Raw genomic sequence first — 288,358 nt, 5'->3', positions numbered from 1 at the left:
GAGGACAGAAGTTGTGAGTTGACAGTAACATCCCCTCATAGCTTCCTCACCCTGACTTTGGGACACGAAGGACCGAGTTCCTCCGTGTATTTATAGAGACGGCAGAGTAAAAGGAGAAGCAGGCAGTATCTAATTCAGGCTTCACTCGGGCTACAGGTGTTGCCTGTCGCCGCTTGGGGCAGATGTGCCTCCTTTCTGGACACAGACCTTGGCAGGGCCGTGGCAGAACAAAGGACAATGGCCCAGACCAGCGGTTCTCAACCTGTGGGTCGCGACCCCGGCGGGGGTCGAACGACCAAAACACAGGGGTCACTTAAAGCCATCGGATTTTTACATATTTATTATACAATACATTTTTAAATAAAATCCGATGGCTTTAGGCGACTCCTGTGTTTTGGTCGTTCGACCCCTGCCGGGGTCGCGACCCACAGGTTGAGAACCGCTGGCCCAGGCTATCAATCCTGTCTGCCTCCCACAGGATGGAAAATCACCACATGGCCGCGGGAGGGAAGTTCAGCTCCACGGAGGGGCTTTTTCTGCAGGTCTCCGGAACCGGAACGTCCCTTCCACCGAACCCACTTCCTGCTGGATGGATGCAGTGTAGCTACGTGATCTTCTCTGGAATCAGCGTTAAAATGTACACATTTCTGGCTGTGTTGACAAACACGGCCAACAGGAAGTGAGCTGTCTGGAGTGCCAGGACCCCGATGGGAAATCACTGCGCCGAGCCGTTTCAGAACCCCTGTGTCCTCTTGAATCAGACTTACCACCTGATGCGGGGGGTGATTACCCTGGCCAAGGGGGTGATCATTCCTGGTGGGAAACAGTCAGGAATGGTCCCTCAGGTCCAGTGACAGTGGAGGAATGCAATGGGTCGCAGCATTTCCTCCGGTGCCATCAAAGGAGCATGGGGAGCCCATGCAATGGAGGCTGCACAGCCCGGATTGCACAGACTGCGGCCTGAGAATGTGAATTTCACAAGCAACCAAGACGTTCAGATGCACATTGATTTGCAAAAATTATTAAAAGTACACACTTTTAGAAGCCTTAAGAATCTGGATTTAGATCTGGACTGGGTCAGCTGGCAGCCATGTCACATTGGACAAATACTTAAATGCCTTCGTCCTGCTCTGCAATATAGGACTAAAAATACCGGGGTTTGTGGAGATACACCCTGTGCCCGAACAACCACCCAGCGTATGGAAGCGGAAAGCGTTTGATGTGGGCACTGAGGCGCGAGGCGCGAGGCGGTGCGGAGCGGGCAGGAAGGGGACGTGGTGCCACAGCTTTGGAAAGGCTTGCCAGTGTCTTCACAAGCTAGACGTGCACCTCCCACCATCCAATCGTTATACTTACAGGGATTTCCCTGAGAGGAGCGAAAGTGTGTGTGTTGACACAAAGATCTGCGCAGGGATGTTCCTAGAAGCTTTATTTGTTCGTAGCCCAGACGTGAAAACAACCCAAGTTGCCATCAACAGGTGAAACCGTGGTGCTGCCCAACAATGGAACGTTTTTCAGCATCCCAAAGACGCTGAGACCACAAGATGTCTGAATCTCAAAATAATTTTGCAGAGCGAAAGAAGCCAGACAAAAAGGCAGGGGGAGCACAGACAGTGATTTCACTGACACCGTCTGCTGGGAAGTGCAGGCTAACCTCCAATGACAGCAAGCAGTGGTTGCCCGCGTGCAGGGGCGAAGGACAAAGGGGCCCCAGGAGACTTTTAGATATTCTCTATCTTGATTGCAGTCATGTTTTCACGGGGATATATGTCAAAACATTAATTTTTTACACTTTAGGTGCAGTTCATTGATGTTGTTGAGACCTCAAAATAACTGTTAAAATTCTTAAATGTTTAAAAATTTTTTTGAAATTCTGTCTGTGAGTCGCACCAGCCATGTTTCAAGTGCTCAGTAGCCACATGTGGCCAGTGGCTCCCATATTGGAGAAGACCGTTTCCATCGTGGCAGAAAGCGCTTTGACTATTGCTGGTCCACATGCAGGAGCCTGTTCTAGGCTGGCAGACAGTTCTAATTTTTAAAAAAAGTTTCTTCTGGCCATAGTGCTCACTGCCCATTTTGTCTGGAGAGCAAAATGGATGATGGCAGGAAGGGACATTTGTCAAGCATTTCCCAGCTGTTGGGACAGGCCATTGGCAAGGGGCCAGGTGGGCAGGTGAAGCAGAGGCCTAGGGAACGGAAGAGGCCTCCTGGCTCGGAGCTCTGCGCCTAGGAGACCGCCGGAGGGGAAGCTGGGTGAGTGGACCCGTCCTGCTCAGTGAATCAGGACAAGAGGAAGGGGAGAGAGAAGTAAGGGGGTGCAGAGGTCGGGCTGATACATGGTGGAATCGTAGTAAGTTCCAGCTCCACCTGCGATCTTTGGGTTCAGACTGGGTGAGGGAACTGCGGCCCGTGATGGGAAGGGATGGGCCCAGGTCCTATCAGGATTAAAGAGAACAGTCAGAGCCAGGGGGATCTGGCTCTCCTGGTGCCGGGCATCTAAGCTTTAAAAGCTAGAACCATAAGTAGAAATGATCACAGAGCGATAAATCATGTTCAGCTTGCTGCCTCCTTCCGTTGTGCCGACGGAGAGCACTGGTGTCATGCATACTAGTCACACTCTTCACACTCTGGGCTCCCCACTGTCATCTACTCAGTGTGGACACCGGGGCCTTGACCCCTTCATGGCCCAGGGAAGCCACAGCCCCTCCTCAGAATGTTAAGTGCATCAAATCACATGCAGAGTCACACAGAAAACTGGTGGTGGTCCAACACAGTTTTGTGCCCAGAGCCTACCTGTGAGGGACCACAGGTGTCACCACAGGGGAATGAGGCCACTCTCACTGAACCTTTTTTGACAGCTTAGCCATTTTCACCCCATATTCCAGGACACAATCAAGCAAGGAGTTTGGCGTCCCTAGAAATCGGGCCTTCTGTGGGTGAATAGAAGGAACTGAGATGACAAGAGGACCGTGGAGAAAAGAGGGGCCTGCTGTCCTCCCCAACTCTGGACTGTGACCAAGGTCGCCCCCCAATGCCAGGCTGGACCGGGTCTCTGAGCTGCCTGCACCACCGGCCTGAAGTGTGGGCAGGGGAGGGGTGTGGGTATTCCACCAGCTGCCCAGCAGTGAGTCAGTACGCAGGGCTCGCAGTGAGTCTGGAGGCCCGGGATGGAGATTGCCAGGGTTGGCCATCCAGAAATTGCTCCTCTGCTCCCTGCCTGGTGCCGAGCCACCCAGGTGCACTGGGCCTTGAGCCCCATCTGTGGGCAGCCCCACAAAGCCAGGAAACACTATTCCTTTGGGTCATCTTCCCCCTGGCTTCTAACCCCACCGGCTCCGGTCTGGGTTCCCAGGTGTCTAGATCACCCCGAACTTGAGTGGAGAGAGACATCGCCCTGGGAATATCAGCAGAGCAAGCGGTGTCGCGTGTCTAGTGGGAGCTCGGTTATTATAAGGCAGGGGTCCCCAAACTTCTTACACAGGAGGCCAGTTCACTGTCCCTCAGACCGTTGGAGGACTGGACTATAAAAAAAACTATGAACAAATCCCTATGCACACTGCACATATTTTAAAGTAAAAAAACAAAACGGGAACAAATACAATATTTAAAATAAAGAACAGTAAATTAAAATCAACAAACTGACCAGTATTTCAATGGGAACTATGGGCCTGCTTTTGGCTAATGAGGTGGTCAATGTGCTCCTCTTACTGACCATCAATGAAAGAGGTGCCCCTTCCGGAAGTGCAGCGGGGGCTGGATAAATGGCCTCAGGGGGCCGCATGCGGCCCACGGGCCGTAGTTTGGGGACCCTTGTTATAAGGCCTCGGTGAAGGTTAAGCAAATGAATCAAGGAAGGGGACCCCCCCCACCCCAAGTCTCCCTGTTATTCCTGGAATCAAGAAGGGACATATTCTCTTTGACTTAGGATGTGAACACACAACACAGTACAGAGGAGGTCTTGTGCAAGGGCACACCTGAACCCTGTGTGACTTTGTTAACCAGTCTCACCCCAATAAATTCAATATAAAGGGAAAAAAAGAAGTGATGTATTCTCTGGGTGGACATTCTGGGACCGCAGCCCTGATGAGAAGGAATAAGAAGGACTTTACACCCCGTGGGATTTTTTCCCCCTTTGAGACAAGAAAAGGACTGTTGAAGCCAGTAACTCCCTGACAACAATCAGGGGAGGCAGGAACCATACCCTGAAAGCAAAAGCAGATGTCCTCATTTATTTCTGAAATGACACATGTAAAACGTGAGGACAAGTTCAAAAACTATATTTAAAGAATATATATATTAATATATATTATATATAATATATGACAATATATTATTTATATATTATATATGAACATTATAGTATATATGAACATATTATTTAATATATATAAACTATGTTATTTAATATATATAAACTATATACATATTTAAAGAATGAACATTGAACAGTTACAATCCCTGGTCCCCGTGCCCTGATCTTAATTCTCTCCCAGGAGGTGCTAACCACTGTGAATGTGATTTGTGACCAAGCTCATCACATGGCCCCTCACTCTTGGCCTTCCCCTGTGGGTTCCGGGCTCTTCTTCATGGGAGACTGTCCTGTCTGCAGGCCCTGCGCCCATTATTTCTTCTACCTGGAAAGCAGCTGTCCCCCACCCTTTGTTTTTTATTTGTGGGGGGGGGGGCAGAGGAGTATTTTGTTTTATTAATGCGTAACATTCGTATAGCAATGTGCGTAAACTGTAAGGTATTCCGCTTCATGAATTTTTACATAACTTTCACATAGTCACCCACATCAGGATGTGACGGTCCCCAGCAGTCCGAGGCTCCCTCGCACCTTCCCTGGTCAGCACTCTCGCAGAGGTGGCCGCTGATCCGGCTGTGTCACCGGATCGCACTCTCTGTTCCTGAAAATGAACGAATGTCCTGCACCTGCAGCAGTTGGCAGTTTCTGTGTCCATTCTGTGTGGTTCGTATCCCTGACCGGACAGTAAGTGTCCACTCCTGTCCCCTGCTGTCCCTGGAACCTCGAGCTCGGATATTTATCCGCCAACAGATATTTATTCAACGAGTGGCTGTGAGTTTGTGTGAAAGGGAGAAAGGCCCCAGGTATCAATTGGCACGATCCTCAAATCAAAAACTAATTTCAGTTGTCTGAATGCTGGCCTGCGCCTCAGGCCCTGCGCTTCTGGTCACAAAGGCAATGTTCACAAAACTCCAACGTGAGGACTGAGAAATACTGGAGTTGAGCCAGTCCCCCTGGAAGTGGGCAAACAGTGGGCTCATTCCCACTCTCTCCAACCGTACTGCTTTCTCCACCAGGCCCCGGCTTTCTCTTTATCCTGGCAAATTGATGCTTTATGAATGAATTCCACTCTGGCTACATCAAAGGACTCTGAACAGTGGTACTCTTTATTGGAGTGATAGATGATGACTTTTTAAAACTTCCTTTATATTTTGTCATGTTTTAAAAAATGAGCACATAACTTTTTGAAAATGAACACATTTTAAAGTTGTGATAAAATATCATCTTAAGCATTTCTTTATTTTTGTATGATATTTTTCTGAAGTGAGAAGCGGGGAGGCTGAAAGACAGACTCCCGCATGCGCCCGACCAGGATCCACCTGGCAAGCTCACTAGGGGACGATGCTCTGCCCATCTGGGCCATTGCTCCATTTGCAACCGGAGCTATTCTAGCACCTGAGGTGGAGGCCATGGAGCCATCCTCAGCGCCTGGGCCAACTTTGCTCCAATGGTGCCTTGGCTGCGGGAGGGGAAGAGGTAGAGAGAAAGGAGAGGGGGAAGGGTGGAGAAGCAGATGGGCACTTCTCCTCTGTGCCCTGGCCTGGAATCGAACCTGGGACATCCACATGCCGGCCTCTACCGCTGAACCAACTGGCCAGGGCCCCATCTTAAGCATTTCTTAAATGTACATCTAGTTCAGTAGGGTTACGTCCATTCACATTATTGTGCATTCGGTCTCCAGAACCCTTTCATCCTGCAAAACTGAAACTCTATACCCATGAAACAACTTCCCTTCCCCTCTCCGCCTCCAGCCCCTGGTACCCACATTCTCCTTTCTGTCTCTGAACTGGACTGCTCTCGACACCTCGTGCAGTGGAACCAGGAACCCAGTATTTGTCTGAGTGATTGACTCATTTCACTTAGCATAATGTCTTCGAGGTTCAGTCATATTGTAGCATGTATCAGAATTTCCCTCCCTTTTCAGGCTAAATTACATGCTGCTGTAAGTAGAGACCACATTTTGTTCATCCGTTCACCCACCTATGAACACATGGGGGGTTGCTTCCACCTGCTGGTTATTGTGAATAATTCTGCGCCAACATGAGTGTTTGGCTTTTTCCTCAAGACCCTGCTTTCAATTAGTTTGTGTGTATATCCAGAAGTGAAATTGCTGGGTCATATTTCTGTTTTTTTCTTTAAATTTTTTGAGAAACCACCATGCTGGTTTCCATAGCAACTGCACTGTTTTAAATTCCTACCAGCAAGGCACAAATAGTCTAGTGTCTCCACATTCTCGGCAACAGTTGTTATTTTCTGTTTTGGTTTTTTTTTAATAGCAGCCCTCCTAATGGATATGAAGTGCTATTTCAGTGTAGTTTTGATTTGTATATCCCTAATGACTAATGATGTTGAGAGCATCTTTCTTTTGTGCATGCTGGCCATTTGTACATCTTTGGAGAAATGTCTACTCAGGTCCTGTACCCATTTTTTAAAATCAGCTTGCTTTATTTGTATTGTTGTTGCTGTTGATTTTTGGGCACATATTGCTTTTAAAATCAGAAAATAATTTTATTTCATTTGGAAAGGGGGACGGAGCATACAGAAAGCAAGTCGGAAGAGGAGTAGTAGTTAAAAGCTTGGGCTCTGAAAATAGCACATTCAATCACCGTAATTATCGAGCGCCGACTGTAGAAGTCAGGGCTGGCTAACCAACACAGCCCTTGTAGCTCGGTGACCCAGGACAGGAAGAGCGTCGCTTGCTTGCTTCAAGCCCACTGTGTTCTGGAGTGGAGGCGGGGAAGGGCGGGAGTTATGGAGAGACAGTAGGGCTCTGTGTCCTGTAGTAATTCTGCAGGACTGAGGCTGCATCCATCCTGGGACATCCTCACCGTGCGGCCTCCAAAGTCACATGGGCAGGGATGAAAGGGAGGATGACACCAGGGCAACTTTTTATGGACCAGTCCTCGCCTGTCTTCCCTCAGGCTAAACTTGTAACAGCCCACCCTCTACAAAGGAGGCGGGGAACGTCCTCTTCCTGTGCCCAGGACGAAGGGAAGCTGCATTGTGTCTGTCTCGGTGCACCCTCTGGTCCCCAAAGCGTCTCATTCCTCTTCCCACACGTGGGCGCAGTCACTCCTTCTCTGGGGGAATACCCCAAAGTTGCCAGGATTTCCAGGTTGTGCACTCGTCTGGCTTGGGAGTGGGTACCGCTTCTGCGTTCTGATGACCAGCGACCTAAGGGGGATGGGTTGTCTGCCCCCGCCCCAGCACCCAGTGTACAGTGGTGAAGTAGGAATCACGACACTGGTATTGAGAAGAGGGCAGGTGCAGTCGTCCCTGATCTGTGGAAGTGACGACTCCTTCCTGTGAAACAGGCTTTGTGAGGGTCCCCTGCCCTGGCAAGGGGGATGTTCTTGGTAAGGTTCTGCTCTGCCCTCTGAAAGACACCCCCTGCCCATTTTTCTCTATAGCTCTAGGCCTCCACCTTCTCCACCTCTTGTTTTTAATGTTTAATGTGTATTTACTGATTTTAGTGAGAGTGGAAGAGAGAGAGAGACAGGAGCATCGAGCTGTTCCTGTATGTGCCCTTACCAGGGATCAAACCAGTTGGATTAGTGCTCTAACCAGGGTAGCTCTCTTTGTTTCTGTGGTTCCTCTGATTTATTTGTTCATTAGTTGGTTGCTGTCTCAGCCCTGCCCAGGGCCTGGACTTGCAACCGTGGTGTACCGGGACGATGTAACCCACTCAGCTGCCTGGCCAGGGCCTGCTCCCCTTCTCCATCATTTTCCCTGGCTGCACCTGCACTGCTCCTTGGGGAGTAGGCCCTTCTCCTGGGTACTGTCTGGTTCTTGGAGCTTTCTTCCCCCTCATGGAACTCAAAGGGTTAAGTCTGTCACAGTCAAAGATGTTTCAGGGCAACTTTGTGATTTCTCTGCCAGTAACTTTTTCAGAAAGTTAGTAGGTTGAGTGTGATGGAGAGAACTCTGGTTGGGGTAGGTGTGAGAAGCAAGACCCTGGCTCTCAGGGGGTCCTCCAGACCGGAGAGTCCCTGGGCATTCACTGAGGAAAGGGACACAGGCAAGGTCTGGCGTGGGGAAGGGGGGGGTAGGGTGGTGGCAGGTAGAGTCAGGGGACGCTAGGGGGAGTGTGACCGCTGGGCAGCCGGAGGGCCCACATGATGATTGTGGTCACACATTTAATGAGAGACACTCCCCCCCATCATGGCTGTGTGTCTCTCTTCGGCCAGGCACAGCTGGTGGGCACTGGCACGGAGCGGGCAGAGAGCTGGATGGAACCAAGGCTGCAGTCTCTGCCACCTCTGTCTCCCCTGGTTCCCAGGTCTTTGGGGCTGGGCTGGAACGATGCTGCCTGCCTTGCTGTCTCCGCCTCCATAATCGTGTGAACCAGTCCCTCATATTAATCTCTCTGTACGTCTATGTGTATCCTGGTGTTCGGTCCCCGGACCAGTACAAGGCGTGTGGGGAGGGCAAGGGTGGGAGTGTGGCTGACTTAGGGAGGAGGGGGGGAATGTTCTGGAAGTGCAAGGAGGGAGCAGGAGGAAAGCTGGCTCTTGCTGGCCCAGAGGTGAGAGGACAGGCATCATTAGAGAGGCCCTGGGGGCAGCTGTGCCCTCAGGAGCCAGGCAGGTGCAGGCTGGAGCATGAAGATGAAGGGAACGCCCCCCATGCAGAAGCCTCGCCCGCTGGTGCAGCAGGACTCTTCCAGAAGGCTCCGGCCCCAGGGGGGAGGGGTTTGACTTCAGGCATTTAATGAATGCAGTTGTCCCTCCTCAGATGACCAGAAGCTCACCCTGTGACTGGGGCACGATCCTGACACCAAGGTTGGACTCTCCTCTGTTCCAGGCTACTGAGGGGACACTAGGGAACAACTGTCCACCTTTGGTCCCAGAAAACCCTGGGCCTCCAATTGTCTTTTATTTCTTATCACGAAGACCCCTTTATCAGTGGTTTTAACCCTTCTGGGCACACAGAGCTCTTCAAAGTGCCGAACAAAAATCTGTGGATATTTTCCTCAGAAAAGTACATATATCCACAAGGCGTCCCCAGCCATTTCCAGGGGCGAGGACTCTGACTCCCACCCACAGCCCTCCTTGCCTGCCGGCCTCCGCCTGTCACGGAGACAGAGCTGGCAGCTGGGCCTGGACCAGCAATGGTCAGTTGCCCTGACGTGACCTCCGTAATGGCACGGGTTCTGAGGACCCAGGTGGCCAAACCGTTTCCACACCTCACTGCCTTGTCAGCACTCTCCCTCGCCCGTTGCCTGGACACCAGGACAGCCTGGTCACAGGGACAAAGGAGACAGCGTTGGGATGGAAACGTGAGGAGCTGGCCTCCCCAGCAGGGTCCCTCTGGTGTTGAATTTCCACACTTAGCTCAGGCCCCACCCAGGGGTTTCGGGATGTACCTCCTGCTGTCACCCCCTCCCTGCCAGGAGACACTCAGTAGGTCACCTGGCTGCCCCGGAGCCCTCTGGACGTGTGTCATCCATCAGTGGCTCACCCTTGTCTGGGAAGCCTCCAGGGGCTCCCCTTCCGTGGACACAAACCCAACTCCAAGGAGCCAGGCCTGGCTGGGCTGCAGCTAGGGCCTCTGCGTTCCCCCCCTCCCCAGGCCCTCAGGGACAGCCCCTCCAGGGACACCTCCTGCTCTTTTCCAATCTCCAAAGGGATAACCATCTCTGGGTGCAAATGGTTTCTCATGCCTGTGAACAGAGCAGAAAGGGCAGCCCGCCCCACACCCCTGGGCTCCAAGGTGCGTGGCCCTTACAAGGCAATTGGGCTCAGTCGAAAGGGAACCTGTGTATTTTAGAAGGCTCTGGGGCCTTCGGAAAGGTCTGCGATCCCCTAGGGAAATTTAGCAGAGCCTTGAATTAGCTCACTGGCCGAAGCACCTCTTTCCCTCGTCCCCCAGGGTACTGGGCATGGTCTGGCATTTCTTTTGATGCTGGTGAGAAGCAGCCCTGTTCCTGGCTCTCTCCTCTCCCTGGAAAGGACCTGACCCATTTGCTCCCTCCCTCTCCCTGCTTTTCACTTTAGAACTAGGGAAGCTGTCCAAACCACAGTCCAAGCAGCCCTGCGCTTGGGACTGCTGACCAGGACGAGGAGCATCCAGGGAGAGCCGTTCTCTTAACCGGTAGGGTGCTCAGGTGTACTCGGCTGGGTGTTCCAAGACAGCAGGGCCCTCTGTCTTTGGATGACAGTTTGGAAGGCCCAGTTTCAGGTACTTGCTGTAGATTTCTTTCTATTTATTTGTTTGTTTATTTGGGTATATTTTTATTTTTTTTTATTTTTAAATTTTTATTAATTTTATTGTGTTAACACTAAAACAATTCAAGTGTCCCAATGAATATAATACCCTAACCCCCAGCCCCCGTGTCCCTTTTTACACCCCCTTTGCCCCCTTCCCCCAACTCCCTCCCCCTTCCTTCTGGGATTTGCTGTCTCTGTGAATCTGTGAATATTTGCTGTCCTGTTACCTGAATCTCTGTGTTGTGTATATAATTTCACTAATCCCTTCGCCTTCTCTGATCCCATCCCCTTGTCCCCCTTCCCTCTGTAGGGTAGGACCGTTTCCTAAATGAGCAAGGCTCGTATTGTCTGCTCTACTTGGCTCTTTTCATATTAAGAGTCTTAAGTCACTAAAAAGAAAAAAAGAGAGGGTTTATTTTAAGGTCATCTGTGCTGAGTGGGACTGGCAAGGGGCAGTGTCAGGCTGTGGGGTTCTGCATGGGGGTGGGCAAGGAGCCTCTCCCCGGTGGCCCACTGCTTCTCTGGGAACACCCTCCACTGGGCATTCTGCTCCCCTCCACCCAGAATCCTCTGCTGCTCACAGGTCCGGCTTGCTCAGGGGGAGCCCATTACTCTCCCCAGACCTGGGCCCACCACTTCTTGCAGACTGCCTCACTCCCATCGTCTCGTAGCTCCAGTTCCCAAAAGACACATGTGCACTGGCTCTTGTGTTAGTTCGCTCTGGCTGCTGTCACAACATTCCGTGGACTGGGTGGCTTAGGATAACAGAAATGTGTTCTCTCACAGTTGTGAAGGCTAGAAGTCCAAAACCGACGTGTCCTCAGAGTTGGTTCCCTCTGAGGGAGCAGCTATCTCAGGCCTGCCCCTGCTCCTGGTGGTTTGCTGGCAATCCTTGGCATTCACATGCTTGTAAATGTATCACCCAAACCTCTGACCTCAGCTTCAAGTAGCATTCACCCTGTGTCACGCTCTGTGTCCAAACGTCCACTTTTTATAAAGATGCCAGTCATAGTGGGTTAGGACCCACTCTACTCCAGTAGGACCTCATCTTAACTAATGACCATTTGCAATGTCCTGTTTCCAAACAAGGCCCCATTCTGAGGCACTGGGGGTTAGGGCTTCAACATAGGGATTTGGGGGGCATGATTTACCTGTAACAGTCCTGCTTAGCTTTTGGAGTCAGGCCACATCATAGGTGGGTGGCTATGTCATTTCCTAGGGCTGCTGGAACAAATTATTATAGATTTGGCTTAAAATGACAAGCATTTATTGTCTCACTCTGTTAAGAGTCTAGATGTCTAAAGTCAAGGTAGTGGTTGGGTCTGCCCCCTCTGGGCCCTGTAGGGGAGTCCTTTTTTGCCTTTTCTAGCTTCTGGTGCCTGTGGCACTCTTTGGCATTCCTTGGGTTATAGCTGCATGACTTCCAACTTTACCTCATTGTCACGTGTCCTCCTTTCATGTGTCTCTCCCTCTGTGTGTGTATCTCTGGGTCTAACTTTTCCTCGTTTTATAAGGACACCAGACATACTGGATTAAGGACCCATGCTAAAGATGTCATATAACCTTGATGACTTTTGCAATGACCCTACTTCCAAGTATGGTCACATTCATGAATATCAGGGGTTAGGGCTTCAACATATATTTTTGGGAAACACGATTCAACCCATAACAGTGACCGTCTTGTGGCTGGCTACTGCCTGGATTGAAGAGATCCCATCCCACTTCTGCTAGTACAGTTCCAAAGAGTCTCCCCTGCTATGCTTCAACTACCCAGATACAAGCCTGCAACCCTTTCCCCTCATCGAGTCACCTAGTTATGGCCTCAAAACAATAGGGAGGGGCCATTTCAGAAACCCCTGGTCACCACCAAGTCAGTTTCACCACCGGTTATGTGGAGGTCTCTTTTAAGGCATCTCTCTCCATTCTTTCATCCATGTATTAAATGGTGATTGTCACCAACCACAGCCAATCCTGAACCCGCATGGCAAAGGGACAGAAGTGGAATAATTGCAGGGAGCAAGCCATCTCCTTCCCTCGGCTCCTGGACTCACAAATTCCAGTGATGGCAGGGTAAGCAACATCATTGCGACTTGTCCCCAATCTGTCCTGAGTCCAGCAGACGTCACCACCTTGGCCTCATTGTGTTGAATCTCCATCCACTATTCGATTGACCACCTGTGAGTGGTGGGAGAGCATGGGGGTCCCCAGGTGGCCTCACTTCTTCACACTGCAGTGGGTTCTGGTTGCCAAATCTGACTCTGGAGCTCCTGCCCGCTGGGAGGGGTGTGCCACATTTCAGCTAGCACCCACATTGAGGGCAGAGTGATCTGGTTTTTCCGCTTTGTTCTAGCATGTCAGGATTAACCAAGGGACTCAAATTCCCTGCCACCTTTGTTTGAGACATGCCCCTTTTATCGGGCTGGGGATGTTTATGATGCTGCAGCTCTTTGCAGAACCTTTGGGCGCTGCCCATCAATTCCCTCTCTGAGGTCCCTTGACTTTTAGATGAATGATTCTGGATCTCCATGCATCTGGCTCACCACACCCTTTGGAGTGGCCAGCTCTCAATAGCCATGGTGGGGCCCCAAAGACCCGTCTCAAAAGGCCTTTGTTGCTTAGCAATGGGGGCTGGCCTTCTCATTCTCCTTTGGGTGGGGGAGGGGGGTAGCTGAGTACTGTTCCACCCAGATCTGATTTTGACCTTGTTGCATGATTGTGGGCTGGGCAGCTTTGTCGCAGAAGTTGTGGGTGGAGCAGACCCTGAGAATGCACACTGAAGACTATCATTATATTATATGAAGTTTAACGACATTTAAAATTAATCTCAGTCACTTCAGCAAGCTGCCAGTAGGTTGGCATTTCCATGCGCAGTACAAACCGTCCCCACCGAGGGCGCCTGGAGGGACACACACCGCTTCCTCAGCCATGTCCAAACAACTCCTGAGTCTGGGTCTGTTTTAAGGGTTCCCCATCATATCCCTGGGGAAACTGAGGCAGAGACCATTTAAGTGATTTGTTCAGAGTAACAGAGCAAAAATAAGAACCTTCATTTCCTAACTTCTAATCCTGTTCTTGGCCTTTAGTTTGATGTGAACTGAGCTCTTTACATGTTTCTTTCTGGGGTGGGGAGGGGAGACCAGGAAGCAGAAGCAAACCCTTTACTGAGGAAGGACGATTTTTGGCAATCCCCTCTTCCCAGTTTCGGCAGGGAGGTGTGTCCGTGAGGGGTGTTGCTCAAGGAATGGAAGATGACATCAGTAAGTGTGGGAGAAGGTCACCCCACTTGTGCCTCCAGTCTCCCTGGTGTCCTCTCTTGGCATCCTCATTATCTCTGTTAGAAACCCACCCTGGCCTGACCAGGCGGTGGCGCAGTGGATAGAGCGTCAGACTGGAATGCGGAGGACCCAGGTTCGAGACCCTGAGCTCGCCAGCTTGAGCGCGGGCTCATCTGGCTTGAGCAAAGCTCACCAGCTTGAACCCAAGGTCTCTGGCTAGAGCAAGCAGTTTCTCCGTCTGCTGAAGGCCCGCGGTCAAGGCACATATGAGAAAGCAATCAATGAACAACTAAGGTGTCCCAACAAAAAACTAATGATTGATGCTTCTCATCTCTCTCCATTCCTGTCTGTCTGTCCCTGTCTATCCCTCTCTCTGACTCTCTCTCTGTCTCTGTAAAACAAAAAACAACAACAAAAACAAAAAAAGAAACCCACCCTGCACAACACTATGGGTGGAGGGGGGGATAATTAACTCCCAAGGCAGCTCCGTTGTCCCCAGCAGTCTGCATCCTCCCTGCCCTTCTCCTCTGGAGAGTCAACTCATCCCCTCTCCTTGGGGCCCTTGATGCCCACCTTCATGGCCGAGAGGATGTGCTCTGTGCTCCTTGTCTGTTCTGTCCTAAAGACTTGGAGGTCGTTTCGGTCCCTGCTCCTCTGAAGGAGGATGAGGCTGGAGGGAGGCAGCCCAGCAGCCCCCCTCCCCCGCGTCGTTGTTTACGCGTCCGCATCATCTGCGTTCAGCCGTCACTCTCCTGTAGATGAAAATAGGAGCCCTAACGTTGACAGCTGGCTGTGCCTTTGATCCTGGAAGCCATGTTTGGAAGAGGGGGACGACAGCAGATGAGCAGCAGCTGGGCGGCTGGCGCCCCAGTGCAGCTGTGGGAGGCTGGCGTGGGATTTGAGGTTGGGGGCGGGGGCGTTGGTGTCTGTTTCGGTGTTGCTGCCTCCCTGGGCTGGATGTCAATAGGCTACAAGCGCCACTCTCTGTTTCTTTCCAACTGGGAGTTCCGGAACGAGGGCAGAGGGAAGGAGAGAGCGCAAGGAGACGAGGAGAGGGAAAGAAAGGAGAGCAGCACAGAGCAGCCCAAAGGTCGGTCAGGGTGAAGTGGGGGCCCTGATGTGGGGCAGAGAAATAAATCCCCGGGAGAGAAAGGGGAACGTGAATGGCCACGAGGTGCGAGGTGCGTGGTACGTGGTGCGTGGGTGGGCTGATGGCACGAGTTGAGCTCTGTCCCAGTCCGTTCAGGCTATTAGGAGAAAATACCACAGGCTGGTTGGCTTATAGAGAAACAGAAATTTATTTCTCACCATCTGGAGGCTGGAAGTCCGGAATCAGGGTGCCAGCACGAACAGGTTCCGGCGGCAGTCCTCTTCTGGGATGCAGACAGCAGGCTTTTTGCTCTGTCCCCACGTGGTAGAAGGAAGGGGCCAGGGAGGGGAGCCCTCTGGATCTCTTTTCATGAGACACTAATCCCATGCATGGGGGCTCTACCCTCATTGACCTAAGCACCCTGAAAGACCCCACCTCCTAGAAATATCACATTGGGGATTAGGCTCTCAATGTCAGATTCTGTGACCCGGAAATCTCTACTGGGGCCCCTGGCCAAGAGGATGGCCCTCTCATTCAGCATATACACTGAGCTCCTCGCTTGGCGGGACAAGACAGGGTCCTGGGCACTTAGGAACGCAGCAGTAACAGGGGTAAGGGTCCTGCGCTTGTGGGAGAAACATTCTATGGGGGGAGGGGGGTTAGTAGGAAAAATTAGACTCAATTACAAAACTTAGCATTTATTACTAGGCCCCAGAACCCACCCCTGAGCTCCTGACTTTATTCAAAAACCTGCCAGATTATTAAACAATGTTCTGCCTTCACCACGTTTGGCTCAGGAATGAGATGGGACTGTTTTGGGAGCAGAAGAGCATCTTTGGATACATCCGAGAAAACTGGGAAGACACCTGGAGCTGATATCTGCACCCTCGTGTTTATAGGGGCCTTATTCGCAGGAGACAGGAGGAGGAGACAACCCAAGTGGCATCGATGCATCGATGGAATGTTATTCGGCCTTCGAAAGGCAGACACACGGGACAACGCAGATGAACCCCGAGGACATGATGCTAAGTGGTAACATGAGCATAAGCTTACAGCTAGCTTCCCCAGCTGAGGCTGGTGCGCTGGGTCCTCCTTCCCCGGGACAATGAATGCCAACCCACGCCTGCTTAATCAGCCCACTGGTTCCCAAAGCGTGGTCTGTGGATACGGCTGCAGCAGCATCAGCCGGTCCGAATTAAAGAACCGCATTCTCAGGCCCCTACCTGGAGCCTGCTGCATCAGATCCTCTGAGGGTGGGGCCCAGCAGTCTGCTTTGACAAGCCCTTTGGGTGGTTCTGATCCATACCAAAGCCTAGGCACCATGAGCTAGCTCTTCTGACAGCTCCTATTTCACTGACATGCGAATGACTAAAGCATAGCTTGTGGACAAGGGGATGTGTTGTTTTCCCCATGCATGGGACCAGTTACTATAGACACGAATGGTTTTGTCTCCTCTTTGATCTTGGCCAGTAAAGGTGATTTGTAGATTACTGGGGTTGCAAAAGGTAATGAAAGGAATGAGAAATACTCTGGCCCCAGAGGCCACACCTAGCATAGTTTATAGAAACTTCGAGGAGGCAGATTTTGGCTTAGCAAAAGGAAAAACTTCCTTCTGGTAGGCTGGCTCTGGCCAGGGGAGGGGCTTTCTTGGGGCGGAGTGACTGCACGCGCACTGGAGTTATTCCATCTGGATGCCATGCGGGAATCGAAGGAGGAACTGAATGGGCCAGGGATTGCCGTGTGCCTGCCTGAACCATGTCAATATCAGAATCACCTGGGGTTATTAAAAATTCCGGAGCCCTGCTCCCAAAGACTGATTTATCACAGCTGGGGTGGGACGTGGGCCTTGCATTGACTCACAGGTGATTTGGAAATGCTAGCTCTGAGGATGACTACAGCAGGTGTACATATTTGAAGTCCCTTTCCAATTCTTGCACCACGTGAAAGAGGGTGGAAAGGTCAGCTTCTAAAGGCTGGGAAGGGGAAAGATAAAAGAATGTTCTCCTTCAGGTAAGAAGTTTATATTAAAAAGTAATGTGGGTACCCATGAGAAACGAGTCTGAACTATAGCAGAAAGGATTTGGGTGAAAGGAAGAAAAATTTCTTAATCCTGAGGACGGTTAAACATTGGGATAGGCTAAAAGAGTTGATTGTGGAAGATTCTTCTCTGGAGGTTACTAAACCCGGGAGGACTTCTCCTGTCTGGGATGATGCCAGAGCTGGTTTTGAACCCACTTCCAGCCCTGATGCTGATGTTCTGATTTATACAACAGCACCGTAAACAAACACACACTCTGTTCCTCGTGCTTCTAGAAGAGCCATAATGAACATGCCCTGATTATTTGGTTGCTAATAAAACAATCAGCAAGTGCTGAACAGACAAAATCGTCACACACTAACAAGTCCTGGTCTGAATAGGAGCACACCCCAGTTTCTTGTGGACCGGGCATGTCTTCCCCTGTGGATGACTTCAAAGGCAGCAGCCTTTGTCTGAGTATCAATCGGTGGGCACCAAGCCTCCAACACAAAATAAGAAACTTCCACCAGACCATATCCCCCACGGTGCTGATGGGGAAGTGCAGTTGGGGTTAGGCATCAAGGCCAAGTGCCCAGAAGGAATTGTCAAGTGAGAAGGATGGCAGGAAGGAAGTCTCTGAACAAACACAGATAGGAATAGCAACTGGAGAGCACAGGCTCCACCCTGGGTGTAACATGAGGAGCTGACATCGAGTCAGGGCAGGGGAAGGGGGACCCAGAGGTGACCCTGGCTGGGGGCCAGGCCAGAGGAGGTACTCCCATCACTGCGTGTAAATGTCTTTAAGTGTTTCTGTTTCGGGAAAGGCAGTCTAGGGAGACCCTTGTATATATTTTTCCCCTCTCTCTGAGTTGGAGGCATAACCAAAACTGGTGTAGAGCTTGTGGAACCACTTCCAAGTGGCCCAGAAAATCAGAAGACCCGCTCTGCCCAGGAGCGCATGTATGGAGTTCAGCGTAGTGGTTTCAAATGCTGGCCCTGTAGCCAGATTATTTGCATTAAAACCTCCCTCTTGGCCCTGGCCGGTTGGCTCAGTGGTAGAGCGTCGGCCTGGCGTGCAGAGATCCCGGGTTCGATTCCTGGCTAGGGCACACAGGAGAGGGGCCCATCTGCTTCTCCACCCCTCCCTCTCTCCTTCCTCTCTGTCTCTCTCTTCCCCTCCCGCAGCCAAGGCTCCATTGGAGCAAAGATGGCCCGGGCGCTGGGGATGGCTCCTTGGCCTCTGCCCCGGGCGCTGGAGTGGCTCTGGTTGCAGCGGAGCGACGCCCCGGAGGGGCAGAGCATCGCCCCCTGGTGGGCAGAGCGTTGCCCCCTGGTGGGCGTGCCGGGTAGATCCCAGTCGGTGCATGCGGGAGTCTGTCTGACTGTCTCTCCCCGTTTCTAGCTTCAGAAAAATACAAAAAACAAAAACAAAACAAAAAAAAAAACCCCTCCCTCTTCCGTTTGACTGTGGGAAAGTTTCCTAACACTTCCCGACCTCAGATTCCTTATTCGGAACATGAAGGCCATAAATGGACCTCTCCAAAGCCATGCTGACACCTGGCACCACTCTGTGACTAAGTTCTCAGCATTCCTTAGCGAAACGGGAGAAATTAAGGGCAACGGCACAAGGGCACATGTTGGCATTTGGCCGCCGGTGAGTTTTCTTCCCTCGGAGACTGCACGTTGTCCCCTGCTTTTGGAGATAATACACAAAATAGAAGGTCCTTTCAGCTCCATGTTCTCTGCAGCTTTGAGTTAGTTCTCGATTTTATTTTTCTGGCCCGTGGAATCCAAGAGTCTGAGAACCGTTCTCCTAACAGGTGCGAGAGAAGTAGAGGGAGAAGAGGACTGGGCAGGTCTCTCCCCCGCTGGACTTGCCTGATGCTCCAAGAACAGGAACTCGGAGCAGGCAGGTGTCTCCTCTGCTTCTTATGCCAACACAGGTTTCTCCTGGTGCTTATCACTCTCTTCCTTCCCCTGCCTCCACCCTGTTTCCCCTCTTTGAATATGTTTTCCTTTTTTTTGGTTAATAAAACTATATGGGTTTCAGGTGTACAGTCCTATAATGTGTCATCATCTTTGAGTATGTTTCTAACCTTAGTCTCCCTCTTGCTTTTGTTTCAGCTCTTGAAGGGTAGCAGAATACCCCTCTCCTTGCCCCCGAAACATGCCACTTGGGCATAAGGATTATTCTGAGCTGAAAGCAACCAAGAAGAAGCAGATACAGGCCCTGGCCTGTTGGCTCAGTGGTAGAGCATTGGCCTGGCGTGCAGAAGTCCCAGGTTCGATTCCCGGCCAGGGCACACAGGAGAAGTGCCCATCTGCTTCTCCACCCCTCCCCCTCTCCTTCCTCTCTGTCTCTCTCTTCCCCTCCCGCAGCCGAGGCTCCATTGGAGCAAGGTTGGCCTGGGTGCTGAGGATGGCTCTATGGCCTCTGCCTCAGGCACTAGAAGGCTCTGGTTGCAACAGAGCGACGCCCCAGATGGGCAGAGCATTGCCCCCTGGTGGGCGTGCCGGGTGGATCCCGGTTGGGCACATGCGGGAGTCTGTCTGACTGCCTCCCTGTTTCCAACTTCAGAAAAATACAAAAAAAAGAAGCAGATACAAAAAGAGCTCCCTGCTCACCTCTGCGCCCCTAAAAGCAGGACACATGTTTGTGAAGACGTCCCCCCTTCCGTCTCTACCAGTAAGGACAGAAGCTCGTTGCTGGAAATAACACTAGAGCCTAGTGGAGACCCCCTCGCAAGAACCTACGTAACGGGCTTCACCAACTAGCTGTTAGCTTCCCCGAGTTCCCTCAGCCGCTTCCACCCTAGAAATTCAGAGACCTTGTCCTATGTCCTGTCACTGCCGCCAACATTTCTTTCTCTTTCAGGAAGATGCTATGGGAGCCCAAATTCACACTTCCCCTTGAACTACTCATCACTGGGTACTGCCACTCTGTGTGCAACACACATGTTTCTACTCTCCTGTTTGTGTTCCTCTAGTTTAGGCTGCTTGTCATTCTAACCTACAGGGGTCGGCCAGTGAACCCTGGAGGGCAGAGGGGAAAAGTGACATTTTCCTCTCCTACAGCTTTTTGGCTGTTTTCTCTCCTCTCTCTCCTTTCTGGCATTCTCCTTGCCCCATTCCTCCTCACACGCTTCATGTCTGTTCCTGTCTTCGTTCCTGATTTTTCCCTCCTAGTCACAGGTGCTGCGTCTGCACGTGGACCTGCTCAGTCAGGCGCCGGTGGTGGAGGACACACAGGTGCTGTGTGCTGCGGGGCAGGCTCTCTGCTGTGCCCCCTCCTAGTCACAGGTGCTGCGTCTGCACGTGGACCTGCTCAGTCAGGCGCCGGTGGTGGAGGACACACAGGTGCTGTGTGCTGCGGGGCAGGCTCTCTGCTGTGCCCCCTCCCGCTGGGGTCTGCGCTGGGAGCCGACCACATGAGGCACTCAGGATGATCTTCTCGTCCCCAGACAGTGGCATGTCATTAACTGAGAATTGGATCACTGCCCAGATCCCTTCCAACAACAGAGACACCTTTTGGGCCATGCATTTGAGAGGGGTCGGGCTCTGCACAGGCTCTGAGGGTCAGAGCCAAGGAAGATCCTAGTCTGTGATTTCAGCAGTCCCCTTGAAATCTGGGGCTGAGACACGTCTCCTCTCTAGAGAGCCAGCATGGCCAGTGAGTCTGGGTCTGCCTGGGACGTCCCTGCTTTCAGCGCTGAAAGTCCTGCGTTCTGGGAAGCCCCTGGGACGTTGGGACGGTCAGCCCCACTAGAGCCCATAGTGACCAATCCTCTACTGGACTATTTATTGGTTCATCATTGGGCACAGGTAGGCCTCGTTCAGAGAATGAGACCAATGAGAAGGGATCATTTAACCCAGAGAGGGGGAAGCTGTTTGGGTGACAACCTTCAGGTGTGTCCACAGGGTGGGCCAGGACATGTGTCCAGCTGCTGCCTGCCCATCTCCGCCCGAGCTCAGAGGAAATGGGTGTGAGCGGAGCCCGAGCTTGCTCACCACGCCAAGTTTCCTGACTGAGTATTCTTAGACACTAGAATGGGTTTCTAAGACAGATGGGGCATTGTGCTAGGAGGGCTTCAGCACGCTAGATCCCCAAGGGCTTCCAGGGCTGAGGTGTGGCCCAAGAGCGGAGGGGACAGACATTTCCATGGCTCCTTCCAACTCTAGGATTCTCCTTCCCTCCACCCATCTATGATGCTTCTGATGATCTTTCCGTGTCCTTGTGCCCGTAGTTAAACCTGAGGACAACCAAGAAAGAGTGCTTTGATGGTATGCTCCTAGGGGGTGGTCAGGCTGCCCCAGAGCATGATGGGAAGGGAAGATTAGCAGGTCTGTTTGTTTTCCCAAAGGGCGCTTAAATTTAGAAAAGGTTATGTGTTGGTCAAATAACTTCACGACAATATTAGAAATTTAAAACAAGGATAATAATTCCCTGTGATTCTATTATTCTACCAGGCTGAGTGACCCAGTGAGTGTCCTTTCCCTGGGGTTTCAATAATGTTCATCCTAGAGGCCTACCTTACCCACTTAGGATTTTCACACATCATGAAAGCAAAACAAAACAAATTAAAACAACAATAAAAAAACCTATGTAATTTCCAATTGTAAAAATCAGTTTATTTTCTTTCATGGAATTGTCTCCTGTTCTGGAAAGTCAGGCTGAGCCATCTGGTGAATCCTTATGGTTTGGGGCTGGTGGTGGGTTCTTGTTGCTTTAGGGATGTTTTCTGCTTCATGTAAACACTTCTGTTTGTTGGAACTGAGCACCGCCTCTGTGAAATCCCAGCGTCTCTGTCCAGAATGCTGTTCTGAGGTCGCTGTCACTTGTCACCAACTGCCACTCGCCAACCCGTCTTTGGCGGGTGTTTTTCTCATCAGCCCCCTGAGGGGCATGCCTTGGTATATGAGGGTGTTCTAGAGAAATGGAACCAACATCAGGTGTATATGTGGAGAGATTTATTTTAAGGACTTGGCTTGGCTCCAGAGCCAATGTTGTGGCTCACATTTGAAGGCGGTCAGGTTGAAGAGTTTTTGCTTTGGGAGGATGGTCCTTGTTCTACTCAGGCCTTCGACTGGTTGGAAGAGGCCTCCCATATCATAGACAGCCATCTCTGCACTTAAAACCCGCTGATTTAAATGTTGATCTCATCTACATTCTCATGAAACATCCGGAGTAATGTTTGACTAACTATCTGGGCACCATGGCCCAGGCACATGAGCACATACAGTTAACGCTCACATTGGGTTCTGTCTGCTCATGTGCACAAGGCTGTCCCCCCAGCTAACACGCTGCCTCCGTCCAGCCCACCACACTCAACCTACGGCCTCCTCGTGGGTTACTTTGTGTGTGTGTGTGTGTGTGTGTGTGTGTGTGTGTGTGTGTGGCGGGGGGGGGGAGTGGAGAAGGATCTGCATTCCACACACTCGAACGACTGTGAAAAATTCAAAGAGATGTAGTCCAAGTAGCAAGCTCAGGGCCAGGATAAATTCTCAACTCCAGGGGACATACCTTGATTAGCGCATGAGTGGCTGTTTTCAGGTAAGAATATATAAAACAGTCTTGATTTCACCTTTGGATGTAAGCTAGATGGAATAAAGTATGCTCAGAAGTGGTCTAAAGTAGGAGGCCTTTCATAGATGTCGATTTGCTACTTAAAGAAGTGGTTGTTCCTGCAACGTGGTCATGGAGCAGAATGTTACTGTACAGGTCAGTTCATGGGCAGGAGGGCGGGGAACCACTGGCCTTTTAATATGTGATTTCAGCCACAAAGTTGGGGTTTTCCCCATGTGGATTCTTCCTTTGAGAAAAGATGCTTTTTATCTTGTCTTGTTTTCCAGTGAGCATTCATTTCCAATTACAGGTGAATAGTGAGGCTAGTGGTCCCAGCAAAATGTGAGCATTCATTTCCAATTACAGGTGAATAGTGAGGCTAGTGGTCCCAGCAAAATGTGAGCATTCATTTCCAATTACAGGTGAATAGTGAGGCTAGTGGTCCCAGCAAAATGTTGCCGATGTTGGGGGGCTCATTCTGCATTTTGTATTCTATTTTACATAAAAGAGGCTCTTCCATTTTGTTTCTATATATCTTTTTAATGTGGCTTTCCAAATCACCACTTGATCAGGAAGACTCATGTAGTTGTAAGCGGTAGGTACACATGTAAAACTAATTTTCTGAAATGGATTTTATTTTAACCCCTTTGTTACCCATGTTGTTATTCCTTCATAAACCCCCACTCCAGGTTCAGATATGTGTTCCTGTAACTCACCTTCCATCCCTTCATACCTATACAGTAGATTTGATTTGCATAACTGGCATGCTATTCATCATCCCATTCTGATTTCTTTGTACTCACTTTCTCACTCAGCATGTGTTGTTTTTGAGAAGTAGCCATGTTGACATAAGTGAGTTTGATTGATTGCTTCGGAGTGCTGTCTAGTTTCTCCATCCTGTGCATGTCCCACTGTTACTTACCCATTCTTCCACTGACAGATACAACTGTGTTTACCATCAGTGCTCGTGCAGACACGCTGACATGAGTCTCTGGGCACAGGTCAGTTTCTCTGGGGTCAGTATCTCCCAGGAGCAGCATTTCCGGGTCACAGAGAATATACATATACATATACATATACATATACATATACATATACATATACATATACATATACATGTTTTCACTAAAGGCTGCCCGTCAGACCTCCAGAAATCGTGGCAGCAGGTGACTCCTACCCATCTGTAGTTGGCAGGAAGGAGCTCCATGTGCCTGCCTCCTTGTCGGTACTGATGTTATACAACGTTTTATTTATTTATTTAAAATTTTTTATTTGTTGATTGATTTTAGAGAGAGGGGAAGGGGGAGAGAGGAATATTGATATGTTGTTCCATTTATTTACGCATTCATTGTTTGATTCTCATATGTGCCCTGACCCGGGCGTGATTAAACCTGCATCCTGGGTGTATTGGAATGACGCCCTAACCAATTGAGCTCACACCTAGGACCATACAACTTTATTTCTTGCAATCTAATGGTTGTAAGGTAGTGTCTCATTTTTAACACAATCGGCATTGCTTTGATTATTTATGAGTTTGAGGGTCTCTTCATCTATCTGTTTGCCATCCTGGCTTTACTTCTGTGAATTTCTTTTTCATAGTTCTTCCATTTTTCTATTGTTTTTCTTGCTGATTTGCAAGAGTTCCTTAGAGATTTTAGATTTTAATTTTCTGTTCTTTTTTTTTTTTTTTTTTTGGCAATATGTCTTCTTCTACAACATCTCCTATCTGTTACCTTTGTCTAGGCAGTCTCGTTTTGAAGAGAAAGATTACCTTTTGACATCAGAAAATCCATCCATTCTTTTCCTTTGAAGTTTGTCCTTCCAGGCCCCACCCTACCCAGCTAGATTTGCTGTATAACTGACCACACCCGGCGCAGTGGTTTGAGCCAGCGGAGATGAAGTGCTGTGAGTGGGCGAGTGGCTCTTCTGCACTGGGCTTGCCTCCTGGGGCTGGCAGGGCGAGGGTGCCTCAGATCATGGGGGAAAAACTCCACCTCCTGATGGGAGGAGCTGCAAACTGTGTGTTGTCTGTTTTAATATGCTTCATTTTTAAAGAGCAATTTTAGGTTCATAGCAAAATGGAGCGTAAGGTATAGCGATTCCCACATATCGCCTGCCCCCATCACGCAGAGCCTGCAGGGCGCCCCACTGCCAACATCCTCCACCAGAACGGTACACCCTTTACAGCTGATGAGCTTCCACTGACACATCATACCACCCTGAGTACGTAGTTTACATTTGGGTTTATTTTCAGTCATGTACATCCAATGTGTTTGGACAAATATACCATGACATGTGTCCATCATTACAGTATCATACAGAGAATCATTTCCCTAAACATTCTCTGGGCTCCACTTATTGTTTGATTTTCCCAATTTACCTTGCTACTCCAAGCGTATAAAGATATTTATATGCCTATGTTTCCTATAAAGCACTGGCTTCATTGGTCCAGAGAAGAGATGATAGCTGTGAATGAAGTCATAAAACCATTTGGCATTTCTTCAATCAATTTAAGTAAGCCATTTAAATTTTAAAACACTTCATTTATAGTTATATAAATAATTATGTTTGTTATTACATAATATATCAATATAATTGTATATTATATATCATTATTAAAAATAGATTTTAAATTTTTTAGAGTGAGCCACATTTTCTCAGATCTATTACTACAAACTTATTTTCCCCTCTGATCTATAATGCCAGCTCCCTCATATACCAATTCCCTGTAAACCTGGTTCTGTTTCCAAACTGTCCATTCTATCTGTTTTCATCTCCTGTGTTTATGTAATCTGGGTTTCTATATAATTGAGCTAGTCCTTCTTCGCTTTGCTTTCTTAGGATTCTTTTGGCTATTTGCAAATTTCTACTCTTCTTTGTAAATTTTAGAATTACTTTTTCTAATTAAAAAAATCACCTTGGCCCTGGCCGATTGGCTCAGTGGTAGAGCGTCGACCTGGCGTGCAGAGGTCCGGGGTTCGATTCCCGGCCAGGGCACACAGGAGAAGCGCCCATCTGCTTCTTCACCCCTCCCCTTCTCCTTCCTCTCTGTCTCTCTCTTCCCCTCCCGCAGCTGAGGCTCCATTGGAGCAAAGATGGCCCGGGCGCTGGGGATGGCTCCTTGGCCTCTGCCCCAGGCGCTAGAGTGGCTCTGGTCGTGGCAGAGCGATGCCCCGGAGGGGCAGAGCATCACCCCCTGGTGGGCAGAGCGTCGCCCCCTGGTGGGCGTGCCGGGTGGATCCCGGTCGGGCGCATGCGGGAGTCTGTCTGACTGTCTCTCCCCGTTTCCAGCTTCAGAAAAAAAAAAAAAAAAAAAAATCACCTTGACTTCATGAAGTTCCAGGGCGCTGAGGTACAATGTGGTGACTGTAGTTATCAGTACTGTATTGTATACTCAAAAGTTGCTATGAGGGTAGAGCTTCAATGTTCTAACGATAACAACAATAAAATGGTAGTTATGTGTGATGAAGGGTGTATTAACCAACCTTACGGTGGTAATCATTTCACAATATACACATGTGTGAATGAAATCATCACACTGCACACCTCAAGTTTACAGGCTGTTCTGTGTCCATTATATCTCAATAAAGCTGTTAAAATCTTGAGGGTTTGATTAAAATTACATTGGTGTGGAGATTAGCATAGGAAAAATGGACATCTATTCTGGGCTAAGTTGGTTCATGTGTAAATATAGAACATATCTCTCTATTTATTTAGGTGGACTTTTATATACTTTATTAAAGTTGAAATTTTCCCCAAAACTTCATGTGATTTGGGGGGGGGGGGTTAGGTTAATTTATAGCTACTTTTACATTTTGGATACTTTTTCAGCAATATTGAACAAGGTTGGCTCCCCCACCCCCCAGATTTTACCAGACTTCGAATGTTACAGGTATGGCGTTGTTGAAATGTTGTGGGAAAGCTCTGAATTTGGGGAAAAAGCATGTTACCCAGGGTTATAACAATATGAATATTTGAGGCAACATCATTCATCAGGCCTTCAAAAATGCACCAAATGATTAGTTGCAAAACAAAATCAGCTTGTCGAAGTATTCACCCAAGAGATTTTAATAGACTTTTCTCCCCCCAGTAATGCAGGCGGTCAGTGCTCAGCGCAGTTCACAAAGGCATAAGGTCACGAACTACTCTCTCTGAAATCACCTTTATTTCAACAGCTCCCAAGTGCTGGTGAGAATTAATTGCTCAAGTGTAAAAACTGGGTCTCAGAGAAGTTTCAAAGCCAGCCAGATGAGAGAGCGTTTAATGGCACATGGTCTTTTACCCTAGCGACAGAAACAGGAGAGCAGAACAGGGCAAAGCTTACGTCCCTACTGTCAGCACAGTGTCTGTAAGTCTCCCTTTTCCGGGGAATAGAAAGGGAGAAAGCAAGGGGGACAAACTTACAGACATGAATTTTCACAATGCTGGGCGCTAGGCCATTGCTTGCTCAGAAAAAAAAAAAAAAAAAGATTATAACAGTTTGTCATGTTTGCATAGAAAAGAAGGAAAAAAGAACACAAATAATCCTTTGAGAAACATATTTAGAATGCCTGGGAATACCTTGTCTTATGGGTGCACAAATTTGTTTAGCAGAATGATAACCTGGTCTAAGGAGCAAAGGCCATAGGTACTTGTTTAAGACTTTCCCCCTTATTTTTGCTTTTTTTTTACAGAGACAGAGAGAGGGATAGATAGGGACAGACAGGAACGGAGAGAGATGAGAAGCATCAATCATCAGTTTTTCGTTGTGACACCTTAGTTGTTCATTGATTGCTTTCTCATATGTGCCTTGACCATGGGCCTTCAGCAGACCCAGTAACCCCTTGCTCAAGCCAGCAACCTTGGGTTCAAGCTGGTGAGCTTTGCTCAAACCAGATGAGCCCGCACTCAAGCTGGCGACCTCAGGGTCTCGAACCTGGGTCCTCCGCATCCCAGTCCGATGCTTTTTCCACTGTGCCATCGCCTGGTCAGGCTGCATTCATTTTCTTTAAAAAGTTCGGTCCAGTGTATGTACTTCTGTTAGCAAGGAAGCTGAGCTCAGTTCCAAGAGCCAACATTCTGCTTAGTTGAGCTGAGGGCAAGAGTCACTGCTCTGAGCCCCATTTTACCCATCTGGCTCAGGAGTGTAGGTGATCCCACATGTCCTTTCAAACTCCGAGATTCTGGGTATCTGCTTAGGCTCTTGGCCTTTGGAGATCATTGTTGATGTTTCTACAGATTAAAGTGGAAATCACGCGCTTCTTTAAAACCGGTGAGAAGTTCGGGGAACACAGTCTCCACCATGTGTCTGTCACCCCCGAGGAGCCCAGGCAGAAGCTGCCAAGATGGTGAGGTCCTCACGTAACAGTGAAGAGCAAAGTGCCTACTGCGTGTGTGTCTCCGAAGTCCACATTTCTTCTCCTAGCAACATCTTGAGTTGCCATGAAAATTGGAATAGGTGAGAATTTTGGTTCGTCAAAAAGGCTCACAGATAAAGTGAGTTACCTGCTTTTTGTTCTGACTGAAAGGGGGCTTTATGAGAAATTAAGGCGACATCTGAGGAATTAATCTGGATGTGTGAGCTCAGGCTGACAGCAAGCGGCTCCGATGCCCTTCTTAGCAAAGATGCTGAAGTAGTAGCAAGAGCTTTAGTTTGCTAAGCCAATAACAGCTGCCGGAAGGAAGGAAGGAAGGAAGGAAGGAAGGAAGGAAGGAAGGAAGGAAGGAAGGAAGAAGAGACGAGAAAGAAACTAGGAAACTATCTTCTTAAAAGGCTTGTTTAAGTCATCTATCAGCCAATAGCAATTGGTTACCTACTGGTCGAGACATCACATCTCATTCTGTCTCCCAGACGGCTATGACTTAATTCTCCCGTCTCATCGAGGCCAGCAGAACCAGGACCTTCTCATCCCTCTCAGATCACAGCTCCCCACTCAGAACCAGGGCAGCCCCTAACCCGTATTTCTTTGCCTCATGGGACCTTTGAGTTTCCAGTCCCTTTCAGTCCTCAGGCCCCCATGTGGGAGTGCCCTGTCTTGGCTTTTAGCTGCCTGGATCCTGACACTTCTGCTCCAGCCTGTTTTCATTCTTGGAATCCACCCCAGTTGCTGTCCTGTTGACCTTTCCAACTCCGTGCTGTCTTTAGCCCCTGGTTTTGCCAAACTCTGCAGCTCAAGACCCTTTCCCCATCCTTACAGAATGGTGTGACACTTGTGTGGTCCTAGGCTTCCACTTCTGTGTCCTAAGGGCCCCAGCAGGCTTGTCTGTCAACTGGAGTCACCCAATAGCCTGTCTTCTCCTGGAAATGGCCTTTTCCTTGGACCCACAAACATGCCCAGTCACAGCCGACATGGTTTAGGTCCCTTCCTCACCCTGCCAGGTCATACACCACTGGCCATGCCCACCGCAGTGTCCAGCTGTGGCTTGCCAAACCCTGAGCAGAGCGGACCAAGGCACTGTCTCCCTGCTCTAGGTGGCTTGCTTATTCAGAGCTCTGGCTGCAGGCTCGAATTGAGCGTTTCTTGAGTTAGAGCTGCAGAGATAAAGTCATTAGCGATAAAAGGCTCCAGATGGGAGAGGAATTGCCTTCCTCCGGAAGCAAACTGTTTTCTCTGGAAGATGAGACATTTCGACAAGAGAAACAGCCATTCTTTGATGCCTAGCCAGCATGTGCGCACAGTTCCCGAAATCCAACATCTGTGCAGACTTAGGGGTTCCAGAGTTTGGCTCCGGTCGATTACCAAGGCAGACACAGCAGTTCCAAGTTAATGTCGTCTTCCTTACCCCATTATCCTCTTTCTCCTCCTGCGGGTGACATCATTATACAGACAATCACCAGATCTAAAAACCTGCTCCTCACCCACCCTGGTAGAGTACTGCAGAGTGCATCTGTGAAAGTGTCACCTCTGTGACCACTCCGTTCTGTTACCTGGTCTGGGCTCTCCTTGTCGCTCACTCAGATGTATGCAGTCACCTCTTCCCCCTGAAATTTCCAACCCTACCTCAGCCATCCCCTCTGCCACTGGAACATAATGGCCTCCTTTTGCCTTAAGAAAGTAAGTTCATGTTTCTTAATACAGCCAAGTTCCCCACAACCTGGCCACCCCTCGTCATTCAGCACCACGTACCCTATGAAATACAGTGAAGAAAGGCCAGATGTTGCCCTTGAGCTGATCTGATGCAGTAACTCATATTAATTCTGCCTTGGCACAACAAATGACCCTGAATTTCCATCTCTGGCCTGAGCTCATGCCAGCTTTTGCCTGGACTGCCCCCTGACCCCCCTGACCCTCTCAAGCTGACCTCAACTATTCCTGCCCTCCCACAGGTGAAAACAATGCTCCTCTTCTTTGTGCTACGATGGCACGCAGTGCCTTTGATCTGGTGCACATGTGGTTGCTTATGTCTGTCTTTCCTATCAGTTTGTAAGCTTTTAGGTCTAGAGAAATTAATGCTCCTCTTCATGGCTGTCACAGTCATTGGCCATTGTAAGTACCCAAGGAACGTTTGTTTGTTGTTTTTTGTGCAAGGGAAGGGAGAGACTGGGAGAGAGAGGGACAGACAGGAAGGGAGAAGATGAGAAGCATCGATTTTTCGTTGAGGCACCTTAGTTATTATTGATTGCTTTCTCATATGTGCCTTGACTCGCGAACTATAGCCAAGCCAGCAACCCCTTGCTCAAACCAGTGACCATGGATGGGGTCATGTCTGTGATCCTACGCTCGAGCCAGTGACCCCACACTCAAGCCGGCAACCTTGGGGTTTCAAACCTGGTCCTCAGTATCCCAGGCTGATGCTCTATCCACTGCACCACCACCTGGTCAGGCAAGGAATGTTTATTGAAATGAAACTGTCCAAATATGTACCCAAGTTCCTGCTTCCAGAACATGATACATACACACAAGTATACCTGCATAGGCACACCCACGCACATTCCTGTCTAGGCACACATGTCTATCACGTATGCACACATTATGCATATATACACCCATGCACCCCTACACTTGCACATTTATTCAGTGGGTGCACATTCACACCCACATGCTCACATGCAAGCTCCAGTGCACACATATACTCATGTGCACATGCTTGTGCCACAGGCAAAACCACATACATGTTCTGCCTGCACACACTTGCAGATTCACACATGTGTGTACATGCATGCACACCCCCTTTACCATACCTGTAAAAGAGGAGTTTTGTCAAGAGCATTTGGATGTGGAATGGCAAGGAACCAGGGAGCGAGGTCCATATAGAAGCTGGGTCATCAGAGCTGTATTTGGGGGTACACTTATTCCCACGTCTGATGGTTCTTTCCGGAGGAGGGGACACTTTTTCTGTAACACCGGGCCATCCCTCCCTCTGCTCAGAGAAGACTGAGTGATGTGGCTGACAGGAGATGTGGAGAGAGCAAACTGATGGACCGGCTTGGCCCCCCCCATGAGTTTCTCTTTGGGGGCTACCAGAGGGCATGAGGGGAGGGCTGGGCTGTGAGGAGGCAGGGCTGGGGTGGGAGCTGCCCGCGGTCCAGGTTTCTGAGAAAGGTCAGCATCGCAAAGTTTCGTTGCTCCCTGACGCAAGTTATGTCTTCAGTATCAGCTTAAGAAAGGCAAGGGAGCCTCCTTCCCTGTTGCTCCGTCTCTCCATCAGCTCACATCAGGTAAGGAAGAAGAGTGTTCTCTTTGGCACCCCCCTCCCCCACAACGACCCTAACAGAAGTTGGGAGCCAAGGCAGAACCTGTGTCTTCACATTCCCACAAGGAAAGAGACTGAGGAAATTGCCTCTCGCTGTCAACTGGTGCGTCTGCCTCCAGCTTGGGCTGTGTAAGACACCCCTGCAGGTCTTGGTCATGTCTCCACAATGCCTACGGGATGCTTCTCAGCTTCCCTAGGGCTCCGCGGCTCCCTGAAGAAAGGGACTCATTCATATTTAGCTCCGTTTGCTTAGACCTGGTTTTCTGGCAAGGGCCCCCATGCCCTGTTGGCTCATCTCCCTGGGGAGCTGGTCTCAAGCCTGAGATGTTTGTTTTCCTCCCCTGAGGATGACATCACTGTGGTGTTGGCTGTGTCTTGACAGGCATCTGCCGTGGGAGCTGCGTTTTCCTCATTGTGATAAATTAACTTCTGAACATGCAGCAAAGCAGCCGTCCTCACAGCGTATGTAATTCTGGGTCAGACCGTCCACCATCCCTTGGTTGGTCCCACGATTCCACCGTCACATTCAGTGCTGACTTCCTGCTGCCTTCTTTGGGGTGAGACAGATGCAGAGAAGATTCTGGGATGAGGGTTAGGGTTAGAGTTCAGCGTTCACTCAGGGCCAGTGAGGAAAGGTTAAAGGAACAAAGATTATTGGATGAGAAGGCTGAGGAACAGGTTACTAACTGTGGAGTCCAGCCCCTTGGGAGTTACTTTACAGACTCGGAGACCAGCTAATAATGTCTGTCTTTACCAAGGAAAGGAGAGGTCCTAGCCTTAGGAGCAACAGAGGGACTGAGTCTAAGAATGGACGACAAAGGGTTCAGTAAAGTGTCTTCTCTTGATGGGCTGGACCTTTCAAACAGATTTTAGTTTGCCTGACATTAAATAAGTCTTAGAAAGAAGTAATAAGCCCATCACACTAAAAATATTTCACTAACGCCACTCTTACCCAAAGAGGGTATTGTCATTTATTTGGTTGATTGGCTTGGGTCTGGAGGACCCAGCAATTATTGCAGGCTGCCTCCCCCCACCCCCGGGTCCTCTCACATATAAGCTGTGCTGCAGAGCCCGTTGATAGGAGTATTACAATGGCTGATGTGTCCGGTCTGTGCGCGCCACCCATCGTCAAGGGGGGCTGCATTCACCAGCTTTGGAGGAGGACTGTAGAATAATATATTGATTTTTAAAATTATACCAAAGTCAAGCAAGTGTTTCTAGAGTTATATGCCATTTTTGAGGTGCTGAAGCTGGAATGAGGATCTCATCATATAAAGGACAGTGCAGTTGGTTGTGCAGTGTAATTCTACTAGAACTGGAAGTCCTTCTGAGGACATCCCCAACAGGTCACTGTGAGCCTTCTCCCTGACCCCCCACCAACTCTGAGAGATAAAGCCCTTGCTTCTCACACCAGCTCAGAACCAGAGTTTCCAAAAATGTGACATGGGTCACTGCTGGTGTTTGGGGCAATGTTTGGGGCAATTTCAGAGATATGAAGGTGATCTTTTTTTTATGTATGTATTTCTTTGTCATTTATTTATTTATTTTTAATTAAGTGAGAGCAGGGGAGGCAGAAAGACAGACTCCCACATATGCGCCCAACCAGGATCCAGCTGGCATGCCCACTAGGGGGCGATGCTCTGCCCATCTGGGGCATTGCTCCATTGCTTGGCAGCCAAGCTATTTTTAGTCCCTGAGGCAGAGGCCATAGAGCCATCCTTAGCGTCCAGGGCCAATTCTCTCGAATCAATCGAGCCATGGCTGTAAGAGGAGAAAAGAAAAAGAGAGAGAGAGAGAAGAGGGGGGTGAAGAAGGAGGGGTGGAGAAGAAGATGGTTGCATCACCTGTGTGCCTTGACCAGGAATCAAACCCAGGAAATCCACATGCCAGGCCACACTCTACCACTGAGCCAACTGGCCAGGGCCTTTATGCATTTTCTTATACATTAGATAAAAATACACAAAGGGCAGACTTTTTTTTTAAGTGAGAAGAGGCTGAGGATAACATAACAAAGGAGCACAATGCCGCATGCATTTGGTATTTGCAGATAAGAGGGAGAAGAGTCCTGAAAACATGTGGAGGAGGGACCAGGTCAGGGTGTAGGAGGACTGAGGTTAGACAGACACCGTGGTGTCTTTCAGCAGGACCTTGAAAGCAGTGATAAACGTAATTCAAGGTATGTTAGACATGGCCAGAGCACGAGCTTGGGGAAAAATGAGATAGAATTCTGAGATCAAATCGCTTACTCTGACCTTGACTGCAGTGCCGACCTTTCCCTTCTATGCTGGGACTCTGATGATCTGTGGTCGTGGTGGCATCGCCATTAATGAAATGATCACTGGTGGGTGTCACGTTTCTGGCAATAGCTAAATAGGGTTTTTTTTGGATCAAACTTGTTTCTGAGACTAGAAAAGCTGGGATAAATAGGAAAATATTTTTAAGGCATTGAAGCATTACCAAGGTCCTGAGGATTTGTAGTACCAATTTCCGGGTACTTCCTCTGACCATAATGAATTGAAGCTAACAATAAACTAAAAATTTAAGGAGAAAATCCTTATATGTTTAGAAATTAATCAATATTCTGATAATACCCATGGGTCAGAGAAGAAATCACAGTGAGAATTAGAAAGTATTTTGAGCCATGATTAAATTTCTATATTTCATAACTTGGAAGATGCAGCTAGAGCCAAGCTTAGGACATTTGTAACTTTAATATGCTTATATTAGAAAAAAACTTTAAAGCTAGAAAACCAGTGATCTAAGAATCCATCAAAAGAATTAAAAAAGCAATCAATCAAATAATCTAACAGTAGAAAGAAGGAACTAAAGGAAAAAGCAGAAACTAGTAAGATAGAAGATAAACCTATAATCAATAAAATCAACAGTGCCAATAGTTAGTACTGTACATTTTCCTCTAAGCACTATGTCAGTTTCACTTTATAAATTTTGATATGTTGTGTTTTAATTTTTATTCATTTCTAAGTACTTAAAAATGTTTCTTGAGATTTCCTTATATAATAGATATTAGATTACATTAAAATCATTAAAATTAAGAATCTATGTGTCAAAATATTCTGTTAAAAGAGTAAAAGAGCCCTTGGCTGGGTAGCTCAGTTGGTAACAGTGTTGTCCCAATATGCCAAGGTTGCAGGTTTGATCCCTGGTGAAGGCACATAAGAAAATCAACCAAAGAATACATAAATATAGTGGAACAACAAATTGATGTTTCTCTTTCTCTCTCCTTCCTCTCTCTCTAAAATCAATCAATATATTAAAAATAAATTTAAAAAGAGACTAAAAAGACATACCACAGAGGGGAAGAAATTGTTTATTACCCATGTAAGTGACAGAGGTCCTGGATCCAGAATATATAAAGATCTCCTACCAAAGAATAAGAAAAAGCCCAATAGGAAAATGGTCAAAAGACTCAAAAAATAAAATAAATAGACACCTCGCAAGAGAGGATATCCAGTGACCAATAAATGTATGAAAAACCGTTTAACCTCAGTGGTCCTCAAACATGTGCAAATTAAAACCACGAGATACCCCTATATACTCACAACAGCTAAATATCAGCACTAGGCATTGGAGAGAATGTGGGTCAACTGGAACTCTCATAAGCTGTTGGCTAGGAATGTAACTTATTGCCACTTTGGAAAGCCATTTTGCAGAATCTAAAACTGAATATATTCATACTCTATAACTCAGTGATTCTATTCTTAGGTATACGCCCCCTAAAACACAGACTGTGCCCACCAAAAGACATGTAGATGAATGTACATGGCAGATTTATTCATAACACTCTGTTGTGAGCTAAATCACGACCCCCAAAGACTTCCACAACCACGTCCCTGCAACCTATGAATAGCAAGCTTCCATGGCAAAGGGATTTTGCAGATGTGATCAAGTCATGGGTGGTGAGATTATTCTAAATTACTCAGGTAGGCCCAATATAGTCACTCAGGCTCTTGTAAGAAGGATGGACAGCAAAGGACAGAATCAGAGAAGATGTAAGGATGAAAGCAGAGGGCAGAGTGGAGAAGAAACGCTGTCACTGGCTGTGAAGAGGGAGAAGGAGACCAGGAGCCAAAATATATATGTGGTCTCTAGAAGCTATAAAATAAAGCAAGATAATTGATTTTCACCTAAAGCCTCCAAAAATGACACAACCCTGTGGACCTATTTTAGAATTCTGACCCCCAGCACTATAAGGTAATAATTGTGTTTGTTATTTTAAGCCATTGAATTACTGGTAATTTGTTGTTGGAGCAATAGAAAGCTAATACATGCTCCAAACTGGAGACAGCCCAAATAGCCACCGTGAGCAGAATGGATTTTAAAAAAAGATGGTATATTCCTATAATGGAAATGATCAGTTATAGCTTCATACAACACGACAACTTCTTACTAACACGAGCCTGAGCAACGAAGCCGGACACAGAAGAATACACATGGTATGATTACATTTATGTGACATTTAAAGCTACTGTCCCTACGGTCTACTTGGGTGTCCTGCAAATGGAGGTTCTTAAAGTGAATTAAATCACCCAAGGCCTGGTCAGCGCTAGCCATGGGAATCAGATCATTTGAACAAGTACTATTTGGAAGTTCTTGTTTACATGAGGTTCTTGGCTTCTTTGACAACATCTGTATTCAGAGGCAGTCCTCCATAAAACTGAACAATGGAATAATAGGAGGAAAGGCATTCCCTTTGATTACCTTTCAGAGGTGACTAACGGGCTAGGAGAGCTCCTTGTTCGGCTCTCTTTCTACATTGCCAAGCAGGAAGCAGCCCAAGGGTGGAGTCGGCACTTCCCCACCTAATAGGAGCTCTCTCAAGAAGGAATTTAAGGGAGTTCTGACTCTTTCACAAGATGTAAGTCCTCATAATCATTCCTGAGGGTGCCGTAACCACAGGCTTTGCAAGTTAAGGGTCTGGGAACAGATCCTTCTGGGAAGAAAGCTGGTCACTCCTCCTGACCTGAGGTGGGTGGGACCACCACGGCTTACCTGGCTAGGGGCATGCCACCAGAGTCAGCGCATCCGAGAGGGACAAGGTGATTAAGCCTGACCTGTGGTGGCGCAGTGGATAAAGCGTCGACCTGGAAATGCTGAGGTCGCCGGTTCGAAACCCTGGGCTTGCTTGGTCAAGGCACATATGGGAGTTGATGCTTCCAGCTCCTCCCCCCTTCTCTCTCTCTGTCTCTCCTCTCTCTCTCTGTCTCTGTCTCTCTCTCTAAAATGAATTTAAAAAAATTTAAAAAAAAAAGACTGCATGCTCTGTTGCAACTATTTTATGGAAAAGCAGGTTTGTAGAATGAAAGTTGCTGGGCCATCTGTACACCTTCTCTTTCTTTCGTGCACAAGAAGGGGCAGACCCATAGAACCCACACACTCAAGGATGTAGCAGCTTGACCCACTAAATACCACCCTCAGCAGCTAGGAGAGCACTTAAGTCAGCTTCTCAGGGACTGCCTCTTCTGCTGCCCTTCTCTCTCCCGGGCCTGCTTGATTCTGGATGGTTCAAGTTCCACCTTAGTAGAGTGGTCTAGATGTTTCTCCTGGAGAGTCATTCTTCTTCCCCACTTATGTAGTCCTCTTGTGGAGTGTCATGTTGTTTTACATTTTCACAGACATATATACTTCAGATCTATCTGGGTTTTTTATTTGTTTGTTTTAAGGTTTGTTGTTGGTGTTTCTACAATGCTGACCCTAGACCAAATTGTGTGTGAGCCAGAGCTTTCTGGGGAGGTCCCCCATTTCTGAAACAAATGGCCTCTTAAACCCAAATCTGAAACCCAGTCATACCAAAATGCCCATTTCAGTCAACAACTTTCAGCTCAACTCTATAGTTGGGCTGGTCATTTTGAAAGAGGTCAGGGTCTGCCAGCAGAGGAATCCCGCACCTCCATACTTCAGGGAGTGGCCAAGAAGTGAGAGAGAGTGTTTGTTGCTCAAAGAAGCTCTCCTGCTGTCCCCTAACAATCACATAAAATAAGCAAATGACAGTTTAGAATGTTCCCTGCAACCCTGTTTTAACATCTCAGAATGCAACAATGGGGATTTAAAACAATAATGACCGTTCATTCATCAGCTGGTTCAACTCCAGGTTCTAGACAGACCAGGCTTCCCTTAGCCTTCTATATAGCAACGAGTAATTTATATACGACATCATCTAAACAGCGAATCCGTTCTTGTGAGAAGAAGTATTTGAAAATGGAAATGATAGTTGTTGTTTTTTATTTAATCCTCCAAAGCGCCAACCACAGGGAGCTGAGCACTGCAGCATTCAAAGGCTGTTAATTGGATGGATTTCAGAATATGATTCACTAATGGGCTCTTAGTGATTGACTGTCTGTCTGTCTGTCTCAACCATGTGTTAACATGCATCAGCTGCAATTTCATATATAGTTATCTGAAAGGAGAAAAGAATGTTTTTGGGGAAAAGAAAGATATTCACCATTCTTTACTAAAATTTTTTGTCTTCTCAGGAAGCCCAAATGCGTAATAGAAACATGGACTGATCTAAAAATGCAACATTTTTAATACCAATGCCAAACCTGTGCCAAATCTGATATTTATAACCAGCCATTCAAAACCATGCTTAACTTTATTCTCAAATTGACCTCTACATTAGCAAATTTTTCCAAATTCTTATTTTTAGCAGTGGCATTGCCTTTTTTTCTTGCTGTTTTGGAAATGTTAATGGTAATTAATAGTAATAAATGTTTACACTTGAACCCCAAAGTCTTCACATCTAGTATTGATTTCACTTTCACATATACCCATGAAAGAGTGAGGGGGTGGAGATCTGAATGTTTATCACAAAGAACACCACATAGTACACTAGCTTATTTCCCAAGAGACCGAATTGTTAGGGTGGGGGTAGGTGAAATATACAGACATGGAGAGGCACAATACTTTTCTTTCCCCCCACTGGAGAAATTAATTTTATTTATTTTTTTTATTGCGGGGAAGGAAGCAGTGCATGTGCCCTGCTGGGAATCCACCTGGCAAGCCCACTAGGGGGCGATGCTCTCCCATCTGGGGTCCCTGCTCCATTGCAACTGGAGCTATTTTTTAGTGTCTGAGGTGGAGGCCATGGAGCCATCCTCAGTGCCCAGGGCCAACTCGCTCCAATCGAGCCAGGGCTACAGGAGGGGAGGAGAAGAGAAAGATAGAGAGAGGAGCGACGGGGGGGGGGGGGGGGTAGGGAGAAGCAGATGGGCGCTTCTCCTGTGTGCCCTGGCTGGGAATCGAACCCGGGACATCCACATGTCGGGTAGACACTCTACCACTGAGCCAACCAGCCAGGCCTGGAAAGATTTAAAAAAATTAGATTATTCCTTGTCAGTTAAATACCCTTATGCTTTTTGTGCCAAGTCTGATTTTAAAAGAAAATATTTAAGAGATGAAGCAATTTCAAGACAACGATTAGTGCTTTGTTCCGTACTGAACCTCCTAATTCCTGCCAATCTTATAAAATCTGGTGGCTTGAAGTTGCTGTGGATTCTCAACATCACCCTCCCCTTCGGTCCATGTGCTCCCCCAGTGTTTTGGACCTGCGTCAGTTACAATGGGGATGTATACAGATATATCCAGCAACATCAATCTTCAAGGGAAAAAATATAACCATACAGTATTTCGGAAGTTGCCTGGGAACAGACGACACATTGTCATAGGTTTGTAAAATTGTCCCTGTACTTTGGCAGGTCATAAGTAGATAGGGAGGTAATACTCTCCAGTTCATATATGAGGTCTGGCCCTCAGAAAGTTCTACCAGAGAACTATGGCTTAATGGACTATTTCCTGTTTTGTTATGGGGCAGCCTGACAGTATGTTGTACAGATTTACCACTTAAACCGGGAACATCCCTTAGGGCAGCTCTTTAGCTGTGGGCTCAGAAACCGTACAAATGTTTGTTTCTTTTCACATAATAATTCCATTCACTCCTGGAAGTTGATCTCAAGAAATATTTTGCTAATTTTGAAATATTTTCACTTAAAGATTTTTTTCTTTTGCAGTGGGATCTATAAGAAAGGGTAAGTGTGAAAAAGAGGTCATATAAATTATTCAATATTTGGAGAACAGCTATCTAAATTATCCAGCAGGATTTTATGCTACAATTGAATGTTATAATTATGGTAACACTACAGGAGAAGGTTGATAATATAATATTCATTGGAAACAGCAGAGTACAAGATTGTTATTGCCCTATGAGTAAGATTTTATATATATATATAATATATATATAATATATATATTATATATATATATTATATATATAAACTAATGTCTAAAAAAACAGAGTTTGGAAGAGAATGCAGAAAATCAGAACAGATATATTCAGATGCTAGATTTGAGGTAGGTTCTTTTTTTCTTTCAACATCCCCTTTCATGTTGTTATTGTTGTTGTTGTTTGTATTTTTCTGAAGTAGGAAACGGGGAGGCGTCAGACAGACTCCTGCATGCGCCCAACCGGGATCCACCTGGCACGCCCACCAGGGGGCGATGCTCTGCCCATCTGGGGCGTCGCTCTGCCGCAATCAGAGCCATTCTAGTGCCTGAGGCAGAGGCCATAGAGCCATCCTCAGCACCCAGGCCAACTTTGCTCCAATGGAGCCTCAGCTGCGGGAGGGGAAGAGAGAGACAGAGAGGAAGGAGAGGGGGAGGGGTGGAGAAGCAGATGGGCGCTTCTCCTGTGTGTCCTGGCCGGGAATCAAACCCAGGACTTCTACACGCCAGGCCGATGCTCTACCACTGAGCCAACCGGCCAGGGCCTCATGTTGTTTTAATAGAGGTTTTATAATAAGCAAAAATAAAAAGATAAAATGCAACATTGGAACTTCTCTGGAGAGAGTCAAAAATAAGAAGACAACAGATTGTCAGTTGCAAAATTATTTGGCTTGAGTCAGTTTTATGACATGATTGACTATAATGCTGTTTGTGTGCCATTTGTCATATACTGAGTTCTCCAAAGTGAGGGGGCAGAGGACATATGCAATTGCTCAGTGGGGGGGGGGGCATCAGTTATCAGCATTCCATGCCCTTTAACAAAGATGTGCCCACCATACCTTTTTCTTTCCAGACATATGCTGTGTACTAATGACTTCTGTGCTACCTTGGAGTGGGTTATAGTAAGTACTATTGACCCCTTTTTAATCTTTTAACTATAAAGGAATTCAGAACATGTAACGCTAAACTAAGCCACTTTGGCGTCTTGATTATTTTGAGTTAAAGGCACTTGGGAAAGAGCCGGTACAAGAAGGGAACTCTGACTCCCGCTTTCTTCCGAAACTGAGGATGAAACTTCCACAATGAAAGGTACCAACTCTGTCCCAGGAGGAAGGCAAACATTTTTATCACCAGAGGTGGGGAACTGGGCTGAGAATCTATACAAACAAACCTTGTTAAACTGACCCTCATCTTCCTAGTTACTGCTCCACAATTCACTATCCCAGGCCCAGCCCTCTTTGTCCTGTCATATCACTACAAATGTATCCCTCTTTACTGAAGATGCTATTTAAGCTGAAATTCTAGGCTACCGTTCCGAGTTATTTCTTCTTGAGGTATGTCCTGTGTGGTGTGAGCTGCACACATTCATCAAGAGGCCCAGCCGAGAAACCGAGACGCACAGAGATAAAGTTTTGCCTCCCCTAAAAGCCTAGAGGCACTATTTCTCGGGGAACTCCCCAATGACAAATACCATGAGAAGCCACAATAATCTCAGTCTGAATGATCTAATGAGCTTGATGTTAAAGGGGACAATGATGTTCAGTAGAGAAGAGGAAAGGAGAGAGTAGAAAGGAGGCAATTTGGGGGCCCTAACCCTTGAAGTTGGGACAAAGGGAGATGCAGAGAACTTCCCAGGAGGAGAAAGATCAGGCAAGACCAAAACACCAGGGGAGTTCAGGGCGTGTAGCAATCACTGTGGTTCTCCGGGGCGAGACAACTAGGTAACTGCTTTGAAAAGAAAGGACAATCATCATCTTGTTCCCTTTTGGTTCTCTGTGTTTTGCACAATCTGACATGTCATGAGTACCCAGTACTTGACATTGAATGAGTTAATGACCAAGAAGAACAGGATGCTCTGGCAAAGAGTGAAGCTGGAATCTCAGGGAGTTGCTGTAAGGACCTGAACCAAGGAGGGGGATAGGAGTGAGAGGGGAGAGAAATGTCAAGGGAAATAGAATTAGTGGAATGGGAGTAGGCGTTTGGTTGGACATGGGGGGAAATGGAAGGGAGGGGGCAGATGAGGCTGTGGCTAAAATTGCCTAAGGAGCAGGCATGATTATTTCCATCACTGAAGCGGAGGCAGCCTCTCAGTTCAGTCTCTCGACTCAAAATAAAATGAAAGATGTGTAAGCACACAGAAATCTATTATAAAGTATTATTATGGCCACAGGAGACCAAGAGAAAATGAGATGATGGGGGGGAAACATATCTCCAAAGTAAATAGCTAAAGTTGTTCAGGAACAGGAGGGAGGGATCATTTTATGGAAATGAAGGGGTCTCAGGAGTCCGCAAATACCCATAAATTATATGGAGACACAATTCGTGTTGTCACCTGGTAGAGCTGTGCCTTTGTCCTCCTCATCTGTCTTCATGGGCTACCTATCCTGGAGAGAAAACTAGCTCCGAAACAACTGATTAAATAAATTTAATTAACTTGGAAAACATCAATGGGGCCCTGTGGGATTTCTTTAGGTTTGGCTAGTTTTTAAGACACTGTCATGTGACTCTTCTGCTTTCTACCTGGACTGGGAGGCTCTGATTGTTGTATAAGTTTCCTCTCAAGGTGTGTTATCTGGTCCTAAATACATCCTTGTGTGCCTCGACATTTCTCAGCCTAGGGGTTGCTCTTTTTAAAAAACATTGAGTCAGCTGCATAAAGCTAAACCCAGGCGGGATGCGGAAGGTAATTCTGCTTCACAGAGTGAGGATCAGTCCATTTTCTGTCTCCACACATGCCAGTATTCTTTTCTGTATCTGTACATTTAAATTCAAGTGAAGGTTGGCTGTCAAAAAACAGGCAGAGACCTCAGCGGTAAGCTCGTGAGCTCAACCAGTAGTCCTCAAAATGTGGCCGTGGCCAGCAGCGCGAGCCTCCCTGGGGAATGTGATGGAGATGCACATTCTCAGGCCCCACGCCTGGCCCTGAGTCAGGGTCTCTGCGGCCCGGGCTCAGCTCCTGGGGGAAGACAGACACAGGCTGAGGTTTGAGAAGCACTGGGTTGCAGTCTAGGTAACTGTATTAGTCACGGCTTTCCAGAGCAGCAGAACCGATGGGCTATATATAGATCTACACCAGCGGAGATTTATTATAGGAACTGGCTGAGCGGTTATGGAGGCTGAGAACCTCACGACCAGCCTTCTGCAAGCTGGAGAGCCAAGAAAGCCTGCAGCGTAATCCAGCCCAAGTCCAAAGGCCCAAGAATCAGGGGGCTAGTGGCAGAAGTCCATATCTGAGTCCAAAATTTGAATGTCCAAGGTCAGAGAGAGAACAAATTCACCCTTCCTCCACATTTTTGTTCTATTTGGGCCCTCCATGGACTGGTGCAGGCCCACCCAGATTGGACAGGGTCATCTTCTTCACTCAGTTAACCAATTCCAACACTAACCCCTCCCAGAAACACCCTCGCAGACACGCCCACAAATAATGTTTTACCAGCTATTGGGCGTCCCAGGGGTCCCCAAACTTTTTACACAGGGGGCCAGTTCACTGTCCCTCAGACTGTTGGAGAGCCAGACTATAAAAAAAACTATGAACAAATGCCTATGCACACTGCACATATCTTATTTTAAAGTAAAAAAACAAAACAGGAAGAAATACAATATTTAAAATAAAGAACAAGTAAATTTAAATCAACAAACTGACCAGTATTTCAATGGGAACTATGCTCCTCTCACTGACCACCAATGAAAGAGGTGCCCCTTCCAGAAGTGTGGCGGGGTCTGATAAATGGCCTCAGGGGACCGCATGTGGCCTACGGGCTGTAGTTTGGGGACCCCTGCCTTCACCCATCAACGCTGATGTATAAAATGAACTGTTGCAATAACTAAAACTAGTTTTTAGATTGAGCATCATACAAATTGAGACCTTTATCTTCCTTCATTCATTCAATCGCTGTTTTATTTCAAGACTATCTAGTGGGGTGCCGGCCATATATCAGATGTTGCCATGTGTGCCGGCTGATGAGGCAGTCAAGGTTTCAGCTCTTAGGGTTGCGGATAAAGTACAGGCTGCCCACTTGCATTCGAATCTCAGATAAGCAGTGGAAGCAATTTTTTAGTATCACTATATCCCAACTATTTCAGGGGACATATTTACACTAAAAATTGTTCTTTGTTTATCTGAAATTTTAATGTAACTGGGTGCCCTGTATTTTTATTTGCTCAATCTGACAATCTTCTTCTTGTGGGCCTGACATTCTAGTGGAAAATACAAACAAAAAAATAAAAGTAAACTCACTGAAAGAAGCAATGCTTTTCGGTGGTGATAGGAAGAAAATTAAGTGGGGTAATATGTCAGAATGTAGCACTCACTGGATAGTCCGGGAGAGAAGCCCTCCCCCAGGGGCTGGAGGCAGCTACCTGTGGATCCGAGGCAATGGTTTCCCAGACAAAAGGAACCCTTCAGTGCCAAGTCCTGGTGGTGAGAAAGACTCTAATATGTCCCAGGACTCGCCCACGAGTCAGCCAGGATGAATGTCATGTGGGAGTGGGGGGAGGGGCAGAAGATGGGGTAGAGAGGCGGACAGGGGCTCCATCACGTAACCTTAGTAGCTGGGGTAGAAAGCAAACTTTATTCCCTCATGAGAGAATTTTTAGGCACAGAGGACCCATAAGCCTCGCTTTGCATTTTTAAATGGCATTCTAGCAAGGGGAACGGGTTGTGCAAGCAGCAAGGACATGAAGCAGGGCGGTGGTCAGGAAGGACTTGCCGAGGTCCAGGTGGGAGATGCTGTTCTCTGATGAGTGATGTTGGGTATCTTTTCATGTACCCATTGGCCGTTTGGATGCCATCTTTGAGGAAATGTCTATTCAAGTGCTTTGCCCATTTTTAAAAAATAAATTATTTTTCATGTCTAAGTCTTTTTTTTTTCAATGAAAGTTTACATTCAATATTATTTTGTATTAGTTCCAGGTGTACAGCATGCTGGGTAGATAATCACATACTTTACTAAGGGTTCCTCTGATAGTTCAAATACCCAGCTGGCATTATGCATAGTTATTATGATATTACTTACTATATTCCCTATGCTGTACTTTACATCCTTGTGACTATTTTATAGTTACCAATTTGTACCTTTTAATCCCTTCATTTTTTCACCCAGTATGGATGGACCTAGAGTGCATTATGCAAAATGAATTAAGTCAGAGAAAGACCAATACTATATGATTTCATTTTATTCCAAATATAAGTGAAATCTAAAGAAGAGAATAAATGAACAAATAAAATTGAAACAGACTCAGAAATACAGAAAACAGACTGATGCTTTGCCCAACAAAAAGAAAGAAATTTTTTTGTTTCTGAGTCATACCAGTTCCTTACATATTTTAGATATGAACCCATCATCAAACTTACGGTGCACAGAGTTCTGCAGGCGGCCTCCGGCCTGGGGCTGGCTTCCTGCGCTGCTCAGGAGCTTTTCAGTTCGATGGAGCCCCACTCGTTTATTTTTTGCTTTTATTGCCTATGCTTTTGGTGTCATATCCAAGAAATCATTGCCAAGACCATTTGGCTTCTTAACGGTTTTAAGAGTAAGTGTATTATTTTTCCCGTGGTGCAATATTCCTCCAGAAAGATGTAGTTACATTCTCCCTGCAAAATCAAATCATTTTATTTCTAATGGCAACCCTCTTACACTGGATTGATAACAGAATTGGCAGCGAGGTCAGGCACTTCACATCTAATAAAAGGAGACTCCAAAACTGTACCTTGACCCCATGAATTGTCTGTCTGAAACTCCTTCAATGAAGAGCCATTGTCACCGGCCTGAACTGCTTTTCTTCTTGAGACATCTGATGACATCGTAGCAAAACCACCCTCATTAACGGTGTGCAAAGTTCTGCCGCTGCCGACAGGGCCAACGCAAACAGCGATCACCTCATTTCTCATATCTGCAAAAAAAAAGTTGTAATGAAAAGGAACAAAATTAACTCAGGAGAACGGTTATTTGCGATAAACACAAAGCCACGGTTCACAGAGTGATATGTAAATGACAGCTCCACAGGGCAAATTCTTGCCTTTGGGAATAACTACCTAAAATAACTTTTAAAATAAATACTAACTTGAAAGAGATGCTGCTGCTTCTTCAGCAGGTCTCTGCCTTTTGGTTTTTGTGGCCAGGGACACAAGGACAGCTCCCATGGTGGCTGGTGAATGTGAGAACAAACATTTTGACCCAGACGCTGAAAGGGCCACTTCCAGTGCGTGCTGCCAAGGAAACCAACCCTTATTCTTTTGGTCCCTGTGCTACCTCCTTGTTCTCTCTGAAAGCTTGTAGGATTAAAAAAACACAAAACCCTGGCGTCTTAAATTTTACAATGCTATGGTTTGTTGTGGGGTTTCTTTTATTCTAGGAGCTCAGTGGACCCTTGAAAAGGTAGGAAGCCATGTCATTTATTTCAAGAGACAATATTCATTTCTGTAGTTGAGATTGCTAATTGCCTGCCTAATGCATCTTTCCTCCTTTCTTATTAACAGAATGTACCACACAAGACGGCCATATGCCTAACTGGAGTGTCCCAGCACCTTGGCCTATAGCCCCAGCCATGTGACACCGTTCTGTCCAATGAGATGTAGATTGGAATCACAGTTGGCATGGATGATTAAACCTCTTTCCTTCCAGATAGAAACTGAGTTGCAAGGCCAGAGATGGGAAGAAGGTGGGCAGCAGCTAACCAGCCTCAGGCCCTTTCATTGCACAGCTCCTGGGAGCACCCTTCACATTGTGATGTATGGAATGATGGCTCCCTGGTGTCTGCACTGCGGGGACTCCCCCCAGAAAGCACTGTGCCCGCTGTCTGTCTCACTGTCTCCGGGGCTGGGGGCGGGATGAGGGAGTAGCCTATCTATCCTACACAACTTTGGGAGCCTTACTCTGCTCAGTAAGGCTTTGTATCCTTGCCCTCTGCTGTGCTTCCTGTCCCCCAGATCAGAACATCTCTGGTTCACCCTCTTCAGATAGCAAATCTGTCATCTGCTGAATGGAGGGAGGAGCAGTAACCCCTGACTGTGTGGGGCAAGGAAAAATATCTGGGAGGGTCTAGCTCCTTCTTCTACGGACTTATGGGGGAATCCTCTTGTCTCGGCCTCATCCTGACCCCTGCATTCAGCCTGTAAGATCCCCAGTTTTTTAAGGATTCACCTTGTGTTTTGTCGGCTTCTGCAGGTATAGACACAGCGGAATGGAGAAAGCTAAAACAAAATTAGATCCCCTCTGTCCAAACACACCGCGTCTTCCAAAATTTTGTTGGCTACTTTTGCAATTCTTCTCCCATTTGCTTCCTTTATTTGATTTCTTTATGGCTTTCTTGGTGGGCTTGGAGAGGGGAGGAGATGAAGGCACACATTCAGTCTGCAGAGCGAACCAGAAGTTGCCCACTGCCGGTACGAAGATAAGCCTGGGTAAATCCTTATCAGAATCCACGCTGAGAAGGTGCTGGCTTTTAGTCGGCATCATAGCCATGTGGACTTAAAAAAAAAAAAAGCAATAGGAAGTTATGAAGACAAACACTAATCTATTTCACAGTTTACCTAGAGATGCCTAAGCCTAAATAAACTAATATTGAAAATAATTACTGAGTTTCTTCTTGAATGACCCATGAAGCAGCGGCATACAGTTACAATAATAACAACCGTTCACTGTACTCAACCCTCCCAGACTGCCAGCCCATGGTCTTTCCATCAGACCACGTTGCCTCTCACAGACACTGCTGCTGAGGATAAAGGTTGATGAGGATGAGAGCAGACGCTTCCATAAAGCTCAGGATGTGCCAAGCACTTTTCATGTTTTACTCCTCACACCCATCTTGTCCTACACTTCCTGTAATTACCTCCAATGGGATAGTGAGGCACATAGCAGTTAAGTAACTGGTTAGAAGAATTCACACAGGATGAATGGCCTTCAGATAGGGTAGGTCTCTGGATAACATTGTTTGGTTCAGCTTTGTTTCATTATAACGTTGACAAGATGCTGTAGGAAGCTGACTTCTGTTTATGTCCATTAGCCTATGGTGAAATTGGTTTCGCGTTATACGCCATTTCACTTCAAGTCGCTAAACCTATGGATGATGTCAAGTGAGGACTTACTGTGGACTAGAATGGTTCAAATCCAGGATGTGAACAAGGAAGTCCTACTCTAGAGTCCTTGCTTGTACAAGGGCACTATAGGTCAAAATGTTGGAATTTGTATCACTCTACAGCTTCCAAAGCAATTCCACATGATCTTGTTTGGCCCTTGCAGTCCCATTTTACAGACGAGAAAACTGATTCTGGGTGGGTAAGGTAATGGATTTTCCCTGGTTCGTTTTGAGGATTATGCGCATTCATCTACATGAAACTCCAAGAAGAGGCATTACGAAGGCAATATAAATATTCCAGTGCAAGTTGTAAATTGTTAGTCTAAACCGCAGAAAGTATTTTCCCATAGAAATAATATGAGTCATGGTGAGTAGGTACGTAGGCGAACCCACAAGTGCCAGAAATGTACTTACTGTTACCACAGTAACCGCAGCACTCCAGAGCCTGGGGCAGAGAGTAGCCCAGGCAGGAAGAGAAGGAGCTGGGGATGGTGGCAGGCCCCCTGCTGGAAGGAAGAGGCATGGGGGTGCAGAGGTATCTTTGGGGGGCTGATGCAGAGGCCAATTAAAAGCTGAGTGTTTGTAAACAGTGTAGCATACATTATAGTTCACACATACAGCGCCCCATGAACCCATGCATCGTAAGTACAAGGAAATAAAATTTGCCATTTAATCAAAGAGCTCTCCTGGAACAACACACCCTCCCCACCTAAGAGACTCGGGAATCTGAATTTCCATGCTTCAAGAACCAAGGCTGGAGAGAAGTCAAAGGACAGGTCCACGGCCAGCTGAGAGCCTTTTGTAGAAGAAACATTATATCTAAATAAGGTCGATTTCTGGAAAAAATTCTGCTTCTTTCCCTCTGATCCTGGGCCCCTAGTTTTATGATTAACCTTCAGGCCTTATGGAGTTAGAGGTGCTTGTCATTTCAGGATGACATGAGAAGAATATCATATTCTCAGCTAATGCAATTAGTCATCTTTAATGAAACTTTCTGAGATTTATAGGTTCCTAAATTAGGCATCTTTTGGGGATAAAGCTCTTGCCAGCTTGGCCCAGGATAAGAGCTGGGCATTATTATGCTTTAATTAATTATAATATTTATAATAATAATAATCATTCATTCATTTATTCATTTACTCATCTATCTCTTTTGCTCATTCTAAAACTTATGTGAGCTGGCCAAATGTGATGATGATAATGGTCATGGTGATGATGGTGATGATGGTGATGATGGTGATGATGGTGGTTATGATGGTGATGGTGATGACTGGAGTCCATGAACTCCTTGGAGCGTCTGCACTTGTGGCAGAGTGAACATTTCTATGCAGAGGGTTGGTTTTGCTGTTGCCAGCACTGGGAGATTGCTTTATTTTTTTTAACTTTGTACTTTTTTCCTGAGAGAAATTAAACAGGTCTTACAACCCAACCTAACTCCTGGCCACAAAGTATCCCTCTTTATTATCAGAGGGGATCTGGTAAGAGAGCAGCCGTCTTCAATTCTAGAAGCTTTTGATGCCTTAACCGGAAGCTGGACCAGGGCCTGAGGATCAACAGAGCCTTCAGGACCCTGTGACTGCAGCGTTGGGAGGCTGTGGTTGCTTGCTTTCAAGGCCTTGGAGTAAGCAAAATACACTTGAGATTTTTTTTTTTTTTTAGCTCAAAACACACCATAAGAAACAGTTGCAATTGGAATCATCCTGCTCAGGAGTTGCTCAAACATGCTCTGTGATGAGTCATTACTGTGGTCTAGGAGGTCTACCCATCCTCACAAGAATACCAAAGGAGACAAATTCTCTTTATTATTTCATTGTGAAAATTGAGGCCATTATAAAAAAAAATTTTTCCCTTTAACTTTGTACCCTTCCCAACTATGCAGTGTTCTACACCTAAAATCCATCTGTTCTTCTTCTTCTTCTTCTTTTTTTTTTTTGGTTCAAGGTCAACTTTTCCACCTATGTTCTGACACTCTCTTCTCCTCCCAGCACCTGGCAATCACCAATCAGCTTTCTGGCATTACAGATTTGCCTTTTCTGAATATTCCATAGAAATGAAATCCTATTATAAGTGACCTTGTGTGTCTGGCTTCTTTCACATGGCGTAATGTTTTTGAGATTTATTCACATGGTAGCATGTATTAGTACTTCATCCTTTTCTATGACTAATATTCCATTATATGTATACATCACAATTTTTTCTTCATGTATCCATTGATGGGCATGTGTGCTGTTTTCAACTTGGGCTATTTGGAAAGTGCTATTAATAGACATTCTCGTACAGTACTTATTTGTGTTTGTTTTAACTTCTTTGGGATATATACATAGGAGTAGAATTGCAGTGTCACACAATAATTTTGTTAAACTTATTGGGGAGCCACCAAAATGTTTCCACAGTGGCTGAACTATTTTACTTCCCACCAGCAGTGTACAAGGATTTTGTTTTCTCCACATCCTCCTCAATAGTTGTTGGTCAATAGTGATGTGCCTACTTTTATTTCTGATTTTAGTTATTTGAATCTGTTTTTTTGTTTGTTTTGTTTTGTTTTTTTGTTTTTGTTTTTTGTTTTTGGTCAGTCTAGCCAAAGGTTTGTTAGTTTTGTTGACCTTTTTCCAATAATAACTTTTGGTTTCATTGATTCAGTCTATGGGTTTCCTATTTGTCTATTTTAATTATTTCTGCTCTAATCTACTTATTGCCTTCCTTCTGCTGACTCTGGTTTTGGTTTTCTCCCTTTTTTTTTTTTTTGCTTCTTTATAGAGTTAGGTTATTGCTCTAAGATCTTTTTTTCATTTCTTAATGTAGGCATCTACAGCTGTAGGTTCCCCTCTGAGTGCTATTTTCTCTGCATCCCAGAGGTATTGGTATGTTTTTGTTTTCATTCATTTTAAAGTATTTTCCTATTTCCATTGTGATTTCTTTTTTAAACACTTGCTTGTTTGAGAATGTGCTGTTTCATCTCCATGAATCTGTGAATTTCCTAGTTTTCTTTCTGTTGATTCTAACAACATTCTATAGTGGTTTGAACAGCTACTTTGTCTGATTTCAATCTTTCTAAATGTACTGGGTGGGGAGAGGAGAGTAAAGAGGAACAAATATACGGTGATGGCCAATGGTCTGTCTTTGGGTGATGGGCACACAGCATAATCAACAGTTCAAATGCTATAGAAATGTTGACCCGAAACCTATGTACTCTTATTGATCAATGTCAGCCCATTAAATTTGATTTTCTAAATAAAATTTTTAAAAGTTCTGTTGAGGTTTTGTGTGTGTGTGTGTGACCTAATATATCTAACTTATGTTCTGTCTTAGAGAATGTTCTGTGTTCACTTGGGAGAAATGTCTATAGAGTGTTCTATAAACAAAACACCTGGGGCCAAATAAGTATGTAAATACCCTCCTGCTCTTCTCAGATTGGCTGGGGTCCTTCTTCGGCTCTACCTTAGCCTTCACCTCCTGCTGGTATGGAGGTGAAAAGGTCAACCAGTGGTACAAGCATAGGGTCCATTTGGGCCTTCTCTGATGAAGCATTGGCCCTAGGCAGGTGTATTGCATTCCAGATTCCCCAGTATACCAGGTCGCCCTTTCAAGTTTCAAGAATCTTCCTCAGCCTCCTCCTGCCCAGGCTGCTGGGCCTGTCTTCCCCTTGCCCGTCAGTCCTCCATCCCTTGCCCAGGCGTCTATGAGAAATGTATAGATCTTTCTATGCTTTTGCCATTTCTGTGATGTCACTCACCCTCCTGCCACATTTTGTTCCTTCTCTTCCTTTCTCTAATTGCCTCACTGTTCCTTTCTCCTTCGTGTCTTCCCTTAGCTGACAAATGATTCTAGTCTAACCCATCTGAAAGGAAAAGCAACTGGTCCATTTCTCTCTAAAGAGTTGTCTTCATGTTTTCTCTCCAACTTTCTTTTGACCCACAAACCCCTGCATTCTATTAAAACTCTGCTTCTTCATCGATCATGTGACGTCCCCGTCACATGACAGGGTTGCTTGAGCAGAGTGTTTTCAGTCCTCTTCTTGCGTCTCTCTGAGGTACCATTCATATTAACGTAGCCCTCCTTCCTGGAATGCTTGGCCCCTTGACTTCCGTGACATGCCCTGGTTTGTGATTCCTGACATTTATGATTGATCTTTCTCTTCTGTAGGCTTGATTTCATCCATTCATTCTTTAGTCTCATGTCCCCCAAGACTTAATCCTCCATCTGCAGTCCCTGTTACATTCTCTCTGGGTGATTTCATTCACACTCATTGTGCCAACATGATCTGTGCACTGACGACCCAAAAATCTAGTTCTCTGGGGCTTTTGGTTTTCCCCTCAAGAAGAGGACTCAGATACCCTATCGCCTACGAGGTGAACATATAAATGAACGCCTCACATGTTCCAAAACAGACCTAAACCATCTCTTCCTCTTACATTCTTGATCACAGATGGTAGCATCACCTATCACTGGGTTAGAAACCCAAGTGTCATCCCAAACCCCTTTCTTCATCATCAACACGAAGACAAACACTCAGTATTTCCCAGGTTGGCCCCTGTTCCCATCCTCATTACCAATGCCCCAGTCCAAGCACGTGTCATCTCCTCTTGGGCCATCGTGCCAACATCCTCACCAGTCTCTTTTGCTCTGTCCTATCATGCCATAATTCCTTCCCCAACTGCCAAAGCGATTAATTTTAAATGCAAATGTAATCACACCCCTCTGTTTTTGTTTTTTTTTTTGGTGGCTACTTATCTCCTATAGCTTCTTCAGTCATCAGGTCTTTACATGCCTCCTCTGCCTCGGGCAACTTTGGACTTCAGCCCTCCACCGCATTTACCATGCCTTTTCTCACCTCTGTGCCTTCCCACCCTCTCCCATTCCATCATGCCTACGCACACCATCCTTCAAGTCTTCCCTGGCCCCACATTCAAGGTCCCTACTCTGAGCTCCTTCTGCAAGCTGGGCCCTTTCCTGTGATGACACCCTTGCACCTCTGTGGGGTGATCTGTCTCCATGCCCTTCTCTTTCACTGGGCCGGAAGCTCCTTCTATCCCCATCACCTGGCTCCATTCCTTCCACATCGTTGATCTCAAAGTTCATGGAATGAATAAATTATGTACAGGTCTCCCCCCTTGTTGGGAGAGAGGCTTGGCAAAAGAGGAATTAGGGGCAATAGACACAATCATGAGAAACATCCCAAATAGGAAACATGGCATTGCTGGTTGATCTGATTTTCTCGTAAGTCATGGTATTTAAAGTCTTTTTAAGAGTCACAGTTGGACTTTATGGAATTCTAAATTGGGAGGGATTAGCAGAGGTCATCATCTGTCTTAACCTCGTTTCTAAAGTGCAATAATTAAAAAGAGAAAAACCAAATGGTCATTTAAAAATGATTTTATTTATTCATTTTAGAGAGAAGAGAAGAAAAAGAAAGAAAGGGGGAGGAGCAAGAAGCATCAACGCCTATATGTGCCTTGACCAGACAAGTGTAGGATTTTAAACTAGCAACCTCAGCGTTCCAGGTCGACGCTTTTTCTACTGCGTCACTATAGGTCAGACCAAATGGTAATTTTTTAAAAATTGTCTTTATAGTTAGTTTTCTATATCTAAACCATCCTCGTACAATGGGCTTTCCAATATCTGAACCTACTGAACTAAAACTGTAAACTCCAATACTGAAATAAGCACAAAGGACCGGGATGGAGAAGGTTTGACTTAAAGCCTTACGGTTGCCTAGTAACGTACAGGCAGCACCTGCCCCAGGCTTCTCACTCTCTCTAACCCTCATTCCCCTGCCTCCTCTCTCCTCCCTCCCTCCCTCCCTCCCTCCCTCCCTCCCTTTCTTTGTCCGTCTCTCTCTCTCTTTCTCTGTTCTTAGAGGGCACTATCCTTCTACACACAAGTGAAAGACACTGAATCCTTAACCCTCGGCTTCCCACCAGAGATGCTGGGACAGCAGCAAGCATCAGCATTGCCCCTGACTGCTGGGGACCACTTCCAGAGCTCCTGATTCAGTAGGTCTGGGGGCCCGAGGCTTGGCTTTTCTCAGATATGCCCCAGGTGACATTGGTGCTGCTGGTCTGGGGACCACGCTTTGAAGACCACTGTCACATGCTGTCTCTGACAATGGCCTTGATGACTCACGTGACTTCATCTTTGGGAAACCACCCAGTGGAACTTCAGATGATGCTTTCGTCTCCCAAGTACTGATGGGAAGCAGCGTGGCTTCCTGTGTCACAGGAGTGCAGGTGCCCACGCCTGGACACAGCTCAGGGCTCTGCTTTTCCTTCTGCTCCCTGGAGAGAAGGGGCCACCCCAGGCGGAGCTAGCAACGTAAAGCTTACGGACTGTGAGAGGGTTTAGGTGGCACGCCACCCAGCATTTCCTGCCTCGAACTCCCCGTCAGTCATCTGTTCCCAAGCTTCTCTGCAGGCTCCCGGCTATGGAGACCCCCTGTCTTCACCGACGGTCTGAGCCTGCAGCAGGGGCAGACCACGGCCGCTGTCTTCACTGCCATGCTGAGCAGGTCAGCTCCGTCTCAGCTCCCACAAGCCCAGCCCCCAGCTGGCCCTGGCTCCCAGAAGAGCACATTACCAAACAGACCACCTGCAGAGAAGGGGTTTTATCACAAGGGTCCTGGCAGGAACAGATGGAACACTCCAGTGGGGTAATTTGAGGAGAATCTAATTGACAGTTCATTGCCAAAGGCACAGGCGGGATTTCAGGAAGACAAACTCAGGCTAGGAAGGGCAGCTGACTTACTACCAAGTGGCAGGCGGAGGTCTAAGGTGACCTTCAATGAGTCACAACCTTGAAGACTCTCTGGCTCTTCAGTGTGCGTGGACCTTGTGGTCTGCTTCTGGCCAGCGGAATGCAGCAGAGGTGATGGGTGGCACCTGTGACAGTGACCTGAGTGACACTGTTGTCACAGACCACTGATGGGATTCTCCTGCTGGCCTTGGGGCAGTGAGTGGCCGTGTGTATAAGGGCCACAGCAGGGAAGTGGGGGGACCCCTAAGAGCTGAGAGCAGCCCTCAGCTGCCAGCCAGCAAGAAACCCCAGACCTCAGTACCACAACCACAAGCAACTGAGTCCTGTCATTACCACATGAGCTCAGATGCCCTGGAAAGGAACAAAAGGATCACAGTCTAGCCCACACCTACGCTGTAGCCTTCACAGCTCTGAGCAGAGGACACTTCTGTGCCACGTCCAGACTGCTGAATCACAGGCACTCTGTTCAGACTGGATGGGTCTCCTGCAAAACTCCTATGTTCAACCCTAATCCCCAGAGTCAGGGCATTAGGAGCTGGGTCCTGAGAGGAGAATCTTCATGAATGGGATGAGTGCCCTTAGAAAGGGGGCTCTCCTCCCCTCTTCCTGCCATGAGAGGACAACGAGGGGGCAGCTGTCTGGACCTAGACAACACCGCTCACCAGAACCCGGCCCTGCTGGCACCGGTTGTCAGACGCCCAGCCTCCAGCCCTGTGAGAACTAGATTCTGTTGTCTGTAAGTCTCCCGGTCCATGGTACTGTGTCTTAGCAGCCTGAACGGAGGGTAATGTGTGATAATAAACCCGTGTTGTTCATGTCACTAAGACTGCGGTCATTTGTAACACACTAACAGATAGCTACTGCACACCCCTTGGACCCCTGAGGCGAGGGGACAGAGCAGCTATCTGAACCCAAATAGAGGGCTGCCTGGCCAGAGCTGGGGCCTTTGGTGGGCCCTGCCCACCTGGGACCGCCGGAGACGGGTCGGAGGGAGGAGGGGGCATGCTGACCCTACGCTCTGTCCTCTGGTCCCGGACGGTGCTTGCATCGGCGAGCACAGAGTAAGGCAGTGGGGAAGGGATCCACTGACATGATGTCTTCAGTCAGCTCCTTGGGGCACAGAGTGGGGTGGAGCAGGGTGAACAGCAGATTTCAGGGGGCAAATGGAATATATGTCCAGGGCCGGGGGATTCTCAGGGCAGCGACAGGGAAAAGAAGAGTTTTCCTTCGCAGTGTTACCTATAGAAACGGGCAGCAAAGGGCCAAACACGCGAGAGCTCGGGTCTGCCTTTCCGAGACAGAATTAGTAAATAAAAGCGTTCTAAGAACTAAAAGGGCTTAAGCTCTGACTTATCAGTAAGATAATGCACATAACTGAGAGTGGGTGGAGAGCCCCTGTTTATCTATTTGCACTCTTTGGAGTACCTGCTACGCCATCCTGCAAAGGGGAAGTAATACACGAGGTGAGTACGCAGAACACGGTTTCTTCTTGTATTATTATTCATTAATCTTGGTACTCTTTTCCATGGGAACAGCTGTCAACCGGTGTCTGCCCAGCCTGTCTCCCAGGGCGGTGCTCGCTGTTCCTCTGAACAATGGTGACTGCCGCGCAGGTGCTTGCGTTACTACCTACCCACCTCTCTGTTCCGCACCGATAACGTCATGCAGGCTGAGAATAAGGTAGGGTTTCTTCTCAGGCCGGTACAACGGCCTCACAGAAGCGATTCCTATAACAAAGCTCTTGGTTTCTGAAGGAAACGCAGGAGGCTGAGCTGACCGTCCTTGGAATGAGGATGTGGGAGACCCCGGGCCTCTCAGTCATTGAGTGTCCCCTTCTTTCCGCTGGGCGGTGGGTGTGGTGCCCTTGCTGGAGGCTCGCACCCAGGATGAGCTCTCTGAAGTCGAGCCCTTCTCGCCTAAGAGATGCTCTGAATCGCTCCGCCCTCCGTGGCCTGCGGAAATGCCCAGGTGTCCCCTCTGGGTCACTGTCCCCAGGCCTCCGGCTTCTCACGCCATCTGGCCAGTCCGTAAGCTGACAATCAAAAGGCATTCGGGCCTTCGCACGAAACTGCTCCAGTGTGCTAATAGAGATATTTTTTTTTTCTAATTGGCTAGGGACTGGGATAGAGAAAGGGGATTATTATTTCCTCAAAAACGTGTTTCTTTCATCCGGTGCTTTAAAAATGAGGTTTTTATTCGCATTTTTCAGAGCCAAAGGAAAAAAAGGGAAGAGAAGCGTTCATTAAGAACCTGGCCTCCTGCGCCCCCCCCTCCCCCCCCCCAGCCTGCTTTGAAGGCAGCTGCATCAGAGTCAGTTCTGCCACAATGTGCCCCGGGTTGTGTTTACTAGGGATTTTAAATTGGCTGAATAATGATCGGTCCCACAATTCTTATATGCAGTTCCCCCCTCAAAAGCAAAGGTGCTGCAGCTTCGAGTTTGTGACCCTGGTTTCTGCTTCATTACAGGGATTGCAGAAAAATGGAAACCAGTAGCTAAGGTCATCTGATTAAGGTGGACCCTCATAATGCCTGGTGGAGCAGCTGTCAGCCCCTCTGAATGGATACTAACAGCCAATGTCCCCCCAGAAACGTTCTTCTCTTCCTCCTTGCTAATCCTGCTCTCCCAGATCTGAGATGTTAAAAAATGTCTCTCTCTGGCTTTGGTGGGACTGACTTCTTCAACTGAGGAGTTCTTTTTTATTTAAACAGTCACTGGGTAAAGGATCTGACCTTTTCCATTGTAGAAGAGACTATGTTTCAGGGCCTGTATTAGCTCAACCCCAGCAAGTAACCTTTGATTAGGAAGACTACATGTGGAAATGAACCAGGACACCTGCTGAGCAAGGATATACCTGTGGCATCTGCAGAGCAAGGCTGGTTACTTGGGCTGGAAATAAACCTCTTGGCCAACAGCCTGCCCACACCCCTGAAGACCCTCTGCTGACCCTGGAAAAGAACATGGCTAGATTCTAGACAAGTCTCTCTCTCTCTCTCTCTCTCTCTCTTTCAAATTTCCAGAGCAGCTCTATGATTGATCAAAGTCAATCGACTTCAGATGTTCACATCTCTCTGGAAACTGATCTCATCAGTGCCTTTTGCTTGAGAAACATTTTAATGAGTGAAAGCAGTGAAAGCTGGCCTTAGTGTAGGACTGCCGTGCCCACAGGCGAGTCTTCATTTGATCTCAGGGCTGTCTGTCACGCATCATAAAGATTTGCAAATTTCTCATTAATCTGTGTCAATTTCATCACTCCTTCACTGGTGTTCAAAACAGTGCTTCTTGAAATGATGTTTCAGCTCTTTTGTGCTTTGCAGAAGCAATTTTCCTGCGATTGGTTTGGGGAAATAGGCATGTCACAACAGTGTTGTGGGTCATTCCCTGCTTCTCCAGCAACTCTGACCTGGGGGCTTGGGAACTGCTGCTCTGCCCTCTGAGACTAGTCATTTGGTTGATATGTCAGGGAAAGACTGCTAACTATACTGGCGCAAAAAAAAAAAAAAAAAAAAAAAAAATTGCTTACCAAGTGTGTTTGGAGGCTTTGGGTGAAGCTTTTTCAATTCCACATTCATACCTTTCTTTTAACCATTTGTCCCCTGGTATGTCTGAGATGGGAGCATCTGGAAGCTAGAAGGGATGCCAGCAGACAGAAAAATAAGCAGCACTGTGTCACAGTGGCTTCTGAATGACACAAAACCAGACTTGCTGTTCGCCTCGCATCCGTCGGGGTGCAGAAGTGTGCAGGGCGGTCTATACAAGAACGAGAATATCGTTGGTGGGGAGATTAGGAAACATTTGCTACCAGTTATATGCTCTCAGTCCCCAAGCCAAGCCCTCAGTGTGGCTCAGCACTAGGGACATCTCTCTCACCAAGTTGGCTTTCATCTTAGGCTGAGATTTAATGTAACATTTGGTATTTTGAACACTGCCTTTGTAAAGCCAGCGAGGAAAAGCAGCCTTGTTCTGTTTGTTTTTGTGTGTGTGCTTCCCTCTTGTTTGGGGTGTCAGGAACCCTCCGGCCTGTGACAAGCCGCGGATCGCCAGGGAAATGCAGCCAAAAGGAAGTGCCCGGCCAAGCCATGAACTTGAGTTCAAATGCTCATTTCTGACACAGACAATGCCATCCCTTGTGTGGAAAATAAAAGGGGGGGGGAACAAAAACAAACAGGGACAGAGCTCTGTATGGGCATGGTAATGACAATGTGCCCTAAGAGTCACTTTCTTATTCGAGCAGGGTTTGTGTGACTGCGCCATGAAAGACTACTGTGTATTTCCTGAAAACAGGGTCATCGTCATTGTGTGGTGTCCTAGAAAAATACAAGATCATCCCCAAACCAAAGCCTTTCTTTAACACTCATTAAAGGGTGTGAACTTAATCCTTAGATGAGAAAACCCTCTTTAGAAAATTTTCATTGTTTATTCTTTTTTTGTTGTTTTGTTTTTTTTTAAAGTTTTTTTTTATTTTTTAAGATTTTATTTATTCATTATAGAGAGGGGAGAGAGAGAGAGAGAGAAAAGGGGGGGGAGGAGCAGAAAGCATCAACTCCCATATGTGCCTTGACCAGGCAAGCCCAGGGTTTTGAACCGGCAACCTCAGCGTTTCCAGGTTGACGCTTTATCCACTGCGCCACCACAGGTCCCATTATTTATTCTAATAGGCTGGGACTCTTTGACCTCCTACCCCACCCCACACACTTGACCTTAATTACCCCTTCTTCTCCCCTTCTTACTGACACTCCTGTTTTCCTTGGTTATTTGTGGCTCCCTGAGTGGACTCCCCTTCTCCCCTGACACTTGGAATGGCATCTATGAAATGTTTGTCTTCAATCCCTCTTCTCTTCTCAACACCATTTTTTCCTATAGAGCTAATTCCCTTCCAATCTAAATAATGACAAGACTCTCTTGTTCCAAACCTCACCTTGCATCCTGAGCATGGTCTCCTGTTTCTTTTTTCTATCTTTTCTTTTTCTTTTTAATTTTTCTGAAGTGAGAAGTGGGGAGGCAGAGAGATAGATTCCTGAATGCAACCAACTGGGATCCACTCAGCATGCCCACTAGAGGCTGATGCTCTGCTCATCTGGGGCGTTGCTCCGCTGCAATGGAAGCCATTCTAGTGCCTGAGGCAGAAGCCATGGAGCCATCCTCAGTGTCTGGGCCAACTTTGCTCTAATGGAGCCTTGGCTGTGGGAGTAGAAGAGAGAGACAGAGAGAAAGGAGAGGGGGAAGGGTGGAGAAGCAGATGGGTGCTTCTCCTGTGTGCCCTGCGGGGAATTGAACCTGGGACCTCCACACCCCAGGCTGATGCTCTACCACTGAGCCAACCGGCCAGGCCCTGGCCTCCTGTTTCTGATCACCTGCCTAGCTTGCTTCTGCTGGAGAAGCTACTTGGTTTACAATCCTGACTTACTCCCCATCTGCCCTCCTGCCAACAAAAAGTATGGTCATTCTGATTTTTAAAATTTAATTTTTGTCCTTATTACTATCATATGTAATGAGTCCAACGAGCAGTTCCTTCCTCCCCATTACCTTCTCCCAAACGGCATTTCCTTTTGCATTTTTCTTTTGTGTCTCCTCATTATCACAAAGATAACCTGGCTGCGTGTCACCATTGTGGGAGTCACCTCTCTCGCCAACACCTTACTGTCCACGGACCTCTCTGTCCATGCATCCTCCCCAAACAGTTACATCACAGTGTTTAGCTAGGTCATTTTGCAATTCTTTTGATTATGTAACTCCATACTCAGAGACTGATTAAGGTCGGTTGAGGCCCCGGGCGCAAAAGAAAATATTGGGCCCCTTAAAAAAGAGAGAAAGACACAAAAAATAAAAATACATGTTAATCATATATTTAAATAAATAAAAATATTATGTACTATTAATGTTGAAATTGCACATATAAAACCAAACTTGGTGTCATTAGAAAAAAGTATGAAGTTGGCGTTTTGTGGGGCCCTTCAGACGTCAGGGCATGTGCCCACTGTGCCCGCAGTTAAATCCGCCTCTGGCCACACTGCTGAATGAGGTAGTAATTTTTAAAACTACGTTCCTTTCTTCTAAATTTTGTTTTCCCTCATGTTAATAATTGCCCCCCTTTTTTATTCACATGGTTGTATCTTTAATGCTTCTTAATTAAGCCCCGACCTCTTCACTGGAAGAGCAAATGTCTTCTCATTGTATTGGACACCCCCAACAGGGTATCGGTTTTATCTCATGGAAGCAGCCCCCCTCCAGGCCTGACACACATCTGGAGTCTTCCTTTCCCATCAACCTGGGGCTTCTCCTCCCCTCTTTGAATTGGGGTCCTATTTCTTGGCACCTCTTTTATTTCTCTGGATCATATTCTCCAGTAAATTCTTGAGAAAGAGAAGACGAGAGAGAAAGTATGCGGGACTGTGCACACCATAGGAGGGATCTTAATCTTCCCTAACTCTCATTTGTTCTGTGCACTCACTCTCTCACTGCTTGTTCGTTCCTTCGTTGTTGAGGGGATCACTTTTTTCCTAGACAACGTGTGTCCATTCTTACTCTCGGGTTCCCTTCACATCGTAATAGTCCTCCTCCTCACACAGGCTCCTTTCAAACAGGTTACTACACAGCTGGCAAGGTTGCGGCACACTGGCATCACTTTGATTGAACTTGGGTAGTTCAATCCAAGGTCTCCAAAGCAGTTCATTTAGCTCTTAGTATGAGCTATTTCTGAAAATGCCTGCTTTCAATAATTGCTTATTTTTGGAGACTTTGTCCTCAAATTCTGGGTGGGGCCACCTAATCAGAACTGCCTGTGTCCTGATGATGTTTGTCATTTATCTCCCTCGCAGATTTGCTGGGAGAACCAGGGGAGGTGATGTACGGACATGAAGATGTGTCGTCAGCAGGAATGTGCTATCAAGATACAGGTGTTATTTTTGCAATACATGCTATTCTCTGTTTGTAGTCCATCTTGAAAAAAGTTTGATAGATTAGAAAAAAACATTTATTCTGAAAAAATGTCTATAATTCAACAGACCTTTAGATGTAAATGTAATGTGAGCTGTCTTATTATGTATATAAAAGAACAACAGCTCAAGTTGTGTTATGTTGTCCTTTCATATTTTTTTTACAGCAGGCTTAAGATTTTTTGTTTGAAAGTACTTATTTTTCTCCCCTAATATTATTAATAAACCCAACTCAGTTGTACTCAACCCTGTATAAAAATTACGTTTATTTTGCAACTGTAACTAACTTAAAATAGAACTGATGTAGACTGCAGCTACCAGAACATACTATAAATTAATATTTAGTCTAAAAATTCTGTGTGGTTCCCGGAGTCTTTTAATTTTGGGTTATGAGTCTCCAATCTTTAAAAATATTTTAAATACATTAACTAAAGCTTGTTTTCTCTTCTTGCTGTGTTTTGGTATCACCATTAATTACAAATCTTACCAATCCACTTTGACTGTAATAGTACTCATGTGCTTATATTTGGGAAAATATAAATATAAGCTTTCCCACACTACTAGCCTTCAACGCCTTTTGTCTGATTTAAGTCTAACATACATTCATTTCACAGTTAGGTTTTGACACTTTTAAACACCAGATGCAAAGGAGGTCATAATTCTAGGAAATGTATGTTAACATGAAAGTGTCAGCCTTCAGAATATGGAAATGGTGAAATTAGGAAATGTTCATTCATTCTTCTCAATATTATGGAGGGGGAAAAAAACCTCTTCTTTTGTCAGATGTTGAGTTTTTCTATTTTTACTGTTAAAAACTGTACATATAATACTCCAATCTAATGGTATAGTCAGCTTCTTCCTCCCTTCTCTCCTCCTTCCTTCCTGCCTTCATTGCTTCCATTGTCCTTCTTTGTATCCCCAGATTATGTGACTCTAAAGGACAGAGCTGAAATCTACTTTGAGAAGCTGCTTCCCAAAGCTACTAGACCCAGGAGGGGAGGGTCTGGGGATGATGTGGTCATCACTGTATTCTTTGTTCTTCGCCAAGTGCCTGGCACATAGTAGGTGCTCAATCAAACTTTTTTGAATGAGTTAATCTGAATAATTGGATTATCAAAACTTGGACCATGATATTGTATTGACCAAAGTAAATCAATACAACTCATTTTTAGGTCCAGATCTGCAGGTTCACATGGAGCTCAAACAAGGGAGACAGGCCCTGGTCCATGTGCTTTTGCACAGAACATTTATTTTATGGGAAAAAATGTAGAAATTATGGCTCATGGACAAAGTTGCAAGAAGTACACCATTCTAGTCCCTCTTCCAGATTTTGCTGCCTATTTTGGCTTTGTCTGAATCACCCCAGCTTTGCCCTGTCCTGGGCATGCCTACCTTACCCAGCACTCTGCCTGGGTCCTATCTCACAGCCCAGAGTTTTATGTAATGAATGTGGTCAGTAAATCCAAAGTTCCCTTATTTCATCAATCTAACAAAGACAAAACCTCTTATCAACTCCCTACTGTTACTGCTCCAGCCCAAGTTAACCTCTATTCTGACTTCTATCAGATTAGTTTTGTCTATTCTTTTTTAGAAATTGTGTTAAAAGTACACATAACATAAAATTTACCATCTTGGCCCTGGCCGGTTGGCTCGGCGGTAGAGCGTCGGCCTGGTGTGCGGGGGACCCGGGTTCGATTCCTGGCCAGGGCACATAGGAGAGGCACCCATTTGCTTCTCCACCCCCCCCCTTCCTCTCTGTCTCTCTCTTCCCCTCCCGCAGCCAAGGCTCCATTGGAGCAAAGATGGCCCGGACGCTGGGGATGGCTCCTTGGCCTCTGCCCCAGGCGCTAGAGTGGCTCTGGTCGCAACAGAGCGACGCCCCGGAGGGGCAGAGCATCGCCCCCTGGTGGGCAGAGCGTCGCCCCTGGTGGGCATGCCGGGTGGATCCCGATCGGGCGCATGCGGGAGTCTGTCTGACTGTCTCTCCCCGTTTCCAGCTTCAGAAAAATACAAAAAAAAAAAAAAAATACAAAAAAATACAAAAAAAAATTTTGCTAAACCTTAAACTTTACACCTTAAAAAAAAAATTTACCATCTTAACCTTTTTTAAGTGTTAAGTATAGATATTCACATTGTTGTGTAACCAATCTTCAGAACTCTTTTCATCTTTTGCAACTCAAACCTCTCTACCTCTCTACCCATTAAACAAGTTCCCATTTTCCCTGGCCCCAAGCCCTTGGAAACCACAATTCTACTTTCTGTCTTTATAAATTTGACCGTTCTCAGTACCTCATATAAGTGAAATCATACAGTATCTGTCTTTGGTGACTAGCTTGTATGGCAGTTTTGCCTACCTTAGATTTCATTCATGTACAGAGTCATATAATCTATGTTCTTTTTTGTCGTCTTCTGCTTAACATAATGTCTTTAAGATTCATTCCCATTACTGCATGTTTCAGTAGTGTGTGCTTTTTCATTGCTATGTAGTATTCCATTGTGTAATTATATACCACTATTTATCCCCTCGCCCACTGATGGATATTTGGGTTGTTTTCCACTTTTGGCTATGAATAAAGATGCTATGCATATTTTTATTTTTGTACTTATCTTTTGGTGGACGTATTCATTCATTCCCCTTGGTGACTATGGCTGGGAGTGGAATGTGGCCTATGTTGGCCACAATAGATATTGTCAAAACAGTTTTCCAGAGTGGAATGTGGGAGAGTTCTCATTGCTCTACAATCTTGTCACCACTTGGTACTGTCACTCTTAATTTAAGCCTTTCTAAGGTGTGTAGTGGTATCTTATGTAGTTTTAATTTGCATTTTCCTGATGAGTAAGGATGATGAGCACCTTTTCACACGCTGGCTGGCTCTTTGATATCTTCTTTTGGAATGTGCTTATGTAACTGTTTCATGGTTTTTGCCTGTTATTTTTGAAAGGATTGTATTTTTCTTATTGATTTGTAGGAGTTCTTTATACATTCCAAACATAGATCCTTTGTTCCTCTCTCTGTGGACTCTCGCTTGCATTTTCATTCTCTTAAGATTCTTCGGATGAGAAGTTATGGTGAAAGAAGTCTAATATACTATTTTCTTTTTACATTAGAGCTTTTGTGTCTTAAGACCTTTCCCTATCCCCAGACCACTTCTGGAAGTTCTGTAATTTTATCTTTCACATTTCAATCTAAGGTCCATCTCAAAGAGACCCTTTGGATATGGTGTCCCATAGCATTTTAATTGTAGCTTAGGAGCGGTGAGCTCTTTTGCTAGCCTTCAAAGACCTTGCCTCTCCTATATGCTACTTTTCCTGAATGTGGCCAACTTCAAGTCAAGTGAGGCTAATGGAGGAGATGTCCTCTCTCTTAGGTGCTCAGTTTTGCAGCTTTGAATCTATGTCCAATTCTGTTCTAGGGCAATTTCAATGTACAAAGTTGCACAGGTAAGGAAGACTTTATTTAAGGCTATCGCAATAAGGGAGACACCCCAGGATTCAACGTGAGCTCAATTCCACTGAACCAGGGGCAGCAGGGATTTTAAAGGCTGGAGTGAGCAAGTGGAAAAGTACTGGAGGGTGTTAGGCCATCTGCGCTAGTTAATTGACTGCATCCAAAGGGGAAACTCCTATTTTTATGATGAGAGGTAGTTCTGCAACTTGGATCAAGACACCCACTGAAATTAGGCTCCTAATCTCCCATGGCAACCGGGAGATAGCAGTCCTATCTCCTTTGATGATGACATTTCAAAGAGGTGGCTCCCAGGTCCTTGAGAAAGACATTTTGGGGTTATAAAACTGGCAGGAGGCTTTAAAAAAAGATTTACATGCATCTCAGAGCATGTAGAGAACAGACAGTATATGTTTTCTGGAGAAAATGCTCTAAGGAAAGAGAGTCAGGGCCGGCAGTGAGGAGTAAGCCTGTCTAAGGTTTCGTCCAGCTGAAGGAACCCGTATGCTTGTTTTGGTCACCTTCCTCTTGAGGCATGTAATTAATGAGCTGGTGCTGGAGTTACCACCTGCTTTTTGGCTGACTACCTTCTCTGCCTACAAGTTGCTTGAGCTTTGTAAGTGTGCCACGTTGGCCAGGATGCCAGGGCACTGGGCTGCTTCGGGGGCTGCTGGGACACAGGCCAGGGCTCTTGGGACCTCAGGAGGGGAAGTGTAGCTGCCAGTTCTGCCAGATGCTGGGTGTGAGTTTGCCACCCACTTCCCTCTGTGCAGGAGAGAGAGCCTCCCTCCATCCTCTTGGGTTCAGAGCTGGATGCCATTGGCGGGATATATCTTCCTGGAATAAGGACTGGGGGCCTCCGTGGGTGGCACTGTGGAGGTCTGTGTCCTTCTCCAAAGCCCTAACACAAAACTCACCTGGACTTGTCACAGAGTCACACCCGTGGGCATTTCAGGAGCACATCCAGAGCCTGGGACTTGGTCATCTTTTCCTGTTTCAGCTCCACTTGGTATCCTGCAGGCACCTGTCTTCCAACACCCACTTCCCTCGGACACTGCCTTCCCTCAGACACCCGCTCCCCTCCCCTGCCTGCTCCCCTCCCTCGTCTGCACCCTTCCCCCACCCCTCCTCTCCAGCACCTGCCCCCTTCTAACACTCCTCCCCTCTAATGCTGCTCCCTCTGGTGCCTCCTTATTTCAGGGCCTCAGTAAGTCTCACCTGCTAAATGGAGGTGGTTAGTGTCAGGAACTCACCAGATGGCTGTCTGGAAGGAGACTGGGTGCGGGGAAGGGGGCAGCGAGGCCGAGGGGCTCACGGAGGAGAAGCAAGAGGGACCAGTCTGCTGCTGCGGGACCCTGGCTGGCGCCACGCTGTCAGCTAGGACAGAACATGCCGGGACGGAAGGAGATGAAGATAACACACTGTAGTCCTGCCCCCATGTCTCCAGAGGAGCCAGTTCTGGAAGGTTCGCCACCCTTTGCATTATTTATTTATTTTTAATCCAAAATATGGAAAAAAAATGTCTATCAGGAAACAAACACTTGGTGTTTCTGGGAGCGATTAGAACAACACTGTCTCATTTGTGCTCAGATGTGTGGGGGTAAGGCCGCGAGGGATGTCGAGCCCACCCCTTGCTGCTCTCTATCAGTGGAAAGCTCTCTCCCTGGGCCTCATTTTCAAATCACATTCAGTAGAGTGGTCCTGTCACCAGGGTATAGTAATCATGTGTTGTTGTTTTTTTTTATTTTTATTGGTAGTTTTAATTTTTTTTTTTAAGAGTAAGAGACAGAAAAAGGGACATGTAGGGACGGACAGGAAAGGAGAGAGATGAGAAGCATCAATTCTTTGTTGCAGCACCTTAGTTGTTCATTGATTGCTTTCTCTATGTGCCTTGATGGGGGTCTACAGCATACTGAGTGACCCCTTGCTCAAGCCAGCGACCTTGGGCTCAAGCCAGTGACCATGGGGTCATGTCTATGATCCCATGTTCAAGCCAGCAACCCCACGCTCAAGCTGGTGACCTCGGAGTTTTGAACCTGGGTCCTCTGCATCCCAGTCTGATGCTTTATCCACTGTGCCACTGCCTGGTCAGGCAGGAATGATGAGCAGTTTTTAAGAAGAAACAATGGCAGCCAGTGAAAACCAGTGATACCCTCTCTCACTGACGGGGAGCTGCACTTAGGGGTAGACTACCCTATCTGGAGCCCTAATCTTGGTGTCAAACAGCTTGGGTTTCTACCTTTGCTTTGCCACTTTCAAGCTGTGTGACCTTAGAAAAGATGCTGAACTTTTCTGAGCTCTTCTTTACAATGGGAACCATCCTATTTAACTCTTAAAGGGGTCAAAAGGATTCAGTTAGAAAATATGCATGACAAGCATGGCCGTGTTCTGAGCTAGGGCTGCCAGATAAAATACAGGACATCCGGGTAAATCCAAATCTAAGATAAACAACAAATGATTTTTTTCCCCATATAAGTATGTTCAAATATTGTGGTTACTGGCTGTCCTAGATTTTCATTTGCTAAATCTGGCCACCTTACCCTGGCACATTATAGGCCCCTGGTAAATATCTTCTCATTTTTATTTTCTCATAAGCTCATCTAAAAAGGACTTCAGGCACTGCCTGATTTAAACATTGCTGAATTGGCCTGGCCTGGGGTGGTGAAGTGGACAGAGTATTGACCTGGAATGCTGAGGTCGCTGGTTCGAAACTCTGGGCTTGCTCAGTCAAGGCTCACATATGACAAACAACAAGCAAGCAATGAACAACTAAACTGAACCAACTATGAGTTGATTCTTCTTGCTCTCCCTGCCTCTCCTCTCTCTGTAAAATCAGTAAATTTTTTAAAAATCTTTAAAAAAGTAAATAACTGCCCTGGCAGGTTGGCTCAGTGGTAGAGCGTCGGCCTGGCATGCAGGAGTCCCGGGTTCGATTCCCAGCCAGGGCACACAGGAGAAGTGCCCATCTGCTTCTCCACCCCTCCCCCTCTCCTTCCTCTCTGTCTCTCTCTTCCCCTCCCGCAGCAAGGCTCCATTGGAGCAAGGTTGGCCTGGGCACTGAGGATGGCTCTGTGGCCTCTGCCTCAGGCATTAGAAGGCTCTAGTTGCAACAGAGGGACACCCCAGATGGGCAGAGCATCGCCCCCTGGTGGGCGTGCCTGGTGGATCCCGGTCGGGCGCATGCGGGAGTCTGTCTGACTGCCTCCCCGTTTCGAACTTCAGAAAAATACAGAAATAAAATAAAATAAAAAAATAAATAACTGTTGCTAAATTGTGGTTGACGGATGGGGAAGGAAAGATGACTGTAGCAAAATTAGCTATAAGCATGTTCTTATTTCCACAAATAGAATAGTATAAAAAAATAACATCAGAACACTAAGGGATGATCAGTGTCACCTCATTAAATTTAATTTCTAAAATAAACAAACAAAACAAACAGAAAAACCCACTCAGGGCCATGATAGTGTTTTTCCTAATCATTAATTCATACCTCATGAAGAACTTAAATAAATTATGGTTCTCTCCAAATGATTCATTTTTTATCTAGAAACTTAAACTTATGTTCATGGTAAGTTTTTAAAAATAACATGAAAAAAGCCTGACCTGTGGTGGTGCAGTGGATAAAGCGTCAACCTGGAAGTGCTGAGGTTACTGGTTCAAAACCCTGGGCTTGCCTGGTCAAGGCACATATGGGAGTTGAAGCTTCCTGCTCCTCCCCCTTCTCTCTCTCTCTCTCTCTCTTTCTCTCTCTCTCTTCCTTCTCTATAATGAATAAATAAAATAAAATCTTTAAAAAAAACATGAAAAAGTGCTTATAGCATATTTTTGAGTGAGAAAAGCAGGATAAAAAATTGCAACTCGGCCCTGGCCGGTTGGCTCAGTGGTGGAGCGTTGGCCTGGCGTGCAGAGGTCCTGGGTTCAATTCCCGGCCAGGGCACACAGGAGAAGCGCCCATCTGCTTCTCCACCCCTCCCCCTCTCCTTCCTCTCTGTCTCTCTCTTCCCCTCCCGCAGCTGAGGCTCCATTGGAGCAAAGATGGCCCCGGCGCTGGGGATGGCTCCTTGGCCTCTGCCCCAGGCGCTAGAGTGGCTCTGGTCGCAACAGAGCGACGCCCCGGAGAGGCAGAGCATCACCCCCTGGTGGGCAGAGCGTCGCCCCCTGGTGGGCGTGCCGGGTGGATCCCGGTCGGGCGCATGCGGGAATCTGTCGGACTGTCTCTCCCCGTTTCCAGCTTCAGAAAAATACAAAAAAAAAAAAAAAAAAAAAAAAAATTGCAACTCCATTCTGATCTCTACTCCACTAAAATGCATAGAAAAAAATCTGGGAGGAAAGATGTGAAAATAACCCTGGGTTATTAGATCTGGTTGGTTCATCCTTGCATCGTTAGAGTTTTCAATATCATCTAAACTTTCTATAATGAAATTATTACTCTTAACATTAAGGTGATGTTTAATGTTCTCTCTCAAATTACATTAGATTTACAATTTATCAACTGTTTTAAATTATAAATAGAATTTTGAATTAAACAACTGGTGGGAAACAACATAACTTTATTGACAAAACATACAATATGTTCAGATTGTAAAAATAAAACCATACAATTGATCTTTTTTTTTAAAAAAAACACCTCTTTGTTAATAAAGCATAACACAAACAGGAAAATGTATAAAATACAAAGGTGCATTACTTTTCAAACAGAGACACAGATAACCACCTGGGTCAAGACACAATATGGTCGTTGTCCTGGAAGGCCCCACACACCGCCTTCCCCAGACACGACCCACTCTCTCCCACCTGGTTGGTTTGTGCAATTTACTTCTTTTTCTTTTCATTTCAGTTTTACTACCTAAATTGTATCCTGAAAAAAATATAGATCCATTTGGCTTGTTCCTGAACTTGATATAAGTGGCGTCACATAGTAAGGATTCAGTTGTGTCTGGCTTCTTTTATTGTGTGTGCTTTTAAGATTCGTTTGTTATTGCCTAGTATTGCTCTTGTTTATTCATGGTTTTTGCAGAGTTGATATTAGACCTAGGACTATGCTGCCACGTATTTATCCACCCTACTGTTGACAGACACTTGGGTTGATTCCAGGTTTTTGCATGCGAACTGTGGCTCTTGTCAACATGCCTTACCATGTTTCCTGGTGCACGTGTGCTCACGGGGGCTGGCGTGCTAGTTTCTGTGGCCTTACGTTGTGCTAATGAGATCTCTATCCATCTGTGACCATAAAAAGGAAAACTAATAAGGACCCTGGAGTTTGGGCACCTGATGCTGTGGATCTTACTACCATGGATTGGTTCCCACTCACGACAAATTCACATTTCAAAGGACTGAAAACCCAACAGTTTTCTTAAATGTCAGGATAAACCTGCTGTTATTTTAAGTGCATTAAGAATGATTTTAAATGGCAAGAATCAGTCTTAAAAGCTTTTTCATTTCAAATGAATAGCATCTAAATGTGAAGCTCCCTGCTTTGTGACTAACAAAAATATTTGCCAATATTCCAAATTGGACAATTTTGCTTTCAGCCAGAATCAGAACAATTTTTTGAGCTGGAGGACATTTTAGAGACATACCTAGTTCAAGCCCTTCACTTCAAAAACCAGTAACTGAAGCCTCCTTGACATCAAATATCATCTTCCCAAGGTCAGACTTAACTAGTATAACACCAGGACTAGAATGAAGACTTCTGCCTTCCAACTTTGTATATTATTAAACTCCCCCCAAATATTACCCAGAGCCGCCTTCTAAACTACGAAATGTGCAGAAGACCAAGAAGGTTACTCTGCCATGGTCATCATTGTTGCCCCTGACATTAATCTGCCCGCCTGAGCCTCTCAGCCTGATTTTCTTGGTATCTTCTTTTTATCACACAGGTATAAGATTATACAAATTCTATGGTACTGGTGTAGTGGTAATTTTTTTTTTTTGGTAATATATATATATTTTTTCTGAAGCTGGAAACGGGGAGAGACAGTCAGACAGACTCCCGCATGCGCCCGACTGGGATCCACCTGGCACGACGCTCTGCCCACCAGGGGGCGTCGCTCTGCCGAGACCAGAGCCACTCTAGCGCCTGGGGCAGAGGCCAAGGAGCCATCCCCAGCGCCCCGGCCATCTTTGCTCCAATGGAGCCTTGGCTGCAGGAGGGGAAGAGAGAGACAGAGAGGAAGGAGGGGTGGGGGTGGAGAAGCAAATGGGCGCTTCTCCTATGTGCCCTGGCCGGGAATCGAACCCGGGTCCCCCGCACGCCAGGCCGACGCTCTACCGCTGAGCCAACCGGCCAGGGCCTTTTTTGGTAATATTTTGACCCACATGGCAACAGATGATGTAAATTGTTCAGTTGCTGAGAGTCACAGTCTGCACTTATCAGACACACGGACGGAAGAGCACCAGAGGCAGCAGCCCTTTGCGAGCTCCAGGCCTGTGACTCCAAACTGTCTGTTTGAGCTCTGGTGATGGTTTGGAATGTATTTTTCTTGGTTTGGTTACATGAGAGAGAGAGAGAGAGAGAGAGAGAGAGAGAGAGAGATAGGGCAATGGAAGGAGTTTTTCCAAAAAGTTAACTTTGTTCATTTAAAGGGACTACCTTTGATCCTAAGGCTTGCATTTCCTACTTTTTTTGTGTGTGTTAAAATGAACTTTCTTTAATAGTATTTTTAATGGTATCAAAATGCTTTTGAGAGTAATGCTTACAACTGTTTTGTTCATTACCATAGGCTCAGTTCCTAGCACAGTGACTGACAGAACAGAGAATAAATATTTGCATGAATGAGTAAAAAGTTAACAACACTAGTTTGGTCACCAATTTGGGGGGGGGGGCTCTAAGGGGAGAATTTTACTAATCTCTCAAATATAGAAGTGTGCTAAATTTCAGATTGTCACTCCTGAGGAGCACTATAAAACACCTAGTGTACTGGACTGTCCCCCCAAAATCCACATCTGCCTGGAACCTCAGAATGTGCCTTCTTTGGAAGTGGGGTCTTTGCAGATGCATTCAAGTTAAGATGCTATCATACTGGATTAGAGGACGCTGTTTCAATGGCTGGTATCCTTATAAGAAGAGAGATATTTGGACACAGAGACACAGGGAGAAAGCCTTGTGAGGGTGGATACCAGGAGGCAGGGATTAGAGTGATGCTGCTCCAAGCCAAGGAATGCGGGCATCTGCCAGAATGTGGATAAGGTGAGAAAGGGCCTACCTCTACCTCCACCACCACCCCTATGAGCCCCTTCGAGGAAGCATGGTCCTGTCAACATCCTAATTTTTGGACTTCTGGGCTCCAGACCTGTGAAAGAATACATTTCTATTGTTTTAAGCTACCCAGTTCACAATGCTTTGTTACAGCAGCCCTAAGAAATGAATACAGTATTATCTAGAAGTATAGACCAGTGGATGTCATGTGAAATAGAAGCAAAAGGGCGAGATTTCTAGGAATTGATTGTGTCTCCTATAATCTCTCTATTTGGTGCAAAATAGAAAATACTCATGCTGCTTCATGACTATAAGTATAGCGAATCATTATTTAGAGGATACATTTCTATTTTTAGCCATGGAAGATTTAGGGGAAATGCTTTGGTAGGACGGAGGAAGGATTTTTGTTAGCTATGAATCTTGATGAAAAGAGATATTAGGTATTTGTTAGAACCCAAAATGGGTTTCTAAAAATCTGAGTATAAATCAATTTTTAAAAATTAATATATGTTAAATGTGATAATATTATAGGAGCCCAATATTTAAAGCAATTGTGTGATAAAGCCACATATGAGAAAAAGAATAAAGAATAGTATGGGAAGAAATATCCATACTTTAATACATAATTTATATATCTAGATTCTCCTATTCCCCATTTGCCTAAAACAAGAACTGTTTATACAAAAGAAGAACTGTTTATACAAAAGAAGAGAGGAAGTCAATGTTAATTTAAGATTAAAAGAAAATGACAATGCCTATATCTGAGCTTTCCTTTTTTTTTTTTTTTTTTTTTGTATTTTTCTGAAGCTGGAAACGGGGAGAGACAGTCAGACAGACTCCCGCATGCGCCCGACCGACCGGGATCCACCCGGCACGCCCACCAGGGGCGAAGCTCTGCCCACCAGGGGGCGATGCTCTGCCCCTCCGGGGGGTCGCTCTGCCGTGACCAGAGCCACTCTAGCGCCTGGGGCAGAGGCCAAGGAAAGGAGCCATCCCCAGCGCCCGGGCCATCTTTGCTCCAATGGAGCCTTGGCTGCGGGAGGGGGAGAGAGAGACAGAGAGGAAGGAGGGGGGGTGGAGAAGCAAATGGGCGCTTCTCCTATGTGCCCTGGCCGGGAATTGAACCCGGGTCCCCCGCACGCCAGGCCGACGCTCTACCGCTGAGCCAACCGGCCAGAGCTCTATCTGAGCTTTCTAAGGGCAGGTCTTTTTGTCCATTCTATTTACTGAGGGTAAATAGTACCTACACATAAAAGTTCAATACATACTTGTTGAATGAATGTCCTAGGTAATTCACATTGTAACCAGAAGTGCTGGGATTACATGGTCTTAATGTGTTGGTCTAATATTTCATTGTTCTGATGTGTTTACACATGTTTATTTCTACAAGGCAGGATGTGAGAAATAAAAACAACAACAACAAAGGATTATGGGATTAAAACGGGCACACTAAAATCTTAAAAGCTGTCAAACTGTACTATAAAATTGACTACCTGAGGTTGCAGTGTCATTCTAAGCTTTCCAAGAGTTCTTGGGAGGGGAAGTGAGGCTTTAGAGAGCTCAGGAGGGCTCATCCTGCCAGCGAGCAGAAAACATGAATTCAGTTTGACCACCTGGGGCTCATTTAGTGCACTAGAGCAGTAATTTGCTAAATGGATCCCTCCTCATAAAAAAGAATGAGTAAATAGTGAGCAATTTAGTCATGGTAAACCACTAGTAGCTCAAGGGATATAAAAATGTGAAACTATAATTAGATTCCTTGTTCATAGTGTACTAACTAAATGTATTACATTGTTTATTTCTGGACACAGCTGAGGCCTTAACAATTCAGACTGAAAGCATCCCAGCTATCAATTCATGCCTCCATTAAAATTCCAACTGCTTACATTAGAAAAAGAATTCCAAAGACGATTTCTTTTATCTTGGATCTAAGGATGCAAACATGATTAACCTAGATGCAAAACACAGCATGTCAGTAATAAATCATGCAGCATAAAATAATCTGTGGCAGTAAACTGAAAATCATGTTCTCTTTTTCTATGCTGAACTGTGAAAATATTTTAACAAGTCGGCATCAGGGTTTGCAACTTTTACATCTGTTATTTCTTTTCAGGATTATCTTTCAGCATTTTAAGATGTGATTCTTTGAACTGTTTGGCTAGTCAGAAATATGGTGTTAGATTGTCCATTTGAAACACTTTCAAAGAGGGAGGGTCATTCAAGAGTCACATGGCTTTAGGATACTAGCCTATTCCCTACTCTAGTTCTAAGGAGGAGAAGCTATTTCGTGGGTGTCTGGAAAACATTTGTCCTGTACTGAACCTTCCCCCCTTTTGAAATGTTTATTTATGTTGTTTTTTTTTATTTTAGAGTGAGAGACAACATTAATCTGTTCTGGTATGTTCTGGGAATCAAACCGGCAACCTCTGTGCTTTGGGACGATGCTCAGACCAACCAAGCTATCTGTGGGGCTAAATCCTTTTCTTACTTAGAAGATTGTATGATGTGTGTGGGCTCAGACGGTCTGAATGACATTTCACAATACTAGTAAGCTCTAAGCACAAGTCTCCTGGCCCTTCTCAAGGTCTGTTATTTCAACTATGAGATTCCAGTTGATCGGCTGTCAAAGGCCCTGCCTGTTCTTTATGAACTCTTATTTTCTTTCTCTCTCTCCTCTCACCTCAAGTTGAGTAACTTTATGGAAGGTTTGGAGGTGGAACAAGGAATGAATCACACTGTGGGGTTTGGCTTTTCTTTCCCCCCAACTCTGATCTTCATCATTCTGAGTACAAGGGAATATGGTGTCTTTCAGATTATGAACACTATGCATGCAATCATTTCTTAATGCAGAGATTATACTGTACATTCTTTCCCCCCACCCCACATTCCCAGCACAGTCCTTTTTGAGGCTAGAAGGCATTTCCTTTCTCTTCATGTGGAGATAGTTTAACATTACTTATCATTGCTCCCTCCTCCCAAATTAATCATCCCTCATACCAGGTCTGGTAGGTGAGCATCCCCACTCCCCTCCAATACTTTGGATACTAAATTCTCTGAGCAATGCTTTTTCTTTAAGTTCCCCACCGCCCTTCGGAGGAGGTGTTTTGGTTATAAATGCCTTCAAAGAGTAAGCAAAATTCCTAGCAGATAAAAAGGCAAGGTGACTGTGTCAAACTAAATGATAAGAACCAGAGCTAGACTGAGCACAGTATATAATTTCTTATTGTGGTTAGACAAATATACTTTACAAAGTGGCCCCCTGATATTTCCAGTACCCACCTGGCACCATCCATAGTTATTACAATATTATGGACTAGATTCCCTATGCTGGACTTTATGTCCTTGTGACTACTTTGTGACTGCAGATCTGTCCTTCTCAACCCCTTCACATCTCACCCATTCCCCAGCCCACCCTTCCCTCTGGTAAACACCGCTCTGCTCTCTCTGCTTATGAGTCTATTTCAATTTCATTTGTTCACTTAGTTTTTCCTTTAGATTTCACATATAAGTGAAATTATATGGCACTTGTCTTTCTCTGATTGATTTATTTCACTTAGCATAACACCCTTTAGGTCCATCCATGCTGTTGCAAATGGTAAGATTCCATTCTTTTTTATGGCTGAGTAATATTCTATTGTATATATGTATCACAACTTTTTTTTTCTTTTTAAAAATTTTAATTTAGAAAATTAACATGGTGACAATGATCAATAAGAGTACATAGGTTTCAGTAAACATTTCTATAACATTTGAACTACAACTTTTTTTTAATCCATTCATAGATTGATGGACACTTGGTTTGCTTCCATATCGTGGGTATAATAAGTAACTCTACAATGAACATAGCAGTGCATATATTACTATTATTATTTTTTTAATTTAGTGAGGGGAGGCAGAGACAGACTCCCATATGTGCCTTTACTGGGATCCACCTGGCAAACCCACTAGGGGCTGATGCTCTGCCCAGCTGGGGCATTGCTCTATCGCTCAGCAACTGAACTGTTCTTAGTGCCTGAGGTGAGGCCATGGAGCCATCCTCAGTGCCCAGGGACAACTCACTCCAATTGAGCCATGGCTGCAGGAGGGGAAGAGAGAGAGAGAGAGAGAGAGAGAGGAAGAGAGAGAGGGAGACAGAGAGAGAGAGAGAGAGAGAGAGAGAGAGAAACGAGATGCGGAAGGGTGGAGAAGCAGATAGGTGCTTCTCTTGTGTGTCCTGACTGGGAATCAAACCCAGGACATCCACACTCCAGGCTGATGCTCTACCAATGAGCCAACTGGCCAAGGATGCATATATTCTTTCGAATTAATGTTTTGGGTCTTTGGCTATATACTCAGAAGTGGAATCTCTGGGTTATAAAGTAGTTTCACTTTTAATTTTTTGAAGAATCTCTGTACTGTTTATAATTTCTTAGAGAGGATGTTAATGGGCATTGAGTCAATGGTGAGGTATGATTAAAAAAACAACTTGAGTTTGTTATATTAACTAAAGAAATATAACTTTAGAAAGCAGACAAATGGGAGTTAATATACATTTCTTTTTTCTTTCTTTTTTTTTTTAAAGTGAGAGGCAGGGAGGCAGAGAGACAAACTCCTGCATGCACCCCTACTGGGAATCCACCTGGCAAGCCTCCTAACAGGTGATGCTCTGCTCTGTTGTTTGGCAACTGAGCTACTTTAGCACCTGAGACAAGGCCATGGAGCCATCCTCAGTGCCTGGGGCCAACTTGCTCAAACCATTGGAGTCATCGCTATGAGAGAGGAAGAGAGAGAGAGAGAGAGAGAGAGAGAGAAAGGGGGAGGGGTGGAGAAGCAGATAGTTGCTTTTCCTGTGTGCCCTGACTGGGAATCAAACCCAGGACTTCCACATGCCAGGCCTATGTTCTACTGCTGAGCCAACCAACTAGGGCCTACATCTCTTGATAGAACAAAAATTAGAGGTTTGCAGGAAGCCAACTAAGGCACTAATGAATATAGTCATAGTACTGATATTTAACATCCTTTTTTTTTTTTTTTTTTTTTTTTTTTCTGAAGCTGGAAATGGGGAGAGACAGTCAGACAGACTCCCGCATGCGCCCGACTGGGATCCACCCAGCACGCCCACCAGGGGCGACGCTCTGCCCCTCCGGGGGGGTCGCTTTGCCGCGAACAGAGCCACTCTAGCGCCTGGGGCAGAGGCCAAGGAGCCATCCCCAGTGCCCGGGCCATCTTTGCTCCAATGGAGCCTTGGCTGCGGGAGGGGAAGAGAGAGACAGAGAGGAAGCAGGGGGGTGGGGGGGTAGAGAAGCAAATGGGCGCTTCTCCTATGTGCCCTGGCTGGGAATCGAACCCGGGTCCCCCGCACGACAGGCCGACGCTCTACCGCTGAGCCAACCGGCCAGGGCTAACATCCTCTTTTTAAAAAGTTTTTCCCAATGAATAAACTTATTGTTCCACCTAGTTGTTTCATTAAGTTGTGCACTCATTGAATGCTTCCTGTATGTGTCCTCTCCAGGGTTCCACCCATGACCTTGGCCACCAAAATGATGCTCTATCCACTGAGCAACCCAGTCATAATGGCTCTTTTTAAAAATCTTATTAAAGGAAGGCTAAATTCAAATACCCTTCTTTTTATTTTTAGAACTAATAGTTTGTATTAGTGGATGTCAAGGCAACGTAGATTAGTGCAGTTAAAATTTAACTTCAATATCATCACCTCTTTCTCTGCCTGTTTGCTTTCTCTCAGAGGCTGATTTTTCAGCAAGTACTCCATTTTAGTCATTCCAGAAAATTTCATCCAAAGGTAGGTCTCTATTGACTAGGTCGGTCTCCTTGTTTTACTTTTGTCTCTTCCTATGGAAACTTATTTTTTTCCCTTTTCCCTATATCCATCTCATTTGTTAAATATCTTCCTTTCTAATTTATAAGCTCTATTAGGAAAGGACAGTGTATGGTTTATTCAGTTGCTGTTACTTAGTGACTTGTAGGTATATAACATGTTTATAATTATTTGTTAAGTGAATTGACTGTCTTATCTCTCTGGGAAGAATTTGCATTTTCCCTAATTTTAAAAATGGAACTCTGTGCTGTTAATCAAAGTGAAATGCAACAAAATTAGTTTCATGAGACCAGGAAGTAATGAAAAGAAAACACAGAAAATCCTTTTCAGGAATTTCAAGAATCAAGAGAAATACTTTAGATAAATTTTTTGTTCTGGTAGCTAACTTCATTCCTCTTCAATGATCATGTAGATAAGCTAAATACGCCTTTCCTTGATATGACCAATTCCATCATTTCAGTTACAACTTTCAGTTTTGCTTTTCTCTCTCTCTCCTTTCTCCCTCCTCAAAGTTTAGTAATTTTATTGAAGTTTTAAGGTCCTGGATAGTACACTGCTGAAAAAGTCTCACATGCCAAAGTAAGATTTATTAAGGCAACCTGGGGGAATGGTAATTCAGTTTAAAAAGTTTACCAAATTCTTTTAAATGGGAAGCTGCCCTAGTCTAATCTACAGTGTTGTTCTAATTGACAAGAAAGGGCAACTATTCAGACCACAACTAAACACTGCAGTAGTAATTTTTTTCCAAATATTGAAAGGAAAAAACAAACAAGGAAGAGATGAAAGAATGAATACACAGGACCAGTCCATCGTATATCTCAATTATATCTCCATTCCAATGTTACTTCTTTCTGCTTTCCGTGACATTAAGTTACTCCAAACTTTTGAAGATCAGTGGGGAAAAAATGAGACCCTTTGCTAGGCCCTTTTCCTCTCGGTATTGGCATGGAAGAGGATCAGCTCCTGGTGGCAAGATTTCCACTAAGCACATTTAACAATTGTCAAAGTTAGACTATCCAGACACTATCCAGACCATCCTGGAAAAGCAGGGGGAAAGTGAGGTGGCTTAGTTTGTGTATTTGTATGTCATACCATGGATGAAGGCGAGGACCTAGCACTGGGGACCTTTGTACCGTTTAGAGTCCCTCAAAACCCTTGCTTTCAATTAGTAGGGAAAACGAAAGTCTTCTGGGAAATCAGAATGAAAGGGTTGGGTACAAGTTAATGAACGAGAACACTCCGGGGGCACAGAGTTCAACAGCAGAGGGCACAATTCCCACTGTTAATTGTCAGCAGCGGGCTGCTGGGAGGGGCATAATGTAGGGATCTCTGGGGCTTGAAGTTCGCCTCTTTCCCCCGCGACGCGCCCGCCCCAACGCTGGCACTACAACCCCCACAGTGCACCGCGCTCCTCTCTTCTCGGCCACGCCTTCTCTGAAACCAACGCAGGAAACTCCCGGGAAACTGCCCCCGCCCCGCCCTCGTACGCACGCGTCACGTTTGTTTACTCTGAAGCCCCGCCTCCTCTCCGTCCCCCAGCTCTCCCCACTCCTCCTAGGAATGCCGTCATGCCCTTGATGCATATTCATGAGGCTCACGTTGAGCGCCCACTGCGTCCGCCTCCTGTCTTCCCGCTCCCACCGCGCGATTAATATTCAATGAGCCCAGCTTCGCCGCTGGTTCGCCCGCGGGAGGTCGGGGAGCGGGCGGGGCCTGCGCGGGGGAGTCCGCGACCCGGGCGGGGAGGGCGTGTGTGTGTGGGGGGGCAGCGGCGGCGAGGCGGGCGCGCGGGATGGAACGCCGAGACACCGACGGAATGCTCCGAATTGCCACATAATCCCCTGGAACGGCCGCGCCGAACGCCATTGGCTTCTGCCCGCGCCCCGCGCCGCCGTCTCCCACCTCCGCCTCAGCGCCTCCCTCTCCGCCCGCCGCCTCCGGCGCTGGGGGGGAAGCGCGGAGCCCCACTGCAATGGAGCCCGCCGCCGCGGCCACGGCGCAGCGGCTCCCGGAGCCCAGCGGGGAGGACCGGTCGCCGGCCCCGGCGGCGGCCGGAGGCGGCCGGAGCTCGGAGCCCGCGCTCATCCCCGCGGCTCCGGCCGGTGCGGCGCGGGGCGAGGCCGCCGGCGAGGCGCAGCCGGGGCCGCTGCCCGGCAGAGCGGGAGGCGCGGGGCGCAGGCGGCGGCGCGGCGCGCCCCAGCCCACCGCCGGCGGGGCCGCCCCGGTGCCCGGAGCCGGCGGCGGCGCCAACTCGCTCCTGCTGCGGCGAGGCCGGCTGAAGAGGAATCTGTCCGTGGCCGCCGCCGCCTCGTCGTCCTCGTCCTCCTCGTCGTCGTCGTCCTCCTCGTCGTCGTCGTCGTCCTCGGCCGCCTCGCAGCCCCTCGGCGCCGCCGGCCTGTCCGCCTCCTGCTCGGCCTCGGCGTCGCTGTGCACCCGGAGCCTGGACAGGAAGACGCTGCTGCTCAAGCACCGGCAGCTGCTGCAGCTGCAGCCGTCGGACCGGGACTGGGTCCGGCACCAGCTCCGGCGGGGCTGCGTGCACGTCTTCGACCGCCACCTGGCCTCGACCTACCTGCGCCCGGTGCTCTGCACGCTGGACACCACGGCCGGCGAGGTGGCCGCGCGCCTGCTGCAGCCGGGCCCCCGGGGCGGCGGCGTGCTGAGGGTGCCGGGCCGGGCGGCCCCCGACCCCGGGCCCCGGGGCGCGCCCGCCGAGACGCCGGCCCCGGGCCCCACCCCCGGGCAGAGCGCGCGGGCTGCCGTCGGGGACCCGGCGCGCGCGCCGCCCGCGGACCTGCGGCTGCCGGGCGGCCCGGGCGGCTGGGAGCGCGGCTGCTCCCGCCTCGGCCCCGCGCTCCCGGACGGCAGCCCCGGCGGGCCCGGCGCCCCGCGGCCCCTGGACGGGACGGCCGCCGGCCAGGCCTCCGACGCCGAGAGCTTCAGCCCGAGCCCCAGCGCCGAGAGCGTGTCCGAGCGGCTGGACCCCGACAGCAGCGGCGGCGGCGGCGGCTCCTCGTCGTCGTCGGAGGAGCTGGAGGCCGAGCCGGCCCCGCCGTCAGCGGGAGCCCCGGCCCAGCCCTGCCTGCCGGGCCGCCCCGCGCAGACCCGGCCCCGAGCGGGGGCCCGGGCGCCTTCCCCGGCCGCCTCCCCGCCTCCGCTGCAGCCGGAAGCCCCGGGCGCTGTCGACGGTCCCGACGCGGCCGCCCGCGATCCGCCGGGACAGGGAACGGCGGCGGCCCCCGTGGCCCCGGGCGGGACCGGGGCGGCCGCGGAGAGGGCGCCCCCGCCGCCCACCCTGTACGTGCAGCTGCACGGGGAGACCACCCGGCGCCTGGAGGCGGACGAGAAGCCGCTGCAGATCCAGAACGACTACCTCTTCCAGCTGGGCTTCGGGGAGCTGTGGCGCGTGCGGGAGGAGGGCCTGGACTCGGAGGTCGGCTGCCTCATCCGCTTCTACGCAGGTAGGAACCGTCTGCGCGGACGGTCAGCGGCCGCCCCGCCAGGGCTCCGGGAGGCAGGGACCGTCCGGCGGCCGACCCCGGAGCACACGCGGGTCCCGGAGGCTTTACTTCTTCACGGTTCTCACGGGTGACCTGTGCGACACGCAGCCGAGCAGTTGTTCACCCCGAGGGTTTGGCGGGTCTCGAGGGCGCAGAGCTTGGGGAGCCCAGTGGAGGACGTGGCGGAACCCCCAGGAAATACGGGAAGCGGAGACTCCTTCAGGCCTCTTACAGGGGGGCATGTGGTTTTGGGGGGCAGTTGGGGATTTCAGGTAAACTATGTATCACGTGTACTGAGTATCGATAGTGGAAAATGGCCAACAGAAATGCTCTAGAACTCTCCCTGCGTTTGGCGGTCCGCAGTTTGCTGCTCTGGGCGCCTTAGACCGCCTCCTTCCTCCCCTCCCCCAGCTCCTGACCTGTCACCTGGCCCTTGTTCAGTTCTCGGTCGTGCTTATTTGCCCACTTAGTCCTCGTTAGAAACCTAACAGATGGGATCCTTGAGTGACACTTTTTCCCAGTGCTTTTTTGCTTTGTTTCAGATTCCTCTGCAAGTTTGATTTTTGCATGAGAAATGATTTTGCCTATTTACTTCTTCCATTTCTTAACAGCCTTTTAGCCAGAACTGACCATTGCAATGTGACTTGCAGTAAGACTTTAAGTAGTTACTATATCTAGAGGTGTTCTCTAAAATCCTCCTTGTTCTTTTGTTCAGTTCTAAGTTTAAAATTAAATTTTTTTTCCTGTTCTTTATTCTAGCTTTATTGACATGTGATTGGCATATCAGATTCTTGCCTAGGGTGACTTATGTTTTTCTTTTCGTTAAAGACTTGGCCAGTAGTAAATTAGGGAGCTGTAGATCCCGGTTCTTATATTTGAGCTTTGTAAGGTGTTTGCGTCTTTTTCTTCCTCCCTGGTTTGAAGAATTATGTTTTCAGTGATAAGGAATTTTATGAAGTTAGCATGTAACAAAATTAAATAAGGAGAGTTAAATCTTCCCCAACTTCAGAACTATTCTAGGTGGTGGGAAAATAATCAGATTTGTAACAGATTTGTAGCCTTTCATACTAGTTAATGTTTTGGGCTCAACCTGTGGCAGTACAATCAGTCTGAATGGAGAAATCTTTTCTCCCACATTGAAATACTCAAGACCAGTAGCATTCCTGTTGAGATGTTCCTCTGAGTTTAATCGAAGTTTTTCTGTGATTCAAGTGGATTTGTGATGGATTTTAGCCTTACTAAAAAAACCCAAAAAACCCATTATCACAATGCAATAGTATTTGCAGCTTCTGAAGATAATATCCCAGCTGGGTGACATGCTCTTAAAAGTTTGTGGCCTAGAAAAAGAGGTGATTTTATTTTTTTATGTAGGGGCAACAATATTTTTTCTCCTGCAGCTCATCTAATTTGTAAAATTACAAAAGTATTAAATAGTAATCACACTGGGCATGAGGATATTTTGTTAACAACACAAAAATGACAAATAGCCATATAACCAAACTAATTACATTGAGGAAGGAAATGTGAGTGTATCTGTATATATATACATATGCAAGGAATATATTAAATAAGCAGTATTGAACATAATTTGAACAGGAAGAGCTCTGCTTCTCCTGTTTTCCTCCTGGTTGGATATGTTGAGCATGACAGATATTCATGGGAAGGTTTTGGGTGTTATGGCCGTGAAATTTAAATCTTTGATATTTCCTTGATTGTTTCTTCAAATGTGTCTAAAATATTTTAAGTGAATGATACACAGTTTTTTCTTTTTTTAAACATGTCAATATAAAAGTGACAAATTATCTTCCTGGTTAATTTCTGTGGTCCTTTTGTTCATGAAAAGCAGTAATTATCACATCATTATGAACTTATTTATTGCTGCAAAAACACCATAAATACATATGTGTGTATGTGCTCATCAAAATAACTAATGGAAAGCCACAGACAGTATCACCTATTCTAGAATATGAAACCATCATTCTCTTTGAAGATGATGCCTGATTGTTATAAAGATGTTTAATTGATTATTTTTTAAATACAAAGATGCACTTATTTTAAGCCTATGGTTAATATACCAAATACTTTGTATCTTTGTGTTGATATTCACTTGCTATAGGACAAAGTAGCAAAAATGAGTCCACTAGAATTTTTGCAAGGAAGTTTAGTTATTGACAAAAGGGCCTTGTTGTAAGGTGGTCTCACTTATTATGTATGGCAGTGGTCCCCAACCTTTTTTGGGCCACGGACCGGTTTAATGTCAGAAAATATTTTCACGGACCGGCCTTTAGGGTGGGATGAATAAATGCACAAAATAAAATTATGCGACCGGCATAAAAATATAACTTTTAAATATAATTGTTGAACTTACGAGACAAGTGTCAAGAGTGAGTCTTAGACGGATGGAACAGAGGGAATCTGGTCATTTTTTAAAAATAAAACATCGTTCAGACTTAAATATAAATAAAATGGAAATAATGTAAGTTATTTATTCTTTCTCTGCGGACCGGTACCAAATGGCCCACGGACCAGTACCGGTCTGCGGCCTAGGGGTTGGGGACCACTAATGTATGGAAACATTGTTAGGACTCTCTTCCCACGTAGCCCAAGTTTGCACCAACCTAAGAGGAGATTCCTAGAAATAACTCCTCTGTTGCAGTGGAATGGAGGACACTCAACTGGAAAGTGTTACATTTTGGTAGGAATTCTTTTCCTTTGGAAGAAAGAGATTGTTTTAGATACCCCCCCCCCCCCCCTTAAGAGGGTGTTGTGTACCCATTGGCTTTTATAATTACATGTAATTTACTCTTGAATGTATTGCTGGGTATCTTTTGCTTATACTTGTGCTTGGAATTAAGTATAGATTAGGAGGTCATCTTTGAAGTATTTTGAATATCTTCCTATATTTCACTTCAGCTCGTTATCTCCTGTCTATCCAATTTATTTAGTCACCTGTGTTTTTTGAGAAGTTCTCGTTTACTAGAGAACTTTATTTCTCTTGAGGGTCTCCTTTCAGTTAAGTTTTAGTATTTATTACCTGACTCAAGTTATTACTTTTTTAGGGTTTTTATATTTATTGATTTTTTTTTTAATTGGGAAAGAGAGAGAGAAAGAAGGAAGCATTCATTTGTTGTTCCACTTAGTTTTACATTCATTGATTGCTTCCCAGATGTGCCCTGACCAGGGTCGAACCCTCAACCTTGTCATTTCTGGTCAACATTTTAACCAACTTAGCTAACTGGCCAAGGCTCAAGTTCTTTTTAAAAGGCTTTGACAGCCATTTGTGGTTGCTTTGAATATTTAAGTATTTATTTAGGTAAAGTAAAATAAAAATCTTTAAGGCAATAGGTGGTGTTGGACAAAGAGTTCTGATTACAAGGTTGTTAGTAAAAATTTAGTCTGAAAATTGTAATTGCACCTTCAAACAACCACCTTCTTTGTGGTTGATTTAAAATTTGGAAGAGTTTAAATGGTTTTATCTGAAGATACTTGTCTTAAGTATGGTGAGTACATTAACATTTAATTTCCTTTAAAAATCAGCTATCTTAAATTTTACCTTAGGCTGAGTAATTTTAGGTTAAAAGAATCAAGAAATTAGGTCACAAGGCATAAGCTGTGGACTTCAAAACATTAATACTTTTTTTTTTCTTTTTCAGAGACAGAGAGAGAGAGAGAGAGAGGTCAGAGAGAGGGATAGATAGGGACAGACAGACAGGAACGGAGAGAGATAAAAAGCATCAATTATCAGTTTTTCGTTGTGACACTTTAGTTGTTCATTGATTGCTTTCTCCTATGTGCCTTAACCGTGGGTCTTCAGCAGACCGACTGAACCCTTGCTCAAGCCAGCAACCTTGGGTCCAAGCTGGTGAGCTTTGCTCAAACCAGATGAACCTGCACTCAAGCTGGCGACCTTGGGGTCTCGAACCTGGGTCTTCCGCATCCCAGTCTGATGCTCTATCCACTGTGCCACCACCTGGTCAGGCAAAACATTAATACTTTTGTGTTTTGGACTCCCTGGGGTGTCTGAGACAGTAGTGAAGTGCAGTATTAAACTGTATTTTGTGTACTTTTGACTTGCTCCCACCTTTTAGATTGTAGTAATGTAGCTATTTCAGTTCAGATTTTAATAGTGGGAAGAGATGTTGACAGACTAGAGAACATGTCCACTGTGCCTAGTGAATGCTGGACAAGATATTTTAATGTGTGACTCCTTGGGATTGCTGAGAATGATCTCCTCACCCCTCTCATATTTCTTTTTCTCTTCTGGGAATGATCAAACTTTACATGAAGGGGTGGTTCAGCATTAAGCTGTAATATTGATGAGCTGGCTCTTATTACTATAATTACAGCAGTATTGAGTAACGTGGTATGAACACGTGACACCAGTGTGTGCCTAAACAGCCCTTTTCATTTTAAGAACAAAAGGTTTTACCTTTTTAAAAAAATATTTAAGTTTTATATTTGTTGTTTTTTTAAATGTAAAGTCCATGATGTCTTTTCCTTTATAACTGGTTTGATAACATTGGTTTGATAATATCTATTATTAATATGTTGGTTTTTATTTTCTTCAGAAATCTTAAAGGACTTTCACATAAATTATCTCATTTGTCCTTTCAGAAACATTATTAGGGAGGAGTCTATGTAAATCCTCTCTTCAGATGGAGAAACTGATACACAGAGAGGCCCCACCCTTGTTCTGTGGTTTTTCAGTCCTTGGCAGAGCTGAGAAGAGAGGGCTTGGACATTGTTTTGCAATTCATATCACTTTCCATGAATCGATGCTGAATTTCATTTACACTTGAGTTTCCACTTGGTTAAAAGCATTTAGAAAATATGCTATTTTTGTTGGTAATGAGGTGACATTATCCTCTAGTTCAAAGGGATGTTTATTCATTGTGAAATGTGGAAGGTTCTATTTTTATCATGCCGCCTTTAAAAGCATAAAGAACCAAGACTGGCAAGTAAGTAGACAGAAAGAGTACTAAAGTGTTCTAAATATCCTGGTTACAAATAGGCATACTGCATTTAAGGTGATGTGAAATAAAGTTTACCTGGTGATTCTCTGTCTTCTTATTCAAGCATGCCTCACTTGTTAGACTGTAAATCTTCATTGGGTATAAAGGATTAGGTAACACTTCACCTGAAAAGTGGATGCTTGAGGCTGGAGTTCCTTTAAAACAGTTGTAGTTATAAACTATTGGGGGGAAAAACCTATCATGAGAGGTTTGCTTACACCTAGTTTAAAATAGAATTACTTGTACTTTAGTGATCACAATTGCTTTATTGGTGTTACTCTGCTGTTGTTCAGTTTTTATAATTTATATGTTATATGGAGGTAGTCAGTTATTCTCCCTGAATTTTATTGTTATTCCTAAAATGGAGTATCTTTTATGTTCATTGAAATACTTGTAGGGAAAGAAGATGTGTGTATATGAGTTTGTAAAGTTTCTGCATTGAAAGTTGTATCCTTTTGTTGCTGTAAGATTGCTAATTCAACCTCCTTAAATAACTAACTGGCTGTCCAAAGCTTATTATCTTTAAAGTATAAGGTGTTTTTGTTTTTCTCTCATTCTCTTAGAACGCTGAATTTGGTTTCTTGGTAACATAGCGTTCGTTGACATTGTATATGATCCAAGCCTAGCATAATAACTTGACATTTTAGTTTAAACATTTGTTGAATTGAATTTCTGGAATTTTGCTAAGCAGCTGGTGGTACGTGCCCTGATTCTTCAGCCTTCCACGCTGTTTGGGTCCCCAGGGATGTGTTAAACACACACATGCACAGAGGTATTTCTCCCATGACAGGGGATTGTAGATGTGCCACATACTATTAATATAATCTATTTGACTTGAGTGAAACTCTATGTGGATTTTGAGAGAGCAGTTCTCAAAGTTTTCTTAGAGTTAACAGGTGTTCCTCCCCACCCCCTTTTCAAAGGCATCTCTTACTTCAACTTTGAGATGAATTTAATGAGGCATCTGTCAAATGAGGCATCTTAGATTTAATGATTTTGTTATGTGCCGGGGTTGAACACAGTTCAGTCTATCTGGACGAGAGAAGGGTTTAATTGTAATGTGAAAGTCGAGAGATCCTGAAGCCACTCAATAGAAATGCTTTTCCTTTACAGATGCCTGACATTTGAAAAAGAGAAAGATGTTATCAAAATGTCCAAAACAGCCTAGGAAAAGTGAAGCCTTTACAAAAAAAAAAAAAAAAGAAAAAAAGAAAAAGTCCCACCTTTTATAAAGAACATTAGGATGTTTGATTAATGATGAAATAGCCACTCTTTTAAGTGATATAATAACTGTACTTTAGAATTAAGCCTAGTGACAGTTACTGGATCACAGAGTGTTATTACACTCTGGTTTAGAGATGGGAAGGTTTTGTTATATATTATCTACATAGTATTATATATATGCCTGGTATATCTGTTAGTATGATAAATAAAACAAAGCATGGTCATCCCATAATGCCACATTCATGCTAAAATAATTGTCCCCCTGTTGTATTTTACATTTGAGATTGTTTTAATACATCGTAAAATGCATTTAATGATGAAATATGTTGAGGTACAGGTGCAGGGGCCTTTGAGTTTGAAGCCTAGATGTTCTATTGGAAATAGAGTGATATATTCTATTTGTAGGTTGTACATATTTTATGAGTTTGTAAATGTCAATACTTCACCAAAAAACAAACAAAAAATACAGAATTTTTGTCATATGCTTTTCCAAGTGAAGTTTATAAAAGTTAGTCTCGCCCTGGCCGGTTGGCTCAGCGGTAGAGCGTCGGCCTAGCGTGCGGAGGACCCGGGTTCGATTCCCGGCCAGGGCACACAGGAGAAGCACCCATTTGCTTCTCCACCCCTCCACCGCGCTTTCCTCTCTGTCTCTCTCTTCCCCTCCCGCAGCCAAGGCTCCATTGGAGCAAAGATGGCCCGGGCACTGGGCCTGGCTCTGTGGCCTCTGCCTCAGGCGCTAGAGTGGCTCTGGTCGCAACATGGCGACGCCCAGGATGGGCAGAACATCGCCCCCTGGTGGGCAGAGCATCGCCCCTGGTGGGCGTGCCGGGTGGATCCCGGTTGGGCGCATGCGGGAGTCTGTCTGACTGTCTCTCCCTGTTTCCAGCTTCAGAAAAATGAAAAAAAAAAAAAAGTAAGTTAGTCTCATTTCCAGTTGTGTGAAGTCATTCGGTTGAAGATTGAGTATTTGTAATATGGTATTTATTGGAAAATTGCATACGAGAGGACTCCCACATTCAAACCTGTGTTGTTAAAGGGTCAACTGTAATTTGGTTTTGGACCATTTCAATAATGAATGAAAAATCTATTATTTTTTATTTTTTCTGCATTCTTTTCAATGGGAAGAGTTTTGCATTTATTGCTGCCTCTTTCTATTGACTCACACAACTGGAGAACAGTTGAGAAGGAATCTTGTCCTACACCTGCCTCCGTTAATGTGTTAGAATGTTTGGGCTTCTTTTCAAATATGCATGTTTTTAAATATAGTAAAAGAAAATATGATCTGCTACTTGTTTTCATTGCCTATATAATAATCATCTGGATTTTACAGTCAGTGTATTTCTGACACGTGGTCCGAAGAACAAAAATTTATGCACGGAACCAGTTTGTTTTTTTTTAACTTTTGTTGTCAACCATGTTTACTGGTTGTGGAAGTCTTCACTATGCAATCTGCTACTGCTTTGAATATCCTCTCTCTAAAAACAGAGAGGGTGGGGAAGAAAGAAGTACCTTGCTCCTGTTAGCAAAACACAGTGTGTGAATATTTTTTAGGGGAGACAGATATTTCCTTTAAGTTTCATTTTAATTGAATCATTTACCATAATAAGCAAATGTTTTAGCTTCCCTTATCTGCTGAGTTAATTCTCAAAGGTGACAGCTCATTGTTTAAGTATAGCTGGTATACAATATTATATTAGTTTCAAGTATAACGTGTAGTGATTCAACAATTCTGTACTTTGCAGTATGTGTGTGATCACCACACTAAGTCTAGTAATCATCTGTCACAATGCAGACTTATCACAGCATCATCAGCTATATTCCCTTCGCCGTTTTCACCCACCCTCACCCCACTCCCCTCTGGCAACCATCAGTTTGATCTCTGTTTCTTTGAATCTGTTTTTGTTTTTATTTTTTTTTAATTCCACATATAGGTTAAACCACATAGTATTTGTATTTCTCTGTCTGACTTATTTCACTGAACATAATGCCCTCTGGGTTAGCAACTTTCAACCGATGTACCATAAGAATTTTCAAAACATGCAATACCTGACTGTTAGGGTCACTGATCTCTTTTCCCTTAGATTGTCAAATAGAAAAATAACATAGCCAATAACACAGCAAGAGCTGTCCAGTGTGAATGAATTAAAATTGTACCTATTTTTTTTGTCAGATTGGCAAAACATGTATTTTTGGTATGCTGCAGAATTATAGCAACAAGTTTATTTGTGCCATGAGATGAAAAAGATTGACAATCGCTGCTCTAGGTTTATTCAGGTTGTTGCAGGTGTTAAGATTTCATTGTGTTTAAATGCTGAGTAATATTCCATTGTATGTGTGTGTGTGTGTGTGTGCGCGCGCGCGCATGTCTGTAACACATCTTCTTTAATCGTCTATGATGGAATCCTAGGCTGCTTCCATATCTTGCCTAGTATATAATGCTGCAATGAACATAGGGTTGCATATATCTTTTTGTGTTAGTGTTTTTGTTTTCATGAGCTAAATACTCAAAGTGGTTTTTAGCCATGGCTGGGTTGTATGGTAGATCAATTTTTTTGTTTTTTGAGAAACGTCCATACTGTTTTCCACAGTGGCTGCACCAGTCTGCACGCCCACCAACAGTGCAGGAGGGTTCCTTTTCTCCACATCCTCGCCAACATGTTACTTGCTGACTTTTTGAGAAGAGCCACTCTGATTGGTGTAGGAGTGCTGTCTCACTGTGGTTTTGATTTGCATTGCCCTTATGATTAATGATGTTGAGCATCTTTTCATATGCGATGACTCTGTTCATTTTTAATATGAGGAAGGGAACTTTTTCAAGTGCATAAGTACAAAGGGTAAAAATACATTGCATCTGGCATATAGAATCTGTATTCCAGATGCTGATGCCGAGGAGAAATTTCTCTTGATGGTCTCTTAGAAAGGGGGTGTAGCTGGGGGCAGCTGACATTCCATTTTACGTTGTAGGGATCTCTCCTTGTGGGGAGAGTAAACACTACCATTGGAGCAGACTTGTTCTCTTCCGTACACAGACCTCATTTATTGAGATGCCCGAGATGCCCACTTTATTGTATCCTCTCTGGTATATCTACACACAAGTCCTTAAACTGCTTAAGGCTCATTTCTTAGAGAGAGAGAGAGGGATAAGGGGTGATAAAAGATATGTCTCAAAGAACTTGGTGAGGCTCAGATTAGGTAGTATGTGTGAAAGTGCTTTGTAAACTGTCAGATGTTGAGCAAATGTACTGTGGTTTTATTATTTTTAGCAATAGTAAATTGCCACAAACGTTCATTAGAGTTAATTAGGGTTCACTAGGGAAGCTGGGATAGGCTGTTGCTCACTGACAGTGGCTGACTCCCTACTTTCACTCATTGGTTCATTCCTTCCTTTATATCCAGTAATTACTGTATCTACTATGCCTGAGGAGATTTTGGTTTACAGGTGGTTCATTTGTATTTTCTAGGATCCTTGAAATGCTTAGAGATTGGAGGGCATGTTTGTGGAAACAGCCAGCATTTGCATTACAGTGGGGAGGAGAAAGGTGTTCTGACAGCGGCCCTGAGTTTCAGGTTTGGTAGCAGCAGTAACAACACCCCCCTCCCTCTCCCGCTCCCCAGCCCAGGCCTTCGACACGTGGGGGGTGAGTTCCCTGGGCCCTTGCGCCAAGCCTTGAAGAACCGGGAGGAGCAACCAGAAAGAGGAGGCTGTTGCCATAAGTCTGGCAACTGAGTTGTTTGAGGGCCCCCCATCAATGACTAGTTCAAAGTCTAGTCAGACTGAGGGTGGGATTGGTGAGCGCAGGATACTGTTTTAAGACGCACCTCGGCCCTACCAGGCGGTGGCGCAGTGCATAGAGCATCAGACTGGGATGCGGAGGACCCAGGCTCCAGACCCCGAGGTCGCCAGCTTGAGCACGGACTCATCTGGTTTGAGCAAAGCACACCAGCTTGGACCCAAGGTCGCTGGCTTGAACAAGGGGTTACTCGGTCTGCTGAAGGCCCGCGGTCAAGGCACGTATGAGAAAGCAATCAATGAACAACTAAGGTGTCGCAACAAAAAACCGATGATTGATGCTTCTCATCTCTTTGTTCCTATCTGTCTGTCCCTTTCTATCCCTCTCTCTGACTTTCTCTCTGTCTCTGTAAAAAAAACACAAAAAAACTCACCTGGCCCCTTGCCACCTCAAGGAGGCCTTTGGGCTCCATTTGGTGTCGTAGTTCGTGAGGCCCTGAGTTCTGGGTGAGCCGGTATTTTGTATTTTTGACAAGAAAGGGCAAATGTGCCCATGCTCCAGGTTGCCCGGGACCCTGGCGAGGGGGCCCACAGCCTACTTGAAAGAGTTTCTTCTGTCACTTTTTCAGGCCTGCGAGGGCTTTGCTCTCCTTGGATTGCTGGCATTTATGGGAAAAGCTGTGTTTACCTTCTGGACACAGGTACTTCCTTTTGGCTTAGGGTCCTACTGCAACCACGTTAATGTCAAGGTTGGAAGTGGGCGAACTGGTAATAATGTGGGGGTCGTCCTATAAACTTTGCCCGTCTACTGTCTGGGCTCTTTGTTGGTGAAGGAAAAAAATTGAAGCTTCTTGTGTAGACCAGGAGGAAACACAACTCCTGAGTGTTCCTATAAGCAGAACTAACTTATCTATGGCTATAAACCCTGCACCATACCTATGGCAAGGCGAGTCTTTACTTAGTGGCCCGTTTTAATTTTTTTTTTTATTATTATTTGTCTATTTTAAGTGGGAGGCAGATGTCTGAATTACTGTCTCATAGAGCAGCGTGAATGGTAACGCTGGTAAGAAGATTTTCATTTTGCTTTCTATGTTAGTTGTTAAGTAATGAGGAACAGCATGGTAAAAAAGAAAGTGATTCAGATCCTGTCTGACTAAACTAAGTCCTGCTTCTGATTCCAATGAAAATACTTCTAATTAAACTGATCGACATCCGGGTTAATTACCTGTGGCTGTGAATTTTCCGCTGTTGATAGCACCTGTTACCCTGTATGGTGAATTTCTAGGAGATCTCAGTTAACTCTCTAGAACAGTGGTCCCCAATCCCCGGGCCGCGGACTGGTACCGGTCCGTAGAGAAAGAATAAATAACTTACATTATTTCCGTTTTATTTATATTTAAGTCTGAACCATGTTTTATTTTTAAAAAATGATCAGATTCCCTCTGTTACATCCGTCTAAGACTCACTCTTGACGCTTGTCTTGGTCACGTGATACATTTATCCATCCCACCCTCAAGGTTGTCCGTGAAAATATTTTCTGACATTAAACCGGTCCGTGGCTCAAAAAAGGTTGGGGACCACTGCTCTAGAGCATTGATGATTCTGGAGAGGCTGATTTGCATGGGAGTGTTAGCAGAAATGGTAGCATCAATTATAATGATAAGGACAATCATTATTGGCCCTTGTGCAAATCCATTACTCTATAACCAAGGCCTAAGAGGCACTTGTTTTTTTTTTTAACCTAAATCTGATAATGTCTTATTGATAAATAAATACATGCTAACAAAAGTTTTGTAAACATAAATCCTAGGGCTGCTTAGAATTGTTATTATTCTAAAGTACCACACTAAAGTCCACTTCTGAGAGTAGGGATCATCTTGTGATCTATTGGGGATGATTGTTTTACATCCTGAGTTGGCTTTCAGCTGCTAATAGAGTGTATTGCTTCCTTCTGTACTGGTGTGTAAGATTCCCCCCAACCCAATGACAGAACTCAATGGTTAATGGACCATTTAGTTCTAAAGAACTGATAGAGTAACCCACGTGGCATTGACCTCCAGATAATTCAGATGAATAAAGGAGAGTGCTGGTGTTCATTTGCCTTTAAGGTACCGTCATAAGCACAACTATACTTACCCCTTGCACGGTATCTTTGAAAAACACTTGTAATCTTGGCGTAGACTAAACCAGAGTTGTCTGTAGGAACCTACCTGCTAAATGTCATAACTGAAGTGGTTCTTGCTAGGTTGTACCTTCTCTGGGCTTCCTGGGTGGAACAATGGGTGGGAATGTTGTGGATGTCCCAGGGAGGGCATCGAGTCTGAGCTCAGGAAGGGACCAGGGGGCATCTAGTCCAGTTTCTTACCTGGCACAGATACCCATGCTTATATATTGTGATGGATGGTCGGCCGTCTGTCCTCTGCTTGCTGGCTGCTTGCAGGGCACTGCACTGCGGGACAGCGTGGAATGGATCTGCGGGCCGGCATCCCCAGCATCTCTTGGCAGTGTGTGAGAAGTGCAGCATGGAAGGCCCCACTTGGACTTAGTTAAATCGTTGGCATTTCCGCAAGATCCCCAGGGGACGCATCGACACGCACCTACACCGTGCAGTGTGGGAAGGGCTAGTATTGGACAGTCAGGAGTCAGGTGGTTGGAATGAGGGGAGGGAAACTTAAAATAGAAGCTTGTGTGGTTCAGTGAGACGCTGAGGGCCTGAGCTACACAGCGGAGGGTGGGAAGGGGACAGATGAGACGTTATCCTAGGACTCAGTAGCTAACGGGCTGTTTGGCGGTAGAAATTCAAAGGTGGCTGTCTGCTGTTTGAGCTATGGGAGAATCATAGGTTCAGGAAACGAGGTTGTACAGGGACTGGTTAATTCAGTAAAGCTTGAGGACCAGGCCCTGTCCTTAGGAGTTGATGATATGAGAATGAATGAAAGCAGGAATGAATGAAAAGCCTGTCTCCCGCTCCTGACATTTACAATTACTTGGCAGTTGAGGATGATTTCACTGACAAGGAGTTTGAAATGGTAATGCATCCAAGGCTGAAGATAGCCGTCCATTTAACGGTTCAGTGGACCTGGTTCACCACCTGGCTGCAGGGCTCAGTGGCCCTTCCTGCTTTCTGCTGCTTACCCTACATGCGGTTACGCTCAGGGAGGTGCTGTAAACATTATTTATTTACTTGGTTTTCTTATAAGAGCCTTTTTTTTTCCACGCTGGGAGTAAATACTAGCACTCGCTGTGGCCATGGGCAGAGAAGTAAAGAGGTTTAAAAAGAATGTTTATATTAAATGTGCAAAGCTCTCAGGATAAAATGCCTTTTGAATGTCAAGGCTTTCCTATCTGGTTGTGTGTGTGTGTGTTGAAATTTACATAAACAATTGTAATAAAACTTGAAGTGCCTTAAGGAAGGCATTTAACCAAGTACCAGGGGAACCCAGAAGCCCAACAAACAACACTCCTGGCAAGTGGCGTGCTTTGGAAAGGCTTCCTGGGAGGCTTCCCTTTGTGAATGGGGTCTAGTGCTGCGTGTACTGGGCATGTCAGGAACTCAGGCACAAATGAAAGGGCACAGCCTGTGTCAGGAATGGCAAGGAGCTCTAGTGGTGAAGTTTCAGGTTTTGAGACTAGAAGTGGTAGGAGACAAGACTAAGTACAAGGTTGGGCCCAGCTGATGGAAGACCTCGCATGGTAAGGACTTGATTGGATAAGCAGTCATGGGGGAATTGTAAGGGGAGGCATGATGAGATTTGTATTATAGGCATTAACCAGTAGCCAGCTGGAGGATGGATTGGAGAGGGAGCCACTAGAGCCGCGATGGCGAATCTTTTTATAAAAACGCCCACTTTTGCAGTGCTGGTCAACCTGGTCCCTCTCGCCCACTAGTGGGCGTTCCAGCTTTCATGGTGAGTGGTAGCAGAGCAACCAAACGGTGCCACGATTGGCCCACCATGAAAGCTGGAATGCCCACTAGTGGACGAGAGGGACCAGGTTGACCAGCACTGCAAAAGTGGGCGTTTTTATAAAAAGATTGCCATCGCAGCACTAGAGGTTTGGAGATTACCCTAGGGCAGGGGTCTCAAACTCAACTCAGCATGTGGGCCGCAGAGCAAGATCACAGCCGTTCAGCGGGCCCGCACTAGGTCTACAAAAGGCAACTGTTACGCAACACTTTTCTCACTGCAGTTGAAAACAAAAAAAATTCAGTACAACAAGCACAATCGTACATGCAGTTTACTCAGTGTCACAAAACGACCAGAAACTGTAGTTCGCATCACAACTGCTGTTAACTAAGCTAATATCTAGCTAGGATGCTAGAGAAATGAAAAATACAAGTAGGCCCTTAGGCTTACTTAATTTTATCCAAAATATTTTGAACTTCGTGGATTAGTCTGCGGGCTGCACAAAATTGTTCGGCGGGCCGCATGCGGCCCGTGGGCCGCAAGTTTGAGACCCCTGCCCTAGGGGGTCCTTTAGTAAGTATTTAAAGCACCCTGTTAGGGGCTGGGGTTCCAAAGAAAGAGTGGCCTGGCCTCAAGGAGTTCAACCTCGTAGCAGAAATAGAAGCAATACAGAGTTCTCTGCTTTTGAGATTTGTACCGTGTGGTTGTTGTACCAAATAGGGAATCAATCAACTCTGCTCCAGTTGGGGGAGATGGGAGATGGTTCTGAATATTACAGAGCATAGCCCAGGAGCAGGAGTGGATGGAATAGGGCATTGCTGCCAGGGGGGACCAAGGGGCTCCCTAGGGGCTAGAGGAGGAAGATCTAGGCCAGGTCAGAGCAGATGAAGAGCTGAGGCCAGAGGTTTAGAACAGAGAATTCCTGGGTCTTGCTGAATGATGCCATGTTGGGGGAGAAGGAGTAGTGCAGAACTTATTATTCGTGCCTGAGCTAATTGGAGTATGTCTTCCATGTTGGGAAGCGTGTTGCTGCTATTCCAGGTCAGATGTAGTGAAGATGGGACTGTCAGGGTGTTGTATGTCACAATGACTTGGAGGTTTCTGGTTTGCTTGATTGTTAATCCCATTGACCAGTAGCCAGAATACAGGGGTAGGGATTGGACCCAGGGTGACGGGAGAGATGGTGAAGATATTTGGGAGGTGTTAAATTCAAGGTGCCTGAAGGACATCCAGGTATGTCTGAAGAGCTCAGGGGTCATTCTGTGTTTACATAGAAGTTGACGTCTGTTGAATGAAATTGATACATAGAGTGGGTAGAGTGAAGAGAGGGCTCTGTAGAATGCCTGTGTTTAAAAAATGGTAGTAGGCCCTGACCGAATAGCTCAGTTGGTTAGAGCATCATCCTGAAGCACAGAGTTTGATGGTTCAATCCCTGGTTAGGGCACATACAGGAACAGATTGATGTCTCTCTCTCTCTCCCTTTCTTGCTAAAATCAATAAATAAACATTTTAAAAGTGGTAATAGATTATGATGAGTAAAAGAAGTCAGATACTCTATGACTACATTCACATGGAGGTCAATTAGTAGACAAAACTAATATCTGGTGATCCTAATAATTATTATTTCAGGGGTATATTGATGAGAGGGGGCTTGAGCCATCCGCTATTGATAATGTCCTTTGTCATTTTCTGAGTTTCAGTTTCCTGGATATATACATATATGAAAACTTACTGGATGTGCCCTTGTGGTTTGTATGTTTTACTAGATGTAAGTTATACCTCAGTAGAAAGAAGGGAAGTGGTCCTGAAGAACCTTGAACATTGTTTGTATCCTGAAGGGAAAGAGAAGCTAAGGATGACAATGAATGGAGAGGGAAAAATAAACACAGGAAAGTCCCGGAAGAAAGAGGAGGTGGAATCATGAACACCCACAAGGGAGTGTTCTGTTAATGGGAAGCAGGGCACCTATTTCTTTGAGGCTATTAGGAAGGATGGATAGAGTCGTTTAACCAACAGTACATGAGATGAGTCTCAGTTTTCTTAGTGAATTAGAAGGTAAGGAGAAGCCAAGTTTCAATATTTATTGTAATATGCATTTTCTTGAGTGAGCCAGCTAACGAATCATAGTTTATATCCTGTTTGGGGAATTTATTTATTTTTTAATTTTAATTTTTTAATTTATTCATTTTAGAGAGGAGAGGGAGAGACAGAGAGAGAGAGGAGAGACAGAGAGAGAGAAGGGGGGAGGAGCTGGAAGCATCAACTCCCATATGTGCCTTGACCAGACAAGCCCAGGGTTTCAAACCGGCGACCTCAGCATTTCCAGGTCGACGCTTTATCCACTGCGCCACCACAGGTCAGGCCATGTTTGGGGAATTTATGACTGTGACTTCAGCCTTTGATGAATTTTCTGTAGGGTGGGCCTTTCTTGGACTATTCTAAAGCACTTGCTGTGCTGGAAGGGGAGAGGAGTAAACTAGAGGTAGAGACTGCCTAACTCTGTTTCCTGGGTTTGGCGGTGCTTGCATTGGCCAGGCGTGTTTTCACAGTTTTTAATACCCTTCTCTGATCTCTAAATGCCTGGTGTTCTGGAGTGGTGGGGATAGTAGGTACAGAGACAGGGCAGTCAAGAGAAAAAACCTTTGGAGAAATTGCAACTAGTAAACGACAAAGCTACGATGGTACCTTCCATTATATCCCATTTCCCGTCTGTTCATAGAATCGTCTACGGAGTAATCAAAATTTAGATAGTTTTGATTTTTTTTCTTCTCCTGACCTATTGATTATACTTGGCAGAGGTAAGAGCTGGTTTCCATTACTAGATTGTCAAAATGACTTTTTATAAAGTGAGTCTGAAGACATAATAAATTGTGAGTTTAGATAGATATAAAGCAGATTGTATAGAAGGAGACAGTTTATTGTTAAATAGTAAATATTCTTAAGAAACCATGTTATACCTATCATTCTTCCTATTGTTAATTGTAGTAAACATTGAATTTCTGTTTTGTGCTCAATCCTGGGCTAGTTGCTAAGATTTCAAATTGTGGTTATGGAAACAAATGAAAACCTAGCAGTTAGATTGTTCTTAAGAATATAGTTACCCAAATATTTACTAAGGTAGCTAGATTGTCTTGTTATTTTATATTCCAGTTGCAAAGTTGTTTTCTGTAAGTTTTTAATAAAGTTGTTTTGGGGACCAAGGTAGATGCTCTTGAGAAAGAACCATAATTGTTAACTGTTCATATCAAACATGGTGAATTGCTAAACAGCAGTATTATTTGTCAGTGGGCCATTGCTTTTGATTTGGAGAGCCTGGTAGGATGGCAGTAGAGTTGTTACGTTTTCTCTTGTGGGTTTTTTTTTTTTTTTTAGAGAGAGAGAGACAGATAGGAAGGAAGAGAGATGAGAAGCATCAGTTCTTCATTGTGGCTCCTTAGTTGTTCATTGACTGCTTTCTTATATGTGCCTTGACTAAGGGGCTACAGCAGAGCGAGTGACCCCTTGCTCAAGCCAGCGACCTTAGGGCTCAAGCCAGTGGCCATAGGGTCTTGTCTATGATACCATGCTCAAGCCAGCTACCCCGTGTGCAAGCTGGTAAGCCTGTGTGCTCAAGCTGGTAAGCCTGTGCGCTCAAGCTGGATGAACCCCTGCTTAAGTCAGCGACCTTGGGGTTTCGAACCTGGATCATCTGTGTCCCAGTCCAACACACTATCCACTGCACCACCGCCTGGTCAGGCAATATTTTTGTTGTTGCTTTACTTGTTCAGGAACTTCATGTTTATTGGGCTGGCGGTTGTTGGTACAAAATTTTGTTGATGTTCAAAAGTCACTGATCCTTGTAACAGAAACTGTTTTTATATGGGGTACTGTCTTTTTTTCCCCCCTCTCATCCACTTAGTTAATTCAAATAGTTGTAGAATGCTTGCTCCCCAGAGTATAAGGGGCTTTGAAGATTGAGGAGAAAGATGAGTCAGACAGAACTTTGTCTTTGTAGAAGCTGAAGCTGAACTGCATGAGGACACGGATGCTCCTGGGGCAGAGTAGGACAGTACAGGGACCGTCCTTCGTCCTTCATTTCTGTCTAAGTTCTTGAACCTTGTGCCTACTACAGGCCAGTCTTTACCAAGGCAGGCACAGTCCCTCATGACTTCCCAGCAGAGAAGACTTGTCAAGCATATACATAATCACTTCATTGTCATTGAGATGTGTGCCACTATGAAAATACATATATTTTTTTTATAGCAGTGAATACTTGTCATTCAAGCTGAGACCCAAAGAATAAAGAGTGGGTTTGGGTCTTGGCATACAGGGTGCGTGGAAGAGTGTTTCAGTAAGGGGAAGAGTCTGTGTGAAGGCCCTAGGCGAGGAGCCCCGCATGTGTACAGAGCTGGAGGAAGGACCGCTGTGAGCGCAGTGTCCAGGATGGAACTGAGAGCAGTGTGGGGCCAGGCTGGAGAGCAGTCACGGGTGTGTGTGGCCACGTTCTGCTATGCCCAGAGCATCATTTCTACCCGCGTCAAGTGCATACAAAATAGGTGGATATGCACTTTTGGTAATGTACGGCTGCAAGGGCCTTATAGGCCATAGTTAGAGTTTAGGAAATCATTTAAAGAATAATAGGAATAAAAAAACAAAAAACAAGAAGTAGAAGAAGGATGGGAAATCATTCCATTGAGTTATCAAACGTCATTGAGATTTGTCTCTTTCAAGGACTGTCATTTTTTTTCCCTTTTATCTTATCAGTAGGAGGGACACAGGGAGGCTAAAAGCAACTTGTCTTCTCTGTTTTTGCTAAGCCTTCTCTTCTGGACACTAAGGACAGCCACACTTCTGCCCTTCCTGTGGACCCTCCCTGCGGGCATCCCCCCCCCCCCCCCCGCAGTCCTCCGCCACAACACCTGGCTACACCCACTCTGCACTGGGACCCATGGTCTGATAACAAAGGCACAGCCTTCAAAATGGCCCCACATGAATTTTTACAGAAAGCTTGATTTCACCCTCTTTCCCCCCACCTCCCCGTCCACTCATTTTCTCTTTCTTAGAAAAGAAATATTAGTCCCTGTCATGAACGCATATATGATATAAACATTCCCTGTTGTACTCTCTGAGACCCCTATCCCACCCCTGGCAATCAAGATCAGGCCTGTTTGATTGAGGAAATTAAAAAATAGCAAATTGGCATGTCCTCTGGGCACTTGGGCCGGTGGCTTCCATCTTAAGGAAGTTGGAACGCAGCACCCGCTGGTGTTTCTGTCCTGTTGGAGAGCCATCCAGGGAGACTGCAGCTGTGTGGGGGCTCCCTCTGCGCGCTCTCATCCATAAACAAGCGAGGTCCCAGGGTCATCTGTGCACAAAGTCAGTTATTCCCCAGTTAAGGGCAGTTGAGTGCCTTTATAGTTACCACTAAAGCTGTTACTCTCTGTTCCTCTTCTTCTCTCGGTTTTTCTTAGTTTTTGAATCCTTCTCCTACTTTTGATGAGATCAAGTGACAGGAAACAGGAAGGAGATCAAAAGAGTTTTCCTTGTAGGTTTTCTTTTTATTTTTTTCTTTTAGTGGGAAATTTTTAAACAGTTTAAAAAGTAGACAGCATTGAGTGTCCCGAACTCCCGTGCAGCCGCGGCCCGGCGTCAGCCGCTACCTGTTGGCCGTCCGTCTTGTTTTGTCGTGAGCCACTTCGTCTACACAGATTATCTTGAAGCAAGTCCTCGCCAGCCTATCATTTCATCTGGACATTCCTCTACACCTAAGTATCTCTAGAACATAAGCACACTTTCTTTCGAAAACAACCATGACATCATTGTTTTGTTAAAAAAAAAAGAAAAATCAACACGAATTCCTGTTTTTCAACAAAGAATCTAGCCAGAGGTCAAGCTTCCAGCCGCCCCAGATTTTCATTTTGCACTGTGAGGCTGGTGTGGCCCCAGCCTTGTCCTTAATGTTCTCTGTCTGACATTTCTGTTAATTTTAGGTTGGCCTTCCTCTCGCCCTCTCTTCCTCCCCTTCCCACTTCCACGCTCACCCTTTTCCTCTCTTTCCCTGGCAGTGGATTTGTTGACTAAACCAGATTACAGTACTTGTCCTGTGGAGTTTCCCACAGCCTGGATTGTTGTGTGACTATATCCCTGTGGCGTGTCATTTTCTCAGGAGTTTTGCTTACCTGTCACTATCGTGCTCGAGAGGGTTAAGTTGGATCATCTTTTGGAGGACTTAGAACAGAGGTCTGTAGCCAAAGCCCACGTGCCACATGTGGCTCACACACGCTTTGTTCTGTGGACACAGTTTGAAATATTTTACAATGAATTGCTATCAGTTAAACATTGGGAAGTCTCCTATAAAGATCAAGGTTTCTGTTCTTTTTTCTCGTCTATTTTTTAAAACTTATTTATTTATTAAAAGTTTGTGTGTTTTTTTTAAATCAGAGGATCAGGGCCTACTGAGTTTCCATGGTGATGCCCCCTGGGTTTCGCTGACGAGTGGTGCCTGTCCTTTCCAAGTTACCCCAATGCTTTACTCACATGGGTTTTTTGCCGGGTCCCTAAGGGGGGATGGGTTTGTGAGCCCTGACTTAGAGCAACAGAAATGTCTTTTACCTGTGTGGTGGTACATTTTATGCATGATAGTTAACTTTTCATTTTTTTGCTATATGTTTTTCTCCAAACTGGGGTGGGGGCTCTTTTACTGTCTACAGTTGATGTTCCTTGTAAAGGTCAGAGTGCCCACTGATGTCCCTGTGCTCTGGGTCTCTGTCCTGAGATCCACTTAGCACGTTGGAGTGGAATCTGTCAAGGAGTAAAAAAGTTGAAGGTACCTCGAAATTTGACCTCTAGGTAGAAATAATTTGTACTTCTTAAGAAGGGCGGATTAAATGATTCTATCTCGCCAGCTTCCTTCTGAAATGTGTGTCTAAGAGTAGGAGCAACATCACTCTGAGCAGAGAAGTGGGGAGTCTGCAGGGGAGGGTCATCTGGCCTGGCTAGGGCAGTCCAGCTCCTTGGGAAAGGCTTCATTTGTATGCTGCTTAATTATACTGTAAAATAAAAGACTGAATATATTAAATCGCTGGGCCCTTTGTGTCGCTCCTGAATTCCTTTAATTTAGTGGCTGCATAGAAGCTGTATTCAGGGCATTCATAGCCTTGTACTATCTTTCCTGTCTAGATGCCAGGTCCTATTCATGGTGTTCTCACTGCAGGAAGTTCTCACATTCATTTGGGGGTTGATGGTGGGGAGGAGGGGAAGGCTAGGAGGGGGGGTGCAAAGGACTGTGTGGACATCAGCCCCCCCCCCCCCACACACACACACACTCCATTTCCTGCTCTGCTCCTTCAAAACAAAACAAAACCCCAAACAAAACGCAAACTCAAGATAACTGGAAAGAAAATTCTCAAGTGACTCGGTGGGTTGTTAACTCCTGAAAAATCACAGACAGAATTGCCTCTGCCTCTGGTATCTAATTTCAAATAGTACTAAAACACCCAGAAAAAGCATTTCAGGTCAGATGAGGGTAGGAGGCATTGGAAGAATAGATGGTAATGTGTGCCGAAGGACTTGACTTCTTTTGACAGAATGTGCTGTGAAGGACTCATTCTGGGGGCTGGGGGCAAAGGAGAGCTCCTCCAGTTGTATTTGTATTAGCTGTCAGGTTGGGAGTTGGCACAGAGAAGCAGGAGGGCAGTTCAAGTGAACATCTCAGACCTAAACGGGAGTATAAGGAGGCAAGGGATGCTTTTTATCCCCTCCTTCCACAAAATTTTTATTTTAGGTCTTAGGATTTCAAATATGTGACTTTTTTTTTTTAACCAGTAGATGCTGAATTGTTGCTTATGTTGTCAGCTTTTTTTCATAGGTATGCCCGTAAAGAAGGGGACCAGAATGATCTGAGGTTTTGTTTTGTTTGGTGGTTGAAAATAAAGGAATGACGAATATCGGTAGACTCTTGAGAGTAAATAAGTAGTGCACCAGTTTTGAATAGTGAGGATGTTGCCTTGGTTAAAGGGTAGTCCTGTAACCCAAGGGAAGCTCGATCTCGTTGAGTGAAATGGAGAAGTTGTCTGGGGGGGTGGGTGGTCAAGGTTACATTCAATTCTTGTTACACGTTTAGTGTCTTTTCCAGGACTTTTGGGTATGTGGTATTTTAATTTTCTGACCTCTTGTTGTCTCAGTTCTTTTTGAAGCTGACCATGCAATTAATTAAAAAAACCAAATGAAATCAAACAACCCCTCTTCTCTGTAAAATCTTCAGTAGAAAACAGGAATGAATAATTGGAAGAAAATTCAAGGAAAGTGAAGAATGTGGTTGTACTGAGAAATCAATATTCAAAGATTATAATTACAGAAAAAAAAAGCCTAGCTGTTTAAGGAATATGATAGGAAGAATTTCTGACAGGTGGAGTCCTTGACCGGATACACAGGAAACCAAGTTATAGAATGGGATGAAGGCATCTGAATACTCAATAGTTTTCACAGAGAGGAGTAATGCGAATTTTGCTTTTCAGTGAGGTGGGAATGATAATGTATTGCAACCTTTGGTTACATTTAAGCATATAATTAGGTCATACACTATGGAAAGCTGATAACAAAAATGTTTCTAGTTAAATTTGAAATAAACATTATCCCAGAGGTTGTCCAGCATATTAGTGAATAGGCCTTAAAATTACGCCAGAGAAGCAGGTCCTGTTTCTGTATGCCCAAGCATTGTTGTTTCCATGCCTTGGGAAAATAACTTGAGATAAAACCCTAATGTTTAAATTTGTCCCCCCCCCCTTTTTGCATTACCTTTCTCTTTATCATTAGTTATATTTGCTAGTAAATGTTTTGTGATAAATGAGAAACTAGATGTCAGCTAACAGGTACTGTAATCCTTTATAGCTATTCCTGGTGTGATGTTTTTCTTATAGGATACATGCTTCCATGAGTGACGGCGCTTAAGTTTCAGTTGGTATCCTCGTGAAGTATGGTTTTTCTGGTACCGGTCCAGTCGAGAGTGGGCACTGGACTACTAACAGTCTGGTGGCTTTCTTGTCTGATGATGATGGAAGGACCACGGGGCCAGAGGCTCTGCCTGCCTGACCCACACTGTGTCCCCAGGGCCTGGAGTAGGCCCTCGATCCAGAGAAGTGTTAATTTTGTTCTCCTACTCACATTCACTCACCCTTTGTTTTAAATTTAGTGAAATTGAACGAACGCTGAATGGTAATAATTTTAAAATCTTTTTTCATCTTTAAACTAAAGTGGCCTTGCTAAAAGGTTTTTCATGGGACAGTTGCTTTCAGAGATATCTATAATTCAATTCAAATGAATTAAGCACCCGTGAGCCAGGCACTTGGGAAATAGAAGTTACAAAGAAAATGGCTTCTCCTGTTTTGAGTGGAATACTTTTATATGAATGCTAGAATTTTTGAAAATATTTGTTTCACTGAAGGTTGTCATTTTCCTCACAGTGAATGAAGTCATTCAATTTCAAATGTAAAATTGGAATATTTTGTTACTCTGAGGAATCATTGTCTAGAAGAGTGGTCTTCAACCAGAGTCCAGTTGGGCCCCGAGGTGACATTTGGCAATGTCTGGGAGTGTATTGATTGTCACTACTTGGTGGATGGCGGTGGGCGTGGCAGCTACTGGCATCTATGAGTAGAGGCCAGAGCTGCTGCCAAACATCCTGTAATGCCCTGGACGGCCCGACAACCAGGAATTATCTGGCTTTAGTCTGTCAGTGGTGCTGAAGTTCAAAAGCATAGATCTAAAAAATGCCCAAGGTCTGAAAGTAAGGGTCTTGGATTTAATCCCACAGTGTATACCTTCCTGTTAAGAACTTTTAAAGGCAGAGGCTCTTATGGGAAGAACAGTAAGATTCCCAAGACTTAAACAATTTTGGGGGGAAGACAGTGCCCTGTGAGGTCCTCATATTAAACTGGTATAGCCCGCAGAGCCGAAGCCTGCTTTGTTTGCCGTCCGTGTGCGCCCTCTGCTACATCGCAGGTGTGGTCGGGCCCTGTGGAGAGGGGACAGACATGCAGAGAGCCAGGCTCGCTGCTCAGCCTCCTCCATCACGGTGCAGCGCATGGGTGCTGTGGTGGATGTCTGCACATCTGTACCCGGTGCTCTGGGACACGGATGGGGTGAATCACCCCGGCGGCATGATGTCAGATTAAGTGAAAGAGGTGAAATTAAACTTTGAGAGGATGTCTGGAAGATGGCGGGATTTTGCCAGATGGAGTGCAGAGACCAGCGTCGTCCAGGGTGGAGGGGAAGCTCGCATGATGGCCCTGGGAAAGAGTGTGTAGACTTTGGGACTTTGGGACAGGTGGTTAGTTCTGTGGGACCAGAATGAAGACGGCATCGAAGGGACTGGAGAGAGATGAGACTGGACTCGGTTCGGTAGAAGTAGAACGAGGAAAGACCCTGTCTGGCAAGCTGCGGAGAACGTGGACTGGATTCTGTCGGCGTGGGGGCATCTTGTTGGTGGGCGTTCACTACTGGAAGATTGCTTCGGGCAGTGTAAAAGGGACAGACGCAGGGCCATGAACCAGTTCGAAGGGTGGCTAAGTTCTCTGGCGAGAGGAGGCGGCAGGGATGGAAAAAGGGGACAGAGGTGATCACATTCGCAGCTGCTGAGTGAAAGACCCTAAGGTTGTGGTGAAGGTGCAATGAGAACTTAAGAGAGAAAAAAACTGAAACTGGATTCTAGTTCCGTGGAAATGAAGAATATGAAAGATTAGTTTGGGGAGGGGGCGACGAGGGGAGTCCCTGGGTTCCCTTACGGCTGAGGCCCAGAAAGGTCAGGACTCTGATGTAACACCTTCCAGGCGGGATTGTGTTCCTGGGCTGTGTGCTGCTTGCTGCCAGCTGCAGGGCCCAGTCTCGTGGGTGAGGGCGTCCAGTCCAGAGCTGACCTGTTTCACTAGCCTGCTGCCTCACACCTAAAGACGGAAGACGCAGAGATGCTTTCAATAAAGTTACAATCAAATGCACTAGAATCCTTGATGGTATCATGCTTAGATGGGTATGGTTATTTTTATAGAAACTGAGATCTTAGGAGCCACTGACTTCCATTTTGGATATATTGAGCTTGTTGACCACAATAGTATATTTGGAGATGATCTCTTACTGAAGAAGAGGAAATGCATCGTGAAGGACTGGACAACATATAAATATTTTATCATTTTAACTGGTCCGTGTAGATACTGTTTTGGATTAAGGAAGAACTGCTTAGCAGATTTAAACCACTTAGCGGGTGTATTCTCAGATGGAGTGAGATTTGTTTTGTGGTAGAAGGTCTCTTCATTGACCCCCCTGTCTACTCTCTGTAACACTGTTTGTCAAGAGTGTTCGAGATGGAGAAGGCTCCTGTCTGGAATGCCTACAGTCCTTCCCTACCAATTGAGTTAAATATTATATTGGCCCTGTCTTCAAAATATCTATGTCCAGGCTTTGGATTATCTCCATGGCCACCTCCTCAGTTCAGAGTCGCATCATCTCTCTCCTAGATTTATTATTATAAGAGTTTCTTATTATCCCCTCTCCCTGTTTCTACCCTCCCAACCAAAGTGACCCCGATGAAATTCAAGTTAGATCATGTTACTCTTCTCAAACCGCTTCAACGGTTTCCGTCTTGGAGTAAAAGCCAGAGTCCTTACTAATTCCTAGAACAGTGCGTGGCTTGTAGTGGGCACTCAACATTTGTTGAACAAATGAACGGCTCCCCCTTTAAAGAAACAGAAACTGAATGTTTTAGAGCACGCATTGTAAGTGGTTTATGCAAGAGCCATGAGTTCATACTTGGCTCCACCATCAGAAGGTTGATAAATGAATACACATTTATGTTTTAGGTTAAAATGCAATTGTTTAAGATATTTATGTTCATGTTTTTCTAAACGTTTTATTATTTTTAATAGGCTTTTTTTTTCAATTGTTAATCAACTGAGTCTATAGAAGTCATGTAAGAAGATTTTTATAATGTGGTATTTATGGAGCATTTGATTAGAAGAAAATAACAGAGGGCTTGTTCTAATAATAGTAATGATAATAATCATCATTTACTGAACCCATGCAGTGTCCTATAGGCTGCAGTCTCTGTGCGTGTGTTGTTGGCGTCTGGTCCTGTTCCCTGACAGATGTCGGAGTCTCTGTTCACTGCCACTGGCAGTGGATTGGTTCTATGTCAGGAAATGTGTGTGGCTGCGTTCAGGTGCCCTGCCAGGTTATTTACTGCAGCGCAAACAGTGAGACAGGACCTGCCATGCCCGTGCCCATGTTGTAGATCTCTGGTTGAACTTCACCTTACCCAGCATATGACAGGGTCGGACTGCTGTTTACGCACCTGCCAAACAGTTGATACCTGAAAGAGTGCTTTTCTCAAGATAACGACTTTAAAAGTTGGGCTCTTTTTTTTTTTCTTCCTCTGCCACCCTGCTTGGAGAAATGCACAGTTTTGTAAAAATAGGCCAAAGAAAAAGCCACCATGGTGATGTCTGACCCTGTGGGACTGAGGCTTTCGCTTTCCCTTGAAGTCAGCTCTTTTGGAGCCTAGAGTTCTCGCCTCCCCGTGCTGCCCAGGGTGGAGGGCTTGTGGGAAAAGCTTTTGGTTAGTCACACCTGCCCTTCAGCCTGGGTCCCGCCCTCCTGCCCTCACCATCTCTCCCAGGGCGCCCTTCTCAGGAACCGCCTCGCACGTGTGCCGGGTTGCTTGCCCAGCTGTCCCTGGTCTGCCGCGGCATCCCTTTCATCCCGGCCGCAGGCCTTCTCCACCCTGGCACACCGCGCGTGGTGTGGGGACGGCGCCAGGCTGTTGTCTACGGGCGTGGATGTTGGGGTTGCAGTAGGGTGTGTCGGTGGGCACAGGCTCTGACTGCACGTGTGACCGCTCCTAGAGGCGCGCAGGCTGCTGCCTCCATACTCGTCTTTCCTGAACTGTTTTTATGTCAGGGTCTTGGTGTCCTAGGACGGCCGTCAGAGAAGGCTCTCTGGGAAGAGGGATGAGTACACCGAGTTTCGCAGTGACACTGAGAGAGGGGTATGGAGCTTCAGGGGACTGATGGTGGAATGGACTGACAGGTGTCTGAGACACCTCCGTCTGCTTGGTTGGGACGCAGTGTCAAAAGTAAGGCCCTTCTGACTAATGTGGGACAGAATGTGGGACTGCTCCACTGCTGTGTCAAAGGCAAAGGGGGGTTGCTGTCTCCCTCTCCCCTCTCATTTGTTGCAAGGGTAACTTAATGATGTGTGCAATGTACTATACGAGCATTTTGAAATATCCGACGTAGTCAAATGAACTAATCATTATATTTGTTAGGCTGTAGAAGTTTAGACATTTTATCTTGTCCCCTGAATAGATGATCGTCATTATAACCCTTTGATTCTGTGTGGACATGGAAATGTTGAAAAGTGTTTTACTTCTGTAACTAGACAGACCGTCCCAAGTCCGAGGTAGGCATCCTCTATCAGCCCACTGGCTCGTTCTTTTCCTTTCTTTGGCTTCTTACGTTACAGTGCCAGTTGTCTTCATAAATAAGCTCCTTTCCTTCTAGTGACTCCCATGGGGAATGAAGAGAGAAACATTTGGATAGAAAATGGCTTTATGTTGTGCTAGTAAGATCATTTGCAACTACTTTTGTTTGATTGAACGGAGCATTACTACAGGAGGCTTTTTAGAAGTTTTTCTTTCTTCAGGTGCAATTCTCTATTATTTTTCCTTAGTGCTTTCTCCTCCCCTCCCCTGTTTATTTACATCTTTGTAGGACAAACAGAAATACGATTTGTGAAAAAATATATATATATTTAATGTGTGCTAACTAGAAACTCCGATTAGTGTTTCTCTTATTTGTTTTTATTTTTTAATAGAATGTGGGGGTGAGAGGGACCTGCCCACCCTGATGACTCGGGTCCAGGCTGGTGGAGCAGATGCTGTCTGGAACGTTGTGGGTGCCACGCCAAAGGGCAAGGGCGAATTTGGAAGGGCTTCAGCTCCTGTGGCTGAGTGACAGGGCCCTGCCCGGCCACCGGTGGGCCTCTCTGTCCCAGCTCCGCCAGCCGTGACCTGTGCCTCTGCTCTCAGGCAGGCCTCCCTCTTGATCAGAAGTTACCGTTGCAGGTCCAGGGGGCACATCCAGAAATGACAGGAGGACTGGAGGACCCAGGGCCGAGAAGCAACTGATCCTTTTTCTTAGGAGCTCTTTTCCTGAAACCCCCATTCAATGTCTCATTTTTTGCAGGGAAGAAGTGTCACATGTCTGTTGTAAACCACGTACCATGATTGGTTTCTTTAGAAAGCACAGTCTGCTTATTGGAGCTAGGAGGGTCACCGTGCCCTGGAAGCCCATGGCTGCAGGCAGGAGAGGTCGATCCGTAAACAACACTAAGACTGGGGACGTTGGGTGAGCCTCCGGCGGCACGTGTACAAGCGGTTGAGGCTTTTGTCTCTGGGGGTGCCAAGAGAGGTCCATTTCTTCCGGTGTAAGGTGGCACCGAGAAAGGAGACTCGAGTGGACAAGGGGGGACCCTCACTTTAAACCCTCTTTTGCCAACAGTGCAGCAGGTACAGAATGTGATTGTGTTCACGGAAGTCAGTGTTGGGCACGTGGCAGTGTCGTAGGTGCCAGGCACACCACTGGAGGAGAGCACTGGCCTGCAATGTGTCATCTGTCATCACTTTACGGAGCTCCTGCCCGCGCAAACAGACCTACCGGACGCAAATCAGAACTGAGCCATTGCATCTAGCATCTCTGGAACAGTTCAGTTTGTGCTTAGACAAGGGAAAACTGTAGTGTGAATTTAATTAGTTTTCGTTTCACTTCTTACTCTCTATGAAAGGTACCCTAGTAACGCTGTCGTGATGTGTCCTGCTGGGTTTCAAACCCGGTGGTGTGTCTTTGAGGTTTTGAAAAAGATGTGTTCCACTTTCTCCTTATCTCTCTCCTGTGGGCGAGGCTGGTGACATGTCTTCCCACTTGTTTGGGTGGAGTAGCCCCATTTTAACCTCCGGAACCCTGTCTCTTTCTGTGCTCACAGAGTGGAGCTTCAGTCTTCGGTCTAGCCCTGGGGAAGGGTGCTGACCCTTGAGGCTGGCAGTGTGCTGGTGGGGATGTGCTCTGTCCCTTGATAGCTTTCTGTGTTTGGTTTTTTTCTTCTAACTTTTTAGCAGGACTGCTGGGGTTAGCCCCACAGTCCCTCCGCTGGCAGGGGGTCCCCGGCTGCCTTCGCACTTGCTGGGCCCCAGGTTGGCCTGTTAGCTTGCATACCCTTCCCAGCGTGCTCTTCCACCTGCCGACACACCCGTGTGAGCAGATCAGCCTCTGAGCACTTTCCACAGAAGCCTTCCATCTTGCCTCTTGGGCTCTGGACCTGTAAGGTACTGGTTTTTCTGAGCAAGGCCTGTTTCATTTGTGTGTTTAGGGTTTGAAAGAAATGTGTTCCGTTAGTGTTCATCTGTAAAAGTTTCAGATTGTGGATGCTTCTAAACAAAACTTCCTGGACCCCTGAATGGTGGAGACGGCCCACATTCCTGCCCCACGAGCTGATGTTCACCTGTGTAAAAATACCTTTTCCTTCAAGTACTTGAAAAGTTATTCTGCAAATGCAGAGGACAAGTCTGTTGTTACTATCAGAAAATTAGACATGCCTTCCCCTTATTTAAAGAAAATTTATTATGCCTTGGATAGCAAAATTACTTGGTTGTAGTGGTAAACTTTTTGTTTGTTTGTTTGTTTACCCTTTAGGGTATGTTTACCAAAGTAAGTCATACCCTTGGCATGTAGGAATTAGTAATATAGCTTAAAAAAAGACAAGTGGGAGACCTTCTTCAGTGCAGTAAACTGACACTTCGAGGTGAGGAACATGGGAGCAGGGAGCTGGAGCCCTTGCTCAAGGTCACTTGCCTCCGGTGTGCCACCCAGCAGCGTGGCCGTGGTCTCTCCTCTTTTCCTGCAGCTTTTCTTGTTGTTGTTGTTCCTTTTCTCTTTTGATATAGTTTGTATCTTGTTAAAAAAAGTGAGAGGAAGGTCAGAACTCTTACTTTCCACATTTTTATTCTTTTAGGCTGGTGACCATTAGAATTTTTTATATATAAAAAAAGATAAAAGTAGAACTTTTATGCCACAGTGCATTTGGGGGCATTTACAGAAATCCATAGTCAAACCAAACAAAGGAAAAAAAGTCTAGTTTTGTTTTTCCCCCCTGAGGTAAGGTGCCTCTGACATCTTAACTTTCTAGATATTGTTAGTGAATTGGTCTAAGAAAGACATGAAACATTTTAAGTTTTTTATTTTCCTCAGTAAACCCATTGCAGAAAAGAAAATTTTGGTTAATGACCACCTTTGCATTCTGCATGTAAAAGCCCAGGAAGTATTTCCTTAAGAGGTATTTTTATTTTTGTTTTTTGTTTTTTAAATAAAATCTCACCGTCTCTAAAAATTCTTGCCTTTTAAGAATAATGAAACTACCCAGCAATCCCTGTACTGGGTATATACCCCCAAGACTCAAAAACACTGGTACGTAAAGACACATGCAACTCCATGTTCATTGCAGCATTGTTCACAGTGGCCAAGACATGGAAACAACCAAAAAGCCCTTCAATAGATGACTGGATAAAGAAGATGTTGTACATATATACTATGGAATGCTACTCAGCCATAAGAAATGATGACATCAGATCATTTACAACAACATAGATGGATTTTGATAACATTATACGGAGTAAAATAAGTAAATCAGAAAAAACTAAGAACTGTATGATTCCATACATAGGTGGGACATAAAAATGAGACTCAGGGACATGGACAAGAGTGTGGTGGTTACTGGGGGGGGGGGGGGGGAGAAGAGGAAGAGCGGGAAGGAGTGGGGGGAGAGGAGGGACACAAAGAAAACCAGATAGAAGGTGACGGATGACAATTTGACTTTGGGTGATGGGTATGCAACGTAATCAAATGTCAAAATAACCTGGAGATGTTTTCTCTGAACCTATGTACGCTGATTGATCTGTTTTCTCTGAACCTATGTACCCTGATTGATCTATGTCACCCCATTTAAATTAAAAAAAAAAAAAGAATAATGAAACCTTGCTAGTTTTATATGAAACCAAATGCAAATTAATTTCTTTTCAACGGTGCTTTCAGTGATGGGAGGCCTGTAAGGTGACATCCTTGTTCAGAGTGGAGGCTCTTGTTGATTCCAAATCTTTATAAACCCAGGGAGAAAAAGGGAAATTTTGTGTCTGATACCTGTGTAATGTTACCTGTACGGGGAATGTTCTTGTTTTTATCTTTGCCTTAATATTTGTTAAAAATCCCTTGAGCATGTGAAATACTTGTTTTAATTTTGACATCTTGCTTAAAATGTAACACATTGATTGCACTTGGCTGTGAGTTGTTGGCGAAGAACGAGATCTGATAAAATGACTGTGCACGTTGCTGGCAAACCCACAATGGGGTGTACTGGGTTTGGAGATGAGTTCTTCCACCCTGATGTGTGGACCCCATTGATGATTGCTGGTTCCTGGGCCTTTTATGGTTTTACCCCATTTATTTGTTTATAACCCCTGGCCTGCTCTCCTTTTGGGGTCTACAAGAAGGGGGATTGAACTCTGATTTTCTCATTGGGGTTTTTAAAAAATGAACCACTGCCAGTACATGTGTTCAAAGTGAGTAGCCTTCAAAGTAGTGAAGTAACTGGGAAATATATAAATTGTTACAAATTTCTCTGCCCCTTTTGATGTTTTTACCCTGCCCTGGTGAGGCTGTGAGCATTCTAGTCTCTCAAATATCTACCTGAAAATTATAAAATAAAAATGATTATTTCCATATTGGAAAGTCCTTTATATTTCTATTTAATTTCGTGTTGGCCCGTTGCTCCAGATCTCATGTGTATATATATTTGTGTACATTTTTTCAGGCCAGTCAGTGTAATTCTGAAACGTATTAGAAACTTAGTGAGAAGGCGGTGTGAACCTGGGATGGCCCCCCACTACTGAAATCAATCTCAGCCGCCTCAGAGTTAGTGACGCGCCAGAGTTTCAAAACAGGTGGCTTGCCGGACTCATTTAGGAGTAGGTTTCAAACGCCTGGGCTTTGAAATCGTTACTATACACTTTGCCCCCCCCCCCCCCTTCTCTTTTGTTCTCTTTCCTTCTTTCACTTTGGGAAATGGAAAACCAAAATATTGAGAAGAACAAATGCCAGTTTAGGTTAAACAGATACACTAAATCATCTAACTTGAACGTCTTCCACTGGTTGGGGACCTGCGCCTCTTTGCCCCTGGGTAGCGGTGCCTGGGGATAGATAGTACTGTAGTTGCCAATGGGCGTTTCCAGATGGCTGGATGCAGGTGGTCCCAGGTTTATATTGTTTCAGTAGTACGTATAGTGTTTCGTTTTTAAACATCACTTGTTCATCTATGTTTAATGTTTAATGAGATTATTTCTAGTGTCTCTTGAGATGAGGCAGAAGGTCTGGCAACACCTCTGCACGAAATGACTTTCTTTAGCTGACGCTCTTGTCTCCTGTTCTCCCATCCCATTGAGTCTGCTTCATCTGCTGATATGTGCTCCGACCCGTAGACATGGTCACCTTGCACCCCTGCTCCAGCTGGATTTTAAGTGCTGCGGGGGCTTCCCCATGCTTATGGTGTTAGGTTTTTACCTCCGTTGCTGCTGATTCTGTGCATCCTAGCGCTTGTGAATGGGTGGGAAAAAAACTGTATGATTTTGGTGGCCAGGTTTTGAATTCTACTTTTACCATTTATTTAGCTTTGGACAGTTTTCTGTCACCTCCCTGAACTCCATCACACATTCCTCATGTGTGTGGTAGGTGTAACCCCCACCTTGTGGATTCGTGGGGGCCCTCCCTGGACTGTCCTTCTCTGTTTTTCTTGCTCCACTTCCCCTCTCCCCCCAGCAATATGTTTTCTACTATTTTAATTTTTCACATTGTCCACTAGGTAACACAATTTAATTTTGTAGGGAAAAGAAGGGTGACTGTAAAATAAGATGTACACAGAAGTTTTGTTGTTGTTGATGTTTGTGATTGTTGATGGTCTGCTTAGCAACACTTGACGAAATTTTCACAGTGACACCCTTTGGATTGGGTATCCCTCTGGTGTTTTTAAGGAGGACAAGGCAGGTTCCCCAGAGATGAACAAATCTTAAGTTAAAACTTAAAAGCAAGACAGCATCTCTTTTCATATTCTAGAAAGCTCAGTTTTCTGAGCAAGGTGCTAAAAGATTATGGCTTACTGAGAGCATGAGGGTATATTTAAGAAAAATATCGGCATTCTGAAAATTTGAAATAGGGATAGTGCATGTGTTTCGGTATACTTTTTTTTTTTAGGATTCAGAAAATATTAACAGGAAAATATTCTGGAGTCTATTCTCATTTATAATCAGAAAATCTAAAAGCTAATAAAGATCTAATAGTTTTTACCTACTGATTACTTAAGCAGTATTATCCTTAATAATAGTTAATACTGATTTTTAATTAATAAGTTGTCCATGCTATGAGAGTATTCCTGACAGTTCAGCTAAATAGAAACCTGTTTTTGTTATAGAAAGTTAATTGTCTGTGTTTGTAGAGCTATGATTTTGTTGTTTTTTGAATTTAGTCCAACTCATTGATTGACAGAGGTGAGGATATAAAGAGAGGAAGGGCCTGACCAGGCGGTGGTGCAGTGGATAGAGCGTCAGACTGGGGATGCGGAGAACCCAGGTTCGAGACCCCGAGGTCACCAGCTTGAGTGTGGGCTCATCTGGTTTGAGCAAAAACTCACCAGCTTGGACCCAAGGTCGCTGGCTTGAGCAAGGGGTTACTCGGTCTGCTGAAGGCCTGTGGTCAAGGTACATATGAGAAAGCAATCAATGAGCAACTAAGGTGTCGCAATGCACAGCAAAAAACTAATGATTGATGATGCTTCTTATCTCTCCGTTCCTGTCTGTCCCTGTCTATCCCTCTCTCTGACTCTCTCTCTGTCTCTGGGGAAAAAAAAAAAAGAGAAGAAGGGACTCGATCGTGTAGGATCCTGCAATTGAATTTCGAGTGAGCCCAAACTGTGACTCAGCTCTTTTCTGTTCCATTCGTATGACTCAGCTCTTTTCTGTTCCGTTCGTATTCCTTCTATAACTCCTCACTCACTTAAAAAGTGTCCTTCTAGAAATCATTTTTGTTCTCTTGATATGACGGAACCTCCACATACATTTCTGCCTTGAAATTCAATTTTAAACATCAGAATAGTCCCTTAATTTTATGCCTGAGTTTTAGGAGGGATCCAAGGATGATATACATTGTTCAGAGGGAACGCGCTATATTGCATATCTGTAATTCGTTTTTAAATATTGACTCTAGTTCTGCCAGTCTGGTTGTGGGTAGAGGTGTCTGTGAGAAAGAGGTCTTGGTGTTCTTACCCTGGAAATATTAAATGTGCAGTGAGATCCATTTAAAACACAGTTGCTACTTTTTGCCACTCTCTAATACCACTCTACAGCCAAATCCACAAAACTTTACCAGCCTAAGTGTCTGCCTAGCCGACTAGTAGGTCCCTCCAGAAGTTCCCCCAGCGTGACTTGTCCTGCCACCAGCGGCTCTCCCCCCAGGGTTGGCATGAGCTCCCAGCTGCTTAGGCAGGCGCTGGCCGGGGCAGCCAGACTCCTCCTGATGTGGTCACAGGAACTTGTTTGCCACTCGCCTTCACCTCCACTGCTCTCTGAGCCCTCTTTCTCTCTGGAACTTTGTGTGCTTAAGTAACCATAGTGCATGGCCTCTTTGGAAGTCGGGGGGGGGGGGGAGCAGGGTGCCAGCCAAGAGAGGAGGCAGATCGCGAGTGATTTCCATGTAGGTTACAAGCAGGGCCCTCCCTGGACACAAACTCCCATCCGCAGCCACGGTCTCTTGTTCGGCTGGGTGGTACACGCATCTCCTCTGCAAGAAATCACGGATTGCCTCATTCCGCCTCTTGGAGTCTGTCCTGAACCAGTGGTCTCCGCCTCACCCATGTGCTGGGGCAGAAGGGGGATGGAGACTATGCATAGCTGCCACTTGCGTCCCTCCCCTCAGGGGCTGCCGTTCCTCAGTCCTCTCCTTGGAGTGTCTCTGCTTGCTTGAGGCAGCCTGTCCGTCTGTGGCGCTGTGACATGTGCCGTGCCATTCTCTCCTGTGCGTCCTGAAGTGCCTGCTCCCTGGGCTCCTGATAGCATGTCCCTGTTCTCTCTGCATGTGACTTTTTTCCAGGGACACTGGGATATGTTCTCCTGTTGGGCAGACTGAAGTTCTGTCACTTCAGTTGATAAACGTTTAAAGCTTCACATAGCCTCCATCTTAAAACAAAAAACAAAAACGGCTCCAGACAGAAACACTTTCACCTACACCTGCCGTTCTGTCTTCTGTCCCTCTGTCCTTTTCTTTGTCAGCCCTCCTTTGTTCTCAGCCCCATCCAGTCCGGGTTGTGCCTCTGCCTGATCATGGAAGTAATTTTCTTAGCGATTACTCATAAGACTGGAAGGCGTAAATGAGTGAATACTTGTAAAGCTCTTGGAACGTGTGTGGTAAGCACTTGGTAGGTGTCAGCTTTCATTGTTATTGTTTGCCAGTCCACTACTGTCTTTGTCCCTGTCACCTTTAATTATTGACAGTATTTGACATGGATCATCTTATCTTTTTTAGATGCTTCTCCCTTCGCCTGGCTGACCTGAAACCTTACAGGTGGCCTTTGTCCCTTTCCAGTGGTGTTGGCCATTGTCAGCTCCTCTTCATCGTGAGTTTCTGTTCCACTTGTCCCTTAAATGGAAATAGTTCTTGAGGTCTCTCAAATCTTCGAAGTATCCTTCCCTCCAATTGCTGTTTGTGGGGTTTTATTTTTTGTTTTGTTTTTGTTGTTCATGTTGTTGCATTCTGAGCCATTTAGGATTTTCGTTTTAAAATTCTTCTAAAATTCTGTCTTCTCCTTTACTTCCTTTCTCCCAAACATCCCCAAATCTAACCTTTCCCTAAACCCGGTGGCTTGCACTTCTGTCACTGTATGCATAGCCTTGTCGTGTTTGTTGCATCTGTCCTGTTTTAGGTCTCAGGGGTTTCCACCTTTTCCTCTCTATAGTGCCACCAGAGTGATGATAGTTCTTATAGCTCAGCTCTGATGTCCCTCCCCTTGCTTGAAGTGGTGGCCTCCAAAGAGGAGTGCTTGTATCATAGAGAGAATGCAAATAGATACGTTTGGGTGTGGGAAGAAAATATGAAAACTTGTAGGATGTGTCCACCTTTCCTTGGGTCCAGAAATCAGTGAATTGTGAGTCTTGAAATATTCCACCCAGAGAAGGAATGCAGGATGAGTTAAGAGCCCCTTCATGTCTTGTGACTTTCCGGCAGATTGTAATTTTCTGCAGGTAACATGGACCTGCTGAAAGTGGGTAAGTGACTTGTAAAGGCTCCTACAAAAACAGAGGGTTGCAGTGAATAGGACTGAGGTGGAGGAAGAGGAAAGGTTAGAACCATGTGTGGGAATCTGGGAATGTTGGGCTGGGGTGGGGGCCGCTTAGGTTCCTGTGGCTGCGTGTTGGGTTAGAATCTCCCCTCTTCCAGTTTCATGTTTGCTTGTGTGGCATGGGCATTTGTTAAAGAGCTGCTCCTCTTTGGGAACCTTCACTTACTCTTCCCTAGGGGAGGGAAGTGACTTATCATTCTGGAGTTTGGGAGGAGGCACTGGGCATGCCGAGGTCGGCTCCTTTCCTGCAGAGAGCCTGCCTTCTGCCCTGCCCAGCCGTGCTGTCGGTTTCACGGGGCAGGCCTCCGCAGGAAGGTCCAGAGTGGGCGGAGCTGGACCTGTAAGTGGGTAGATAAGTTGATCTAATTCTGGGCTGACCTATGAGGAGGACTATTTGGCTAACTGACCTAAGATGCCTTTTCAAGCATAGGCTTTCTTAGTAATAAAGCTGATATTTCCTCTCCATCTGCCTGGCTCCCCTGTGTGTCTCTCACTGGTTCCAACATGGGGGGTTAGGAATAGGGGTGGTAAGTACTGAGTCTTTCCCACCTCCACACAAAACCTTGACCTCAAAAATCAAGTTCCTAATCACTGACTTTGAGAGATGTTAATATGAGGATAAGAGACATAGAATGAAGTAATTGAAAAATAAACTGTCTACCAATGTATAGATTTGTAAGTATTCTTGGGAGGGGAAAGCAGGAACAGGCTGGGACCTGTTACTCTTATAATTAACTGCCTTCCGCAGATTAAACCTGAGCTCTCGCCTCCCGCTCCTGCCAAATCCTTGGATTTTGTTTGGGAAGCAGGAGTGGTGTGGGGTGGGCGTGAGTCAACATAGCAAATAAAAACGGCCTCACTTCAAACAGAACATGGGTGTTAGCCTCTCAAGTATAATATTATGATCAAGAATATAGGAATGAGGAAATATCGGATCATGAAAATTTTCCAACAAGAACGGGGAGAGTTAAATAATTTGAAAGGACAGCACTAAATCAAGTCTGTCTCAGCTTTTCAAACGTGCCACCATGTCGTTTGTTAATCCCTAAATTTCATGGTGGGATATGTGCTCACGCTGGATTATGGGTGCAAATCCACAGTTCTGACTCTGACTTGAGAAAGTCTTAGAATTTGGGAGCATAATCTGTGACTCTAAAAGACTAGAAACAATTATTTGCAGGGTTTTTTTTTATTGGATTTGATCCTTTCCTCCATACATGAAAAGATACAGTGCCATACAGGTATCGATCGATTTATGACCTATGCAACTTACGACCATTCGACTTTATGACCACAATCGCTAGCCACGACTGCTCCGAGTCTGGCAGTGCAAGCGTTGTGAACAAAGAAAATTATGATATATAAGGTCTACCGGAAAGTTCTGTCCGTTTCTATCACAACAAGTTGTTTTTTTTAAAAAATATTTTATTTATTGATTTTTTTTTTTTTTTTTAGAGAGAGGAGTGAGAGAGACAGAGAGAGAGAGAAGGGGGAGGAGCAGGAAGCATCAACTCCCATATGTGCCTTGACCAGGCAAGCCCAAGGTTTCGAACCGGCGACCTCAGTGTTCCAGGTCGACGCTTTATCCCACTGCGCCACCACAGGTCAGGCTATCACAACAAGTTTTGACACATAAGCACATGTTTATTTGGTGCATGTGTGCCTCTCTATTTTTATCATTCATACTGACGTAGCAAATTAACTAAAACAAAGTTGATTCACGTTAGTCTTATGTGTGAAGCGATAGTGTACCCATGGCTACTGATAAAGTTCATATACATCACTGTAATTTTTACGAATTTCAACAAGGAAGAAATGCTACAGAAGCATGTCTGTCGCATCCACCATATTCCTCGGACTTAGCACCCTCCGACTATCACTTGTTTTTGTCCCTACAAAATTTTTTGAAGGGCAAAAAATTCAAAAATGAAGAAGATATCAAACAAGCACTGGTTCAGTTTTTCCCATCAAAAGATAAAACATTTTTCAAAAATGGGATATACAAATTGCCCTTAGGCTGGCAATAATTCATTAATAATAATGGCAATTATATTATTTAATAAAATTTATTGATGGTAAGAAAAATTTGTATTTTGTTTTATTCCAAAAACGGACAGAACTTTCCGGTAGACCTTATATAACAATAGTGAAAGAAAATTATGATAAAATATGACTTAAACATTTTTATAACATCATTTCACAGTATTGTACATATAGCCTACTCAACTTATGGCCAAATCGTGTTACAACCCATCTGTTGGAACCAATGGCGGTCGTAAGTCGAGCACTAGCTGTATATGACAGGGCCCAATTCAGTTCTTAGAGTTTCCGGTGAAGTTGATTGAATGGTTTGGGGCATTAATGGTTTGGAGTGCAGGTGAGTCAGGCCTGAGGCACAGGTATGAAATCCTAAGTCATGACTCATGAGCAGGGGTCCCCAAACTTTTTACACAGGAGGCCATTTCACTGTCCCTCAGACCATTGGAGGGCTGGACTATAAAAAAAACTATGAACAAATCCCTATGCACACTGCACATATTTTATTTTAAAGTAAAAATAAAAAACAAAATGGGAACAAATACAATATTTAAAATAAAGAACAAGTAAATATAAATCAACAAACTGACCAGTATTTCAGTGGGAACTATGCTCCTCTCACCGACCACCAATGAAAGAGGAGCCCCTTCCAGAAGTGTGGCGGAGGCTGGACAAATGGCCTCAGGGGGCCACATGCGGACTGCGGGTCATAGTTTGGGGACCCCTGCTCATAAGAATTGCTGCCCGCCACAGAGTTTCAGAACATAGGAATTGACTCTCTTTGAAAATATATATATATGTGCAATTGCATTTCTAAGTAGGTGAGTAGGTGACAGCTGCTTGAATCTCGTGGTAGCATGTGTTTGTGGGTACGGAGGAGAAGGTAGAGTGTACTGCTCTCATGTGAGTGAAACTGAGCCTCCCCCAGTCGGGTTTAGTGGAGGACAGTAGCACAAACCAGTCCGTTCAGGGAGTGGCTCATTCAGACCTGGCCCTCTGGCTCCACATGATGGTTTAGAAGAACAGAAGCTAAGATGCAGTATTTGGTTGGCCCTAGTTAACCTCACAGAATGTAGAAAAGAGAGTTGATGGGAGGCTCATGTTGTTCTAGGGCCCTGGGGGAGTGATGAGCACCCAATCAGACCTCTATCCCTGGGAAAAGGGGTGTTGCTGAGAAGTCCTGTTTTGTATAAGTTGAATTTCTATTTTAGAAAGAAACTATTTCGAGATGTGTCAAATTAAACGTTGGAGAACCACATTCTAGTAGTAAAGCAACCACAGCTTGAGTGAAACATTAACGTGGCTGCGATGCAAGAAGAGCAAAAACGAAGAGATGACAAGGACACATTCTCTCCCATCCCTGCCGCCCCACATCTGAGAGCGGGCCCCCTGGGGACCAGAGAGAGGGGCGGCGGTGGGAAAGACCCAAGGTGGAGCCAGATGTGACCTGTGGGGCAGGAAGTTCCACCTGGGCTTCTCTCTTCCTTCAACAGTGATAAAATCGAGTGAGGACGGAGGAGGCTGTGTTATAGAACTTATTGGAGTTCGAGGTTAATGATTACACTGCTCTCCAAACAACAGGAACAGCACAACAGCTGAAGGCTCAGCAATACCCCTTACTGGCTGTAATACAGGCAGAAACAGTCAAATAAGCAGGAATTTCTCTGAAGATCCCAAATCGACGTCACTAAACCTTATCTGGCTCAGATTTCATTATATTTAAATATGATTCTGCTAAACTTGGTTATGTGGTTATATTAGAAATATGCAGTTGGGAAGGAGGCTGCTATAGGCATTTGCAGTGACAGTATCAAGCAAGTATGTGGGAGGAGATAAAATTATATGATTACCTAATTGAAAAAGGAGATAAAAAAAAACCGTAGAAATCAAATATAAGGATTTAAAGTCTCAGAAGCTGTGTTCTAATTAGGATAAAAGCAAACAATTTATATCTTAGTAAACTTTTAGGAATCAGAATTACAATTAAATTATTTTATAGACATCAAGACAACAATTTGGCTTTGGCCATTGGCTCAATGGACAGAGCATCAGCCCCATGTGTGGATGTCCAGGGTTTGATCCCCTGGTCTGGGCACACAGGAGAAGCAACCATCTGCTTCTCTCCCCCTTCTCTCTTTCCCTCCTCCAGCCAGTGGCTTGACTAGTCCGAGCATCTACCCTGGGCACTGAATAGCTCCACTATTTGAGTATCGGGCGCAGATGGGGGTTGCCCAGTGGATCCCGATCAGAGCACATGCAGGAGTCTGTCTCCATTCCTCTCACTTAAAGAAAAAAAAAATCAGCCAGGGGCAGTGTTGGATTTGGTTGAAAGTGCAGAATAGGATGACTGTCCTGGGTGGTATTGGAGATGTGGAGTGGAGGAGAGGTGGAGGTAATATGAATTTGTCTCAGTCTTCCATCCATGATACATGTCTTCATTTCTCAGCTTTCTGCCCTTTGCTGTTGTGGGCAGGACATGACAAATTCTGAATTCTCAACTGTGTTCAGTGAATGGTAAAGGCAGACAACAATGTTAGTGTTTCAATCTAAAACTTTCTTGAAAGATCATGTAATGTTTTGGACAATGCAGTGAGAAAAATGGAAGGATGATACAATAGCAACAATTATTTCATTATTATATTATCTTTCTCTAGGTCAGTGGTCAGCAAACTCATTAGTCAACAGAGCCAAATATCAACAGTACAACAATTGAAATTTCTTTTCAGAGCCAAATTTTTTAAACTTAAACTATATAGGTAGGTACATTGTTATTAATTTGGGTCCGACCGACCGACACCCCGCACGTGGTATTTTGTGGAAGAGCCACACTCAAGGGGCCAAAGAGCCACATGTGGCTTGCGAGCCATGGTTTGCCAACCACTGCTCTAGGTGATCCACCATCCTCTTATTTTCTTGTTTTATTTTTTAAAAACACAGTTGGGGTTAGTTGAATAATATATTATTATTATTAATAAAATAATCTTAGGGTGATTTGTGAGGGTGAAACACCTTGCAAATACAAAGTGTTTCAACATATAGGAAAAAATGAGATCAAGATCCCATAATGTGGCGTAGATTTACAAAATAGTCCATTAGACCCATCTTATAATTGCAAGATACAGTGAATTTTCTTCTGTTTTTAAAAATAATAAATATATTTTTTATTTCTTCTTTAGAAGATTTCTTAGCGTAAGTCATGAAATATAGTCCTTACCAATAGAACTTCTGGCAGAGGGGGCTCGCGCAGGCAGGGCTGGTGACGAAGGCCAGTGGGACAGCAGGCGTGTGCGGCGTCCTGTGGAAGCAGAGAGAAGGAAAGGATTGTTGCAGAAGCACGAGCAAGGTTTAATGGTCACTTGGGTTGTAGCGTACCTTTTTGGCTTTAGTTTCCATGGTACTGGAGCTTTGTACATAAGCAATTTTTTCTTTTTTTGCACTTCCTATCTGCTTTAATTTTTTTTTTCTTTTTTAGAAAATTAACTTTAACAGGGTGACATTGATCAATAAGAGTACATAGGTTTCAGATGGACATTTCTATAGCATTTGAACTGTTTATTATATTGTGTACCCCTATCTGCTTTAATCTAACCTGCCTGTATTGTCTCTGTGGAAAAGGAGTGAATTTCAGAGACCAGTGTCAGTAAGAACTTGGCTCTGTGTGAAGTTTCCTTGTTTTTTGTTTATTTGTGTGTCCTCTTTATTCACACTCTGTCAGCACAAGTTGCCATATTTGGGCGTAAGTACTATTAAAAATTTTTTGAGAGGAGGTGGCTATTCTATTTGCATGTTCTTAACCAAAATTTAGAGTATTTTAATTCGCAGGAAACTCCAAGTAATGAAAAGCCATACCCATACCTGATGCTGCCGTGGTTTGGGTAGAACATGCCCTAGCCTTCGTGTGAAATTGATTCGTTTCTGGGCTGATTCTGCCAACTGTCCAAAATCTGATGAGTATGGTTAGCTTCAAGGTCTCGTAAGGTGTGGTTCCAGCAGTTTTCTTCCTCCTACATACTCGCTGAAGCTGAATCAAACTGGTCTTGTTTCTGTGATACTTCTACATTGGTAGGCACGTGGCACAGCGTGGGGAAGGGCAAGCTATTTGGAGTCAGACCACCTTCACTTAGAGCCTATTCTGCTGCCAACTAGATTCTCGATGTTGGGAGCGTCAGTTGACGTCTCTGAGCCTCTCATTCATCTACAAATGGATTGCGTAGTTGTGGTGTTTATACCCTGATAAGTCTGAAAGCCTCTGATACAAAGGTCACTTGATAAATAATCTCTTCCCTGAGCTTGACTGTGCTAACGTCATAATGATTCCTATTCCTTTCTTTTAAGAGACATCACACACACACTCACTTAAAATCACAGTACATTTGTGAGTTGTCTTGAGAATTTGTGGTACCCATTGAGATGATTAAGTAACATGTCCCTGTGTTTCTGGTCTCCCATTTAGAAACCTGGCCTTCCTCTTTTGTTTCACCAATCTTCCTACATCATGGACTGATTCAGGCTATAAAAGCATTCAAGTTATTTTTCTATGTACAAGCAAAGCTAATGAACATGTCAGTTCAAATGAAGAGCAAAAGAAAAATTCAAACAAAACAAAAATACCTTCTTAAAAAATAAATACAACCCTATTTATTAACCTTTTTATTTTTAACAGAGGTAGCTTCTTGAAAAAATAACCCATAGCCCTATTGTCACTTATAATTTTTTTCCTTTCCTTCCCAAAACTGACTCAATTCAACTTTCTTCCTACTACTCTACTGAAACTGCTCTCCCTACACTGAGGTCATAAGACACCGAGTGGCATAATCCATGGGACACCATGAGGCATTCCTTTTCTTCACTGCTGTCTTGTTCTCATCCAATCTATCCCTCATCATTCTTATTACTTTTGTGCAGACAACTCCCACAGCTGCATTTAGCTCAGATTTATATCTTTGGAAGCCTCGACTCATGTTCATTGGTTTTCTTGCATTACCACAGAACATCCCAGCAGAACCATAGCTTAACATGATTATAGCTAAATCCACTTCAGCATGTACTTCTTATATTCTTGATCTCAGCTAATGGCACCAACACTCACCCACTTGCCCAGTTGAGGTATAATTTATTGAGGTATGATTTAAGTACAGTAAGCTGTACCCATATAAAGTATGAAACTCAATCCATCTTGACATATAAACAAACACCTATGAAACCACCAGCCTAGTCAAATACAAAACATTTCCATCACCCTGAAAAGTCTTCCCAGAGTGCTTTGCAGTCAATTCATCCTTCCTCTCCCCTTGGCCCTTGGGAACTAGTGGTCTACTTTCAGTCACTATAGATTGGTTTGCATTTCTGTATTTTATATAAATGGACTCATGAGCTGTATCAGTCAGGGCTCTCCAGGGAAAGACAACCAATGATATATATGCTATATATAGCTATAGCTCTATAAAGAGATTTATTTTAAGGAATTGGTTCACATGATGGTATGGGCTGTCACATCCAAAACGTTGAGGGCAGGCTGGTAGCCTGGGAACTCAGAGGAGTGGATGTTGCAGTCTTGAGTTAGAAGTCTGTAGGGCAGGCCAATGAGCTGGAAACTCAGGAGTTGATGTTATATATATGAGTCTAAAACCTGTAGGCAGGCTGGAAATTCAGGTAGGATTTCTATTTTACAGTCTTTAGGTAGAATTCCTTCTTTGGGAAATCTCAATTTTTGTTCTTATTGTCTTCAAATCCCCATAATTAGATACCCTGTGTTGTAAATCTCTCCTTTAGAGAGGACTTCCCCCCACCTCTCAGTAAGATCTCTTTCTTTTTGTTAAACCCTTTTGTCTGTGTTTAAGTCTTCATTGCCTTTGCCCTTCGCGTTAAATTATCCTTCTCATTGATGTTCCATGTATGGTATCTTTCTTCTCCAATCCACTCATTTAACGCCATAGCTGATTGTTCTAAATCTCAGTCTCTTCCTGTTAGTCCCTGCTGAAAAATCCTCAAGAACTATTCATTTCCCCCCAGTCGCCTAAATCTCTGGGATGTTGTCACCTGATGGAATTTCCATGTTTGAGAATGAGGCGAATCAGCCGGTTTTCTGTGTATAGGAGTTTGACTTGGGGGACTTAGGCAAGCTTTCGTTGTTACAGTTATCACATTCTATTGTTTTTATTTTTATTTTTCTTAGCCTAATCTTTTCAATACATTGCCTTTGATGCTCTCCCAAACATTTAACACAGACTATTGTGACAAAAGGTTGTATACCATTTTTTTTTTTTGGGGGGGGTATAATTAGCCAATAATTTTTGGATGCTATATTATTTTTTAAAAATCTTGTAGTTTTATATTTAGAGGCCCTAATTTAAAGAAAATAATCTGGAAGACTAAACATAGCCTTTAGTTTAATTGGGAAGTAACTTTGGATGAACTCGCAGTGAAGACGGGTTCAAGAGAATGATGAGGGTCTGATTTGTGCTTCTGAATTTTGACATGCTATATGAATACCGTGGGTATTCTATTAGGGACTTGCTGTTTTGGTTTCAGGTACAGATTAGTAAGTAGCAAGATTACATATTTTTAGAAATATAGAGGCATGTGTACAAATTCAGTTCTTTGGAAGGTTATTTTTAAATGGCGGTAGTGTTAGAGTTCTAAAAGGCATCTTATGAAACTATTTTCTGATGGCTATTCTAGATAGTACACTGGTTAACTATCCAGGAGATAGAATAATGTGGTCCATGGAATAACTATGTGTCAGACAATTCAGTTTGTCCTTTGGAGGGTTATTTTTAAATGGAGGTAGTTTTAGAGTTCTAAAAGGCATCTCATGAAACTATTTTCTGATGGCTATTCTAGATAGTACACTGGTTAACTATCCAGGAGATAGAATAAGGTGGTCCATGGAATAACTATGTGTCAGTGCACTGATTTAATGTTTATAGCTTGATAATATGATATAGATTTTGAGTCATTTCTTAGTGTGTTCAAACTATGCTTTGGAAATATTTTAAATTAAACCTTCTGACTCTTACAGTCCTGTGAAGTTAGTTGTGTGTTTGTACATTTTTAGTTTAGGGAATGAGAATTGCTGGGGTGATACTCAAAGGTGTGTTTAGAATTTATAATGATTCTCTTTACTTCCTAAGTAATCAGATCCTGTTGTGCTCCTATGAAAAAACCTCCCAGGAGTTTCCCATTGCACCTAGGATGAAATCCAAACACCCTTACAGGCCTACAAGCTCCTGCCTGCCTCTCACCCTTATCTCCTGTTCCTCTCATTAGCTTGACTCCAGTACTGTGCCCTCTGAGCATGCAAGTTCATTCCCTCCTCTGGCCTTTGTACTTGAAGTCACCTCTGCCTGTAATCCTCTTCCTCCAGACCTTCAGATGCCTTCTCTCTGGGTCTCAGATCAAATGTTACCTCCTCAGGAGGGTCTTTACCGGTGTAGCCTCCTCCCCAGTCACCATATTTGATTGCACTATTTTTATTGTCTTTATAATACTTGTCGCTATCCCTGTAATTGGTCAGTAACCCTCAAGGGAGCCTGGCCTTGCTGCTTGATTCACTTGCAGCTGTAACCCTGTGCGTGGAGACAGGTAGTGGGTGCTTTGTAAGTGTTCAGAGGAATAAAGGTAATCCTTTATCATCCTCATGGAAATAGAGCGATAAGTTAAAAACCATATGTGACTAAATAGGCACTAATTCGTGGGGTTGTCTGTTTACTCAGTAATTGATCTTTTCATTACATAGTACAGAATTCAATTATGGTGGAAACAGATACTGTCTCTCGTGGCCGGAGCTGGTATGCAGATACAAGATCCTATCTTTTATTCAATTTGCTGGGTCATAGTTTTTTTGGGGTTTTTTTTTTTCAGTTCTTTAAGAGAAATAGCTGAATAATTCCATTTTTTTTTTTTTTTTAAAGTTTATAGTCTAGAGGCTTTTTGGAAATTGTTGAAATGTCATTAGATTGTGTGTTCTTTTTCTTTTCTTTCTTTCTTTCTTTTTTTTTTTTTTAATTACAGTGGCTCAGGCAGGGTGGTAGACTGAGAACATTTTGGATTAGAGGTCAAGAGGCCTGGGTTCTGGTTTTCATTTCTGCCAGTAGCCAGCTCTCCACATGAAACTTTTGGTCCTCACTTCCCTAATTTATAAAATAATAGGGTTGAATGAAATGATCTTAAATGTCTGTCCTCTTTTAACAATGTATAATTATGTAATCCCAGACATGAACCAGTCATTTTTTTCACTGCTGGGAGTTTTTAGAGGTTTTATGGGTAGGTGATACGCATGATAGTTGTCTAGGTATCGTTAAGTTTTTGCAAGAATGCAAAGTCATATTTGTTTAATGGAACATTAATATATCTGAAAGTCACAAGTGGTCTGATTTATTTTACTTGGGTGTTGTTTGTGTGTTTGATTTTTTTTGCTATCAGCTGTGGTAAGATACTGTATTTGGAGGTATTGATTTTTAAATTGACAGTTTTATTTAAATGGATAAACAAGGTTTATCTTAGGATATTAAGCAAGGATCCTAGTCTTTTCCTTCTTTGGAAATCATTTAAGAATTTTATAATTGACTGGGATCAATGTGTTTCACTCTTGCACATCAGTTTTACCTAGGGTTCATGTAAGTCTTCATTGACATTAGAGACCTATCCATTTTGAGAAATATTGTAGAATACTGTATAATCTCATTCTGTCTTTTGTTGTTTACTGGTCCTCAGACGTGAGCATAGCCATCAAAATTGCTTCTAGGATGTGTTAAAACACAGACTGCTGCCCCACCCTGAGCTTCTCTTTAGTGGGGTCAGGGCAAGGGCCCAAGAACCTGCATTTCTCATAAGTTCCCAGGTGATGCTGATGCCGTTGGTCTAAGACCCACACTTTGAGAACTGCTGCTGTCATTTGTCAAGTTCTTGATTTGTACTTGCTGGCAACATCTTGATTCGGAGCATTCTAGGACCCCCATGTCGAATAGTGATGCATCTCAGCAGTATCGGGCCCCTACCCTTCTTTACCTTGTGGGCACTGGGTTCCCTGGTATTTATTACATGGTATCTTCAGTCTTTCCTAGCCTCCTGGTACGTGTGAAACATGGCAAGTGCTTAAATGCAGCTGGAGCCCTTGACCACAGCTTGCTGCCCATAACAGCCTTTAGGATTGTGCATTTAAATGGGAAAAACATGCATTTAGAGGTGACGGGCCATTTATTCTTGTCAGTGTGACAACATCGGCTTTAGAATCAGTAAGACTTTTAGCTCAGAGGTTAGCTCCACCATTTACAGGCTATTTTGTGTTTGGGGAAATTATGTAACTTTTCTGAATCTTAGTTTTCTTAGTTTTTTATTTTTACAGGGACAGAGAGAGAGAGAGTCAGAGAGAGGGATAGATAGGGACAGACAGACAGGAACAGAGAGAGATGAGAAGCGTCAATCACCAGTTCTTTATTGCAGCACCTTAGTTGTTCATTGATTGCTTTCTCATATGTGCCTTGACCGCGAGCCTTCAGCGGACCAAGTAACCCCTTGCTCGAGCCAGCGACCTTGGGTCCAAGCTGGTGAGCTTTTTGCTTAAGCCAGATGAGCCCGTGCTCAAGCTGGTGACCCTTGGGGTCTCGAACCTGGGTCCTCCGCATCCCAGTCCAACACTCTTTCCACTGCGCCACTGCCTGGTCAGGCTTAGTTTCCTTATTTATAAAATGGGGTGGATACTGTCTGCCTCGTAGGATATTTGTGAGGTCCTAATCAAATTAGGCCAGGAACATAAAGTACTTCGTAGGTCCTCAGTAATTAGTGGTTTTGTGAAAGGTCATATGTCCATCTACATGGGCACCACTTCCGTGAAGTTTGGATGGCGTTTGATGCTCTCAGAGCTCCATTCGGCTCTTGCCCTCATGCATGTTGCTCACCTAATTTGCTGGCAGGAGGCTCGCAGATTAGAGCGGTAGGCAGTTGGCTGTCTGCTGGGTATGCACAGATCCCACTTCTCTTGTGTGGAGATGCCCTGTCTTGTCCCTGGCTAGCTTGGGTCCGTGTCCCTGGGCACGGAGATCTGGCTTCCGGTGCTTGAGTTAGGCCCTTCCTGCCTGAGGACCTGCTGCAGCCTGTTTCTCTGACTCGGTGCTCACTGTGCTCGGGGCTGATGCCCCTTTTCCTGGCTCCACGTGGAAGTCAGTGTATTTAGAGGTGGGTCGCTCCATCCCCTACCTGGAACGGGATAATTGTTTTTTTTATTTTATTTTATTCTTTTACCACACTATTAACCATTCTAACCTTTAAATGCCTTTCAATTGTGTGTGATTTTAATTTTATTACATTTAAAGAAGAACCTTTTGGTGTGCCTCTTAAGCTCCAGTTTTTATACTGATTGTTCATTAGACACATAGCCCAATGTAAAGAACTTTGATTTACTTTGTATCCTCTTAAAAAGTACCTTTACCACCCGATTTTAGTTAGCTTAGAGAACACAGGGGAAATTTTCAGCTACGAATTCTGTTGATTGGGCTGGAGATCCCCTAAGAAACTGTTTTGACCACTAGCAAGTGTTTTGTGAGAAAGTACCAGTTGCTCCCATCACAGATTGTGCTTGGTGGCATTGTTGGGGAAGGGGGAAGAGGTGTTCAATGACTTTTTATTGTTGTTTTACATCCTTTTTTTGATATGACCATGAATTCCCTATTGTCCTAAGGCCTATTGTAATGATGTCTTTTCAGCCATATTTATGATTTCATGCTTTTCAGAAACAGAAGAGGTTTGTCCTCTGTTGCGTGTTTACACAAACACTTTGCTTCCTACTTCCTTTTCAATACACCGATACGCATCTGGCTCAGTTGTGTGTATGGGGGTGGGTGGAGGGGGTGTCTTGGCAAATACACATGAGTCTGACTGAGCCGTTGTCTCTGAAGCCTGATTTGTGCTTGTGTTTGCAAGCACATGGCAAGCCTCATGCACTGGACCCAGTGAGACTCACGGGGAAGGAACAGAAGCACCAGGCATAGACCACCATGTAGCCACGGAATTACGAAAACTGTGTATTAGACGTCGGGAATGAGCTGTAGTCGTTTTACTTGATTGGATTAGGATATCTGACCATTGGTAGAATAAGTGAGAATGGGCACACAATTTTATTGCCTAAATGATACGACTTAGTATAAGGAAGTGAATGATACATAATGGAGCTCTCTCTGCCATTTATATGTTCTTGCTTAACACTGTTTTGTTATGGTGCAGACAGATATATGAACTGAATTTCCATGGATTCAGCTAGATGCTCTCCATCTTTTGTATAAACTATAAATGTTGCATATGTCAAAGAATTTATAAATGAAAGAGCTTACAAAGATAATTTCCATAATAGATGGTATTGATCCTGTTCTACACTGACTTTAAAATTGGTCCTTGACTGACATGCAACTGAGGGTGCAAATAACAAGGATAATGACTTTTAGTGTTGTTAATGGTACAGCAGAGGGCAAGGAAGTGGGTTTTTGACAGACTAAACTCAGATGTTTTGGGAGCAAAGTGCTCTTTGTTTTTTGACTTCCAGTGGTCTAATTTTTGGCATTAGTGCTAGAGAAAAATTAATTTCTTTGCTTTTGTAACATTTTGAACACTTACATGGTTTGGGTTGATTTCAGTTCTCATAAGTAAGTAGCTTTGGTGGAAGTTTATGAGAATCTATTAAATAGTTTAGGGATCAATAAAACATTATTCTTTTTTTTTTTTTTTTTTACAGAGACAGAGAGAGAGTCAGAGAGAGGGATAGATAGGGACAGACAGGAACGGAGAGATGAGAAGCATCAGTCATCAGTTTTTCGTGGCGACACCTTAATTGTTCATTGATTGCTTTCTCATATGTGCCTTGACTGTGGGGCTTCAGCAGACTGAGTAACCCCTTGCTTGAGCCAGTGACCTTGAGTCCAAGCTGGTGAGCCTTGCTCAAGGCAGATGAGCCCGCACTCAAGCTGGTGACCTCAGGGTCTTGAACCTGGGTCCTTCCGCATCCCAGTCCGACGCTCTATTCACTGCGCCACCACCTGGTCAGGACCAAAACATTTTTCTTGTCGAAAGATGGAATAATATGGAAAGATATGATAATAGTGCTAAACCTTGACTAAGTTAGAATATTTAAGAGTTGTAAAAATAAAATAAAAGTAAGGTGCGTCACCTGTAGTTATTTTATTTTGACACTGTTCCCCGCAAGCCTTGGATAAGTGCTATATTGTAATGATTGTTGCAACAAGAAGCTATTGTGCTGTGCTCATGAAATGAGTATCTTTTCTGACCCATGAATACAACCATTATCAAGGGGACACTCGAAGCCTTGAAGAAAGCTTTTCTTTAGTTTTATCTTCTTGATGCATTTTTTTTTCTCTTTTAGAGCAGCTACCAATTTGTGTTTTAGAATATACAACTCAGTAACTTGGCTTAATTTAATTAAATCATCCTTCATATAGGGTGAAATGAGTGATTATATAGGCATGACAGTCCTTGTAATGGAAAGAAAAAGAGAATATTTATACTAGTCTCTTAGGAAAGTCCTACTTCTCAATATTTGTGTCTATCCTCTCTCTCATCCAGGGTCCTGAGAATAAGAAGGAAGATGGCAGTGGTGAGGTAAGGCTTCCAGTCTGTCTGCCAGCCAATCAGAGCTGAGCCTCAGCAGCTGACGCACTAGTACTCTGGGGCCAGGTTCATGGTCTTTAAGGTTTTTAATTTTTAAAATGTGAGATATAGGAAGAATCTTGAAGTTATCATCCTTTGCTTATACTTCCTTTCCAGACTTTATATAGAAGCAACAACCGTGGTCTGTCTTGAAAGCAGTGGTCTCAGTTTGGGACAATTTGCTTTTCGGAGGACATTTGACAGCATCTGGAGGCATTTTTGGTTGCCACACTAGGTATTGCTCCTGACATCTATTGTCAATTGACAGCAAAACATCCTACAATACACACAGAACAGCCTCCGTGGAAACAGTGACCTAGGCCAAATATAGCTCCATGGCTGAGAACTGCACCGCGAAAGCATTGTCTCACAGAGAGCACACTTTCTCGGGTAATATGCTCCCCGAAGGGTAGTTCCAGGAGAGAGCAGGCACAGAATTCGAGTGTTAGCTCCTGCCTCAGAAGGAGAGTGAGGGAAATTGTATACAATGGCACGCCATGACACACTATTTGTGGCCTCACCCACAAGCCCCGATCTCTAGAAAGAAGAATTAGTCTGTGAGCTCAAGAAATGAGGGAATCGCCACCAAGTGCCCGCAGTGTGGTTTACACAACGGTGTGGTTTACACATCAAAGTGTAGCCTGATTCTGTGTATGGCACATTACTGGGCTCACACTTGACTGTCATTCCAAATTAAGAAAAAGTCTTAATTTGACTTCTTCAGGATGAGCAAGAACAGAGTGCAGAACGCCTGTCACCAACACTGTAGTCAACAGGAGATTATAGGGCTCTTTTTTTTTAATTTAGTAATTGTGGTTTCTTTTTTGACGTTGCCTTAATCAAGAAATGGAAACATGGCCTATTTAGGGAAAAATGAGTCACGAAGTCAGAAACTTGATAGATATTTGTGGAAAGAGATTAATATGACCTAAGTGCCAGAGGAGGGGAGAATAATTTGAAAACTCATTATTTGTAACTTGAGTCAAATTAATCATAGTTCCAAAACCGTGTTGTGGCAAAACATGGGAAACCAGATAATTGGTATGTTTTTCTGTGGGACTCTCAATTTTAAAGGACTCTAATTGATGTATTGTTTGTGTTGTTCACTAAATACAGTGTTTGGGATGGAGGGAGGGAGCAGAGACACGTGTGATAGCAGCTCAGAGATGCGCGCTGCTTCTCTCCAAACAATTACAGTGCTGCGGCTGCCAATGGTGATGTCACAGCAGAGAAGGCACCATTTGAGCCCCTTTAGAACCCTCATGAGAAGGACAGAGAGAATTTGTGCAAGGTTTGAAGCGGTGTTAAGATTCCTCCTGCGTTTCTCTGTTAATCACCTTAAATCCGTGGTCCCCAACCCCCGGGCCTTGGACTGGTACCAGTCCGTGGGCCAGTTGGTACCGGTCCGCAGAGAAAGAATAAATAACTTACATTATTTTTGTTTTATTTATATTTAAGTCTGAACGATGTTTTATTTTTAAAAAATGACCAGATTCCCTCTGCTACATCCGTCTAAGACTCAGTCTTGACGCTTGTCTCGGTCACGTGATACATTTATCCGTCCCACCCTAAAGGTTGGTTCATGGAAATATTTTCTGACATTAAACCGGTTTGTGGCCCAAAAAAGGTTGGGGACCACTGCCTTAAATGATAATGTTCTTAACATTTAATTACTTGTATGGTTTAGAAGTTGTATTTAGCGCCACCCAGGAAAAGCAAGAGCACTGTTGGCAGCGAAGCAGGAGTTCTGTTTGTTTTAGCAGAAGCAAAAACCCAAAGTAGTGCTTTGGGATCGAGAGAAGGAGAGAAAATAATGTTGATTTTTAACTTTGGTCCTGTGACTACTAGAGGTGGTGTTGGGCAAGACGGACCTATCCAGATTATACATTTTAATACTGTTTATAGATAAGTAGCATCTCTTTGGAGAGAGGAAAGTGGCAATGGACTTAAAGAAGAAGAAAAAGACACCTTACAGGGAGAACGTGACTGACAACTAATTTCCCAAATGCCAAAGGCCTCTGCCGTCCGTCTGCTGTCTGCCGTGCTGTTTGCCGGGGTTCTGGCATGGCTTTTCCCTGGGTTATTACCAGTCACACCGGGCTCGGGGCTTCTGCTGGAGAAGAGTGTGCTGTCTAGCATGTATGTTTTAGGGATGAGGAAGCCAGGCTCGCACTGGGCGTGGGAACAGGCAGGGTAGAGGGAACTTCGTCCTTGAATTTTATCTCCATGTTTTCAGTCCATAGCTAAGTGCCTGATCTATACGTGCTTTAATTAGTAACTGCAATAATTTATAGGTAATAATGGTTTAAAACTTATTTTTTCCAGGGAGATTTTCACTTCCTAGATATATCTTTTCTCACCTTCTTTTGTCTGGCTTTCCACCCCCATCTTAGCTCTGGCTTGGTAGAGACAAAGAGAAACAGAGACAGAGAGAAAGGAAGAAAAGGAATTCCCACATAGCAGAAAGAAAACCAAAGCACAGCGGGCCTTATACATTACCGCAGGTAACCCTCACAAGTGCATTGTGATGTCGGTAGTAGTACTCACATTTTATGGGTGAGAACGGGAAGATTCACAGATGTTACTCTATCTATAGTAAGTAACAGAGCTGGGATTTCCTCGCAAGTCTGGAAGATTCCAACGCAGGCCCCCTTTTTAAAGTATTCTATACCTTGTGGCACTTAGGAATTCTACTAACGACAGGGCAGTTATTCATCTTTGTAACTTAGGTTTAATTATAGAGAAATGACACACACACACACACACACACACGCACGCACACGTTACTACAAACTTGTTCCTTTGGAGGAACAGATGGGAAAAATAAAAAGGAAGAGATAGGCATCCCCTGTGAGGTAGCGTGGGAAGAAGTTGGCATTTGTGGTTAGCCCAGTGAGTGCCTGGCGGTGCGGAGCCCTGCTAGCAGGGGGCCATGCATTTAAGGGTTAGGCCCTGAGTGGAGAAAGCAGGGCCAGTGCACACAGATGATGTGCCCACTGTGCACGGTCTCTTGGGGTGCTGTCCACGGCGCAGTCTGCGACGGGGCCTCCGCCCGGAGCTGTGCACTGTGTGGCGGGCGCAGGAGCTGCACGGTGAGCATCCAGGTGTGTGCCACGTGGGTAAGAACATGCACCTGCCACAGGTGCAGCTGTCTCCTTCTGGAAGAAGCAGAGAGAAATGCCTAGGACCTCAAACATCAGCCTTACCAACAAACAAAAAATAAACTCCATTTTAAACAAGCAAAGGACTTGGATAGACACTTCTTCAGAGAAGATAGACAAACAGCCCATACACATAAGAAATGTGTAGTGTCACCTGTCATCACAGAAATGAAAATCAAGACCCAGGAAGATGCTACCTCATGCTCATTACGATGGCTATTCTAAAAAGTGTCAATAAAGACATGGAAGAAATTGGTTTGTGCCTCAGAACCAGGCTACTCGATTTTTATCCGTGTCTCTCCCCACCCCCCAGTTGCAGTTTTCCCCCAAACCTATTTTAATATTATTGTGTTAATTGCTATATTTTCATCACTTGGAGTCACCTTTCCTTTTGGTCTACATAAAAGTTAATATAATTTCAGCAAGTACAACTGGCATGACAGCTGCACTGTGTGGTTGTGGTTTGAACCGGCACTCGGCAGGTGGGGTTAGACGTGGTCTCTGGACCGGTGGGGGCCTCCCAGTGTCCTGGACTCACTGGTGTCCCCCACTGAAGGGACGGAGACGTGGGGTGAGTTTGGTGGGTTTGTTCATTGGAAGTTGGTTAAGAGTGTTTTCTCTGGTCAGTTTTTATCCACTCGCCTGTCTCTGGGAGAATGTTTCCGGTTTTATCAACCCCGGGTGGTGTAGTGTGCATTCAGTATGCTCCTGTCATGACCATTTCTTCTGTTTGATGTTACTTGATATTTTTCAGTAATTTGTCAACGAAGGAGTCGTGCGAGCAGCACTTTCTGTTTGAGTCTGTGGTCTCCCAAGCTCAGCCGGGAGGCCTCTGTTGTTTTCCTTTAAACTCCTTCTTCTGAACTGGCTGTGGCTGAGAACTCCAGGCAGCATCCCTGGGAGATGGATTACCTTTCGCTGCCCGGGGCTGTGTCGCTGGCACACCTGTGTGTTCCTGTGTGAGCTGGCTGCTGGGCGTGCTGGAAGCTGCGGTGGTGAAGTCAGCAGGAACAGTGGGGAGGGGGTGTGTGGCTGTTGTCAGATGGCCAGGACAAGACGGGACCGCAGTGGATGTGGGATCCAGCCGTAATTACCATGGCCGGCCCAATGTGAAATCAGCCCTCCCCATCTCCCTTCATGTTGGAATTGTGCCTTCTGGCCAAAGGTAAAAGCTTTCTCCTTTTGTATGCTATTTATAACAGAGCATCATTTTATGGGATTCAAGTGAAATTTCAAAAATGGATGGGTAGTAATAGGTGGTTTTGTTTTTTGTTCTTATTTTTTAACCTAAGGGATGTTCTTGCTTAGTCTACTGTGGGATGTCCTCATAAATTGTAATTAAAACTTGTTAAATGTTATGTGTTTAAAAACATCACTCGAGTTTAAAATTTTCATGCAAGCTTTGATAAGGCGCAGCTTCTGTTTTTGATACTAAATGCATAAACTTAAAATATTTATGCAAAAAAAGTATTCTGGCTTCCAGAGAAAAGAGTTTACTAAAGATTCTCCCTTCCTCCCTCCCTCCCTCCCTCCCTGCTTCCCTCCCTCCCTCCCTTCATCCCTCCCTTCTTTCTCTTCTTCCTTCCCTTCCTCCCTCCTTCCTTTCCTTTCTCCCATTTGTGTGTTTGCTTAGCAAACTGCTCTGAATTTTTGAAATATGGTTAATCCCAATTATCTGTATATGGAATATTAGGCAAGTAGAAACTCCCAGAATATCTCGGCCAGCCCTTCCCACCCCCTGTTTCCTCTTGCAGTCATTAGATAGTGTATATGTTCACAGACTGCAAACTAATATTAAATCTAGCCTAAGCTTCAGAAAAATCACAATGCATTAAAGATTGATTTTCTCGGTCTGTCTGGAATTTTCCATACCATTCTGGCCTTCTGTTAGCATGGCTGATTGTGTGCAGACACCTCATGTTTTTTTCTATCTGTGTTTATCTGTCTCTTTCTGTGTGGTGCAGAGGGAGCCAGTTCCTTCAGGCCCCTCCATCTGGGTGTCAGCAGAGACGGAGAGGGTACAGGACCTGCAGTGGTTCTGTTCCCGAGGTTAGCCCGTGGTGGGGGGGCTGGCTTTACTCCCATCACCGGCGCGGCTGCTGTTGTGGCAGGGAAGCCCATAGAGCTGGACTAACCACGGCCACATCAAGGCTTGTGTCCGGGCTGTAACCCAGCCCGGGAGGGCTGCTGCAGTGTCGGGTCCCATGAGCACACGTGGGCGCGTGGGCGAGGAGGATGAACATTCCTGAGCAGTCTGAGCTACGCTGTGTAACTTCCCTCAAGCGTTGGTGAGTCCGTGCGAGACATGGTTGTTTGTCCCACAGGAACGCCGAGCTGTGAACAGTTCTGTGTTAGGAGGTGGCACGCTGTCCTGAGGGAATCGTTGCTTGTAAAGTCTGACATGGGCGTGTGTGTGTGCATGCATGTGCATGCCGGTATAGCTGTCTGTTGACCAAATAATAAATTAGTTGGTTTTTTGTGTGAAAGCAAACACAGTACCTTTTGAAAGGCAGAAACCGTGTGCCGAACCAAAAATACGAGGCTAGTGTGTCCGAAAAGGAAAATTTATTTTAAAAACGCCTGGGTGCAGCTGGGCTGAGACCAGCAAAGGGCATCATCCCCTAGGGAGGGGTGGGGCAGGGGTTATATGGATTTGTCTTGAGCAAAGGCAGCTGCAAGATCCCTTCTTATGTTTGTGGTTGGGAGTGGTGCCACGGTTCCTCAAAACTGTCTGCACCCTGATCCAATTGCCCCTTATCAGCACCCAGCTGCAAGGGAGGGCTGAGCCAGATTACCGAGTAGGCAAGTCCTTCTCCCTCCTTCAGGCCTGTATTGTGCTTAAGAAAGATGGTGGCTGAGTAGCCATTTTACCTATTTACCTTTGTGTTTGAAGACACGAACACACAAGTACCTCTCAGGTGTTGTAAAATACTGAGTTCTTACTGCAGTGTCCTAGGCTGTTTTTAAAGGATTTGTGCAGAGGGAAGAACACCTGAGCTCTCAGGCGGGACCAGCGTGGCTGAAACAGAAAGACCGGCAGCACGAGGGGCCTGCCCGCCACTCTTCACCAGCCCTGTCTGTGTCGGACCCTCCACGTGGCTGGTTGGTGTCTTGTCTCTGGGGACCAGGGAACTGCTGTCTGGCTTCTTTATGCTGAAAATCCCTTCTGCCCATTGGGAGCTGAGCATAGTGGCTTCTGTGGCTGCAGGATTCTGACTGACCAGGGTAGAGAGTTCCAGGCTGTACTTGAGGCCAGTCATGTGTGTGTGTGTATGTGTGTGTGTGCACGTGTGAGCGTGTGTGCGGTATGTGGGTACATGTGTGCGTGTGCGTGCACGTGTGAGTGTGTGCACATTGTGGGTACGTGTTTGCGGCTGTGCAGGTACGTGTGTCATACAAACCTTTGATACTCTTCTTAGCAACAACTTAAGTTCTCTGGCTGTTCTGCTTCTTTCCTGCTACAGCTGTAGTCCTCTGTATCAGTCTGATTTTTCAGCTCACTTTAAAATAAATTCTCTGTGAGGCTAGGGATTTCATGAGCTAGAGAATGATAAAAACAGTAGCTAAGGATAACAGGAAACCCAGATTGCATAATATGGAGTCACTGCCTTGGTGATTTTTCAAAGAGGGAAGCCTTTCTAAATAAGAAAGTTAGATACAGGCAGTTTGGTGTTGGGTATGAAGCATTGTTATCAATTGCAAATACAACCTTAAGCCGGGAGGCTAGCCAAAAAAGGCCTTTATGAAGCCCAAATGGGCACGACAAATTTAAGTGCAAGAGCGTGGGGAGTATCAGAGGAGCAGTCATAAAGTGGGAGCAAGCCAGTCTGGGACCGCAGTCGTCCTGGAGGACATTTTAATGAATATCACGTATTATACGCCTACATAGCCTTTAATGATGATGACTCAAGGCCATCAAGCAAAAGCAGTCACCGTTTATTTGATTTTTGACAAGGCAGGGCAAGTTATGTTATATTCAAAAGTATTGAGATGAAAGTTACGGTGAAAAAGTACATTCTTAGAATAAGTTCTGAAGCTCAGTAAACTAGAAATAGCATGTGATCCTTAGGCTTAAGAATGCCAAGATATCATTGTTAACAATGACAGGCTTTAAAGTGTTCCAGAAAACATCAAAGCATGAGAGGCTTTAAGTGGGCCAAGGGGAGGTGCCCACAGCAAGTCTCGGCAGTGACGAGTGGGCTGGGGAGTGTGTGGGGCCGAAGAAGTAGTCAGGTGGCTGTCGTAGGTGAGGCCAGGACCTGAGCCTGGGCAGTGACATGAGGAGCAGAGAAGACGGGATGGACGCAAGAGAGAGACCATGAAGGCTGCAAGGTAGGGCGACTAACTGGACCTGGTTGGCCAGAGGGAGGGAGGATTAGAAAGTCTACTCCAGGTTATGCAGTTTTTGAGTCTGGGAGAATTGTGGTTTACTGCCACGGAAACGGGGTGGGCAACTGCTTTTGCAGGGAGGGAGGCAGGCTTTGTGTCCGGGGTGCTGACCTGAGGGGCTGGCCAGAGACCTGGCGGCCTTTGGGCTGAGGGCCTGGTGTCCTGCGAGGCCCCTTTCAGCAGAGACAAGCAAAGACAGGCATGCTTTCCTGGTTGCCTGGGAAAGTGCTTAATAATTACTGGTTGGTTTATAGCTCTTTTGAGTTTTGTGGGATGATTGGATTTGCTTGAAAACAGACTTTGTTCAGATACATAGTTTTTACTTAAAAGCAGAAAGTCAGTAATTAGACCCGCTTATGCTCTGGGAGTGTGGGAGCAGAAACTGAGGGAAACATGCTAGTTCCACGTTGCCCTAAAGCCTCAGGTGTTTGTTTTTTCTTGAAATGTCATGTACAATCTCCATTCTACGCCATGATGTTTAGTTTCATACAACTTTTTAAAAAATAATTGCTGTCAACCCAAAATGAAGAGTTGCCCACCATGTTTGCCTTGTGGTTTTGCTTAGCTCTTCTTGGTTCCAGCCAGGTGCGCTTTGCTCCCGACTCAGACAGCAGGGGGAATCTGATTTCCTGCCAGCCACATGACAGCTCTTTCTGTACAACTTTGTAGGTTCTTGCTCTTATTTCCACAAAGTTTAGACAAATGATCTGAATTATCAGAGCATTATGAAATGTTCCTAGGAAAACGAGATAGTACACCTTATATTATTGGAACACTTTTATGACTGGATTTGGTGAGTAGGTAAGACTTCTGTTTTTATAGAAAATGGTGCTTTTTATTGAAATGGCTCATAAATAATGGCAGATGCTGTCATTTAAAGGCGATGAGTCCAAATGGTTAAATTGGTAGACGCGAGAGAAGTCAGACCTTAGGTGACTTGGATTAATATCTTTTTTTTTTTAAATTACTACCCTGCTAATTATTAGTAAGCACACTACTTTTTCCTGGAGTGAGGCATTTTCTTTCTGAATAAAGAAATAAAAATAACTATTTTTTCCCCTAGTCTGGATAGAATCCACTTGGGTTCCTATAGCCAAGGGGAAGATTTTGTTAGTACAAATTTTAGCATACGTTTTTCTAATTAGAGTGATTAAATCAGACCCGTCTTTCTGTGCGGCAATCTTATTTCCAGTGGCCGCTGCCGAAACAGGAAGCTGAACTCGCCGGGAGTGGATAGCACCGCTGAGCTTTATTTCTAGACTTGCAGTCTCCCGTCCCTCAGACGGCTGGAGCCAGAGTATTTTCTCAGGTGTGAAGGACTGAATGTCTCCTGATTGATTTTCAGAGCAAAACTGCAACTTGCTGTCGCATTTGTGCTCCGTGGACAGTGAGGTGAAACAGTCGATTTTATTGCTTGATGTTGTTTCCGTATGAGTGATGTTTTTATATATATTTTTTAGATGGCGTCACTTTTTCCCTCGGACACTGAATTCCAGTGTGTGGCCCTTCTACTCTCCTCTCCCTTCCTCCTTTCCTCCCACTCACGTTTCATCCGTGTCTTCTGATGGCTTCTCTAAATAGTGGCGTCCCCAGACCTGATGCAAAGTAGCACCCATTGACAAGCAAGTTTTACTTTCTTTTTTTTTTTTTTTTTTTTTTGTATTTTTCTGAAGCCGGAAATGGGGAGAGACAGTCAGACAGACTCCCGCATGTGCCCGACCAGGATCCACCCGGCACGCCCACCAGGGGCGACGCTCTGCCCACCAGGGGGCGATGCTCTGCCCCTCCAGGGCATCACTCTGCTGAGACCAGAGCCACTCTAGTGCCTGGGGCAGAGGCCAAGGAGCCATCCCCAGCACCCGGGCCATCTTTGCTCCAATGGAGCCTTGGCTGCGGGAGGGGAAGAGAGAGACAGAGAGGAAGGAGGGGGGGGGGTGGAGAAGCAAATGGGCGCCTCTCCTATGTGCCCTGGCCGGGAATCGAACCCTGGTCCCCCGCACGCCAGGCTGACACTCTACCGCTGAGCCAACCGGCCAGGGCCGACAAGCAAGTTTTAAAAAATGTCTTTCCTTTTCCTATCTAGTTCTGAGTTTGAATTTTTTAAAAAATAACTCAGCAAGGCCCTGGCCGGTTGGCTCAGTGGTAGAGCGTCAGCCTGGCATGCGGAAGTCCCGGGTTCGATTCCCGGCCAGGGTGCACAGGAAAAGCGCCCATCGGCTTCTCCACCCCCCCCTCCTTCCTCTCTGTCTCTCTCTTCCCCTCCTGCAGCCAAGGCTCCACTGGAGCGGGGATGGCCCGGGCGCTGGGGATGGCTCCTCAGCCTCTGCCCCAGGCGCTAGAGTGGCTCTGGTCGCAACAGAGTGACGCCCCGGAGGGGCAGAGCATTGCCCCCTGGTGGGCAGAGCATTGCCCCTGGTGGGCGTGCCGGGTGGATCCCGGTCGGGCACATGCGGGAGTCTGTCTGACTGTCTCTCCCTGTTTCGGCTTCAGAAAAATACAGAAAAAAAAACCCCAAAAACTCAGCAACCCTGATAAGGCTTTTTGTTTTAAATTTCTACATTTTTAAGTCTCCCTTTTAAAAGTGTGAGGTTTTTCCTACATTGAATGCTTTGCAAGTGTCACACAAAGAAGTTCCCCTGCCATTAAGAATACAGATTACCCACTGGAATAATGGCGGCAGGGGCATAGTTCCGTTAGAAAACCTGTCCCGTGAATGTTGATTGCAAGGGGGGGGGGGGCGTACCGTGATGACCTGAAGCCAGCTAGCTTTTTGCATAGAAAAATCAGTTCTGCAAGGAGCTGGTTCTTTGAAAAGATCAACAAAATATGGCAAGACTTACCAAGGAAAAAAGAGAAAGAACTTATATAAACAAAATCCAAAATGAAAGAGGAGAAATCACCACGGACACTGTAGATATACAAAGAATTATTGTAGAATACTATGAAAAACTTTATGCCACTAAATTCAACAACCTAGAAGAAATGGATAAATTTCTAGAACAATACAACCTTCCTAGACTGAGTCAAGAAGAAGCAGAAAGCCTAAACAGACCTATCAGTAGAGAAGAAATAGAAAAAACCATTAAAAACCTCCCCAAAAATAAAAGTCCAGGCCCTGACGGCTATACCAGCGAATTTTATCAAACATTCAAAGAAGACTTGGTTCCTATTCTACTGAAAGTCGTCCAAAAAATTGAAGAAGAAGCAATACTTCCAAACACATTTTATGAGGCCAACATAACCCTCATACCAAAACCAGGCAAGGATGGCACAAAAAAAGAAAACTACAGACCAATATCTCTAATGAATACAGATGCTAAAATACTAAACAAAATACTAGCAAATCGAATACAACAACTTATTAAAAAAATAATACATCATGATCAAGTGGGATTCATCCCAGAATCTCAAGGATGGTTCAACATACGTAAAACGGTTAACGTAATACACCATATCAACAAAACAAAGAACAAAAACCACATGATCTTATCAATAGACGCAGAAAAGGCTTTCGATAAAATACAACACAATTTTATGTTTAAGACTCTCAACAAAATGGGTATAGAAGGAAAAGATCTCAACATGATAAAGGCCATATATGATAAACCATCAGCTAACATCATATTAAATGGCACTAAACTGAAGGCTTTCCCCCTTAAATCAGGAACAAGACAGGGTTGCCCACTCTCTCCACTGTTATTTAATGTGGTACTAGAGGTTCTAGCCAGAGCAATCAGATAAGACAAAGAAATAAAAGGCATCCATATCGGAAAAGAAGAAGTAAAGGTATCACTTTTTGCAGATGATATGATCCTATACATCGAAAACCCCAAAGAATCCACAAAAAGACTACTAGAAACAATAAGCCAATACAGTAAGGTTGCAGGATACAAAATTAACATACAGAAGTCAATAGCCTTTCTATATGCCAACAATGAAACAATTGAGAACGAACTCAAAAGAATAATCCCCTTCACGATTGCAACAAAAAAAATAAAATACTTAGGAATAAACATAACAAAGAATGTAAAGGACTTATATAATGAAAACTATAAACCATTGTTAAGGGAAATCGAAAAAGATATAATGAGATGGAAGAATATACCTTGTTCTTGGCTAGGAAGAATAAATATAATCAAGATGGCTATATTACCCAAAGCAATATACAAATTTAATGCAATTCCCATCAAACTTCCAATGATGTTTTTTAAAGAAATAGAGCAAAAAATCATCAGATTTATATGGAACTATAAAAAACCCCAAATAGCCAAAGCAATCCTAAAGAAAAAGAATGAAGCTGGGGGCATTACAATACCTGACTTCAAACTATATTATAGGGCCACGACAATCAAAACAGCATGGTATTGGCAGAAAAATAGACACTCAGACCAATGGAACAGAATAGAAAGTCCAGAAATAAAACCACATATATATAGTCAAATAATTTTTGAGAAAGGGGCCAACAACACACAATGGAGAAAAGAAAGCCTCTTCAATAAATGGTGCTGGGAAAACTGGAAAGCCACATGCAAAAGAATGAAACTGGACTACAGTCTCTCCCCCTGTACAAAAATTAACTCAAAATGGATCAAAGATCTAAACATAAGACCTGAAACAATTAAGTACATAGAAGAAGACATAGGTACTCAACTCATGGACCTGGGTTTTAAAGAGCATTTTATGAATTTGACTCCACAGGCAAGAGAAGTGAAGACAAAAATTAATGAATGGGACTACATCAGACTAAGAAGTTTTTGCTCAGCAAGAGAAACTGATAACAAAATAAACAGAAAGCCAACTAAATGGGAAATGATATTTTCAAACAACAGCTTAGATAAGGGCCTAATATCCAAAATATACAAAGAACTCATAAAACTCAACAACAAACAAACAACCAATCCAATAAAAAAATGGGAAGAGGATATGAACAGACACTTCTCCCAGAAAGAAATACAAATGGCCAACAGATATATGAAAAGATGCTCATCTTCTTTAGCTATTAGAGAAATGCAAATCAAAACGGCAATGAGATACCACCTCACACCTGTTCGATTAGTTATTATTAGCAAGACAGGTAATAGCAAATGTTGGAGAGGCTGTGGAGAAAAAGGAACCCTCATACACTGTTGGTGGGAATGTAAAGTAGTACAACCATTATGGAAGAAAGTATGGTGGTTCCTCAAAAAACTGAAAATAGAACTACCTTATGACCCAGCAATCCCTTTACTGGGTATATACCCCAAAAACTCAGAAACATTGATACGTAAAGACACATGCAGCCCCATGTTCATTGCAGCATTGTTCACAGTGGCCAGGACATGGAAACAACCAAAAATCCCGTCAATAGATGACTGGATAAAGGAGATATGGCACATATACACTATGAAATACTACTCAGCCATAAGAAATGATGACATCGGAACATTTACAGCAAAATGGTGGGATCTTGATAACATGATACGAAGCGAAATAAGTAAATCAGAAAAAACCAGGAACTGCATTATTCCATACGTAGGTGGGACATAAAAGTGAAACTAAGAGACATTGATAAGAGTGTGGTGGTTACGGGGGGGAGGGGGGAATGGGAGAGGGAAAGGGGGAGGGGGAGGGGCACAAAGAAAACAAGATAGAAGGTGACAGAAGGACAATCTGACTTTGGGTGATGGGTATGCAACATAATTGAACGACAAGATAACCTGGACTTGTTATCTTTGAATATATGTATTCTGATTTATTGATGTCACCCCATTAAAAAAATAAAATTATTAAAAAAAAAGAAAAAGAAAAAGAAAAATCAGTTCTGAAAAATTATTTAATGAGGAATTAATTGGATCAGAATTTGTGGACTAAGAATGATGGCTTTCAGATACTTTGAAGGGACTTACAGTAATTATTACTTACAAAGAAGTAGGTGCAGTTTAAAATTTTTCCTCTGTGACATGGAAGTATTAGCACCTGCCATGGTACAGCGTTGAGGGTAAGTCACATTCATTCTCTAAGTACCGTGGATGCAGAGGTGCATGGGCATCCAGTCTTGGGGAGCATCCTTGAGCGTGGGTCTCAACTGATGGGAAGGGGGGTCATCCTGGTGAAGGACGTAAGGAAGAACGTTCCAAGCAGAGGGACGTCGCTGAGACTTGAGAGCACACTGACGTGCTGGGAGTCCTGCACGTGAGTCCAGTGTGCTTAGTGGGATGGACAGTTAAACCGGACCGTGCAGTATGGTGAGACTACGGAGGCCGGCAGGGACAGGGTCCTGAAGAACCCCCTTTGCCGTGTGGTTACCCGTGGGTGGAGGGCCTGGCTCTGGGTGGGGTCCTGGTTTTGTCTGTACCCGTTACTGGCTCTGGGCCTGGGATGACTCCTTCGGTTTCTATCGCCTCATCAGTAAGTTGGAGTTAATAATTAATTGTACCTGCCTCATAAGAATGTCATAATGATTGCATTAGATTAACGCCTGAGCATGAGTGCTCAATAAATGTTAGTTTCTGTTGTTGTTGTTGATGATGTAATTAATGGTCACTGTTCTGAAGGCCATGGGGCAATCATTACAGGGTGTTAGGAGTGTAATGGGTGACATTAGCATTTTAGAACATTTCCTGGCAAGCAGGGTGGAGGGATGGGACATGTTAGATTAAGTGAGGCGGACAGATGCACCGATGCAGTAGTCATCAGGTAAGATGGCTGAGGGCCCCACCAAAGCCATTGCAGGGAGAGTGGAGGGAGGAGAGGCTGGATTAGAGAGACTGAGAGATGCTCGCCAGGTGACCAGCTTGGCATGGAAAAGCCAAAGCATCCGGATAACTAGCAGGGTTTGGATTTGAGTAACAAACAGGGGAAGCCAGGGAGGAAATACATGAGGAGCAGCAGCGTTTTGGAGGTGAGAAGGTGGTTGAGTTTGATTTGGATTTCAAGTTTATGTGCTTGTGAGCCTTCCCAGTAGAGAGGTCCAGTGGTCTGTTGGGTACTGATGTGTAATGGTTCAGGAGAGATTGGGCTGATCCGGAGATGTGGGAGTTACAAGTGAATTCCCAGATATGATTGGCTTAGATAACAAAGGAGTCAGGGAAGCCAGACTTGGAAACCACTACATTAATAAAACACCGCCCCACCCTGATATTTAAAATAACTCAATAATGACGGTTTCCACAAGAGGGGACCCCATAAAGAAGATCGAAAAACAATCTGGAGAAGTAGAAGAAAACCAGAGGAGAGAAGTGTCACAGAAGTTGGGATGGGTTGGGCGGGGCTAGGGAGAGAGGAACAGCGGGGACCAGGACACGGAGGTAAAGGTGGGGGCAGGTGCTCTTCCTGGAAACTTGGCTCCAAGGGGAAGGGGAGTCTCTCATTTAGCAGCTGGGTTCCCTGCTCCGGCACCCCACCCACAGTTTATAAAGCAGGATGTAGTTTGTGATTATAGCTTGCTGGTCCTAATAGATTCTGTTCAAGTACATGGTTGAAAGCAAACTCCAAATTTGTAAGACTTAGAGGGAATATTCAGAGGCGCTAATAACAACGGTGACTGCAAAATGTCAGTCACTGCTTTGTACAGATACGGTGGCCTCCTCGCCACACAGCGTGCCCATGAGGAAGGTGCCGTTTCACCATTGTACAGGGGGGGCGCTCAGCCGGAGAGGGCAATGGAGGAAGTAGCTGGCAGTCCTGGGTCAGACCTGGACTGCCTGGCTCCAGAATCCTTGCCTTTGAACTGTTGCGCTATATTGTTTCCACCCTGAATTAATAGTTCAAAAAAGACTTTGAACCGAGTGGAGAAAAGGAAGGGATCGTTCAAACATCGCTTTAACCTTCATCCCTTTCCCTGGCAAGGTCCCTGGGCTCTTTGTATTTTGTTGTTTTGCCAGATAGTTTGTGAACTTGGCTGACCTTTATGGATGGAAGTATTTGAATGTTTGAAGTGGGGAAGAGTTGAAGGTTATCAGAACAAAACAAACAACAAAAAAAAGCACAGCTCTTTTTTTCCAGAGCACAGTCAGGTACCTTGGGATAGAGTATGCCAGGGACTACATCTGTAAGCAAAGAGAAGAGAAAGCATTTGAACATGATTATTCATTGTGAAAATTTGTTAAAAACATCAACAAAGCACAGTTTTGGTCAGCCATCTGCTGGAAGATAGAAATGAACTTGTTAAGAATTTGCAGAAAACGGTTGATTACTGTTTGTTTATGTGTTACATATTGTCATTGGGTTGTTATTCACTTGGGAAGAGAAATTCTGTTTTCAGTTTCCTTTGTGATCCAGGCCCAAACTGCCATTTCTTAGAATTCTTTGTATATAGGCTGGTGATCGGCACAATGTTGACCAAGTGCCATACAGCTCATCCTGAACGGTGGTTAACTTTGATCTTCACCCATTTGTTTCCATTAAATCCTACAATACACTAAAGGTGAAGAAAGCTAAGGAATGCGATTCTTACTTCCCAGCTGGCCTGGTTCAGAGGTTGTTTTTTGTAACTGGAACACGTTTATCATCATACAACATGTCTTCAAGATCCTCCAGCCAGTCGTTTATGACTGTTTCTCGAGGCCCCCTGGGGCCAAGCATTGAAGGACTTCTCTGCTCTAGGTGCTCAGGATACAGTGCAGGATAAAATAGAGATGTGTCCCCCCCCCCCCCCCGTAAAGTTTGTCTTCCTGTTGGGGGGGAGGGTGGTAAGCATGACACAGAAGTCCCCGATACACTGCTGAGTGGTAGATGCTGTGGAGAACAGAAGCAGTGAGGCAGGGGGGAGGGTGGCATCCCGCTGGGGGAAGGCAGGGTGTGGGATGAGGAAGGGTGGTCCTTGCAGGCTTCCCTGCAAGTTGACCAAAGACCTAGAGGAAACAAGGGAATGAGCCACACGGCTGATTAACTGGAATGCTTGTCGGCTCCTCTTATTTATTACCACGCTTCATCTTGTAGGTAAGTCTGACCCACTGAGTCCGCATTTGATTTCTCCGTTTACACCCTCTGAGGGCTTGCTGTGCACGTGTTATGGGATTTCAGAGTAGCCTCCCCACCTTTTGCCACCACAATCAGAGCAAATCACTTAAGCCTTCAGAGTTCGTGTTGCATTAAATGTGATTTATTCGGGCCAATGCAATAGCTTTTGTGCGTTGATTATTTTTAGCAGGTGCAGTTTTCACGTTTTAAAACTTACTCTAAAGTTATGAATATTAGGTAACTGCCCAGCGGTAGCCTCAACTTTTTTGTTGCTTTGCCTCTAGACTGATCACGTGTAGTGCACACAAACTCTCACGTCTTTCACTGACATCTTCAGCTCTGCACAATGAAAGTGATTCTCTCAGGGAGGTGGGGTGGAGGTATCTGAAGCATGAGGCATTCCTCCAGGGATGCATCTAAAAAGAGGGAGGGGTCTCTACTGTAAAAGCCCCTCTGGGTTTTGATATTTGCCTTCCTTCCAATCCTTTGTTTTATTGTTTAGAGAATTTGTCTTATTTCCTTAACAATCCTAATAATAAATTGAGATAAAGGGCCTTCTTTTCTTTTTTTGTGTGTGACAGAGACAGAGACAGAGACAGAGAGAGGGACAGATAGGGACAGACAGGCAGCAGGAAGGGAAAGAGATGAGAAGCATCAATTCTTCCTTGCAGCACCTTAGTTGTTCATTGATTGCTTTCTCATATGTGCCTTGACTGGGGGGCTACAGCAGACTGAGTGACCCCTTGCTCAAGCCAGCGACCTTAAGCTCAAGCCAGCAACATGGGGACATGGCTATGATCCCACGCTCAAGGCAGCAACCCCACGCTCAAGCCGGATAGCTCTTGCTCAAGCCAGCAACCTCGGGGTTTCAAACCTGGGTCCTCCGTGTTCCAGTGTGACGCTCTATCCACTGTGCCACGGCCTGGTCAGGCTAAAGGGTCTTATTTTCTAGAGTGCTTTCAAGATATTGGGTGCTGAGTTGGCTTTGCTGGCTGCATTCTTGCCCTGACTTAGCAGTGAGTCCTTGTAAACACCAATAACATCAGTCCTCGCAAGTAAGGATCTTCTGTCCCTGGTGGTAGGAGATGTACCAACAGAGGAGAAATTCCGCTAGAGTTTATTTTATGAAGTCTCTTTACTGTCTGTTTTCACTTAAACGAACGTTTCCCGTCTTCGTATTTGTGCACAGTAAGCTGCATGAAAGAGGGTTTGAGTCAACGCTAATTTCTAATGTAATTACCCAGAGCAATTAATCTTCACTGTAGCTTTGCCAATGTGACATGTTTTACACGGTAGGTTTGGTTTGGAGCCAAGGAGGTGCATCGAACAAAAACTGTTTTTATATAACATACAGTTTCACTACCAAAATTACTCATTTGGATGAGACAGATGTGTTAAAAAAGTGAGTATAAAGTGCTCGAATAATTTAGTATTTGGGATCAGCTACTGGGGCGAGTGTGCCAAGGTTTACCTTACAAATGAGACCCCAGGTCTGTGCAGTGAGCTGACTTGTGCCGTCACAAGAACTGCTGAAGGAGCCTACAGGATCATGCTGTAGTTCTTACTCTCATAAAACAATTAATAAAATGAAGTTGTACTTGCTTCAGTGATGATTATACTTACTAAGCCTAAACAGCTTCATAAATTTTAAAAATATTTATGTAAGTTTTATATCCTGATTTTAAATATTGACAGCACGTGTACCTTATAAAATAAAATAAAAATATTTAAAAATGATGTTGTTGATAATGTTACTTGTAGCAGACTGAGGGGTGCTTCCCTGGGCACTTACATTGCTGCCTAATACTACAAAGCTCACCTTATTGAATGCTTTCTGTGATGCTTGACATCGTTCTAAAACGCTTGACATGGGTCTTACTTTATTCACACGACAATCTGGTTTGATGTAATCTTCATTTTAGAGTTAAGGAAATTGAGTTACAGAGGTTAAGTCCATTCATTTATTCAGTAACTATGTTTTGAGTTTGTACTGTGTGCCAGCCATTGTTCTAGGTGCTATGAATACAGCTTTGACAAAAACATTAAAACAAAGTGGAATAACAACAGAAATTTTGTTGTTAGGAGTGACGGAAGCTGGCCAGAGCCATGTGGTTCCGAAGCCTAGAGCTGGGAGGTGGACAGTCTGACTTCGTCACCCCACCATGAGGCTGTGGGGACGTCCCATTCATTTTTATGTCTTTACTTCCCCTTCCTTCTCACCTAGTCGTAGTCACTTCCCTTCCTCCAGCATTTGGCCACACCTCACCTATTTCTTGGCTTTTCCCGCCTTCCATCTCTCTTTCCTGCTTGCCTTTCGTATCACGCCCACATTCTTCATGTACGCAGCGGCTCTCAGTCCTCGGCCCCCGGAATACCATTTTCTGTTTTGTTTGGTGTTATGTTTGTGCCCTATTTTTTTTTTTTTTTTTGTATTTTTCTGAAGTTGGAAACAGGGAGGCAGTCAGACAGACTCCCGCATGCGCCCCACCAGGATCCACCCGGCATGCCCACCAGGGGGCGATGCTCTGCCCATCTTGGGGCATCGCTCTGCCGCAACCAGAGCCATTCTAGCACCTGAGGCAGAGGCCACAGAGCCATCCTCAGCGCCCGGGCCAACTTTGCTCCAATGGAGCCTTGGCTGTGGGAGGGGAAGAGAGAGACAGAGAGGAAGGAGAGGGGGAGGGTGGAGAAGCAGATGGGTACTTCTCCTGTGTGCCCTGGCCGGGAATCAAACCCGGGACTCCTGCACGCCAAGCTGATGCTCTACCACTGAGCCAACTGGCCAGGGCTACCCTTTCTATTTTTATTTCTGCTCTCTCCCTCCTCCCCGTCTTCTTTTCCTTTTCACTTATTCCTCTGATTAACTTTTCCTTGCCAGAGTGGGTGCTGGCATCCACAGGCAAGGCGGGAGGGGGGGAATGGACACAATGTGTGTGTGTGTGTGTGTGTGTGTGTGTGTGTGTGTGTGTGTGTGTGTGTGTGAGAGAGAGAGAGAGAGAGAGAGAGAGAGAGAGAGATATGAATTACCCATTCCTCCAGTTGATGGGACGAAAGTCCCCGAGAAAAGAACAATGAATTCACCACTGATTGAGGAGGGGGACTGCGTGCTCCAGGGGAGACCAAGAGGGGCGAGTCTGCTGGGCTGAGGAGTCCCAGCAGCGGAAGAGCAGCTGACCCAACCCAGCAACAGATGAGAGCAGACTCTGTCCCCTTGGAGGGGCCCACTGGGGAAGGGGCAGCTTCAGTTACCTGGGGGCACACACTGAGTGGATCCTGAGCAAGAGGGCAGTAACCCCTTCCTTCCCAAGTAGGCCGGGACTCTGCTAATGACTGAAACTGTTCTGAGCATGGCGGTTACAGTGTTTGTTCGTCTAACACCCTACAGCTCACTCTAGTAGGGAGAGAGGGCAGCATGACAGGAACGACAAGATTAAAATAACTGTTTCTAATCTCCTAATTAGGGCTCAACATGTTAGACAAAATAAGCACTTGTATGCTGGTTAATTTGAAAATAATTCAATCTCTCTCTCTCTTTTTAAAATGTCCATGTGAATGTTTTCGTCTTTCTGCTCTGTGCTGTTGCCCGAGAACGTATAAATGAGTCTTCCCTCTGTAGGTACTTGGAACCTAGTTGGTCAGACAAGTGAGAAGTTCTGAAGGTGTCTAAGGAGTATAAACTAAGCAGGAACCTACTAATTATGCCTCTTGGGTCGGGGAGTCCAGTCTTGTAGAGTCTAAGTGAAAAATGGGATTGTGATAGGAGTTCAGAAAAGCCATTTCGGCCGAGAGGAGAGCAGGGCTGCAGGCAAGGCAAGTGCGGGAAGCCTGTAGGGACTGGGTCGACGGTGAGTGGCAGAAGATGAATTTGCGGAGTAAACTGAGAATGGGATGGTGGAGTCCTATAGTGTCTTTGAGTTTTAACTTGAGTAGATCTTGCCCGTAGCTTCCTGGAGGCTGCACCAGTTAATGTTTCTACCAGCATGTGTCAGAGTGTGTTGCTCCACATCCTTGCCAACACTTGATACTGGTCTTACGTTCAGCCATTCTGGTTGATGTGTAATGTGACCTCATTGTAATTTTAATTTGCGTTTCCCAATAGCTAAGGTTGAGCACTTTTTAGGTATTTATTGGCTCTGTAGATATATATGTGTGTGAGAGAGAGGTGGGGGGTTCTTTTTTTTTTTTAACTTGGTTGTCTTTAAAAATACTGTTATTAGTAATTTATAGTTCTTTTTATATATTCTGAATATGAACCCTTAACCAGTTAGATATGTTGCAGTTGTCTTTTCATTCCATGTCTTGTTTTTTTCCTCTCTCTTAATGGTGTCTTTTGATGGCAGACATTCTGAGTTTTAATGTATTTTCATATGTCCACCGTTTTTTAAGGATGACTCCTTTTTGTGTTCTATTTAAGAAATCTTTGCCTATGTTAAAGTCATGGAGACATTCTCCAGTGTTAGTGTCTGCTTGTGATATGAGGTAGCAGTCAAAATTTTTGTTTCCTCCATTCATATGGGCCACCAGAATTGTTTTCCTTTTTTTTTTAAGTTTCAAATCACAGAAAATAAAGTATTTCAAAATGTTTTATCTTTCAGTCATTTCTGCAAACAATTTCAAATGACTTTAAACTCTTAATGGAAATAATGGTTGTTCTGTTTCTGCTAGTTTATAATATCCTAAATTGCAAACAAATTGGTTTTTCTGCCTGTCCATCTTCTTCATGAATCAGTGGAGAAAGCAAACAAAGACTTAAGCTCATAAGTTCTACATAGTGTTTGTCCCCTTGGAAGTCACATCTTTTTGTTGAACACAAGAACTATCCTGTACCTTTGTGGTCATCATTGGATCTATTTTTGCATACATAGAAGAATGGAGAATAAGTAGATAAAATTTACTATCAGAAAAACCAGTCATTTTTACTGCTTGACTCCTTTCTATTTCTTTCTTCTGGACTGATTTCTTACGGTGATTCCAAAAAGGATTTGTTGATAGATTCAGAAAAAAAAGTTATTCCTTCTATGTTTATTTCTTTCTAGTATTTATTATTTATACTTTTTTCTTTTCCCCTGCTTTCCCCATTTTTAGGCATAAGGTGTGAAAATCAGCAGAGGGTCTGGTGAACAAGTATATTATGCTTTCAGAATAACCTGTTCTTTGGTGTTTTGGGCATGTCAATGGTATTGGTTATAAAATTTTGAGAAAACCCCTCTCTTCTGAAAGGTAGTATTTTCAAGGCAAACATTTTATAGGGCAATAAAAATAACAACTAAGACTTTTGCAGTGTATTGTGTGTACACTACTTCTGTCTGTAGTTGGACTGTGTAAATGTTGTTTGCAATGTTGAAATAATGCCTATGAGGATTAGTTTAAGAGCTGTTTTGAAATTCATAATTTTCTGTTTATCTAAATAGCTTTGCCATCAGATCTCAGTGTAAGATTATATTCTTTAACTCTAAAGCTTTTAAGTATAGTTTCATTTTCCCTGTAAATTTGTTTGGGATTATGCGAGCTGAAGTGTTGTTGTTTTAAGAAGATAAGATAAGGACCCTCAGGCGCTGTTGGAGGAAACTCCAAGAAATAAAAATCTTGATGTGAACATTTCAGTTCATCAGGAATTAGTTTAAAGCAGTATGTTATTTACCCAAAAGTTGTTAGCTTTTACTTCAAAATCCTTTTTATTAATAAAACTGTCCATATTCCCTTTCATAATGAAATCTTTAGTGTAAGATGAATATATTAATCAGGTTTTCTTCCTTCAAGTTAATCATCTCTAGGAATTATAGTATGCAGCCACAACATTATTTCTTTTGTTATCATATGAAAAGGAAACTGTCATAGCTGTATAACATATTACCTGGCAAAATATGAGATAGTGATGGTGAGAGTTCTTATTAATCATAATCAATCTTAGTTTGTCTAGAAAGTTGTATTTCCCATTGATTATACAGGGTGGGATAAAAGTAAATTTACTGTTGGGAGTACATGAAACAGTTTATTTTTGTATTTTTATTTATTAATTATTGCATCATTTTCCATATGAACAACTGTAGGCCTACTTTTGCCCTCCCCTGTAATGGCTCTAAAACTTTGAGGACGTAAAGTCAAGGGATGTGGTTAAAATTTTAAGTCAATTTTAATTGTGTCTATTGAGCATTTGTCGTAAGGCTTATGAATTCTGGGGTAGAAGCATGAACAAGAAGATGCTACCGTTGTACTCACATAGTTTATAAACTGAAATAGAACTAAGACATTTGTCTATGTGGGTTATTCTGAGGTGAGCATTTAGGAATACCTGATTAAGTGGTGTCTTCCAGAATTCTATTCTTGCTGTGTGGGAAGAAGGGAGTGGGTGAGTTCAATGTGTCCAAGAGTCCCGTTGTGTAACGTGACACACTAGGGCGGCTCCAGCGTGTGTTCACTCTCAGAGGTGAGCAATGTTGTGTCCTCTCATCAGGATCGGGGAAATTTTGGCTCCAGTATAACCCTCAAGCACAGATGCAGATAAGCAGAGGCTAATAAACAGGAGCTGGGTGAATGACAGACACTCATTCTTCTGAACCTGGGGGTGAAAAAAAAAAAGCTAGTCCTATAACTAAAAAGTTAATAATGCTACCCTAAAGGAGTTTGTCATTGTTAACAGTGAAACGCAGGGAAAGTCAAAGGGTTGACGGTCTTCATCATGCAATATGGATGGATGCTGTTGTATTTGTGGTGTCTTAGAAAGTGTTCTCTGTATTCATAACTAGTTTTTTTGTGCTCTTAAATACAAAAAGTTATATTTTGAATTTTGTGTGTGTGAAGGACAAGTTATATAATAGACTTGAATGGTTGTACTTCTACACTTCTTTCTGAATAATCTATCAGCTAAACTGTTTTTCCTCAGCTTTTATAACCTTTATATCTTAGGTAACTGAGGTAGTTTTAAAAATATCCAGCTTATTGTTGGAAAATACCACATATAAGTTGAATTTTTCTTATCTCCAGTTAATTCAGTTGATTTGCTTAGGCTTTATAGAATGGCTGCTGCCTGTTGACTGTTGGTCTAGTCCTCTGAGAATACTGAGGTGAATGGCACAGGTTTTGCTCTTGAACGAACAAAAGACAGGTTAATAATTATGTGTGTGCTAAATAAGTATGTTCTAGTCAGTGTGTTACAACTAATGTGCCAATTGTTTGTACCTGGGTTGGCATTTTAGCCCCTCAGCCAGTGGTTTATGTGACCGATGGGGGCTAGCTTTGCTTGGAGTTGTGAGTAGGTAGCAAAAATATATATGTAAAATCGTTGACAAAGGTGTAAGACTGGGATAGTCTGCAGGGTTAATTTTCTGGGTTTCAGTCCTCTTTGAGCTGTTAAGGGCTTCTCTTGAAGACAGTTAAGTAAACACCAAGGTTTGTTTAACTTAGAGTGAAGTGCTAACACTGGTTAGTCTATGAGTGTACTGATTATTGGACCTGAGCCAAGTCATCGCCCTACGACCGACAAAAATCACAGAGTGCCTGTGTATCTTCAGTATTTTGCATTTCCAGATGCAGTGCTTAGAGACATGGCACTTTTGTCTGCAAGAGTATTGGCCTTTAAAACTTAGAAGTCAAGATGTCATAGGTACCTAGCAGTTTTTTTGGAGTTCTGCCAAAAAGATTTACTTCATCTTATCACACTGATACATCATGGCTTTTATCGTAAACTGAATATACTCACTACATTGTATCAAAAATACGTGATGACAACACCAAACAGTAGTACTGTAAATATTTAATGATCAAATTTAAAACAATGAAATCCTAAGACTAAAGAAACTAGGCTTGTTTAGATCTAAGATCCATAGTATGGTTGGTATCATTCCCCAGTTCTTGTCCACTGGAACCTCAGAATGTGGTTTTCGGGTCTTTGCTGATGTAATTAGTTAGGATGAGGTCCTTGAGAGATACAAAGAGGTACACAAAGGGAAGAAGGCAACGTGAGGACAGAGACAATGATTCAGATTATTCTGCAGCAAGCCAGGGGCTATGAAGGGTTGCCGCAGTCACTGAACGCTAGGAGAGCAGCGTGGGACAGCTTGCTCCTCCTCGGAGCCCCCAGGAGCCGGCACTTACGGACACCTCGATTTCTGGCTTGTAGACTCCAGAACAGTGAGCAAGTACATCCTGTAGTTTTAAGTTACCCACTCTGTGGTGGCTTGTTATGGCAGTCGTAGGCTGCTAATACAGATAGTTCAGGATTCCAAGACTAATTTTTCAGGAAAAGATTTTTCGAATGCTACTCTGTGAGCCACTCTACCTGCCTTTCAAACTGCTGCTCAGAGTCCTCCGTCTCGAGACCTGGCGGCCAGTGTGATGTCCATGAGAAGCGTCCTAGCATCACATCGGCCTGCCCCTCCCTCGTGACAGAGCACAGTGCCTCACAGCCCCTTTCCCTTGGACGTCAGAAGAAGGATGGAATTTTTTCATGCATATCGATGTTCCCAGTTCTAGACGTTTGCTCACGGGATATGAGAGCAGTTTATTTCACTTCCAGACAGGGTGATATTTTGACTTGACTAGAACCATGTTAGGGCCATTTTAGCTCCTGCAACAACCAACCACACCAATCTTAGACTTGAACTTAATACAAGTTTCTTTTGTCCTCATGATCAAATTAGACAGCCCCATTCGAGGTGACTCAGGGACCTGGGCTCCCTTTGTCTCGTGCCTTGGCATCCCCTGAAGCGTCCTTTAGAGAGTTCTCCTGGGCCGTCTTCATCCGGTGGGCCAGTGGATGCGGAGCCCGAGGGAGAGCTTGTGTGCTGTCGGCACAGCTGGAAGGGACGTGGATGTTTCTGCCCACATTTCGTTGGCCAGAACTAGTTGCACGGCTCCTGCTGAAGTCTAAGAGTGGCTGAGAAATGTAGTTTTTGTGTGTGTTCAGGAAGACAGAGTGGAATTGTTGAACATGCCGTCAGCCTCTACCAAAATAACCTATGTGAAATATGCGGTTATATGCAAGATAGCATTCGGTGCATTCATTATTAAAAATTATTTTACTATATTTGTAGTCTTGAAGCTTTTATTTTGTTTTATTATTTTGGATGTAGGATTTAGGTTTTCTGGTGTGTGTCCTAAGTCAGTCATCTGAAATTCCCATGTTCTGAGTTATGCCGTTTTATAATCTGTTGCCCTGCTAAAATTAATTTTTAATTTATTTATTGATATGAAAGAGAGGGGAAGGAGAAGGAGAATGAGAAAGAAACATGGATTTCTACTTCGTTATGCATTCATTGATTGCTTCCTGTATGTGTCCTGACCAGGTATTGAACCTGTAACCTTAGCATATTGGGACGATGCTCCCACCAAAGGATTGACCCGGCCAGGGCCTGCCTTAGTGAAATGAGAACTTCTCTTTGATAGTTTAGGTTTGAAAACTATGACCAGGAATCAAGTTCCATTACAATACAACATACTGCTTTTCTTGAGCACTGTGAAAATGAGGAACTGGCTTTTAAATTTCGGATAGAAGCTTCCACAGTACCTGGAAATTCCTATTTCTGGAAAGTTTCTGTTCTTGGTACCTTATAGGCTGGACAGTGAGATAGCGGATATTTTTTTTCTCTTGTCAGCAAGTTTTGGAGACATATTTTGTGTGTCTAATTTCCAAAGACATAAAAGTGATAAGTGGGCATTGTTCCTGTTGTAAATACACGCCTCTCAGTTATCCTTCTTTCTGACGCTTCATGGGGGCATCTGTCACTCATTCTGCTGCCGTATACTTTGCATGTGTGTGGACAGGGGTGGACATAAGTAGGTTTATGGTTGTGAGTATGCAAAACAAAATATAAATTGTACTCCTAATACACTTAGGATGAAAATAGGGAAAGGTTATTTTTTTCAAAACTATAGATAGTATCATTAATTCTCCTGAATGACTTTCATTTGTCCATCGATAATATCCCCTTTTCTTTCCTTAAAACAAACAAGAAACATTCCTTGTGTTTCTATAAAAGAAGCTTGACATATTTGGCTGATGATTTTAGAGAAATGTTTTCCTTAGTAATATAAACTCATGGTGGTTAGAGGCTGGAAAGTTTGTCTTGAGCCATTTATTTTTTTCTCCAACCCTATCTTTTTTCCAAACGTAGCTCTGGATTGTATAGTTTTAGTGATTTGCTGTGTAGGTTGAGAAGTGGCTGTTTCCTCTGGCCCAGACATAGGAGTGCATTCATTCACGTAACAGATACTTGTTGAGTGCTTAGTCTGTTCCAGATACTGGGCTTGGCTTTGGACCCACACACAGAGCTGTACCTGATATATCTTCTTTTGGCCTACTCTGGAATCTCTAAGACAAGGGCTACAGTCCTTTGGAAGAAGTCTAAACCCCAGGAAAACTGGAGTTTGGGGTTCTAGAACCCTCTGGAGATTCAAAGACTTGTTATGAAAATAAATATTTGGTCACCAAGGCCTTCAATTGGTATCCTAGATCTGAAAGACTCAGTATGCTTTTATGTTGGCAGGCACTATAAGACTCATGATAGTCAGTTACAGCTATTTTCATTGTACTGGTTTGGAAAATTTTTATTTTTATTCACTGCTAAATAATAGTGTCCCACCACTCCTTACAGGTACAATCAGCTAGTGATGAATGTCAGGGTGACCTCTCCCTCTTCCTTTCCCCATTTGGTGAGAAGCTGCTCTTTTAGGGGGAGGTGGGGTCGAGTTGGATGCAGAAAGGAAAAACAGTATAAAATGCTGGATAAAATTAGAATGCTGTTTGTCTATGTACAAATACAAAAATTTGCACCAGAGAAATTGTAGGGGTTTTTTTTCCTTTTACTTTGTTATTCTATTTCCTTTTAGTCAGTCTTTAAAGAGTAGTAGCTTCATATGTTTTATGCAAACACAGCCATTGGTATCAACAATGTGAAACCTGTTGACATTATGGGTCGTGGATGTGGGTTTATTCTTGTTACTGATATAGCTTATTGAATTTTTTTTCTTTCATATGCTCTTAGGATGTTCAGAAAGATTACTCATTTTTTTCTGGGGAAAACATTCAGTCTTGAAAGCATGCTGATTAGCTGATTTAGAACTGCTGGCTAGGAAGATCTGGTAATATTAAAAGGGGATCAGGGGTTGTTAAGGAGTTTTGCACTTTGGTTTAGCAATTTATAGAATGAGAATTAGGCAACTATCGTCAATAATGAAGAAACGCATAAACACATGGTAGCTTGTGGAGTATTTTCCAAGTCTTTAAGCTTTAAAGACTGACAACTTGGAAAATGTGTGTGATATACTTGAGAGAGGGTAAAGCAGCATATAAAATGATGTGCACGTGCCTGACCAGGCGGTGGCGCAGTGGATAGAGCGTCGGGCTGAGATGCGGAGGACCCAGGTTTGACACCCTGAGGTCACCAGCTTGAGCGCAGGCTCATCTGGTTTGAGCAAAGCTCATCAGCTTGGACCTAAGGTTGCTGGTTCAAGCAAGGGGTCACTCGGTCTGCTGAAGGCCCGCGGTCAAGGCACATATGAGAAAGCAATCAATGAACAACTAAGGTGTCACAACAAAAAAGTGATGATTGATGCTCCTCATCTCTCTCTGTTCCTGTCTGTCTGTCCCTATCTATCCCTCTCTCTAACTCTCTCTCTATCCCTGTAAAAAAAAAAATGATGTGCACATAATGAGTACAAGAATGTAAATGATTTGTAAATTTAAAAAGATTGCATAGTCACCAAAATCTTCATAGTACTACAAAGAAAGTAGGATTATGGTTATTTTGTTGTTTTTTGCTTCCTTTCCCTTTAATCTTTGAATAATGGTACTGTATTTAAAGTAATAATTGAAAATAATTGAAGTGGGAACCTTGTGGATTTTGTATGTACTTCTGGGAAGGTTTGACGGGTCTCAAACTCGCGGCCCGCCCACCAATTTTGTGCGGCCCGCAGACTAATCAAACTTCGTGGATTAGTCTGTGGGCCAGTCTGTGGCCGCACAAAATTGGTGGGCGGGCCGCGAGTTTGAGACCCCTGGTTTAGAATGAAGACCCTGATGTATCCGACAGGTAAATCACAGGGAGGGGCGGGTGATGGGAGATTTGGTAATATTTTTTAGAGATTCCTAATAAATTGAGGAATAGTCCTCTATTTGGAATGGATGAGTTGTTTGCACAAAATAGTTCCAAAAGTCAGTTTTAGAACTTTTTAATCTAGACTCAACCTCTTTAATGTAGTCAACCTCATAGGGGAGAGGGTTGTCAATGGAATATTATCTAATGCAGTAGAGATGAGTGGGAAATACTATTTTCAGGAAATTGTTTTGCTCTTGAAATCTTTTATTCTTGGTTTGTAAAAGTCTAATTTAGCCTGGCCTGTGGTGGAATAGTGGATAGAGCATTGACCTGGAATGATGAGATTGCTGGTTTGAAACCCTAGGTTTGCCAGGTCAAGGCACATATGAGAAGCAATAAAAAAAAAACACTAAAAGATGAAGCAAGTATAAGTTGGTACTTCTCACTCACCGCCTCCCCCCATAAAGTCAATAAATAAAATCTTTCTTTTTTTTAAGTCAAATTATCAGTATGTATTTTAAAGAGGAAAGTGAACCCTAACCCTATTTTAAGGAGAGAACCGCCATGAATCAGATGTGTCCTATGTGATAGTGTAGACACTGTAACCTTCTCAAGTTATCTTGGTCGATGTGTTCTTCAGAGCTAAAGAAAAGAAAATGTAGTTGGTTTTTTTTTGTTGTTGTTGTTGGTTTATTTTGTTTACTATGTCTTAGGAGAGAGAATAGTGGTGTGGAGTATCCAAAAACCATTCATGCTTGACTTTAGAAATTTTATTTTGCTGTTTACTTGTGAATGCGTGTGTGCCTGGCTGGAACGGCACACATGCTATTCAGAGTGTCTCACAGTGAGAACTTGACTCAGCTGGAGGTTTTTAGCCATCTGGCTTCATCCTCCTGGTTTCCACACCCACAGCAGGGTGCAACGCCCCTGCTGCAAGTCACTGTTGTAATCTAAAGAAGGTAGTGCGCATGTTATATTGAGAGCAGTTAGAGTAAGTAGGGGTGCACCTTAGTTAGCCATTCTCAGATTGAAGATTTAGTCATTTCTGAACCCTGTAGCCTAGCGTCATCGTTTCAGCAAAATTTAGGTGTTACCCCTCAGTCCTGATGTTTTGCGCTATTTAATGCATATACCTCTTGACATTGTTCTTTGTGGAGAAGTACCACAACACAAAGCCAGCCAGGAGAGCAGGTGGTGAAAATTCGGAAGTCTACCGAAGTGAAGGGTGTTAGTCAGAAAGTAGAAGTTGTATCTGAAGAAGTCTGCCATCCATTATAATGGAAACTATAACAGAAAGTTAGTGAAACTATTTCAGTGATTTTTTTCTAGCCAAGGAAAATTTGCTCATCAAATGAGAAAGAAAACTCAAGAGAATGTTGAAAAGGCTCTTACCATAGGGTCTGAAGTTATGGCCAGGAGAAATGAGATGATCATTTTTTGGGATGAAACAGATGGCAAAGACATCAACTGACAACTGAAGGTCGATTGGATGAAATTTTTCAAATGTGTTTTCTTTGCCAAATACAAAGTTAAGAAGGGGCAGGCCACGCCTGCTAACTATATATTGCTCCTAGAACTGAGCTGAAGGAACTCATAAAGCAGGGAAGGGCTATGGTGTCTGTTAGAGTAAAATTATAATGAAATCCATATTCAAAACAATACTTTCTCTTAGTACACATCCCAAGAAGAGATGTGAGCATCAGATATTTAGACAACTGAGACTTTAGTTTGATGATGGAATGGGGGACACTTTAAAGATGCCTGAGAAATTAATCTAGTCCCTGGTGCCTTCTCCCCAACTTGCATCACTTGTTTCTTTGGTCAGGGTTAATCAACCAAGTGCTGATGGTCCACCAGGTCAAAAAGACATCACTAATCTGGTCCTGTAACTCAGTTGGTCTCAGACTGTGGCCCTCAGACCTACAGTGTGGGCAGAATCGCCACTCCCCCCCCCAGAATCGCTGGACCAGAGCTCTGGGCGGTGGAGCCCGCCGTCTGTTTCCAGCAAGCCGGCCAGGCGGGTTGGTGCTGGCTAACGTTCGAGGCCCTCTGCTGTAACCTGTCTTCATTCAGCATTTCCATTAAGCATTTTAATTTATTTATGGTTTGCTATATATTAACACACAGTGTCCAGTCTTGGTAACCATCTTCATGACGGTGATTTGTTATTAGGTTTATGGCTAATTTTACTGTAGTTAAGTTATCTTAGCAATAGTTGTATTGCTAAAACTGTCAGCAATAGTACATTACTTTGGTTGATTTTTTCTCCCTTTGAAATTACTTTGGCTCTATGTTTACAGAATCTGTAAGGACCTGAAAGGCTAATTCACTTTTGCCAGGTACTGTTTTAATGAATATTATAAGGGACATTATAAGCTCTAGTGGTATGTATTCAAGAATTTAGAGATCAGCCTGACCTGTGGTGGCGCAGTGGATAAAGCGTCGACCTGGAATGCTGAGGTCGCCAGTTCAAAACCCTGGGCTTGCCTGGTCATGGCACATATGGGAGTTGATGCTTCCTGCTCCTCCCCCCTTCTTTCTCTCTCTTCTCTCTCTCTCTCTCTCTCTCTCTCAAATGAATAAATAAAAATAATTTAAAAAAAGAACTTAGAGATCAGAGAAAGGTTCAGGGCATGACATTACTCAGGGATAAGAGTCTGTAGTAATTTGGTAGATTAGAATAAACCTCAACAAATGGAGTAGCTGTCAATACGAAGCAAGATTTACTGGGCAGTTGACTATATATTTTTGATCTGATACATAAATTAACCCTCCCCAAATCTATTTAGCAGCTGGCTATCATTTTCATTAGTTAAAAGCAACTAGTCTTTTTGTTTTTTTCCTTTTCATGGACTTGATTGGGGTGACACTGGTTAACAAAATGATACAGGTTTCAGGTGCACAGTTCTACAACACATCATCTATATTCTGTATTGTGTGGTCACCACCCCAAGTCAAGTCTCCCTCCATCACCATTTATCACTGCTACAACACCCTCCTCCCCTCCCCCTCCTAGCAGTCACCATCCTCTTCTACCTCCCCCCACCTCCTCCTCTCCCTCCCCCACCGTCCCCCTCCCCTCCTCCACTTACCCTCCTCCCCCTACCCCCACCCTCCCAGCAGTCACCATCCTCCTCTACCTCCCCCACCTCCTCCCCTCCCCCTCCCCCTCCCCCACCTCCCCCTCCCCTCCTCCCCCTACCCTCCTCCACTTCCCCCCACTCTCCCAGCAGTCACCATCCTCCTCTACCTCCCCCCACCTCCTCCCCTCCCCCTACCCTCCTCCCCTCCCCCTACCCTCCTCCCCCTACCCTCCTCCACTTCCCCCCACTCTCCCAGCAGTCACCATCCTCCTCTACCTCCCCCCACCTCCTCCCCTCCCCCTACCCTCCTCCCCTCCCCCTACCCTCCTCCCCCTACCCCCACCCTCCCAGCAGTCACCATCCTCCTCTACCTCCCCCACCTCCTCCCCTCCCCCTACCCACCTTCCCCTACCCTCCTCCACTTCCCCCCACCCTCCCAGCAGTCACTACACTGTTGTTGAGGCAAAATTTCCAGGTGCCAGTTCAGATCTGTAGATATTGTTATAGGTCATTTAAATCCTTCCGCCAGCTCTTAAAATGACCTTTGGCACATAATTTAATTCAGTCCTTCTGTTGCTGGATGTTGTCAAGAAGGATTTAAGGATTTATATGCAGTAAGGAACATGCTTTAGTGGTTTATCAGCCTAACCTCTAAAGGTGGAGGGAATGAGGTGAGAGTTACATATTTTCACTCATTCCTGACAATTTTCAGCTCCAGGGATATAATAAATTATTTCATTAATGCCTATGTAGTGATCAGACAGTTTTTGGTGCCATTACCATCATGAATATTTTTATTCTATGATGTTTTGGAAATTATGATTGCTCACTGTGCTGTTCTTACTGTTTTTGACTATTTCTGATCATTGTACACCTTCACTAGTTTGTGAAGCCCTACAAGTATTTTCTAGATTATTTTAGAAAATTTAGGTTCTTTTCTTTTTAAAGACTTTATTTATTCAAAAAAAATTTTTTTTCCCTCTTTTTTTTTTTTTTTTTTGTATTTTTCTGAAGCTGGAAACAGGGAGGCAGTCAGACAGACTCCCGCATGCGCCTGACCGGGATCCACCCGGCACGCCCACCAGGGGGCGATGCTCTGTCCCTCCGGGGCATCGCTCTGTTGTGACCTCGGCTGCAGGAGGGGAAGAGAGAGACAGAGAGAGGAAGGAGAGGGGGAGGGGTGGAGAAGCAGATGGGCGCTTCTCCTGTGTGCTCTGGCCGGGAATCGAACCTGGGACTTCTGCACGCCAAGAAAGAGGAAGAGAGAGAAGGGGGAGGAGCAGGAAACATCGCATATGTGCCTTGACGGGGCAAGGCCAGGGTTTCGAACGGGCGACCTCAGTGTTCCAGGTCGACACTCTATCCCACTGTGCCACCACAGGCCAGGCAGAAAATTTAGGTTAACGTGTCTTACTATGTTCAGGTAACTGGAACCAAGTGAAACCAGCGTAGTAAAGTTGTATTAGTTATTCTGCCAAAACTTTGTCACTTTACCTACCATGCATGTATTATCTTAGAGTTTTTTTAAGGAATGTCTAGCTGGGTAGTTCTGGCTGGAGAAGTCCTAGGGGCTGAGTTCGCTGGACATCACCAGGGCTGGACAATCGGCCTCATACATGGCTTGTCTATGTGGCTGCTGGGAACAGGACGTGCTTCCTTGCTGGCTGTTTGCGCAAAGATCCAGTTCCTTATCTTGTTGGCCTCTTCGTAGGGTTCCCAGAAGGTCCTGGTCACATGACAGCCAGCCCCCCAGAGCGAATGATCCTCAAGAGAGCAGGGAGGAAGCTACATGTCCCCTTCCACCTGGTTTCAGAGTCCCAAGCAGCCTTCAAGCCGGCCCCTTTCTGTTTGTTAGAGTAAGTCACTAACTGCCATCCCTGTACCAGAGGGGTGGAGTCAGACTCTACCTTTTGCAGGGAAGAATTTAAAGGAATTTGTGGACCTATTTTTAAACTACTGCAATGATAGGTACTAGGATATATTTAGCAAAGATGTATAATTGGCAGCCACCAAATTTATACTTCTGTGTTGTTGTTGTTTTTCACAACTGCTTCAAGTTTAATGAAAATCTATTCCCATGACAATAGATATTGACGACTCTAACAGGTGCACTGGGTTTTTGTTCTACTTAATTTTAAATTCCTGAAATGGGGGAAAGGGGAGGGAGTTTAGGAATTCATTTCTATTAAAATATAGAAGTTATTGCAAAACCCTAACTGTAAAAACGCACCAATATAATCGAACTTTGTATACAGTAGCTAAGAGAATCCAAATGCATCAGTGAGACAGCGAATTTGCCTGGCGGAACTCTGACAAATTCTCGGCCACTTGCCCTCTTGAAAATAAAAACAAAAACCAAATCATACAGCTAGAATTTTGATATCTGAAATATTTTGAAATAGGTTGTCCATAGGACAACTGGCTCAGCTCTCCCTTATATCATCTTCAGGTTTATCTTTTCTCAAAGATGTTGGTTTGTTAAGACGCCTCCTCGCCCCCTCAGGTGAAGGCGCGAGGCTCACAGTTCATCCATCTTCCCCAAACCCCACTGTTCCTCTGCACAGAACGCTGCTCTTCCAGACTGGCTAGAACTCATAGTCCTCGTCCGCCATGTCAGTGGCCTAGGCAAACTTCTCCCGCTGGGTTTTGTTGTAAATTTTCTCAATGGGGACCTCCCACTTCTTACACCAAGCCACTGAGATCCTCGGGTCCAGGTAATTCAGTTTGGAGGTGCCCAGAGCAATCTGTTTATTCTCCTCTCGGTCTGTGGCCTGAACCTCGAGCTTCATCAACTGCTCCTCCAGTCTCTGCACAGCCTTCTTCTTTGACTCGACCACCTTCTTGGTCTTTGCGTCCTTCATGACCTTAGCTTCAGCTTTAGCACTTTTCAGGTCTCTCCAGGCATCTGCAAGCTGATCCTTCTTGGCATCAATCTTTGATTGCAAGTTCATCATGGACTTCTCAAACGTTTTTGGTGGTGCCCTTTGATGGTTACAGAGAATCGCAACCGCTCGGTTGGCACGGTTATAAGATAGGATCTTCGCAGGGATGTTCTCATCTGGGGCTGTGAGCTCCTTCAGCTGCTGCTGTAGCGTGATGGAGGCATTGTACTTCCGGAACACCTTGACTGTCAAGCCCTCCATGAGGTCCTGAAGATGCTTATTTAAATAGCAGTATTGAGCCTATCAAAGAGATCATCCTCGGGCTGTTTGTTCTCTATAAATAGTTGTAAGTTCTTAAACAATCGTTTCTCAACAGGGACTTTGTTATAGTATCTGATGGAGTCCTTCCCCAGGAAGTCAAACTCGACCACGTATTCCTGGCCGTCCAACTCTGGGTGCAGGTTGATGAGCTCCACACGCAGCGAGCAGCAGGCCACGGTGTCCGCCGTTTCTCCTTCCTCCTTCTCATTGCCTGCTCTCAGAGCAAGCTTGTCGATGAAGTACAGGGCTACAGCTCTCTGCCAGACCTTCATTTCTTTGGACATCCCGTCCTCTCAATTCTGGTTCTGGATCTTGTCCACACACTTCTTTAGCCGCTGAGCAGTCTCATATTTCTGCCAGTCCTTCTCACCCTTGATTCGTGAACTGGGGTTCAACATGATGTATTTAATGGAACCCTGGATGTTCTCTGTCCAGGAGACCAGCCAGGTGACCTTGTTATCATGTCGGACTTCTTTCCATTTATGTCCTGGAGGAGGAGAAGGAACCTTGGCATCTTTGCTACAGTTGATGATGATGTCCTCGGGCATGATCCGCCTCTTCAGTATGCCCATCTTGGGGTGGTTGCCACAGCCACGGAAAAGCCCAGGTGGCTCGATCTTGAAGTTGGCAATCCTCTCTCTGTGGTTGTCCATAATACAGAAACCATATTCTTTCAGTAACTTTTCATTCTCTTCTTTGATTTTCAGTTTCTCTTCCTTGCTCATCTGTTTCCGAGCTTCCGACCGGGCTTTGAAATACTGGCTCATCTGGGTAAAATCACTTTTGCTTAAATTGGTGATAATAGTCTTCTCTTTGTTAGTCATTTCCTTTCTGCAGTCTTTAAAGAAGTTTTTCCTAAATATTTCCTTAGTAGTAGATTCATGGTCGAGCATTTTTGCAAAGAACGTGGCTACCTCTTCTGCTTTGGGGCTCAGCTTCATGACTTTACCATCATAGTAAAACTTGACACTCTCTGGAAGAGGCTCATATGGTGGAGCAAATACAGGGCATTTATGTTCTAGGAATTTCCACTTGATGCCCTCAGGATAACGCTCTTCTTCCCACCATTTCCACTTCTGCTCCTCTTCCTTCTTCGGCTTCTTTTTCTTGCCGTCTGGCTCAGGAACTTTTTTATCTTTATCTTTATTCTTGTGTTTTTTCAATTTACTGTCCTCTTCTTCCTCTAGTTTTTGTCTTCTTTTTCTTGATATCTTCTGTTTTAATTTTCTTAGGTTTATAATCAGCAGCATCCTCATCGCGAGGCCTCTTGAATGGCTTTATATCCTCTTTAGGAGGAGCGAGATAGCCATCATCTTCATCTTGAATTCCCGGTGGACTCGAGAAGCCGTTTTCCTTCTCCTTCGTTATCTTTGCGTCCCTGGAGGCTCGAACCTTTTCCTCCTTGCGTTTTTCCTTGTCTCTGTCTTTATGTTTATCTTTATGTTTTTCTGAACTTCCATCTTTGTGTTTGTTTTTTTCTTTCTCTTTGTGTTTCTTTTCAGAATCTTTATGTTCACTGTTGCTATGCTTGGACTTTTCTCGGTCCTTCTCCTTGTCCTCTTGAGCTCTTTGTGCCGGTGTTTCCGATCTTTGTGTTTATGAGAAGCATTCAATCGGAAATCTGCTTCGATCTGGGAGTCGTTGTGCAAGTGGTCCCTGTAGCATCCACCGGGTAAGAAAACAAACGTCAGAGACTTTCAGGAGTTAAGATGTTACTTTATTGGCCAGTTTAACCTGCGCAGGGGCGAACTCCCAAGATGTCCGGAGACACCGTGCTCACAAGGAGCTGCAAATGGGAGCCGCGCCTGGAGCTTACAGCCAGGCCCTTATATATCCTAAGTGATCAAGCATAGGACAGAAGCAGATGTGGCAGTTTAGCTATTGGCTAGGGAGGTCACACGCAGCATAGCAACAGGGGCCGGCATAGCAAGAGGGGCCGGTTTTAGCTTAGTGGCGAATTTCAAACCTAAATTTCTGATAAGGGTCTCTGACCTTCTTTGTTCCCAGCCTCACAGGAGCCATATCAGCACTTACTGTTCCTGCAATAGTTACACTCTTTGGCAGCCCCAGTACTCCCTGAATCTAACATTCCCCCATCTCTTTGGGCATAGATCAAACCCTTGATTCTTCATCATTGGGGAGAATGGTATAAGGCTGGGGCTCATGAGAATTTTCTACTTTAGCTGTAGCTATAAGCTAATTGGGTCTTAAACACTGGCTAGTGATTAGCCTACTACGCCTCTCACAATGGTCAGCAATGAGCTCAGGGGGAGAAGGGTATTTATAGGCGAAACCTACAAGGTTACAATGTTTTCAGCACATTTGTACAATATCTTTGCAAAAGTACACAAGCACACGCTATTTTAAGATAATAAACTACTTTCCTGCAATATCTGCAGGGCTGATACACAAGGAACGTGTCCTGCCTTATATTTTTCTTCTCTGCACTAACTTCTTACAACTTGCACAAACCTTCTGCCACTTACACAAACCTTCTGCAACTTACATAAACCTTCAACTTTTATGCACTTTCTTATCCAGAAATAACTGGCCTTCATAACAACTTGCTTTTCCCTTTTCTTTTCAAAAGTACCTCTACATTTTATACTTTCTATTATTAAAACTATACAATTCCTTTCTAGTCAAAACTCTTGATTTAAAAATCTTTAACCTTTAGTGACAATTAAGTTGACTTTCTTTTGATCCTAGTTTCCCTTTTCCTAAAGCCTGATTAAAAGAGTCCTTAAGTTAGTTCCTCTAGGCATTAGCCATGCGTGGACCAGTTAACTTCTGGTTTGTGGCTGAAGCAGGGCATGCTGTCCTTCTCAGGGTCAGCGGGGTCAGTCTTTGCTGTCCACAAAGGTGTCTCTGCTGGGACTGCAAGCTTCAGCCGGCTGCGGTGGACCCAGGCGGGTATGCCTTCTACCTTGGCAATAGTGGGGGTGCTCAGGATCATGGTGTGTGGACCCGTCTACGTGGGAGTCAGTCCTTGGGTGGTGTACTGCTAGAAGTGCCTCTTGGACAGTCTTTGAACAGTTTGCTGAGTAACCTGTAAAACCTTCTTATGTCCTACTTTCCACAGCACAGACATGTCCCTTGATGGGGCCGGGAAGCCTGGCAGGCTTTCAGTTCAATGACCTTTATTTCTACTCTGGAGCAGGGCCTGCAAGGACTTGAGGAAATTATGATTAGAAATCTCTAGTTCCCCTCTGGTCAATTGAGGTACAAGGGGCACAGGTTGCCTAAATAAGATTTCGTAAGGGATCTATTTATTGAGATAGGGGGTACATCTGGTTCTAAAAAGGGCGAAAGGGAGGAGCTCAACCTAGTTTTCGCTGGTCTCCCCTCTCAGCTTAATTATAGTTTCCTTCAGAATCCTGTTCATTCTTTCTACCTGTGCTGAACTTTGGGGCCTATAAATGCAATGCAATTTCTAAATGATACCTAACTTAGTGGCTAATTATGAGATATCCTGGATATGAATGCAGGTCCATTGTCTGATCCTAGGGCTAGGGGAATGCCATATCTAGGTATGATTTCCCTTAATAAGACTTTGCAGACTGTGGAAGCAGCCTCTCCTCACGTGGGGAATGCTTCTACCTATCCTGAGAAGGTGTCTAATAATACTAGTAGATACTTATAACCTGACTTCCCAGGGGTCATATCTGTGAAATATATTTTCTACAGTTCTCCCAGAGCTTTCTCCCGATACCTCACAAAGGGGGGTAGCTTCTTATTCTGCGTATTTACTCTGGCACAGATGCTGCACCTCGAGACAATGGAGTGGACAATATCTCTGATGTTGGGCCCTACATAATACTTCCTGATAAGTTGTTCTAGCTTGTTTTGTCCTAGATGGGTACTAGTATGAATACTCCTACTATTTCTCTTACTATTCCCTGGGGTAAATAGAGCCGGGAGTCTGGAAGCTCTATCTATCCCTGCTGATTTTTCTTCCCTTTCAACTACATCCCTTCCTGCTCTTCTTCTGGGGAATATCTAGGATCCAGGAGTAGCGTTGGCTTAGGCAGCGATGGCAGAAGGCTTTCTTGTGGCCTAGTGGCTGCCCCTCTCTGGTGTCCTTTGCAGTAGATGATGGCAACTTTGGTAGGTAGCCAAATGGCGTTTAGGAGGGCAAGAATTTCATTGCGATTTTTAATGTCTTTCCCCCCTGCTGTCAGTAAGCCTCTCTCCTTGTATATGGCTCCGTGGACATTGGCAGTGGCGAATGCATACCGGCTGTCAGTATAGATGTTGGCAACTTTTCCCTCTGCTATCTGTAAGGCTCAGGTTAGTCCTATTAGCTCTGCCCTTTGTGCAGATGTTCCTGCGGGCAGTGCTTTCTGCCACAGGACCTTATTTTCTATGGCCACTGCTGCCCCTGCATGTCGCTGTCCATCTTTAATAAAACTGCTCCCGTCTGTAAAGAGGGTCAGGTCTGCCTTCCCATATGCTTGATCCCTTAAGTCCGGGCGGGAGCCAGTTACTGTGTCAAGGATTTGTTTGCAACTGTGGACCAAAGTGGAGTCGCTGGGTTCAGGGCAGCAGCTTTGAGGAACTGAACAGATGGAGGGTTCAGCAGCTGAGCCTGATACTGCATTAGCCACACATTAGAAAGCCACCAGTCAGGAGGTGCTCGCAGCACTTGCTCTACGTAGTGTTCCTCAATGACTTTGATGTCCTGCCCTAAAGTCAATTTACTAGCCTCCTTGACTAGTATGGAGGTGGCAGTAAGTGCCCTCAGACATGTTGGCCATCCCGAGGCTACAGGATCAAGTCTCTTGGACAGATAGGCGACAGGCCTCTTCTACAGCCCAAGTTCCTGGCTCAGTACCCCTAAGGCTACGCCTCCCTTTTCTGCTATAAATAGCTGAAACGGTTTGGCCAGATCTGGCAGGGCCAAAGCTGGGGCAGCCGCTAGGGCCTCTTTCAGCGCTTGGAACGCTTGCTTCTTTTTATCTGTCCATGTGAACTGCTCTTCCTTACCCCTGGTCAGTTTGTGCAGGGGTTCAGCTAGTTCTGCAAAGCCTAATATCCACAATCGGCAGTATCCTACTGCACCCAGGAATTCTCGTACCTGTCTCTTGTTAGTAGGCTCGGGGATCTGCAAGACCATCTGAATTTGCTGGCTGGATAATGTCCTTTGCCCTCCCTGTAAGTTATAACCCAAATAACTTACAGTTTGCGTCACAATCTGGGCCTTCTTGGTGGAGACTCGATACCCCATTCGCCTGAGATCTTGTAGCAGGTCCGAGGTAGCTTCCTCACACTCTCCTCCATCCTTGGCAGCTATGAGGATGTCATCCACATACTGGAGCAGTACGATTGACGGATGGGAGGAGCGGAAAGCCTGCAGATCTTTGCTGAGGGCTTCATTAAAAATGGCGGGGGAATTCTTAAACCTTTATGGTAGTCTGGTCCAAGCGAACTGCCCCACCAGTCTATTATCTGGGTCATTCTATTCAAAGGCAAAGATCCCTTGGCTCTGAGGTGCCAGGGGAATACAAAAGAAGGCATCCTTCAAATCCAGGACAGAATAATAGGTATGGGTTGGGGGCAATGAGCTCAGTAAGGTATACGGGTTGGGCACCGTGGGATGAATAGTCTCTACCTGTGCATTCACCTCCCGCAAGTCCTGGATCAGACGATAGTCTTGGCTCCCTGGTTTCTGGACGGGAAGCAGAGGGGTGTTCCAGGCTGGTTGGCACCTTCGAAGGATGCCTGCCTCCAGCAGGCATTGCAAGTGCCGGGCGACTCCCTGTTTAGCTCGGGCTGGGACCGGGTACTGCCTGATCTTAACCGGTCTAGCAGTGCTAAGCAGTTGCACCAGGACAGGCGATTGGTGAGCAGCCAAACCTGGGGGGTTGGTTTCCACCCAAACCTCAGGTACCCGGGCACGCAGGGCATCTGGAACCCTTTCCTCGGCCTCCTTACCTTCTAGGACGGTGGCAAGTAAGTGTTCTTCAGACAGTGGGACAGTTACTTCTATGCTGACCTCTGCCTCTTTGTTCCCCATAGGGCTTTCCTCCCGTTGGAAGGTTATGGTGGCCTGAAGTTTCTGCAATAAGTCCCTTCCAAGCAGTGGGTAAGGGCAGTCTGGAATGACTAGGAAAGAATGGGTGATGGTGCCTCGACCTAAGTCAGTAATTCTTGTGGTGGCCCATGGGTAGGTTTCTGCTTTGTCCGTTGCCCCTCTTATCTTAGTAGTTGTCTTCTGCATCTGGCCCTGTGGTTTCTTTAGGACTGAGTAGGTGGCTCCCATGTCAACTAGGAAGTCTATTAGTTTTCCTTCGACTGTTAAGGTGACTATGGGCTCCTGCGAGCCGATGGGAATGGAGCCCTGGCCCCATCAGCCTAAGGTTTGGAGAAAGACTTCTGGGCCCTGTCTTGGCCCTTGGCTGTCGGCCTTTAACCTTGGACACTCTCTTTTCTAGTGCCTTTTCTCTTTACAATAGGCACATTGATCTTTTGCTATTCGCCGTCCCTGGCCCTTTGCTGTCCCCCTTTCCCTTTGGGAGGAGGTTTCTGGGCAGTGGCAGCAATCAGAATTTTGGCAACTTCCTTCGCCCTGCCAACCTCCGGATCATCCCTATTGACATACATCTTCTGGGCTATCTCTAATAGCTTGCTTCTATTCTCTCCCTCGAACCCCTCAATCTTCTGAAGCTTTTTCCTAATATCTGAAGTGGCCTGAGTCACAAAGGCTATATTTACTAATCTCCTGTTCTCTTCTGCTTCAGGATCTAGAGGGGTATATACTCTATAAGCCTCTATGAGTCTCTCTAGAAAGGCTGCTGGGGATTCCTCTCTTCCCTGGATGACTTCACTTACCTTGCTAAAGTTGGTTGACTTTCTAGCTGCTGCCTTGAGCCCCCTCAACAGAGCCCGGCGATACTGGAGGAGCGCGTCCCTTCCCCCAGTGGTATTAGGGTCCCAGGTAGGAGGTTGAGACGGGAGAACGTCTTCTATTTCCCTTTCTTCTCCTAATACTGCCTTAGCAGCTTCTCTCATTATTCTGTCCCTTTCTTCAGAAGTGAAGAGGGTTTGTAAAATCTGCTGACAATCATCCCATGTGGGCTGATGGGTCCTAAAAATGGTCTCAAGGAGAGATATTAGTCCCTGAGGTTTCTTGGAAAATGGGGGATTCTGATGTTTCCAATTGTATAAATCACTAGTGGAAAAAGGCACATAGATGAGGCGAGGAGGTGCCCGTGGGCCAGCATCTGGTGCCGGCGGCGCCTCCTGGAGGGGCAAAATGGCTGCCCTCCCGAAGGAGTCAAAATGGCTGTACATCCATATACAGGTATTGGTCTGGGTGGGGAGCCCTATAGACCATGGCTCTGACAGCAAACAAAATTGGAAGGTCAAAAGTGCCCTCTGTGGGCCGTCCCACATTAAATGCAGGCCATTCCAGCTGGCTCAAGGTCCGGAGGAAACCTGGACTCGGCTGCGGACCTCCGTACCCCTGAGCCCTCTTCTGGAAATTAGAAAAATTCTTCAACAGGTACTCGAGCAGGGATCCTGGCACAGACTCCTGTTGTCCCATCCTAGATGACTCAGGAATAATGAGAAAGGATAGGATACAGGCAACACACACTATTAACACAAGGAACACACTTGTCTCTCTCACACTCAACTCAGACATTGGAGCTCAGACAAAATGCAGCGCAGCGCAAAACGGATTCTAATGTGACCGGTCACTCCCAAAGTTAACTCCTAGAGTTAACAATTCCTTTCAGAAAACAGAGTCCCGTTCTGAAAGCCCTGGGTAGGTTACCGGCAGCGTCCCACCTACTACCTCAGGATTGTGTGCTCTGGAGCCCAAAACCAAACCAAATGAGGATCCTCCGTGAATACTTACTCAGCTCAAGCTGTCCTTCCGGTCTCTGACCCAAAACTCCGCCAAGGGAGAATCCCGGACAAGCCCCCAAAATATAGCATCCACCGGGTAAGAGAACAAATGTCAGAGACTTTCAGGAGTTAAGATGTTACTTTATTGGCCAGTTTAACCTGCGCAGGGGCGAACTCCCGAGATGTCCGGAGACACCGTGCCCACAAGGAGCTGCAAATGGGAGCCGCGCCTGGAGCTTACAGCCAGGCCCTTATATATCCTAAGTGAGCAAGCATAGGACAGAAGCAGATGTGGCAGTTTAGCTATTGGCTAGGGAGGTCACACGCAGCATAGCAACAGGGGCCGGCATAACAACAGGGGCCGGTTTTAGCTTAGTGGCGAATTTCAAACTTAAACTTCTGATAAGGGTCTCTGACCTTCTTTGTTCCCAGCCTCACAGGAGCCATATCAGCACTTACTTACTGTTCCTGCAATAGTTACACTCTTTGGCAGCCCCAGTACTCCCTGAATCTAACAGTCCCCACTCATCTCAGCCGGAGCGGCGGGTGGCAAGGGGCGCCAAGCAGACGCAGGCGGTCGCACCGGCCTGCGAGGCCGGACGGGGGCTCTCGAGGCTCCCAGAGGCGCTGGGCGGCGGCAGCGCGGGCAACGGCGGGTCTGACACTCCCGGAACCGCTGAGGCAGCGACAGCGGCGGCGACGCTTACAGACTGCCGCAGGCTTCGAGAGCAGACCCCAGCAGTTGTGTAACAGCCTAAGTTTGCATTTCGACCTGTTGTTGTTTTTAATGGTCTTCTAGTTAAACCAAATGTTTAGGCTACTTATATATATGTTCCTGAGAATTCTGAAAAGGATTTATGAGAAAATGGAGTTGGTGAAGGGCAGGATGCGAACCCCATGCATCTCTATAACCAGAGCACTAACAAAAATCCTAATGGGGACCTCAGGAGACAGCTTGGGACAGCCTGGGCGGGCAGCGTGGTATGGCTGGAAGTTGAGTTGCCTTGAGGAATATTAAAAATGTCCAATAAAAGAATAGAAATGCTAGCTTCAGGGCATTGAGATAGGGCCTGGACCGTGAGCTTTTTCCTTTGTTTTTGAAAGTTAGAATTCGACTGCCTTTATTCCGACTCCTCTTGCGCAAAGTGAATTCCTTGTGAACCAGAACGATGTTCATAGGATGCCGACATCTCTCCTCTGTGTGCTCATTTATGAGCTAATTGGTATTCATGAAACACATTGTAGCAGAACAGACTCGTTTCACTTCTGTAAATAAACACATCTAATCATGTTTATTAATTTATTTAGTCATATTTCCTGCCTATAGATAAGACGAGTAGACTTTCATTTTAAAAGTTCCTGGTCAAAATTGTAAGTTAGTGATATCCAAATTAGTGATTTTCTTACTATATTCTCCCCTCCACCGAAAGCTAAAGTTCTCTCATTTTGTGGAGTGGTAGTTCAGCATAGACTTTAAAGCCTCAGAAGAGAAGAAAGAGAGAAGAAAGAAGAAATGAGCAAAAACCCAGACTCTTTTATTTTAAAAGATGCAGGAATTTGAGCCTCACAATGAACTCTTTGTTCTTTGCTCCAGACCCATGTTTATATAGGGCTTATAAAAACAGACTGCTGGGCTCCACCCTAGGAGACTCGGAGGAGTTCCAGGGTGGGGGCCTGAGAATATGCATTTTTAACAAACTTCCAGGTGACTGTGGTGCTATGGTCCTAGGACCACACTTTTAGAACCACTGTGTCAGAAGCAATTGTTATACTAATCTGCCCTCCTCCCACTTGAGTTGACAAAGAAGACTATTTTATTTAGAATTCTCAGCCTGGATTTTCCCATCAGAATAGGTCAATCCAGCTATCTTAGTTATATCTATTAAGCATGAAGTTCTCATATTTGTGGCAGGTTAGAGAGATAGATGAACTATGCATGATTGTTCCGTTTACACTTCTTTTTCCAAAAGGTAGGACAGTGACACTCAGCCAGAAATGAATTGTTCAGAAGTCCAAACTGCTTAGACTAATACTTAGATTAGGGGTTCCCAAACTTTTTTCACAGGGGGCCAGTTCACTGTCCCTCAGACCATTGGAGGGCCACCACATACAGTGCTCCTCTCACTCACCACCAATGAAAGAGGTGCCCCTTCCGGAAGTGCGGCAGGGGGCCGGATAAATGGCCTCAGGGGGCTGCATGCGGCCCACCGGCCATAGTTTGGGGACGCCTGAAGATGGAAGTCAAGAAGGACCTGTGAATGGAGAGAAGAACTGACCACAAAGTTCAGTTTTTTACTTTGAAAAAGGGCAGAGAGCTAACGTTAGGCCCTTTGTTTTTGGATTGAACGTAAAGTTAGGCAGCAAATTAGAAGTTGCTTCTATACTCACTAAAGTCAATAATTGGAAAAGAAGAGAAGAACTTAAGTTAATACTATAGTTTGGAGCCATTTCGGACAAGGGCTGGTAGCTCTTCCAGTCCATTGGTCCTACCGGGCTTCTTGGAATGTCTGAATATAGTAATACATTGATATTCAGCACTTTGAAGGAAAAAACAGTTGGTGTAAAGACTGAGTTAAATTAAAAATAATGGCACCTGTTCTAGCCACGATAGAGTGACAGGGACCGATTATATACTCTCACCTGGAACTATTAAAAATCAGACACTGGGCATCGGGCAGCATAGGACACAAAATCCCACGGCAAGTGTACTCCTTGAGAGAGGGAACAGATTAGAACCCTAAACATGTTCCAACTAACTGGTAGGAGAGAGCCCCAGGCCCCAGCAGCAGAGAGGAGGGGCCTGGGCAGCCTGGCAGGCACTGCCGCTAAGCAGCCCGGGGTCACCAAGCAGAGTGCCGGGAAGAGGGGCGCTGGTCAGAGGCCAGTCCCAGAGGAGTGCGGGGAGTCATCCATGAACCTTCAGCTGGGTCATGGTCAGGGTGCGTGTGTAAGCGAACTTCCCCACGGCTGGGGGGAAGAAGACCGCAGAGAAGAAGCAGAGGGGACCACTGTGCAGCTCAGTCAGAACCAGGAATAGCTTGCTCCTACCAGCCACAGTAGGACATCTCATCATTTACAGGGTATCAGAATACTCAGCAGGGGATTGCTGGCTAATACTACTGTTAGCCTCCAGGCTTACGGCCGCTCTGGTCTTAATATGACTAAGCTTAGAAAGCAAACCTCCTAAGAACTGAGCTATTTCCAACTAACTTAACTGTGTCCCAGAACAAAAACTCCATAATATTTATAGAAATATAAAACTACCCAGCACTCCACAAGATTTTAAAAGTCTAAATGACTGGGATCCAACATGAATGACCAGGTGTGCAAAGAAGCAGGAAAAAATGACCTATAATGAAGAGAAAACTCAATGAAACAAAACTGTTGCACATGATACCAGTGATAGAATTAGTTGACAAAGACATGTGAACAACTATTTTGTGTTTTATTTTGTGGGCGCGTGTGTAAGTGTATGTGTGTCACACTTTTGAACTTCGGGAGATGACAAGAACACTTGGTGGAATTAACAGTAGATGACACACTGCAGAGTCAAAGATTAGTGAGCCTGAAACCATTATCTACCAGGATCTGTGGATTGCAGCTCAAGCAGTGCTGAGAAGGAAGTTTACGTAGCACTAAAATCCTATATGGGCAAAAGGAAACGCCTCAAATGGGTGACTTCAGTGTCATATGGAAGGTCCAGCTAGTGCAGTGAAGCAAGGGGAAGAAATAAAAGGCACTCACATTTGCGATGGAAGAAGTGAAAGAGTCATTCTGCACACAGGAGGGCTCATGCTACCTGCTTTCAAGACTGATGATAAAGACCCAGTAGCAGAAGGCAAATAGATGGGTGGAACAGAAATAATAGAGAAATTGACCCACCCAACTAGGTCAGAAGGGTTTTAATGCAGGTGCCAAAGCACGTTAGTGGGAATGATAATCTTTTCAACAAATGATCCTGGAATAATTTAGGTAGTCTTTTGTCAAAAAACAAACAAACAAATAAACAACCCTGCCCCACCCTACTTGAACTTATTCCTATTTCTTGATATGTATAAAAACTTAAAATTATAGGCCCTGGCTGGTTGGCTCAGTGGTAGAGCGTCGGCCTGGCGTGCAGAAGTCCCGGGTTCGATTCCCGGCCAGGGCACACAGGAGAAGTGCCCGTCTGCTTCTCCACCCCTCCCCCTTTCCTTCCTCTCTGTCTCTCTCTTCCCCTCCTGCAGCGAGGCTCCATTGGAGCAAAGATGGCCCGGGTGCTGGGGATGGCTCCTTGGCCTCTGCCCCAGGCGCTAGAGTGGCTCTGGTCGCAACAGAGCGACGCCCGGGAGGGGCAGAGCATCGCCCCCTGGTGGGCAGAGCGTCGCCCCTTGGTGGGCGTGCCGGGTGGATCCCGGTCGAGCGCATGCAGGAGTCTGTCTGACTGTCTCTTCCCGTTTCCAGCTTCAGAAAAATACAAAAAAAACAAAAACAAAACAAAAATTAAAATTATAGACCTAAATGTAAGAATTAAAACTATAAAATTTCTAGAAGAAAACACAGGAGAATGTCTTAGTGACCTTGAGTTTGTCAAAGAGTTCTTAACTAAAACACAAAAAGCATTAATTATATATGATAAATATTTGGACTTCATTCAAATTGAAATTTTGCTTTCCCAGAGTACTGTCAGGAAAATGACAAAGCACACCAGACTGGGGGAAAATATTTCAAGTCATGTATCTGACAAAGGACATATTCTGGACGAAAGATTTGAATTAGTCACTTCAGAAAAATCAGTAAGGAGGATACCACCACCTGTGCTCTAGAACAGCTAACAGGGTTGACAAGAGGTTAGAGCCACTGGGACTTCCTGCCCCGATGGTGGAGATGTAAATGGCACAACCCAGCCATTCCTGTCCTATGTGTTTACCCAAGAGAAGAAAAACATATGCTCACACAAGAGCTTTACATCAATGTTCTCAGTCAAAATAGGAAAAAAGAAAGAAACAAACAATCCAAAAGTCCATCAGCTGCTGAATGGTTAAACTGTTACGTTCATATAGTGGATACTATGCAATAATAAAAATACTGGGAGCTCCTGGCACACGCAACAATTTGGACAACAAGTGACAAAAGTGGATCAGTGGTTACCTGAGCATGGAAGGCTCTGGTCAGGGTGGAGGGGAGAGGGAGAGATCACAGTGGGCACAAGGGACTTGGCAATGATCAGAGCTTCTTTTCCATGAGTGGGTTTATGGGGGTTCAGTCTTGTCAAATTACTGGGTGCCAAGGGAGGAAGAAAGAGAAGGCGTATGTTTTAAATCACCTTTTGTTGTGGTCAGGTCCCTATCTCACCTTGAAATACTTGCCTTTGTGTTTCCTCCTGGGTTATATAAGAAAATGCCTTAAACTTGTAGAGAATTAGTGTAACACTTCCCTTCTTGATTGATTGATTCATTTATTTTTGAGAGAGAGACATCGATTTATTGTTCCACTTATTTGTGTACTCATTGCTTGATTGTTCTATGTGCCCTGACTGGAAATCGAACCCACAACCCTGGCACATGGGGACAACACTCTAACCGATTGAACTTCCCAACCAGGGTTAGCATAACAGTTCTGAAATAAAAGTTGTAACAATTGATCCAACTTTACACTGGCAGGCATTGATCACTTATATGTTGTTGATATTCATGAAAGCCTAGCCCAGGGGCCAGGAAACTATGGCTCGTGAGCCAGATGTGGCTCTTTTGATGGCTGCATCTGGCTCGCAGACAAATCTTTAATAAAAAAAATAATACATTAAAAATATAAAACATTCTCATGTATTACAATCCATTCATTTCCTACCGCTCATGTTCATGGTTGCGGGTGGCTGGAGCCAATCACAGCTGTCCGCCGGGACAACATCAAATTTTTATTGGATAATGCATAATATACACGGGTCGTTGTATGGCTCTCACGGAATTACATTTTAAAATATGTGGCGTTCATGGCTCTCTCAGCCAAAAAGGTTCCCGACCCCTGATCTAGCCCTAGGACAATTGGAACTCCTCTGAATTGAGAAGTTTGAGAATGGCTGGGGAGAGCTCAGATAGTTCATTATGTCACAATATAAGGAAGTCTGACACAAAGGGGGTGCACCTGGGTGACTGCCCAGGTGTGGACTGCTCATTCCTGTCCACATTCCCCAGAGCCCAGTCGGTACACACCGAGCCCTCTCAGTTTGGAGGGTGTGTCTGATCTGGAGCACCCAGGGAGGCAACAGACAGCAAGGATATTGAAATTCAGTCAGAACAGAACAGGAGTGATTTGGTTCCGGCTGGGATGTCCAGGGCTTTCCAAGGACAGACTGACCTTAACCATTGGGTTCTAGGACCATTCAGGCCCCTTGGGAATTTTTCCAACTGGGGAATAAAAGGCCTGTCTCTGTTGGCGTCTCCTACGTTTCTCTTATAAATCCCTCCTAACCTTAGTCCGCTCTATCTGGGGGTTTGCTCTGGGACTTTCTCTGGGATATTTGCAGAGTTGGAGAATGGAAGGGCTGTTGTCAACTGCTAAAAACTCCCAATGTAACAGGTCAGTGAACATGACAGTTTAACAGACAAGTATCCTTGAAGCTGCTCTCTGCTGTAGCTGAATAAAACGCCTGTGTTTTTGCATACATTAGTCTGTGTGGAAGTGTGTGTGTGTGCATATTTGGATCAGGTTCTCTGTTAAGAATGTTAGTCGTGGAAATTGGATTTTGGAAATCCACTTGCCCGCGCTGTGCCTTGTTTTTAGTCTTGCACTTACCTTTCATTTTTCTCTTTGAGTCTCCTCTCTAACCCGTCTTCCCCAGAGGAAGAGCGTCTGTCATATAGAAAGAAGTTCTTAGTCTAGGAGCCTGGGCATCTTCCTCTTCAGGGTGCAGATGGCACAAGCTAGTGACAATGGTCCAGTCCACTGCTGGCAGCCTTTGGCAACTCACGTCTATTTTGAAGTCTCCTGGGCTTCCCCCCACCTGTGGGTGCATTAGCATGAGGTGGACAAACAGCTTAGTGGAGTCCCTGGTCTGCTACTGTGGCTGGCTGTGTGGCTGTTGCTGGGTGCCAGGTTCAAGTACATGATCCACTGTCACAGTTCATGCTGACCCAGCCCTGGCAAAGTATGTGGTGTGCAGTATTCATTTTATAAGACATTCTGATAGACTGGGAGAAAGAGGAAGTGAAATTTAAATCTGCTGGTTCTGTTATTTGCTAACATTTCTGCCCAGAGGTATGTGTTGGGAGGTTCTCACTCTTGGGATCCAATTGAGAGTTATTTTTGGTGCTGCTGCTCTTCCTGTTTCCTTCTCTAGTAGCTATGAGACCTCTCCCCAAACTGCTTGCTACTTAGGGTAATTTTAATAGTCATAAGAATATAATTTCTCTTGAATCTGTTTCTTCTGCTAGCCCTTGGCAACTAGGCAAACCTCCAAATAAATATACCATTTCTGACTTGGGTTCTGTTCATAAACCTTGTTTATTCCTTCGTATCCTGTTCATGTCCCTTGTTTATTTTCGAGCGTGGTCTTCAGTACTCTTGGATATTATATGTTCACTGTCTAGAGTCGGGAAGGGCTTTTCTCCCAGTCGATATAATTCCTTCATGTGTTAATCACAGAAATTCTCCTGTTCAGTTGGTAGGACTTGTCTAATGTTGTTCCGCCAAGTTCATGTTCTCCGCTGGGAAACGGAGATTTCTTTGCACAAGTCACAGGCTCACAGCACTCCATGCTTCTTAGATCAGTGTGAACCTTTTCTTTTTTTTTTTTTTTTTTTACAGTCAGAGAGAGGGACAGATAGGAATGGAGAGAGATAAGAAGCATCAATCATCAGTTTTTTGTTGCAACACCTTAGTTGTTCATTGATTGCTTTCTCATAGAACCTTATGTTTGAGGACAGAGCTTATGACTACAGTGTTCTTATTAGAAAACCCATTTATTTTTTTAATTTCCCCCTGAAGAATAAATACAGGGTGGGGCAAAAGTAGGTTAAAAGTTGTTCATATGGAAAATAATACAATAATGCATTTCTTTATTTACATGTATGGCGAGGGGAGGTGGTAGTGCTTATTGCAGTTGCATTACTTTGGGTTTCAGATTCTCTCCATTGCAAATTAGATTGTTTTTCTATAGTTATGCTCTGTTGTCCAGGATATTTGTCTGGTATTCCAATGAGTAGGGAAAGACTTATTCCGTGAAGACTAACATGTTTGCCTGCGTTTGTTTCAGGAAAACCTCACAGCACCGGTAGCTCAGAGCGGATTCAGCTCTCAGGAATGTATAATGTCCGGAAGGGCAAAATGCAGTTGCCAGTGAACCGATGGACCAGACGCCAAGTCATCCTGTGTGGGACCTGCCTGATAGTCTCGTCTGTGAAAGACAGCCTGACTGGGAAGATGCATGTGCTCCCACTAATTGGTGGAAAAGTAAGTTCAAAACAAACGGAGATGCTAGTAGATTTCCCAGCGCCATAAAAGAGCTTCCTCTGAGCCACTTCTGTAATCATGGGCAGATGGTTTTCCGCTCATCTAAGGTCTCACTCAGTTCCTGTTGTTCTCTGCCAGTGGGCATTGGTGGTTGGTGGGATCCCAGCAAATAACGATGGCCCTGGCTTGCGGGAGGCTGTGATGTTACTACTTGCTTCAGTAGTGATGCATCTTACCTACAGGACCAAAACTAGAGCAGCTGGAATTTTGGTGTTATAGTTTAGCTGCAGATGATACATTATTACTTCTGTGTAGATGTCTTTTGATACCTGGAGCATATGCTTTATAACATAGTGATCCTTACATCCATGACTGTAGGGTCATCCAGGCATGCTTACTGAAGGTTAGACTCTCTAGCTTGAATCTCTGATCCCACTTTGCCATACCTGTTTGTGTTTAGTGACTGGTGGGGTTAGCATTTTTAATTTATTGCTCTAAAGAGTCATACTTTTTGAACCTGAAATGTTACTCATTTTGGAGAAAACCTGTGATACAGCTAATAGATCTTTCTGAATTATGGGCTGCTTTTCTTTGGGCATGTTATCTTACTTCTATCATTTGTAACATAAAAAGAACTAGATTGCTTGGGAAAGTGTTACATTTTTTTTCCTGGGTTTATTTATAAACTTTAAGCATTGGTAGGGGTAGCATGACCATAACTCTATGTATTTTCTGATTTTTAAATGATATGTTAATCTGTTAATACATGGGAAGGCAAATTTGGACAAAGAAGTGGATATTTGGAAATCAGGGACATATTAAAGAAATATTTCCTTTGTCCCCACTCCCACCCCCCAATGAGCTTGGGAAAGAAGGCACGATGTGGAGAAGCTAAAGACAGGAAGAATAGCAGGCAGACGGATGTGTATGGTAATAAAGGCTTTGTTGTTCCCCTTCTCTGCAGCCACTTCGTTCTTCATCCGTACCTGTAAACTACATTCTCCTTATGAGTAAATAGCCCACATCAGTTTGTATACCCCTCTGCTATTACACATTTTGGTCCTAAGAGTAGTTGATCATTTTTAAATATACTTGATCACTTTTCAAAATAAATTTTGGCCAGGCTGCAAGTTGTATTTAGATCCATTGCAGTCATCGATCTTGAAACCACTGCTTCTTAACTTTTGTCTGAAAAAGTTACTGAAGATTTTATTACTGAAGACTTTTGTCCTTTGGATGGATTACTGAAAATTTAGTCAGTGTTAGGACTCCCATAGTTTATCATTACAGGTTTGCATAGGCAAATTTAGTATAACTATTTATTAAATATCCTCTGTGGGGATGCCACTCTGCTTGGCGTCCCAGAAATACCGAGATGGGCACGTCGCCATTCTTGCCTTTTAATAGCTTATAATTTACTCTCCAGAGATGAAGGATGGGCATCACAATATCTGCTCTAAGAGAGGTGCAAATAGGAACACGGAAGGGCAGGGAAGGCATTCTGCGTTCTCTGGGGGGATCGGCATTTAGTGGTGAGGGAGGTAGCAATTATGGTAGAACGTGAAGGATGAAAACCCTATTGGCATGTGCAGGAGATGGTCATAAAGATCGTTGTGCTCAGAGAGGCAGAGGCAGGCCAGCAGTGGAGTGTTCAGATAAGGTCAGAAGATCCAGTTATAATTAGCATTTTCATTCAGAGCTGGAGACTTGTCCTGTTTCCCAGGCCTGGTATTGGATGGACTTCTACCATTGAGTGAATTGAAAGTTAATAGCTTTCTTTTCTCACAGACAAACCTTGTAAAACCTGTTTTGCATTATGCCTTTAAAAATAATTGAGTACGTTGGAAAATTAAGTCTTTTAAAACCCGTTGACCGAGTTAGGAACAGTAATTCACTCTTTGCAGTCTGAGTTTTCATTAAATGTCTTCCTTTTTTCATTTCTGCTGTACTCTTAAAGGAAAAAACTGAGAGTAAATAGAAGGGTTTTTAAGATTTATATAAGGAAGAGTTCGTAATGAGGTGTTAGGTTGGTCATAACTTAGACATAATTGCTGTGGTAATCAAATTTGGCACACCAGCTTGAGCGTGCTCATCTGTTTACATGTTCAAATGTAGAATTCCAAATATGACGTTGGCTAAAGTGCTCTTGAAATTTGTTGGGAAAATATTTGTGTAATAGAGAAGTTTTTATTCATTGTACAATTATGTTATATTTAATTTGTTCTATGGTATTTAACAAAGATTTTAGCTACCTTATTTTAATTAATTTTATTTAATATTTGCTAAATTATAAGGCATGATAAATTGAATAACTGTTGACCCACTACTCAGGAAAAATAGCAGGATCAATACCAGTGTTTCTACTTGTATTCTCTTTATATCTGTCCCATTGAGTCCCCCAACTGGTATCTACTATCCTAGAACATGTGTCCATTATTTTCTTGACTTTTTTTTTCTTTTATATATATATATATATATATATTTTTTTTTTTTTTTTTTCTGAAGTTGGAAACGGGGAGGCAGTCAGACAGAGTCCTGCATGCGCCCAACTGGGATCCACCCGGCACGCCCACCAGGGGGCGATGCTCTGCCCATCTGGGGCGTCGCTCTGTTGCATCCAGAGCCATTCTAGTGCCTGAGGCAGAGGCCATAAAGCCATCCTCAGCGCCCGGGCCAACTTTGCTCCAATGGAGCCTTGGCTGTGGGAGGGGAAGAGAGAGAGAGAGAGAGGAAGGAGAGGGGGAGGAGTGGAGAAGCAGATGGGTACTTCTCCTGTGTGCCCTGGCCGGGAATCGAACCCTGGACTCCTGCACACCAGGCCGACGCTCTACCACTGAGCCAACCGGCCAGGGCCCATTATTTTCTTAATGTTCTTAAAAAAGTTTTATCATGTAACCGTGTTGTGCTTGCTTTGATCTGAATAAAAATAATATCATATTGGGCCCTGGCCAGTTGGCTCAGTGGTAGAGCGTCGGCCTGGCGTGCGGGGGACCCGGGTTCGATTCCCGGCCAGGGCACATAGGAGAAGCGCCCATCTGCTTCTCCACCCCTCCTCCTTCCTCTCTGTCTCTCTCTTTCCCTCCCGCAGCCAAGGCTCCATTGGAGCAAAGATGGCCCAGGCGCTGGGTATGGCTCCTTGGCCTCTGCCCCAGGCGCTAGAGTGGTTCTGGTCGTGGCAGAGCGACCTCCCGGAGGGGCAGAGCATCGCCCCCTGGTGGGCAGAGTGTCACCCCTGGTGGGCGTGCGGGGTGGATCCCGGTCGGGCGCATGCAGGGGTCTGTCTGACTGTCTCTCCCCGTTTCCAGCTTCAGAAAAATACAAAAAAAATAAAAAATAAAAAAAATAATATCATATTGTGTGTAGTCTTCTGTGAGTGAATTTTTTTACTCAATATTATGTTCTGTGTTGCTTGCTGTATGTGGTTTTTATTTCTGTATAATATTCCAGTATGTAAATGTTCTAAATTCCCATAATTTCTTAAGTAATTTACCTGTTGATGGACATTTGGATTGCTTTTAGTATTTTGTTTTGTTTGTTATATTTTTAGGTGAGAGGAAGGCGAAGAGGGAGGTAGACTCCCACACACACCCCGACTGGTATCCACCCTACAATCCCATCTGAGAATGATGCTCGAGTATTGAGCTATTTTTAGCACCTGAAGCTGACGTGCTTGGACCAACCAAGCTATCCTCAGTGCTCGGGGCCACGCTGGAACCAATCCAGCTACTGGCTGCAGGAGGGGAAGAGGGAGAGAAGGGAGAGAAGGAGGGGGAGAGAAGCACATGGTTGCTTCCCCTGTGTACCCTGACTGGGAATCAAATCTGGGATGTCCATATGTTGGGTTGATACTCTATCCACTGAACCACCAGCCAGGGTGCTTTTAGTTTTTTGTTATTATAAATCATGCTGCTGAAATAGTCTTATTTAGCTATGCCTCCTGGTATGCAAGTAGTTTTTCTAGGAAAGTCATTCTCCAGTAGGTCACTGTGCCTGAAGGGGACATTTGGTGATATGTGCATGTTTTTAATTGTCAAATGATTAAGAAGTCAACCTATCAGTTGATGTAAGCTAATTTATGCTGTGGTACAAAACCCTCCAATCTCAGTGACTTATCATAATAGTTACTTCTCACTCACAGTGTATGTCCATTGTGGATCTGTGGCGATTTCTGTGTTCACGTGGTTGTGTGGGGACCCTGCCTGATGGAGGCTCTGCTCTCTTACAATAGTAACATTTTGAACATGCATGCTTCCTTTGTTGTTAGGCAAGGAAAGAGGGTTATTAACCAGCGCATGTATATTTGGCTGCAGAAGTGACATGTGCCACTTCTACCCATGGCCTGTTTGGCAGAACTAGTCACATAACTCCACCTTAATTGCAAGGGGTCTGTGAAATGGAGAAATAGATGAGTGCATGGTTGGTACCAATATTTTAGCTGCAAGGGGACACTATTGGCTCTTACAGGGCAGGGGGCTCAGGGAGTAAAAATGTCAGGCAAAGTATTAGACAGACCTTCATAATGTACAATGAAGAAGTGTTCAACCCACAATTCCTATGGTGACCTCCTTGAAAAACACTGCTCTTGGACACACACTTAGGAGTACAGTCACTGGGCTGTACGGCATATGCACATTCCCTTTTACAAAGTGATCCCACATTGTGTTCCATGGTTATTGTACTATTTATACTTGCATCAGTGTACAGGTGTTCTAGGGTCTCTACACCTTCACCAGACTTCACTGAGGGATAGTCGACTCACAATAAAGTGCACATTTTGATAACCATCATATAACTGTATAATGATTGCAATTTGATAGCCACAGACAACCATTAAACCGTCACCACAGGCATGGGGATGATTGTATCACCCACAGTTTTCCTGTGCTCCTTTGCACCCCTTCCCCCACCCTTTTCCTCTTACTTTTCCCCATCCCCAAGAAACTGGCCAGATTTCTGTCAATACAGATTAGTATAAATGGCATTAAATTTTTTTCTCTGTAGTGTATAGAAATACAGTTTAATTTTGAGTATTCATCTTATATCCAGCTGCCTTGCTAAAAATATAATGCTTATAGAGTCTATGAGTTTACTATGTAACTAATCATGTCATATTCAAACAATGGAATTTTATTTCTTCTTTAATATATATATATATATATTTTTTTTTTTTTTTTAATTTTTTTATTTTTTTTCTTTTTTCTGAAGCTGGAAACGGGGAGAGACAGTCAGACAGACTCCCTCATGTGCCCAACCGGGATCCACCCGGCACGCCCACCAGGGGCGATGCTCTGCCCACCAGGGGGCGATGCTCTGCCCCTCCGGGGGGTCGCTCTGCCGCGACCAGAGCCACTCTAGTGCCTGGGGCAGAGGCCAAGGAGCCATCCCCAGCGCCCGGGCCATCTTTGCTCCAATGGAGCCTTGGCAGCGGGAGGGGAAGAGAGAGACAGAGAGGAAGGAGGGGTGGGGGTGGAGAAGCAAATGGGCGCTTCTCCTATGTGCCCTGGCCGGGAATCGAACCCGGGTCCCCCGCACGCCAGGCCGACGCTCTACCACTGAGCCAACCGGCCAGGGCCTGTATTTTTCTGAAGTTGGAAACGGGGAGGCAGTTGGACAGACTCCCGCATGCGCCCAACCAGGATCCACCCAGCACGCCCACCAGGGGGCGATGCTCTGCACATCTGGGGCATTGCTCTGTTGCAACCAGAGCCATTATAGCTCCTGAGGCAGAGGCTATAGAGCCACCCCCAGTGCCTGGGCCAACTTTGCTCCAGTGGAGCCCTGGCTGCGGGAGGGGAAGAGAGAGACAGAGAGGCAGGAGAGGGGAGGGGGAGCAGTGGAGAAGCAGATGGGCGCTTCTCCTGTGTGCCCTGGCCGGGAATTGAACCTGGGACTCCTGCACGCCAGGCCGATGCTCTACCACTGAGCCACCTGGCCACGGCCTCTTTCTTTCTTTTTTAATGAGAGAGAGAGGGACAGACAGGCAGGAAGAGAGAGAGATGAGAAGCATCAACTCGTAGTTGTGGCTCTTTAGTTGTTCATTGATTGCTTCTCATATGTACCTTGACTGGGGGGCTCCAGCTGAGCCAGTGACCCTTTGCTGAAGCCAGCAACCTTGGGCTTCAAGCCAGAGACTTTGGGTTTCAAGCCAGCAAACAGCCTTTGGGCTCATGCCAGTTACCTTGAGCTTCAAGCCAGTGACCTTTGGGCTCAAGCCAGTGATCATGTGGTCATGTCTATGACCCCATGCTCAAGCCGGTGACCCCACACTCAAGCTGGTGAGCCCACACTCATGCCAGATGAGCCCTCACTTAAGCTGGCAACCTCGGGGTTTTGAACCTAGGTCCTCCATGTCCCCAGTCAGTGCTCTATGGACTGCACCACAGCCTGGTCAGGCTAATATATTTCTTTGTCATATTATAAGGACCAGGACTGTAGTGTGGTATCAAAAAGAAATAGTACATACTTGTCTAATCAATGATTTTAAAGAGATTGATATCTCATTAACATTGAAGTTTGCCTTAGGTATTTGATAAATACCCATTGTCAATTTGAGGGCATTGTGTTCTTAGTTTGAGAGTTTGGGGTTTTTTTTTATCATGCATGATGAATGGGTGGGGAATGTTATTGGAAGCATTTTCCTGCAGCTGTAGGCATGGTCATAGGGTTTCTTCTTTAATCTGTTCATGTGGCTAATAATTTTATAGTTTGCATAATAATGTTAAAGCCAACTTGTTCCTGGTATTTTCTATAGCATTGAATTCTTTATTTTTTATTATTGTGAGGCAGGGACGCAGAGAGACAAACTCTCACATGCGCCCTGACTGAGATCCACTCGGCAAGCCTTCTATGGGGTGATGCTCTGCCCATCTGGGGCTACTGCTCTGTTGCTTGTCAACCAAGCTATTTTAGCACTTGAGGCGAGGCCATGGTGCCATCTTCAGCACCCAGTGCCAACTTGCTCAAAAGAGCCATGGCTGTGAGAGGGGGGAAAGAGAGATAGAGAGAGAGAGAGAAAGAAAGGGAGAGGGGTGGAGAAGCGGATGGTCACTTCTCCTTTGTGCCCTGACCGGGAATTGAACCCAGGACTTCCACATGCTGGGCTGATACTCTACCACTGAACCAACTGGCCAGGGCCTATATTACTGAATTCTGATACACCATTTTGTTCAATATAACTGTTCATAACTGAGATTGCCTGTAATTTTTCTTTTACTATTCTGATTTGTTTTTGGTTATGGTGGCCTCATAGAATAGGTTGGGGCATTTTTCTTCATTTTTTTGTTTGGTAGATGAGTTTGCACAAATTTGGAAAAATCTAGTTCTTGTAACTTTGGTAGAACTCAACTATAATGCTCTGTGGGCCTGATATTTTGAGAGTTTTAAAAAATATTAATTATGTTTACACAGTGACTGGTGATTAATAGAATTAGGGGGTTGATCACATTGTAAGGTATAAAAATGTTGAATCACTATAGTTTATACCCGACACTAACATACCCTATATAAGATGGTATATCAACTATACATAAATAAAAAAATAAACTTAATTTTAAAAATATTCTTTCAATTTCTTGAATTATTTACCGCCCCTTCCCCCTTTTCCCCTTTGATTTAGTGGTGGTAAAACACATTTTTATAAAAATTTGCCAGAAATTTGTTTTAAAAGTTGCTTGGAAATTTGATTTGACTATATCACTGCATTATTAGGACCTGAAAGTTCTTGCAGAGTGTTTTATTTTAGGTTAACCTCAATTTAACATTAAATTTTTAAAAATCAGTTTAACATGCTTGAAGAGCTCTTAAAAAAAAGGTTGTGATTCAGAGTAATACAAAAGTTCTTTAAGTAAAAATCCACTTGAAGAAAAAAAATTCTTAAGTAAAAATCCTCCCAAGAGGAAGAAAGAACTGCAGCATCCTACTGTGAGGATGAAGAAAGATCAGCAAGGGAGTCTTTCAGTTTTAAAGAGGAAGACGTCTTTCACTATTTGGGGAAATTTAATGAAGGTAAAACTCCTTCTTTGGGGTTTTCTTGTGACTCAGACTGGTGCATCAGACTCACACGGAGTTAATGTGTGTTGAAGAAACAGGAGAAACATTTATAGGGAAAGATACAAATCTATGCAGGCTCGCTGAGCTAAGGCGTAGTTAAGGCAAGGTGTAGATGGTTCTGCTTTCTGACTTGTTTTTGCCTCTCTGTTTGCTTTTATAGGTAGAAGAAGTGAAAAAGCACCAGCACTGTTTAGCATTTAGCTCTTCTGGACCCCAAAGCCAGACTTACTACATCTGTTTTGATACGTTCACAGAGTATTTAAGGTGGCTGCGACAAGTCTCCAAGGTAAGCTCTTAGCCAAGAGTTCCTCTGTTCAGCTTCTTGTTGGCTAAAGAGTTGCTTTCAGCTTTACCCAGTTCCAAAATATAGTTACACACTCAAAAAAGCTTGTTCAGATACTGCCAGCAGTTAGCAGTTTTTGGTTTCTTTAAAAGCTCATCGTGGCTGAAAAGTAGCTTTTAAAAATTATGTATTATTTGCCAGGTTTTGTTTATACATAAAAAACAAAATTGGTGGGTAGACTGGCATTACTATGATAGATAAGGAATGTGAGCTTCAGACTATTTAAAAGACTGGCTCAGTGAGGACAACGGCAAAACCACAAAATACCCAGAGAATTGTCACAAATTTCCCCTCTGCCTCCGACTATGTCTTCTCCTGAGAGTCTGGTCTTATGCCAACCCCCCGTTTTCTTTTTCAACTTCTGCCTTTTGCACAGTTTAGTTTCTTTTTTCATCTTCATTATTTTGGCTATTTTATAAAGTCCCCTATAAAAAAGAAGATCACATGTCCCATGAAACAGTATACTTGTGTGTGTGTGTGTGTGTGTGTGTGTGTGTGTGTGTGATGTAAAACAGCATAGCATAATCAATAAATATTAGCGTTACAAGTACTGTGTGTGTGGGTGTTTTTATATCACATCTGTGGAATTGTGTGTAGAAGTTATGCTGCACTTTTGAGTGTGCTTGTGAAATGATGAAACCTCTCTGGGGCACAAAAGCATTACTGTGGAATTTGCTTTCATGTTTTCAAATTTCTAACCCATTTTCTTATCCAAGTTCAGTATGATTCAGACTGCAATATGATGTAATTATTTGTCAAGTGAATAACTCTGCAAAACAGATCACCAAAAAGGAGAGAATAATGTCTAGGAAGTCTTTTTGAAATACTGGTTGCATTTGAATGCTCAGGTGAAGACTGTTCTCTGACAGTGGACACCCTTAGGAACAGTGGTTTCTGCGCCTTTCAGAGTAGAAGCGTGGGCAAAGTTCAAGCTGAAGGACTTAGACAGTTCTCCCAGCCCAGCAGGCCAATGGGGATCCTAAATGTGCAGGGTAGCACCCCCACCCCAGGAAATGGGAAAATGCCTGTCGCCTTCAGACTTGCATGTAGAACTAATGTGATATTAGAGGCAATAGTACATCTGTCTAATTGTTTTAAAATTACTCTTGTACTTGCAAATGTGAGGAGATAAGTATTGAATTCTATTGTGCTTTTATATTTAAGTAAGTATTCAGGTTCAAAGCAGTAAGTCAACAGCTTATACTCTGCTTTATTTAGACAAAATGCAAACTATGGCCAATGTGCAGTACATTTCTTTGTATGTGGAGATGTTGATTTTGGAATGTGAACTTTTTATTTTGTAATAATTTTCTGTGTACAGCATTCTAAGCCTCCAAGATAGTGCAGAGAATTTCTAAATACCTTTTAGCCGGTTTCCCAAACATGCGATGCATCTGTTAAAACTAAGAAAACAACATTAGTACCTTACTCAAAATTCCAGAATTTACTTGGATTTCACTAGATTTCCCATTCTTCTTTCATTCTAGGGTCTAAACCAGAGGGCCATACATCATTTGGTTATCATGTGTCCTTTGTCTTCTCTGGTCTGTGACAGTTGTTCAGTTTTTATGATTTCATGACCTTGACAGTTTTTTTTCTTTTTTTTTTGACCTTGACAGTTTGAGGAGTATTGGCCAGGCATTTTGTGTGTGTGTGTGTGTGTGTGTGTGTGACAGAGACAGAGAGAGAAACAGATATGGACAGACAGGAAGAGAGAGAGAGAGATGAGAAGCATCAATTCTTTGTTGTGGCACCTTAGTTGTTCGTTGATTGATTTCCCATTTGTGCCTTGACCAGGGGGATACAACAGACTGAGTGACCCCTTGCTTGAGCCAGTGACCTTGAGCTCAAGCTGGTGAGCCTTGCTCAAACCAGATAAGCCTGTGCTCAAGCCGGCGACATCGAGGTTTTGAACCTGGGTCCTCTGCGTCCCAGTCTGATGCTCTATTCACTGCGCCCCCGCCTAATCAGGCTGGCCAGGCATTTTATACGACGTCCTCTATAGAGATGTTTTGATCTTTCAGAGTAAATGCAATGTAATTAGTCAGCTGCTTGGCATTCTTTTCAGAGCAAGTCAGAGGCATAAATTCTTAAACAAACGTGGATAAATAAGTAAATAAAAGTGTATGTCAATTATCACATTTGCCAACAGCAGATTGTTTTGCTTCAAACAGTACTAACAGAAAGATTAATAGGGATCAAGTTTGATAGTGTTGTATGTTAAATATCTGCCCGGATGGTTAGTCACTGTTCAGAAGTCAGCAAGCATTTATGCGGCACCTTCTATATGTCAGGTGTGTATTTTATGCCTGGGGATACAGCAAAGAACACATCCTGTTCACCTCTCTTGGTAGGGCTTCCATTGGGGAGACACATACATAGTCAACAAGTAAACCGATGAAAAAGAGAACATCAAATAATCCTAGCTCTGTACTACAAGGTGCTATGACAGAGAATGATGGAGGAGAAATAGCTCTTCTGAGGAGGGAACTTTAAACTGAAACTTCAATGAAAAGAATCTGATCATTTGAAGATCTGGTGGGAGGAGCTCTCTGGGCACTGGCAGAAGCCATGTGAGAGTTGTGAACTGGGAGGAAGGGAGGTAAAATCAGGCATGGCAGGGGTCTGGTGTTGTAGAACAGGGTCAAGAGTCTGGGTTTTATTATTGACACAACAGCAAGTCATTAAGAGAGCTTTCATTTGGAAAGTCACCTGTCATTGGCTTTGTGTGCAGAATGGATATGTGGCGGGCAAGGAGAGAGGCTCCTGTGCTGGGCAGGGCAGGGGGCAAGGGAACAAATGGAGAGAAGTGGATAGAGGTGTTTTGGAGATCGAGTGACAGGATTACTGATAAATTACACACAGAGCATGAGGAAAATGGAGAATGAAAAAGCAGCTTCTAGGATCTCACTTTGACTTACTGGGTAAATTGCAGCCTCAGCCAGAAATCATAGCATCATTAGACTCTCTATATTTTCACCTTTGAAACTATGGCAAAATACAGTTCTTAACTTCCGGGAGCTTTCTGGAAAGGCAGCAGAGTGGGAAGCTTGAGCAGCAGAACATGAAATTCCTCTTCAAGGGCGTGTCAAAATGTTGACTTCTACCTTGTGGCTGGTGATTGCAGATGTTGTACATTGGCTGTGTTAATACTCCTTCCCGCCTTGGTGTAATGGTACCTACACCTGTACTGAGGCTCTTGCTGCCATTATCCATACCTCTCAATAGGAAGGTGGAGGATGACGGAGGATTGGGAAGCAGGAGAACAGGATTATGGCAGGATTTCCCAGGGAGAGAGGGATGTTGGTGTGTGTGTCCCGTTCCACTGAGTACTGTAGTGCTGTTAGAAAGCGTTTGATATGCATGTGCTGAAATGCACTGTATACATGAAATGTATACAGAAGGTAGTTCCGAAACACAGACATGCACAAGATGACAGTTTGCACTTCACACTCAACACGTGCGGGGGAGTGCTTCCAGGAGGGGACTTTGTATTAACAACCAGCCTTAGCTGACTAATAATAACAATAGTTAACTAGTAGTTAACTGGTAACAACTAGAATGAATTAGAACCTTAACCTCTTTTCCCTTCTGAAAGGCTCTGAATGTTTGGGGAAGCGAATGGGATGGGGGTGGAGAGTTTGTGTTTAAGAGTGTGGCAGCCGTGGGCTCTACCATCCACCAGGCCTGTGACTATACCCACGGTTCCAAAGTTAAGCTTTTTCACGTAGTAGAGAGAATAATGATAGTACTTACTTCCTAGGGCTTGTGTCAAATACATGTGCACACTCTAGGGTGCCTGGCTAAAGTCCATGCATAAAGACATAAATAAATGAAATAATTTTATGACCACCACTGCCACCACCATCACTGATTGGTCAGTCTTTTCTCAAGTATTATGTGTATATGTTTATGTTAAGCAGATAAAGACACAAATATGCTTAGTTTATTCGAACAAGGGGTCTGCTTCTCTGAACAACGACAGCAGCCCTGGGGGGTAGAGGCATTATGGATGACGGATACTGGTGAGAGTGAAGATTTCCTGAGAAGTCAGGAATGGGGGGGACTAAGGGCAAAACGTTCTAGTAAAAGCAGATTTTAGATGCAGCATCTTTTGTTTCTCCTGTCTCATAAACCAGATTCACAATAGTTTTAGAAGTTGTTATGGTTAGTGAATTAAAGGGGAAATGAGTTGTATGGGGTCGATTAAAGAGCTTAGATATTATAGAAGAGATAAGTGAGAGAATGCCCTTTTGGTATATGAATCCTACATAAAATATGGCCACGCTCTTCTGTAAACTTTGTACGTGGTGGGCAGTCCCAGGAGAATGTCTTTTCCTTAAGTCCAGCATCCTGGGGGAGTCGGGTGGGGCTGCTGGGAAAAGGACGAGAACCTCGCTCCATCAGGGAACATGTGCTGATGGGAAACTCGAGGTGGCAGAGGCTGGCGAGCGGGGGCCACTTCTTCCAGCTCCCCTGCCCCTTCCCCTCGTCCTCTGCTCTTCCAGTATGTGGAGGTACCTAGTTTAATCACACTCAGGGTAACCATGGAAATAGTTTCTTTTTCTCCTTGAGAACCGAAACATGCACAGAAGGGATTGTCTGTACTTCCTGATATTTAGATGAGGATTCATTCATTTGGGTAAGGACCTGACAGGAAAACTAACAGCAGAGATACCTCATTTCTGATGTTTAATGTCATCCCTGCCCCAGTCAGGGTGGGAGGACTGAAAGACCCAAATTCTAATTTTTTTTAAATTAAAATGAATTAGGTAATTAATTTAAAACAAAACATTATTTTCAGTTTATGCTTCTGTATCTTAGCTACAAGAAAAGTGTTTGTTCATCTTTGTTTTCATTTGTTTCACTTGATTTGGGGAAGATTAATAAAAGGTTATTAATTAGATATTTCCTATCAAGATATGGGTCCTTATATGATATATTTACTAGTTCTTAAACTTCATCTTAGTGTTTAGTATTCTTGCCAAACTAACACTGGAGGCAGTCTCTTTAGAGTTTTTGTTTTTGGGTGGGTGTTAGTGTGGATTCTGTGGAAAGAGCTCCTTCGGGAAGATGACGGTGTTGATTGTCAAGTCCTCCCTAAAATATTTATGCCCAACATGCTTTAAAAATTCAGTAGACATCCTAGGATATGCAGTGTCAAAGGGCTCTGTTTGTTCAGTGTGAGCATCCAGCATGTTCTCAAAGTGGTTGGAGGGCAGTGATGTAGGAGGCCGAGGCTGGCAGCCACGCACATGTTCCATGGCCCGACACTGCAGACCCAGGCTTCACGGCACCTTGAGCTTGTCCACATGTCTCTCTCCTCGTCGCTCGGTGGCTGACATCCTGGCGGTGACTGTGGTGTCACCATGGTTCTGTCTCTTGCAGTCTTTCTTTCAGTATTAAATAGAAGACTTCAGTTTTAGGCCACTTAAAAAAAAAAAAAGAAAGCCATTGCAGTGAGCTTTTGGTTGTCATGATATATTGGGTTCTTCCTGAAAATGCATCATGTAGGCAAAACAGGGCCGCATTTCATGCCAAGTTCAAGGTCACGTGAAATGATGAGTAAACATCACCCTTGAAATAAGTGATGTGATGAGTCACAATTGAACTTTTGCTTTCATGTGCTTAGAGACACTCTTTTATTGTTCAGATTTTACTCAAAGGATTCTTCACTAACCACTTCAGTCAGCTCGATCTGCTGTCATAGGAACGAGGTTTCCAGCATGTAGGTTTGCAGCATGAGCTGGAGAGGCTGGGAGCCCTGAAAGAGTACTTAGTCATCTGTCACATGTATTTGGCCTCTTCATTGGAAGTGTGGTTTAGGGAGCCTGCTGCTTTTTTTGGTTGCCATGGTTTGTCACCTGCCTTTGAGGGAGTGTGCCGTAGTTGGTTATGGTGGGTCAGTACTGTTCTGCTGAGGGATCCAGGGCTTTCCAGGGCTTTCTGGGGAAGCCCACACTTTACACCCTCCCCATTCTTTAGGTGAAGAAGCAAGGGGCATCTGACCAGGATAATCTAACTTGTCTGCGGTGGAGTCTGAAGTGGAATAGGACTGAAAGACTGAGTGATATGGATTTCAGTTTATGAAATGTCACCCCAGCTTAAGAAGATGGCTGTTGTGCCAATTCTGCCTGGAGGCTTGGGGGAGGAAGGTTTGGGAAATGGAGTGTCTGAGACATTCAGCACAGGGAGCCAGCAGGGAAGTAGAGGCAAGCTGCATCTTGGAGGCTGGCCAGGAGCTTGGCAGAAAGACAGGAGGGGAAGGACGTGTCAAGGGGAAGTCAAGTGTGTGCACGGCATGACTGCATACGGTGTGAAAATGCAGTCATCTCCCAGAAGTCTGAGAAGTGTGAAAAACAAGAGGAAAAAAAGAAGCTAGATAAAGTAAGACAGCACCACCCAGACTGTTCCCTGGTGGTTCCTTGTCCCTTTCTTGAGAGAGTTGAATATTAGTTACCAAATACTGTAACTAACTTGCCAATGTAATAATGGACTTGTTACATGAGCATTCGTATTATGAAGCCTTTCCTTATTACAGACATGAAAACCAGGTTATAAAACTTCTGTTTTGAACTGAAGCTCAAGATGAAATATTTTGGAGTGCATGAAATCTTGCTTTTGTTATACGTAAAACCTTGATGAAGTTAGATAAGTGGAAATAGTCAAGTGATCTCTTTACAGTCGTAATTGTGTGTCATCTTATTTGCACATTGCTAGTCCTTCCTCTTTCAGAGAAAGCTAGGAACTCTATGATTTCACACAGAAGTGGGAGACAAAAATGAGACTATGTACACAGATAAAAGTGAAGTGGTGACCCGGGAGAGGGGAGTAAAGAGGGAAAACATATGGTGACGGAAAACAGTTTGACTTTGGGTGATGGGCACACGACACAATCAACAGTTGAAATGGTATAGAAGTGTTTACCTGAAACCTATGTGCTCTTGTTGATCACTGTTACCCCAGTAAATTTAATTTTCTAAATTAAAAGAAAAAAAATAAGGGATTATTTTCTTCAGTTCTGAGTTATTTCAGTTTAAAACTGTTTCATTTCATTTTCTTGTTTTATTTTTAATCCAATATTCTATAAATAAAAAAAGACAGTTTGCTTACCCTGTTATAACAAAGGAAGTGTGCTTCTGCGAACCAGTGCTGACTGGAAGGTTTGCCGTGTCTCTCCATCCTCCTCCTCCTGTCTCCTCACCCCCTTCCCTTCCCCAGCTCCGTGGGGATTACAGAGGTGCTGCTTCCCCACCCCCCACCCCCCACCCCCCAGCTGGGAGAGACAGGGAGAGCAAGGGAGGAATGAGAGAGCCCTTATTCCGCCCGCCCGTTCTTCGTGCCAGGCACTCTGCTGGGCTCCACTTCTAGGGTCCGGTCGTCAGCAAATGAAAGAAATGTGTTCTTCATGTGGATTTTACTTGTAGATTATTATCTCTAATAAAATGCATTTTAGGTTTCAAGTGAAGGACTTACAGGTATGTTTTAAAGTGACAACATGTTATTTTAACTTTAAGGTGGGGATTTTCAGAAGGTGGTTGTCAAAAAGGTAATAATAATATTACTAGAATAGTTTCTGGAATAATTACCATAACAACTATTTGGTAAGTTCTTTGAAAGTGTTCTTTAGTTTAAGTTTAAACCGTTGCCACCATCGTAGTTCAGAGACTTAGAATCTCAGATTTGGAAAGGACCTGTGGACTCCTAGACTCCCTTCCCTCCTGAAATGTCTCAGACGGTGTCAGACGAGACAGCTCTTTCCCGTGGGGAGCTCAAGTCCATGTCCCTAGGGTTTTGACTCCGGGAGCCTCGTGTTGCTTCTGCGCTGCTGTGACAGAAGAGAATTCTACTCCCTCTCCTGTTAGACACCCTTTAAACATTGCAGTTACTGTGATTTATTTCCCAGCTCTCCCCCACACTTTAGCACTCTATTTCCAGGTGAAGCGTCTGGTAATTCCAACAATTCCTTTGTCATTTAGTTGCCAGATCTCTTCTCTAGCCTCCCTTCTGGATGCTCTCAGGTTTCTTGATAAACTTGCAGATACCATCTGATGAGCACAGAGTCTGTGACCATTGTCCCTGCTTTAGCCGTGATGTCCACGGGGAATTAGTTACTCATCCATGAGGTCAACACCAAAGTAAAAAGGCTTTTTGTTTTGTTTCTTCCCTCCCACCAACTAGTTGATAGATATATTTATATTTTGTTAATAAAATTATTTTGCCTGCAGATTGATCCTGTAGGGGCATTATGATAATGCCAATAGTAATAACTAACATTTTAGCAACTTTTTATATGCTGAGCACTGTTCCCAATGCTGTACAATGAGTTCAGTGAGGAGGGTGCTCATAACAGCTCTAGTGGTCCGGGCTTTAAAACAAAAGGAATATCTATCTCACGAGGAGACGTTATGCTCTCCATTCTGCAGGTGAGGAAACCGAGGTAGAAAGGGTCCAGCCCTGCTTTAGACAGAAGTTTTATTGCCATGCTCTTTTTCTTTAAGTGTACTTCTAATGTTTGTGATGGCCTGAAGGGACAAAACAAACCAATATTCAAATGACAACTGAGATTTGCTGAGAATGCCAGGGAGATATGTCATATTCACAGTTGTCAGCAAAATCCAGGTGGCTCAGCAGGAGAATAAAAAGTGGTTTTATTTGAGCAATCTGTGGAATGGGGGATGGTGCAAACGGATACGTGGGCAAAGTCCCCGTACATCGACCACTGATCTTAAATGATGGCCAAGAGGTGTTTAAGATATCTGAGATGCCTTCTGAGACATACAGGACAGATTAAATTAGTTTCAATGTTGAGGGACCTACTGTGTCTAATTCTTCAAAAACTGGTCAAGGATTCTATCTCAGGAACTTAGCCTATGTGATTAACCATATCTCTCTATCTGTTAATGTTATATTTTGAAGTTAAATCATTCTAATTTGAGTATTAGGCAACCCTAAAAATATATATGTCCTTAAGAGTTTAGTTTCCATGATATATTTACTTTTCTCAGGAAATCTCTGCATTTATAACCCAGAGTATTAAATTTTCTACAACTACTCTGGAACTAAATTCTTTTACCCACTTGTCTTATTTATAGTTTTATAAAGTAGGGAATGATGGAATAATTGAAAAAAATATCAATGAAGTCTATATGTTAAACTTATCAATATTGTCATGTTAGACTTGGAACTTGAGCATTAAGGGTTTTACATTTTAGATACAAAACAAGTGGCCTATTTCCAATGATCAAATCATTTAAGTGTGTATTTATATTATTTCTTTTAATAAAAGTTAGAGTGTAAGTTTTATTTTTTAAAGATTTTTATTTATTCATTTTAGAGAGAAGAAAGAGAGAGAGAGAGAGAGAGAGAGAGAGAAGGTGGGAGGAGCAGGAAGCATCAACTCCCATGTGTGCCTTGACCAGGCAAGCCCAGGGTTTCGAACCAACGACCTGTGTTCCAGGTCAACGCTTTATCCACTGCGCCCCCACAGGTCAGGCTAGAGCATATGTTTTTTGTGGTTAGCCATCCTTGCCTTCCCCTGTGCCAAGGAGGTGCCGCCTTCAGGGAATGCTGCATGACAGATCTCAGGGACATTCTCAGGTAGCCACTTTCTAAAGAGTTTGCTTACACATATTTTGCTAATAAGGAAATGAGGAAGGAACTCTGAGTTTAGATGTGATCTCCACCCAAGGCGGGAGCTCTGTTTTTCTGTTGTCACTGAGAAACACAATGGGGCTTTTGTGTGTGGTGGGGAAATAACTGTCCGAGTGACCCAGCTGATGGTTCTGGAGTGCGGTCGGTGCTGGCCCGGAGCTGGCTCTCGGGAGCCAGGGGCCAGGCCTCCGTGGCCACTGGAGGCTGCACACAGGGCTCCCTGGCCAGATGCTACTGGCTCTGCCCATACCTCCTGGGGATGTGCTGGTCTCTGCACAAGTACCTGGGAATGCATGCTCCTCTCGTCAAGAGAGGGGACTCCCATGCTGGTGCCGTCCCCAGGCACAGCTGGGTGCTGTCTGTGTCCCCCAGAGCCCGGGCTTTGAAGACCAGGAGTGCATCTCTCCAGCACCAAGCGCAGTGCCAGCATTCTAAAGGCAAATGATCAATCTGTGTCGAGAGAGTCACCCATCTGTGTCCCTTCCCCTCTCCCCGGAGAGCTCAGGGTGCTCCCCGAATGCTGTGCCCTCTTGTTTTTGCCTACTGATGCCAGAGCTTCCTGCTGTTTGCCTGTGGTCCTTAGCTGTGTCCTTACCTCCAGTGCTTTAGAATGGTGTGTAAACTGGTGTGTTTCATTCCTTGGTGGGGTCCCCCCCCCCATCATTTAAGGCAAAGAAGTGGTACGGGTCTTGAGCTTCAGGTAGGGCTCAACCAAGTCCCAAATTGGCAGCTTGCTAGGATCCTATTAGATTATTAATGTATGTCATTTTATAGGAAGCTCTTCTACACCTGTTGTTAGATTTTATAAAATGGTAATTAGGAAAGGATGAAGAGATGAGATGTCATTGTGAAAAGAGCTGGGTCAAGTGAAGGCATTTCTTAGATTTGTAGATTTTTTTTTAAGAAGTGATGGCTTGTGGAGCGGTGAGAATTTAAATTTTACTAAAATTGGAAATTTTTGTTGGATATAAATTAGAGTAGAACTTTCTTTAGGCCCTGGCTGGGTGGGTAGCTCAGGTGGCGAGAGCTTGAGGAAGGTGAGCTGGAACATGCATTGTTAGAATGCGTAGCTAATAAAGGTGGATAAACTTTCTATTTCCTTGCGCCTTGCCTTGCCAAAGCCGTGGGGTCAAGAGTTTTTCACAGGAGTCTCGCAAGCTCCCCAGAGAGTGCCCTGTGCCCTGGAAGGCAGGCCAGAGCAGTCCATGACTCACGACGCCCGTTTACGACAGCCCTCGACTGCACACAGCAGAGTTATCTGTGCTTTTTCAACTGCTTAGTTTTTGCTTAATTTGAACATGTCATACACATAATAAGGATAAATACCACTTAAGGAGAGTGGGGACAAAAAAAAATCCTGTGCAGGTTATCCGCACCTGCCCTTGTGACTGAAAGCTGAGTGTCCCCCTGGTGAGCGTGCAGAATGATGGGTGTAGCGCGGAGTCCAGCCCTGCCACAAGGGGAGATGCTCGTCTGGAAGGCATGGTGGGGGCAGGTCAGGGATGGGACAGATGTTGGGTTAGGAATGCAGCTCAGCCAGAGGCAAAGAAGAGACTGTTTTTAGCATAAATGTTCTCAAAGTGGGCAAAGAAACCACTGAGGGAAGCACTGATCCGAGGAGCGTGTTACCAACATGGGAAGCCCGGTAGGTAACCTGGGAAGTTCATTGTTGGCGTTACTGTTTTTATTTTTACCCCACAGGGTTCCATGGGGTAAAAAAATATTTTGAGAGCTGAATGAACTTTTTTCAGACATGTTTACAAGTCACTTGGAAAGAAGACAAGCTGAACAGGTGGTTGGGATTCATGTTCACTTTCATGTATCTCCCAGCGTGTGTAGGTTCATAAGGGAAGAAAAGAAACAGCCCAATTAGTTTATTGACTCCAATCGGCCTTAAACATGGTTTGTTGTTAGTACAGACCAGCGCTGATCTCCCCAAGCCACAGTCACTGTGAACTTAACCCCCCATGTGTAGTTCACCGATGGTTCATGGGCTGCATAGGCGTGGCGTGTCCCTCCTCTGTCTGAGTGAGCGTGCCCTGTGTCACTGCTCAGTGGCAGGAGCAGCGGCCTGCACTGGGGTCCTTCTCTTCTAGCAGCTTTCTGTGGCGGGCGGCTGTAGTCGTTGGTCTTGGGACCCTTGGTCTGCAGAGCCTCACCTGCATTCTTAAATGAGAACACATTGCTACACCTGTGCCCTTTCTCCTGCACGTCGAGCTGCGTGGGCCTTAACTTTGTCTCCCACCACCTAGATGTTTGGGGGTGTGGTAGAAGTATAGCAGCTTTTGCCAAAAGGACTTTATATTCTAGTGTGAGGTCCAGAAGTTCCTTTCTGTAACAAAGATTTGAGATGATTTCTGCCTGTGCCTGTTTCTTTAATTTCCTTGCCAAATTTTCTGTAGCCTCCTTTTAAAATTTTCTTGTCACCTTTTAAAATTTAATTAGGTGCTCACCAGGTAGCACCGTCACTGCCCAGGTGGACACGCTGTGTGAGACAGGAACGGCCCAGCCAGGACGTCCAGGAACGGTCCCCCCCGCCCCTACCCCCCCACCGCCAGGAGACTTCACCCAGTCCCTGAAGTCTGTGTGTGGTCAGATAGTCTACTTCTGTCCGGGAGACGCCTGTCCATCATGGCCATCTTCATCACGAGCTGTGTTCATTCCTGCTTCTTACGCTTATCCTGAGCAGGACGTCTCGTTGTCTTTGCTCTGCTCTGAGGGGTTATGTTATTGTTTCATCGTAGAGGAGCCTCCCTCCGAGCAAGGTCTGAACTCTTTATGGGTCCTGACTTGATGGCCTCGTGTTCATAGTGCAGGCTCTTGTTCAGACTTGAGTTCTGCTTCTGTTTTTGTGGGACTTGGGCATCCTGTGTGACTCACTCAGGTCAACCTCCCCTTTTGAAATGAGAAGTCCTTACTACACAGAGTGGTTGTGAAGATTAATGTCCCTCTCACAAGTGAAACATCCCCTAGATGTTAGCTTTTATTGTTATCTTGAAAACTTCTACTTGAAAACAAAAGCTCGAGTGATAAAAGGCTACTTGCTGTGGGGTGTGGACAAGTAACTTTGTGATGTGTTTGTCACTTTCTTAGGTCTGCCTTACTGTGAGAAGGATCTTAGTTTTAGGAGGTGCTCTGCGGGCCACGCGCTGGTCGTTTCTCAGGTGACATCAAGCCAGTGCTCTTGGGGGCGGAGCCCACGTGCCCGGAAGGTCTGGGCAGGAGCCTTCAGCCTCCTTGTTGTGCCCCTCCCGTCAGCTGACAGCCTTCAGTCTCCGTCCGGGTTCTCCCGACTCCCACAGGTTGCCCTTGTTGTCCCCTGTTAATGGGGCGCCCCCCACTTCTGGATTCCAGCAGGAGCAGCCTGTGGTCCAGAATGAGGAGAGGAATCCAATCCAACCTGACATGTAACTGTTAACTTTCCTTGTCCAAAGAGAGCATTTAGTGTGATGCTCAGTTGGAGGAGAATTTGTCCTTCCCAAAGTCATCTCCGCGTGGAAGGGTTTCCTGGGTGGGTCGCGGGCGGGGAGGCGGGGGAGAGTCCCGGCGGGGGAGGGCAGTGTCGGAAGCGAGGCAGTGGCCCCTCCCAGCACACACATTCCGAAGGGCAGACCAGCCACCTAGCGAAATAGGCAGAAATCCTCAGGAGTCTCGGGGCTGGGACCCTTCTCCGCCCCGGTCCACACTCCTCATTTGCTGATATGGAAAGCCGGTCTTTGCAGGACCTCCCCAGCTCCGTGGGACCTGCTGCCTTCCCCCAGCCCTGCCTTCCTGACCCTGTCACAGGTCATCCCCTTACCCTAACCTCTCCGTGCTCTTTCTCAGTTTCCCCCTTTCTTACTGACAGTTTTCTTGTAATTACAGTATTTTTTTTTCTAATTAAACATACGCAGACAAGGATATTAGTGTCCATGTACCTGCCTCCCTGGCTGTCAGCATACTGACATAGTTCCTTCCTAGCTTCTTGTTTTCTTTTCTTTCTTTATTTTTTTCCCAAAGTTAGAAGCAGGGAGGCAGTCAGACAGACTCCCGCATGCGCACGACCAGGATCCACCCAGCATGCCCACCAGGGGGCGATGCTCTGCTCATCTGGGACGTTGCTCCTTTGCCTTTGTAACTGGAGCCATTTTAGCGCCTGAGGCGGAGGCTTGGAGCAGTCCTCAGCACCTGGGCCAACTTTGTTCCAATGGAGCCTTGGCTGAGGGAGGGAAACCAGAGACAGAGAGGAAGGAGAGGGGAAGGGGTGGAGAAGCAGATGGGTGCTTCTCCTGTGTGCCCTGACTGGGAATTGAACCCGGGACTTCTACACGCCAGGTGGACACTTTACCACTGAGCCAACTGGCCAGGGCTGCTTTGGGTTTTCTTATGGGGGAAATAAACATGACGGTAAACTCTCGGTCTTTTACCTTCTCATTCCTAATTTCATTTCCCTCCCTGCCTATCTAGATCGTTATTATTAATTTGGTCTATGACCAATGGATAGTTTATAGTTTTATTGTCCATATAACTATCCATACAGAATATGTGGAGTTGTGTGTGTGTGTGTGTGTTAGAAATGTTTTTCATACATAGTATTATACTATATATAATATTCTGCAGCTTGCCTTTTTATCAATTCAGGTTGGTGCATATGTATCTAGTTTATTCATTTCCATTGCAGCTTCCTCCCTGTCTCCTGGCTTCAGACTATCCATATCCCAGGGAAGGCCTTTGATCAGCCCAGCTTGGGTCACGTGCCAGTTCCCACTGGGTCCATCTGGGGGTTTGGCAGGTGGGGTGCTCTGACTGCTCACGTCACAAATGAGTGCCTACGCCTGTAGCCAGAGGGTCAGCATACTTCGTTTTCAGCCCTCGGCAGGATCGCATGCATTTGAAGGAACGTTACAGGAAGGTGGACGTGAGGAAAGGATTTGAGGCAGATTAAAAACACATCTTTCCACTTTGAGTTTCAAATCTGAGCTTAGATATCAAGCCCTCTGGGAGCCCTTTCTTGACTGCTTAGATCATGCCCCTTTGACACCATCATGCATGGTATCATAACTGCCCCCTTTCTCAGGAGGAGTGCTCCTTCAGAGCAGAACCTGGGTCTGTCTCGAACTGCTGCTCCTCAGGAAATAGAAGGTCTGGCACAACACGCTTAACATGCATTTTTGATTGAGTGATTTTACCAGGAGCAGCTTGCAACCTCACTTCCTATGGACAGGTTCCTGCCAGGGAACCCTGTGTACTTGTGGCACGTTCACATCTGCCTTTTGGGCCCATTGCATTCTGGCTGATGTCACATCTTCTGGATTATTTGGATGATTTCACTCTGGGATTTTCTTTTTCTTATTGCATAGTGAAAATTAAAAGAAAGATGAACTCGTTGCAATGCAAACTCCAACTTCCTTTGTAAAATCCTCCAAGGTAGGCCCTGCCAGGCCCTTTCACACCAACATCTCCTTAGCGGTCACATGTGCACAGTCATTTCTTTGTAACCTCAAACATGTCATCAGCAGACTGTGTTTTATGCAGATTTAATTCTGAGTACCTCGTCACCTTCGGGAGAATCTGGAGGGCAGTAGATGTGAGTTGTGAACCACTCTGTTGGAAGTGGCTGTCATAAGGGGAATAGCCATCTGCATTCACTGAGTGCTTGTTCTGTGCTGGGCATGTAGAAGCAGGTGTCACCTTGATGTCCATTGTGCTGACGAGAACGTCGTCCCCTCAGCCCGAGTGGAGAGTGGGCTGGGATCCACACACTGACTGCACCAGAGTCACGCTCCTGAGGACTGTGTTCTGCCACCTTCTGTGATTAGGAAAGAGAAAGCCGAGTTTGGTAATAGACAAGGACATCAAACTGATCGCAGATAAAGCTTTGGTGAAGATAAAAGCATGAGGGGGCATCAGCCAGATCTTAGAACAACGTTCCCACGGCCTCTGTCAGGAGAGAAGGTGCCAAGGTGTGTGTAAGTGGAGCGGGAGCCAGGCACCGTGGCCTGAGCTGCCCCGTGACCCGGAATACTGGAGAGAGCATTTGAGAGGACAGGTCACCGACTGTGTTCCCAACTCCGGCCTGCTGGTGGTCTTTAACCCGCGGACTCTCGCCCTGGCAGGGCTCATTTAAACAGCATGTGGATAAAACATTTAGACATAAAATGAATTTTACTTCAAATACCTACATGAAGCAGAGCTCAGCGGCTTTTGAAGCATCTTCCAGAAACTTCGTGGGAGAGACAACCAGAGGTTTACAACTGATCCGGTGATGGAATCTGATTATGTGCTACCGTTGTTATTAAAGATTGCGTACAAGACCACTGATGGTGCTTTTCTTTATTTGTGCTGTTTTTAAATCAAAATATACAAGGACTTTCAAAGGTTCAGTCTGGATCTTGGTTTCTGTCTCCCAGCCCTGTATTGACTCCAAAGTCTTGGATTATTTAGTGCTGAATTCTTTACCATGGATGTTTTCAGGAACATCACCCCTGCAGTTGGAGGTGGTTCCCAACAGCACTGAACTTGATAGGACAATCTGTGCTCTTTGTAACCTGCCCCTGTACTCGGTTACTAGAAGTACCTTCCAGGCAGGGACACTGTTTTCTGCTTTTACAGTATATACTTGAGTCAGCTCTATACTAAGTAATGACATTGTTGGTCTACGTTTGGACTAATACTGCTACTTACATTGTGCGTCTGTGTTCCCAAATGGGCTTATCTTCCTTCTACCCTTGGGAAGCAGTGATTGGATAAACGGCTGGAGTTAAAATGGAACTGTGTTCTCATTCCTTCCAGGTCGCATCCCAGCGTATTAGCTCAGTGGACCTCTCCTGTTGCAGCCTGGAGCACCTGCCTGCCAACCTCTTCTATAGCCAAGACCTCACACATCTCAACTTAAAACAGAACTTCCTAAGGCAGAACCCCAGTCTCCCATCTGCCAGGGGGCTCAGCGAACTGCAGAGGTGAGCGCGGCAGGCGTGGCGCGCTGGGGCAGGGAAGGGGGTGCCAGCCTCTGGCCGTGTCTCCAGTATTCTGACTTACAAAGCTTTGCTGCGTAAGTTTCTCTTTCAGAGGGCAGGATAATAGGACCTTTTTAGTGAAGGCATTCTCCATTCTCCTTCTGAAATATTTTTCAAGGTTTTGGCCTTTAAAATGAATGGCTTATGATAATCATTCATAGGATAGATTTGTCTGAGAAGAACGTTTCTCTTTAAAATCACTCCTTTTTCTTAACCAGTTTACCAGTGGGCCAGTGTAAAGTTAATGACCTTTGGCTGTGAGACGGCCAGACAACAGGGGTTTGGTCAGACTCAGTTATTTCTTTTGAAATTTACAAAAGGTCAGGGTTTTTCCATGAAAAGACATTTCCTTAAAAATTTAAAGACTAAGGTATAAATCTAGTTTACACTTTCTAGGTTATATAGGTGATTAGTGTGTAGATTTTAAGAGTCACATGTTAAAGAACAGGGTCTATCCTTTTGTCACTAGAGAAAAGGGACTTTATTTATATGTATCTAAAACACATTTAAGAATTTACCCTATTTATTTCCTTTTCCTTTTTTTGGAGCAATGATCAGTCTTGATTCTGTGTTAAATGAAGCCTTTGAAACATACATATTTGTTGTAAAATACTACAGAAGAATATAACTTAAATAATGAATTGTTCATTTGTTCTTAAATGACTGATAGTGATCAGAGGTTAAACTATGGTAATTAATCATTGTGATTATGTGTGTAAGGTTTTTAAACACCCAGGAGGAATAATTCAGTAAGTGTTTATTATAAAGTTATACAGATAGGTAGGAAAAGGGAAGAGTATCCTGATCATTGTGAATATTCTTGTGATACTATCCCAACACTTGACAAGCAATCATGTCTTCAACTTTAGTTCCAAAGTGGAATCAAAAACCGTATGAGCGAACTTGTAACATTGTTTTACATTAGGACCCACTGGTTTTCTTGCACTTTGAGTAGTGGGTCTTGGCCTGTGTACCATCTTACTACGTTAGGTATTGGTCATTTAGAAAAGACTGGTTCGTTGGGTACGACAGATATTCTAAATGTTAACACATTTCCTTATGCAGTTTTAAGAAATCACAGTTGTTAATATCACCTCTCCTCTCATCAGAAACATATTTATGTGTTGGAATGTTGTCAGGCTCCTGATGGAAACTCAGATTCCAAAAGTTTGATTTCCAGTTGAAAGCTAGAAGGCTGTCCTTTGGCAGCAAACCCTGTCAGTTGTTTTTCCTGAACTGACCTTCTCCCTTCATGGTGGAGAAGATGTCTTCCCAGCACCCAAGTCTAAACACAAGTCTGTCAGTTGTTCTCTCAAGTAAAGGTGGGATTCTGTAAACACAGCGCCCCACCCCATTTGGCTCCCAGCATCGATCCTCGGGCCAGTGTCCTCCCTGAGGTGACCCTCTACGTGAGTACCCAGAAGGGCTTCGGTGTACTTCCCATTTTATCACCCAGAAAATAACAACATGTACTCATAGGTCGAGATTGAATGCAGATAACTTTCTTGCATCATCACAGATGTTTTTAAGTAACACTGGCATTACAAATATTCCTAAATCCTTTTGCTCTGACGACCTGCTAGAGGAGAAGATGGGATGACTGGGACAGTGTGGCCCTTCATTAGATTAGGGACAGAGGCAGTCAGAAGGCCGGCTAAATTCTTGAAGTTGGGCTTCCCTATGCCCTGTGCATTGCTGATGTTTACTGACACTACGATCACAAACTTACTGCGATTTTTTTTTTTTTTTTTTTTTTTTTTTGCCAGAGGGTCACATGATGACTCAGTCTGTTTTTAAGGTTTGAAACTACTTTGAAATATTTTGGTGTGTTTCACAGCAGGGTAGGCTTCTGTGCTTCCATTACAGAACATCAAGAACTTTGTCTCCTACAATTGAATCCTGGTGTCTTAGAACAGAAAGGGGCCTTAGAATTCACCCACACCTGTGCTCTCATTTTAGACGTTAGGTGGGTGGAGATGTTAAATGCCGAATCCTGGCTCACCGTTACCTTCTGGGAGGCAGTTAGGGGATGGATTTAGGGAATGGTTTGAAGAGGATTTCAACTATATTTGTGATGTTTCTTTCTTAAAAAAAATTTAAAAAGGCCCTGGCCGGTTGGCTCAGTGGTAAAGTGTCGGCCTGGCGTGCAGGAGTCCTGGGTTCGATTTGCGGCCAAGGCACACAGGAGAAGTGCCCATCTGCTTCTCCACCCCTCCCCCTCTCCTTCCTCTCTGTCTCTCTCTTCCCCTCCCACAGCCAAGGCTCCATTGGAGCAAAGATGGCCCGGGCACTGAGGATGGCTCTGTGGCCTCTGCCTCATGCGCTAGAATGGCTCTGGTTGCGACAGAGCAACACCCCAGATGGGCAGAGCATCGTCCCCTGGTGGGCATGCTGGGTGGATCACGGTCGGGCGCATGCGGGAATCTGTCTGACTGCCTCCCTGTTTCCAACTTCAGAAAAATACAAAAAAAAAAAAAAAAAAGAATAGTAACATGAAAGAAATTAACAGCACATATGACACAAATATTAATATTTGGAAGAGGTGACTAACTGATACTTGGATGGTCATTCCTATTTTCTATTTGTATATTTCATACTAATCCATAAATTAAAATCTAAACAAAAAGAAAATAAAAGTGCTTGCATATTTATGCAGTGGGGGGAGGGGATAAGATGTGCCCAAAGGAGCCAGCACTTGTGGACTAAATAAGCAGATACCCAGATGGAGTCCCCTTAGGTAGGCGGGACCTCGGAGTGCCCTCTGACTCGCTCATTTTCCTATCTCTTGTCTTAAGGCCCTACCTCCTTCCTGACAGGTTTTCTTTCCTTTGTCTTAACCTTGCTGAATTTCTGCTGTCCTTATTTTTCAAGAGCTCATTCTTGTCTGTTTTAATTTATTTGCATTTTAGTAACATTCTGGGTCCCCCCCCCCCATGGGTGCCTTTTTTCTCTCTTGAGAACATTTCATTCATTCATTTATTTCCTTCTTGCACTGTCTTGATTTTTTTTTCCATGCTTGTAAAGGTGTGTGACTTTTATGTTAGACACTGAGTTAATACTTGGGGATCATTTGCTCTCTGTTCCTAGTTCCTGGTGAGTTACTGACGAGTGGACTGTGTGCTGGGACCGTGGGCAGGGCTTCTCCACCATACAGCTTCATCGCGAGGGATGTCAGGGGTGAGCTGTGTGGTTTCATTGGGACACTTCCAAACACAGCATCTGTGCATCTTTTCTGTAGGGCGTGTTGGCTTTGCTGGGGGGGCGTCCTCTGGCCTCCTACCTGGGCAGCCCATGCCGGGATTCAGGGGGCCAAACGGGGAAGAGATCTGCAACCTCAAGGCTCCTTGTTTGCAGAACAGGATTTTCTGTGATGCCTGGTGTCTTTGAGCCCAGAACTCTCTGGTTCGGTTTCTCCTGGGGAATCAACTGTCTGCTTCTGGAACTGGGGAGGGACACAGGGTCTAACACCCCCTCATATAGCCTGTTGAAAGCCTTCTTGTGGAAGTATAGCAAAGACGTAGGAAAGGCACAAATACGAGTGCACGATTTGGGTTGACAATGAGAATGAATGTATCAGTTTCACCAGTCCCTACATCAACAAATAGAGTGTTGCTGCAGCCAGGGTTTCCGTTTGGCTTCTGTTGCTTTAAGCACGCGAGGGCTCAGCCAGTAGGACCAGGTGCGTGGGGCTGGGCGGCTGGTGACGCAACTGCTGTACCTCCCGTCGCACAGAACTGTGCTGGCCACCTATTTCTCTTTCACCACATCCTACTGTGAGATTTCTGTTCTCCACCCCCATCATCCAATGAAGACTTTCTTGCTAAGTTTTCAGAGTAATAAGTGTGCAAGTGTACATAAGCATGCACATACACATTTCACACTAGGAATTGGAATTCTATATTCTAAGAACTCATACTTCAGAAAGCACTAATGTAGTTTTTATGTTCATACAGTTAGCACGTAGTTTTGAGACCATGCCATTTATCTAATAGCTTATTTTTATTTACATTTTCAAGGAATTAGTACTCATCTCTAGTGTATGTTTCACAAGGAATATGTTAGGTCCCAAAGGATAATTTACTTTTGTGTTTTTACTGACGTCTTAAGGAATGATCACTTAGATTACAGGGTTAGGGTAGATATTCAGGGAGCAAGTTTTTTAAATACAATGACTTTGTTACAGGTAGGAGTTCTGAGACTTGTTCTCTTAACCACATATCCCTTTTATTTTTCTTCCTGTTGCAAATTCGGACTTTAAACAAATGAGCTATTTTCACAGGGGCTTTGCATTGGTGTTTGCAGCAGCATTCTAAATCTGGAAGATGGCATGCTGATGTCTACACACAGGTCAGCAGTTTCGGAGGGAAAACATTGTTCTTGGAACAACCACTGTTTGTTTTTCCTTTAGTGGCATTGGAACGCTTCAAGTTAGTTTTCAAAAGAGAGAAGAGGCAAAAATTAGTAATTTTTGATAGTTTTCATAGGTTCTTCTCTGATCATGTCACTAATAATTCTAATGGATTATTTACCTCTCTCATATCAGTATTTGGCTTCTATTAACTGTGTCTCCACTGAGATGTCGCAAATGGTGTTAGTACTAAGGTTGCTGTTATTTGCAGTGCAGAATTATATTTAATAAAAATGCCTCTTGACGTCAATGAAGACAACAACTTTTTGCCACTTTAAATTTAAGAAATGTAACTGACCTTTCTATGCCTTAATTTTATTGTTTCTCATACTGCTTTGCTAGCAGTGTGACCTTGTTTGTACTAAATTATATTGGTGGTTAAACATTTTGCTATACTGACAAATTGAGCTCTGTTAAATTGAGCATTTGTCTCAGTGTCATTGGGCGGTTGGTGCTGCCTTGAGGTTCTAGAGAGTGTCAGGTTTCCCAGAGCAGAGTCCTTCCGGGCTCTCCAGCACCGTGGAGACGGAGCAGTGTGTGACCGCAATCACTGGCATGTCTGTGTTCCCGGTAGCTTGGTCCAGGGATCTGGAATGTTTGCCACCTGCATTGAACTTCAAATATCTTCATTTTAGGTCTTTTTTAATTTACTCATCGCTTCTACCTACCATGTTTAGAGATAAGCCTCTATTTTAACACAAGTATTTGACAAGTTGATGGCAATTAAAACACACACTCACACACTTACATTGCTTCATTCTGGGTTGAAAATGATAAAATAGTTGTTATCAGAAACTGGTTATGTTTCAGTTGTGTTTGGGTGGTTATTTATCACATTCTTCACGAACCCAGGAAGGGAGTCTGCCTGCAGCGCCTGCTGTTTGGGTGGATTGGGACAGACGAATGGAGCCCAGCCAGAGGGGCCCAGCAAGTTCTAGGAATGGAGTTGTTTATTTTTTTCAATAGGAGGATTACTAACTTAAATTTAAGTAGAAATTGATATTTCAAATTACTTGATAAATCATGTATGTCTGTAAAATTATTAGTGTGCTTTTACCATATGTCGTTCTAAAATAGACACAAAGAAAGTAAAAGGAAGAAGCACCACCAGCAGCTTTCTTTCTTTTTTCCTTTTTTTAAACATTCTTCTTTGGATACTGAATTCTGTTGTTATTTTATTATTATTGTCCCTTCAGAGCATCACAATAATTTATGCAATCGTTTAAAAAAGAGCTCATTTTTAGTAAGGCTATAATGCCTGGGAATGGCAGTGCTGCCTCAGCTTTGGAATATCTGAGGGTACATTTAATTTTGGCCTGAGTGACTCTCAGTGTTGACACCCCAAGGGAGGAGTTGACTCAGCCTGTTGCCTTTTTTACTGAACTGTCTTCTGTGTTTCTGTACTGTTTGTGCTGCCTGGCTTTGCATGCCGAGAGGGCAGAAATCAGTTCCTCCTCAGAGGGAGGGCCTGTTGCCCAGTGAGCGGTTGTGGGAACCGTTCTTTCCAGCGCTGTTAAGGGGACCCTGCTTCTTTGCAAAAGGCATTTGTAGCAACTTGTAAAAGGAAGCAAGCATGGCAATTTATTACTTCCTGTATTTCTGTTTGGTCAGAGGTAAGATGAGAAGACAGCCTGCATAGTAAGATGATTCAGAAAAACATTACAGAGGAAAAGAGTCGTTAAGAAAGGATTTCAGGTTGGAAAAGGAGATACTAGCTTTAAAGGAAGGAAGAAAGGAAGGAGGGAGGGAGGGGAGCGGAGGGGGGGAGGGGAGGGGAGCGGAGGGGGGAGGGGAGGGGAGCGGAGGGGAGGGACAGTCTGTCTGTGGGTCTGTCTGTGAACACACCTCTTGCTCATCCTGCAAAGAAAGCTCTACTTGCAATGTGTCAGCTGCTGGGGGGGGGGGGGGCTCCACCTGGGGAACCCCACCCACCTTCAGAGCAGACTCCACTTTTGTTTCTCTAAGCTTTTGGTTATTTCAAATACATGGGACCTTTCTCCCTTCTGAATTGTTAGCTTTCTTTGTACTTAATGATATACATATATTGCAAGCTCCTTAGTGAATATTTGTTGAATTCAATTGCTGGGTTTTCCACCGCTAATGATAATCAAGAGAATATGGTTCATTTGGAAGAGAGCATCCAGAAATGCTTTGGACAGTGAGACCATTTCATGTAGTTAGTGTTCGAGGTGACTGATTTACGGGGACAGCAGTGGTTTAGAACGAATGTTGATCAACTTCATTATGTATCATGGCACCAGAGATCCATTTCAGGGGACTAAGAGTAAGTCTGTGATGGTGCCTTTATGGGCTATGGTATAAACTGAGCAGGAAGTAACCCTGAAGGAAGAGGAAGATTACCTTTGAGTCAAGAGAGCGAGTTCGAGACCTGGAGGAAAGAAGTGGTTTGAGCCCTGATGAGATGTGAGATCTGTTTTAGCTGAAAACAGTAAGGGCGATGGGGAGGGGCGTAGGGTTCCTGGTGGAGGACAGTGGGAGGGATGGCATGGGGTCGGGTCGGTGTGCGAGGAGGCTGTGGGTGCTGGAGCATTGAGGTTAGGAAGAAGTGAGTGCCGAGACTCTCACAATTCTGCCTGGTACTAATTAAGTACCTCTCTTCTTAGAAAGCTAGATTTTCTGTGTGTTTAATCCCCGCAGAGTGGAAAACAAATGACCTCCTTTTCTGCTCTGTTCTTACGGGGACCTGGCATCCCAGAGCTACCAAATTCTTCATGTTAATTATGTCCCCTTACCCAGAGGTCGTGTTTCCAGGGTTTTCGAGTGATTTTTGTTTTGATCGATACTCCCTGAAAACTCGCCTTAAATGGAACATACTGATGCTGCCTCAGGACAAGATGCTGACAGGATTGCAGCCCTTCTGGCAGATGTCTGCTGCGCAGTCAGAACGGTGGCAGCGTCTTGGGAGATGTTCTGCCGTACACAAAAGGCAGTCCGAGCAAACAGGAGCTGCAGACGGGGACGGGCGTGTGTGAGCCCGGGGGTTAGAGAAGCACTGGGCGCTGCTGCCCGCGAACCGGAGAACCTCGGAAGGAGTCCCCACGGCCGGGCCGTGGGTGCCAGACAGCGTGAAAGGACTTGCATGGACTGGACAGAATGCCCTTCGTCCAGTTACCTCCTCCCTCCTCACACTGGAAGTTCCTTTCTTACACAGCTTCGCTTTCAGATGGAATTTTGATCCTCTTGGGAAGCTTTCCATTTCACACAATTTCCATTTTCCTTCCCTGAGCGTTTGATCAAAGAAGAAAGCCTTTTACTTGGTGCTTGGGGCAATGAGATTCCGTGGCCTTTGGTCCTCCCCTGAGCGGGCCCAAACCTCATTTTTAGCAATAATAGCCTATTTTCTTCTCCTCTCGTGCACTGTGCGTTTAGAAGGGGGAGATCGAAAAGGAGACAAAAGATTTATTTATCAGCTAAGCAGGACTAAATTACAGCTTGCCCTGACTTCTTGGATCCTTGAAGCTGCTCTTTAACACTTCCCCTCTTCAATAAGAAGTGAGGAAGGCTGGTCAGAAGCCTTGGCTTCATTCTGGAGAGGGTGCTGTCCTCTGGCCAGGGCCTTCCTCCATTTGTCTTCATCTTCTTGCTGTGCCCTCCAAGCTTTAATTTAACTTGTAGGTGTTGGCTCTTCTGCCTAGTAACCAACCTCTCACTCTGCAGTCGTAGGGGACAGTGATCCAGCATGCAGTGAGGGGCCAGCAGACGCTGCTTCTGCAGTTGTTGGCTGGGCGGTGTCCTCAGGACTTAGGAACACGGTTGACGCCATTGCTGATGACTTCTGACATAGCACCCTGGTCGCCAGTGGGAGGACACTGATGGGAAGCAGTAATGCTACTCTTTCTGCCTCCCTCCTCAGCCCCGGGTCACACGCAGCCCACTCAAGAGCTCCTTCTGACAACTCACACGTGTAACTTTTGGAAATTAAAGACCCACAAGAGGTTTTTTCTTTTTTTTCCTAAAAGTGCCTGTAATTTTCATGTCACTCACCAGGCTCTCCATAGTAACGGAGCTTGGAATGGGAGGATTCACGTGCCTGTTGTCATTTCCCGTGGGTGGGTTAGGATGATGACACCAGAGCTGGCAGGATGGTTGACTGCCTCTCTAAAGTACGGCACACCCACCCCTCCCTGGTGGTGTCTTCGGGACAGATAATTAACAAGAGAACCTTAGGGAACGTCTGACTTTCCAAATAGTTGCTTTTAAAGTTTTCTGTCAGATTGCACACTTTCACCCCACCTAGAGAGAGATGCGTGCATGTGTGCATATGTGTGTGTGTATAGAAAGTGTAGCAAGGGAAAAGGAGATGTTATTTATGTAATGCACAAGTCCATGCATCCTAGTCCCCTATTCAGAAATTTTCACAGGTAAATAGCAGTGTCCATCTGGAATTTGAGGTGCCCTGAAGTTAGTTTTTAAGCATCCTTTACAACCAACCACAGGAGATCTTTGCTTTAACAATATAGTTTGCTTACTGTTTCACAGGCACATGCTGGAGTTTTTGCTCTCCAGATCAGTGTATCTGACAGTATGATTTGTGGCATGCTTGCCTCCTCATTACCTGGGGTGTCCAGGAAACAGCTGCCTGGCTTTCCTCCTAGACCTGCTGAGTCAGAACCTCTGGTGATGGGGCCCAGGGATCTGCATTTTTAACAGGAGATGCTCAAGTTTGAGAAACAGCCACGCCACCCGGTTTTCTTTGAATGCTCTCTCTTCCATCCCTCCCCATCTGCCTATTGAACTCTGCTCATATCCTTTAGATCAGGGGTCCCCAAACTACGGCCCGCGGGCCGCATGCGGCCCCCTGAGGCCATTTATCCAGCCCCCGCCGCACTTCCGGAAGGGGCACCTCTTTCATTGGTGGTCAGTGAGAGGAGCACATTGACCGTCTCATTAGCCAAAAGCAGTCCCATAGTTCCCATTGAAATACTGGTCAGTTTGTTGATTTAAATTTACTTGTTCTTTATTTTAAATATTGTATTTGTTCCCGTTTTGTTTTTTTACTTTAAAATAAGATATGTGCAGTGTGCATAGGGATTTGTTCATATATTTTCTTTTATAGTCCGGCCCCCCAACGGTCTGAGGGACAGTGAACTGGCCCCCTGTGTAAAAAGTTTGGGGACCCCTGCTTTAGATAAAAGTGAGTGTTCTCTTCTGGAAGCACTCATGATCTACGTTTTCCCCAGTAAGTTTCATCTTCTGCTTTATATTATACCAGTTTTGCTCCTAAACTGTTTTAAGTTCTTGGAGGGTAGAAACCATGCCTAGTACGTATTCGCATGTTTTACACACCTCTGTGCACAATGAAAACTCAGAAAATGTTTGGGGAATGAATGTTTCCATCCCAGGATCAGATCTTTTATAAATAAGTCAAGTTTTGAGTGTTGGACTTTTTCCTGTGTAACTATCAGATACCCCCGGTCTGTTCGTGAGACAAGCTTAGGCTACTCATAGCACATTTCCGTGACATAATTATTCTCCTGGCTTTCACTTAAGCTCACTTTCTCCTTTGATAATCGAATATCCCGGTTTTCACTTTTATATATCCTTGTATAACTGGGCAGGGATTTTATCCAAGTATAGTGTGCAGGTCTTCTTTGCTTTGCTTTGAAAAGAGGAGTGGAAACAATCTGTCTTCTCCCTTTTACAGAAATCTTCTCTTTGCATTTTTATTATTTGTCCTACTAGTGTGGTGGTTACTATTAAACATTTCTTGAATAGTATTGCAATTAAATTGGCCAACTATGGAAGTCTCTGTTGGTGAGAAAATGAAAAAACAAATGTAGCCATGGATAAATAAAGAATCCATTTCAAAGAAAAAAAAAGAATATTTCATAAGAGAGATATGTTTAACTGTAACATGATAATATATTTATTTGTCTTTTTGATTACTATGTTGCCAATTTTTCAACGAGTCAAGGCCTGGCCAGATAGCTAGGTTGGTTAGAGCATCTTCCTGATATGCAGAGGTTGCTGGTTCAATCCCCAGTCAGGGCACATACAGGAACAGATTGATTTTCTCTCTCTCTCTCTTCCTCTCTCTAAAACAAACAAACAAACAAGCAAACAATAAATAAATAAATAAATAAATAAATAAATAAATAAATAAATAAAAAGGAATCAGAAAATTACAGATTTATGCTGCTTGTGACTCATCATTTTCACCAATTGGATAGTGCCGGGTTACTGTGCACCTAGTGGCCAGTTTCCACGTGGTTTCTGTCTTATGATTTGGGGTGGCTTTCTATACAATGTACTTGCCTGGTTCATGGGAATCTGCCCCTGCATGCACCCCTCCCCTCTCCTGCATTGACTGTTGTATCCATAGGACTAATTTAGCCTCAGGTCTGGCACAAGGTAGGGGACCAATAAGTGCCTCCTGTTTGAATTATTTTAAAAGACGGATTAAAATAAAACTTCCTCTCTTTAGGGAATGCTGTAATTTGCCTTGACAGCAATGTGTCCATTATAATTATTGCCAACACTGAGCGTTCCCTATTTCCTTGGTTATAATTCTGGGAAAATGATGTCTATCAGTGGTTGCTTTGGTATACTTTGCTTTTTAACATCTGCAGCGATTAAGACTGTTTTGCTCAAATCCTTTAGTGGCTGTAAATTTTCGTTTTTATCCAAGTAAAATATGCATGTGTTTATTTTTGTTTCCCTGGTCATAGGAGAAGGTTTATGCTTATTTTGCTTGTATGCAGAGTCATTTATGGTGCTTAGGCTTAAGATGGGATGGCTTCTGTTTATTCTGGCCTGAGCTGGTAACGTGCCACATTAGCATTTGTGTGGGCTGAACCTCCCCCGAAGACCCTGGCAGGTGCTCACTGGGAAAGGGGTGGTGGACTGCTCAGGCCTTGGAACAGAATGGCATGCACAAGTTCACGTGGATGCATTTCAGAAGCTGTCAAGGGACAGCAGGGAGGAAAAATAAAAGCGCTGCACCAAGAAACGGGGAAGTCAGTGGTGAGAGTTCAGTCCCAGGGCAGGGCCGCTCTGGGTGGGGAAAGCTGTGCAGAAGGGAGTTGAGTCATGCCTCCCAAAGCTAGGTGTTCCCAGCCCCGTGCGCAGGCCCCTCGTTCGCCTGCCTCTCCTGCCACCGCAGCCACTGCAGCCACCGACAAGCCAGGGAGGAGGACGAGGGCAGGACGCATTCTTTTTTTCCTTCTGCCTCCACGGGAGAGAGCCTCTTTGGTCTTGCGCAAATTGTTTGGCTTTCTTACAAAACCACTGTAAGCACACACAGGTTGCCCTGTGTCATACCTGGATCGGGGCAGGACTGTTAGAACATGGCTGTAGGACTAAGTTCACCAGCCAGCACAGCTCCACCCTGAGGGAATCAGGACTTAGGGAGAGCGCCGAGGGTAAGTCCAGCAAGGTACTGACGGAGAGCTCTCATTCACTGACTTTGCTCTCAGAGGAAGTACGCTCGGTGCACATTTCAGAGAGGACTTCGATGCCCATCCGCAGAGTTGTCTCTCTAAAGGTAAAGGAGTCGTTTTTACAGCATTTTACTGGCTCAGAACCACAAAGTAGACTTGCTCCTAAGTAAAGAACACCAACACGGGCACTTGATCTTATCAATTCTCTTGGGGGGAAAAAGAGGAAAGAGAAACAAAAAGTAAATGCAACTTGTTTTCACCCAAACTTTTTTCTTTGTCTCTTTACTTGAACAGCACCAGCTTTCTCTTTTGGCTCTCTCTTCCGCTGATGGTATGAACGAAATGTATTTAAATTGGATGGGTTCTGAAAAGAATGCGTTGTGTCATAAATGGTGTTGGCATAATTAGCTACCAGAAAAAACATAAAAAGATAACATTCTATGTAGAAAGATAAATAAATATCAGGTGAAATAAAGATTGAAGTGTAAAAAATAAAATGCACCAATATTAGAAGGGACTATAGGAAGATATCTGTGCCACTTTGGGGTGAAATAAGAGGGCCTTCTCCAGCAAGGTGAAAAACATAGACCCCATAAAGAAAAAGATGGCCAATATGAGCAAATGAAAATTAGTGTGTGCCCCAGATCACCATCAACAGTGGGAAAGACGGAGCGGTTAGCTGACGGGGCCGTGTGCCCCGTGGAGTGGTGGGCCCTTCGTGTGGCACAGGGCACCCAGGGACTTCCTACGGACTGGTAAACACAAGACGAGCCACCTGTGGGAAAACTGGCAAAGTGTGTGAATGTGCACTTCAGAGAAGACGAACTTCACAGAAAAAGAGGGGCTTCCCTGGGAGGGATAAATGGAAATGACTTTGATACTTCTCACCTCACCTGTTGCCCATCAGAGGGGCGGTCACAGGAAGGGCGCTGACGTTAAATGCCAGTGAAGGCAGCATGGGCAGAAACCCTCTCCTGCGGTTCAACCACTTTGGGGTAATTCTGAAGCACGTGAATTTAAGTGACGTGTACTCTTGGACCAGTCCGTTACACTCTTAGAAACAGAGGTTCACAACCCCTTATCCAAAGCTCTTGAGGCTGTTTGCGTTTCAGAATACAGAGATCAACAGGTTACCGAAGATGATAATGGTGCATATACTATGTGTTTCATGTGACACTCCCAGCAGGGTTGGGACAGCACTCCATGAGCAGACACAGGCATATTTCTAAAGAGGAGAACATCACTATTTGCTCAGTCCAGGTCATTGTTGTCTGCCACCACAGGAAGCATGAAAGATCTCTGACTTCTCAGAGCCTGTTGGATTTCAGAATTATGGCTAAGGCTTCAGGCGCCCATAAGTGTTGTAAAATACAATCACTGCTGCACAAATAGATGTGCTGAATTACTTCTCACAGCATAAAAACTGTTAGCACGCCTCACGTCAGTCAGTGGAAGGACGGAATAATTTGTGGTACATTTGTACTCTGTATTATGCAGCTGTCAAAAGAGTGAGTTAGATTTTCATGTCCTGACTCAGAAAGATGAATTGTTTGTATTAGATGAGAAGAGTTATAGAAGGAACGTGTGTGGTGTGATCCTACTCAAAAATAGGGAGGGAGCTTGTCTCCTGTTGATGCACATATGTGTTCTATAGGAAGGAAAGCTTTGGAAGGATGTATACCGCATACTTGTCGCTGGTTATCCAGGAGGATGGGATTTAGAAGGAGGCTGGAGAGACTGTTAACCTTTTTTTTGTATACTTCCCTAGTTTGCCTTGTTAGAATGAGTGTGTGATATTTTCATAATCAAATAAAAACTATCTTTCTCTTAAAAGTTAATGCAGGGAGTATTACAGAGCACTGACAGCTGGCCCACACTCCACTAAGGTGCGGCCACTCGGAACCATTATCAGGAGCCTCTTTGCATAATTAATGAGGTGCAGGGGACTAAGCCCAGAGCAAGGCTTACAATGCCAGCAGGCCCTTCACTTTTTAACAGTGAAGCCTAATAATTTCAGATCTGTATTAACATGTCCCTCCCACAGGGGAAAAACATGGACCGTTCCTATGAGACGGAAATCCCATCACCTAGGGAATCTTTTATTAATTGACCCACTTGTAGTGAATGATAACTCCAGGAATCTTGATTCTTTTTTTCTCTCTGACTCATTGAGTAAAGCAAGTATGGTTTCTTCTTCATGAGTGTAATGTGTAACACTCATTTTAAGCACAAATGGAATATGTTTTAAAATAGAATTATTTCCACCCCATACTGTTATTTTATGTTACTGTCCCATTTTACCAGTATATCCTAAGTTCCTGAAAGGAAAATTACTAAACACTCAGGTGGATCTAAAAGCCAGTCAGTATTATGTTTCCAAATAGTCATCATGCTATGTACTTGGTTCTGTGTCCTAGATATACACAGGTATGTGTAGCCATTCCCTTTAGCTCAGATGCAGAAAGACTTTTTTTTTTTTTTTTTTCATTTTTCTGAAGCTGGAAACGGGGAGAGACAGTCAGACAGACTCCCGCATGCGCCCGACCGGGATCCACCCGGCACGCCCACCAGGGGGCGACGCTCTGCCCACCAGGGGGCGATGCTCTGCCCATCCTGGGCGTCGCCATATTGCGACCAGAGCCACTCTAGCGCCTGAGGCAGAGGCCAAGGAGCCATCCCCAGCGCCCGGGCCATCTTTGCTCCAATGGAGCCTTGGCTGCGGGAGGGGAAGAGAGAGACAGAGAGGAAAGCGCAGCGGAGGGGTGGAGAAGCAAATGGGCGCTTCTCCAGTGTGCCCTGGCCGGGAATCGAACCCGGGTCCTCCGCACGCTAGGCCGACGCTCTACCACTGAGCCAACCGGCCAGGGCCCAGAAAGACTTCTATAACTAAATTTTGGAGCGTGGGCAGAGTGAGTGGATAAATGCAGAAAGAGGAGAAAAAACAAAGCATTTCCATGATCCTGATAAAAGGAGCCCAAGAGGGAGAGGTGCACGTTTGTTTATTTTCCCTGAGTTTGCTATCTTAGAAACTTGGCTTTTTCTTTGTTGCCTTGCAAAACATGGCTCTTCTTCATTTTCTGGGTAGGTTATTTTTTTGTTTTTTATTTTTTATTAAGTGAGAGAGAGGTAGGCAAAGAGACAGACTCCTGCATGTGCTCTGACCTGGATCCACCCTGCAAGCCCACTAAGGGGCAATGAGGTCCATCTGCTGCTGTTGCTCCGCAACTGAGCTATTTTAACACCTGAGGTGAGGTCATGGAGCTGTCCTCAGTGCCCAGGGCCAACTTGCTCAAGTGAGCCATGGCTGCGGGAGGGAGGGAGGGAGGAGGGAGGGAGAGAGAGAGGGAGAGAGAGAGAGAGAGAGAAGGGGAAGGGGAGGGGTGGAGAAGCAGATGGTCGCTTCTCCTGTGTGCCTCTACTGGGAATCGAATCCTGGGACTTCCACATGCTGGGGGCCAACACTCTACCACTGAGCCAACCTTGTTTTTTGTTTTGTTTTTTCTTTTTTTTTAAAGACAAAATGAACTAAGCCTATATCTCTTCCCAATAAAGATAGGGATGTTAGAAGTATCACTGTGATTCATTTTAACCTTCTGATTTCATGTAAGAAGTTAAGCACTCTTCCCTTTTGTAGCCTTAAATACTTTGCTCAAGGGAGTAGTTTGGAACATTATAGCTGGAAATTTAATGTCTGAAGGGGAAAAATCCATCTGAAGCTACCGGCAGACTATAAAGTAGATTTACTTGATGTCCCACTGCCTGGCTGTGAGGTGAGCGGGACCAGTGCAGGGAGAAGCCTGGGGACTGCTCTGCCCCCTGGGTGGTGGCTGTAGGTGGCTGTTTTCCCTGCTTTGCGGTCAGTGCGTTATGGCTGGGACCCCGGAGAAAGGAAAAGGTAAGAGCATTAATAGATCAAACCCCTGGATAGTGTAGCACATTTTGTGTCTGGATATAGTATCATTGTTGCTGAACTTTTGTTTTATACTATCAAGACAGTAACACACGTGAATGAAGGAAGTATCCTCAGTTTAGCAGAGCGGTGATTCCGTCCCTTTGTGCTGCTGTCTTCCCTGGTCCCCACTTTTGGCCTTCTGTCACCTCAAGGACTCCACCCTTATAAATAATTGTGCACTTTTTTTTAAAGGTTTTATTTATTGATTTTCAGAGAGATAGAGAGAAAGGGGGGAGGAGCAGGAAGCTTCAACTCATAATAGTTGTTGCTTCTCATTTGTGCCTTGACCAGGGTTAGCCTGGCATTTCGAACCAGTGACTTCAGCATTCCAGATCGATGCTTTATCCATTGCGCCACCAAAGGTCAGGCAAAAAAATAGGTATAATTTTTATTTATTCACACCAGATGGCTTGGGGCTTTGGGTGAAGTCAGACCTGAGTCCTGAAGGCACTACACACAATGTCCATTGCCATTTGCAAATGCAGTACTGTAGTACTGTACAGTGGAACTTCGTTTTAGGCATTAAATAAGATTCTCTTTGTTAGACTTCGGATAAGTGTTGACTTGATTCCTTCCCCCTACTCTGAGCTTTGTTATAAGTATTGCTACCCCAGCTTTTTTTTTTCATTTCCATTTGCATGAATGAGCTTTGTTATAAAACAAATGCATGTGAGTCGTATCTCTGTTCTTAAAGCCTATCGCTTGCTCTGGAAAGTGTAGTCAGTCTTTCCCGGCCGTCAGGTGGTTTGGGAGCACTGGGCTGTGCCTGACTGGGTTTGAGTGTGCGTGTGCAGTGTGCAGTGTGCAGTGTTAGAACTCTCCATTGTCCTTCATTGCCAGTGATGCTGCCACCTATGGGCGGGGCGGAGTGTCTTCAGACACTGCTCTGAGGCCATTCTTTGACCTGTGACATAGAATTATTAGTAATTGATACCTGCTTACTTTAAGGAAGCCTTTAATAAGATGTAATAAAAGAAGAGCAGGCTCGATGGGAAGCGGTTCTGACATTTAAGGGCAGTGGATTTGAGCTGTATGCAGCATCACACAATTTTTCTGGGCCAGGTCGTTTAATCTGCTAGCTTGGGATATGAAAGAAAATGATTTTATTTTATATATATATATATATAAACATATATACAAAATATATATTTTGTATTTTTCCGAAGCTGGAAACAGGGAGTTCAGTCAGACAGACTCCCGCATGCGCCCAACCGGGATCCACCCAGCATGCCCACCAGGGGGCGATGCTTTGCCCATCTGGGGCGTCACTCTATTGCAACCAGGGCCATTCTAGCACCTGAGGCAAAGGCCATGGAGCCAACCTCAGCGCCCGGGCCAACTTTGCTCCAGTGGAGCCTTGGCTGCAGGAGGGGAGGACAGAGACAGAGGAAGGAGAGGGGGAGGGGTGGAGAAGCAGATGGGCGCTTCTCCTGTGTGCCCTGGCCGGGAATCGAACCTGGGACTCCTGCACGCCAGGCCGACGCTCTACCACTGAGCAAACCGGCCAGGGCCAAGAAAATGATTTTAAAGGCCCCTTCTGTTCTCACTTTTGACAAATAAGGAAGATACATCCACTTTGGGTAACTCTCTTTAGCCTTGGTACTGTGATTGTGTACACACATGTAACAATTGTGTAAAAATCTTTTTTTTTTTAAACACAGGTTATCCTTGTCTAGTTTCTATAGCATCAGAAAGAATCATCCTTTGTTATTGCTAAACTGGCTACTATAGTTATTGCACTCATCATTAAAATAACTTTTATTAATCTTAAGTTTTGTGATGCTCTGGTGATGCTCTGATTCTGCTTTGCGTACCAACTTTGAACAGCTATGAGGATATATCTGTAGTCTGAATGAATATAATGTGACTTCATCTGAAGGATTTGATTTGAAGGTTTAAGAACTATAATATTAATTTAAAATACAATTATTTAAAGTAGATCACCAAATATGTATTTTTTAAAGCTGTCCAGGCTGACCTAAGACATCTTGGCTAGCTTATCTGGCTCAGCTGTTATGACGTGTGTTAGCATGACAAAGTGACATGAAGGTTTCTAGTCTCTTCCTCTGGGAGTGTGTTGTCACCTGGCTCTCCTCTGCATTCTTTCTGATGGAAGGGGAAAGGGAGGAGCAGTCATCCACTCCCTGTTTCCATCTCTTATCACTCTCTTTTTCTTAAATCTTATTTTTATTAATTTTAATGCAGTGACATTGATAAATCAGGGTACATATGTTCCAAGAAAACATCTCCAGATTATTTTGACATTTGATTATGCTGCATACCCCTCACCCAAAGTCAAATTGTCTTCCATCACCTTCTATCTGGTTTTTTTGTGCCCCTCCCCTCCCCCACTCCCCCTCTCTCCTTCCTCACCCCTCACCCCCTCCACCCCCGTTACCATCACATTCTTGTCCATGTCTCTGAGTCTCATTTTTATGTCCCATCTATGCATGGGTTCATATAGTTCTTAGTTTTTTCTGATTTACTTATTTCACTCCGTATAATGTTATCAAGGTCCATGCATGTTATTGTAAATGATCCGATGTCATCATTTCTTATGCCTGAGTAGTATTCCAGAGTATATATGTACCAAAGCTTTTTAATCCACTTGTCCTCTGACGGACACTTGGGCTGTTTCCAGATCTTTGCTATTGTGAACAATGCTGCCATAAACATGGGGGTGCATTTCTCCTTCTTATATCTCTCTTAATTGAAATCATTGCCCCCAGGTGTCCATCTCACACAGTTTAAGACCAGAGGGAAGCAGATTCTAGGTAGACTTCCCTCTTATCTTTCTTAGAAGGGGTTTTTGAATGGGCAGAACTGACTGCTTTCCCTGCCTACTAAAGAAAAGTGGGTCTCTAAGAAGGTTAAGGGGTAGAGTTTCCAAAACAGATGAGTTTTAATGAGTTCTGATCAAGAACTTCAGTTCTCAGAAACAATCAGTGCTTTGTTTGCTAAACAAGTCTGCTGAACACTGTGTTCCTTTCTGGGAAGAGCTTGGGGGATGGGCGGCACAGGCAGGACTATGAGGGAGGTGGAGAATGTGCGAGGAAGGAGTGAGAGAAATTTAAGACTCTTAGAACCAGCCGTTAAAGTATACAGGTCTAGGGCAAGAGCATAAATGGAGGCCTCGTAGTATATATCTAAATGTGTAAGTTAAAATCCAGCTCACAAATGGTTAAATAAGATACAACCCCTCCTCTTACCTTGACGAATATATACTGCTCACAGACATTAGGGATCTTTTATCGCTTCATATTCATTTGGAATATCCCCTAATTTTTGTGAGCAGTATACTTTTATAATGACTTGTCGTGGAGGAAGAAACTTTCCCTACCCTCAAGGTGCCTCCTGCTGGGCTTATCAAATAGAAAAGAGACAGATTAGCAAGAGAAAACAACCAGAGTTAATACACAGAAATGTATGGAGACCCTGCATGTATGAGAGAGTCAGACAGAAAGGAAAAATAGTCATAAATGACATTCTGAGACAAGAATGAGGTAAGGCATTCAAAGGGTCATTGCAGGATGATAAGAAGAGCAGATGCTTAGTAAACAGAAGGTTGTCCTGCTCAACAGACAAGTCAAAAGATGTTATCGCTGCTGTTCCCTTGTAGGCAAGGCCCCTCATTCAAATTCTTCTGGATAGCTAAGGGAGGGGCAGAATAATCTGCATGTCACAGCGGTGCATCTTGGGGGTGACTGTGACTTGTTTCAGACTTTCAGGCCTGTAAGCATCGATTCCAGTGTCAGCTCCGCAGAGCCCGATCTCTGCACTGGGCAGGGCAGCCTGGGGAGGGCTGGCCCAGCAGCCCAGTCCCTTCTCTTCCCATCTCCACTGCTGCTCTTCACCCTGCAGGGCTGTGGGTGGACAAGCAGCCCACACTTCCACGCTCTGTCCACTCCTGGGTTCTCTTATGGGAGGGTGGACAGAGGACCACACAAGCCCTTGAGAACAGATCGGTGTCCCTTGGGTAGTTAGTATGGAAAAAGGATTCTTTAATGGAAATGTAATGGGAGCCGTGTAAGTAATTTAAAATTTTCTGGTAGCTACAGTCAAAAAGGTAAGAAAAAAACAAGTGAAATTGATTTTAATATATCCATTTCATTCGATATATCAAAATGATCAATTATAAGAAATTATTAAGGAGTTGACATTTTTTTGCACAAAGTCTTAGAAATTCAGTGTGTATGTTATACATATTCAGAGAACACCTCACTTTGGACTAGTGCCATTTCAGGTACTCAGTAGCCACCTAATATCCATGGTATCCTGTGGGACAGGGCAGGGTTAGGGGGAGGGAGCCCAGACTCCTCGTTCCAAAGGGGTCACTGAGTCTCTGGGACTGTGGGCAGCTCTCTTCATTACAAGGCCCGGTGGTGCTTTTGTCCTTGACTGGATGCAAAGACTAATTGCATTTCTTTACACAGGTGGGGCAAAAGTAGGTTTACAGAGTTTATTCTTGTATTATTATTGATTATTATATTATTTTTCATAAGAACGATTGTAAACCTGCCTTTGCCCCACCCTGTATTTAGAGCTGATGGCCATTTTAAAATACAAAAGATATATACATATATGAAACTAATGGAGGGTACTTGTTTGCTTCTCTCTCTCTCTCTCTCTCTCTCTCTCTCTCTCTCTCTCTTTCTCTTCCGTTTAAGCTTGTCCACTGCCTTGTCTTCACTCACCTCACTGCTGCTTTTCTTCTTTCTCAGGAGCTATGTGGTCTGAGGACATCTGTTTGCACAGATTAATGCACCTTTTCCCCTGTGTTGTTGACAGATACTTTTCCAAAAGTCAGTGCTTCCGTTTCCCAGACCTATAAAGAATTTTTATAAGAGTTTATTTGAGCCAAATTCATGACAATTCCAGGCAGCAAAGATCTCCGATGCTTTGGAGAAGGACATTGTACATTTCGAATTAAGGAGGGAACGTAAGGTGGCATGGAGGTGGGAGAAAGCAAGGCAGGGACTGGGTCCTGGGACAGCTAACACGTCAGGTGCTCTCCTCAGGGTGCCTAGGCTTCCAAGAAGTCACAGAAATGGCCATTTCAAAGGTGTGTTAACCTAGATGGTCCAAACAATGGACAGGGCTTGCTTGAGGCAACGATAAACCTTTTACTGAAGAAGTGACATTCCTGGGGCCTGACGGCCACGCCCAGTAAGGAATTTATGATCATATCATAAACCCGTGAGCTTACTTTCCGCAGAACCCCCTGGTCATCCACATACTGTGCTTTGTGGGATGTCTAGGGTCTTTCTTCCTTGAGGAACTTTTTGTAAGTTGAGTGTGATTGCACGCATGTTTTCAAACTGTGGCCAGTTCTCCCAAATGAGGAAACAACTAGCATAGAGGGCTGTTTTCATTTGACTAGAACAGCAGTTTTCATCTATTTCAGGATAAGGTTGCCAGATTTAGAGGGGGAAAAACAGGACTCAGTTAAACTTGAATTTCAGAAAAACAGCAAATAATTTTTTCCCAATTATTTACTTATTTGTTTGTTTTAGAGGGGGGGGGGGGTAGAGAGAAACATTGATTTGTTGTTCTGTGTATTATGCGTTTAGGTGTTCACTGGTATGTGCCCTGACCACGGATCAAACCAGCAACCTTGGCATATTGGGACAATGCTCTAGCCAACTGAGCTACCGGCCAGGACCAAATAACTGTTTTTAATATGTATGTCCCATACAATATTTGGAACATACTCATAATAAATATATATGGTCTACCGGAAACTTCTGTCCATTTCTATCACAACAAGTTTCGACATATAAGCACATGTTTATTTGGTGCATGTGTGCCTCTCTATTTTTATCACTTAATGTATACATACTGATGTAGCAAATTAACTAAAACAAAGTTGATTCACATTAGTCTTATGTGTGAAGCAATAGTATACCCATGGCTACTGATAAAGTTCATTTACGCCACTGTATTTTTACGAATTTCAACAAGGAAGAAATGCTACAGAAGCATGTAGAAATTTATTGAAAGAGTTTGGTGAAGGTACAGTTTCTGATAGGACATGCAGAAGATGGTTCAAAAAATTCGAAATAGGTGATTTTGACCTTTCTGATAAGCCATGTTCTGGGTGACCATCTTTGATCGATGACAATGTTGTTAAGACCATGTTGGAGCAAGATCCTTTTCTGACAACATCGGAGATCGTAGAAAGGCTTAATTCAGCTCAGCAAACCATTTTAGACCATATTCGGAAGATAGGATTGGTGTGGAAATATATTATTTAATAAAGTTTATTGCCGGTAAGAAAAATTTATATTTTGTTTTATTCCAAAAACGCACAGAACTTTCCGGTAGACCTTATACATATAATCAGTGTATATTTATATATATCAGTGTAAATTATATGTTATGTATAATATTAATACTATATATTATACAATAACATATAATAATGCAATCAATATATAGTATTAAAATATAAAATATGCTAAATATACTTATCATTTATATGTAAATAATATATTAATACATATTTATTCATTTAGAAAAAAAGTAAGCCCATTCTTATTAACATAAATATTTTTTATGAAAAAATATTTTCTAAAACAAAAATATTGGGAGAAGAGCATCATTTTATATATATTTTTAATGTCTGGCTTGTGAGAGGATAAATTTCTATATCCGTCTCTGAATCAGGAGTACTGTTACAAAGGCAAGTTTCATCTAGAAATCTGTGCTGGACACTTAGATGAAATGAGAATGACAAAGGACAAATTACATCTTAGACATCTTGGTGCTGTCTTGAAAATAGCTTTGGGCTTAGGCATCTCCTGTAAAGGTCGCAGGGACCTCTCCTGGGATCTTCCAGCAATACTTTCATAACCCTCCAGCCGGAATGGTAGACCTTATAATTCTAGCTTGTGTTGTGTAGACCACAGACATTCAGAATAGAGGATAGAGCATTATAAGCATTCTTGTTTTAAGAAGGCCTAATGAATCACATTGTAAAATATAAAACAGAATGTGACTATTCAGGTTTAGCAGTAATTCTTACTTTTTCTTCTCATTTAAAATACTATTAGGTCTACAATCCACTGTCCAAGAAAATGGCTATTATAAAAAAAAAAGCAAAGTAGCACTTTCAGTTTGTAAAATAGGCACATTTCTGTTTAGAATAAACTTTATGTAGCTATTTGCAACAAAACTTAATGCTTTCTATTATAGAATTCAATAAATAGGCCCCATGACAGTTTCTTTAAAATGATGACTGGATCGAATTAGATTTATTTTTGAGATAACATGTCTGTTGTCAGCACAGTACATACTACCTAGTATTTAGGCCTGGGCAGTTTTAAAAATAATTAGCATAATGCAATGACTCATCTGATACTCATCACAGATCAAAAAAATGTATGGGAGTTGGCAACGGGCCAAATACAGGAGTGCACAGAGAAGTAAAACTTAATGTTTTCTAGAACAACAGAGAACATGAAAGAGCTATTAACAGGCGTAGAACAGGAAGGAGAAAGTGCTGGTGGGGGGGGAGGGAGATGGTCAGTTCAGTCTGAGAGAGAAGAGATGGCAGGTGATGAGTTAGAGTTGTTCACGGAGCAGTAAGACGCTTTCCAAGGAAAACAGCATAGGGAGAGAAAAGAAACTGACGCAGACCGGACCTGCGAGGAATACTGACCTGTGGGGTGTTGAGGAGGCCATGCAGAAGGGAAGGCGGAGGAGGAGAGGTTTCGAGAGAGCTAGGCTGGGAGAGGCAGGAGAATGTGTCGTTAACATGAGGTGAGGAGAGGTTTCCAGGCCTGTGCGGTGATCAGAGCCAATGCTCTGAGGCTGAGGACTGACAATTGGTGCTTCAATCTGGGGCGAGGGCCTTGCTTGCCTTCAGAGGAGTGGGGTTTTTGTTCAGGTTTGGATAGGAGGGAAGCGAGGCAGAAAAGTGTCCGACTTGTCTGGGTGACCAGACACCCAGGAGGTCTGCCTGTGCCCCGCCCTCCCGGTTAGTGCTTACATGGGCGTGGATTAAGCCGGCTGAGGTGAACTCAGGGACTCATTCTAGCCGAAGTGATAAGCAGAGTGCTATTTGGTTTTTCTTAGTAAAATGTTGATGTTGTAGGCAGAGCACTGGCCTTCGAGCCGAAGCGGTGCGGCCCAGCCCGGCTGCTTGCCTGACCTCTGATGGCTCCACCGCCCCCGCGGCTGAGTCCCAGTCGGGCTGGAGCATCGCTAAGGCGGCGCTAAAATTATGTGACGTCGGCACCCATGACATTTGTCTTCTCTTTTCTTTTGCATTCTTGTCATAGGTTCACCAAGTTGAAGAGTCTTAACCTTTCCAATAATCATTTGGGGGACTTCCCGTTAGCGGTCTGTGATATTCCTACCCTGACAGAGCTGAATGTGTCCTGCAATGCCCTCCGAGAGGTTCCAGCCGCCGTGGGAGTCATGCACAAGTGAGTACTGGGGTCCCCGCTGCGAGGGTCCCTCGGAAACCGTGGGCGGCTGCCTCCAGGCCACGGCACCTGAGAGCACTCACCTTACGTTGGTCCTATAAGTCTCGGTCTCAGATCAACACTCTTGTGTAAAGTTCATTTATTAGCTTTTATACTTATTTCTTTTTGTGTGTGTGTGTGACAGAGACAGAGAGAGGGACAGATAGGGACAAACAGACAGGAAGGGAGAGAGATGAGGAGCATTCATTCTTTTTTTTTTTTTTCTTTCTTCTGTATTTTTCTGAAGCCAGAAACGGGGGAGAGACAGTCAGACAGACTCCCGCATGTGCCCGACTGGGATCCACCCAGCACGCCCACCAGGGGCGACACTCTGCCCACCAGGGGCGATGCTCTGCCCCTCCGGGGCGTCGCTCTTTTGCGACCAGAGCCACTCTAGCGCCTGGGGCAGAGGCCATGGAGCCATCCCCAGCACCCGGGCCATCTTTGCTCCAATGGAGCCTCGGCTGCGGGAGGGGAAGAGAGAGACAGAGAGGAAGGAGAGGGGGAGGGGTGGAGAAGCAGATGGGCGCTTCTCCTGTGTGCCCTGGCCGGGAATTGAACCCGGGACTTCTGCACGCCAGGCCGACGCTCTACCACTGAGCCAACCAGCCAGGGCGAGGAGCATTAATTCTTCATTGCAGCATCTTAGTTGTTCATTGATTGCTTTCTCATATGTGCCTTGACTGGGGGCTACAGCAGAGCGAGTGACCCCTTGCTCAAGCCCACGACCTTGGGCTCAAGCTGGTGAGCTTTACTCAAACCAGATGAGCCCACGCTCAAGCTGGCGACCTCGGGGTTTCGACCCTGGGTCCTCCACGTCCCAGTCCTACACTATCCACTGTGCCACCACTTGGTCAGGCAGCTCTTATACTTCTTTGTATTGTGTGAGAAAAATAAGAATATCCCTGTTTAGAACTGAGGGTCCCTATAGATGAATGTGTCTGAACATGGGAGGAGGGTTACTTGCTCATTGTCTGAATGAGGCTGAAATGTAAGACTTAGTTAATTTTTAAAAGTAACAATGAGAGGTTGGCATTTGGGCTGACCTCATCTGCAGCATTCACATTGCTGTTAGCTCATGTTGTTCCCATTTGTGCCTCTCCAACCTGTGAAAATTAGTCATAATTTTCATTTTCAATAAACAATTAAGATGTTTATCTTGGATCTTTTCTCTCTGGCGTATTGTTGCCTCAGGCCTTGCCTTTGCACATTTTGCAAAAGAAAGTACATTTTCTTTTTTCTAGTAATAGGATCTGCGCCTATGGAACAGGCGTGTTGATAATAAAGATGTAAATTTTACACATTTCTCCTCACAATTTTCATACTTTCTTTAATAGCTTGCAGACATTTCTGTTGGACGGGAACTTTCTGCAGACCCTGCCCGCCGAGTTGGAGAACCTGCATCAGCTCAGTTATCTGGGTCTGTCCTTCAATGAGTTTACGGACATTCCAGAGGTGCTGGAGAGGCTGCCGGCCGTGGACAAACTGTGCATGTCGGGGAACTGCGTGGGGGCCCTCCGGCTACAGGCTCTACGGAAGATGTCTCACATTAAGCACGTGGACCTAAGGTGACCATTTGTAACAAAAAATATCCCACTAGAGTGGTTGTGTGTGTGTATGTGGAGGGTATGTTATAGCCCTTTGGATGACATTTTCCTGCCAGGGCAAGAGGTTGGATAGTTGCAGTTAGGGCCCATTTTTCTGTTTCTGCGCAGAGGGAACAATAATGAATAACAATGGGGTTTATGGGGGAGAAACCATATCAGAAAGAGCAAAGTGTATTGTTTTTCTCTCTTGGTCTTTCTTTTCTGTGGCTTGAGGTACCTCACATTGTTGAGCATATCTCCTTTCTTAAATTTATTTTTAGCCCTTGCCAGTTGGCTCTCAGTGGTAGAGCATCTGCCCAGCATGTGAATGTCTCAGGTTCGATTCCCAGTCAGGGCACACAGGAGAAGCGACCGTCTGCTTCTCCACCCTTCCGCCTTGCTTCTCTCTCTCTCTCTCTCTCTCTGTTCCTCTCCTGCAGCCATGGCTCAACTGGAGCGACTTGGCCCCTGGCCCTGAGGATGGCTCCATGGCCTCTGCCTCAGGTGCTAAGGAGAGCTCTGTTGCCGAGCAAGGGAGCTACACCCTAGATGGGCAGAGCTTTGCCCCCTACTGAGCATACCGGGTGGATGCTGGTCAGGGTGCATGCAGGAGTCTGTTTCTCTGTCTCCCTTCCTCTCACTGAATTAAAAAAAAATTTTTTTCCTTTCTTGGCTTCCCTAACTTAATATCATATATTCATTAAATTACACTTTTTTAATATTTATGTAGCCTATTTTAATTCTCTATCTCTCTGTCCAGGTGGTTCTGCATAGTTTACTGGTCTTTACAAAAATATAGCTCTCATCATCTCTTATTTGGCACAAGTTTAGCTGGAACCTCCACTCTCCCCCGTGCAGAGTGGGGGGCCTGCAGTGTGGGTCCTGAGCACACTAAGCTCGCCTGGAAACCGCGAGTGCGATCCCCGCTACCTCCGAGATGCTCGGTAATCATCCCTTAGTAAGGTGCAGGTTTAGTTTCTCCTGCAGTGTGGGTCCTGAGCACACTAAGCTCACCTGGAAACCGCGAGTGCGATCCCCGCTACATCCGAGATGCTCGGTAATCATCCCTTAGTAAGGTGCAGGTTTAGTTTCTCCTGCAGAAAGAACCAGTACACAGGAGGAAGCTATTCTAAATTTCTCTATTTTAAGGAAAAACCAGAGCCTAACATGGGATTGAATTACTGCAGAAACAACATATGGAGCTTAGGCTCTAATACTAATTTGCCCGATTCAATACTTTTCAACCTAACTTTCCCACTAGATAGGGATTGATGGCCACATATTAGCACATTCAGTCTTGGGTGAGATATTTAACGTCTCAGGCAACTGAGATCTCATCTCTAAATTGCAGTTAATAGGAGTTCTGGAAGGCATTGAGTTACAAGCCTCATTCTCCCAGCAGGTGTGATTGTGTTGTCATTGTCTCCTGGTTGAGGAAGCTTTTCTAGTCGTGGACCCTGCTCAGCTGTTATTCTTGCTGTCTTCACACCTCTTCGTTTGTCAAAGGTGGTTCTTCCCTTGCTTTCCGGCCCACTTTTCTCTCTGTTGATAACCCAGACCCCCACTCAGACCGGTCGAGTTCCATCAGTATGAAGTAGCATCATCTCTGTTCTCCCTTCCTGTGGTCAGGCCTCGGAAACCCATTCATTCCTGTCCCACTGAGAGCTGCTTGGCCTAACCTGTCCTCAGCCGAGAGGAATCAGGCCTGTCACTCCTGGGAAAGTGATAGCAGTTTTTCAAACCTAGACTTCTTAAGTCAGGGAACACAAGTGGTCGTAATTTATCTGACTTTGAGAACCTTTTGGAATGTGACAAAGGAGAGAACTGAACACTTTGTCTTGCTAACTTTCTTTCTAAATTGTTAACCTTCTTTGCCTCTGTGTCACTTGGATTTAAAACGTCCTTCGTGTTCAAGAATTTAAGGCCTTTTTTTCTTTGGCCACCCAGCGGTGTGATGGTGGCCCTGCTGACCTCAGGTAGCAAGCGTGCGAGGGGTTCCAAGTCACCTGGCTCGTACATATAAGAAAACATTTTTTCTTGATCTGAATCAGCTTACAAAGAAGATCAGTCAAGTAAGTACAGAAGTAACTGTTCTTATTAAGAGCTTTATAAATTCTTTAGACGTCTAGTTCTAATTAGGTCTTTTCAGATTAGATCAGTTACAGGATATTTAAATGCCAGAACAGACTTATCTCCTTGTGCAGGGAGCCAGACTTGTTTTGGCGTTGGTGAGCTCACAGGGTGAGCCACTGGCGGTGTGACTTCTGTGCTGGTTGTGTGCCATGTGACTGCACATCGGTCCGTGACATCAGAAGTTTAGGAAACAGTCCTTCGCTGGAGATAACCCGGGAAGCACTGCTCTTACCGACCCTTGGTCCCCCAGTGTTAGTGCTTGGGAGACACAGCCCTGATAAGGGTTAACTGACTGGCCTGCCCTTGGGGCCACATGGTCACTCCTCGCGTGCCCTGCCCTGCCCTGTCCCTGCACAAGGCTCCCCGTGCCCACCTCTCCAGCCCAGAGGCCGTCCGCTGCTTCCTTGGGACACTTTTCTTTCCATTTACATCCTGTCGATTCTGCACACTCTTGGGCGTCAGACGTGACGTTTCCTCTTTCCTCACTGCTTTTGTCCATTCTGCGTAGGGTCCACGTCACTTACGGAAACTGTCACTCACTGGGGGTCTTTCCACTTTATGTACGAAAGCATATGTGAGTTTTCCTCTCCGAATTTCAAAATCTGTTGACAAATTCTTCCTTTTATTCATTTCTTATCAACACAGAGCCATAGGCTGCCATCGTCATTGTCCCCATAGCCTTCCCGTCGGCGAAGTGATGCTCATTGAATAGTCATGAAATAGATGAAAGGGCTGTGTATGTTGAAGGGATTGTTGGAAGGACATTTTAACCATATGTTGGCCTCTTTAAAAGTTCATCCACATTTTGATATTTGAGTCCTAGGTTGGTTAGGCTTGGCAACTGACACCAAGTGGTAGGAACATTAACTTCTTTTTTATTACAGTTTTTCTTTTGTCTCCTCATGCGAGCAACCTTTTCGTTATCTTAGTGTTAACACACTGAGACTGTGGGAATAGCTGTTTCATGTGAAGACGATGGTCACGCCATGTTACAAAGGGGATGTCACGTGTAGAGTAGGGACAACATTGGACATGGTTTCAATTCTTTTGGTCTTTTATGTCCAAAATGAGATGTGTTGTTTTTCTTTTTATTCTACGTGCATATCCTGGAATCTAGCAAGCATTTGGAAATAGTCAAATAGCTGGGTGGAGGCCAGTGTTTTCATCTTACAACCTGGAATAAAAAAGAAAAGAAGCCAAAAAATCCTCCTGGGGACATTTGAAGAGGCCATATGCCACACTTGCAGGTCGCTGTCACTCATCCTTGTGTGTCGAGGACTTTGGGATGTGGCTATTAATAATTCACTTACCATCCTTTCATTTCAGTTTTGAAAGGCCAGAAATTCATAACAGAAAATATTTGGCTTTTCTTTCCCCTAAGCTCCAGCTTTCATTTTAATGTTCTGCGAACCTAAGCGCACAGTCTCAGCATGTTGTCGGCTTCGTCCTGAGAAGCAGAGGGTTCTCGTTGTTTGTCAAGAAGTGGCGCACAGCCTGGCAAACTCGGAATTGAGATTTTCATCTCTTTTCTCCCCTCTGCAGCTAGAAGTGTCTTTGTCACCGTTTCTAGTCCCCACTGTCTTCCCAGCAGCTTAGCCGCTGCAGCGCCAGCCCCTGAGCTGTCCAGGTCTCCTGGCTGAGGTCCTGCCTGTGTTCTCTGTGCCCGCTGTACCCTCGGCATGTTGCTCCCCGTCCTTGTCCTTTGTTTTTATAATTGCTTGGTGCATGCCTGATGCCAGATCTTAGTATTTTCTACATTCTGCTGTCAAGCAATATTTTAAATATAGAGATCGTTTTGGTAATCAGTTCTTGGTTCTGACCTGTTGAAAACCCAGATATTTGCAGTCCTATATCTGGTGCATATATGGCTCCCATTTCTTATTTTTCTTTCCAAGTTCCCCCTTTAACTCTGTCCTGTCGGGCCACCTGTCAGCCTGCCCCTCGTCCTCGCCCCTCCCTCCAATATCAGTGCAGTTGAAATGGGCTTATTGGGCAGTTCCAGGTTTTGTTTCTTGTGTTCTTTCAACGAAATTCTTTGGAAATAAATGAATGCATGGATTTTTTTTCCTTTTCCTTTTGAAATGAATTAAGGTACAATCAATACACATATGTTTCTCCTTCAGTCTTAGGGGTCTAAATTATGTTTTAGGATGTATTTGCCAAGGTTAAGGCCTCATGGAGTTGTAGCTAAAAATAGCCAGAGACACCAGCCAGGTGCGGAAGGCCCGATGCTGAGATTAGAGAAGCCCCGGGGACTGCCGAGCGGCGCCGTGCGAGGGGGTGGCTCTGTGCTGAGGGCATCGCAGTTAATCACAGTCTCTGTTTGTGTCCTTTTCCTCTCAAGACTGAACGTAATTAGGAAGCTAATAGCAGATGAAGTAGACTTTCTCCAGCACGTCACCCAGCTTGATCTGCGCGACAATAAGCTCGGGGACCTCGATGCCATGGTTTTCAACAACATTGAGGTGTTGCACTGTGAAAGGAACCAGCTGGTGACCCTGAATGTCTGTGGCTATTTCCTGAAAGCACTCTACGCTGCGTCGAACGGTGCGTGTCACTGACCCCACCGAAGGTTCCTGCTGGTTTTAGAATTTACTCAGCGCCATCACCTCGGCCTTGATACTTCTTTTTTTTTTTTTAATAAGTGTCCAATTTTATAAAGACAAAAATCCTAAAAGGAGGATTCTGGTTTGGTATTTAAAGGAAGCAAAGGAAGATTTCATAGTTCCTAACTTGTTTCACTCGTATTGTGATATTCAGGCGAGCTGATCCTGCTTTTGATTGGGAGCCTCTGTTAGAAGGGGAGTGGGGGGGAGGGGGAACAGTTTCTCGGGCCACCTTGTCAATAACGGCACATCCGGAACCTTGCTTTGATCTCAGAGATTGAAAAGGAAAGAATCTATTTTAGGTTCCATTCAGGGTCTCAGATTTTGTGCTCCACTAACAAAGGGACTCACCTTAAGCAAACCCTAAAGTATGTATCCATAGGGACACCACAGAGCAGGAGTCTTTCTCATTTAATAAGCTCTCCTTCGAATGTGAAAACAGCAGTTCGGATAAAGGTCATATGGGCATAGGTTTGCTAATGTGAAGACTTGAGTTCCTACCAGCATGAATGAAAACAAGTATTGACTGCTACAGGGTGCACAGATGGTGGACACGTGCTTGCTTTATGCACAGTATCGTGTATGAATTGTAAAGGATAAGGAATTTCTTTAAACATGAGTTTACTGACGTCTTACTGGAGAAAGAAACCAAACCATCAACAGCTCTAGGCCACTGAAGGCTCACAGTGGGTGTGGATAAAGAAAGCATCTAAATGTAGTTTGCTTGGCAGAGGGAGAAGACGGGACTCTGAACTTGTCCAGTGCTTTTGGGAGTGGTAAGAAGCAGTTATGGGGTGGCTGGCCTGGGGTTCTGGCGAGCTTTGGAGGCGCGTGTGCCAGAAGTGATGCTCTGAGTCCGTTAACCCGAAAGTTGTGGGCAGAGTGTGTTTATGGGAGAATAAATAGGGGAGCCACCCTCCCCTCTGCCAGTCCTGGTCATTGCAATGGTGTCACGTGAGCTGGCAGGAATGTGCGGTCAGGACTGCAGCTGTTGATTGGAGACTCAGAGGTGGTACCCAGACCCATGGGAGGGAGGGTAACTGGACGAGAGACGAGGACAAGGTAGACTGACAGCCCCTCCCAGGTAGCTGGGGCCAGAGTCGCCACCAGGGAGGAGCTGACCCTGTGATTAGAAATGACTGTCCCAGAAACAAAGCCCTAGGTGGACAGTGGAGTCACATTTCACACAGTTTGGGGGAAGGGTTCTCGGATTGGAGTAAAGGAAGCCCTGTGTGACACTCAGGGGTGCTGTGTCAGTGGGACGACAAAGGCAAAAGCCAGGGTGCGTTTGGTTTGGTGGAAGGAACACTGAATGTTTAAAAACAGCAATATTCATACAGTTTATCTTCCAGGTAAAATGTAGCATGCCTCATAAGAGGAGAGCGCTGTAAGTGGATGGGAAGGAGGGAAGAAAGTAGAGCGGGCGATGTATTTTAAACTCGGAGTGAGATCTTGTGATTAAATTAGAAGTCCTCTGTCTCTTCCTGCGGTTCAGAGTAGAACAGACGGATGTATTGTACTCCTAACCTAAACAAACAGCAGAGAAGAAGCACAATAATGATATTTGACACACAAAGAGTCTCTGTGTTGCTTGACTGGTAATGCTTTTGTGTTTTTTTTCTGCCTCCTAGAACTTGTTCAACTTGATGTTTACCCAGTTCCGAATTATCTGTCCTACGTGGACATTTCAAGGTAAGGAGTCAAGTCCTGGGGTGCCCTAGAAGCTGCTTGAAAATGGCTTAGATCATTCTGTCTGGGCATGAGAATGTTTAAATGTATTATGCAGGTAAATAATACAAATTAAATTCAGTGGTTTTTACTTCCCCTCTGAAAATGCCCATACATATTCTGTCAGTTAAAACCCTATATTTGTGTACTGTAGTTCAAACCTGCATTGTGGGCTGTACTTGCATCAGGGTGTTGGGTGGGTGTGGACACCGATTTGAACACCAGGCGTGGGGTTTAGAAGACAAGTGTGTTGGGGTTCATGTGGCTGGGAGGTCCAGTGGTTCTTCATTTCTTTCCTGAAATGATGCTGATTTTATTTAAAAAATAATCGTGCTATTTTTTCTTTGATTTTCCCCCCCTTTCTCTCTGTTATTTTGTACATGTATCTCCTGGCTAAGAGCCCTTAGAAAGCAGCCCCTAAGCTGAACAAAGTAGGGTTTCCATACAGCCTGCTCACCAGGCTCTGCTCACTTGTAAATAGTGCAAATTCAGTACTGTTCAGATTCAGTACGGTATTATGTCATATTTACTCCAGTTCCCCAGAAATCCTAGATTAGACTTTTTCCTGATGACCTAAAAGCATGTGTTTACACAAATTACACTTTAATAATTTCAATACACTAAATTTGAAAATTCACTTTTAATGTAATTCCAAATGAAATATCCAAATTTTCTAAAGAGCCACAGTACTTGGGAGGGAGGTTATGGTCCTTTCAAAGGGCCACTGTTAACCCATCTCAGTGTGTAAGTCAGATATGTTAATAAATTTCTTGCTAAACTCATGTTAGTTTTGTTTAATGTACTTGAAGTCAGATATTACTTAAGTTTTTCTTTCTTTCCTTTTTTTCCCCCTATCAGCCTTGGTTTTACCTTCCCCTTACTGGAGTGGGGTTTGCATAGATGAGTGTGTGTAAATACCTTGAAAAGATTTATTGTAGAGCATGAGCCATGCAGTGTTGACTAGGTTCGTAGAGTTCCTCAAGGTCGAAGTTCCACGCAGTAAGAGCTTTACTGTTGTATCGAGGTTGCTTATACTGAGAGGGACTTTCATTCTCGCATCTTAGTAAGCTGTGTTAGGGGCTAATTGCTATAAAATGAAATCATTAAGTGTATTGATCTTTAGAGCTCCAAAGCCAAAAACATATGTGCCTATCTAGACACCAAATAGAAAATAATGCACTGTTTTATGTATTTTAATTAAAAAGTTGATATAATAGCAAAAATAAAGAACATGCTTTTTAAATCACATATGTGCCATCACCCTAATATCACAGCTATTTTCACTTTTGCTCTAATGTAATCCTTGTCCCGAGCATATTTTTACAGCGTTGTGCACCTGTTTTTAAAGAATTATGCTCGTAACATACATACCATTATAGATGCTTTGTGCCTGGTCATTTTACATATTTTTTTTAAAAGGCAAAAGGATTAGGAAGACATTCAAATAAGATTTGTGTAAGAAGGGGTCACTTTGTTTAATAATTAAAGGCACAATTAGTTTAGTTCACTTGTTTCTGGTGATTATAATGACCACCTAATGCCTAAGGAAATGTGTCCAGGTCGTTCCGAGTCCTCAGGGTCAGGGTCCCTTTCCTGCTCCCATGTTATCCATTTCTCTGTGGCTGGGCTTTCATGATGCCCACTGGAGCTGAGCATTATTTTAATGTTAAGAATTAAAATGTAAATTGGAAAACAAAACTATTTTATGCCATTTGAATATACAACTTAACTACAAATATATGCTTGTTTGTTTGTTTTCAATATTAAACCTCCTCTCCCTAAACGTCCATGGGTTTAGAGACTCGTAGAATAGCAATTGTGACAGCCAGACTTTGAAAAAAATAGACTTTAGCCCTGGCCAGGTAGATAGGTCGGTAGACCATTATCCTGAAGTACAGAGGTTGCTGGTTCAATCCCTGGTCAGAGCACAAGCAGGAACAGATGGATGTTCCTGTTTTTCTCTCTCTCTCTCTCTCTTTCTCTCTCACTTTCCCTCTCTCCCCCGCTTTCTCTCTCACTGAAATCAATACGTAAAAGACATTTTTAAATAATAAATAAATAAGCAGACTTTAGAGATGGTGTGACTGTCTGTTCCTACCTTCTCTTTACTTCTTATTCCTAACTACACTTAGTCTTGCTTCTAGATTAAGGTGAATACATATCTCCTTTTGATTGGTACTCACTGTACTTTGGTATTCCGTTTGAAGTTCTGATTATTCCATCTAATTATTTTTGAGTTTCAAACTGTATTTTAGGCCACATGACAAAGAAAAAGTTGTCTATATTGTTCTATTTAGGAACCGCTTGGAAAATGTGCCTGAGTGGGTCTGCGAGAGCCGAAGGCTGGAGGTTTTGGATATTGGCCATAATCAAATATGTGAACTTCCTGCACGGTGAGTGTCACAGGTCAAATTAGAGAATCTCAATTCTAAAAGTTGCTGATTCTATATTTAGGAACCCCTAAAAGGGATTTTTTTTAAATCCTAGTATTTAGTATCTTTATGTCACGTGGTGTCTTCAAGTCACAAACTTTCCTTGTGCAGTGAAGAGTGACGTGGAGCTTAGGCTCTCCGCCAGACTTCTCAGAGTCATGCGGTGGGTGGTTCCTGGTAGAAATGTTTAATAAGCCCAAAGAAATATGCAGACTCGGCACGCAGTATGATTGGCTCCCTCCGATATCCTAATGCTTTCAGTGCCCTCCCCTTTGCTCCATTAACTTGACACATCTAGCTTACCCACAAATAATTTCTCATTGTTCTTAACATAACTTTTTTTTTCGGGGGGGGGGGGAGAAAAGATTATTAGATCATTAAACCTAGAAAGAGCACACTAGATTCCTGTTTTTATTTCATAATTTTCACTTTAATGCCACGATTTCTAAAACAGTCATGTGATATCGCTTCTCGGCCTTTTGGCCAAGATCAAGTGTAAAACAGTCATGTGATGATATCTGTCGATTTAACTCATTGTGGCACAAAGCATTTGGGGGGCTCTTAGTGACTAGCCGTGCAGTTAATGACTAGACAAGTAGTCTGTCCTCATGCTGGTCTATGGAACTTTCTGTGGTGACTGAACTGTCTCGTGTCTGTGCTGCCAGTGTGATATCCATTAGCCATAGATGACTATTGACACTTGTTGACTACTGTGGCTAAGGAACTGAATCTTAAATTTTATTTAATTTAAATGTAAACAGCCATTTGTGACCAGTGGCGGCCACTACTCAGGTCTAGCTGTTTGCACTGTTCTCAGCCAATCCCCAGACAAGGAAGTCAGTTGTTTCTGTGTATAGTCAAAAATAGCAATGAAAATATCATAGCAATATGTCACTATTTTGGAGTTAACTTTTACTTGAGGCACATGATATTTAAAGGTATATAATCAATATTCCTCTATTCCCATGTGAAAACAAAGATCATGAAATATGCATGCGTGGTGAGCCTAATATATGTGTTAGAGCTCAGCTGTTGTATATGGTGGCCACCAGCCATTGGCTAAGGCTATGAGCAGTGGAAATGTGGTTGGTCCTGAGAAGTGCTGACGTACAAAATGCACACTGGATGTAAATTATCTCCATAATGTTGTATATTAATCACCTGTTAAAATACTATTTTGGTTATATTGGATTGAATAAATATACTATAAGAATGTATCTGTGCCCTGGCCAGTTGGCTCAGCATTAGAGCGTCGGCCCGGCATGTGGGCGTGTGGAAGACCCAGGTTCGATTCCCGGTCAGGGCACACAGGAGAAGCACCCATCTGCTTCTTTATCCTTCCCCCTCTCCTTCTTCTCTCTCTCTCTCTCTTCCCCTCCTGAAGCCAAGGCTCCACTGGAACAAAGTTGGCCCGGGCACTGAGGATGGCTCCATGGCCTCTGCCTCAGGCGCTAGAATGGCTCTGGTTGCAGCAGAGCAACGCCCCAGATGGGCAGAGCATCGCCCCCTGGTGGGCATGCCAGGTGGATCCTGGTCGGGCACATACGGGAGTCTGTCTGACTGCCTCCCTGCTTCTAGCTTCAAAAAAATACAAAAAATAAATAAAAGAATATATCTGTTTCTTTTCACTTTTAATTTTAAGTTACGTATGTGGCTTGCGTTATATTTCTATTAGAAAGTGCTGGGTGAGAATATCGTTCTCATAAAGAAAAAGACACCTAGGTTTATATGTTCAACACCCATAAAGCCTAGTTCATTTACTTTCTCAGCCACACACTATACTCGTAAATTCAGTCCATATGAAAGTGCTTTCTGCTTTGAGTTTTATGTTGACTGAGCATTTAGGTGACTCCGCAGCTCATCACCATCACCAGCAGAAGGTTTGGTGATGTGCTCTGTGGACGGCAGTGTGTGCGTGTGTGTGTGTTTATGTGGGCAGGCGGGGCGGGGTTAGAAAACAAACAGCAAAGGTGAAAAAAGGCTACTACTAAATAGGAAAAAATATTTGTTGAAAAAAGTCTTTTCCATTTTCTCTTTTCTGCTTGCCAATCCAACAGATACAACACACTGGAGCTAAGGTCTTTGTTTATCTGTTGGCTATAACAAAGATCATACGTGCATAAACCAACAATCAAATAAATATAAGATAATTGATACTTTATCCATTTTCTCTCTAAAGTTAATTTTTGATTTGTTATATGTTAGTACAGGCCTTTGGGGGGGGGGGGGGATCTAGAAAGATACTTATGCAAAGCAAATCCCAAATGCTCTACTGTGGGGAATTTAAACTGTTTTTTTGTTTGTTTGTTTTTTGTTTTTTGTGCGTCTGTGTGTTTAACCCATGAGACAAAAGCAGTATGTATTGTTTTCTCATTTATGGTGGTGTGTAGTGGTAGGCTTTGTATTAACCCTGTTGTTGATTTAACATTTCAGGCAAGACAGTGATTCATTAAAAGTTGATTTACTAGTCAAGCTTTGTTTATCTAGGTTGGTATGTGTGAAGGGTTTGATAAAACAAGGTAATACTTAGAAGTGGAAATGTATTAAAAAGAAAATAAGGTATTTTAGTGCTCAGTATCCAAAAGAATTGAACTAAATTCAATAATCAGCATTTAATACTCATCCTATAGTTATCCAATCTACTTTTTCATTTGGAAAAATCAGGATAAAGATTTTGTTACCTGTCTTTTAGTATCCATCTATTTAAGGATAGAAAGAAAGAGAGAGAGAGTCTGTGTAAATAATAAATAACCCAATTCTCAATTATGCCACAGGCCCAGCAAGGCAGTAAAATTGGTGAAGCAAATCCTGAATTATTGGGTTTAGTGACCATTACAGAGACCCTGTGTTACCTGTGACTGAATGACCGTCCCAGATAATCTGTCTTGTCACATTGATATCTAAACCTGCCAAGTCAGGCATGTGAGATATCATTAATGTTGACCCGTATTGAAATAGGTCTAGCATCTTTGTGAGCAAAAGGTCGATCTGGTTTAGATATTTGAGGTGAATAAAGTTACGGCTGTAATGCAAAGTGATTTTAACAACTTTGGATATCGGTGAGTGAGGCCGGCATGGTGGAACCCGGGCAGAGGGTGAGGAAGCCTCGTTCTTTGGCAGCATTGTGAACCAAGACTCACTCTGACATGGTCATGATGCACATTATAACCTCGCTTTTTTCATAGCCTCCAGATTTCTATATTTAAACCCAGGGCTTGTTTTATTCTCCATAACTGTTGACGTCCCAAGAGTGGTCATAGAGTGGACTTCCAAGGAATACTTCCATCGGAGTAGTCATCATTTGTTGCAGTTTTGATAACCCACAAAACAAGCACAGCCACACTTCCAAAGAGCGCTTTATGGCTAACAGAAAATAGGGATGAAATGCATTCTGTTCCCTTTAGCAGGAATTGTCTACTTTGGTTTAGGATTACACCAAAGAGAAAACAAAAATATACATTAGGGAAGTGAGGAAAGGCAGAAATAATTATGATTGTGAAATGCAACCGAGAAAAAAATGTAACATTTTCTCAGTTGATGTTTATAAAAGATTAATTGGATCTTTTATTGAATGTGGATCCTGTAGGTGGAGATTGCTTGACTGTATTTATGTAGAATCTGTTGTGGGTAAAACACCCCGTGTTCCGGGGAGATGCCAGACACAGCCCCACCTTGAGAAGCCTACGTCTTGCAAAGCTTGCTGTGTGAACCTAAGACGATTATACTGCTCTCTTCAGAACCTTCTTCTATGCAATGTGTTTTTCTCTTTTACTAAGTAGAGCTTCTTTGTTAAACATTTATTTTCATAGTATTTCCAACCCTCTGCCTTTTTTGAAAGTATGGAAAAACTGAAATATGAACAGCTCCAAGTTTGAGTGTCTATTAAAATGAATTTGCAGTTGCTCTGAATGAATCTTTGTTTTTTTTGGAGAGATCACTTTAAGTGTTCTCCTACTCCTGTTCATTTTTTTGTCTTGATCCCAAATTAGCTCTGAGTACGTTTCCTTCTGTCTCTGTCCTCTTCTGCACAGCCTACTTTGTAACAGCAGTCTCCGGAAGCTGCTGGCAGGACACAACCAGCTGGCGAGGCTGCCCGAGCGGCTGGACAGAACCTGCGTGGAGGTCCTGGACGTGCAGCACAACCAGCTGCTGGAGCTGCCGCCGCACCTGCTGATGAAGGCGGACAGGTAAAGCCACGCGGCGCTTCTGGCTCTCCTTCCACGTCACCACACGCCCCCTTATTCGCTTTCTTGTCTCAAGACCGGAGACTGTTGACGTGGACATCTTGAATATCTCTCTGAGATTTAGGAAGAAAATGGTGTGCCAGCCTCTTCTCTGGCCGTTCTGTGGGGGACGGAGACGTGACTCGCCCATGGGGTCCTCAATGACTTCCCCGCTTTCTGGAGAGAAGGGGTGGGGTGAGCTGTGCAGGGATGTGGGGGCCCGCTCCCTGTGCAGAGGACCCCGGCTCCCTGTGCGGAGGGCACCCGCTCCCTGTGTGGAGGACCCCGGCTCCCTGTGCGGAGGGCACCCGCTTTCTGTGCAGAGGACCCCGGCTCCCTGTGCGGAGGACCCCGGCTCCCTGTGCGGAGGACCCCGGCTCCCTGTGCGGAGGGCACCCGCTCCGTGTGCGGAGGACCCCGACTCCCTGTGCGGAGGACCCCGACTCCCTGTGCGGAGGACCCCGGCCCCCTGTGCGGAGGGCACCCGCTCCCTGTGCGGAGGACCCCGGCCCCCTGTGCGGAGGGCACCCGCTTTCTGTGCGGAGGACCCCGGCTCCCTGTGCGGAGGACCCCGGCTCCCGCTTCCTGTGCGGAGGACCCCGGCTCCCTGTGCGGAGGACCCCGGCTCCCTGTGCGGAGGACCCTGGCTCCCTGTGCGGAGGACCCCGGCTCCCGCTTCCTGTGCGGAGGACCCTGGCTCCCTGTGCGGAGGGCACCCACTCCCTGTGCGGTGGGCACACCCTCCCTGTGCGGCCGGGCACCTGCTCCCGCTTGCCTTAACTAGCAGGATGCTCTATTCTCACCTTCACACAGCTGCTCCTTTGGGCGACAGAGGTCGGCTTTCTTAGAGTTCGCTTAGTTCTCTTGTTTTTTTCTTTTTATTATCTTTACCATAGTTTCCCCCTTGCAATACATTTATGTTTTTGAACACACTTTTTCTAAACGTATTTCACTAAGTAAAGAAGTAGTTTTGATTTGAGGGGGAGGCTTATTTAAATATTAAGTGAAATCTGTTTTCTGTGAAGAGCTGCCACATGCAGAACTTCCTCGAAAGAGCTTTCGAGTAACTGGGCGTTCCCTCTCCTCGGAGCACGTGCTTGCCTCCCAGCCCGTGTGCGTTGTTCCTGATGCTTCCAGCCTGGCGACCTGAACCGTCCTGATCTCTGCTGATGTTTAGTGTCAGGGAGTGACTGTAACCTTAGAGACACTGTGAAGGATCTAACTTTTAGTGTACCTCATAATAAAGACAAGTTTAATTTTGTACTTCTCTAAGAGAAGGAAATAGTGATGGATCTTTTTGCCTTAAAAAAATAAATTGGAGAGGGATGTTTCAGCAGGTGGGACTGCAGGTGACGTAGCAGTGATTTGGGGGAACGTAGCAGTGATTTGGGGGGACGTAGCAGTCTCAGAACTCAGGCTCTCCTGGACTGATTTGCTACCCGATCATATATGTCCCAGATCCCTGTGCTTGCTCCGACCAACTACTCATCATACACTGTGTTTAATTTCTTATTTGCTTGGCTGTTCCCACTTGTGGACTCTGCACTCTGAGTCCAGTGACTATGTCTTAACTGTAGTTTTATCCTCAGCATCTTGCACCGTGTATGAGTAAAGCAAGGTGCTCAAGAAGATGTTTGTTTAATGAACAGTAGAAAATTTAAGGAATTTTCAGTACTAACCCCAATCCTGGGTTTGTGTTTTCTTCCACTCCTTTTCCTTTGCTTATTAAACAATCTTTTTGTCACAATGTACCTGAGTAAAAAACAAAACAAAACAGAGTGTATAACTGCTGAGCCTGCTGCTCGGTGAATTTTCACACACGTTCTGTATGCCTCTGTAACTACCGCTCTGATCGATCGATCAGGAGGGGACTATTTCTAGCATTCCTTCTCCTTTTCTGCTGTTTCCCTCACTTTTGAAAACACTCATTCTCTGCACTTAATGTCCAATGATTCCTACTGGCATAATTATAGAGCAGCAAGGGAACTGTGAGAAAAGGGGGTTTTAGATGGTGATTGACCGGTCCTGTGTATCACTCCCCTGACAAAATGAGCGATGTTTCCAGATGGTTGGAAGAACTGTTCTTGCCTTTGCGTTTATACAAAAGCGCACCATGCAAGTGTGGGTAGCTCTGGACGTGTGCTTTTTGTTGTTATGAATACTGTGGGGTTTGATTCCTTCCCCTGGGGAGAGTCTGCAGTTGTGTTGTGACCTTGTATTTCTTTCCTAAGGCTAGCTGAGGCAAACTTGGGGTGCGGCTTCTAATGAATCCACTTGTTTTCTTGGGGGTCTGCACTGAAGCTGTTGAAACAGGTAGGGACATGGATTTGGGTTTTAGGCGTCTCTGATATAAAACCGTTTCTGATTCTGGCCCAGTCGGATATGTTCGTGCCTCACAGAGTAGGTAAATAGCGCTGGAACACGCCAATGAACAGTAGCAGTGCTTTATTCATTTCCGAGGATCTGATCTGAAGGGGACCATTCTGCCTGTGTTGTGTTCTCTCGAGGCAGTCGGCCCGCAGTCTTGGTGCCGGGCGGCGGCTCTGGAGGTATGTCCCCTGAGGTTCGTGTTTAGATGTGTTAACGAGGAGTTGAGTGGGACATCTCTAACGTAGATTGTCCCACAGGTGATTCTGACTCCTGAGGTTGAGAATCATGGTGTGGACTGACTTCGTGACACCGAGCAGATCACTCTGCATCTCAATTTCCCGTGTTCCCTATTTCCTACCTTCCCAGATGGGACCTGTGAGTTGGGAAAGGGAGGGCTGCGTGAACTGGGATGTTCCTAGTCATGCGGCGTGGAAAATGCAGGGCCTGAACTGGCCGCTGCTGGAGGACAGTTGCTATCAAGGGGGGTGGGCAGGAGAGCTGAGCCACAGTGTGAGCTCCTGGCCGTTAGGCTGCAGCTTCCGTAGTCTGAGTAGTCAGGCCTGTCTGGAGCCAACTGCGTTTTGGAGAAGAGGGCTGTGTGGGGGCCTCTCTAGGTCTCAGGAGGGGGGCAGGCCGGCTCAGTGCCTTTCTGCCACAGGAAAGTTCTGGAGGAAGGGCTCGGGTAAGTTAGGAAGAGCAAGCACCATCCTTTTATCTTGTGAGAGAAAAACAAATGACAAAAAAGGCTGAGATAAGGAACTTTTTCAGGCAGGCATATTGTGGTGCCTTTGTTTTCCAACCCATGCAATAGCCACATCTCTGGTCACAACTGATCTGACTGGTGGTGACTCAGCGTCAGGAAAGCGAAGAGGTTTGCTTCTCGCACGCAGAGGGTTGTGAAGAGGGTGGGGTAAACTGGTGAGCTCTTCATTTTTGAACATCGTTCTTGTATTAATTGTACCTGATGGAAGCCAAGAAAAACAACATTTTACAGTGATCCTCACCAAACTATTGAATATTTCTGGCTTATTAAAGGGTTTAATACTTCTACGTATTCCTTTTCAAAACCTAAAAAATTTAGGTTTTATCAACCTACATCTAAAATATAATAATAATAATTTAGATTCCATAAAACATAGAGATACTGTATATTTGGTTTGATGAACTTGGGGGAAGGAATAAACTTGTACTGATAGGTGGGAGCCAGTGGGTCAACCCAGAAAACACGAAGTTTGAAATACTAAAAGGGGGTATTTTAGGAGAGAATCCTTGTGGCAAGCTTCCTGCAGGCGGTGTTCCTGGTGATTTGTTCACGTGGTTCCAGGTGGCCAGCGTCTTACTGACCTAGTACGTTGAGGCCACTGTGCCAAGTGGTGCAGGGGGTGGACAATGACCAATGGACATAGGCGTCACCCTGAAGGCACTGACAATCTCATGTAGGGTTTAGAATGACTGCACAGGAAGCCGTGCTGAAAGGTGGGTGTGAGAGGGTAGGAGAGAAGGAACAAACCTGGGTGGGTTTAACTTGGCCTTGGCGAGGAGGTCAGCACCAGGACGTGCAAAGTGACGAAACTTTGCTGCAATTCTCCTCCCCTTTGTCTTGCTCCGTAATACAGATCTTACAAATATATAGCTAATCCCTTTTGCAACCGCCCCCCTCCCTGTGGTAATGAAGTAGTGTGACCAGTTCTGTAAAGTTATATAACGGAAGAAAGGGCCTGAATACTAATCTTCGTAAGTTATAAACGGTTTAGTTTGTGTTCTGAGAACTTGTGTTTGGAAACCTCAAGAGAACCGTCGGGAAAACATGCATGGTTGGACACAGAGCAAAAGATGCTTTCGTGGGAGTTTTTCTTGACTCTGAATCTTGGCTGCTAAAACTAATATCGTGATTTTAGTTATCCAACCTTGTCTGTGAGATACTGCAGCTTTTGGAGGGTGTGTGTTAATGTGCTTTTTACCGGGCAGCAGGAAGGTGTTTGGGAACCAAATAGGGAAGGGGAGGTTGACTCTGAATTAGATGACAGTTCCTTGTACAGGTATCTTTATCTTCCTCTGTAAACTTCAGACCAGTTTACTAAAATCCCTCCGACTCCCGTGAGGAATTTCCGTTTACAAGCCTACTCTCCTGGTCGTCCTGAGGTTTTGTTGAGTTTGACTTGCTCTTCACTGGCAGCTTGGAAACCGGAGACATAGGTGAAACAGGACAGGCCGTATGTTGCTGAGAAATTGACTGTGATTTTTATCTCAGGGTCAAGTTGGGATTTGGTTCTGCGGGGTGAACCCGTGGGGATTCCAATCTGGATCTTATCGGCCGAGGTCGCTCCTCTTACCTCTTCTTGCTTAGAGTTGAAGATTTTCTTGATGGAAACCCCCAGAAGAATTTCAGATCATCAGATTTCATCAACAGATGGGCCGGGGCGGGCGTTGGTGTTCCCCACGGACCTCCAGAGTGGATGGACGAGGTATCACTGTCCTTCTGTTCTGCATGAAATCTTGGCACTGTCTGACTTCCTAATCCAGCGTGCATCTGCACTCTCGTTTGATGGTCAGAGAACCACTCCTGATGAGATCACTCAGATTAACAAAGCCACAGGGGACCCTTCAGAGGGCGTTAGAGGTTGCTGTTGTGGGTGGACACGAGAGTCTGTTTTTATCCCTGGTTAGAACACTACGAGGCATTTCCAGGAGTGGGAAAGGGGGTTAGGGGGTGTATGCACACATGGAAGTACATGGTAATTAATAGATATCCCCCGAGTGTTAGTCACATTACGGACCATAAGTGGTAGTGACTCAGACAGGACATGTGTAAACATCAAGGGGCCTAAAAGGGAACAGTAAATTTGGGAGAGCATAATCGATTGACCATGACAATTGGTGCCTTTTGGCAAAGACAGATATTGCTGGCATTTTCAAGAGCTGAGTTGCCTACACATTTTATTTTCTTTTTAATGGAGAGCTCTCTCATGAAGTTCTAATGTTTTGAGAGCCATAGTGGAATAAAACAATATTCCTCGAAGTGTCTGTAGAATCCTGTAGATTACTTAATAGATATGCAGATTCCTGGCCCTTAGCTGAACTCTACTGACCCAACTGGCCAGCCATCAGATTTTTTAATGCTGCAGATTTTGAGGCCTTCCTCTAACCTACTTAATAAGACTACCTCGGGATCGAAGTTGAGGATCATGAACCTGCTGATAAGAGGGCAAAAATGTCACTTCTGCGTATTTTGCCAAAATGCATCACCTTATTCTAGGGATGATAAGCCCAAATTGAAAGATATTCTACATAATAATTGCCTAATACTTTTCAGAAGTGTCAAGCTCATTTGAGACAGATAAGGCTGATTAAAGGAGAGTTTGAAGGCATAATAATGAAGTGCAGTATAGGGTCCTGGACTGGATCCTGGACCAGATAGAGGGCATCAGTGGGGCAGTTGATGAAATTAGGATAAAATCTGTAGATTAATTGACAGTGCTGCATCAATGTTAATTAATTATATTTTAATTACTATTTAATATTTAAAAATTAAATTTAAAATTATTTTTAAGTTCTTATTTAATAATTCTTATATCTATATAACTTCTTTTCCTTTTCACTGTGGGCTTATGATCTTGATCGCCTGAGCCAGGCAGATATTCAGACCTTCCAAAATAATAGTGTGTGAATTCTGTTGGACTGATGTGCATTTTTTCTTCACTTGCAATCCCCACTATTAGGTGGTGTTGCTAGACAGCAATTGTGGTTCTTTTTCAAACTTATTAGTGGGGTGGAACATTAATTTAATGGGTTTCTACCAGCACTTAAAAATTAAATAGAAAATCCTAGTGTCAGAGGGAGGATAAATATGGCTTCATGAAACTTTGGTTTCGGTTACACATGGATATTTTGCATGTGCACTGTACTGGTGGCCATGTAAAATGTATTTTGTCCCCTTGATTACTGCCATAAAAAAGTTGAAAGCCCTTGCTTAACAGTGATCAGCCTTGTGAAGATGGATGAAATTGTCAAGAGTGCTGTGTTGTGAAGACAAATGATAAGGAAATTTAGATTGCTTTGTTTGAGACTTCTGGAACATTTGGGGCCAAAAATCAGGGGTTTGTCTGAATGTGGAAGAGTTTCTCTGGGCTTAGTGTCCTTAACCTTTCGCATTTGCAGCAGACTCGGAGTCCCAGGACTGATCTCCAAGAAAGTCATTTAAGTGCGGAACGCCCGGTGTGCCCACAACTCGATAAATGTGTTGTGCTACCAAGTCCTGGGCTTTGTTTCGGGGGTGGTTTGGCTATAAGATTTAAGCGTGTCCTGGAAATTACTGGACAGCAAAACAAAACCAAAAAAATAAAATTTGGTGAGCCAAGAGGTAGGCAGAACGTGCCGAGGAAGGACAGAGCCATTGCCAGGAAGCGGGATGGGTTGGTCACAATCCCAGGGCGTTAGGGCAGGACCCTACCCCAGGGTCTGGTTTCTATAACGTCTGCCCTTCTGCTAAGGAACGTGTTGAGTCCTGTGCTGTATATTAGGTTATTTGAAGAATTGGGTTTGAAGTGTGGTTGCATGTGTGGTCTTCCTGCTCCCCGGCAGGTGCCCTGCTGGACCTTCAGCTGTTTTGGAGAGAAGGGCCTATGAAAGTATCCTCAGGACCATGTTTTATTATTATTACCACTGTCTTTTACCACTTGAATCTTGGAAAGGTCCGTTAGGGAATCGTGTACTCTTAAGACTAACGAGGTCTGTGTTTTATTCCTGGCTCTGCTACTAACTCCTATTTATAACTATTGCCAAGTAATTTGACGTTTCTCAGCTTCAGTTTCTGTCTTCTGTGAAGTATGGGGGGGGGGAGCCTCTCGGGTAGGGGGAGAATCAAATGAAATAGAAAATAGGAAAGAGCTGTGGTCTCTACAAAGCCCAGTGCACATGGAGAGAAAGCAGTGGTGTGTTACTGCTTTTCTCCTAATTAGAAAAGGGTTGCACAGAAAAGAGGGCCATACGGGTGAAGCCTCTCCTGGCACATAGAACAGTAGTTTATGCAGTTATTACGGAAATCTATAAGGATGAAGCCTGACGGGTAATCACATCCTATGGAGGTTGAGACCAAACTCAGTGCTTTAGGGATTTCACTGAAAGCAAGAGGGGTGGGGTGATATACCCTATTCATTGAGGAAAACTGTTAATTTTTGCAAAATTAAAGCAGTTGCTCATTCTGGTGGAAATACAACACCCACATTAAACCAATTTAATTTGTATCCTGAAACCATGAGGCTGCAGAGCAAGCATTTTTATTTATTTATTTATTTTTATTATTTATTCATTTTAGAAACGAGAGAGAGAGAGAGAGAGAGAGAGAAATGGTTGGGGGAGGAACAGGAAGCATCAACTCCCATATGTGCCTTGCTTGACTGGGCAAGCCCAGGGTTTTGAACTGGTGACTTCAGCACTCCAGGTCATTGTTTTATCCACTGCGCCACCACAGGTCAGGCCAGCAAGCAATTTCTCTTTAAGAGAATGGGTACTGAATTTAATTTTCCTGAGACCATTATAATAAAAAATCTTTTTATTCCACTTGTTTGCTCTCTGCCCATTGACTAATAAGATGACTCAGTCAGGCTTGATTCAGCACAAATGTAACCCTTGGGGACCAGCCATTGTATCTTCAACTTAGTTTTATTTCCTGGAGGGAGAGGATGTGAGATTCCCCCCACCCCTTAATTTCCCATAAAAAGTACATAGCTGCTGCAGTACAGACAGATTTCAACACCATGAATGAAAACATCTCTTTGGAAATCACTTTTTTTTTTAAATTATTTTTATTTATTTATTCATTTTAGAGGAGAGAGAGAGAGAGAGAGAGAGAGAGAGAAGGGGGGAGGAGCAGGAAGCTTCAACTCCCATATGTGCCTTGACCGGGCAAGCCCAGGCTTTTGAACCAACAACCTCAGCATTCCAGGTCAACGCTTTATCCACTGCGCCACCACAGGTCAGGCTGGAAATCACTGTTTTTGCCTTCATGCAGGTGGTGTGAGTGATTTTCTAGATAAGCATTGCTTGTCAATTTTTTCTCCTTTCAAAACAATGTCCCCTCTCTTTCTGGCCTACAAGTGTGCAAACATTTATGAATTCATTCCTCTCTTCCTTTTCCTGCCTCTATAACTAGTACGTATTTCCTAGAGAGTTGTGTTTGAATGAGGTTGTCAGATGTTTTCTCAGCCAGCCCTTGCCCAGGGTGTTTTAGGACGATCCATTTTAATTTTTTCTAATTCTGCACTGAAGAATTCTTAGCAGGGTATTTAGGTCAGATGGATAGACAGGGACCTAAAGGAACAGACGTATCAAAGCTCTTTGGAGAACGATGGCGCGAAACGGGTTTCCTTCCTGGTTCAAAGCCATTTCAGAAACGGCATGAATGACCTTTCCTTTTTCCTCTGCAGCACGCACGACTGTAATTTCCCATGACTATTTATGGTTTGTACAGCCCTTTTCTAGCTTCCTTTTCTTTTTTTAATAAATGTCAACAGAATACGTGTTTCTTTAATGGAAAATGTTCTATTTTGGGGAAGCTGCTTTTCTTTGGATAAGTAGTGGAGCCGTGTGTGTGTGTGTGTGTGTGTGTGTGTGTGTGTGTGTGTGTGTGTAAGCATGTGGGAGTTGCAAGATTGGGAAGTATTAGTGGATTGGGAGCAGGGAATGACAGCTCTGGGGATGACTCCTGAAAGCAAAGCCTTTTTTTTTTAGCCAAGATCGAAAAGAACTGGACCTGGTAGTCCATATTCTTTTTAAAGAAGATATTATTCTTTTTTATTTCCCCCCAAACATATGGCAGGATAGTCCTGAATTGAATGCTGACAGTTTTAGACCCAGGTGATTTTAAAACAAGAGACTGGAAGTTCATTAACCAGGGTCGTTCTAGGGGAGGAGGCAGGGCAGCTTTGACCCGGCGAGCCGCAGCCGGTGAGCCGTGCGGGCTGAACGCTGTGCATGTTTGGGCGGCTGTGGCTCCACAGTGGAGACGACACCGCAGAGAGCCATCGTGAGGCCGGGGCTTGTCTGAGCCGGGAGCCACACACAGTCCCTGCTGGGACCTTCCCTGCCGAATGACCGTGGACCTGGCCACAGCCAGGGCTCCCTTCCGGGTCTGCAGCTCTGCCTTTGTCTGTGTCTCACAATCCCTGGAGGATGACTGTTCTTGACGATTTTAGTTATTTGGGGTACAGAAACAGTCTTCATATTTTAGCCATTGCTCACCCTATCTTTGGATAACCAGTTGCAGATATATGTGCATATATATATTTATATATAGGTTTATATATATGTGTTATATATAGGTTTATTTGTTTTAGTGTAAAAATGTTTGAGGGCTAATGTATTTACAGAAAAGGGGCCAAATCATAGGTGTAGCACTTGGTGAATTTTCAAAAAGTGACACTTATGTAAGCAGCACCTGGATCAAGAACCGAAATGTTACTGCGTTAGAAAAACCAGAGACCCTCTTCTGGACCTCGCTTCCTTCCCCTTAGTGCTAACGTCGCAGCCCTGGGTGCCTGGTGCCACGCTCTGTGGTGACGGACTGCGTGGTGTATCCTCTGTTCTCCACTTCGTTCCTTCAACGTTCCGTTTGTGAGGCTCGCCCTTGTTGACCATGCGATCGGAGCGCTTCACCTTCCCGGCTTCACGGTGTTCCGTGATGGGAACAAATCACATCCTGCCGTTGTGAATCTAGGTCGGCAAAGTGTGGTTTTGGCTTCACACTGACAAGGACTCAGTTGCTATGTGATTTAGATGTGTTGTGACCTAATGTCCAATTGTTTTTATTACTATAGGTGCTCTTTCAAAAAAAAATCAATTGTTTTTCTCTTCCTAAAGACAAAATATTGACTTGAGCACACTCTCCCACTCCCCATCAGCTATTAAATTAGTCACTTCCTCTCACCTTTGTGCTTCCATAAAAATTAATTTCTCTCTCTTCGTATTTAACACACATAGATAATATTATGTTCAACATAGACAGCAGGGCCAGGTGTCCTGATGCCTGCAAAAGCCAGGTCCTGTCTTTAAACTGCTGTTTCTAAACCCAGCATCCCACGTGCTAGGTCACCACCCGAGAACGGCTTTCTGAGGACTCTGGACTGGAGTCTCACCCGCGGATCTCATTGCGTTTTGTCGTAGCCTGAGGTTCCTGAACGCCTCCGCGAACAGACTGGAGATGCTGCCGCCGGCCACGCTCTCGGAAGAGACCAGCAGTGTCCTGCAGGAGCTGTATCTGACCAACAACCACCTCAGCGACAAGTGCATGCCCTTGCTCACCGGACACCCCCACCTGAAGGTCCTGCACCTGGCCTATAACCGGCTCCAGAGCTTCCCGGCAAGGTAAGCGGAGGCCACGCAGCGACATTGCTTGGCGCGTTTCTGAAAACGGGGTCGCAGGTGGAAAGGGAGGTGACAGCTGACATATTCCCCTCCCAGACCGTGGAGAGCTTGCTCCGCCCTGGTTCTTCTTCACAGTGGCCTTTCCTATAAGCCCACGCAGCATTCCCCCACGGGAGACACGTGGGCCTTCCTAATAGGAGTGTATCCACAGGTGGGCTTTCCTAATAGGAGTGTATCCACATTCCTAATAGGAGTGTATCCACAGGTGGGCTTTCCTAATAGGAGTGTATCCACCGCCCACTCACTACAACGGTCTTACCGTTTTGAAACAAGGTATGCTGTTTAGCAGATGTGTATTTTCCTTTGCTTCCTCATAGCCAAATTAACTTTGAAAAAAAATTAACCTAATATCCTGTGTGGTAATTAAAACATAAATGAGGAAACTGAAGGTGCTTAATCAGCGGCCAGCTTTTTGGTGCTTGTGCTACTGGTGTAAGAAGCAGGGTTGGCCTCTGCAACCATAGAAACAATGTGACGCTACCAATGTTGTCGGGCTCTCAGAAGATCCCGTTTTTAATATTTTGATGTGGATTTCTAGTTTTTTACGAGCAGCAGCGTTGTGTCTGGCTTTTGGCGAACCACACGCTGAGCCTTCCACGAAGGATCTACTCCCCTTGCATGCCAGTGGCACGTGTCCATCTCACAAGTTGGGACTTGGAACACATACCCACACATCAAAGAAGCAGATGCTAACCCCTCTGGTATTCTGCTAACTGCATCTGAGTCCTGGGCCAAAGCAAAATCCTGGCACGGGCTCCCTCCGCTGCCGTCAGGACGAGCAGTGTGTTTAAACTTTTTCTGAAGGGGAAAGGCACAAATGGCACCGACTTAAAGCACTGCAATGCTTTTTTTTGTAGGACATGTTTATTTCTGTAGTTTTTTCCTTCGTTTGATGTTAATGGTTCCATTTTTTAAAGAACTTCTATGTACTTTATGATAGAATGAGAAGATATTTGGGAAGAAACCATGGTGATCACGTGAGATAATGTATCTGCAGGGACTCACTATCCTGTTTCAGATGGTGACTGTCTGAGCCCTGCAGGAGAAATGATTATCAAACTCAGATTCGGAGGGTGACCCCAGGGGCCCATGTCAGTTGTAATGACCCAAAGGACAGGATTTTCTATGCATCCCTTCACAACCCATCCTGCCATCATTTCTATCTCGGGGGGACTGTGATATGGCACAGTAGCTCCCCTACAGGACCGGACTGGAACTCACCATGTCTACATGAGGTCGAGCCTACACGAGGACCATGCTCTAGCAGTCAAAGCCGCCAACGGCCACCTTCTTTTCATGTTGAGTGACATATGCTCCTTTATCTCCTCCTCTCTTAGGTCTGATTTCTCTGCTTTCCATCATTTCTCGGCCCCATTACCCATTGATTTCTCCACATTTCTTTTCAAAATGTGATGATAACCTATTCAAATGATAGTCTTGCAGATTCAGGCTACTATAAGTGGATTACTTCATGGTCTGTGTATGTGATGTTGTCTGCAGCATACCCTGACACCACACCACGGTGTCTATGTATCACATTAAAAGATATGATTTCATGAGACAAAAATCTAGTTCTGATTGTAGCTTGGGCACCTGTTTATTTTCAAGATGGGCAAACAATACAACTTTTAGATGGGAGAGATGACAGAAAGAGAAGTAATAAAGGGTTTCTGCTAAGTTTTAAAGGTTTATTGTGACAAAACCACAGCAAGCAGAGAAGATACCAATAACTGTAAACTAAATGAGCCAATTTAGTAACTCAATTACAGATTTGCGTTGCACCCCCGGGGACGCTGTGCTTGCGTTGTGAAACCAGCGTCACCAGCGGCAGGAAAGGGGAATGGCTAAGTGTCAGGTCGTGCGTGGATTATAGGGTTATGGAAACGGGGGCTTTTCCTCCATATTTATTATAGAAAATGCCAGACACCCTGACTCAGAAATTTTCCTTTATTTACTTCCTATAATTATAATATTATGAAGGTTAATTCTAGATTAAGATTGAATAATAAAATACATTATTTAACAAAAGTTTAAAATAACCTTAGGACACGTTATTAAGGGAAGGTCAGAGTGCTTCCTTCCTTGTGGACGTTTGGGAGGAGTCGAAGGAAATGACTTCAGGGTGTGGCTTACCTGTGCGCACTGCCGGGAAGCACGGAGACAGTGCAGGTGACCTTTCAGCACGCACACGCGCACACACACGCACACACACACACACACCCGCCCTTGCCAGCACCTTGTCATCAGGGTGACAGCAGGGTTGGGGAGTGCAGTTTTAGGGGAAGCGTACCTTCCTGTGAGCTGTGACCCTTGTCTCCAGTACCCCCGTGAGTTTTACTTGCCAGTGTAGAGGACACTGTTCTGTCCACCTACGCTCTTTAAAGCACTGCTGTTGGGATAACCCCAGCTCCAGGCCTCTGTGAGCAGGACTTTCACTGGGGCTTAGACTGAGCTGCATAGCAAAGTGATTGTGGCCAGGGTCACTGGATTCACACACAGTGTTTTCAGAGAAGGATACCCATCCCATTTCTCTTGCCAATTTCAAGAGTTCAAGTTAATAGGGTTTTCTTTTGCAGTAGGAAAGGGGATGTTAAACTACTCTGATACTCAAAAACAATAGTGAAAAGATGGCCTTGTTTGTTGAAATGACGATTACAAGCGAGTTTTTAAAAGTTCTTTGAAGCTTAGCCCCCCTTTGATTTTCATTATGTATTGTCTTCTTTTTGATTTGCTTCATAATTATCTTATGACTCTCTGCCCCGTGGATTTTCTCTTTCTTTCTCTCTTTTACTTCTTTAGCAAAATGGCAAAGCTGGAGGAACTTGAAGAAGTGGACATCAGTGGGAACAAGCTGAAAGCCATCCCGACGACCATCGCGAACTGCAGGCGCCTGCACACCGTCATCGCCCACTCCAACTGCATCGAGGTCTTCCCCGAAGTCATGCAGCTCCCGGAAGTCAAGGTGCGTGCCGAGCCTCCGGGAGCCCCAGGCCTCGGGGCCGCGGGAGGGTCCTGGCCCCTGATTCAGTCCATCGGGGCGTGTGCACCAGCGCGGGACTTGCTCAGCACGGAGACGCGGGTGTCCTTGCTCCATCCTGTCTAGCCACCAAGCACATTGTTGAGTCAGCAGAGGGAGGGAAAAGAAAACCTAAATCAAAACACACTGGACTGGGGTTGGGAAAATTTTATTCCGGGCCCTGCCCCTTACCCAGCTGCATGGCACGAGGCTAGTCGCGTAGCCACCGAACATCCCCCGTCTGTCTAATACACCATCCTACTTACTTCCAGGCTCTAAGACCAAATCTGGTGTGAGCGCAGGCTGAGAAGCCTCAGGGTGCCCTCCCACACTAAGTAGCACCCGCCACTACAGTGCCCAGCCCAGCCTACGTCCCCATGTAGGTTCAGCCTTATTAGTCACCAGACGTTCATCTCTGCGTCATGGAATTGGCAGAACAGACATCCCCATTTGATGGGGCAGGACCCCGGGGTGCTGACACATGTAGCAGTCCCTGTAAGTGAAGACAGCAAGTTGGTGCAGCCCTGACTCCTGACTCAGGGTAGGCGTGTGCGGCGAAACCTGTTCACTAGCATGAAAGTCATCCGACAGCAGTTTAGTGTGTATATGTGTGCGTGTGTGTCTATGCACGTGTGTGTGCAAAAGGGAGAATTCTTTACAGATATCAAATGTCGTTGTTCATTTGCCCCTTAGCATTTCTGCTTATCATCCGTTTTATGCTTAATAAAAAGTAACAGCGGGTGTGGACGAGAAGCATATTCTGGTCTCCTAATAAGGAACAAAAGCTGTCCTACTTAGCTGTGCCTCCCTTGGCAGGCGCTTGCTGATTTTACACACACACACACACACACACACACACACACACACACATACACACACACACACACACAAACACACACACTTGATGTATCAGACGTTTGAAGATGCTTTAAATAGCATGCATAATTTTTTACGACAGTAGATTTTATACATTTACCTGGCTGACGTGTACGTACTTTGACATACCGAAGGAGTCTGGTGGCAGGTTGAAGGGCCGGAGGAGTGTGAAGCTGGCATGTGATCAGATGGAATAAACCACAGCAGAGAGCGCCCTGAGGACAGCATGTGGGGAGTGGGTCAGAGGGAAGGGGGACTGAGAGCAAAGCTGGGAAGCGTCACCGTCCTCCAGGGTGGGGGCATGTTGACACAGGCTAATGGAGGTGACCAAATGGGCCTGGGCAGGGGTTAGTGCATTAGCACCATCTCTGAGAAGACCTGCTGTACCATCGCCAGGATTATCTTGATGAGTAAATACCCTACTGAACTCATCTTATAATTTGCTAATTTAAAGAATGAGCAATCTTACATTTGCAGAATTCTGAGTTTGAATCTCCAGGCCGCATTATAAAATATGTTGCCAACCAATTTTTTTAAGATTTAGTGGTGTTCTAAAATGTCTTTAATCTTTTCCTATAACGTGTACTCTGACCTCTGAATTTATTCCTGTCGACCACGTGTGCTCTGAGTGACCCACACCTGCCAGTCCTGACGCTCGTGTCAGAGTCATCCAGTAGATTATACTTGTGCCACTTGTCTTATCTGTGATGGATGCTGAAGTTATTAACCAGTATCAACTTTTCATTGAAGTCCAGCTCACTGTTCATGCAACCATTATTTGAAATTGGGTAAACAAAACAGAAAGGTGACCGTTTCCCTGTTATGAATGTTTAGGTAAAGTGAATTGTTGTACTCAAATTACTAAGGTGATTAAATAAAGGTGATGGGAATGAAGATATGGAATAAATGAAAATGCAATGACATTGTACCTACATTTATGATTTTTTAAAGTTTTTAACTTAATAATAATAAGCCTACAAGGAAAAAATAGAACACTAGCATTGATCATGTTAGGGTCCTAAATTTAGGGGTAAGTTTTCTAAGCTTTTCTGTCTAACTTTTTGTAATGGGGTTATAATGCTCTTGTAATAATAAGTAATTATTCAAAATTACAATATAACTTTGTATCACTGCTACTGTTTGAGAACAAGAGTATGAAAGGAAACAGCTTATTGTTTAGTCAGTTAAAAATATATTTCTCCAAAAATATAGGTTCTCCTTTTAACCTGTCTACAGCTCTCCCCAATCCATTATAGATTTAAGTTCTTTTAAGAATTTTTCCAAATAAAGATGATTCGGGCTACTTTTAAGATTCTGAAATTCTTGGATACCATTTGCTTTTAAACTACCTTAAGATATTTAATGGGCTCTTTAGGCACTTTTACAATATTATAAGGAAGGTGCCAACTCAGGCCGGATAACTGCATGCTCTCCACTCCGTCCTGCTGAGTTGTGGGTCCACAGGCTCCTCACCAGGAAGCTTCAGCACTCGCTCTTGTTCTCACCCTGCTGGGGGCCCTCCTGCTGGGGCCCTCCTGCTGGGGCCCTCCTGCTGGGGGCCCTCCTGCTGGGGGTCCTCCTGCTGGGGCCCTCCTGCTGGGGCCCTCCTGCTGGGGGCCCTCCTGCTGGGGGCCCTTCTGCTGGGGGTCCTCCTGCTGGGACCCTCCTGCTGGGGGCCCTCCTGCTGGGGCCCTCCTGCTGGGACCCTCCTGCTGGGGGCCTCCTGCTGGGGGCCCTCCTGCTGGGGCCCTCCTGCTGGGGCCCTCCTGTGTGGGGTGTGGGGCCCTCCTGCTGGGGCCCTCCTGTGTGGGGTGTGGGGCCCTCCTGCTGGGCCCTCCTGCTGGGGGCCCTCCCGGAGCAGAGGTGCAGCACCTCGTGTTAGGGCTGACCTCGTTTACGTCTTACATGGATTTGTGAGAAAGTTGTTATTCCCACTCACAAATACCACGAAATTGCTGTGCTGGTCAGTGTGCTGTCCCTTTCTGTGCTTGTTTTCTAAGAGAGTCATGGTGGGCAGGGTCCTTATCTGACTCGTGCCTTTTCTATTGTGTGTCACAGATAGGCCCAGATGCTCGCCTCTCTCTAGTCGATTCCTTATTCTGCTCCTTTTTATTTTTTTATCTTTTTTTATTTTTCCAAAGTTAGAAGTGGGGAGGCAGTCAGACAAACTCCTGCATTGTGCCCAACCGGGATCCACCTGGCATGCCCACCAGGGGGCGATGCTCTGCCCATCTGGGGCGTCGCTCTGTTGCAACCAGAGCCACTCTAGCGCCTGAGGCAGAGGCCACAGAGCCATCCCCAGCGCCCGGGCCAACTTTGCTCCAATGGAGCCTTAGCTGCGGGAGGGGAAGAGAGAGAGAGAGAGGAAGGAGAGGGGGAGGGGTGGAGAAGCAGATGGGCGCTTCTCCTCCTGTGTGCCCTGACCAGGAATCAAACCTGGGACTTCCACAGGCCAGGCTGATGCTCTACCACTGAGCCAACCAGCCAGGGCTATTCTGCTGCTTTTGACCTATCTTCTCATTTTGAGTATTTGTTCTCTGCCTTTTCTTCATTTTAAAAGGGTTTTGTTTATTTGCTTTAAGAAGTTCCATTCTGATATTGTAACTACGGGGGGGGGGGGGGGGGCACAGGTTACAACAGTCTCGACATAACGATGTTTTGAGTTTACAATGCTTGCTCCCATAAAAACTTAAAAGGAATTGAGATGTGAGTCATTTTTTCTGTTACTGCAGTACAGGGTACAGTAAGCTATATTTAGGTCCTTTTCCTTTATCTGTGGCTTTGTTGTGTTTTTATGTTCTAGATTATGATTTTACAGCTGTGTTAGGATAGGCAAGTGACTTAGACTAGGGTGTGTTTTGACTACACCAAAATTCGGGTCACGTCACTGTCGTAGAAACAGAACTGTGTCATCACCCGAGGACCCGCTGTATAACCCTCAGGGCCACAGCAGGTGCAGAGATTGGCAGCAGTAAGAAAGTCTGTTCTTAGGATTTTTCAGTTAATGCTTAATTTTTAAATGTAGAGATGAACTTAAAAAGATAAAGATAGGAGAATAAAGACCAGAGATTTTAATTTCTTTTTTTTTTGCCTTATTCAAAGAGAGTAAAATTTAAACTGCATTTGACAAACTCTGCCTCTCAGCCTGCGGCCGAATAGCAGACAAGCTTCCTTTCCTGCATTTGAGCAGCGGAGAGTGGTGAGCAGCCGGACAGGCTCTGCGAAGCGTGGGTGCCTAACACCTCCTGACTGCCTCCTTGTCCCCCCTATTTCTTCAGTGCGTGGACCTGAGCTGTAACGAGCTAAGTGAAGTCACCTTACCAGAGAACCTGCCCCCCAAACTGCAAGAACTGGACCTGACCGGGAACCCCCGGCTGGCCCTCGATCACAAAACCCTGGAACTGCTAAAGTAAGTGTTTTGGGAGGTACTGTACCCCTATCTGTGTTCGCTGACAATAGGCTTCCATCCAAGGGGAGACCTTGAACAGCTTCCGTGGATGTTTAGGTGTCGTCTGCACACATTGGACGTGATATGCAAGTCTGTAGTCTACCAAAAATGGGGGGTCCAAAAAAAATTCTGATCATTGGACACTCACATGTCCTTTCAGCAACTTCTTTTAGAAACTATCTAAAGAAAAAGAAGCAAGAATAATGAATACACGGTGGAAAATGGGAGGTAAAGATGGGAGAGTGACAGATGACCGAGGCACAAACTGTCATCTTGGTCATGATGACTGGGGTGCTGTGGGATGCAGATGGTTTAGGAGGATTTGGGGAGAGACGAATAATGGGGCTGGGAGCATGGGATAGGGAGATCCTGTGAAGTTCTCTTCGTGTTTTGGGAAAGAGTTCGTTGATATTGTCTTATTCTTGAAGTTGATGGAGAATTAGGTTCAAGCTCTCTATGTAAAATACTGAAGGTAACCCTTATTAGAAAAGATATGCTATGGGAGAACTCTAAATGTATATCAGTAGAATTAAATTATGCTCCACAGTTGAATATTATGTAGCCACTAAAAACAATGTTGCACAGTTCTGTTACTAACTCAGAAGGTCTCCACTGTATAATGGAGAAACTTGTCTAGTATAATTACACATTTAGCAAAGTAAATTTCCATGTATTGGGGGGGGGTATATGTGCATGTGTGAGTTTGTACACACCTACAAAAATGCCTAAAAGGACAAAAAAATATTAAGATACTGTTATCTCAGAAAACATCATAAAAGAAGAGAAGAATGTTGAAAAGAAGTCGTAGTATTAATACTATTTTTGGTCCTAACCTTTAGTGCAAAACCAAAATTTGAAAAGCATTTAAGGTGATTCCTGGATGGCATTGGCCTAATCTGTACCTGTTTGTTGATATTTTAAGTACTTATTGAGAACATAGATTTTGACATATAACTAATGAATACGGCCTAATAGAGTGTCCCTAGGGAAGTGTCCGGGGACCAGGGCTCTCTCCACTGTTTGTCAGTCTGTGTGTAACAACCTCGGCCCGGGCCCCCAGTCTGCCCAAAGCCCAGGTCCCTCACCGACACGGCGTGGAGGGAGGCCCACACACTCTCAAACGGGCACCTCAAGCCCGTGGGTTATCAAACTGCATTTCATGTGTACACAGGTAACTTTCAAGTAGTTTTACAAATATGATATGAAATTCTGTGTTAAATATATCAAAATTCATTAGTAAATACAACTACCTATTCGGAGAAAAATAAAAGTTGAATTCTTATCTCACATTGAAATAAATTCCAGCCAAGTTAAAGAGTTAAAGCTATAAAATGAAATAATTTTTAAAAGTAAGAAGAAATCATATGAATATATTTACAAGCCAGAAGAGGACTTTTTAGGCCAGAAAAGGAAGGGAGGGGTGCTCACAAGAAGAGAAATCAATATATATAGATTGGTTTTGATATTTCTGTTATATATATTTAATATATGAAAATACTTGTAATGCACAAAAGGCTTAAATCTCTATTCCAAAAGCCACCAAGAGCAACTCTAAAAGGGAGGACAGACTAAAAAGAAACATTAGCAGAAATATGAAAATAAAAGTTTTAATATTTAATAGAAAATGTTCTCATGTGTCAGTAAGAAAAGTGCTCAAACAAAATAAGTGAAAGATACTAATATTTAACAAAAGAAATACAGATAGTTACAGGAAAAGATTGTGTTCAACTTGATTAGTAACTCAAGGAAATATTAATGATTTAAATGGTGACGATATTCTCCCTCAAGTTGGTACTCCTGGGGTACACAGATGTCACTTTTCTTAAGTCACCAACCCTGTGTGTCAAGCTTCTAAAAATATTCCCATACTAAGACCAAGGTTTTCTCTGACACAAATTTATTCCAAAAATTAATTTTAAAAATGTGTTTATTCTGGGCACAGAAATAGTCATCAAAACATTTCTAATTTTATTTAGAATCAATGTAAAATGATGGAAAATGCCCATGATTTAATTAGGAAAAAAAATGGAAAGCCGTAGGTAGGTAGGTAGGTAGGTAGGTAGATAGAAAGACAGACAGACCCACTGCGATATAGGCATAAGAGCAAATGTATTTGTTAAATTCACTGCAATGAGTGGTGCTACTGGAGTAGCCTGAGCCACTGAAGTGAGGCATAGATGTGCTCTCAAGTTAAAAAAGAAAAAGTAACAATGAAATCAAAATACTTTTACATAAAAGCCTTACCTTCTGTTTAACGCCTAGACTGTGGCCATTTAGTAAGTCGGGCGAGTGTCCATACCAGTGGATTGCTTGCACTTAGGGTTGGCCTACTCGTCCTACGTGCGCCAGGGCGAGTGCACCGTGCACCTGCCATGTGACTGAGCTCCGGCTCCCGGGTGGTCTCAGACTCACTGGGAGATGCGTGCGCGTCCAGGCTCAGGGTCTCGGACTCACTCGGAGATGCGCGCGGGTCCAGGCTCAGGGTCTCGGACTCACTCGGAGATGCGCGTGGGTCCAGGCTCAGGGTCTTGGACTCACTCGGAGATGCACGCGGGTCCAGGCCCAGGGTCTTGGACTCACTCGGAGATGCGTGCGCGTCCAGGCTCAGGGTCTTGGACTCACTCGGAGATGCACGCGGGTCCAGGCCCAGGGTCTTGGACTCACTCGGAGATGCGTGCGCGTCCAGGCTCAGGGTCTTGGACTCACTCGAAGATGCACGCGGGTCCAGCGCGTGGGTCCAGGCCCAGGGTCTTGGACTCACTCGTAGATGCACGCGGGCCCAGGCTCAGGGTCTTGGACTCACTCGGAGATGCACGCGGGTCCAGGCCCAGGGTCTTGGACTCACTCGGAGATGCATGCGCGTCCAGGCTCAGGGTCTCGGACTCACTCGGAGATGCGCGCGCGGGTCCAGGCTCAGGGTCTCGGACTCACTCGGAGATGCACGCGGGTCCAGGCTCAGGGTCTCGGACTCACTGGGAGATGCGCGCGTGGGTCCAGGCTCAGGGTCTCGGACTCACTCGAGATGCGCGCGGGACCAGGCTCAGGGTCTCGGACTCACTCGGAGATGCACGCGGGTCCAGGCTCAGGGTCTCGGACTCACTCGGAGATGCGCGCGGGTCCAGGCTCAGGGTCTCGGACTCACTCGGAGATGCGCGCGGGTCCAGGCTCAGGGTCTCGGACTCACTCGAGATGCGCGGGTCCAGGCTCAGGGTCTCGGACTCACTTGGAGATGCGCGCGGGTCCAGGTTCAGGTCGCTTCAGACTGCTGCTCAGCCCGCCGGTGTGCAGTTAGGCAGAGAATGAGACATTGCTGGTTCACAGGGAAGCGTTATGGGGGTGCTGAAGGATGGTGTAGTCTTTAATAATCAGACTAAGAAATGGAATTATTTCTTTGTTCTGTAAAAAGTGGAAACATCTTTAGAAATGAACCTTCAGTTTGCCCCTAGAATTCAGAAAGGGAGCACAGATGTAGTGGAGTCTTTAGGCATGCCTTAAGAAGACATTGCCTTGCTTAGCATGGTACGTGGGTAAAATTTGGCACCAGGTCACAGAAAGCAAATAATGGTAGCCCATCTTTTTCAGTTCTTCTCTTACTGGAAGGATTGAAAACTTTGCAAAGAGGATAGGTATGTATCAGTGGTAGTCAACCTGGTCCCTACTGCCCACTACTGGGCGTTCCAGCTTTCATGGTGGGCAGTAGCGGAGCAACCAAAGTATAAATAAAAAGATAGATTTAACTATAGTAAGTTGTTCTATAAAGATTATTCTGCCAAACTTAGCGAAAATTTGACATAAAGTACTTGGTAAGTAATTATTATTATATGCTTTAACTTGCTGTAACTCTGCTTTATAAATTTTATAAAATAAAGTTACTTCCCTACCTTATGAATCACCATTACTGTGGAACTGGTGGGCAGTTAGAAAATTTTACTACTAACAGAGATACAAAGTGGGCGGTAGGTATAAAAAGGTTGACTACCCCTGGTATATATAGCCCTATGTAAAATGAGGTATTAGTTTGATTTTGAGATTTTCTGTTGGCACCATTTATGATTTTTAATGTTTTTCAGCTTTTTAGGATAAAGGGGCAAGTGAATGTTTGCTGGTAATGAAAAGTAGAAACTTTGCTTTAACAAAATGTTTTTAAATTCCAAAGGAATTGATTGCTACCAGCTATTTCTAGAGGTAAATACAATTCTATATTGATTTACTTCTTGGAGTGAATGGTCCTTAGGAGAGGTATTCAGTATGAATCCCAGCAGATAATTAAAATTCTTGGGATCATGACAAATGTTTAAGTTAAGAGATTAGACATAGGCTTGTTCTCCTGTTTCAGTGATTGGGCAGCGGGGTTGGGGGTGAAGGTGCTAGTGGTAATTTATAAATAAAAAAAATTTAATTCACCATGTGGCTGCCAGCCTTTTTAAAAACCTCCTTCACATCTGTATGACTTCCTGTCCGGGGGACACTGAATGCTCTCTAGTAGACTGGTTTTTAACAAACCACGTTTGGAAGTTTATCGTTTTCGTATTTCTGCTGTGGGCCCTATTGGACCAATTATGGCATATAGAAGTGGAGGTGAGATGAGAGCTTGTCTCCCGGTCTAGATATACATAGTCAACATGTACGTTATTGAAATACTCCTCATTTCCTCCGAAATGTTACTGTGTCAGTTTTAGCCACAGATGGCTGTGCAAGTGAGGGAAGAATCGGAAACTTCAGAGGACGGCAAGTGCGCAGTAGTATCTGTCAAGTATTTCAAGGGGAGATGTGGGCAGAAATTGGTTTTGAGGATGAATGTTGCAGAAGTCTCTTACATCATCCAGACACAATATAATTGTGCCTTTGGTTTTGACCTTTTTAAATCTGGGCATTCATGTTGTAAGAATGCACCCAATTTAATAGTTAAGAGTTCTTTTTCTCGTGCCAAGGCTGAGGTGGTCCTTCTCATTCCAGGGGCGAGCAGCCATCCAGTGTGGTTGGTGTGGAAGCTGCTCATCACTGACATAGAATGCTGATGAAAACTGATCGTCAGGCCCTGGCCAACCCTTCACTTTGGTTGTGAATAGGAGTAGCTAGTTATTGTTCAATAGTTTAGACCCTCATAAACCCAGTGAGAAATGGTTAAGGACAGAGGGCTTTAGCAGATGTTTTTCATTTCTCAGATAGAGGGAGCGACTTATACATGTTGGGTTTTAATGGTTCCTGTCCCTTCTGTTTCTCTTGTTAGTAATATCCGCTGTTTCAAGATTGATCAGCCGTCGGCAGGAGATGCATCTGGAGCCCCAGCTGTGTGGAGCCACGGGTACACGGAAGCTTCGGGGGTGAAAAACAAGTGAGTGGGTGCAGCTTGGGAGTCAGAGCCCTACTGCCCGCTTCCCTGCCCTCGTGGGCAGAAGGGAACTGGGGCCGGCGCACACTTGCCTCGTGTGATATTTCTTTGAGCATGATTCCCCAAAGAGAGGTCACCTCGTGACTTAGGTTTGAACATTAAGCCCAGCCCCGCTTGGCATCACATACTCTCTCTTTGGGAGAGATGTTGCTAGGATACAGTGTAACTGACACATTATATCTATGTGAGCCTCCAGTGTTTGGAGAAGGCCTGAGTATTGAAATGCATCCCTGCTCTTTTTGAAAAGCCCCTTTCTCTTTCTCTGAAGCCTGTTTACCTAGCAAAACGGGATCATATGAAAGAAGTACCCCTGATTGTCTATAGTTGAGATCACTTACATTTATTGGCCGGCGGTTCTGTGGAGTGATTTCTGCGATCTAAATTAGCTTGGCAGGAGTTTGATGTCTGTTTTCTATAACGTCAGCTGCTTGTCTTTGCCAGCAGGATGTGTTCGTCTGAATTTCTTTTTCTTCCCATTTTCACCAGCCTTCCCTGTCTCAGATGCGGATGTTGATTTTCCTGAGAATCGTAAACTAGCTCTTCAGGCTTGCTTGCTTTTCTGTCGAGAGATGCTGATAATTAGTGCTGGAGAAGTAAAGCATCTTATAAATTAGAAGTCATAATTAATTAACTAAAGTACAAGGACAGCACGTTGAGAACAGGGGCGGGACCGAAAGTAGAGAGCGATCTAACCATGGCAGTCACTGATTAGTCCAATGACAAAATTAAAAAAAAAAAATCCCCAAGTGAGGCCCATTAACAATCAACACTTTAGAACCACCACCAGGCGATTCTCATGTGCGCCCAGGGTTGAGACCCACTGACTAGCTGACCACCTACCCTTCATGGAAAACAGAAGGTGGAATGGTGGTCGCCATGTTGACTGTCGCTTTTCTTTGGGTCGAAACCGGATTGGGGCATGTTGTGGACCTGACACAGGGACCTTGTCTGCCTGAGGGGGTGTGACCTGGCATTGTGCTGAGAGAGAAGCCTCCTCAAGTCTCAGCAGCCTGTCGCACAGCCCCGGGGGCTCCTGGGCCCCGGCTGCTGCATCACCATGTCCTTGGCACTGTGTGTGTCCTTGTATTGTGGGGGGAGGGGAAGAAGCTATACATTCTTTGGAGCACTTGAAGTTCCTTCCTAGAGATCTTTCTTCTTAGATTAAAAGACCTTCATCTCACTCTCAGACACCCTGGGGGAAACTGCTTTCGAATGCATGAACATCCGTGCGAAATCCAAGCTGGTGTTTGTACATTTCTGCATATTAAAATGTGTTATCCGCTTGTCGGTAGTAATCAAGCAGTGACCAGTTAACCTCCTGTTTGTGTGGTCTCTCCTTCCACCCTTACCTTGTGGTAGACATGGTTGCATGCAGTACAGCACGGGCACGGAGGAACACGCACAGGATAAGCCCCCAGATAGTTGGACCGTCCTGACAGGAACCCACCTGCACAGCGCCACCCCAATCAAAGCTAAGCACGCGACCCGTATCTCCGAGGCCCACGCCACCCCGGCCCTCGCTCTCTTACCTGTGGTTTTGCTGGCAGAAGCTAAAACTTTCTGACTTGCAGCTAGAGGGTTATGTAAACAAGGAGCTTGGGCGCTTGCCCTCTGGGGGGAAGGCCAGAACTGTGGCTGTCCCTGCCTCCAAACCTGGGGACATGTGCGTGCTCCCTTCTCTGTCTCTCCTGCCCTGGGGCCCTGGGGACGCTGTGCTGCCTCCTTGTTGGGTCACTGTGAATCCTTTGGGGAAAGCCAAGCTGGGCGCTTTGCTTGGACAAATTAAATTCTTCCTTAGACTGAAAAGCAAACAGGAAGCTTTGGCAGAAAGGAAAATTCGCTACTATACTTTTTAAAAAAACACATCATTTTCTTTTTTTTTTTTTCAACCCCCCCCCATTTTGACTCATAAGGGGAGCTTATGGTAGGAAGACAGAATTATAAGATGATTTGATATTCTATTATTAAATTTTACTTTGCCATTAATTGCCAAATAACTAGGGATGCCTTATTTTTCTTAATAAATGGAGGCAGGCATTGGACAGGACTGACCCAAGAGCCAGACTTCCTGGCTGTGCACCTGGGCACCATGCTCACTGGCTGTGTGACCTGGGGCAGTTGCTCAACCTTTCTGGGCTGCTGTTTCTCGTCTGGGGGATGGCACTGAACGGTTGTCGTCAGGATCCATCCCCTGAGTTACATATGTGACGGCCTTAGAGTGTGAGGCCTTTCGTGTGTTTATACTTTTCCAACATTTTTTTTCATGTTTTTCCAGGGTCTTAGTTGGCACTTTATTTTAATTACTGTTTGTGAATGAATATGGACACAGGGATTCGTAACCATGTTATTTTCCGTGTCTCTCTCTCTTTTCGCTGCCAATTAAAAAATAATGTCATCTGAAGATAAGCGCGCAGGAAGCCATGTGTGAAGCGTAAATGTGTGGTGGTCATTCTCCTTTGCTCACAGACCGTTAGTGGCTGTGAATTCGCTGGGGTTCAGCAACCTGTTCTCAGCCGTCTGGAGTTGCGGAGTTGGGACGGGCAGACAGCTCCGGGGGGAGGCCGGGTTGAGTTGCCCGTGGCCGCTGAAGGCTCCTGCTCAGCACAGATGCTTTCTTGCCTGGCAGGCTGTGTGTGGCCGCCCTGTCGGTGAATAACTTCTGCGACAGCCGGGAGGCGCTGTACGGTGTGTTTGACGGGGACCGCAACGTGGAAGTACCCTACCTTCTGCAGTGCACCATGAGCGACATCCTGGCGGAAGAGCTGCAGAAGACCAAGAACGAGGAGGAGTACATGGTCAATACGTTCATTGTGATGCAGAGGTAACCCTGCTGTCCCTGTCGTGTGTTTGCCCTCTGGTTAGAAAACCAGGCGCCCAGTAACCTCCAGGCTTTGCTGTGGGGTGCGGGCGTGTGAGGTGCAGTCAGGCAACTGGGTTTTGCCCCAGCGCCAGGGATAGGCTCTGTGCCACCTGAGACATGCTGGTGTGTTGACAGCTTTGTCGTAGGCCACGTCAACGACAGGGACTTTGCTTCTGTTAGAACCGGACCTCACAGGCATGTCACAGTTTCAGGTTTGCACGACTGTTTACAGCACGCTTCACCCTCCCCCCCAATCCTGCCCACTCCAGGGGCGCGTCAGACCTTTTGGGTGGGTGGACTTCTCTTTGACGTGGACGGGGCCTACCACAGGACGTTCACCCAGGGAAAGCTGCCCCTGGTTTGCAACCGTACAGTCCTTTGTAAACGGGGGATGGTCAGCTGCTAGGCCGCGAGTGAAAGCGTTCTTCACGCACTGTTTTGCCCCTTGTGAAGTGTTCAGGCCAGTGTTACCGGCAGAGTTCCTGGGCTGTTCTCTAGAGCTCAGGTCACCATAGAAATTCTGGCGTGTTTGTAACTCTTAGGGCTGAATGTTATAAGCATTCCCTCATTCAAAGGTTTGCTCATTCTTTTGTCACTTTAATGGCTTTGGAGGTCGTAAAGACAGTGTGTCTGTTCACATTGTCCTGCAAACACTTGCTTATGAGGGACCACTAAGTGGAGAGTGCTGGAAAGGTCATGGGAACAAGGACTGTCTTTTTCTCCTTTTTCTCTCCCTTGATAGTCTGCCAGAGGAAGTGAGGAAGTGTCTTTGGAATAGGGGTAGAAAAAGGATCTGCTAAGGAATGCTGGTCCAGAGAAGCCTTTCAAGTTCCCCTGGGTCATGAGGAGCTCTTGAGGAGCCGGCAGGGCAAGCCCAGGGAGGCTCCTTGCCGCGAGCCTCACCTCTGTCTTTCAGAGTCTCAGTGGGCACGTCCAGGTCAGTCCTGCTCGTAGCTACTATTTAATGAGTCTTTTCTATGTACTGGCCATCCTTCAACATACCTTATTGAATGCCCTAAATGTACCCAGTGAGATAGGCAGTGGCACTGTTCTTATCTCACTGGTGGGAAGCTTAGGTACAGAGAGTGGAGACATGTTGCTCTAAGAGTCTTGAGAAGGTGCAGCCAGGGTTTGACCTTGGGCAGTGGGACTCCAGAGAACATTCCAGCTACCGGGGACATCTGCCTGCTTTTCTTCTTTCACTCCCATCTTGTCCTAGCAGAAAAGCAGAGAGATAACATATGCACACTGACACCCTCACTTGCACACACACACACCCTTCACACACCCCCAAGAGGCCTACTTGTCATAGACGCTCCAGCACTGGATGGTAACCTCGAACTATCGTAACCAGCTGCCCCTCCCACAGCCCACCCTGTTTCTGCCCAGCTCGGCGTCGCTGTGCCTTTGCAGGAGGAAAGTAGCACCGTGAGGCAGGGCTGAGAGCCACATCCGGCTGTGGGTGTCCAGGAGTCGGGTGTGCGACCCAGACTGCTTCACGGCCATTCGTGGGCCCTCACAGTCACTCATGGGCCTCTGACTCTCCCTCCTTGTTAACAGGATATGGGATGTGGTGATCTTTCCGGTCCTTGGAAGAATTGTACATTCTTCGTGTAGGGCATGGGCTCATAGGCAGCCCTGGCTCCCATCGCGAGTGTGGCCACCTGCCTGACCGAGACAGGAGACAGGAGCTGGCAGTACTTGAGGGTCCGCCCTATACACAGGCGTCTGTCTGTCTGTCTTAACCACGTGCTCCTGTGCACCCAGGTCCAGCAGGGGTCTGGCTGGCACCACCATCCGTGGGGCTTGTGATAGCAGTTCTGAGCTCCCCCTGATCGTTGGGAGTGGCTGGTGCTTTGTGTATTATTCAGTGGACCTGTGGATGGATGGTCACAAATGAAAGCACTTTGGAGCTTGATTGCTAGAATGTCTTTCCTGTGACCATTCTAGAATTGGCATCACTGGTCCAGCAGGTCGTCACCGTCTAGAGCAAGAACACCATGGTCCAATACGTCAGAGCTCCTCCCAGCAGAGATCTGTGTTGCAGGGGGAGAGGGTGGTCAGGTGATGCGGGGGTCTCTGTGTTGGTGTGTAAATGTGTCTGCACCTGCTCCTATGGAAGTGGTCCCTTCAGTCCCTCTCCTGGGAGCAGAGGGCCGAGAGAGGAGCGGGGAGAGCTTCCAGTGGTCACTTGCCCACTGTCTCTGCAGGGTGCTGAGGTGGGCATAGCAGGCTGGGCCCAGCAGGACAGGGGCTCTTGTATTCCACATCAGCTCCTGGACCTTGCAGTGGACAAGTGGCCCTTCGCCCCGTGGTGAGTAGACATCCACCTGTGTGGGTATGTGCCGGGCCCTGTGGCTCCTGCCCCCCAAAAAGTGGAGTGGCACCCACGTGAGTGAAGAGGCCGACTCGAGCCCCAGCATCCGTCTCCTTGCCCTGTTCAGCGGCACAGTCCTCTGTTGTCGCAAAGCTGACACACGACAGGCCATGAGGGGCGGTGACACCCTCTCTTTGGATTTCAGGAAACTTGGAACTGCTGGGCAGAAACTCGGAGGTGCTGCTGTCCTCTGTCATATCAAGCATGACCCAGTGGACCCCGGAGGGTCCTTCACCTTGACCTCTGCTAACGTGGGCAAGTGCCAGACAGTTCTCTGTCGGAACGGGAAGCCGCTGCCGCTGTCCAGGTCGTACGTCATGAGCTGCGAGGAGGAACTGAAGAGAATTAAACAGCACAAGGCCATCATCACTGAGGTAAGGAGAGGGAGAGTGTTTCTAGGATGGAAGGAGGGCAGGGCCAGGGAGCATGTCCCTCCAAAGAATGTTCTTTAAAGTTATTTAAAATTCAGATCCCAGATTCCTAGTGTCACAAAGCAAATTCTGTGTATGATAGGTGTGAAGACATGATGATGCCCAGAATAATACACTGTTCACTGACAGCTGCTCAGGGTCAGGGCTGTGCCCTGTGCTCCACAGTCCTGTCCCGCTGGTCCTCACAGGGGCACTGGTTTGGTTGGTGGGTGATGGCTCCCCCCCTTAGATTCCACTGCTGCTATCCATATCCTCGCTCTGCCAGTGGTGGGCTGTGGCCTTCAAACCCTCAAGCCTCAGTTTCCTCATCTGTGAAGTGGGAACAGTAATAGATCTGCCTGTCTTCAAGGCTACTGTATCAGTGGAAATGAACGAGCTGTTACTTGGGGTCATACCTCCTGTTCCTTTTGAGTCACGCAGTGAATGTTTTTCAGCCGAGGGTGATTTTGCCCCCTCAGGACATTTCGCAATGGCTGGACATATTTTCGTTGTCACAACTGGGGGAGAAAGTGCTTTGGGCGTGTAGGGGCAGGCACACTGCTGAGAATCCTAGAATGCACAGGACAGCCCACAACAAAGAATGACTTGGCCCAACATGTCAGTAGTGCCCTGCTGAGAAAGCCTGGCACAAGTCATCCGCATGATAACGACTCATAGCAGCTCACCTTCCGCGTGGGCTCTCACAGCCCTGCCCTGCCCGTCACCAGCTCATCACACCATATCAGCACCTGGCAGCTGAGGGGGTGGGGGACACGGAAGTGACCCCCACAGACACATCTGCCCCCAGGAGATTTCCAGTCTTGTATGGACGATGAAGCCCACAGGCCCCGTGCAGCGCAGGGAAGCAGCAGTGAAAGTTGGCAGCACAGGAGAGAAGAGGTCTGCTGAGACCAGACAGGCTTTGCTAAGGACCACAAGGAGGAAGATGAAGGCTCGGGGTCACTGTGCAAAGGAGTCTCTGTGTCGATTTCAGCTGCCTGCCTCTGTTCTGGGAGCAGAGAAGGTTACATTAGGTAGTAGACACGATGTCAGGGAGCAGAGGCTGTCTCAGGTGGGGCAGCGTGGATTGGATCAGACACTCCACATTACACAATGCAAAGGTTAACGATTTCTGCTACATAAATGTGTTTGTGCTTCAGAAATTTTCTCCTGTTTTCTCTGTCTCTCCTCCTCCTCCTCCTCCTCCTCCTCACTTTTGTCTGCATTGCTGATTCTCGACCCCCTTTGGTTTTGTTACTTCTCTAACTTGAGGCACACCCCCAACACACACATGTGCCCACGCAGACGTACCCGACACAGACATGTGAGCTTTGGTCCTGATGCAGCGAGATCTAAAAGGCTGGGCAGCTCAGCAAGGGTCAGTTTTGCCAAATACCCACTTCAAGGAGCAACAAATTGCATTAGTAGACTCAAGGGAGCTGAAAATCATGCTTGAAGCCCCGTTTTAGTCACTTTCCTTCTAAGAGCTCTGCCTGCTTGTGAGTGTGTCATGGCAGGGTGGTGTGCAGGGTCGCAGCAGGCTCCCCGGAACACCAAGCAGACACCTGGGCCCACCCCGCAGGAAGGGGAAGGAAGGAGGTGGGGAGGGAAAGGGGACGGCCGCCCTCCGGAAGAAACACTGGCTTCCAGGGAGAGTGCGGGACTGTCTCTGTTGCCTAGTCCCAGACACACGTGGAAAGTTGCGTTTGTCCGAATGGAGCTTCCCTGGAAAAGCCGTTGAAAGGAGGGGCGTGAGGAGGCAAGTTACAGACCTGAGACCCTCGGCTTGAATGAAGAGCCGAGCTGGTACTTGGTCAGGGTCAGCCCCTCCTCCCCTCCGGTTCCGGGCAAAGGTCTTGTACCCGCAAAGGGGCTGAGACTTGGGCTCGTGATCGCAGTGGCATGTAGCCGAGTGCACTAAAGCCAGGGGACTTTGTCACCAGCAGCGTGGGTTCTGGGAAGGGATGGGAACTGGCCCCTCTGCCTTAGCGTCCGCCTCTTAGCGCGGGCATTCCGACCCAGTGAGTCACACCAAGATGCTCTGCACCAATTTTGGGTTTTTTTACCTTCTTAAAAACAGTGTCTCCTCTGGGCCTGTGGTTGATGCACTGTTGGGGAGTAGTATTAAGATTAGGGGCATTACTTTGGACCATACCTGCCTCACGTGTCTGTTCAGGACTCAGGACTAGGTTGTTGCAGGAAGGCCCTTCCTCTCCACGGGTTACAGGAGATGACAGTGACCAGTGTTGCTGCGTCGGGCTAGATGGTGGTTTGCTTTAGAACCCAGTGTGACCATGCCCCGTTTAGTCCCTCCTTTTTCAGGTGGCCACTGACCACTCATCACAGGGTGAGCAGCCCCTCCCTCCCTTTGTGGCACACAAGCGCTGGGGTCCCCAGGCAGGAGGCCCGAGGGAGGTCGCCGCCTGTGCTCCGTGTTAATGTCTGCTTGGAAACCCTCCTCTTCCAGGACGGCAAGGTGAACGGAGTGACCGAGTCCACCCGCATCCTGGGCTACACGTTCCTCCACCCCAGTGTGGTGCCCCGGCCCCACGTGCAGTCTGTAGCCCTGACCCCCCAGGACGAGTTCTTCATCCTGGGCAGTAAGGGTCTGTGGGACAGCCTGTCCATTGAGGAGGCCGTGGCAGCCGTGCGCAATGTGCCCGACGCCCTGGCCGCCGCCAAGAAGCTGTGCACGCTGGCGCAGAGCTACGGCTGCCACGACAGCATCAGCGCCGTGGTGGTGCAGCTCAGCGTGGCCGAGGACAGCTTCTGCTGCTGCGAGCTGGGCGCCGGCGGGGCCGTGCCGCCGCCCAGCCCGGGCATCTTCCCCCCGTCCGTCAGCATGGTGATCAAGGACCGGCCGGCGGACGGGCTAGGCATGCCGTCGTCCAGCAGCGGCATGGCCTCGGAGATCAGCAGCGAGCTGTCCACGTCAGAGATGAGCAGCGAGGTGGGCTCCACTGCCTCGGACGAGCCGGCGCCCGGGGCGCTGGGCGAGAGCGGCCCCGCCTACCCCAGCGAGCCACGCTGCCTGCTGCACCCCGCCTGCCTGTCTGGCTCCTTCCAGCGCCAGCTGTCCAGCGCCACCTTCTCCAGCGCCTTCTCCGACAACGGCCTGGACAGCGACGACGAGGAGCCCATCGAGGGCGTCTTTAGCAACGGCAGCCGTGTGGAGGTGGAGGTAGACATCCACTGCGGCCGCGCCAAGGACAGGGACAAGCAGCAGCCCCTGCTGCACGTGCCGGCCGAGGCCAGCGACGAGGGCATCGTCATCAGCGCCAACGAGGACGAGCCGGGGCTGCCCAGGAAGGCGGACTTGGCCGCCGTGGGGACCATCGGGCGCCGCAGGGCGAACGGCTCCGTGGCGCCGCAGGAGAGGAGCCACAATGTGATAGAGGTCGCAACCGACGCGCCTCTCCGCAAGCCTGGGGGCTACTTCGCCGCACCGGCCCAGCCAGACCCCGAGGATCAGTTCATCATCCCGCCCGAGCTAGAGGAGGAGGTCAAGGAGATTATGAAGCACCACCAGCAGCAGCAGGCGCCTCCCGCGCAGCCTCACGCACAGCCGCACACGCAGCCCCCACGGCTGTGCCCTGTGGAGCCGTTGCCAGACTACTGCGACACGCCGCTATGACCTTGACCTTGACCTTGACCATGACCGCCTGGTGCGCCTTGGAATAAAGGAACCGTTTAAGACTGCGTTGCAGAGTCTCACAGGCTCGCATTAAACCAGGGGTTTACTCCACGCCCTTCTCGCTGACTCTCCCCACCTGTCTTTCCAGCTAGCCTGTAGGTTCTTCCTGTTGGTGATTTTTTAAATAATTACCACTTTTCTTCTAGTGATGCTTTACCAATATGATTTAAATTTGTTAACTTCTTTTCCTAACATATCAGATGTGTAAAGACAAAGAACAAAAGGTTTAATATATTATAGAAAAACAGTTAATGATAATGTAATATTTTTTAAAATGTCTTTTTATTGTTTTTGTTTGGTTGGAAGGCAGGACAGGTTGCCAGTGCTAAATGATTTAATAATATTGTAATTCTGGGTGAGGGGGCGGGGGGGGGAAGGTTTTTTTGTTTTGTTTTGTTTTGTTTTTGTCTTGAAAATGATAGACATTTGTAGAATATGGAGACTAACTCCTAGGAGTTGCTTTACTCTGTCAGGTGACTTAAGTCACTGGGATTCACTAATTTTCTCTGAGAGAACAGTTGATTGAGAAATTTTTATTGTAAATAGCTCAGTGTTGTATAGTGATGCTTCAGATGTTTTGTAGCTTTGGCGTTAAGGACACAGTCTAAACAACTGACATCTCCCGCCCCCTCTGAGGAGCCTTCCCGCCCTGCCCACCTCCTAACCCATCCCTAGTTCATTAAGTGCAGCCAAAGGGGCTCTGAGCCTCCCCTCCCTCTCCCGCCCCCACCTGGCCCCTCGACCTTTGCAGACACTTTCCCGTGTGTCCCTTACTGCTGCCACAATCAGCATGACTGGGTCGAGTGCAGTTAGAGCATTTACACACCAAGAGTTATATTCAAGCAGAATGCCCACATGAACATGTCATAATTTTTGTTATAATAAACACCGACTTTACAAGTACCACACCCATCCTCTTTTGTCTCAGTGGCCAGAGGTGTCTTACAGACGACAGTCACAACAGGTCGGGTTGGAAGTAACTAGGTGGAACATTGGGGTTTTCAGAGATTCCTGGGCTTTGATTTCTTTTTGAAGGGAAAAAAGACGACCAACAGGTTAAACTCCATTGACTGAGGTGGTCCTCGACCTTGGAACTAGTGATGGGAACAGTCAGTCGATCTTACAGCCCTTCTATAAACATTTATTACTGTGTAGGCCAGGTGTTCAAAGGGGGACAGGCAGAGGTTACATTGAGGAAATTCCTGAGAAACTCTCACAAATCCATCCCCATCTCCGACTCTCTTGGGCCCCTTGAGCACAAGAACAAGTTAAGGCACCTTTATTTCATATACCTTTAGTTGAACAGTTGAAAAGCAGAAGCTGCTTGGCTGACTCTCCACTGCTGGGGCAAGTAATGGCAGTGCCATGGAGTCCCCCAGGAAACCCAGTATTCCTAGCTGACTGCTGGCCCCTGATACGCCCTATAGCCCCGAGCCTGCACGTGAACTACGTGTTGAAGATCCTGTTGGTCTTCTCTGTCTCACGTGGACCAGCTTCCCAGATACACCTGTCTCCTCTCTTCCTTCAGGTCTGCCCTTGAGTGATTCCGATGAATATCTCTCAGCTTGTAGACGTGGTAATGGGCTGTTGGTCCTGTGGTGGCCAGATCCGTGGACTGGCCTTGTCTTGGTCACATCCATGCTTCATTCTGTGTCTTCCTACCTGCACGGCATGCTCTTTGAAAACCGCTAGGGCCGTGAAAGTAGATGGAGCTCTTCTCAGCCCAGTAAGGCATCAGTAAGCAATGGACAGGCCTGTTGAGCGCAGGCTGAGCTCTGGGCTCTAGACCGAGAGCTGAGCCACGTCAGCCTCCCTGAGCCCAGCCCCCCTCCGGCACCTGCCTCCCTCAGCCCTTGCTGGCACCGGGTTTCACACCTGAAGACCTGGGCTGGTTCTCTGATGTCTGCAGTTCTTCAACCCCCTGTGGGCTGGTTCACCTGCTGCCTGAGGTGGGGCACACCTGCCCAGCAGTGTGGCTTTTTCTGCAGCTGCCACCAGAGGGGTCAGCACTTGCCTGATTGTGGCCAGCTGAGGCAGCAGTGTTTGGAGGAGCCCACAGTGGGCCCCACAGCTGCGCTCTGTGCAGGGGGAAGTGAATGGGACCGTCCAGTGCCCGTGGAGACCTCCCTCGTTTCCTAACTTCTGTGGCTGATGGGGAGACCAGGGGCGGCTCGGTGCTGGTGTGTCCGTGGCCCACCAGCTCAGTCAGTGCTGTTTCTCTGTTTACTGCACCGTTAAGTCACACTGAACATACCCGACATAGGACTGTGGAGGTGAAGGACAGGTTGCCCTTTGGGAACTGGGGGTCGATAGGCCTGTGGCTGAAGAGAACGGGAGTGTGTTACATGGCCAAAGAGGCGGAGACACTTCCAGTCTCCTTGCTCTTGGTGGGAGCCCCCCAGTTAATTTCTGAGGAGTTTCTTTTCTCTTCCCATCACCGTAGCATCAGATAATACATGTAAACTGCAAAGTGCTTAGTGTTTGAAGATCCCGCAGCCAAGGGCTCTCCCCAGAGTGAATACGAGCGAGACTGGCATCCCTGCCTGCTGGGAGGAGCAGGTAGCCAGGAAAGGCCGAGAGAGGGCAGGGGAGAGGTTGGAGCAGGAGCTGTCAGAAGCGCTGAGAAGCCTTGCAGCCTTGCTGGCAGCCTCAGCTCCCAGCTGAGGACCCAGATGTTGTCCGGTGCCAGGTTGACCGCATGTGTACCCACAAAGGACTGCCTCTGAAGAGGGCACCATGGCCAGTTCCGGAGCCTGGACGCTCAACCTGTGTGGCCTTGTTTCTCTTGATTGCTTTTGTCACAGCACCACCTGCTGGTGAGGTTAGACTCTGGGTAGAAGTTGCCTTAATGCTTGATCCTTCTTCATCCTTCCTCTGGGTTTCCAGAAGAAACAAAGTTTACGTTACTGGTGGGAAAGCAATCCTACCCTGTGAAGGAGGCAGTGCGTCATTGCACCTGTGGAGGTCTGCCGCGTGAGGTGGTACAATGGGATGGCCACTGGTTCCCGGGATGGGCACTGTTCTCCCAGGGGAAATTGACACGCAAACCAGAGTCATTGCATTGACCTGGGAGAGAGGTCAGTATCCCCAAGCCCCATCCAGTGCCCCATTCCCCATGGTAGGAAGTAAATACATAAAAATCTGCACTGTGCTTTGAATCTCCCAAGTCAACACCTGACAGCTCATTCCTGGCACTGCCCAGTGAACAGTTCCCGTTCGATCGTGTGACTCCCCTGTGACTGCTCAGGCAAGGCACTGTGAATTCATCCCAACCCATCGGGAGATAGCATTCTTATAATATGCTATCTGCTCCATCTGCCTCCCCAGTGAGTAAACCAGGTCATGCGTTTGAGGCAATCTGTAGATAGCAAAGCCTCACGTAGGTGGAAGTATTTTTGTCATTGTTGTAAATGAAGCATTAAGGGTGGCCAGAAAGAAGATAATTGGGAACACAGCAGAAGTACCTTTTTAGATTGAAAATGCTTAGGGAAACATCTATTGAATTGTTCAAAAGAGAGAGAGAGACATGCAGTAATGGTCAAGAAAATAAGCTTTTCTCATTTCTTGCCATTGAATTTCATTTTCTTTAAATCCACCCTCAACATACCTTTTGTGGAAATGCAAATTTTGTCCCATTTCACTATTATTCATTGGTCGTGAGCTGATTCCAATGGCTGTGTGTTTGAAAGATGACTCTGAAATTTTTTTTATTTCCCCACCACCACCCAAATACCAAAACTGCAGCCAAGGTCAGACTTAATTTGGCAAGCCCATTGCCCTGACCACTTAGCAAAGCGTCCCGAGGGTGAGGGGTTTGGAGGAGGGGTGTATGTTGTCCCCTTTCTTCTAGAAGACAGAGGTTGATGGGAGAAGACGGGAGAATGGGTTCCTGAGGGTGCCTTTCATCTTCTGGGCTGTGTTGTCAAGTAGGAAGTCATGCCATCCCCTGCCCTGAATTGAAGTGCCCCAAAACAAGCACTGTTTTTGTTGGGCTCTGCTTCATTAGTGCCCTCATTTTATTCCAGACCAGAAACACAGTGTTCCATCCTGTTCAAAGGGGGGAACGGCAGACACTTGAAGAATTTTCTCCCATCTGCTTACGACTAAAACTATTCCCATTAGCATACCTCTCTTTCTCTGAAGGCATGGAAGGGAACTGTTTTCAGAGTGAAATTTCAAGTACGTTCTATTCATTACTATTTCTTAGGTCTTATTCCAATGAACTTGTCCTTTTCCCTAATTACTAATCTTACCGATGGAAAGAACCGTTGAAATTACACCAAAGGTACGTTTCCCAAATGTTGCCCCTCCAGATGTTGACTTTTTATTTTTTTGGCTCATTTTAGAGGTCATTTGCTTTTCTGAGTTTAAGAAAACTGTTCCACAGTTAGCATTGGGAGGTTCTTAAATCAGTAGAACTTGCCCTGGAAGCCAGGAATAGACCATGCACCCAAAATATTTTGTGGGGTTTTTTTTCATCTATGCAATTCATTTTAAGAACTACTGGAATATTCCTTTTCCTAGAGCATGTTAGTGGGTTAAAAATAGTTCATCGAAATAAATTGTGTGTCACACCCTTGCCTCCCTCAGCACATTCAACCATCCTTCTTCAGGAGAGGAAATACCCTGCAACCATCCTATCTCACAGGTAAACCCGTCAGGGTTTTTTTTCTAGAAACTTCTTTAGGCATGGATTACAATGCTCTCTACATGTCCTTGACATGTAAGGCAGCATTGCTATGACTCCTCCACTCTTCAAACGTGCATCTTGGGTATTTCTTGGATTGTGATGTGTGGGGCTTGTCCTGCCCGTTCTCCATCTCTGACATGTCTTCAGAGGCCGAGCGGGTGTGAGTGGGGGAGGAAAGGCCCACGGCAGGACGGGGGGCACACCAGTGTGGCCCGGCAGGCCGTCCACTCCCGTCCCGTCTGAGCCTCAGAGGGCAGAAACGGTCTCAAGAGGTCGCCCGAGCTCCTGCTTCACGGCAGAATCCAAACTATGTCGCTCTGTTGAGTGGTCTTTCGCGGCTTCTTCCACAAGCTGCAAAGAGAAAGGGTCCTCCGTGAACAGGGTGAGCTCCCGCCCTGCTGAAGGGGTGGGCAGAGAGCGGGCAGACGAGTCAGGAACCACATTTCAGTCAGTGATGATCCACCACGGAGAGGCAGGTGACCGAGAACGTGGGGGCGGGGAGGGGCGGGGCACAGCCGGGCACACAGTCTGAGATGGCCAATGGGCCAGCCCCAAGTTCACAATCTCTAAATCCCAGCCCTGCAGTGTGGTCACTGAGAACCCATCAGTGCTGTGTGAAGTTCTTCCTGTCCCCCAGTGGCCTTCACACTTGTCTGTGACTCCTGAGGGACAACACGGGCTTCCCACCCCCAGGGAACAAAGAAGGGACAGGGACCCACATCCTGCCAGTTGCTCCTCGTTAACTCCCAGGACTCCCCATGGGGGTGCTTGCTTATTGCCCCCCATGTCGGCTGCTCCCCACTGCCTCCTGAACAAGCAGGCAGAACCAGTCATCTGTCACCAGGTTCTGTCATTTCCCTTCCTGAGCCTTCCTAACGAAGGACAGAGGCAATGAATCAACTATTTTGTAGGGAGCATGATGGTTTCAGCAGTGAAGGAATTAGGAGGAGGGTTAGGAGACCAAGAGTGACATGTGAGAAGCAGGCTCTGCAGGGAGAGACTTTCCAGCCGGGGTTTGTGAGAGCAGGCAGCCCCAGAGGGACTGTGGGCGTTGGGCAGTCCACATCCGGAACCTCCCTCTGCTTGCCCCGGGCTCTGAACCAGTGGGGAAATAGACAGAAGCAGCAGGGGCAAAAGGTCACCTTTATGACTTCGTTGACGGTGGCAGTAGCCGAAGGATGGCATGGAGGATTCCGGTGTCCCCTGTCTGCAGAACCCCCTTCTCTCCCGTGAGGGGAGACCCACCCCTTGCTCTTTGAGTCCTGCTGTTGGGAGGCCATTCAACGTCATCGGTACAGGTAAGAGACAGAGTCATTTTCAGTGTTTGTTTAGGTAGACTAAAAAATCGGTTGCCTGTCCACCATGTCCTGTGGTTCAAGTTAATAAATCTAGTTCTTTGGAGTGGTGGAAAATGTCCTATTAAGCTCCCCACCCTCCACCCCCTCCTCCCTGGCTTCACCTGGTCTCTAGGATATGCTAAGCGACTGGGAATGACTTTGACTGTTTAAGCATTTCACTGTATCTCTCTCAGAAATTGCTTATCGGGCCCAGGACAGGTCATTTGTCATACAGACTCCAGGATCAATAAATATTAAGCAAATGTGGGCGGGGGGGGGGGGGACTTTCCTCTACCTTCAAAGTGCTTTCGGCTGGTCTAATAATGAAACCTACAGGGGGACCGATGAACCAGGGAAATAACCAAGTCTAATTACATATGCACATATGGGAACCCCACCTGCAAGGCGGAAACAGACCTCCCCCACCTACATGAAGAGGCTCAGAGACAGAAAGGGAACATGGGTGTACCTGACCTGCATTAGGGCTAAGGTGGAAGGTGCTTTGGGGGCTTCGAAGGGTCCTTGCAGGATTCCATAAGAGCAGATGTTAATAGTAATTAAAAATTTGCCCTGCCACAGAGGTAAGTCAGAAGAGGATATCTCTCTGATGATTCTTATTATGAGTAAGGCCCCTAATTCAATTCTTCTAGGGTAGTTGGGGTGGCGTGGGGTGGGGGTTCTCGAGCCCACAGGGTCTTGGTTTGCCTTTAGCTCAATATTATCTGCACACCACAGAGGTGCATCTTGGGCAACTCGTTCTGAGCCCCCGCAGGAGTTCCCCAACGACACACGGAAACCTCAGTCTGGCAAAGTAGCTATATTATACCTTCCCTGCATCTGTGCCCTCCTCCCCACAGCGGCCAGGCCCCGGGAGTTTGTGGCTTTGATCTTCTTCCCAGAGCCAAAGGCAAATTGGAACAGGCACCCTACCGGGGTTTTCTCTGCAAGCAGGATTCTTCTCAGCAAATGAGCTAGAGGTGTCCGGACTGAGGAAGTTCCCACGAGGACCAGTTGCAAGACCCGGGGGAAGGTGAGTGGACAAAGTTGGCTGAGGGCCGTGGGGAGTGCCGGGGTCTCCTGGGCCCACAAGACACACCAGAGGAAGCACTGGGTGTGGAAGAGGAACGTCAGAATTTGCCTTCACGTTGGTCTGCATGTGGGACGTTGTAAGAGTTCAAGTTCCGGCACTGCTGAGAGTGGCGGACACCGCCCCAAATGCTTACCTGTAGTAGTGAGTCCCTTAGTCTTGACACTAGTATGGGGGGCTGGCAACTTCTCCCCTGATTGGTACAAGAAGCTGAGGCTCAGAGGGTCCAAAGGGTCAGCCCAAGGTCACTGCCAGGAAGTGTCAGCGCAGGGGTCTGCGCCCGGGCTGGCTTTTTTTTTTTTTTTTTTTTAACAGGGACAGAGAGAGAGTCAGAGAGAGGGATAGATAAGGACAGACAGACAGGAACGGAGAGAGATGAGAAGCATCAATCATCAGTTTTTTGTGGTAACACCTTAGTTGTTCATTGATTGCTTTCTCATATGTGCCTTCACTGCAGACCTTCAGCAGACAGAGTAACCCGTTGCTTGAGCCAGCGACCTTGGGTCCAAGCTGGTGAGCTTTGCTCAAACCAGATGAGCCCACGCTCAAGCTGGCGACCTCGGGGTCTCGAACCTGGGTCTTCTGCATCCCAGTCTGATGCTCTATCCACTGCGCCACCGCCTGGTCAGGCCTGGCTGACATTTTTAACCACTTCATGATGAGACCATCTTCACCATGTGGGACATGTGTGTAAGGCAGTGGTTCTCAAACTTTTTGAAGTTGGGGCGCATTTAAAATCCTACAAATTGTAGTCGTACTATATACAAATTTCTGAGAAATATGTTATAATAATTAAGTCAAATATTAAAAGAAACAAAATATAAAGTCCGAACGTGCTTTTATGGTAATTAAACAAAATAAATACAACAAAATTAAATTTATTCTGACATTAAAACACATTTTTATGCTATATTTTTTGTTATGCTTTTTAGAATTCATAAAAAAGAGGTGTTAAAAAATAAAAAAATGACAAAAAAGTTATCTTTTTCTATATAGAGAGAGACATTCTTTTTTTATACATAAATTTTTATTAATTTTAATGGGTGACATCAATAAATCAGGGTACATATATTCAAAGAAAACATGTCCAGGTTATCTTGTCATTCAATTATGTTGCATACCCATCACCCAAAGTCAGATGGTCCTCCATCACCTTCTATCTAGTTTTCTTTGTGCCCCTCCCCCTCCCCCTCCCCTCCCCCTCCTCCCCTCCCC

General features: G+C 45.3%; 2 protein-coding genes and 1 non-coding gene across 3 annotated transcripts; 1 reads left to right on the top strand and 2 right to left on the bottom strand.

Annotated features, from left to right (window-relative positions):
• Positions 1–77,072: 77,072 nt before the first annotated feature.
• TRNAD-GUC (transfer RNA aspartic acid (anticodon GUC)) lies at positions 77,073–77,148 on the bottom strand. The gene has a single exon. It is a non-coding gene; the product is annotated as a tRNA-Asp (tRNA).
• A 2,260-nt stretch (positions 77,149–79,408) lies between these two features.
• Positions 79,409–280,928, top strand: PHLPP1 (PH domain and leucine rich repeat protein phosphatase 1). Its single transcript, XM_066352344.1, has 17 exons — positions 79,409–81,043; positions 182,992–183,188; positions 191,398–191,523; positions 208,006–208,172; positions 232,272–232,418; positions 233,795–234,025; positions 238,521–238,723; positions 240,414–240,474; positions 242,808–242,903; positions 246,974–247,129; positions 257,696–257,896; positions 260,756–260,918; positions 265,127–265,257; positions 270,527–270,631; positions 273,315–273,509; positions 276,071–276,299; positions 278,803–280,928. The coding sequence occupies exons 1-17, from the start codon at positions 79,555–79,557 to the stop codon at positions 279,967–279,969; spliced, it is 5,064 nt and encodes a 1,687-aa protein (XP_066208441.1). The 5' UTR covers positions 79,409–79,554; the 3' UTR covers positions 279,970–280,928.
• LOC136383364 (DNA topoisomerase 1-like) lies at positions 165,752–168,460 on the bottom strand. Its single transcript, XM_066353199.1, is given in 2 exon segments — positions 165,752–166,873; positions 166,876–168,460. Coding segments are annotated over 2 exon segments (1,872 nt in total). The 5' UTR covers positions 168,164–168,460; the 3' UTR covers positions 165,752–166,289.
• Positions 280,929–288,358: the final 7,430 nt, after the last annotated feature.

Source organism: Saccopteryx leptura, chromosome 11 (genome assembly GCF_036850995.1).
Source record: "Saccopteryx leptura isolate mSacLep1 chromosome 11, mSacLep1_pri_phased_curated, whole genome shotgun sequence".
NCBI classification, from domain to species: Eukaryota; Metazoa; Chordata; class Mammalia; order Chiroptera; family Emballonuridae; genus Saccopteryx; species Saccopteryx leptura.
The sequence above is the reverse complement of the archived record's forward strand: the minus strand, read 5'-3'. Positions and strand labels throughout refer to the sequence as shown.

Coding starts and splice junctions, on each gene's coding strand:
- PHLPP1 (XM_066352344.1), top strand. CDS start 79,555: ATGGAGCCCGCCGCCGCGGCCACGGCGCAGCGGCTCCCGGAGCCCAGC. Junction 240,475..242,807: donor TCCTACGTGGACATTTCAAG/GTAAGGAGTCAA, acceptor TGTTCTATTTAG/GAACCGCTTGGAAAATGTGC. Junction 242,904..246,973: donor ATATGTGAACTTCCTGCACG/GTGAGTGTCACA, acceptor TCTTCTGCACAG/CCTACTTTGTAACAGCAGTC.